This window comes from Moschus berezovskii, chromosome 11 (assembly GCF_049115385.1).
Source record: "Moschus berezovskii isolate FMDL1 chromosome 11, NW_MosBer_1.0, whole genome shotgun sequence".
Lineage (NCBI taxonomy): Eukaryota > Metazoa > Chordata > Mammalia > Artiodactyla > Moschidae > Moschus > Moschus berezovskii.
Window position 1 is genome coordinate 98710806 of NC_142470.1, and position 228433 is coordinate 98939238.

General features: G+C 43.4%; 1 protein-coding gene and 1 long non-coding RNA gene across 3 annotated transcripts; one reads left to right on the top strand and one right to left on the bottom strand.

Annotated features, from left to right (window-relative positions):
* The first annotated feature begins 37124 nt into the window (after positions 1 to 37124).
* On the top strand, positions 37125 to 200706 carry HK2 (hexokinase 2). Of its 2 annotated transcripts, none has more exons than XM_055400869.2 (18): positions 37125 to 37365; positions 153552 to 153714; positions 170804 to 170952; positions 176417 to 176536; positions 177143 to 177238; positions 178001 to 178100; positions 178437 to 178620; positions 181179 to 181334; positions 185141 to 185374; positions 186456 to 186760; positions 187991 to 188139; positions 188409 to 188528; positions 192000 to 192095; positions 192919 to 193018; positions 193122 to 193305; positions 195147 to 195302; positions 196447 to 196680; positions 198484 to 200706. In XM_055400869.2, exons 2-18 carry the CDS (start codon positions 153573 to 153575, stop codon positions 198626 to 198628), a joined length of 2670 nt encoding a protein of 889 aa, XP_055256844.2. In that variant the 5' UTR covers positions 37125 to 37365; positions 153552 to 153572; the 3' UTR covers positions 198629 to 200706. The 2 variants fall into 2 exon arrangements, with proteins under 2 accessions (XP_055256844.2, XP_055256843.2); XM_055400868.2 differs by lacking the exon at positions 37125 to 37365 and adding an exon at positions 128673 to 129211.
* On the bottom strand, positions 67513 to 129423 carry LOC129539871 (uncharacterized). Its single transcript, XR_008682537.2, has 3 exons — positions 129259 to 129423; positions 73046 to 73153; positions 67513 to 72254 (listed from the first exon to the last, which is right to left on the bottom strand). It is a non-coding gene; the product is annotated as an uncharacterized LOC129539871 (long non-coding RNA).
* Positions 200707 to 228433: the final 27727 nt, after the last annotated feature.

Sequence of the window (228433 nt, forward strand, 5' to 3'; positions counted from 1 at the left end):
GGATAACTGTGGATCCCACCCTTGGCTTGAATGGGATCCCAGTTTTTTACCATCAACCTTAAGGACAAATATCTGATCAAATCCCTGGTGGCCAAACTCTTCTCTTGGATGAGAAAGAACCTGGGGCGTCAGGGACTCTTTCAAGTGCTCTAAGAATATGAAATGATTTACTCCTCAAGCAACACTATGAGGCAGGCACTATTATTATCTCCACGAGGAAACTGAGGCACAGAGAGGGTGAGTAACTTGCTTAATGTCACTCAGCTGGGAAGTGGAGGAGCACTGTTAGGATAAGAATGTCAGGTAGCTGGTTCCAGAGTCCAAGCTCTTAAGTTCCTTTAATGAGAGAGAATGAAGATAACTTACAGAGCAAAGGAGAGACGGAATTTAAAGAGATAAGGGTCCAAATGGTTTTGAGCTCCTGGTTATAGTCCTTGAGGTCCAGGCTTTTCTGGGTCTTGTTTTCTTGAGCCTTAATTCTTCAGCCATGCTTCTGATACTGTGAGATACCCCGTGTCACAATAAAAGGTGAAACTGGAGAGATTCAGCTGGAGGGCCTGCGTTGTTCTTGGGAAGCTAAGGTTTCCCCAGCACTGATATCCGGGAGTCTTTGACAAGGAGGATGTGGCATGGCCACAGGGGGTTGTGTAGGATCTCCGCTGTCTTGCTTGTGGGAAGAGATGCAGCTGCGTGGGTTACGGAGCCAGACTGGGGATGGGAGTGTCAGTTGTCTTAGTTTTCTGTCCTTGGCTTGCCTTCCCTGGTGCCCTATGCTTCATCCCTTAGTGACCCTCACAGATTCACCCACAGTCTGTCTGAGTTGGGACACTCTGGGTATCAGATCCTCCTGGGTTTACCTCCCTCCCCTTTCCAGCCTGCTACCAACTGGCAATTGTCTCAGCTATATTCTCATCAACAACCCACCACTTGCTTTCCCTATGTACCTGTCAGGCCATCTCACAATCCTGAAGGCACCCTACTATTCATTTTCTCTGCTGGGGTTTAGCTAGAGAAAATTCACAACCAGGCTGACTCCTCAGACAACAAATGGTTGTCTTACAAATAGCTAAGAAAAGATGATAAGTGAAAGGCAAAGGAGAAAAGGAAAGATATACCCATCTGAATGCAGAGTTACAGAGGATAGCAAGGAGAGATATGAAAGCCTTCTTAAGTGAACAACACAAAGAAATAGAGGGAATCAATAGACTGGGAAAGACTAGAGATCTTTTCAAGAAAATTAGAGATACAAGGGAACATTTCATGCAAAGATGGGCTTGATAAAGCACAGAAATGTTATGGACCTAACAGAAGCAGAAGATACTAAGAGGTGGCAACATACACAGAAGAACTGCACAAAAAAAGGTCTTAATGACCCAGATAAACATGATCGTGTGATCACTCACCTAGAGCCAGACATCCTGGAGTGTGAAGTCAAGTGGAACTTAGGAAGCATTACTATGAACAAAGTTAGTGGAGGTGATGAAATTCCAGTTGAGCTATTTCAAATCCTAAAAGATAATGCTGTGAAAGTGCTGCACTCAATATGTCAGCAAATTTGGAAAACTCAGCAGTGGCCACAGGACTGGAAAAGATCAGTTTCATCCCAATCCAAAAGAAAGGCAATGCCAAAGAATGTTCAAACTACTGCACAATTGCACTCATCTCACATGCTAGTGAGGTAATCCTCAAAATCCTTCAACCTAGGCTTCAACAGTACATGAAACGAGAACTTCCAGATGTACAAGCTAGATTTATAGAAAAGGCAGAGGAACCAGAGATCAAATTGCCAACATCTGCTGGATCATACATAAAGCAGATGGCCAGTGCAAGTTTGATGTGTGAAGCAGGGCACCCAAAGTTTTTGCTCTGCGACAACCCAGAGGGATAAGGTAGGGAAGGAGATGGGAGGGGAGTTCAAGATGGGACGGGACACATGTGTACCTGTAGCCAATTCATGTTGATGTATGGCAAAAACTGTCACAATATTGTAATATCGTGCAATTAAATTAACTAAAAAATAAAAATATTGACAGGAGTCAAAAAAAAAAAAAAAAAGAAAGAGAGAGAAAAAACAAGGGAATTCCAGAAAGACATCTGCTTCATTGACTACACTAAAACCTTTGACTGTGTGGATCACAACAAACTGTGGAAAATTCTGAAAGAGATGGGAATACCAGACCACCTGACCTGTCTCCTGAGAAACCTGTATGCAGGTTAAGAAGCAACAGTTAGAACCAGACATGGAACAACGGATTGGTTCCAAATTGGGAAAGGAGTACGTCAAAGCTGTATATTGTCACCCTGTTTATTTAACTTACATGCAGAGTACATCATGAGACATGCTGGGCTGGATTAAGCATAAGCTGGAATCAAGAGTGCCAGGAGAAATATTAATAACCTCAGATATGCAGATGACACCACCCTTATGGCAGAAAGTGAAGAGGCACTAAAGAGCCTCTTGATGAAAGTGAAAGAGGAGAGTGAAGAAGCTGGCTTAAAACTCAACATTCAGAAAACTAAGATCATGGCATCTGGTCCTATTACTACATGGCAAATAGATGGGGAAACAATGGAAACAGTGAGAGACTTTATTTTCTTGGGCTCCAAAATCCCTGCAGATGGTGATTGCAGCCGTGAAATTAAAAGATGCTTGCTCCTTGGAAGAAAAGCTATGACCAACCTAAACAGCATATTAAAAAGTAGAGACATTAGTTTGCCAAAAAATGTTCGTCTAGCCAAAGCTATGGTTTTTCCAGTGGTCATGTGTGGATGTGAGAGTTGGACGATAAAGCAAGCTGAATGCTGAAGAATGATGCTTTGAACTGTGGTGTTGGAGAAGACTCTTGAGAGTTCCTTGGACTGCAAGAAGATCAAACCAGTCAATCCTAAAGGAAATCAGTCCTGAATATTCATTGGAAGAACTGAAGCTGAAGCTCCAATACTTTGGCCACTGATGGGAAGAACTGACTCATTGGAAAAGACCCTGATGCTGGGAAAGATTGAAGGCAAGAGGATAAGGGGACGACAGAGGATGAGATGGTTGGATGGCATCACCAACTCGATGGACATGAGTTTGAGTAAGCTCCGGGAGTTGGCAATGGACAGGGAAGCCTGGCCTGCTGCAGTCCATGGGGTTGCAAAGAGTCAGACATGACTGAGCAACTGAACTGAACTTTTAGGTCCCTTCATGATATGGCCTCTGGGGGTCTTGCCCTGGTTCTCATCTGTAGCACATCCCCTCTCTCTCCTCCTTCCTGATTGTTCTCCTTTCTGAACGCTTTCCTCAGGAAGCCCTTCTTTCTCTCTTGCTCCAGGAGTCCTCTTCCCTAGAGGGTGACGTCTCCCTCAGCAGGTGTTCTTGGTCCTGCAGTGAGCCTTTCTCTGAGTGTTTCCCGTGAACCTCCTGCATTGGAAGAACTCTCTGTTGACCCTGAGAGTTCTTGCCCCATATCTTCACCCATATCAGTTCTTGCCCCATTCCAGGGAGGGACCCTGGAATCTGCTTTTCAACTAGGTCTCGTCTTGTCCCTCCACATTTGGAAGCTAGGAAACTCTTTTTTCTATTGCATCTGAAGCTCCTCAGAACTTTAACCTCTCAGAATCCTCATCTTCTTTCCCTCTTTTGTTGTACTTGCTTTTCCTCAAGTCCTGTAGAGGTGTTCAGTTTTCCATCGACTTCCACTATAGATGATAAGTATGTAATAGTTGGTTTTTACAGTCTGCCACAGATATGGCAGACTAGAATCAGATATGACAGGAAAATGAGCTTGGAATTCTAAACAACCTTTGAAAAAAAAAAAAATCTTGAGACCAAAAGCCATGAATCGTCTGGGGCTACTTGTGCAGTTATTGTTGAAATTACCGGAGCTGTTGATTATTTGGAAATCAAATCCCATAAACAAACTGGCTGTGCCATCAGTCATAAAGAGATCTGGCTCTGGGAGGTCCTGATGGGTAGGGACAAACAGGCACAAGGGAAGAGAATGGGGAGGCTCAGAACTGCATGAATTGAGTAGAAATGTTTGGCGAGCTGCAAGGAGCAGCTGCGCCCAGTGAGCTGTGCCCTAGGGACTTGTGGAAGGAAAGACAAGTTCTGGGCAGACTGATGTCATCAAAACCACTCTCTGGAGACATAGGTGCTGTTCACTGGGAAGGCAAGTGGCCGTCTGTCACATGAAGGGCTTTGCTGATCTCTGACACTGGATATTCCCCCCTGCCCTGCTGCCAGGAACTAGGGGAGCGAGTGCTCTGGGGCATGAGTCAGGGCCAGGAATGCCAGGCACAACCAGGGAAGGAGCCAAAGAAGATGACTCTGGTATAAACCCTGGCCACTTGGGGTGAAAAATCACAGAGAAGGAATGGAGACGGTTGTGATAGGGAGTGTGCACTCACTCCCCCCATCTGTTGCTCCACACGAGGCCCCTTCCCTGTGTAAGCCTGGCAGCAGCTGCCCTGCTCCTTCTTGGGGGGCAGGCCAGGTATAGGGTAGAGCTTCTTCTCTTACTGTTAGATAGACCTGGGTTCAAGTTCCTTTTCTGATACTTGACTTACTAGTTGTGTGATGCTGGCAAACCCAAGTTCTTTCTCAGACTGCTTCTTTATCAGTAAAATGAGGATGACTAAAGTACCTGTATGTAGGGTTGCTGCAGAATGTGAATGGAGCTTATACATGTAATATGCTTTGTTTAGTGCCTGCTCGTGGTTGACATTTGATAATTATTCGTTGTTATTATTACTTTACTAACCAGGAAATAATGATCTTCAATGAAGTATTTGGCCCCCAATTATTAAATCTATCCTTAATCTCTTTTCCTATAGACTGGGATGGACCTGCTATTGAGAGTTTAAAGAAATTTCACCTTGTTTCCTGACTCCTTTCAGTGAAAAGGGTTTCTTCTCCACATTTCTTTTTTACAGAAAGAAAATTGAACTAACATGTTCAGTCTTGAGTTTCACAGAGCTCTCAGTCTGCAGGGAAGAAAGAAGAAAGAAGCAATTTCAGCTCTGTAGGGGAGCATTTCAAAAGGGGAGTGTGAGGGGACTGGGCTCAATTATTAATAATGCACGTATTTGTCTCAATTTCCTTAAAATTTGGAGGTCTGGTTTTAGGAAGTTACTAAAACTTGAAAAACTGCAGGCACTGCATAGACAAATAGCTATAACATAATATATGTACTCATCACATTTAGAAGAAATATAAAGGCAAGTAAGTAAGTAGAGCCCTGGTCTTGGGGAGAGAAGAGCTGGGTGTGCATTCTGGCCTGCTTTCTGTATGACATAGGGTATGTCACTAAACCACTCTGAGCCTCAGTTTATTCATCTATAAAATGGGGATGAGGACATCTACCACCCAAGGCAATGGAAAGAATATATACGATTGTACTGAAGACAACTGTAAAATGATGAACAAATGGGAAGTTGTTTATCTGGGAATTTAAAAACCAGAACCTTCAAGCAACAAGATGCTGAATATAGCAAAATCTAGTTCAGGTTTAACAGACTGACATTTGAGTTCTTACTGTGTAAGAACCACAGTAGACCTATTTAATTTAATTCTCATAAATAACTTGTAAGATAATGCTCTTATCATATCTATTTTACAGATGATAAACCCAAGGCACAGAGAAGTGAGGTAACTCATCCCATATCCCCCAGACTAGCAAGTGTCAAAGCCTGAACACACACATGGGTGATTTGAGCTCAGAGCACATCCTCATTTTTAGTAGACTCACTGAATGCACTCATGTGCATGATCTCATCTAAAATGCACAACAATTCTATGAGGACTGTATTATCACTTCCATTTAGTAGACAAGGAAAGTAAGGCATAGAGAGAATAAGTGACTTTGTCAAGGCCAGAAAGTTTAAAAGTTTGAGTCAGGATTTAAACCAGGCAGCTTGACCTCAGGGTCTATACTCTTAACCACCACTCTAATAGAATGTTTCTAAAATTATTTTTAAAATAATAATTCACTTTCAAAATCATACTATCAGGGTGCCTGAAGAAAGAGTCACTATGGCCCAGAATACAGGGCAATGAGATGACCCACTGGGCTGTGAACTGGGCTGTGACCACTGGTATGTCACAGGGGGCTCTCAGCAATTTAGGCAGGGCAGGGCCAGCTGTGATAGAAATCACAGTGACATCATGGAGGCGGCATTAGTAACACACCAGCTCTGACCTATGTGGATCCATTACATGCTTTGGTGGTGAACATCTGTTTTATTGCACTAAACTGAACTTGTGCAAATATCAATCCCCTTCTAAATCCACAAAATGGAAAAAGAAACCAAAGAGAAAGCTCCAGAGGACCCGTGGAGCCTAGACCAAATCTTCTGTCAACTGTTGTACTCTTTGGAAATAATATGTTTAAACGTCGGTAGTTCCAGTAATCTGGAATACACTCTATCCTGTCTTGAAATCCTCCTGCAGTCACTGGCCCCCTGACAGTCCGACGAGTTCTTCCACCCGCAGCGGCAGCGGCGGTCTTGGTCTGGTCAGGACGCTCCGGGCTGCGGAGTTCATGACACAGAAAACTGGAAGATGAGAAAGGAGTTAGGTACAGAAATAAGACCCATGAACTCTGACTTCGGATAAAACACGTCCTTCATTTAGACCCCTCCCGCCTGGCTGAACTTGAAACTCCCGCTGAGCAGGCCTGTGGGCCGGAGACGCGCAGCGCGGGGCGGCGCGGAGGGCGGGCGCAGCGCCCTGCCCGGCGCACAGGGAAGCCTCTGCGGAAGTCGCGGTGGGGGAGGGAGCTGAGCACTATCCCGCGTGGGTATCAGCCCCTTCGCGGCCAAACTGCAGCGCCAAGGCCGGCCGTCCCCATTTCGTAAGACCGGACAGAAATGCATCCTCTGCTACCCGGACCAGGGCGGGCCAGCCGCCCTCTCACGGTCTCCCCGCGCAGGGCACAGGCGCGGCCTGCTGCTCGGCATGTCTGAGGGCCGGGCGCCGGCTCGGCCGCCAGGCCTCCCCCTTACTGCAGGCGCCCGCAGAGCCGAGGAAGCGCCCCGGGCTCGGCCGTCCCGGGACGGGAGCCTTTTCCCTTTACCGAGTTATGGTCCCCTCTCCCGTTATTTTGCTCCCGGTTTTCCTGTCAGGGACTCATCCTCAGTCTCTACGTCCTCTTTCCTCCTCTCAAATGAACGCTAATCACATCCAAACCAGAAGATTGGAGACTAAGTGTGGCCTTCCTCAGGAAGGAAAGAACTGGATACAACTGCATGGTGTATAATGGTGTTGCTTCAGGCTTGTTGACAGGCTTTGCGGGAGATCTTTCAGGGCAATAGTATTCTTTCTAGGATTCCTCACCTTGCATCTCCTAACTCACAACTGGCTCAAGCCTTTGAGTGTGTGAGTGAAAGTCGCTCAGTCGTGTCTGCCTCTTTATGGCCCCATGGACTATACAGTTCACGGAGTTCTCCAGGCCAGAATCCTGGAGTGGGTAGCCTTTCCCTTCTTCAGGGCATCTTCCCAATCCAGGGATCAAACCCAGGCCTCCCGCAATGCAGGTGGATTCTTTACCAGCTGAGCCACCAGGGAAGCCCACCTTTCCTTAAGACCATATGTATGTGATGTAGAGGGAAGTCTGACTTCCCTGCAAACCCTCTTCCCTTGGATGAAGCATGGTTTACTTTAGTAATCTGAATAGCAACTTAGAGCCTCAAAATAAAAAAGGCAAAAAACTCAAAAACTTCTTCAATCAAAGTTGACTCCCCAGAAACTGTAGCTACTTTTATTCAGCTGCAGGTTTGGAAAATGCCCATTACTCACATGGACTTCTGACAAGTAAGTGCTAATCCCTGGTGTTTATAGTTATGATAATTACCATATGTGAACACTGTAGCTGGTATCCATTGTCATCTACTGATACTTCATACCAAAGATTCATCAACTTAGTAGGTATCATATTCCAATTAGCTTATCTCCCTCCCCAATAAAGCAGGTATAATAATTATTCTGTTGTAAAATTACTCCTCCCTCTACTTTCTCTGTCTAAATTCATCTGCCTTCCAGTGAGCTCAACCTTCTAGTGAAGATTTCTGTCTGTCTCTCCCCTCCCCACTTTCTGACTCCTTCAAAGACTCCTCTCTAGCTTGACCACCCAAGAAACTGTCTGGATTATATGTTGTGAAATTTGATTATAGTTGATTAAACACATTGCTAAATATTGCCTTGACTTGTTCTCAGTTTTATTTCTGAAAGCATAATCTTCTGAACTAGGCTATAAGTTTTGATAGGGCAAGAACCATATTAATTAATCCTAGACTTAATAAGAGGTATTAATAAGATTAATAGGATGCTTAATAAATATTTGATTAATAAACAGGTATCGGGATGCAACTTTATTGTTGAGAAACAGGAAATATCATCCACTTAAGCTTTTGATTAACATTTCCTGAGTTTCAGCTCTGTGACAGGCCTTGTGCTGGGCTGTGTAGAGGTTATTAAATATAAGGAAGACATGTGCTGTCTTAATTTGTAGGAAGATAAAACATTCACATAGCTTACCAGAAGGTGGTGTAAATGCCTTAGAAGTATTGTAAGCAAAGCTGAGAGGGGTGAGGATAAAGCTCTTAAAGCTTGTGGTTGAGGAAAAGCTCAGAGAAAGAGCATCTGAGCAGGGCCTTGAATAGGATTTCAGAAGGTGAATATGTGGGTAAAAACTGCAGGCAAGGGAACAGTATGAGCAAAAGTAGGGGGATGAGAATTAAATCTCAAAACTTGTATGGGGAAACCAAGAGATTCAGTCTGATTGCAGTGATGTCATAATAGTAACAATATCTGAAGCTTGTTTATGCCTGATTTTATGCTTTGTGTACTTCATCTCATCCTGTCCTCCCAATAACACATGAGGTAAGTGCTGCTAATACTCCTATTTTATGGATGGTGAAGCAGAGGCTTAAGATAATTTACCCAAGGCCAAAGCACTATGTTGGGTTCTGACTCTGGAGCTAACTATTCCCCCTCCAAGATGTGTGTGGGAGGAAGTGAAAAATAAGATTGGGGATGTTATTTGGCATGTCATATTAAATTGGGCCTTAAACATCAAAACTCAGTTTGGTGGGTAATGTGGAGCTGCCGAAGATTATTGAACAGATAAGCCTCGCAATGAAAGCCAAATTTTAGGAAGATTAATATGGTGGTTGGATGTAATATAGATTGGAGACAACAGAAATAGTAGATAAAAGATCAAGTAGGTGGTGAATGCAAGTGGGAGATGAAAATTCAAAGTCTGAGTGGAGCAATGAGGATGAGACATAAGAAACTGTGGTGGGAAATATCTCAGAAATAGATTTCTGTAGGGCTTGTCATTCGGTGAAGCAGAGCATAAAGGAAAGAGTGGACAGTGACTCTGAGACATCAAGCTGAACCCTGAGGAAGTGGCAGCAACATGGGCAGGCACAAGGAGGCAAGCAGAGCTAGTTCAAGATGGCTCCCTTAGGTTGGTCAGTGGAGTTGGTGATTCTATATTGGACTATATTTTTATGGTCATGCACAATAGACAGGGGAGATGCAGATCTGGAACCCTGGAAAGAGGTTAGGGCTGAGGGTGTAGGGCCAGGGAAAGAGGCTTTTGGAGAAAACAACCCTGATGACCCCTTGATGTCAGCCTTCTAGCTTCCAGAATTATGAAAGACATTTCTGCTGTTGATGCCTCCCGGTCTGTGGTATTCTGTTATGGCAGTCCTAGAAAACTGCTAACAGTGATAAAGAGTAGAAGTATGTCTTTCAAAGCCAATCTCTAGCCAACAGCTAGGATAAAGCCTCTCTCCCTGACTTGAAGTAGGGCTTCAGTGAGAAGGGAGAACAAGGGGACTTTACAAAAGCAAATGGAGGAAATTTTCAAGGCAGAAGGATCATCAGTAGTGTCATGTACTGTGGAAAATCAAAGAGAACTGAATGTTTTGGCAACTAAGGGATCACCGGATCTAACAAAAGAATGAGATAAATACATAAGGTGGAGTATTCTGTGGACATTAAAAAAATCCAGGTTTTCTAAGAATACTCAAGGATTTGGGAAAGTGCTTATAATATAATATTAAGCAATAAATATGTAGATAAAATAAGACCGAGAGAGAGGACACAAACTATATATAACATCCTAATGTTATTTAGTCTTCACTCCTTTTTTACATGAATAAAATATTAACATATATTGGAGTGCTTTCCTGTATTTTCTGCGAGGCTCTTCTGCTTTTGTTGAGCTAAGCAGGGTTATATGTAGTGGTGAGAATTGGAAGGAGTTCAGAAGACTAGATTGAAAAGGGCTTGGAGCTACTTGCATGAAGGATCAGGGAAGATCAAGAAGAGGACAGGAAGAGGCACGAGGGAAAGGGTGATGAAAAAGGCAGATGAGTCCAGGTAGGGCAGAGAGTTTGAGAGGGAATCAGAGAAAAGAGACATGGCCTGAATTAGTGGGATTTGGAGGAGACACAAAATCTTCAGATTTTTGCGCTGATATTTCCATGTCTCAAACAATGTGATTCCTTGTGTACTTTTTTGAAAAACTGAAGCAAAAGTTGAAATTCATTTTTAATGAATTTTGAATGTTGTATAGACGAATCTTTTTTTTTTTAAATCATTTAATGATTGAAAACTTCCAAGTATTCACAAAAGTTGAGACAATACTTTAATGAGCCTGATTCACTCAGCTTCAACAGTTATGAGTACATGGCCAATCTGTTTCATATGTACCCCTACATGTTCCTCCCACTCCATTACTTTGAAGCAGTCATATAATCTATAAATATTTCAACAGATATCTCTAAAATAAATGTCCTTTAAACATAAACATTATCACATTTCAGTTCAGTTCAGTTCAGTTGCTCAGTCGTGTCCAACTCTTTGCGACCCCATGAATCACAGCACGCCAGGCCTCCCTGTCCATCACCAACTCCTGGAGTTCACTCAAACTCATGTCCATTGAGCCGGCGATGCCATCCAGCCATTTCATTCTCTGTCGTCCCTGTCTCCTCCCGCCCTCAATCCCTCCAAACCATCAATAATTCCTTAGATTACCAAATATTCAGCATTCACAATTTGTCAATTGTCTTATAATAATTTTTTTTAGTTTATTTAAATTGGGATCCATAGTTTACACACTGCAACTGGTTACTCTAGCTCATAAATCTTTTTAAAGCTACCTCTTTACCTCTTCTGTTGTTCCTTGAATTTCTTTTCTGAAGAAATTCACAGCATGGATTTTGCTGATGATATTACCATGGTGCAAAGCCCGGGAGAGAAGCAACAGGAAGCTGATTTCAGGTGGATAGCTGTGAAAGCAGGGAGGGCCCAGATGTGGTTGGGAAGTGGGAATGTTTAGCAGGTCCTGTGGAATGGTTGTGATACTTTCTCTAGCAAAACTTGGCAGCTCTGAAGAGAGCAGATGTCCAATGACCTACAGTGAGGGTTGGTGTTGAGAATACTGGCAGGTAAAAGGGCCAAGGGGGCCAACGATGTCAGCAATGGCAGCACTGATTGGCTGGAGGCCAGGATCTCTCTGGTAGACTTGCCTGTCCCTGGTCATCATGCCATTGACCTTGATATATAGAGTTCTTGGAAATTCTTTGTCTAGCCAAGGGGGATAGTTATTTCAGCAAAGGCCAAGTTATAAAATTACAGAGCCAGGGTTTACCTTTTTTTGTATGTTGTTCCACCTCTGCAGCTCTGATTCTTTCTGGATGAGCCACCAGTGAGATGTTAATGGCTCCACAGAGATGAGTTTCCTTTCTCTGTGGTTTACCCACTGTCTGAGATTCTTGGCACTGATTACTTTCTCAGGTGGGGAGAATGGGCATTTCTGCCCAGCAATTTCCAATCACTAGAGTTGGTTCTTTGACTTTTCATGGGTTCTGGGAACAATTGACCAATGACCCAGAAAAGCCACCCCCATTCACTCTTCAGGTAGAAGAGGATTTTGTACATGGAACCACTTCTTCTAGTCCTCTCTGCATGTGGCTTTGGGGAATCATTGCTCATGAAAAAGTGAAGAAGAGGTACCTTGAATTCAGGAATATGTTTCCAAAAAGATGGTGTATTTTACTTTGCTAGTACTGCCATAACCAAGTAAAACAAACTGGGTGACTTAAACAGAAATTTACTGTCTCATAGTTCTGGAAGCTAAAAGACCAAGATCATGGTGTTAGCAGGATTGGTTCCTTACAAAGGCTGAAGGAAGAATGTGTTCTAGGCCTCTCTCCCTGGTCTGTAATTAGCCATCTTTTCCCTGTTTCTCTTCACACCATGTTCCCTCTATGTGCGTCTGTGCCAGTGACCAAATTTTCCGCTTTTATAAGAACACATCATGTTAGATTAGGCCCCACCCTAATAATACATCCTGACTTAACTAATTACATCTGCAATGACCCTAATTCCAAATGAGGTCACATTCTGAAGTACCAGGAGTTGGGACATCAACATGTGAATTGGGGTGGGAGGTGGACACAGTTTACCATAACAGATGAATTGGCACACTCCCTTTTTTCTCTCTCCCTACCCACCTCCCTTCTGTAGGCCCTCGTGACCCTCTGCTGGGGGAATTGAAATTGTTTCCAGTGATTCCTTGTCTCCTGTTCCTCACCTTCAGCCTACCTTGCATATGGTTCATCAAATTCATCTTTTCTAGAATCCCCAATCATGATTCTTGATTACAAATCATCCATGGCCCATTGCCTGAAGAAGTCCAGAACTTTCTGGTTTGTCAGAGTCAAGTGGCAAGTTTAAAGAAATGCAGATTCTTAGGCTCGACTCTCTAACATTTTCATTTATAAGGTCTAGCATTTTTTTCAAAGATCTCCAGATAATCTAAACCATCAGAACAACTGATTTAGAGAAGAGAATCAAATTCCTCACAATCATCTGATCAAAATTTACTCTCCAATTTCACAATCCTCTAGAATCCTCTATTTACCAGGCTCTAAAATTGCTGACAGTTCTGCCCCAATATATCTTCATGTTGGACTGCCTGAGGAGGTTCTCTCTGCTGACCTACTTCTCCAACTGTCTCTGGTCCTTCTAAAGTCCCATCTTTTCTTTGACGTCTTCCTACAACTCTGTTTTACTGTTACCATCCCTTTCTTGACCTCCTATACAGTCTTATCTGTGCTACTTGCTAGGCAGAGAGCTCTACCTTGTGAAGGTTCATAGGCTAGGGGTGAGAAGGCCAGGGCTGAGAAGACCTTCGAGAACATGTGTATCTCAAAGGTCCTCAGAGTTCAGAGGAAAAAATGGAGGTCTCAACATGATATGCTCAGGGACACACAGTGGTAGAAAACAAGAAATGGTTCAGGGTATGACTTCAAACAAGAGGACTTAGGCTGCATATCCTTTTCCCTACTACACACAACCAAGCAATTATTGACTGACAGGGAACTGGAGCAAATATATTTCCTGCTGCTGCTGCTAAGTCACTTCAGTCGTGTCTGACTCTGTGTGACCCCATAGACGGAAGCCCACCAGGCTCCCCCGTCCCTGGGATTCTCCAGGCAAGAACACTGGAGTGGGTTGCCCTTTCCTTCTCCAATGTGTGAAAGTGAAAAGTGAAAGTGAAGTCGCTCAGTCGTGTCCGACCCTTAGCGACCCCACGGACTGCAGCCTACAGGCTCCTCCATCCATGGGATTTTCTAGGCAAGAGTACTGGAGTGGCTTGCCATTGCCTTCTCCGATATTTCCTGCAGAGACTGGCAAAGAAGCTCTGGAGTTGAGAACTCGGGTATAGCAGAGGGCAGAGCAGAGTGCCATATTGAGAAGAGTGCCATTAAGTGAGAATCCATATACTTAGCAGGCTCTCCGATCATCAGAATACCTAAAATAAAAAACTAACTTATTTCTATCTGGATAAACTGACCAGTCCAAAAGGAAATACTGACAGAAATGGATTTATTTAAAAAAAAAATTGGCTAGTTTTCAACATGCTCCATCCATACACACTGAACAGCCATTTGGCTTCTTATTTTCACATTTGAGTAAAGAGTCATGATCATCAGAGACACAAACAACCAACCAACCAAAGCTTTTCTGGAGAGGAGTACAAGAAAGAGAAACAGGTTGCATATAAAGGACTGGGAGGTGGAATAACATAGGAGTTTTCAACTACAACTTGGAAACTAGAAGATAATGGAACATCACCTTCACTATTCTGAGGAAAATAGTTTTCAACTTAAATTTTCTTACTCAGACAAACTGTCTGTCAGGACTGAGACTGGGCCGGTTCAGACAAACACTTATCTCCATGCCATACCTTCTCAGGAAGAAACCGCAAGATGTGAGCCTCAAAAACCAGGTAAATCAAGAAGAAGCAGCCTAGAACTTAAAATATAGAGGATTCAACGTCAGTGAGAAGACATTCAGGATGATAGACAAGGAAAGTTCCAGCACAACAACCAAGCAACAGGTCCCAAGAAGAAACAGCCAACTTGGAGCAGGGTGTAGGGCTCTGGGAGGAAAGAAATTTAAAGCACTAATGGATCATCTGGTACACTTGATTTTGTGGACTATTGTATTAAAAGCCTCTCTCTCTCTTTCTCTCACACACACAGGCTCTTATGGAATATGGGAAGACTTAACCATAGAAATAAAGAAACTAAATAGATGAAAGCATAATGTAGGAGGACAAGAAGGATGTGATAAAGAAAAGAACTGAGCTCATAGACTCTTGATGTGTTTGTTTTGAGGAGAGTTTTATATAGTTCTATGGAAGAATTTTGGGGGTAAAATTGAGACACAGAAAGATAAGACAATTATTCAAGAAAGAGAGAAAGTTGTATAAGAAAGGAAATATTATCATGCACAGTACATGACTCAGCTGTAAACAATAGTATATACTAACCTTAACATAAATGTTGACTTAACCAAAAACAGAAATGTACACTATATTGTAAGCATTCAGTTCAGTTCAGTTCAGTCGCTCAGTCGTGTCCGACTCCTTGCGACCCCATGAACCACAGCATGCCAGGCCTCCCTGTCCATCACCAACTCCCGGAGTTCACTCAGACTCATGTCCATCGAGTCGGTGATGCCATCCAGCCATCTCATTCTCTGTCGTCCCCGTCTCCTCCCACCCCCAATCCCTCCCAGCATCAGACTATTTTCCAGTGAGTCAACTCGTCGCATGAGGTGGCCAAAGTATTGGAGTTTCAGCTTTAGCATCAGTCCTTCCAATGAACACCCAGGGTTGATCTCCTTTAGAATGGACTGGTTGGATCTCCTTGCAGTCCGAGGGACTCCCAAGAGTCTTCTCCAGCACCACAGTTCAAAAGCATCAATTCTTCGGTGATCAGCTTTCTTCACAGTCCAACTCTCACATCTATACATGACCATGGGAAAAACCATAGCCTTGACTAGACGGACCTTGGTTAGCAAAGTAATGTCTCTGCTTTTTAATATGCTATCTAGGTTGGTCATAACTTTCCTTCCAAGGAGTAAGCGTCTTTTAATTTCATGGCTGCAATCAGCATCTGCAGTGATTTTGGAGCCCAAAAAAATAAAGTCTGAGGGCAAGATAAATGTGTGTGTGTGTGTGTGAGTGTGTATGTGTGTGTGTGTGTGTGTGTGTGTACATGCCAGTTATTACATGATATGTCTCAGCTTTGAACCCACCCTTCTGCACTTTGCTCTGTAATGCTGGGACTAGAACCCTGCACACCACAATTTTCCGTTGCCAGCTGGCTGCATGTTAGTCTCTGTCAACATGGGAACAAGAAGAATATTGCAGAACTGGAGGAGAAACAAGCTTATACCTCCCTACTTGCTTCCTTTTCTCTCAATGTTCATTTATTCATTCAATTACTGAACAAATATTTGAGTGACTATTGCATGCCAAGCACTGTTCTAGGTGTTTAAAATTCATCAGTGACAATATTCTGCCTCCATAGAGCTTATCTTCTAGTAGCGACAGATAATAAACAATGTGCATAATAAACAACAATGTTGTAGAAAAAAGGAAAGAACGAAGCAAAGTAAGAGTGATTGGGAGTGCATGAGTGTTACAATTTTAAATAGGGTGGTCATGGTAGAGTTCTTTGGGAAGAAGATATTTGAGTAAAGACTTGGCCTTAAAATGAAAGTAGGCTTGGCATGTTCAAGGAACAGTCCAGAGGTCAGTGTAACTGGATTGAAGGAAGGGAGGATGAAAGGGAGAGAAAGATAAAATTATTTACCTTTGGGAGAAAGGAACTTGAGGTGAGAAAGGTTTGGGCAGATTGCTTTTCTTTGTTTTAAGTGGTATACAGTCTTTTGACTTTTTAAACCATGAATATGTGTCAATTTTATACAATTAAAATTTAAAATAATGAATTACAAATTGCAATATGGTATCCTGAATTGGATCCTGGAACAGAAAAATGACATTAGAGGAAAAGTTGGTAAAATCTGAATAAAGTCTGTTCAATCAAAATGTGCTAATACTATTTTCTTAACTTTGACAAATATATCGTGTACTATAAAATGTTAACATTAGGTAAAACTGATGAAAAGTATATACTAATTCTCTATATTATATTTGCAACTTTTCGGTACATCTAAAATTATTCCAGGATAAAAAGTTTATTGAAGAAAAATTTGAAACAACCAGAAAACTGAATCAGGTGGTAAGATCTTGCCCTTTCTTTACTCCCAACTCCCAGCCCTGCAGCCTTTTCTGGGTTTGAGCAGTGGGTTGTTTACCTGGCAGAAAGACATGATTTACCCATGGGCCTGGGCTAATCCCCAGATAGAAGGGAAAAGGCTGGTAGGGAAGAATTTTGGATGACACCTATGGAACATCCAGCTCACTGATCCTTGGTGAATGACATCCAGAAGCTGAAAAGCAGAAACCAGGACAGACCATTTACACATAAAAAATATGAACGTGCCAATTTCCTTAAGCTTTTAAGAAAGCAGAATACTAAAAATATCTTCACAGAACTTTACTCCTTGTTTCATCTCTGTCTCTAGAGAGCTTTAAAATTAAAGGAGTGGCTTCAAAGTAGGAATAACTCCAGATCCTTGATTCAATGGCTTTTTCCTCACTTCAGACTTCCTAAAAGTTTTTGGTGGAGTTGCCTGTTTAGGAGACTCTTGCTGATGTTAAATATTGTCTTGTGTCAGTACTTTCCACCTCTGCTTCTATATTCACTGGTGTATGAATTACTAAAAAAGTTGTTTTAAAATTTTTAGATAATTATTTAATATTAGGAAAAAAAAGCTTAATCTTTGGTGTCATTACTCTGAGACTATCAACTTGCTACTCTTCTCCCTGGTGAGTCTTTTCTTAGTATTGAGGAGATCATTTTCTGTTCATGGTTCTTCCACATATTCTGCTTCCACCCACAATTCCTCTTCTCTTTCTGGCCCTTACCTTTTTGAAAATAAAAGCCAGGAAGGAAAGTATTTTGCATACTATTTTTATTTTCTGTCCTACCACATACCTGCCTTGAAGTAGAGCAGGCTGCCCCTTAAGTTGAGGTGAAAGAAAAAAGGAAAGAGAAAATGAGAGAGAGAAAAATAATGGACATTTCAACATATTATCCAGCCACGTTTAAATTCACTCTTCTGGCATGCAGGAGTCTGTGTGTGTGTGTGTGTGTATGTATATATATATATATATATATATTGGGGATCATGAGCAATTAAGTGGTGATGAGCAATTAGCATTCAGAAGTTCATTTTGATTTTGTTTTCCTCATATTTTAAAAAACTATGTAAGAAATACATATTCAGTGTAGAAAAATAAAAAGACAAATATTAGACTAAATTACTTGAAATCTCAGAAATAATCCCCCTACTCTAACATACCATCAACCATTCAATGCAAGAAACCAAGAATAGAAATAAGGAGTGAAGCACTGAAGCATGTGAAGCTCTAGTTCCAGAAGATTCTGAGACTCAATGCCTGTCTTTCTCAGGGCTTGGGAGTTTCATGTTTTGCCACGGTTGATGTACAGTGTCACGTTAATCATCCCTACTGGATAACACTCTTTGGTTGTAAGTGACAGAAAACCCAACTCAGGGTACCATCAGGAAGAAATAAGTTTACAAGAAATATGTTTTGTTTATTTATACAAAAATAAATAGAAATAGGATATCTGCTCAGACTGTGTAAATCTGAATGCCGGAACGACTTGATCTTTAGCATGTTCAGTTCAGTTCAGTTCAGTCGCTCAGGCGTGTCCGACTCGCCGCGACCCCGCGAATCACAGCACGCCAGGCCTCCCTGTCCATCACCGTTGCTGCCTCTTAAAGCCTCTGCTTCCGCGTCTGGAAAATGGCGCCTCTCTTCTTGTGAGGCTGTTTCGGGGAAATGAGGCATGTGCCTGGCACACAGTAACCACTCCAGGAATGGTAGCTAGGATCTGCAGTAATTAAATAGCATTTGGTTTCTTGAAGAGTGGGGACAGTTGTGTGGCTAGCATTTTACTACTAGAGGAAGTTGAAAGGCAGGAAACAGGGGGAATGAGGCAGAGCTTTCCTTCTCATGTGCTCTTATCCTCATGAAGTCCACCACGACTCTGCCAGGATTGCTGGTGTGGATGGCTGTGCACTGACATCCTATCTTACCCACAATGTCAAGAGTGACTATTTCCTGATTAACAGGCAGACTTCTGTAGCCAGAGTCCAGGAAAACTCCATATTTCCACAATCGTGAAGGGAGACTTGGCCAGAGCTTACCTGGAGCGCTGAGAACTGCAGTTTGAGATGGTGGTTTCTATATCCCAAAAGGATGCCAAAACCTGTGTCAGACACCTCTGATAGTTTAAAGTTGCTCCTTCTACCCAGGGTACCATCAGGAAGAAATAAGTTTCTCCCTCTATCCTTCTTGAGTTCTTTAGGCTGAACTAATAATAAAATTGACAGGAGAGATTGACAGAAGAAGAAACGAGTTTAACTCATGTTCATGGAGGTCTCATTGAAATGGGACCTAACAAGTAGCCAAAGAAGACAGCTTTCATACTTTTTAGAAAAGAAACAATAAATTTGAGAGGAATTGACAGGAGGAAGAAACTTAGGTTTGGGTGCTTAATTAGTTAGGAATTTAAGCAAAGTTTGGGTTTGGGTGGAAGATTAGTAAATAAATAATAAAGTTTTCTACATAGGCTTCTTGGCTTTGAATTCCCTGTCTCTGGTCATAAGGATGTCCTACCTTTTGGGGAAGGAAATGGCACTCCACTCCAGTACTCTTGCCTGGAGGATCCCATGGATGGAGGAGCCTGGTGGGCTGCAGTCCACGGGGTCACAAAGAGTCGGACATGACTGAGCGACCTCACTTTCACGTTCTACCTCTTAGTATAGCAAGGATGGGAGATTTATTTCCTATTTTCAGGGAGACAGAAATGAAGGTCAAAGAGTCCCTCTTGTGTAATCCATTTCTTAAGTAACTTTAATTCAAAAATAATATGCCATTGAGACATGTTTTGGGGTGGCCTGCCCTGGGCTCCAACAGTACACTCATGCACGCTGCTTGTGTCCTATGTCTATCTTTTCGTCTTTCAGTTCAGTTCAGTCGCTCAGTCATGTCCGACTCTCTGCGACCCCATGAATCACAGCACGCGAGGCCTCCCTGTCCATCACCAACTCCCGGAGTTCACTCAAACTCGTGTCCACTGAGTCGGTGATGCCATCCAGCCTTTAGGGTCTACTTAATAAACATGTAATGAAAAACCAACCAGAACTTGGTAAAAACCTTTTCAGAAATGATTGCCTAAAATCTCTAATTCATAGGTTTTCCAACTTCTCTTACTAACAGTTCCAAGTTTCTTGATGGAATACTTACTAAAGCACACTAGGGTACCGTCCATTCTTGTCTCGGAGCCAAATCAGTGTCAGTGCTTCAACCAGAATTTGTGTTGAACCAACATGTACAAATCTTCAGATCTGGCCTGAGGTGGTCTGGGTGGCTTATAGGCCCCCAAAGGAAAGTACCATTTCTCACGAAGTCCCAGAAACAGGATGGTGAGGCCGTAAGATGCTGTCTCTTTTTACACACCAGTTCCGTAGTCCAGGTAGAGCTGCCACCCATTTGAATCAGGGCACACAGGTTTTTCCTAAACATGGCTAACTGAGTCACAAACTATAGCACCCCACTCAGTCCATTTGTGTGTATTTTTCCCTATCAAAATAAAACTCTCTATTAAAAGTGAACAGCAACTGGACAATTTCTTAAATCTTATGCATGAAAGGCAACCTGCAATTTAGAGCAAGATTTAAAGAGGTAGACACACCTCTTAGACTTTTTTCTTAACAATCTGCTTCAATAGACGGGAGTCTTTGTTTAAACTGACTCTAGGTCTTTCTTTGTGTTTGAAGAAAACACTAGGCTTTTGTGGTTTCTCCATGTCCCAGTTGCAACTTCAGGAACCCTGATAAGGGTCACCAAAGCTGTAATTTATAACTTTTGGGAGGCCCAGGCTTCCTCTGAGAGATATTTATCAGTCCTTGTCATCCAACCACTCATTTCTTTCTTGTTGCTCTAAGTGGTAAAGAAAGCAGTTTTCTGCTCCTGGCAACTTGGCGAAACACTGAATAAGAGACCAAGATTATGGTCATAGCAGGTGCATACAGCAGGGTTCTTCCCAAACTCCTTCCCTGTGGTCCTTTTCTAAACAGGAGTCATTGATTCCCTATTCAAAGAGGCTGATCTATTTTGCCCCATAACGAGACAGAGAGTAGCTTAATGAATAAATTTAGTGTCAGAATGCAGCAGATTCTCCTGCTTTCAAAAGTTTCCAGGACTTCTCTGGTGGTCCAGTGGTTAACAATCCACCTGCCAATGCAGGGGACACTGGTTCAATCCCTGGTCTGAGAAAATTTCACATGCTGAGGAGCAACTAAGCCTGTATACTGCAACTACTGAGCCCCTCAGTCTAGACCCTGTGTTCCCCAACAGGAGAAGCCAGTCCAAATAGAAGCTTACGCACCACAAGGAAGAGTAGCTCCACCACCGCCCCCCCCACCGCCCACCCCATCCTCCAAAACTAGAGAAAGCCTGGGCAGCAACCAAGACCAGCACAGAAAAAAAGAAACAAAAACCAAAACCCCACACAGAACAAAACAAAAAAGTTTCCAGATTACTTTTTAAAAATTGTTTAAATTTATTTATTTTAATTGGAGGCTAATTACTTTACAATATTGTATTGGTTTTGCCATACATTGACATGAATCCGGGTGTACATGTGTTCCCCATCCTGAACTCCCCTCCCACCTCCCTCCCCGTATCATCCCTCTGGGTCGTGCCAGTGCACCAGCCCTGAGCATCCTGTTTCATGCATTGAACCTGGACTGGCTATTCACTTCACATGTGATAATATACATGTTTCAATGTGATTCTCCAAATCATCCCACCCTCGCCTTCTCCCACAGAGACCAAAAGACTGTTCTATACATCTGCATCTCTTTTGCTGTCTCGTATACTGGGTTATCATTACCATCTTTCTAAATTCCATATATATGCATTAGTATGCTGTATTGGTGCTTTTCTTTCTGGCTTACTTCACTCTGTATAATAGGCTACAGTTTCATCCACCTCATTAGAACTGATTCAAATGTATTCTTTTTAATGGCTGAGTAATACTCCATTGTGTATATGTACCAAAGCTTTCTTATCCATTCGTCTGCAGATGGACATCTAGGTTGCTTCCACGTCCTGGCTATTATAAACAGTGCTGCAATGAACACTGGGGTACCAGATTACTTTTAAAAAAATTATACATTTTACTTTATTTTGGCTGTTGCACAGGCCTTCTCTGGCTGCGGCCAGCGGGTTCAGCAGCTGCAGCTTGTGGTCTCCAGAGTTTGTGCTCAGCGGTTATGGTGCACAGGCTCAGTTGTCCATGGCGTGTGGGAAGTCCTTCCCAGACTAGGGAAAGGGACCCCTGTTCCCTGAATTGACAGGGGGATTCTTAACCACTGGACCACTGGGGAAGTCTTCCAGACTACTTCTACCACAGCCATAGGAATTTCTTGAAACTAATGTTTACTTTTATCTAGGAAAATTCTGAAAGAGATGGGAATACCAGACGACCTGACCTGCCTCTTGAGAAACCTATCTGCAGGTCAGGAAGCAACAGTTAGAACTGGACATGGGACAATGGACTGGTTCCAAATAGGAAAAGGAGTACATCAAGGCTGCATATTGTCACCCTGCTTATTTAACTTATATGCAGAGTACATCATGAGGAATGCTGGGCTGGAGGAAGCACAAGCTGGAATCAAGATTGCCAGGAGAAGGCACTGGCAACCCACTCTGGTACTCTTGCCTGGAAAATCCCATGGACGGAGGAGCCTGGTAGGCTGCAGTCCATGGGGTCGCTATGAGTCAGACACGGCTGAGTGACTTCACTTTCACTTTTCACTTTCATACTTTGGAGAAGGAAATGGCAACCCACTCCAGTGTTCTTGCCTGGAGAATCCCAGGGACGGGGGAGCCTGGCGGGCTGCCGTCTATGGGGTCGCACAGAGTCGGACATGACTGAAGCAGCTTAGCAGCAGCAGCAGCAGCAGATATGCAGATGACACCACCCTTATGGCAGAAAGTGAAGAGGAACTAAAAAGCCTCTTGATGAAAGTGAAAGAGGAGAGTGAAAAAGTTGGCTTAAAGCTCAACATTCAGAAAACAAAGATCATGGCATCTGGTCCCATCACTTCATGGGAAATATATGGGGAAACAGGGGAAAACAGTGTCAAACTTTATTTTTTTGGGCTCCAAAATCACTGCGGATGCTGATTGCAGCCATGAAATTAAAAGACGCTTACTCCTTGGAAGGAAAGTTATGACCAGCCTAGATAGCATATTAAAAAGCAGAGACATTACTTTGCCAACCAAGGTCTGTCTAGTCAAGGCTATGGTTTTTCCAGCGGTCATGTATGAATGTGAGAGTTGGACTGTGAAGGAAGCTGATCGCCGAAGAATTGATGCTTTTGAACTGTGGTGTTGAAGAAGACTCTTGAGAGTCCCTTGGACTGCAAGGAGATCCAATGAGTCCACTCTAAAGGAGATCAATCCTGAGTGTTCATTGGAAGGACTGATGCTAAAGCTGAAACTCCAATACTTTGGCCACCTCAGGCGACGAGTTGACTCACTGGAAAAGACTCTGAAGCTGGGAGGGATTGGGGGCAGGAGGAGACAGGGATGACAGAGAATGAGATGGCTGGACGGCATCACTGACTCTATGGACATGAGTTTGAGTGAACTCTGGGAGTTGGTGATGGACAGGGAGGCCTGGCGTGCTGCGATTCAGAGGGTTGCAAAGAGTCGGACACGAATGAGCAACTGAACTGAACTGAAGAAATAAAAATTGTCCAAATTGGAAAGGAAGAAGTAAAACTGTCACCATTTGACATGATATTATATGTAGAAAACTCTAAAGACTCCATCAAAAGATTGTTATCTATTAAACAAATTAATGAAATGTGTAGGATACAAAACCAGTACACAAAAATATGTTACATTTCTAAAACACTAATAATGAGCTATTGGAAATGGAAATTAATAAAACAATTCCATTTGCAATTGCAGTTATGGGTTAATAATTGCTAATAACCAAAATAATTGTTAATAACCAAAAAGAATAAAATATCTTGGAGTAAATTTAGCTAAGGAGGTGGAAGACCTATGTATGGAAAAGCACAAGACATTAATGAAAGAAATTAAAGAAGATTCAAATAAATGGAAAGATATTTCATGCTCATGGACAGAAATAATTAGTAATGTTAAAATGTCCCTAATACTCAGAGCAATCTACACATTCAGTGCAATCCTTATCAAAATCCCAATGACATTTTCCATAGAAATTGAACAAACAATACTAAAATTTGTATGGAACTATGAAATACTCCAGAGAAGGCAATGGCAAGCCCCTCCAGTACTCTTGTCTGGAAACTCCCATGGACGGAGGAGCCTGGTAGGCTGCAGTCCGTGGGGTCGCTAAGGGTAGGACACGACTGAGCGACTTCACTTTCACTTTTCACTTTCACACACTGGAGAAGGAAATGGCAACCCACTCCAGTGTTCTTGCCTGGAGAATCCCAGGGACAGGGGAGCCTGGTGGGCTTCCGTCTATGGGGTCACACAGAGTCAGACACGACTGAAGTGACTTAGCAGCAGCAGCAGCAGCATGAAATACTCTAAATAGCCAAATTAACCTTGAGAAAGAAGAGCAAAGCTGGAGGCATCATGCTTCCTGATTTCAAATTATATTACAAGCAATAGTAAAGTAGTATGTTATTGACATAAAAACTGACACATAGATCCATGGATCAGAATTCTGATAAAGGGATCAGAATAGGAGCCCAGTTTATAGCCATGCCACCCTGAATGGACCTGATCTTATCAGAATAAGGAACCCAGAAATAAACCATATATATACATGGTCAACTAATTTATGACAAAGGAACCAAGAACACACAATGGAAAAATCGGACAGTCACATGGAAAAGGATGAAAATGGACCAGTCTAACACCATATACAAAATTAATTCAAAATAGATTAAAGACTTAAATACAAAACCTGAAACCATACAACTCCCAAAAGAAAACATAATTGATAAGCTCCTTGACATTTGTCTTGATGATGATTTTTGAATCTGACACCACCACCAATGAAAAAATCAATGAAAGCAAAAATAAACAAGTGAGGTAACATCAAATTAAAAAGCTTCTGCACAGTAGAGGAAATCATCAACAAATTAAAGTTAACCTAATGAACAGGAAAAAATATTTGCAAATCATATATCTGGTAAGGGACTAATATCCAGAGTATATAAAGACCTTATAAAACTCAATATAAAACTCCCCACAAGCAATCCAATAATAAAATGGGCAGAAGATCTGAATAGACATATTTTCCAAAGACATATTGATGATCACCATGTACGTGATAAGAAGATACTCTACATCATTAATCATCAGGAAGATACCAATCAAAACTGCCTACCCATGTCACCTTATACTTGTTAGAATAGATATTACCAGAAAAAAATCAGAAATAACAAGTTTCAGTGAGGATGTGGATAAAAGGGATCCCTTTTGTGCTGTTGGGAATATAAATTGATACAGCCACTGTGAAAGTTCTTCAAAAAATTAAAAATAGAGCTACCATATTATCCAGCAATTACACTTATGGATATTAATCTGAAGAAGATGAAAACATTAACTCAAAAGGATATAGATACCTCCATGTTCATTGAAGCATTGTTTACAATAACCAAGATAAAGAAACAACCTAAGTGTCCATTGATAGAGGAACAGATAAAGAAATTGTGGTATATAAATACAATGGAATATCATTCAGCCATAAAAAATGAATGAAATCTTGCTATTTGTGACAACACAGATTCACCTTGTGGGCATTATGTTAAGTGAAATAAGTCAGAAAGAGAAACACAGATACTGTTTTTTCTCTCTTATATGTGAAATCTAAAAAAGAAAAGAACCCTCCCCCCCCAATCCAAACACATTTATAGAGAACAGATTGGTAGTTGCCAGAGGTGGGGATTGGAGAGTGGGAAAACTGAGCAAACTGTTTGTATTTTAGGTTAAATAAATTGAACTTAGAAATAGAGGAGAGAACTATCTTCCCCTGAGATAACAGAAGTGAAGTTAAAAGTGTATGTGCAGCCCGTGCTTCTCCACATAGCCAGAGGTAGGTAAGCCACTGATTCGAGAAATGATTTGGGAACGAGGACATGAGGAGACGAGTAGATCTGAAACAAATGCTCTGGGCAGCATGAAAGGAAGAAATCATTAGGAAGTGAGAGGCCCATCAGCCAGGGCCAACTTGAGTCTGCAACCTCTTATAAGAATCCTCGACAACAAAGGATAAGAAGCAGAGAAGGTTGAGTTGAGTGACCATGAGTTAGGAATTGACATGGTAAGCCTGGCCAAAGATTTTCAGGAGGTGAAGAAATGCCAAACAGAGTACTGAGGAGCTTTCAGTGGACTCGGTTTAGCTAGAAAGTAATGAATGAACTGGGTTGGAAGTTGTCCACTCCAAGAGAATCCCCATGGACAGAGGAGACTGGCAGGTTACAGCCCATGCAGTTGCAGAGTCAGATACGACTGAGTGACTAAGCACAGGCCAGCACATGTTCTTTGCATCCAAAGATGGTGAAGCTCTATACAGTTAGTAAAAACAAGACCTGGAGCTGACTGTGGCTCAGATTATGAGCTCCTTATTGCAAAATTCAGACTTAAATTGAAGAAAGTAGGGAAAATCACTAGGCCATTCAAGTATGACCTAAATCAAAGTCCTTATGATTATACAGTGAGGTGATGAATAGATTCAAGGGATTAGATCTGGTAGACAGAGTGCCTGAAGAACTATGGACACAGGTTCATAACCTTGTACAGGAGGCAGTGACCAAAAGCATCCCAAAGAAAAAGAAATGTAAGAAGGCAAAGTGGTTGTCTGAGGAGCTTTTACAAATAGCTGAGGAAAGAAGAGACGTGAAAGGCAAGGGAGAAAGGGAAAGATATATCCAACTGAATGCAGAGTTCCAGAGAATTGCAAGAAGAGATAAGGCCTTCGTAAATGAACAATGCAAAGAAATAGAAGAAAACAATAGAATGGGAAATATTAGAGATCTCTTCAAGAAAACTGGAGATATCAAGGGAACATTTCATGCAAGGTTGTGTACGATAAAGGACAAAAAAGATTAGCTTAGGGCCCAACAGAAGCAGAAGAGATTAAGAAGAGGTGGCAAGAATACACAAAAGAACTATACAAAAAAAGCTGTTAGTGACCAGGATAACCATGATGGCGTGGTCACTCACCTAGATCTGGACGTTCTGGAGTGTGAAGTCAAGTGGGCCTTAGGAAGCATTACTCTGAAGAAGGCTAGTGAAGGTGATGTACTTTCAGCTGAGCTGCTTAAAGTCCTAAAAGAAGCTCTTAAAGTGCTGCACTCAATATATCAGCAAATTGGGAAAACCCAGCAGTGGCCACAGGACTGGAAAAGGTCAGTTTTCACTCCAATCCCAAAGAAGGGCAGTACCAAAGAATGTAGAAACTACTGTACAATTGCACTTATTTCACATGCTAGTAAGGTTATGCTCAAAAGCCTTCAAGCTAGGCTTTAGTAGTACATGAACCAAGAACTTCCAGATGTACAAGCTGGGTTTCAAAGAGCCAGAGGAATCAGAGATCAAATTGCCAACAGACCACCTCACCTATCTCCTGAGAAACCTGTATGTGGGTCAAGAAGCAACAGTGACAACTGGACCATGGAACAACTGTCAGGTTCCAAACTGGGAGAGGAGTAAACAAGGCTGTGTATTGTCACACTGCTTATTTAACTCTATGCAGTGCACATCATGTAAAATGCCGGGCTGGATCAATCACAAGCTGGAATCGAGATTAATGGGAGAAATATCAACAACCTCAGATATGCAGCTGATAGCACTCTAATGGGAGAGAGTGAAGAGGAACTAAAAAGCCTCTTGATGAAAGTGAAAGAGGACAGTGAAAAAGTTGGCTTAAAATTCAACATTCAAAAACTAAGATCATGTCATTTGGTTCCATGACTTCATGGCAAATATATGTGGAAAAAGTGGAAGCAGTTGTAGATTTTTCTTTCCCAAATCACTGCAGACAGTGACTATAGCCATAAAATTAAACGATGTTTGCTCTTTGGAAGGAAAGCCATGACAAACCTAGACAACACATTAAAAAGCAGAGTCCTCACTTTGCTGACAAAGGTCTGTATAGTCAAAGCTATGATTTTTCCAGTAGCTATGTACAGATGTAAGAGTTGTACCATAAAGAAGGCTGAGCACCGAAGAATTGATGGTTGCAAATTGCAGGGCTGGAGAAGACTCTCATTGAGAGTCCCTTGGACTCTAAGGAGATCAAGTCAGTCAAGCCTAAAGAAAATCAAACTTGAATATTCATTGGAAGGACTGATGCTGAAGCCAAAACGCCAATACTTTGGCCACCTGATGTGAAGAGCAGACTCACTAGAATAAAGACCCTGATGCTGGGAAAGATTGAAGGCAAAAGGATAAGAGAGCAGCAGAGGATGAGATATTTAGATAGCATCACTAATTCAATGGATACGAATTTGAGCAAATTTAGGGAGATAGTGGAGGACAGAGGAGCCAGATAAGCTCCATGAGGTGCTAAGCACTCCTATTGTTCAGTAGGATTCATGTGAAGTAACTGAAATAATTTATGAAAAGTGCTTAGCAAGGTGCCTGGCACAGAATAATTGCTTACCAAATGGTTGTTGGCATTGTTCAGTTGCTAAGTTGAGTCCAACTCTTTTCGATCCCATGGACTACAGCATATCGGTCTCCTCTGTCCTCTACTAGCTCCCTGAGTTTGTGGCTGGGCTTCCCTTGTGCCTGGAATGAATCCACCTGCAATGTGGGAGACCTGGGTTCGATCCCTGGTTTGGGAAGATCCCCTGGAGAAGGGAAAGGCTACTCACTCCAGTATTCTGGCCTGGAGAATTCCATGGACTGTATCGTCCATGGGGTCACATACAGCGAAACTCCAATACTTTGGCCACCTGAGTCATTTGAAAAGACCCTGATGCTGGGAAAGATTGAAGGCAGGAGGAGAACGGGACGACAGAGGATGAGATGATTGGATGGCATCACTGACTCGATGGACATGAGTTTGGGTAAACTCCGGGAGTTGGTGATGGACAGGGAGGCCTGTCATGCTGCGGTTCATGGGGTTGCAAAGAGTCGGACACAACTGAGTGAATGAACTGAATGTGCCCAAAGTCACTGAGACAGAACCACATCCAGATAGACAGGCTCCAGAGCTGGGGATTCCATCTGAATTCAAATACTATCCCCTTAAAAACTAACTGTGAGAATTTTAAGTAGAATTGGACGTTAAGGGAGAACTCTTTGGAGGTCGTCCTGGCTAGGGCTGTATGAAGAAAGCAGGCCTGCACAGGCAACAGTGAGGCAGGAAGCACTTGGCTCCCTGCCCAAGATGCACACAGGCTGTAGTCTCACGAGATCAGTGTGTCTGTCACATCATGGGCTGGCCATCAGGTGACCCAGGTTCAAGTTCCTGGTCTGCTACAATCTCCCTGTGTGGCTTTGAGTGGTGGCTAATTTCTTACTGCACATGGAGGGGGAAGATTTGACTAGACAGGCCAACAGTTCTTCTCACCTTTAAAATTCTTGGATTCCATGTATTACTTCCCCCAGAGGTATTTGTGATGTAGAATAAGAGGCCTTTTCCTGATGTCTCAGGGAGGTTTTTTTTAGGTCAGGGGTTCCTTCCTAATGCCCTGAATTTGAGCATCTTAAGTTTCTGTCTACCCAAGGGCAGGCCTCTTCTGTGCTAGGCCGTGGAAACAGAAGGGTTAAATAATACACCCTGTGCTGCTTCAGGCTGAGGGGTTCTAAGGACCAACTCTGGTTTCAGCTTTGCTGGCTGGCAGTTGTGACTCACTGTGATTAAGTAAACACCTGTGAACAGGCAGCCCCAGACTTCTCCCATCAGATTCACTACTAATTTTTTTTTAAATCCTTTGTTTGGATACGAGCTTCTTTGAGCTCATCTCTGGAATGGAAATGAAAGCATTACTGTGGAACAGGCAGAACAGGAATTGCCCATCAATCGAACTACAACTAGAATATGGAATCCCTGGGCCTTCAGCCTGTGTTGTTTAGCCCTGGCTTACAGGCCTCCTTGCCTCCCTGCCTTCTTCCTTCCCTCTCACTCGTGTGGTCTACGTTCCCTCGTTGACCCCCACGAGGTAGCCCCGCTCCCTCCAGGAGCTTCAGGAAAATGAGACCCTCCCTCCAAGAAGTGACCATCTCTGGGGACAAGAAGTGAGTGAGTGTGTGTGTGTGGACAGGGAGGGATAGGAGCCGGAATGGTGCTGCTGGGGCAGTGACCGCAACAATAGTTCTTTGGTTCCTCCAATCAGATTGCACACTTCAACCTCAGCTGTTATTCCATGTGAAGACTGTAGCTTAGATTTTAGTTTTCTCCCCATCTCCATGGCCTGACATCTTTTTTGGGGGGAAGGTCAGAGATTCATTTTACCTCTGGATTTATTTCTCTTTGTGTCTCTTAACCTACCTGAAGCTCATCTTCCTCATCCACTCCCTACAAACTACAAGAAAACAAACAAATGAAAAAGCAAATATGAGTCTCCTCCCTCACTTAACCGTCACTTTCTCTGCCTCTCCTTTTGCAGACTTCTTGAATGCATGAGTCCATCCTTGCTGTCTTCACTTCATCATCTCCCGTTTGTATCTGACTCTGCAGGGCAGTGAACTGTCCTCATGGTCCCCTGTGACCTTCTCATCACTCAACCCCCAGACCTTTTTTTAGTCCTCATCCAATTTAACCTTTTGACAACATGTGACATGCCGGACAGCTGCGCGTGCTCTCCTCTTGGCTTCTGTGACCAATCTTTATACTGCTTCACCTACCCCTCAGAAATGATCACCTCTTTCTCAGCCTCTTTTGCCATTTTTTCTTCCCTGGCATTGACACAACATATATGTGTTACCTATACACGTGTAGGTTGCTCAGTTGTGTCCAACTCGTTGCGACCCCATGGACTGTAGCCCACCAGGTTCCTCTGTCCATGGAGTTCTCCAGGCAAGAATACCATTCCCTTCCCCAGGGGATCTTCCTGACCCAGGGATTGAATTCAGATTTCATTTGTAAGCAGGCAAGTACTGAGCCCCTGTCTTCTGAAAAGAATTTAAACAAACTACAGACATATACACTTCATTAGAGTAGCAAAAAAGGGAATGAGATGGAAGTGGTGGGGAAGAGTAAACTGTAGCCATAATGAATGAGGAATGCAAAACTTTATCTAAAAGGTACTATAAGAGCATTAGTCTACCCAACAAATCTGATTGTGTGACTCTCCCTTCAAAAAGTCCTTGAGTACCCATTATTGCTCAACTCCTTAGCTTAGCCTTTTATTTGTTTATTTATTTGGCTGCCTTGGGTCTTAATTTCGACACACAGGATCTTCGTCATGTCATGCAGGATCTTTCGCTGTGGCCCACAGGCTCTCTAGTGCTGTGAGGGCTCCAGAGGGTCTGGGCTTCGGTGGTTGTGGCATGCAGGCTTATTTGCTCCACAGCACGTGGGATCTTCATTCCCTGATCAGGGATCGAACCTGCATCCCTTGCATTGCAAGGCAGATACTTAAACACTGGACCACCAGGGAAGTCCCCATAGCCTTTCATACTTGGATCCCAGCTTGCTTTTCCAGCTCATTTACTACTCTTGGACCTTGGTACAGCTGATTTCTCTGCTTAGAATATACTGTGCTCAACAAACAGAAACAGAGCAACCCTAAACCAGCTATAGGAAAAGATACTAAACTTCATTAATCATCAAGGAAATATAAATTACAGCCACAATGTACCACTGTACAAACACTAAAATGGCTTAAAAAGACAATGGAAAGTTCCAAATCAAGCCTAGTGAGAATGCAGAGCAAAGTGAATTCTCCTAAACTGCTGACAGAAGTGTAAATTGGTACAATTATTTTGGTAAATTGTTTGTCAGTGTTTAGTAAACCTGAACACATGCATACAAAAACTAGAGGATAAGCATTTCTATGTATGGACCATCATATAGAATACGTGCGTGTCTTTCCTTACCAGAGCTCAGATTCTCCTGGGACCATCTGCTGTTTAAAAATCACAAAACAAATATTAATACAACATGGTGGAATGAAAATTGACAGAAAACTTTCTGGAAGCTACATTGTGAAGTAAATTTCAACGCTCTGCTTTGTTTCCATTTACTTCAAATGGTGAATTATTTTAAAAGAGATATAATGTTTTCTTAATCATATACTGCAAAACAAAAGACTTTGGAAAACATGTTTTAACAAGCTAATAAATCTCTGAAAAGATTTTATTCCATAAAAAGGAATATACTGGGCTCTCTCTTTCTCCCTCACGTTGCCCACTCAACAAACACTGACTCATGTTTAAAGACAGTTCGAACATCACTTCTTCTGTGATAACTTATTACTCCTTTTTGGTAGCAAATAAACTTCCACAAGCTTCAGTTTCTGCATCTGGACAATGGGAATGATAATGGGGCCTACTTCATTGTCAGAATTAAATGAGACACACACGAAAAGTGCTTAACACACATCCTGGCATATTATGTGCCTTTACTAGATGTTAACAAGTAGGTATTTTTACCCTTTCTATAAATGGAGAAGACAGTAGCCAAGAAGACTAGGCTATTTTCTTAAGCTAATTAGGACCCAAGGATCGAGTTTAGAATAAGCCCCTGATTCCTCTTGCCTGGGCCGTAGACTATTCAATCCTTGCCCACAAAGTCTTGCAAACATTGTTCTTTATCAGTGCCTGGCTGTTCCTCTCTGGAAAATCTCTCCTACCCTGAATGTCAGACTCTTCAAGTTTAGCACTGCTAGGGTGCATGACTTAATCTGTGTAAGTGTGAATAGGATCGCTGTGTAGTTCTAATCCGGTTGCCTCTGTCTTGCTGAGATGCTAAAACAGTTTGGTCTCAGGGTGCACTGGGATTGCCAAATGGATTCAGAAGTCAAGGAGAAGGCATCCCAGTGCCAGTGGTTAGCCAGGTGCAGGTTAGCCAGGTACAGGGGCCACCAGAGCCAGCTGCACGAGGCATTTGCTACCCCTGGTGCCAAGAAAGCCTGGATGACCTAATGTCTGGCTTGGCTGCTGGGGGTGCGTTCTCAAGGGTCACCTCAGCAACCCTCTGACTGTGGGCACTCGGCAGTGCCTGTACACTTATGCTTGTGTGTGCTTGGTTGTGTCTCTCTGTGTGTAACTATCCCTAGGACTCAGGGGCTTTGTGGTTCCCCTAAAGGAATCTCATAATAATTAAACCAATACTAAGGGGAAGTTCAGAGAAGGCAATGGCACCCCACTCCAGTACTCTTGCCTGGAAAATCCCATGGATGGGGGAGCCTGGTGGGCTGCCATCTATGGGGTCACACAGAGTTGGACACGACTGACGTGACTTAGCAGCAGCAGCAGCGGCGGCAGCAAGGGGAAGTTGGTATCCATGCATATCCAGAGAGAGGAAATAGGAGGCTCCGGGAGGCCAATGGCCTCACCCAGAGTCACTTGAATTTTAAATGATGTTCATAAGTGATCTGCCTTACCCTGAGCCCAGGCTGCTTCTGGCATGCTTTATACCCCTTTCAGAAAAGCAGAAGCACACATGAGCGTTCTTGGATAACCACATGAGACACCCTACTGTATAGTTACCTTCCCTTGGCTCCAGGGCTACCCTGCACTTGCAGTGGGCTCCCAGTGAACATTCTTGGAGTGACCTGTATGTGGAGGTACCCTGAGGAGGGGGGAATCACAGGCCTTGGAAAGCAGGATTTGCATATTACAATTGGAAGAGTGGGTGTAGTGAGCATGTGGGGAGTGGCTTGTTGGTTCTGAGAGGCTGCGAGCCAGCTCTGGGATCTTAGGCAGCTTTCTCCCCATTTCTCCATTTTGGGAGAGGTTCCTTTCTTTAATGAGAGGTCTTCATATGGTGTTGAATCTCTCCCTTGAGACAAGCATTATTAAAAATTTACTGTGAGCACACAGTAGCTTACATGTCTGTGGAGCTTCATTAATACTTTCCATGGCTTGTTTGCATTTGGAAGTGCATTTTAGCTTATTTTACACAACACAGTTTTGTTTTTTTTTTCATATAACATGGTAACTGAGTAATGAATTTTTCTGGCACCTTGTGGCAGAACCCCTAACACTCTGAAAGCAAAGTTTTACCATCTATGGGCCTCAAGGAGCAAAACAGGCAGGTGGCATCCACCAAGGAGACAGGCCTGAAGAGAGGAGTGCGTGCAGTCAGCAGGCACTGAAGACTCCAAGGGGTCACAGACAGACAGCCCAGAGAGCCCGCACAAGTAGGTGGCCTGCACGTGGCTCTGGTTGGGACCACACAGTGTTTTAAAGAAGTTAAAAATTGCTGCTAAAATTAAAAATTAGGACACTCCACGTTAAAAGTCAGTGCTTTGGGGTTCTGCTGAAAATTCAGTTCAGTTCAGTTCAGTCGCTCAGTCGTGTCCGACTCTTTGCGACCCCGTGAATCACAGCACGCCAGGCCTCCCTGTCCATCACCAACTCCCGGAGTTCACTCAAACTCATGCCCATCGAGTGGGTGATGCCATCCAGCCATCTCATTCTCTGTCATCCCCGTCTCCTCCCACCCCCAATCCCTCCCAGCATCAGACTCTTTTCCATTGAGTCAACTCGTCGCATGAGGTGGCCAAAGTATTGGAGTTTCAGCTTTAGCATCAGTCCTTCCAATGAACACCCTGGATTGATCTCCTTTAGAATGGACTGGTTGGATCTCCTTGCAGTACAAGGGACTCTCAGGAGACTTCTCCAACACCACAGTTCAAAAGCATCAATTCTTCGGCGATCAGCTTTCTTCACAGTCCAACTCTCACAGGAAGAGGTATTAATCTTGTATTCCTACCTGGCCATCTTTTGTCAGATGCCCCTTCGTTACGGGGCCACACTGTCCAGTCGATCCCAGGGTCTGCCCCTCATGCTTCCCTCTTCTCTGTCACTTGCATTTGTGGGCATGTTACCCTAGTATTCAGCCCACTGTGTCCATCTCTGCAGGAGCTGAGTAATGATCAACAAACTTACGGACAATTAAAATTCCTCAATGTGACTGCAATCTGACCCAATATTAATTGTACCACAAAGGAGCTGCCAAAAGATGTGAGATTTTGTTCGTATTGGTGGATCTTATTTTCCAGAATTGACTATGAAATCAGGCCCTCTATGCTGGGATCACTTGTTCCATGTTCTAAGTATTTTAACTGCCACAACCACCACCCGCATGAGATAGCTACCAATAGCCCCCTTTCATCATGGAGAAACTGAGGCACACAAAGGTGAAGCAACTTGCTCTGTGTCCAGGGAATGGCAGGACTCGGATGGAAGTCATAGGCCGTCCTACTCCACAGAGTATCTTCCCACCTGACCCCCGCCCTGCCCCCAGCCACCTCTTGTCATTGGTGAGAGGCCTGCCCGTCGCCACTGCCTCACAGGGAGCAAGTGAGATCATGTGTGGGAAAGCACTTGGTAAATTGCGTCGTGCTCTATAAATGTTAGTTGTTACTAGTAATTACTCTAACCTGCAGGTCAGGAGACAAGCCATCAGCCTGTGGTGGAGGCTTCCAGATTGTCAGTCTCTCTCCGGCTATGACTCTGGTGGCCTCCGGGTGGGGAGGGGTTGTCACTAGCACTGATTCTTGACATTCCAACATGATGTGAACCAAGAATCATTGAGACAACGCAGCAGGGTGGTAACTGAAGTGTGGGGCCGGTTTTCAAAGGCACAGACTAGTTTATTTCAACACTCCCTCCTCTCACCTGGAGTTAAACCCACACACGGCCCCTGCTCCTGTTGGGAGGTCCCAGCTTACTCCGTACTAGGGAGAACCAAAGGGTTTGTCACCCTCTCCCTGAGCAGTTTCCAAGACATTCGTGTACAAGGCATGCAGTTTGTAGACTGCACACAGATACTGACCAAAGCAGTAAGTAGGCATACAAAGGTGCCGTCTGAGTCCCTCTGGTTCGTCAGCCCAATTGGTCTTCCTAGACGTACATCATTTTCACTTCATATGGGGGCATCATGTAGGCTAGAGGGGCCCTGGTTTTGTAACCTAAAAATACAGGTGGCAGACTCCTTTGCTGTCCAGGAGCTCAACCTCTATCTCCAACTCCCAATTCTCCTCTTTGTCTGGGCCCCTGAGTCCCCTCCCTGGTAGGCTCATCCCTTGCATATTCTCCCATGACTCCCCATCTCCTGCCCTCCCCCATCTGATCATAGACAAGGTGATCCAGGGCCAACTCCCAAGGTCCAAGGTCGGAAGCCCATTTCCTTCACCTCTGGCCCCTGTTCCTGGGTTCCTTTATGGGTAACCTCCTAGGACTCCTGCTTACACCTTCTAGTTCCCCAGCCCCAAGACTGGAGAATTATCTTAAATCTGAAGCTTAGCCACAGATTCCTGGCTGTGGACAACCTGTCTAACCAGACTTCCACATCTGGCTCTGTTGATATTGCCTGCACACCCACCCACCTGTGAGGCTACCCCCTGCTTCCTTCTACATGATTCACAGTCTGCTTCCACCAGAGCTGGGGACTACCCGTGACAGTGACACCGGACCTCACCTGCCTGGCTGAGCATGTGGGATCAGGTTGGGCCAAAGGGTCACTTCCTGCAGCACCCATACCACCCCAGCAGTGAAGTTGTGCTGGTTCAGACCCTCCCTGCAGGACTGTCCTGTAAGTTAATAAAGTGCCAGTTCAGACAAGCCCAGAGTGATGACCCGGCATAGCCATAGTTCTTTACCTGTGTCTTGCCAGTGCCCTGAGGGATCTGCACATGGCACCAGCACGCAGGAGGTGCTCAGTAAATAGTTACTGAACCATTTTGGCTGCAGATACTGTAACCAGTCTTACCTGGAAGATGATTCAGAATTTCTGTGGGTGTGTGTGCTGGTGGTTGGAGGGATTTGGAAATTCTCCCCCCTCTTCTACTGAGAATCACAAATGCCCCCATGCCCCCTTAGAGGCATATCCTCTTGGAATCACTGCACGAGTGTTTCTCTGGTGACTTTAGCACCAAGGTGACAAGCTCCAGATATGAGAAGGGGTAGATTCCTCTGTTTCCAACTTGCTGCTTTCTCCAGTACTATATGCTTTTATTCCTATCAGCTTGGTTCCTTGCCTTTGGTCAGCAGATGGTTTTGGAGGACTGAGGTGTTTGTACCCTGAACTTGCCACAAGCTTGGGCTGGTTCTTAAGTCCCCAACATTGAGCTGAATTGGATTAGAGATTCAGCATCTCTCATCTTCCTCACCTCAGACCCAAGCTGGCCAAGGAACAGTGGTCTGTTCCTAAGGGCAGTGGTCTTCAGAAGGGTGCCCTATTCCACTCTGCCAGAGGCTTGTGGAAGCCCCCCGTGAGATGCAATGACCTCAGTCTCCAACTAAGGAGTGCCCAGTGCCAGCCAGCGGGACAGGAAGTCAAGCTTGGGATGTCAAGGGTGCTGGCTCTAACACCTCCTAGGCCCTCCCCTTACCCACAGGGGTAGACAGAATCAGGACATATTATCCCTGTTAATGCTCTGGTCTGGGAAGTGGCAGGGCATGTAAGAGGTTCAACCCAGAAGAGAAGCCAGAAATCCTACTGCCCAGTGGACCCCTCTCCAAGGCCTTAAAGGGGCCACTCTGGGGCTTTTCCTGCAGCTGGGCTTTCTCCGGTGACCTCAGTGCTTCAGGGTTGTGCAAGTTCTCTCTGCTTCCTCCCACACCCACATCCTTCTCAGACCGGCAGGACCCTGACTCATGGCCACGTGATTGGGCAACCAGTTTTTGGAGACTGACCTTGGCAAGAGGAGCGGTGAGATGTGACTCAGGGCTGACTGGGAACAGCACCCATCAGGTGCTCACCCAGGAGGGTGTACACATGAAAGAAGAGACTATAGATTATGTTTTCTTTTCCCTCTTACGCCTCGGATCCTCCCCTCCCCCACACTCTGGAACCTAGGCCCACGCATCGCTGCCCCCTTCTCCCCAGTGGTCAGATCTTCTACCTAGTCCCCACCCGGGGCTGAAAACCATGTGTCCAGCTCTCTTCTTCTCAACTTCCTCACTTGGCCCCACCCTTCCTTACACTTTCTCTGTGCATCTCACCTCTTTCCAAGCCCTTCCCCTGCATACCCCATACCCTTCCATGTCTTCCTTGTACATCTCCTCTTGGCCTACTCACAGGCACGCGGGTACACACTTTTCTGGTGTCCTGATTTATCAGTATTTCCTCTCAGGTAGCCGTTGGGTTTGGAGAAGGAAATGGCAACCCACTCCAGTGTTCTTGCCTGGAGAATCCCAGGGACGGGGGAGCCTGGTGGGCTGCCGTCTATGGGGTCGCACAGAGTCGGACACGACTGAAGCGACTTAGCAGCAGCAGCAGCAGCAGCAGCAGCCGTTGGATTGGAAGGGCACTGACAAACTAGGTCACTCTAACTGGGGAAGAAAATCATTGTTGTGTAGTGCTATCATTCCCAGTAACATCTGCATCCCCTAACTGTAAGAACCGAGAAAGTTCTATGGAAGTAGGATCTCCTTTATTGTCGATAGGTCAGTTGGGAGAAAGTTTGCAATTAGAGGAGTCTTCCTCTATTCACTATCAAATCAGGCTTTGCATCAAGAGAATTACCCAGATTCCCTGTATTCGGGCTCATCTCTCCAGGCTTCTGAAACCTTGAGCTCAAACGCATGTGTTCAAACAGGGTACTGTTGCAATGCTGGCTAATGTGTTTGAGGTCTGGTAAAATTCTCAGCATATTCCCCCATCTGTTGAAACTGGTGTATATCCAACTCTGTCTTTTCAGTCAGATGCTCTCAATTTGACTGTTTAACAGATTGTGAGTGAGAAAGAAAAATGAAAGGGAAAAACAACACTTTTCTGTAAGCATAATAATATTTTAACATGAAGTTGACTACGAAAGGGCTATAACACATTAAATGAATATATACATAAATGTCCCAGAGAATCTGGTAATTTCTTAGGAATGAACTAAATTATTACTCTGTCATGAACTGTGAATGTAATAGAGTTGCAGATAGAAAAACCGGAAATGTTTTTCTGGAATGTTTGATATACACAAATGATCTGAACACACGTACCTAACTGTGTTACTGATTTGATAGAAACACTAAAGAATAGCTAATATGTAATTTTTAGAACTGTTCTGCTTCCATTTTACTTGGGAAAAAAATTAAGATTTTGTCAAAGGGTGACTTATATGGAAAGATTCCTGGATAGGATATGAATGTGGAACTATGGCTGGGTGCCTGAAGGCAGTGGGAGGCCCAGCACCTGGCTGCAGCAGTGCCTGTGAACCCCACCCAAGAGTTCAGCTCAGTCTGTGCAGCAGGTTGTCAGTTTGGAGTTTTGCCGACATTTGTAATCTGATGTTTAGAAAAGACAGAGACAATCATGCAAGACACAAAGAAGCCTGGAAACTACCCAACTCAAGTTGTTGGGCCTGCAGTTGCCCAACTGCAGGGCCCAGTGTATTTTCTGGGCCATTTTTGTTGCTTGAACTGGGATGTTAGAGGCAGTCAATATGTGGATAAGAGTGCAGATTTTGGAGCCTTGCTTGGAATCAGCTTCTTATGTCTATTACTTGCTAGCTGTGTGAACTTGGGCAGGCTACTTAAGCTTTCTGATCTGGATTTCCTTACTTGTGCAGCAAGATAATAATGTTGCTATGAGGAGGAAAGGAATTAATATCACTAAAAGAGTACCCAGCATCTAGCAGGCACTTAACAAGCATTGGTTTTTTAAATTACTTTTACTATTTAAAAAAGGTCTCAGAAATCACACTGGACTGCTAGCAAAGTCTGTAACTGTGATATGATAATATGAGCTTTATTATTATTCTCATTCTTCTTCTTCTTATTTGATGGTATAATGAGTCTTGAGGTATGAAGTCCAAAATTGGTAAGTGGAACCCATGATAGTCACTCTGTCCATCTGCTCTGCCATCCATAGTGGATGGTTTCCATCTCTGTGTTGTTCATGGTCTAGTGGATGGTTTCCATCTCTGTGTTGTTCATGTTGTTCATGGAGCTGCTGAAGATCCAGACATCATATTAATGTTCCAGGCAGGAAGCAGAAGGAAGTGTGGAAGAACAGAAAGAGAGACGCAATCTCTAGCTGCCTGTTTCCCTTTAGCTTTTTTTTTTTCTGTGCACTGCAAGTACTGATGCTTAAGCTGAAACTCCAATACTTTGGCCACCTGATGCAAAGAGCTGACCCACTGGAAAAGACCCTAATGCTGGGAAAGATGGAGGGCAGGAGGGGAAGGGGATGATAGAAGATGAGATGGTTGGATGGCATCACCGACTCAGTGGACATGAGTTTGAGCAAATTCCCGGAGATAGTGAAGGCAGGGAAGCCTGGTGTGCTGCAGTCCGTGGGGTCGCAAGAAGCCAGACATGACTGAGGGACTGAACAAAACTGCCTCCACAACAGCTTCTCCTCCCATTTCCTTAGCTAAAATAGTGTCACATAGCCATATGGCTTTAGAGGCTGTAAACTTAGTCATTCTAAATAATTAAAGTGGGGTTTCTTTACCCAGGAAGAAGAGGAGAGTAATACTGGTTGTGTAGACAAACAGTAGTTGTTGCTTAGTTATATCCAACACAATAAGGTTGTACTTTTAGATAATCTTGATTGGTCATTTTCATATGTTGAGAATTTGGAAAAATGCTGAGATGGAAAGTATCTGTAGATACATGAGGGCCAGTGATGAAACTGTACTCAGGTGCAGAAATTAATAGGGCTCTTCAATATTTTATGAATTCTTTTGACAATTGATCTGCTCTGTTTGGTAAGTGTTAAAAACAATAACTGAGGGGAATTTTGGATTAACAGCCCCAGTATAGCATCTCCCGCCTTTTCAATAAAGTGTAAAGCCATGGCAAGAAGTAATGATGGGAAAGTGTATATCTACCCCATAAATGAAACCTAATGGGCAGCACAAACCTAAAATTTCAAAGGAATCTTTAACATAGACAAATGAAGGTTAAGACAAATCTTCATATCATTTGGACCATGAAACAGCACAGGTGAAAAACATAACCTCTTGACTCAAAGACCCAGCTGACCCTCACTGTGGGGTCACTGTGCAGTGATAAAGGTTGATTCTCTTCCTCTCTCTTCGTTATCTTTCTGTGTTTATTTAAAGAAAACACCACCACAGAAGTACTAGCAGTAAGTAGTGGGATTGTGCGCGCGTGTGTTGGGACACGCTGGGGTGAGGGGCTGCCGTAGTGCCTACATTCAGGGGGATTTAATCCTTACAAGTAAAGAGCTATTAGAGTTGGCATTGAGAGAAAGAACTCTGTTGGAACCAATCAGAACTGTAGCTTTTCAAGAATCACATTGGTTGGAGTGTGCTAGATTTAAATGGATGAATACCCACTGGAAATCAGAACTTGGCCAGATGTTATGTACGCCAGCGTGTCTCTCAGCCATGGAGTTTGACCTTCACACAAATCGAAATGGAGCCAGGGAAAATCTACACACATTATCTGTTGTTAAATACCAAGTTTAAATAGCATTTACCTTTATAAATGATTTAAATATGACCGAGAGACAGGATGGCATCGACACTCTGGAGCCAGACTGTCTGTGTTCAAATCCTGATCCAGCATTTATAGCTCTGTGACCTTGGGCAAATTACCTAACCTTGGTGTCTCAGCATTCACATCTATAAAATGAGGTTAGCAATGTTTCTTTCTTCATTGTTGTTGTGAGGATTGCATGAGTCAATATATGAGAAATCTTTAGGACAGTCCCTAGTAAGCACTCAATAAATGTGACCTATATTATAATGATGAAGATTATGATTAAAGAGAAAAACAATTTAGTATAGAACTTGTAAATAAATTACAGAAACAAGGGAAAGGAAATAGCTGGTTGAAGATTCAGAGGTCAAATATATCTTCAGAAATAATGTGCTGCAGGCTCTAAAGAAAATTTCAGGAAGCTTTTTGGTATCTTCAGCAGGGTAAAATAAGATGTAGTCTTTACCAAACAGGACAGAAACAAAACTTTAAACAGGAGAGAAAACAAAACTTTAAAACGTATGTTGAGCCAATGAGCAGAACCAATAACATAGAAGATGAAAGCAGGAATTTGTGGAGAAAAAACTTGAGGAATTCTTCCAGAACACAGAGAAAAATGGAAAAAAACCACATGGGAGAATATGATGGCTGTAGAGAAAAGAAATTTGAGACATGACCTATAAACAATTGACTCTGAAGCAGAGAACAGAAGAAATGGGACAGAATACTTCACTATGAAGTAAAAGAATATTTTCTGACTGCCAGAAAGAGAGACCTCCATGTTGATTAAAACAATTTGTTCCTTCTATACCAAATCAATGATAAGAGACTCACAATTAGGAGCACACAAGCAAAATTTTCAAAGCATCCAGGACGAGGAGGTATGCTTAAAAATTAGACTGGCTATACACATCACCTTTGTAGCACAGAACACTTAGACAAAAGCATGACAGTTTGTCAGTGATGTTATTATCTATCCAGAAAATTAAATCCTAATGCAAAAGTCACAGAAAATATTTTCCAGAATTTATAACCGAGTTTAGCACCATGATCATCTTTTAAACTACTTTGCAAAAATAATAATTTCTTATTTTCCAGCAATAAGCAGTTTACTGGAGTGCTTGCCTGTCCTGGAGTGGGTGGCTAGGAGGCTGAGTGACATCTTTCAGTCTCACGGGACTGTAGATTAAGGCCTGGATTCCAGAACCACAGAAGGAAGTCTGATGAACGCACCTCCCTTTAGGTTGAGACCTTAAAGGGTGTCTGTACCCTAGGAATAAGGTTGAACTAGGCATAAATAGGCTTTCAGGGGGATTGCAACTGAGCCCTAAGTATTCAGTTTCTGAAATTGGGTTAGGGTGATCCGAGGTTACTAGTGCTTCTAGGCACAAGGCAAAAGGAAACTCATTCTAGGAAAAGAGATAACTAAAGGTTTAATTCACTAAAAAGATCTAACAATGCTAAGTATGTATGCCTCTAATTTTATAAAATATTTTTGGTGGAATAATAATAAAAATACTATATGTACATCCAATGTTGTACAATGCAGATAGCTGTGCCTAGGGAAAATTTATATATAAATATTTTAAAAAAACATATAATGTACATAATTATACAGATATTTATAACATAATATCCCTGGTGGCTCAGATGGTAAAGAATTTGCCTGTAATGTGGGAGACCTGGGTTTGATCCCTGCGTTGGAAAGATCCCCTGGAGAAGGGACTGGCTACCTACGCCAGTATTCTTGCCTGGAGAATCCTATGGACAGAGGAGCCTGGTGAGTTATAGTCCATGGAGTCACAAAGAGTCAGATATGACTGAGGAACTAACACTTTCATTATATTTATGTAAATGTATGTATTTAGCTTAAATATATGTATGAAACAATATATAATAAACAAATACATATTAATATAAAATTAAGTAATATAGCACATAAAATTATATATGTATATGTAAACAAGAATAATGTGGGAGAAACTATTCTAGCTAGCAGCATCAATATTTATTAAAAACTATGGTAATTAAGATTTTGTGGTATTGACTCAGAAAGAACAAATGTATCAGTGGATATGAAACCTTGGTTATGTAAAAGGTGGCATTGTATAGCAGTAGGAAAAGGAAAGTTTTTTCAGTGAATATTCTAGGATATTGGAATACCCATTAGGAAAAAGATGAAAACTAATTTCAGCCTCACACATACACAAAAATAAAATTCAGGAAAACTATCATTTTGAAGAAAGACAAAACAATAAAAAAACAGTATAAAAGAATATCTTCATGATCTCAGGATAAAGAACGACTTCTTAAACAGAACATAAATACTAACCATAAAGGAAACTTTTCATGTATATGAATACATTAAAATAAAAACTTCTGTTCATCAAAAATGACATTAAGAAAATAAAAAAGAAATCAATAGAGGGAGAATATGCAACACATATGACTAACAAAGGGCTTATATTGCTTTGAATATATGTAGGATATAAAACAATACATATAATGATCTGGGGTTCATAGGATCTTAGGGTGTGTATAGCTTCAACTTTGGTAGGTAATGATAACTGGTATCATATTTGATAACTGGTATCATTTAATATGATACCAGTTATCTAAAATAGGAGCTATAAGTTTAGATAGAATAAGTTATCTAAAATAAATGCTAGCAGTTATCTAAAATAAGTACCTTAAAGTACAATAGCTGGAGTAAAAGTTACTAGGAAGAGGGCTACATTGTAAACCAAGCTTAGTTAGAAACTCTGAGATTAAGGGGGAAGCAACTAGAAAAGACCTGATAGGCAATGAAGAGGAGATGATAGTGTCAGAGCGTGAGATAAGAATGAAGAAATAATACAGCGTAAAGGAAATAAAGAAGTAAAGAGAAAATAGCAGATGTCGAAAACAAAGGAGATCCAATCCAACATAGGCAGAATTGATTTCCCTGAAAAAGAAAATCAAAACAAAGAAAAAATATTAAAAATATAATAGAAGAAAAACAGGTGGTTTATTTTTTTTAAATTGACCTATATGTTGAGTTCAGTCGCTCGGTCATGTCCGACTCTTTGCGACCCCATGAATCACAGCACGCCAGGCCTCCATGTCCATCAGGGATATTTAGGAGGTGAGATGATGAACAGGATCAGACAACTGACAGAACGGGGGTGGGGGTGAAGGAAGAGGAGTCAAAATAACTCCCAGGCTTGGGGCTTGTGTCTCTGAGCACGTGGTGGGGCCATTAAACTGGTCAGCCACTTGTAAAAGAATGAAACTAGAACACTTCTTAACACCATACACCAAAATAAACTCAAAATGGATTAGAGAGCTAAATGTAAGACCAGAAACTATAAAACTCCTAGAGGAGAACGTAGGCAAAACACTCTCCGACATAAATCACAGCAGGATCCTCCATGACCCACCTTCCAGAATATTGGAAATAAAAGCAAAAAATAAACAAATGGGACCTAATTAAAATCAAAAGCTTCTGTACAGCAAAGGAAACTATAAGCAAGGTGAAAAGACAGCCTTCAGAATGGGAGAAAATAATAGCAAATGAAGCAACTGATAAAGGATTAATCTCCAAAATATACAAGCAACTCCTGCAGCTCAATTCCAGAAAAATAAATGGCCCAATCAAAAAATGGGCCAAAGAACTAAACAGACATTTCTCCAAAGAAGACATAAACATGGTTAACAAACACATGAAAAAATGCTCAACATCCCTCATAATCAGAGAGATGCAAATAAAAACCACAATGAGATACCATTTCACATCAGTCAGAATGCCTGCTATCCAAAAGTCTACATGCAATAAATGCTGGAGAGGATGTGGAGAGAAAGGAACCCTCTTACACTGTTGGTGGGAATGCAAACTAGTACAACCACTATGGAGAACACTGTGGAGATTCCTCAAAAAACTGGAAATAGAACTGCCATATGATCCAGCAATCGCACTCCTGGGCATACACACCGAGGAAACCGGAATTGAAAGAGACACATGTACTCCAATGTTCATCGCAGCACTGTTTATAATAGCCAGGACATGGAAGCAACCTAGATGTCCATCTGCAGACGAATGGATAAGAAAGCTTTGGTACATATACACAATGGAGTATTATTCAGCCTTTAAAAAGAATACATTTGAATCAGTTCTAATGAGGTGGATGAAACTGGAGCCTATTATACAGAGTGAAGTAAGCCAGAAAGAAAAACACCAATACAGTATACTAACGCATATATATGGAATTTAGAAAGATGCAAATGATAACCCTGTATAGGAGACAGCAAAAGAGACACAGATGTATAGAACAGTCTTTGGGACTCTGTGGGAGAGGGTGAGGGTGGGATGATTTGGGAAAATGGCACTGAAACACGTATGTTGTCATATGTGAAACGAATCACTAGTTCAGGGTCGATGCATGTTATAGGATGCTCGGGGCTGGCATGCGGGGATGACCCAGAGGGAGGATAAAGGGAGGAGGGAGGTGGGAGGGGGGTTCAGGAGGGGGAACTTATGTAATCCCGGGGCGAATTCATCTCAATGTATGGCAAAACCAACCAATATAATATTGTAAAATAATTTGCCTCCAATAAAAAATAAATTAATTACCAAAAAAAAAAAATAAAATAAAAAAATAAAGACTAAAAAAAATATTATATGTTACAGGTGTAAAATATAGTGATTCACAATTTTTAAAGGTTATATTCCATTTATAATTATTATAAAGTATTGATTATATTCTGTTTTACAATATACTTTTGAGCTTATTTTATACATAATAGTTTTTATAAATCCTCTTAATCCTCTACCCCTAGAGTGCCCCTCTCCCTTCTCCCCAGTAACCATTAGTTTGTTCTTTATATCAAACAGGTGGTTTCTAATGAAATTAAATATACCCTTACCATATGACACAGCAATTCTATCCACTCCTAGGTATTTATCAGAATAAATGAAAACATATGTCCACATAAAGGCCTGTGTATGAATGCTCATAACATATATAGGGGTTTGGAAAAATAATCCTATACTTCATTCAAAGAATAGATTTAAAGGTAATAGGGTTTTCAAAGTGATAATGGAAGAACTTTAACCATTAGCATTTTAAACATATTTTAAAACTACATTTTTCTGTTTTAGAAATAGGTCCGTAGATTAGTAGAGCAAAATAGACAGCCTATAATGTGTATGTGTTTTGTTAAATTGAATATAGTTGACTGGGCAATATTTTATTAGTTTCAGGTATCAGTTCAGTTCAGTTCAGTCGCTCAGTCGTGTCCGACTCTCTGCGACCCCATGAATCACAGCACGCCAGGCCTCCCTGTCCATCACTAACTCCCGGAGTACACTCAAACTCATGTAGTTTCAGGTGTACAGCATAGTAATTTGATATTCTCATAGATTATACTTCGTTTAAAGTTATTTTAAGATATTACTTGTATTCCTTGTCTTGTACAGCGCATCCTTGTAACTTATCTATGTTGTACTTAGAAGTTTGTACCTCTCAATCCTCCCCGCATTTTGCTCCTCTTCCATCCTCTCCCCACTGGTAAACACTAGTCTGTCCTCTAACCCTGGGAGTGTGTTTCTGTTTTGTCATGTTAATTCTTTGCTTTATGTTTTAGATTCAAAAAATGCGTGATGACATATAATATTTGTCTTTCTCTGTCTTACTTCAATAAACATAATGTCCTCCAGATCTATCCATGTTGTATAAATAGCAAAATCTCATTCTTTTTACGGCTGAGTAATATTCTGCTGTATATATCTACCACATCGTCTTTATTCATTCATCTGTTGATGGATGCTTAGGTTACTTCCATATTTTGGCTATTATAGCTAACACCACTGTGAGTACTGGAGTGCAGGTGCAGATGTATTTTCAAATTAGTGCTTTTGTTTTCTTTGGATGTATACCCAGTAATAGACTTGCTGGTAATTCTATACTTAGCTTGTTGGGAACCGTCCATACTGTTTCCATAGTGGCTGCATCAGCTTCGTTTCCCAGTGGTGGTGAACCTAGTTTCCTCTTCTCCATATCCTCAACAACACTTGTTATTTGTTGTCTTTTTGATGATAGCCATCTGACAGGAGTGGCGTCTCATGATTCTGCTTTGTCCTTCTCTGATGATTAGTGATGTTGAGCATCTTTTCACATATGTGGTGGTCATCTGTATGTCTTCTTTGGAAAAATATCTTCAAGTCTTCTATTTTTTAATTGGATTATTTTTCAATTGAGTTTTATGAGTTTTTCATATATTTCAGATATTACTCCCTATCAGACATATCATTTTGCAAATATCATCTCCCATTCAGAAGACTGTCTTTTCATTTTGTTGATGGTTTCCTTCCCTGTGCAAAAACTTGTAAGTTTGATGCAGTCCCATTTAAAATTTTTTACTTTCATTTCCCTTGTCTAAGGAGACAGATTAAGAAAAAAAAAATATATATATAGCTAAAACTGTACTATAGACGTACTACAGATGTTTTCTTCTGGGAGTTTTATGATTTTCAGGTCCTACATTTATTTAAGCATTTAATCCTTTTTTTTTTTGTATGTGGTGTGAGAAAATGTTCTAATTTCATTTTTTACATGAAGCTGTGCAGTTTTCCTAATGCCACTTATTACTTATTGAAGACTGAATTCTCTTCATCATATATTCTTGTTTTCTTTGTTATATGTGTGTATGTGCTTTTATACCTAATAAGTATGACACTTAAATCAGTAGGAAAAAGTCTTGGCTACTTAATACATAGAATTAGAAGAAGTTTTAATGCCAAAAGTTGACAAAAATTTTTAGTAAAAATATCAGATAGTAAGTATTTTTAGTTTTGTGAGCTGTACCATCTCTCTTACAATTTCTTAACTGAAACTGTACAGTGAGAGCAGACATGGATAATACATAAACAAATGAGGGTGGCTGCATCCCAATAAATCTTTATTTAAAAAAATAAGCGGCTGGCTGGATTTAACCCAAGGGCTATAGTTTGTTGACATATGCCATATACAAACATAAATAAAACAATAAACATCAGTTCAGTTCAGTTCAGTTCAGTCTCTCAGTCGTGTCTGACTCTCTGCGACCCCATGAATCACAGCACGCCAGGCCTCCCTGTCCATCACCAACTCCCAGAGTTCACTCAAACTCATGTCCGTTGAGTCGGTGATGCCATCCAGCCATCTCATTCTCTGTCGTCCCCGTCTCCTCCCACCCGCAACCCCTCCCAGCATCAGAGTCTTTTCCAGGGAGTCAACTCGTCGCATGAGGTGGCCAAAGTATTGCAGTTTCAGCTTTAGCATCAGTCCTTCCAATGAACACCCTGGATTGATCTCCTTTAGAATGGACTGGTTGGATCTCCTTGCAGTCCAAGGGACTCTCAAGAGTCTTCTCCAGCACCACAGTTCAAAAGCATCAATTCTTCGGCGATCAGCTTTCTTCACAGTCCAACTCTCACATCCATACGTGACCACGGGAAAAACCATAGCCTTGACTAGACGGACCTTTGTTGGCAAAGTAATGTCTCTGCTTTTTAATATGCTATCTAGGTTGGTCATAACTTTCCTTATAAACATACTAGAAGAAAATTTAGATGGATAATTTCATAATCTTAGGTTGAAGGAGACTATCAATGTAAAGGTGAAAAATAAAGTAAAAGGTTGATAATCTAATTCTTTAAGAGCTAATTCTAATTCTTTAAGAATCTAATTCTTTTTTCACATTAATACATAAGAATTTTTTTCCCCTCTTAAGTTAAACCTTCAAACTGTATTTGAAGAATCAAATCTTACAAAATCATGGGAGATTTTGGTAATGATGTTGATAATTTCAGGGAAATTAATCAAGTACCTATTGATTTAAAAGTGTATTATAGTCAAGAATTTTGATGTCTTACCATGGAAGATACTAGCCCAGCCTGGCAGAAAAGTGCAATATTTATAGCATATTTTGACATTTAAAAATTATATTAATTCCATAACCATTTTGAAGTGCTGGGAAAACTTAAAAAAAATCCTATATGAAGTTATTTGCATTTAATTCAATTAATCAGGCATTTTTAAACCTCATTGAATAAAACACCATAAATAATATTGTTAAATTTGGTAACATTTTAATGTTATTTTTACTCTCCTGTGAAAAGTTTTTTATATGACACATCCTAGTTTGTTTTTGTATCTTATTTTGGGTTTATGAATTTACTATGGATATCCTGAGCCAGGAAAACAATTAGGTTTCAGGCCAGTTTGACACTGTCTATTGTTAATTCTCATATGACTGTAGGACTTCAGACTTCAAGTGGAACTGTGCTGTCTGTGGAACTTAATAAATTATGTAATCATTTCTTTCAAACTTGAGGGAGAATGATAAAATTTGGAGTCATGGAATACTGGTGTACAATTTAAGGACTAAAGTATTTCTATAAATTTTAAAAACATTGACAAACATTAAAAGCAAATGAAAAACTGAAGAAAGATTTGTGTATAAAAAGAGCTTTGATAAATCAGTTTTCCACTGAGTCGAAAATTGAACATAAATATTTTGTAGAAGAAAGTTTATAACTGACTTAAAATTCATGCTAACATCTTGGAAACATCAGAACACAGAGAATAGCATGAAACATTTGAAATTAATACCCTAACAAACATGGCATTTGCTTTTACTCAACTGGTACCTGATGGTAGAATTAAATTGACCAAAAGAAGTCTCCAAAAATATACTTTAAAGTTTAATTAGCAGGTGAAGTCAAAGCTATGTTTTTTCTAGTAGTCATGTATGGATGTGAGAGTTGGACTATAAAGAAAGCTGAGCCCTGAAGAACTGATGCTTTTGAACTGTGGTGTTGGAGAAGACTCTTGAGAGTCCCTTGGACTGCAAGGAGATCCAGCCAGTCCATCCTGAAGGAAATCAGGATGAATCAGAATTCTGAATATTCATTGGAAGGACTGTTGCTGAAGCTGAAACTCCAATACTCTGGCCACCTGATGTGAAGAACTGACTCAGAAAAGACCCTGATGCTGAGAAAGATTGAAAGTGGGAGGAGAAGGGGACAACAGAGGATGAGGTGGTTGGATGGCGTCACAGACATGATGGACATGAGTTTGAGCAAGCTCTGGGAGTTGGTGATGGACAGGGAGGCCTGGCGTGCTGCAGTCCATGGGGTTGCAAAGACTCGGACATGACTGAGCGACTGAACTGAACTGAGGTCAACTCATGAAAAACCTTTTAAAAATCCTGCTGGGAATAAGACACAAAACCAGAACAATGTGTTTGAATTTTATTTTTAAAATAATGGTATCCTATACAAGAAAAAAGAATGCAGTCTTTGCTTATAACTCAGGCAGAAACAATTTTTAGTGTAACATTTGATAAATATGAAAGAATATTATTCACATGTTGGTACAAAATAAACCATGGTAATCATAAATCTGTGAGGTCACCACCCAGTTTATAAACTGGATTATTACCCTTTCTGTTGATGATCTGTGCATGCTGCTTTCATTCTCTTGACTTCGTACTACCAAGAGAGAACCTCTATCCATTTTTGTGCTTTTCATTTCCTTGCTTTTTCTCCCCCTTAAAGTCAGAAAGAGACGGGAATACGACCACCTGACCTGCCTCTTGAGAAACCTGTATGTAGGTCAGGAAGCAACAGTCAGAACTGTACATGGAACAACAGACTGGTTCCAAATAGGAAAAGGAGTACGTCAAGGCTGTATATTGTCACCCTTCTTATTTAACTTATATGCAGAGTACATCATGAGGAATGCTGGGCTGGAAGAAGCACAAGCTGGAATCAAGATTGCTGGGAGAAATATCAATAACCTCAGATACGCAGATGACACCACCCTTATGGCAGAAAGTGAAGAGGAACTCAAAAGCCTCTTGATGAAAGTGAAAGAGGAGAGTGAAAAGGTTGGCTTGAAGCTCAACATTCAGAAAACAAAGATCTTGGCATCTGGTCCCATCACTTCATGGGAAATAGATGGAAAAACAGTGGAAACAGTGTCAGAGTTTATTTTTTTGGGCTCCAAAATCACTGCAGATGCTGACTGCAGCCAGGAAATTAAAAGACGCTTGCTCCTTGGAAGGAAAGTTATGCCCAACCTAGATAGTATATTAAAAAGCAGAGACATTACTTTGCCAACCAAGGTCCGTCTAGTCGAGGCTATGGTTTTTCCCGTGGTCATGTATGGATGTGAGAGTTGGACTGTGAAGAAAGCTGATCGCCGAAGAATTGATGCTTTTGAACTGTGGTGCTGGAGAGGACTCTTGAGAGTCCCTCGTACTGCAAGGAGATCCAACCAGTCCATTCTAAAGGAGATCAATCCTGGGTGTTCATTGAAAGGACTGATGCTAAAGCTGAAACTGCAATACTTTGGCCACCTCATGCGACGAGTTGACTCACTGGAAAAGACTCTGATGCTGGGAAAGGTTGGGGACGGGAGGAGAAGGGGACAACAGAGAATGAGATGGCTGGATGGCATCACCGACTCAATGGACATGAGTTTGAGTGAACTCTGGGAGTTGGTGATGGACAGGGAGACCTGGCGTGCTGTGATTCATGGGGTCGCAGAGAGTCAGACACGACTGAGCGACTGAACTGAACTGAACTGAAAGTCAGAGTAATATTTATTTAGTTTAAGATTAAATCTGATAATTAACAGTTTTGTTTCATGACTAGTACTAAGAGTGAAAGAAGAAACATGATTTGAAAAATAGTTATGTTAAAAATTTAAAACTCTATATAGCCTAGAAATAGTTTATGTATATACATATACATGCATGTATACATTTACATATGTGTATATATATGTGTGCATATACACACACACATATATATAGCTTCCCTTGTGGCTCAGATGGTAAAGAATTGCAGGAGACCTGGGTTTGACCCCTGGGTCAGAAAGATCCCCTGGAGAAGGGAATGGCTAACCACTTCAGAATTCTTTCCTGGAGACTTCTATGGACAGAGAAGCCTGGACAGCTACAGTCCATGGGGTCACAAAGAGTCATGGGGTCACAAAGAGTCAGCCATGACTGAGCGACTAACAACTTCACACACACACACACACATTCACGTACATCCTTAATGTGTTTTCTAATGCTGAGGAACATCTCCTTGAACTAATATGGGGTAGATCATGATGTCAAAATTTGTTTGATAAGAATGGGATAGTTTTAGTTGTGATTTTTTTACTTGGTCCTTTTTGAACATGCTTAAGAAGCATTTGAAACTAATCCACTGACAAATATGGTGGCTAGCTTTAATTTAACTGTCTTCTGCTTGTAGAGATAATTGACCGACAAAGATCACCAAAAATAGATTCTACCTGAAACTATTAATTAATACGGGTTAAGGTTAAGGGTAGGATGTGAAGAAACAAGGGTTATGCTTTGGGGTATGAGAATTTAAACACTGCATGTGTGTTTGTCCAGTTGCTCAGTTGTGTCTGACTCTGTGACCCTTTGGACTGTAGCACTCCAGGTGCCTCTGTCCATGGGATTTTTCAGGCAAGAATAATGGAGTGGGTTGCCATTTTCTCCTCCAGGGGATCTTCCCAACCCAAGGAACAAACCTGCGTTCTTGTGCTGCAGGTGGATTCTTTACTACTGAGCTGTTGGAGAAGGCCTTAAGCACTGTACAAGGAGACATTTTCAGTGAAGATTTTGACCTGTAACAAATGAAAAGTTTCTGAATGAGCTCATTTTCTACCTGGCTGCCTGAAGAACTCTTCTGAATTGTTCCTTGTGGGGAGGGAGTGTGCGGAGAGAGCAAATTAGCCAAGATGTCGTGTTCAGGGTCTCTCGCCCCATGTTTTGCAAATAATGACAACGTAACAGCTGAGGTCATTTGTAGCACCGTGCAAATGCATCATGAGGTACTTGCTTGGTCTTTGTGTGGTACGCATGCCTGTGAACTCCACCTAGAAAGAGGTGGCATTTTACTGCTGCGTCATGGCTGTGTCCATTGGGTCAGTCATGAGAGGAGAGAATATAGTGTGTCTACTGCTACAGTGCTGAGCCAGCCGGGAGAGAGGCTGTGTTGTATTATGCTATGGTATGCTGCTATGGTTGCTATGCCAGCCAGAAGAGAGTAAATGTGTTCCTATGGCTCCTCGAATCTCCTTCCAGTCTCTTAGCTTGCACCTTGCCTACCCTGGGTTCAGCGAACAGTGTGGACAATGTGAATAGTGAGACAACTGGTGTCATGAACAGGATCAGTGACACATTCCTCCATTAATGAATCCAAACAAATGCCTTGTGGTGGGATGTGGGTCTCAGGGCACACGTGTGTGCTCAGTTGTGTCTGACTTTTTGCAACCCTATGGCCTGTAGCCCACCAGGCTCCTCAGTCCATGGGATTTTCCAGGCAAGAATACCAAGTGGGTTGCCATTTCCTCCTCCAGGGTATCTTCCCAACCCAGGGATCAAACCAAGGTCTCTTGTATCTCCTGCATTGCAGGAGGATTCTTTACTGCTTGAGCCACTGGGGAACCCCCACAGATTTCAGGGATCCAGGTCATAGTCTTATATCTAGAAAGTAAGGGCAAGAAAATGTAAAGACCCCTTTGGGAGTAGTTACTAAAGTTGGAAATTTGATTGTCTTAGTAGCAAAATGTCAGCTTTATGTTTATGCATGCTGAAATCTCTAGTAAGGGCCAATGAATCTCTACGCCAAAACTTTCATTTACACATTGGAGGGGAGAAAGGAAGAGTAGAAGAAAGAAGAAAAGAGGAGTTTTGATGTAAATTGAAGTCAAGGAAACAATTGGGCCACAGTGGTGGAATCAGTAAAGGATTAAAAGTTTCCTGCATTAGTTCTTTGTACCTCTTGCTATTTCCTTAGATTCTTTCTTTTGGGACCTCTTGGCTCTTGGTCCTCTTCCTTTAGAGCAGCTGGCTTAATTAAAGACTCTGCTCTGGGACAGGCCATGGCTGGTTCTGTTTTAGAAGTTAGAAAAAAACACTACTACTTGGGTTAAGACTAAGTTTGGTCCAGGATTAAGTTTGGCCCTGGATTTAGTCTAGACTTTGGACTAAGGGGTTCAAAATCTTGTCTATGAATGGCCTGGCAGAGTTCACAAAGTTTAGGAAATCCATGTGGCAATTAGGGGGACAAAATCCTCTCATAATACACTACATGTGTTTATTTTCTCAGAAACTTATGGAAAGATGAATAGCTGAACATACATTTGGAGATTTGGTGTTATAGGAATCTCTCTCACTTTCTATTGGGAAAGATTAACATTATAGGACCAAAATAGTTTGCTGAGAGTTTTTTGTTGTTGTTGCTGCCAAAAATAAGATTATTTGACGGAAAGGATCAAGAAATGGATTCTCTTGAAGAAATATGACAGAGAGAAACCAATCCTTGATGACGGCACACTAGACAGTTGAATTGACTTAAATAACACACACAAGTGAATCCAAAGAGTAAAAACAATACCTGAATCTGTATGAAAATACTTGAGTCATGGGTATCTCAGGCTGTCATGCATGACTTTCTTTGGAAAGCTGATGGTCATGGCACATATGATGGAAAACAACCCTGGAAGCACAGAGAAGCTGATGATCACAGACTATAGAGGAGAGAGAAAAACTAATCTGCTTAGGTAAATAAAGTGTATGCAGAAGAGAAGGGAACATTCACATAGTTCTTATTCCTTTTGTCTCCTGCATCATCACCTTCTCTTTCTATACAGACATTCTCCCAATGTCATACAAGCATGCCATAGTGTATCTCTCATTTTAAAAACATAAAATCTTCAAGTCACTCTTTATCACCTTGGTATGTTCAGTTTCTTTAAAGCACTTGTTATCTGAATGTTCTTATGTATGTATTTGCTTATTATTTTCCTTCCTAATCTAGGAAATTAGCTCCATGAAGGGAGAGATCTTGTCTTTCTTGTTCACTGTTACTTCATCATAGTCCTAGAATAGTATTTCGGAGAAGGCAATGGCAAGCCACTCCAGTACTCTTGCCTAGAAAATCCCATGGATGGAGGAGCCTGGTAGGCTGCAGTCCATGGGGTCGCTAAGGGTCAGACACGACTGAGCGACTTCACTTTCACTTTTCACTTTCACACATTGGAGAAGGAAATGGCAACCCACTCCAGTGTTCTTGCCTGGAGAATCCCAGGGACGGGGGAGCCTGGTGGGCTTCCGTCTATGGGGTCACACAGAGTCGGACACGACTGAAGTGACTTAGCAGCAGCAGCAGCAGAATAGTATTTGGCACATAGCTAGGGCTCAGTAAGTACTTGTTGACTGACTGCAAGAGGTTGAGTGGCATGAATATATGGGATATAATTCTAATGTAAAAATAGATTTCTTTCAAAGGTGATTATAGATTCCAAGGACAGAGGCTGAACTGTAATCCTAGGAATAATAGGAAAGGCAATTCCATAATCTAGTTACAGACCAAGGATGGCAAACACATGGCGTACCACACTTTGTCACTTCCCCATTCTGATTCTAAGACAGACATCACCAACATATCACAGTTTGTTTTCTTACATAGAGTGTCTACCTCCTCTCTGATTAATGAATCCATAGTTCAAGTGGACAGATGAGATTTTTCCCTAGAAAAACAGTGTTGGGGGAAAACCATATTAATATGGAAGGCTAAAGTCCTTCTATAAATAGTGCTGCCTCATTATCAACTCTAGATTGCAAATAAGGAAAAGAAAGAAATAGTTTCATGACTTTACTTTTACTTTTTTTCCTTCCTAAACAAACCAAAGGACACCGCAGTTCATTCACTACACATTCACTGATCAAGGGGAGCAGTTAGGGAGTGCAGTAGTCAGCCAAGGGCAGATGCCAAAATCAAGTCAAGAAAATCTGCCTGATGACTTCCAAAAGTACTAGACAGAAATATGCCCCACTGGCTATGACTAGCAGCTGTAACTCACCTATTTGAAGAGCTGCTGGCTTCAGAGATGTGCTTGGATAGAACAGGGAGAATGAAAAGAAAGCACGGGTGAGACTCAGAACGGGGCAACTCTTTGCCAGCTTCTGAATGTTTTTATTGGGTTGGCCAAAAAGTTCCTTTGGTTTTTTAATGTAAAAATAAAAGACACATTTTTTTCATTTTCGTCAAGAACTTTATTGAACAACGTATTTACCACTTTGTTCCACTACCTTCCGCCATTTTTTCAGGCAACTTCATAATTCCATCTTCCTCAAACTTTTGACCTTTCTGAACAAAGAACTGTTCCCAGTGCCTACTACCATCTTCCAGGAAATTGAAATTTTTTCCATTAAGAAATTTTGTAAAGACCTAAATAAATGGACATCCAAAGGTGCAATGTCTGGTGAATATGTCAGATGAACCAGAACTTCCCAGTCAGAAGCATGTGCTCTTGCATTACCCTAATGGAAGATTATGCTTTTTATGTTTAATTCTCAATGCTTTTTGTCAAATGCTGCTTTCAGTTGGTCTAATTGGGAGCAGTACTTGTTGGAATGAATCACTTGGTTTTCTGGAAAGAGCTCATATAATAAAGGACCCCCTTCCAATGCTACCATAAACACAGCATCACCTTCTTTGGTTGAGAACTGGTCTTTGGGTTGTTGTTGGTGGTTCATTTCACATGCTCCACAGTCTCCTCCATCCCATATTAGTGGACAGTATCTTCTTTTCATCACCTGTCACAATTTGTTTTAAAGAGGGGATTTTTTTTTACACTTCAGTAGAGAATTGCATGCAGAAATACAGTCAAGTAACTTTTGTTTTGGAGAAGGCAATGGCACCCCACTCCAGTACTCTTGCCTGGAAAATCCCATGGATGGAGGAGCCTGGTAGGCTGCAGTCCATGGGGTCGCTCAGAGTCAGACACGACTGAGTGACTTCACTTTTCACTTTCATGCATTGGAGAAGGAAATGGCAACCCACTCCAGTATTCTTACCTGGAGAATCCCAGGGACAGCGGCTCCTGGTGGGCTGCCATCTATGGGGTCGCACAGAGTCAGACACGACTAAAGTGACTTAGCAGCAGTAGTAGCAGCAGCTTTTGTTTTACTTATGTGGAATCCAAACATCAAAGCAATGAACATAACCAAGATTGTGCAAGTGATTTTAAGCATTTGATTAGGATACTTTGAGTATGGTGACCATCTCCTCCATGGTTTGAGATTGATTGTTCTCAATCAATGTCTCGATTTGATTCCTATCAACCTCATCTGGTCTACTTGATCATGGGGTATCATCCATTGAGAAATCTCTAGCATGAAAGTTTGCAAACCACTTTTGACCTGTAAGACCAGTTGCAGCACCTTCTCCATACACTGCACAAATCTGTTTTTGCATTTCAGTTGTGTTTTTACCTTTCTTGAAATAGTGAAGCCAAAATATTGATTTTTTTCTTCTATCTTTACTATTAAGTGGCCACACAAAAATTCACCAATATTAAGTTTGTTTTTTTTTTAATGCATGCTGATATGACAGCTCTCCCAATACAATCTAACAAAATTGTTTCAAATGAAGTGAAGGACAGCTAAGCATTACTTGGGGAAGGCAATGGCAACCCACTCCAGTACTCTTGCCTGGAAAATCCCATGGGCGGAGGAGCCTGGTAAGCTGCAGTCCGTGGGGTTGTGAAGAGTCGGACACGACTGAGGACTTCACTTTGACTTTTCACTTTCATGCATTGGAGAAGGAAATGGCAACCCACTCCAGTGTTCTTGCCTGGAGAATCCCAGGGGTGGGAGAGCCTAGTGGGCTGCCGTCTATGGGGTCACATAGAGTCGGACACGACTGAAGTGACTTAGCAGCAGCAGCAGCAGCAGCAGCAAGCATTACTAGGGCCATTTTACAGAAAAAACCAAATGAACATTTTGGCCAACACAATGTTTGGGGAAGGAGGCAAATGGGGTAGGGATGGCAGCTGGGATGTTGCCTTTCATTCAAGAGGGGGCACTAACACTTAAATTGTAAAGTGGGGCTTTCTGCAACAAGTGAGAGCCACCAAGTGTTTAAAACTTACAATGGCCTGCATGGGAATAAATGTCAAGAAGCAGAGTCCCTCCCATTGTTCTGCTTCCTCCTCCACCACATACCCAAAGCACTGCCCAAGAACATGCAACTGATACATGAGTACCTCCAGAACAGAACACTGCTCATGGCCAGTGGAGGAACGTCTTTGGCCAAGAGGCGAAGTGATCTGAAGGAACATCGCAGAAATCTTGTCAAGACAGTTAACATGTCAAGCAAACAAAGAAGCAAAACTCTCCATTTGCTTGAATTCCCTGCTCTTGACCTCATAATACAGTGATGGGGTCCTGAGAGGAACTTCCAAGAGAGGTTAGGCAAAGGGCTCAGTGAGACAGTGCTGAGATTCTGCTCTCTCCCTCCAATGGGTCTCTGTGTGGGTGAATCATCTGAGGCTGGACGACCAAGAGAATAGGTTTGCATGTCTCCTGTGGAGTGGCGCTAGACTGACTAAACAGAGGAAGGTAAAAGTAGGGTGAGGTGCCATGAAGGATCTGTTTGCTTAGGGGAATCTGTGCAGGAAACGAATCGCATTTTGGGTATGCCATGGACTAGGAATAACATCTTCTGTGTGTTTCTTCTTGCCTGGACCATTTCCCTTTTGTCCTCTGCCTTCACCTACCGGGCCTTCTTCCCCCCTTCTCGTTCCTCAGTGCCCTTTACTATTGCCCTTTACTTATTCTTCAGGAAGCCATTTTCTGTTCCCAATTCACCCTACATCATATTTTTCCGCACCCAAACTGCTTGGACTATGTTGTCTACACTGACCATCTTTTTTTAATATCCAGATTTTCAGACACTGTGCAAGGCAATATCTAGACTCACTGCATTTAGTCCTCTCAACAACCCAACAATACCTAAATGAGCTAGCTACTATTTACCTCATGTTAGGGAGCTCAAAGTTGTTTAGCTTTCTCATGGTCCAAACAACAAGGTGATAATAGTTGGCATTCAAACCTAGGAGTGTCTGCTGTTAACCTCTATTCTTCTGTTTCCTAAAGTATGTCATTTAGAAAATAAGTATCCAGTGACATTTAAATAGGGATGTTACAAAGGCATTTGAAAATTTTGTGCTTTGAAAATAAACATTATGGACTGTGCCTTGTTATGAAAAAAAAAATCTGCCTCTAAAACTTGTGTCATATTTTACACTACTAGTATTTCCTGATAATGGCAACCCACTCCAGTGTTCTTGCCTGGAGAATCCCAGGGAAGGGGGAGCCCAGGGGCTGCCGTCTATGGGGTAGCACAGAGTCGGACACAACTGAAGCAACTTAGCAGCAGCAGCAGCATTTCCTGATAGGGGTGCTATTGATCTGGAGTTAGAGAATGTACAATGAACAGTGGGGTCCTTAGTATGCAACTAAGAGTGCTCCCCTAAGTCCAGGTGTCCCCTGGGGATACGAATGCTACTGCCTCCAGTAGAGGATAACTGATCCGAGGCTACAATTACCAAGAAGGCAGGGTCTGTGTGTTTTTACTCATCACTGCATCCCCAGCATTTGGCTCATTGTAGGCCTTTAGCAGACATCAGGAAGTGGGCTAACGCATGAATGTGTGGCGAATAATAGATAGCCATGATGCTGGATGTTAACTAATCTGGTCTCGCTGGATATCTGGTTTAAATAACCTGAGTATGCCTATGATATTATTTGATGTTTATTATATACGAGATATATGAATCAAATCTTATATTGTTTCTTGCAGCTATTAAATCATATGACGACTTTAATCTAAGTATTGACATTTTCTATCATGTGAGTTTTTGTTCTTGCCCCATCCATATACCCTAAAGTACAACACTGTTTCATTTTAGCTATTTTTTGTTTTTTAATTATGAAAGTATGATAATACACTTATAGAAGACTTGGAAAACACAGAACAAAGTTACATGTAGTTCTACTATGTGGTTGTTCAGTTGCTAAATCTTGTCTAACTCTTTGTGACCCGTGGACTGCAGCATGCCAGGCTCACCTGTCTTTCACTATCTCCTGGAGTTTGCTCAAGTTCATGTCCATTGATTGGTGATGCTAATCTAACCATCTCATCATCTGCCACCCCTTTATTTTGCCTTCAATCTTTCCCAGCACCAGGGTCTTTTCCAATGAGTCAGCTCTTCTCATCAGCTGGCCAAAGTATTGGAGTTTCAGCAACAGTTCTTCCAATGAATATTCAGAGTTGATTTCCTTTAGGATTGACTGGTATGATCTCCTTGCAGTCCAAAGGACTCTCAAGTTCTACTATATATTACAATTATTTTTTAAGTAGACAAATTAAAATTTTTAGTTGGAGTTTTAACACCAAACTCTCAAAAATTAATACAATAAATAGACAGAAAAGTAGAAGGATACAGTAGACCTGAAAAGCACTATGAACCAATTCAACATAATTAAGACATTTATTTTCATACAACAGCAGGATACAAATTCTATTCAAGTTCCTATAGACTACAAACCAGGAGACACTGGAACATATCCAGGGACATAAAGTGAGATGCAAAAATTTCATGGTGTAAAGGTACGGAAATCAAAATTCTATTCTCTTATCACCTGTGGAATTATGTTAGAAGTCAATATTAAAAGATGATTGAAAATATCTCAAATATTTTCAAGTGCAGTGTGACATTTGCCAAAAGAGATCTTTGATTTAGACATTGAAAGCCTCAATAAAGTTAAAAGACTGAAAAAAAAACAGAGGGTGATTGCAGAGAAGAAAGTAATTAAATGAGAAGTTAATATCAAGGATATGTAAAAAACCCTATGTATTTGAAAGTTAAATGTCCACTTTTAAATGATGGGTGTATCTAAGAAGCCATAGCGAGGAGAATTAGAAAATATTTGTAACAAAACAAAAATGAAAGGTATTCCAGTATTCTTGCCTGGAGAATTCCAAGGAGAGTAGCCTGACGGGCTACAGTCCATGGGATCGCAAAGAGTAGGACAGGACTGAGCGATTAACACAGTTCAGTTCAGTCGCTCAGTCCTGTCTGACTGTTCGTGACCCCATGGATTGCAGCACGCCAGGCCTCCCTGTCCATCACCAACTACCAGAGTTCACTCAAACTCATGTCCATCGAGTCAGTGATGCCATCCAACCATCTCATCCTCTGTGGTCCCCTTCTCCCGCCCCCAACCTTTCCCAGCATCAGAGTCTTTTCCAGGAAGTCAACTCGTCGCATGAGGTGGCCAAAGTATTGCAGTTTCAGCTTCAGCATCAGTCCCTCCAATGAACACCCAGGATCGATCTCCCTTAGAATGGACTGGTTGGATTTCCTTGCGGTACAAGGGACTCTCAAGAGTCTTCTCCAACACCACAGTTCAAAAGCATCAATTCTTCGGCGATCAGCTTTCTTCACAGTCCAACTCTCACATCCATACATGACCACGGGAAAAACCATAGCCTTGACTAGACAGACCTTTGTTGGCAAAGTAATGTCTCTGCTTTTTAATATATTATCAAGGTTGGTCATAACTGTCCTTCCAAGGAGTAAGCATCTTTTAATTTCATGACTGCAATCAGCATCTGCAGTGATTTTGGAGCCCAAAAAAATAAAGTCTGACACTGTTTCCCCATCTATTTGCCATGAAGTGATGGGACCAGATGCCATGATTTTCTGAATGTTGATCTTTAAGCCAACTTTTTCACTCTCCTCTTTCACTTTCATCAAGAGGCTCTTTAGTTCTCCTTCACTTCCTGCCATAAAGGTGGTGTAATCTGCATATCTGAGGTTATTGATATTTTTCCTGGCAATCTTGATTCCAGCTTGTGCTTCATTCAGCCCAGCGTTTCTCATAATGTACTCTGCATATAAGTTAAACAAGCAGGGTGACAATATACTTTAACGTACTCCTTTTCCTATTTGGAATCAGTCTGTTGTCCATGTCCAATTCTAACTGTTGCTTCTTGATCTGCATAGAGATTTCTCAAGAGGCAGGTCAGATGGTCGGGTATTCCCATCTCTTTCAGAATTTTCCACAGTTTATTGTGATCCACACAGTCAGATATAGATGTTTTTCTGGTACTCTCTTGCTTTTTCGATGATCCAGTGGATGTTGGCAATTTGATCTCTGGTTTCTCTGCCTTTTCTAAAACCAGGTTGAACATCTGGAAGTTCACGGTTCATGTATTGCTGAAGCCTGGCTTGGAGAATTTTGAGCATGACTTTACTAGTGTGTGAGATGAGTGCAATTGTGTGGTAGTTTGAGCATTCTTTGGCATTGCTTTTCTTTGGGATTTGGATGAAGACTGACCTTTTCCAGTTCTGTGGCCACTGCTGAGTTTTCCAAATTTGCTGGCATATTGAGTGCAGCACTTTCACAGCATCATCTTTTAGGATTCGAAATAGCTCAACTGGAATTTCATCACCTCCACTAGGTTTGTTCATAGTGATGCTTCCTAAGGCCCACTTGACTTCACATTCCAGGATGTCTGACTCTAGGTGAGTGATCACACCATCATGATTATCTGGGTCATGAAGATCTTTTTTGTACAGTTCTTCTGTGTATACTTGCCACCTCTTCTTAATATCTTCTGCTTCTGTTAGGTCCATACCATTCTGTCCTTTATTGAGCCCATTTTGCATGAAATGTTCCCTTGGTATCTCTAATTTTCTTGAAGAGATCTCTAGTCTTTCTCATCCTATTGTTTTCCTCTCTTTCTTTGCATTGATTGCTGAGGAAGGCTTTCTTATCTCTCCTTGCTATTCTTTGGAACTCTGCATTCAGATGCTTATATCTTTCCTTTTCTCCTTTGCTTTTCACTTCTCTTCTTTTCACAGCTATTTGTAAGGCCTCCTCAGACAGCCATTTTGCTTTTTTGCATTTCTTTTCCATGGGGATGGTCTTGGTCCCTGCCTCCTGTACAATGTCACGAACCTCCATTCATAGTCCATCAGGCACTCTGTCTATCAGATCCAGTCCCTTAAATCTATTTCTCACTTCCACTGTATAGTCCTAACGGATTTGATTTAGGTCATATCTGAATGGTCTAGTGGTTTTCCTCTTTTCCCCACTTTCTTCAATTTAAGTCCCAATTTGGCAGTGAGGAGTTCATGATCTGAGCCACAGTCAGCTCCTGGTCTTGTTTTTGCTGACTGTACAGAGCTTCTCCATCTTTGGCTGCAAATAATATAATCAATCTGATTCGGTGTTGACTGTCTGGTGTGTCCATGTGTAGAGTCTTCTCTTGTGTTGTTGGAAGAGGGTGTTTGCTATGACCAGTGCGTTTTATTGGCAAAACTTTGTTAGCCTTTGCCCGGCTTCATTCTGTACTCCAAGGCCAAATTTGCCTGTTACTCTAGGTGTTTCTTGACTTACTACTTTTGCATTCCAGTCCCCTACAATGAAAAGGATATCTTTTTTGGGTGTTAGTTCTAGAAGATCTTGTAGGTCTTCATAGAACCATTCAACTTCAGCTTCTTCAGCATTACTGGTCAAGGCATAGACTTGGATTACTGTGATATTGAATGGTTTGGCTTGGAAACCAACAAAGATCATTCTGTTGTTTTTGAGATTGCATCCAAGCACTGCATTTTGGACTCTTTTGTTGACCATGATGGCTCCTCCATTTCTTCTAAGGGATTCCTGCCCACCGTAGTAGATATAATGGTCATCTGAGTTAAATTCACCCATTCCAGTCCATCTTAGTTCACTGATTGCTAAAATGTCTATGATCACTCTTGCCATCTCCTGTTTGACCACTTCCAATTTGCCTTGATTCATGGGCCTAACATTCCAGATTCCTATGTAAGATTAATCTTTATAACATTGGACCTTACTTCCATATCCAGTCACATCCACCACTGGGTATTGTTTTTGTTTTGGGTCCATCTCTTCATTCTTTCTGGAGTTATTTCTCCACTAATCTCTAGTAGCTTACTGGGCACCTACCGACCTGGGGAGTTCATCTTTCAGTGTCCTATCTTTTTGCCTTTTCATACTGTTCATGGGGTTCTCAAGGCAAGAATACTGAAGTGGTTTGCCATTCCCTTCTCCAGTGGACCACATTTTGTCAGAATTCCCCACCATGACCCGTCTGTCCTGGGTGGCCCCACACGGCATAGCTCATAGTTTCACTGAGTTAGACAAGGCTGTGGTCCATGTGATCACATTGGATAGTGTTCTGTGATTGTGGTTATCATTCTGTCCTCTGATGGAGAAGGATAAGAGGGCTATGGAAGCTTCTTGATGGGAGAGACTGCCTGAGGGGAAACTGGGTCTTGTTCTGATGGGCAGAGCCATGCTCAGGAAATCCTTAATCCAATGGTATTGATGGGTGGGGCTGTGTTCCCTCCCTGTTATTTACCTGGGGCCAAACTATGTGGAGGTAGTGAAGATAATGGTGACCTCCTTCAAAAGGTCCCATGAATGTACTGCTACCCTCAGTGCCTCCAGCCCTGTAGCAGGCCGCCACCAACCCAAGCCTCCGCTGGAAACTCCTGGACACTCACAGGGAACTTTGGGTCAGTCTCTTGTGGGGTCACTGCTCCTTTCTCCTGGGTCCTGGTGCACAAGGATTAACACACACGGAGGCATATATATGTATTTAGGCTTCCCTGGTGACTCATATGGTAAAGAATCTGCCTGCAACGTGGGAGGCCTTTGGGATGTTACCCTGGGCAAGGCCACCCACTCCAGTATTCTTGCTTGCAGAATCCCCATGGAGAGGAGCCTGGCAGGCTACATTCCATGGGGTCACAAAGAGTCAGACTGGACTGAGGAACTTTCACTTTCACTTTCAAGGGAACAAGAGAACACAGAAATTGCTAAGGCAAGCAAGAGAACTAAAGATAGCAAAGATAACATATCAGTTCTAAAGACTCCCAGTTCTGTTTCAATGATAAAGATTAGCCTAAAGTCCTCAAACACCAGAGCAACTGGAACCCAAGGGATGATGATGTTGACCTTCTCTGACCCAGTGACTTCCATCAGCTAAAGCTTAGACTCTGTCCTGCCCAAGTCCTTTCATGAATATGCATGTCCCCATAAAGTTTCCTCAAAGGGGAAAAAAAATGTAAAAAACAAGCAAGAAAATTTCCTCAATTTGCTGTTCAGGGAGACGCTGCTTTGGGAAAGATCCCTGCTGTTCTCCTTACTTGCTGCAACTAATAAATCCTTCTCCTGATATTTGGCTCAGTTATATCTTTTGCTCTGACACCCATTAAGAGGCAAATCCAGTTTTTAGGTAACATAACGGTGGCTAATATGTTGGTGTATTTTCTGCTCTACTTAATGTATACTGATTTTTACCTGGTTAATTTTATATTCTCTTTTCACTGAAACTGAACTCTTTTAAGGTCTGATTTGTAATGATTATGTAACATTACATGATATCTGTGTTGGCCCTGCATGTGTTCATTTGTTGAACTGAAACAAATAATAACAATGTTAACAGTGCCATATCAGAACTTCTCTGGTGGTTCAGTGACTAAGATTCTGTTTCCAATACATGAAGCATGGGTTCAGTTCAGTTCAGTTCAGTTCAGTCGCTCAGTCGTGACCGACTCTTCGCAACCCCATGAATCACAGCACGCCAGGCCTCCCTGTCCATCACCAACTCCCGGAGTTCACTCAAACTCATGTCCATCGAGTCGGTGATGCCATCCAGCCATCTCATTCTCTGTCGTCCCCGTCTCCTCCTGCCCCCAATCCCTCCCAGCATCAGAGTCTTTTCCAGTGAGTCAATCCCTGTTAAGAGTTCATGTGCTGCAACTAAGAGTCTGTATGTCACAACTAAAGATCCCATGTGCTGTAACTAAATCCGGGTGCAGCCAAATAAATATATAAAAAAATATTTTTAAAAAGTTTTTAAAAGTGGCATATTTATATTTTAGTTTACTAAGGCCTAGATACTGTTCTAAGTGCTTTAAATTTATGAACTTTTGAAATCCTCAAAGCAACTCTATTATTATTATCCCCATTTTATAGCTGAAGAAACTGAGCAGAGAGCATTTCATTTGCTCCAAATCAACCAAATATTAATTGGTGGGAGCAGGAATTTCTCTCTGTTCTGAAGTCGGTTTTGATAGTCCATATTTATTAAATGGTATTAGAATAACTGAATAATCATTTGGAAAAAATGAGGTTGGCTTTCACATCACACTTTATCTTAAAGTTACACATAAACCAAAGACTTATATATAGAAGATGAAATTGTAAACATGCAAAAACAGTAGTTCTCAATCCTGGCTGAGCTTTAGAATCACCTTATTGGAAAAAACCCTGATGCTGGGAAAGATTAAGGGCAGGAGGAGCAGAGGGGCAATAGAGGATGAGATGGTTGGATGGCATCACCAGCTCAGTGGACATGAATTTGAGCAAACTCCAGGAGACAGCGAAGGACAGGGAAGTCTGGTGTGTTGCAGTTCATGAAGTCACAAAGAATTGGACACAACTTAGCAACTGAATAACAACTCGAATTTAAGAAAAACCATTAAAAAATACAATTTTGCCATTTGCAAAATGAATAGATTTGAAGGGCATTATGCAAAATGAGGGCTTCCCTGGTATGGCCACCCACTCCAGTGTTCTTGCCTGGAGAATCCCAGGAACGGGGGAGTCTGGTGGGCTGCCATCTATGGGGTTGCACAGAGTCGGACACGACTGAAGCGACTTAGCAGCAGCAGCAACTGGTAGTTTATCTGGTAAAGAATCCTCCTGCAATGCAATTCTTGGGTCAGGAAGATCACCTGGAGAAGGGATAGGCTACCCATTTCAGTATTCATGAGCTTCCCTGGTGGCTCAGATGGTAAAGAATCTGCCTGCAATATGGGAGACCTGGGTTTGATCCCTGAGTCGGGAAGATCCCCTGGAGGAGGACTTGGCAACCAACTCCAGTATCCTTGCCTGGAGAATCCCCATGGACAAAGGAGCCTGGTGGGCTACAGTCCATGGGGTTGAAAAGAGTCAGACACGACTGAGCGACTAAGCACAGCACAGCACAGCATGCTAAATGAAATTAGTCAAACAAAGAAAGACAAATACTTTATGATATCACTTATATGTAGAATTTAAAAAATATAACAAACTAGCGAATCTAACAAAAAAAGAAGCAGACTCACAGATACAGAGAACCTACAGTACTTACTAGTGGAGAGAGGGAAGGGGGAGCGGCAGGAAAGGGGGAGGGTGTTAAGAGGAACAAACCAGGAGGTATAAATATGTTACAAGGATAGGGGTTATTGTACAATATGGGAAATATAGCCAATAAGCAATAATATAATATAATAAAATATTATAATGCATATAATAAAATCAATATATTTAATAAAGTAATATTATAATATAATATTTTATAATAACTATAAATGAAGTATAACCTTTAAAAATTGCGAATCACTGTATTGTACATCTGTAACTTATACAACATTGTACATCAACTATACTTCAGAAAAAAAAAGGAATTATAAGTGTTTGGGTCCCATCCCAAGCTATTTAAATAAAATCTCTAGAGGTGAAGCCTAGGCACTTGTAATTTTCAAAAGTTTCCCCTGGTAATTGAAATGCAGTCAGGACTAAGAAGCACTGACCAAAAGAAAAAAATGTAGATTAAAAGATATATATCTGGGAAAAGAGAAGTCTTTTCTATGTGTTATTTAAAATTCAAAAGTTCAAAAGCAAAGGTGATCAGTATAGTAGAGGGGAGTTACTGTGTAATGGACATGGAGTTTCAGGTTGGGGAGATGTGAAGTTTTGGAGACGGATGGTGACAATGGTTGCACAACAACGTGAATGCATGTAATGCCATTGAATTGTACACTTAAACGTAGTTAAAATGACAAACTGCATGTTATATATACATTTCCACAATAAAAATTGCATTATAAAACATCATAGGCACAATCAAGACACAAACAACAAATTGGAAAAAATAAGGTAACTCATGCTAAAAAGGGACTTACAAAGAACTTCCACAAACCAGTAAGAGCAACCCAGTGTAAAAACTGGTAAAAGAGATGAACAGGCAGTTTACAGAAGAGGAAATACAAAATATTCTCAAACACATGAAAAAAAAAGATTATTCTCACTAATTGTAAAAGAAAATAAAAGTAAACCTACACTTAAATATAATTTTCACTTAGACTGAGAAAGGTAAAAAAATGTTGGACAACTCTTTTGTTGGTAAGGACCTTAGGAAACAGTCATTCTTATTCCTTCCTGGGAATACTCCTTGGTGGGAGTATAAATTGGTATATTTTCTAGAGTGGGCTTATTTGGCAACATCTATTGAAATCCCCAATATGCATACAATTCGATCCCATAATTTCACTTCTAGGAATTTATACTATAGAAACATTCATATTCAAAATAACATAAATAAAACTGCAATATTATTTGAAATAGCAAAAGAAAGATCCAAACATCTAGCGATAGATAGAAGTCTGTTTTGTGTACTTTGAAGTACTCTGTGGGATGTTAGGAAAACTAAGGCAGCTCTGTGCATGCTAATACGGAATGATCGTCATGTCAAAACAGCAAAGGAAAGGTAAAGACAGATGGAAACCTATGCTTGTAAGGAAATGATTTCCAAAAAAGTAGCGTCTGGGACGAGGACTGGGACATAAAGAAGACATTTTGTACTTTTAAAAATATTGATTTTAAAAAATGCTTGTGAACATTTAACCTTTTTTCTTTAAAATTTTTTTAAATTTAACTATTTATTATTTTTGGCTGTGGTGGATCTTTGTTGCCGTGAGGAATTTTCTCTAGTTGCAGCGACTGGAGGCCACTCTCCAGTTGGGGCTCTGGCTTCCTCATTGTGTGGCTTCTCTGTTGCGGAGCTCAGGCTCCAGGGCATGTGGGCTTCTGCAGCTGTGGCATGTTGCCTCAGTAGTTTCGACTCCTGGGCTCTAGAGCACAGGCTCAATAGTTGTGGCACACGGACTTAGTTGTTCCCCGGCATGTGGGATCTTCCCAGACCGGTGATCGAACCCACGTCTCTTGCATTGGCAGGCAGATTCTTTACCACTGAGCCACCAAGGAAGCCCCTAACTTTTTTTTTTCTCTTTATGTAAAACTTCACTGGGGAGTGAAAGTGCAATATAAAACAGCATCTAGAAATGGTCAAGGGTCTGTCTTTGTCTGCCATAGTTTTTAAGCAGCTGGGAAGATGGGGGCATGTTCATGTGATGCAGGGATAACACCAACTGAAAGGAAAAGTCTCCTGGAGCCAGTTATTGGAGGAGTGAAATTAAGATCAGGCAGGAGGGCTTAGCTTTGGGCAGGAGCAGACACACCTTTCCTGGGCCAAGTGAGATAGGGAAGGATTGGTACTTAAAAAGATGAAACTAGGTGCATGGAGTGGGGTTGAAGGAGCTCCAGCTTCAGGGTCTCTATTTTCTCTGAAAAATATAAGATATCTGTTGCTGGTGAGGGAGGAGGTGGTGGCCCCAGGGGCATGAGGAGAGTGGTTAAATTTTACAGCAGTTTGTGAAAGCAAGCAAGCATTGAGGAGGCTCAGAGGGTAGCAGTGGACATAGTGGAAAGCTTTGAGGGCCTCATAAACCTTCAGTGATGGCAGTCTGAGTGGCTAAGTTTTCTTTAGCAGTTTTGAACAGCCTGGGACACCGGGCAGAGGGCCAGCAGAGTGAAGAGAAAAAGGGTTGTCAGTTTTGGGGTGTCACAGTGGATGAGGTCTGAGGCCAAGGAGGGGAGCAGAAGAGTTAGGTACTTTTCATCTGCTCAATGGACTGGGACCCCATTTATCCTTAGGGCAGGGAGCCCCATCCCATCCCAGGCCTATTTTTCATTGTCCCCAGGGTCTGATAGGGTGCCCTATCATGGGACACATCTACAGAATGTTTCCTGCATTATTCACTGACTTTTCAAAAATAAAAACAAACAAAACCCAAGTCTCACTTTATTAAACCTGTAAAGAGGCTTTTATCCCAAATGGCATTATCCCATTTATTCACCTACTTTTTGCACCAGAGTTTGCTTTCCTCAGAGTTTGCTGTCTTTTTGCAGCCATGAGATGGCTGGATGGCATCACTGACTCAATGGACATGAGTTTGAGTGAACTCCGGGAGTTGGTGATGGACAGGGAGGCCTGGCGTGCTATGATTCATGGGGTCGCAGAGTTGGACACAACTGAGCGACTGAACTGAACTGAACTTGCTGTCTTCAAATATGAAGTGAGTGAAGTGAGGTTGCTCAGTCGTGTCCAACTCTTTGCGACCCGATGGACTGTAGCCCACCAAGCTCCTCTGTCCATGGGATTCTCCAGGCAAGAATACTGGAGTGGGTTGCCATCCCCTTCTCCAGGAGATCTTCCCAACCCAGAGATCGAACCCAGGTCTCCTGCATTGCAGGCAGATGCTTTAACCTCTGAGCCACCAGGGAAGCCTAAACCACTCTCAAAGATATTGAAGATCTGTGTTTTTACATATGCTCCACTGAACAGCAACAGGCTACAACTATGATGACAAGCAATCTGCAGGATTCCAAGCGTCCCCTTGCCTTTGCTAAACACATTTTCACCACTGAGCTTAATATTCCACTCTTTGATGATTCATTGCTGCCTACCTCTCTCCCAAAGTGTGTGTGTATGATTTTTGGGGGGTTCAGTTCAGTTCAGTTCAGTCGCTCAGTCGTGTCCGACTGGGAGGAGGGTTCTGCAGAGGGAGGGGAGCCCATACCCATGGGAGGGGGAACACTTTGGTACAGACTCAGTATTGGTGGCTTGCAGCTCACAGGGGTCAACAGGCACTTGATTTGTGAGAAGTGCAGTGGGGAGGCCCTTTGAGATGATTTGGAGACCAAAACGTGTCTTCTGTAATTGGAGAGGGCCAAGTTTCCTCTCCTCCAGCTTTTGGTTTTCTCTCACTTCTATAAGCAGAAGAGCTTAGACTCAGAGAAACTGATTTGTTCAGCCATTCATTCAACAGTTTTTAAGCAGCTGCTACATGCCAGCTCTGTGGTAGGAGTAGAAAGGGAGAGGTGCCCAAGTCCTGGACACTACCGAGGTGGCCTGCAGACACATGCGTCCAGCTCCAGATGGTTCAAGGGCCCACAAATATCTTTAGAATACCAGTATTAGAAACTCACTGCTGAACAGTGTGGAGTGAGAGACAGCAGTGCCCTCCAGGGGCCGGCAAAGTGCACGTGCCAGGCAGCACGTAGCTGCTAGGGCACAATGGAGGCGTTGCTATGGAAACGGCCCTGGCAGTGTTTCCTTTCCAGCACCTCCAGGTTCCTTTCTTCAAAACCCTTTATTCCAAGGAGACACTTGCACAGCTGTCTCTCCTCCTTTTTCTCATCTCTGGGAAGCAACAAAGTTGAGGAGTTGTTGGCAAGAGGCCTGGGGAGAGGCTGAACACAGCCTGGGTAGGAAAACAGCTGTGGGGCGGGGGCGGGGACCGGGGCGGTGCTCCCAGCAGAACAGCAGGATGGTGGCTCGCTCCAGGTTTACAGCTCTGCCACAGTGGCTGATCACATTATATCACACCCACTGCCTGCCCCTCTCTCTGCCCCCACAGGCTGCACAGCGTTAGGGAACAAGGCCAGGCGGAGCAGGATTGCTGTGATTAAGCCTCGCTCAGCTTCCCAGAAGCCAAGCAGCAGGGTCCAGGAGCCTCTGAGGCAGAGCACTATAGTTGAGAGCACACTGGAATTGGAGTCCGGAGGCCTGCATTCTGGCCCTCATCCTGGCACAGTGTGACAATGTCTTCACTTTTCCTCCCTCCCTGGCTGTTTGCTCATTTGGAAAATGAAAGGACTGGAGTAGAGCAATGATTCTGGAGTGTGATATCAGATCCGTTCATGAATCTTTATTAAGAAATGCTTGTTTCTAGGCTCAACTCCAGGAATTTGTATTAAATACATCTGGGGTGGGCCTTGGGACTCCGTCTTAAGATAAAGGTAAATTCAAATCATTTGGAGAATATGTTAATATACTCAAGACAGAGACACCTTGAGAGCAATCATACCAGGACTGTGAGTCAGAGAGATAAATGTCAAGGACGCTCAGATAACTGCAGAGAGTATGAGTATGTTATTTGACTAGTCCCAGGCTTTTATGGCCGTGCTTCCACCTACCTCATTATGTAGTATCTTTTGGAACAAGAGAAAAAGACCAAAACTGAAACCCTCTTAGGCAGGAGTAGCTTCAAGGGTGTACTTTGCCTCAGGAATGATGACCTTCACTCACCAACTGGCACACCAGAGCTGCAAGAGAGGGGGGGGGGCGAATAATAGAATTACTAATAATTTCTTGAAACTTTCCTTATTTCACTTTAGTCAGTGTCCTCTGAGTCTTTCCTGAGGGAAGGGCCTTTTTCATTTATTTATTCAGCAAATGAATTTGCACTGGGCACTGGAGAGGCAAAGACAGGGCTGTAGGTCAAATATAATATGAAGTCATGAGTGCTATGAAGGTACCTACAGGGATTCTCAACCCAGGCGGACCCCAGATATCTTCTTGCCCTTCTCCTGCCTCTGCGTATGAGCATGCTCCAAAGCTCAGCTTTACTCAGACATTATGGTATTTACTGGCAGAGAGATGGAGCAGAACAAGGTTGGCCATGACCAGTACACTGGATAGACTGAGGAAAAGAAGGTGGCCCTGGCAGGAAAAATCTCAGAGTTGGTGGCAAGAAGTTCAGATCAGAGGGCAATCAGCATCCAGATACTCCAAAGAGCTTGAAACAGATGGATATCCTTATATGCAGATAAAAACTAGAGAGGTAGGTACGTATTTCATGAATCCAGCAGTGGTCATGTGGATCAGCATCAGGGTCCTGGGGCATAAACTAGAGTGGTGTCTTGGGCAGGGAAACTGAACAGGACATCAGGCATGAACAGAGACATGGATTGTCACAAAGGAAGTAGCACAGATTTTCCTGGCCCCAAGGCCTAAGAGAAATACCTCCTGGGGTGCTCAGAAATAGTTCTGTAGAACGACTTGAAACTGATCAGTGAAAGCTGTAGTAGGAGCAGTTAAAACAAAGTAGACTTACCTTGAGCTCCAGGATCTCTTGGTGATTTCCAAACTCTCCTGCCACAGTATCATTATATCTAGATGAATGGATGACTTGTATACCTTCAAGCCAGGGTCTGACAAACTTCTGTAAAGGGCAAGATAGTAAATATTTTAGACTTTAGGGCCATTAGGCTTCTATTGTGTGTTAGTCACTCAGTTGTGTCCAACTCTTTGCAACCCCCATGGACTGTAGCCTGCCAGTCTCCTCTGTCCATGGGATTCTCCAGGCAAGAATACTGGAGTGGATAGCCATTCCCTTCTCCAGGGGATCTTCCTGACCCAGGGATGGAACCTGGGTCTCCTGCATTTCAGGCAGATTCTTTACTGTCTGAGCCACCAGGGAAGCCCTAGAACTCTATTACAACTACTCAATACTGTCATAGGGTAAAAGCAGCTGTAGAGAATCTGTAAACAAATGAGTGTGGTTGGGTTCTAATAAGGCTTTATTATGCTATGGAACACTGAAATTTGCATTTCTTATAATTTCCATATGTCACAAAATATTATTTGGAAGTTTTTAATTTTTTTTCCATGATCATTTAAATGTGTAAAAACCATTCTTAGCCTGTGGACTGTAGGTATACAAAAGCAGGCAGCAGGCTGATTTGGTTCACGTACTGTTGTTTGCTGACCTCTGCTTCAGGTGTTCCTCCATAAAGAGTATTTTTTTTTTAATTAAAAAATGTTAATTAATTATTTTTGGCTGTGCTGGGTCTTTGTTGCTGTGTGAGAGCTTTCTCTCGTTTTGCTGAGCGGGGGCTACTCTTTGTTGTGGAGAATGGGCTTTTCATTGTGGTGGCTTCTTTTGAGCTTCTCTTGTTGCAGCACTGGTTCTAGGTGCTGGCTTAAGTAGCTGTGGCCCACAGGCTTAGTTGTCCCTCAGCATGTAGGATCTTCCCGGACCAGGAATCAAACCCAGGTCCCCTGAATTGGTAGGTAGATTCTTTACCACTGGACCACCAGTGAAGCCCAAAGATTAATTCTTATATCTGATTAAGAAATCAGGTGGTGAAGAGTTTGCATAACATTAACTACTGTTACAGACAAACTTCAGAATCTCAGTGGCTTACCATGAGGGTATTTCTGCTTACTTAGAGTCCAAACAGATATTCCTAAAGGGGAGGCAGCGTTCCTCCAAAGGGTGACTCAGAGACCTGGGCTCCATACACTTTCTGGCTCTACTCCCAGTCAGCAGATGGGGAAAGACAAGTTGAAGATGGGGCTGATTCTCAATCATTTCAGCCCAGAAGTGCACATACAACCAGGACATGTTTAGGTGCAAAAGGGTGGATGGTGGAAATGCTGGGAAAGACAGTCACTGGCCGTGTCTGGTAATGATGCTCCCCTGTGGAAGAGGCTGTAGATTTGTTGGGTTACTAGCTGCCCTACTGCAGTGACGTTCTTGGGCAAGAACTTGAGTGTTGATTGTGATGCTGATTAAAGGTGGTTCTGTGTCCAGCAGACGAATGGATAAAAAAGCTGTGGTACATATACACAATCGAGTATTACTCAGCCATTAAAAAGAATACATTTGAATCAGTTCTAATGAGGTGGATGAAACTGGAGCCTATTATACAGAGTGAAGTAAGCCAGAAAGAAAAACACCAATGCAGTATAATAACACATATATATGGAATTTAGAAAGATGGTAACGATAACCTTGTATGTGAGATAGCAAAAGAGATACAGATGTATAGAACAGTCTTTTGGACTCTGTGGGAGAGGGCAAGGGTGGGATGATTTGGGAGAATGGCATTGAAACACGTATATTATCATATATGAAATGAATCGCCAGTACAGGATGCTCGGGGCTAGTGCACAGGGATGACCCAGAGGGATGGGATGGGGAGGGAGGGAGGTGGGAGGGGCGTTCAAGATGGGGAACACATGTACACCCATGGCGGATTCATGTCAATGTATGGCAAACCAATACAATATTGTAAAGTAATGAGCCTCCAATTAAAATAAATAAATTTATATTAAAAAAAAGGTGGTTCTGTGAACCAAGTTGAGTGTAAAGAGAACATTCTTTTATGAAAGTTAAAGCTATTGACCAGGCCACATGCCTGAAGTACATGGAGGGCCAAGATTTTTCTCTGAAAACCACTTTGGGTGTGCTCAATACAAATTCTAACATGCAGGTGGTGGAAGTCTCAACACTCTTCACACAGAATCATGACTATAACATATTTTGTCTGGAAAAGCTTCAAAGAGTGGTAACCTATTATCCAATATGGCCATAAAAAATCATCAACAAAGAATTCAGAGAACCTATAATATTAAGCAGTATAACCTCCTGTTGAACCTTCCAAAATGCAGTCATCTTAAAACGCATTTGCAGGTAACTCAAGGATTCTCGGCTTTGGCATTCTGTACCTTTTGGACCAGATCATTCTCTGTCGTGGGCTTACTTTGCACTGCAGGGTATGAGCAACTTCCCTGGCCTCGATACACTACATGCCAGTGGCATCCCCTGCCACCCTTCCTCAGCTGAGAACCGAAAATGTCCTCGGACATCGCCAAGTGTCCCTGAGGGAATCATTGTCCTGAGTTTAGAACCACTGTGTAACTAAGTGATAGAACTTATTGAATGAAACTGTTTAAAGTGAGCCAACTAAATATCAGAGGTGTCAATAGAAATATAAATGTTAATTCTAGAGTGCTTGGTCTTGTGTCATGCTTTCTGACAATGATTAGAACTTAGGCTAAGACCTCTCTTCATAAAAGATGACACTCCATCAGCAGCATAGACAAGAATAGCTGTCTTCAATACATTCCTTGTTCTCAATAGCAAGAGGGTATTTAGCAAGAGGGTATCCTCAAAATGGTTTCATGTCAAGGATATGGACTGGGGCTAAAATGTGCCAGAATTAACTTATTTAACTTAATAGTTTTAAACTATTCTCTGATCTTCCAGGTTGTTCCTACCAACGTTGACCCTGGAGGTGGCTCTAAATCACAGGTTTCAAATACGTGAATATTGCTCAGAGCCCCAAGCTTTACTATTTTCTGGCTGCAGTTTCCAAGGTCAAGATATAATCAGTAAAGGCTGAAAACTGAATCCATTTCTGAGCACGTGCTCTGCAGTGTGTTGGAGGACGCATTGAGCCTTACAGCTGAAACAAAACAAACAATAAATTGTTAGTTCTGTCATTATTAATGGTAGGCGCTGGGGTGGTGGCTGTGTGGTGCTGGAGCAGTGGCTGCACGGCGCTGGAGCAATTTTGAGGAGATAGCCCATGTCCAAGAGCAAAGGGGAAGCCCCCAATAAGATGGTCGGAGGGGCAAATCATGTTTAGAATCAAATCCCATACTTGCCAGAGACGCTTAGAGGGCTCAAACAAACCCTGTGTGCACCAGGACCCAGGGACCCCACAGAGGCTGAGCCACACTGTGTGTGAGTGTCTCCTATGGAGGGACGGGTCAGCAGTGGACTGCTGCAGGGGCAGGGGCTCTGGGTGCAGCAGACCTGGGTATGGCATAAGCCCTCTTGGAGGAGGTTGCCATTAACCCCACCATAGAGCCACCAGAACTTACACAGGACTGGGAAACAGACACTTGGAGGGCACAAACAGAACCTTGAGTGCACCAGGATCCGGGAGAAAGGAGCAGTGACCCCACAAGAGCCCGACCCAGCCTTGCCCGGGAGTGTCCGGGAGTCTCCGGTGGAGGCATGGGTCAATGGTGGTCTGCTGCAGGGTGGGGGCACTGAGTGCAGCGGTGCATCATGGGACCTTCTGAAGGAGGTCACCATTATCTTCATTATCTCCAAGGGAGTTTGGCCTCAGGTCAAATAACAGGGAGGGAACACAGCCCCGCCCATCAACATTCAGTTCAGTTCAGTCGCTCAGTCACGTCGACTCTTTGCGACCCCATGAAACACAGCATGCCAGGCCTCCCTGTCCATCACCAACTCCCGGGGTTCACTCGAACTCATGTCCATCGAGTTGGTGATGCCATCCAGCCATCTCATTCTCTGTCGTCCCCTTTTCCTCCCGCCCCAAATCCTTCCCAGCATCAGAGTCTTTTCCAGTGGGTCAACTCGTCGCATGAGGTGGCCAAAGTACTGGAGTTTCAGCTTTAGCATCAGTCCTTCCAATGAACACCCAGGAATGATCTCCTTTAGAAATGGACTAGTTGGATCTCCTTGCAGTCCAAGGGACTCTCAAGAGTCTTCTCCAGCACCACAGTTCAAAAGCATCAATTCTTTGGTGATCAGCCTTCTTCACAGTCCAATTCTCACATCCATACATGACCACTGGAAAAACCATAGCCTTGACTAAACGGACCTTTGTTGGCAAAGTAATGTCTCTGCTTTTTAATATGCTATCTAGGTTGGTCATAACTTTCCTTCCAAGGAGTAAGCATCTTTTAATTTCATGACTGCAATCAGCATCCGCAGTGATTTTGGAGCCCCCAAAAATAAAGTCTGACACTGTTTCCACTGCTTTCCCATCTATTTCCCATGAAGTGATGGGACCAGATGCCATGATCTTTGTTTTCTGAATGTTGAGCTTCAAGCCAACCTTTTCACTCTCCTCTTTCACTTTTTTTTTAAAAAATTTTAATATTTATTTATCTATTTGACGTGAACTCTTAGCATGTGGGATCTATTTCCCTGACCAGGGATTAAACCCAGGCCCCCAGCATTGGGAGTCTGTAGTCTTAGCCACTGGACCACCAGGGAAGTCCCTCCTCTTTCACTTTCATCAAGAGGCTTTTGAGTTCCTCTTCACTTCCTGCCATAAGGGTGGTGTCATCTGCATATCTGAGGTTATTGATATATCTCCTGGAAATCTTGATTCCAGCTTGTGCTTCTTCCAGCCCAGCGTTCCTCATGATGTACTCTGCATATAAGTTAAATAAGCAGGGTGACAATATACAACCTTGACGTACTCCTTTTCCTATTTGGAACAAGTTTGTTGTTCCATGTACAGTTCTGACTGTTGCTTCCTGACCTGCATACAGGTTTCTCAAGAGGCAGGTCAGGTGGTCTGGTATTCCCATCTCTTGAAGAATTTTCCACAGTTTATTGTGATCCACACAGTCAAAGGCTTTGGGATAGTCAATGAAGCAGAAATAGATGGTTTTCTGGAACTCTCTTGCTTTCTCCATGATCCAGCGGATGTTGGCAATTTGATCTCTGGTGCCTCTGCCTTTTCTAAAACCTGCTTGAACATCTGGGAGTTCAGGGTTCACATATTGCTGAAGCCTGCAACATAACATTCCATTAAAGAGTTACTGAGCATGGCCCCGCCCATCAGAACAAGACCCAGTTTCCCCCTCAGGCAGTCTCTCCCATCAGGAAGCTTCCATAAGCCTGTTATCCTCCTCCATCAGTGGGCAGACAGAATGAAAACCACAATCACAGAAAACTCGGAGAAGGCAATGACAAACCACTCCAGTACTCTTGCCTAGAAAATCCCATGGATGGAGGAGCCTGGTAGGCTGCAGTCCGTGGGGTCGCTAAGGGTCGGACACGACTGAGCGACTTCACTTTCAATTTTCGCTTTCACGCATTGGAGAAGGAAATGGCAACCCACTCCAGTGTTCTTGCCTGGAGAATCCCAGGGACGGGGGAGCCTGGTGGGCTTCCGTCTATGGGGTCGCACAGAATTGGACACGACTGAAGTGACTTAGCAGCAGCATCACAGAAAACTATCCCATCTGATCACATGGACCATAGCCTTGTCTAACTCAATGAAACTAAGAGTCATGCTGTGTAGGGGCACTCAAGACAGATGGGTCATGGTGGAGTTCTGACAAAACATGGTCCACTGGAGAAGGGAATGGCAAACCACTTCAGTATTCTTGCCTTGAGAACCCCATGAACAGTATGAAAAGGCAAAAAGATAGGACACTGAAAGATGAACTCCCCAGGTTGGTAAGTGCCCAATATGCTACTGGAGATCAGTGGAGAAATAACTCCAGAAAGAATGAAGAGATGGACCCAAAACAAAAACAACACGCTGTTGTGGATGTGACTGGTGATGGAAGTAAAGTTTGATGCTGTAAAGAGCGATATTGCAAGGGAATCTGGAATGTTAGGTCCATGAATCAAGGCAAATTGGAAGTGGTCAAACAGGAGATGGCAAGAGTGAACATCGACATTCTAGGAATCAGCGAACTAAGATGGACTGGAATGGGTGAATTTAATTCAGATGACCATTGCATCTACTCCTGTGGGCAAGAATCCCTTAGAAGAAATGGAGGAGCCATCATAGTCAACGAAAGAGTCCAAAATGCAGTACTTGGATGCAAACTCAAAAAAGACAAAATTATCTCTGCTCATTTCCAAGGGAAACCATTCAATATCACAGTAATCCAAGCCTATGCCCTGACCAGTAATGCTGAAGAAGCTGAGGTTAAATGGTTCTATGAAGACATACAAGACCTTCTAGAACTAACACCCCAAAATAGATATCCTTTTCATTATACGGGACTGGAATGCAAAAGTAGGAAGTCAAGAAACATCTGGAGTAATAGGCAAATTTGGCCTTGGAGTACAGAATGAAACAGGGCAAAGGCTAATAGAGTTTTGCCAAGAGAATGCACTGGTCATAGCAAACACCCTCTTCCAACAACACAAGAGAAGACTCTACACATGGACATCACCTGGTGGTCAATACCAATATCAGATAGATTATATTCTTTGCAGCCAAAGATGGAGAAGTTCTACACAGTCAGCAAAAGGAAGACTGGGAGCTGACTGTGGCTCAGATCATGAACTCTTTATTGCCAAATTCGCAAGTAGGGAATACCACTAGACCTTTCAGGTATGACCTAAATCAAATCCCTTACAATTATACAGTGAAAGTGAGATATAGATTTAAGGGACTAGATCTGATAGACAGAGTACCTGATGGACTATGGATGGAGGTTCATGACATTGTACAGGAGACAGGAATCAAGACCATCCCCAAGAAAAAGAAAGGCAAAAAAGCAAAATGGTTGTCTGAGGAGGCCTTACAAATAGCTGTGAAAAGAAGAGAAGCGAAAAGCAAAGGAGAAAAGCAAAGATATACCCATTTGAATGCAGAATTCCAAAGAATAGCAAGGAGAGATAGAAAGCCTTCCTGAGTGATCAATGCAAAGAAATAGAGGAAAACAATAGAATGGGAAAAACAAGAGATCTTTTCAAGAAAATTAGAGATACCAAGGGAACATTTCATGCAAAGATGGGCTCAATAAAGGACAGAATGATATGGACCTAACAGAAGCAGAAGATATTAAGGAAAACTGGCAAAAATACACAGAAGAACTGTACAAAAAAGATCTTCATGATCCAGATAATCACAATGGTGTGATTACTCACCTAGAGCCAGACATCCTGGAATGTGAAGTCAAGTGGGCCTTGGGAAGCATCACTATGAACAAAGGTAGTGGAGGTGATGGAATTCCAGCTGAGCTATTTCAAATCCTGAAAGATGATGCTGTGAAAGTCCTGCAGTCAATATGCCAGCAAATTTGGAAAACTCAGCAGTGACCACAGAAAAAGGTTGGTTTTCATCCCAAAGAAAGGCAATGCCAAAGAATGCTCAAACTACTGCACAATTGCACTCATCTCATGCAATAGCAAAGTAATGCTCAAAATTCTCCAAGGCAAGCTTCAACAGTACATGAACTGTGAATTTCCAGATGTTCAAGCTGGTTTTAGAAAAGGCAGAGGAACCAGAGATCAAATTGCCAACATCCGTTGGATCATCAAAAAAGCAAGAGAGTTCCAGAAAAACATCTACTTTTGTTTTATTGACTATGTCAAAGCCTTTGACTGTGTGGATCTCAAGAAACTGTGGAAAATTCTGAAAGAGATGGGAATACCAGATCACCTTATCCACCTCTTGAGAAATCTGTGTGCAGGTCAAGAAGCAACTGTTAGAACTGGACATGGAACAATAGACTGGTTCCATATCGGGAAAGTAGTAAGTCAAGGCTGTATTTTGTCACCATGCTTATTTAACTTATATGCAGAGTACCTCATGAGAAACGCTGGGCTGGAAGAAGCACAAGCTAGAATCAAGATTGCCAGGAGAAATATCAATAACCTCAGATATGCAGATGACACCACTCTTATGGCAGAAAGCGAAGAAGAACTAAAGAGCCTCTTGATGAAAATGAAAGAGGAGAGTGAAAAAGTTGGCTTGAAGCTCAACATTCAGAAAACTAAGATCATGGCATCTGGTCCCATCACTTCATGGGAAATAGATAGGGAAACAGTGTCAGACTTTATTTTTGGGGGCTCCAAAATCACTGCAGATGGTGACTGCAGTCATCAAATTAAAAGACGCTTGCTACTTGGAAGAAAAACTATGACCAATCTAGACGTCTAGCATATTAAAAAAGCAGAGACATTGCTTTGCCAACAAAGTTCCGTCCAGTAAAGCTATGGTTTTTCCATTAGTAATGTATGGATGTGAGAGTTGGACTATACAGAAAGCTGAGCATCAAAGAATTGATGCTTTTGAACTGTGGTGTTGGAGAAGACTCTTGACAGTCCTTTGGACAGCAAGGAGATCCAACCAGTCCATCCTAAAGGAAATCAATCCTGAATATTCATTGGAAAGACTAATGCTGAAATTGAAACTCCCATGCTTTGGCCACCTGATGTGAAGAACTGACTCATTGAAAAAGACCCTGATGATGGGAAAGATTAAAGGCAGAAGGAGAAGGGGACGACAGAGGATGAGATGGTTGGATGGCATCACCAACTCAGTGAACATGAGTTTGGGTAGGCCCTGGGAGTTGGTGATGGACAGGAAAGCCTAGCTTGCTGCAGTTCATGGGGTCGCAAAGAGTTGGACACGACTGAGTGACTGAACTGATTATTACTACGCTTTAGTCACTCAGTCATGTCCGACTCTTTGTGATCCCATGGACTGTAGCCCATCAGGCTCCTCTGTCCATGGGGATTCTCCAGGCAAGAATACTGGAATGGGTTGCCATGCCCTCCTATAACAATGGGCAGTGATAGAGGGGTTTGCCTTAAAGATATGCAAGCTGGTGGTATAGAATATCTTGGTACCTTGTAGCTCATTAAAGAGGAAATTAGAGCAGAATGCAATCCAGGCTCTTTAATGTGGCCTTCAAGACCCTGAGTGATCCAGCCCCTAACTTTCTAAGCTTATGCTGTCCCACTCTTCCCAGGCCTCACCAAACTCCACCTTCTTGGCTTTTAAAAGTTCCCCTCTACCCTGGTGATTTGGCTTCCATAGGTCCAGGAAGGGGAACTTTTCTAGAGTCTTCCAGTGGTTCTGACAGACTTGTGCCCTGTCATTAGTGGCAGTTGTGGCCATGAGTGGTGTGTGGCTGAAACTTGCATCAGATCCAAAGTAGACAGTTGATCAGTGAAGTGAAAAGCAGGGACTCCGTGAAGTGAGGACTTCTTATCCATGGATGGGAAGGTTGTTGTTTTAGTAGCAATATAGGCTGAGATTGCCAGATGCCTGTGATTGTTTGAGGGTCTCCTGCAGAGGCACGGGTCAGCAGTGGCCTGCCACATGGATAGGGGCTCTGGCTGCAGCAGATCTAGGTGGCTCAGCATGTGGCATAAGTCGTCTTGGAGGAGGTAGACATTAGCTCCACTATAGAGTCGCTGAGCAGGCAACTCACAAACTGAACAATTATACCAAAGAAATTCTCATTGCAAAAGTTCTAGGGCCCACCTCAGATTTCCCAACCTTGGGATTTGGCAAAGGGACTGAGAACTCCCAGGGAATTTGACTTTGGCCACCTGATGCGAAGAGCTGACTCATTGTAAAAGACCCTGATGCTGGGAAAGATTGAAGGTGGGAGGAGAAGGGGACGACAGAGGATGAGATGGTTGGATGGTATCACTGACTCAATGGACATGAGTTTGGGCATACTTTGGGAGATGGTGAAGGACAGGGAAGCCTGGCATGCCACAGTCCATGGGGTTGCAAAGATGGACATGACTGAGCGCCTGAACAGCAACCTCCCATCAAGAAGCTTACAGAAGCCTCTTAGCCTCATCCACCAGGGGGCAGACAGAAGAATCAAGAAGAACCACAATCTTACAGTGGAAGCTAAAACAAAAATTACATTACAGAAAGTCAATCAGGATGAAAAAGCAGAAAGTTATGTCCCATATGAAGGGACAAGATAAAACCACAGAAAAACAACTAAATGAAGTAGAGATAGGCAACCTTCCAGAAAATAAATTCAGAATAATGATAGTGAAGATCCATGATCTCTGAAACAGGATGGAGAAGATGCAAGGAATGTTTACCAAAGACCTAGAAGAACTAAAGAACAAACAAAGATGAACAATATACTTGGAGGAATCAGTGGAAAAGAATAACTAAAGCAAAAGAATGGATAAATAACCTGGAGGATAGAATGGTGGAAATCACTGCTGCAAAACAGAATATAGAAAAATGAATGAAAAAAAAAATGCTGCTGCTGCTGCTGCTAAGTCGCTTCAGTCGTGTCCGACTCTGTGCGACCGCATAGATGGCAGCCCACCAGGCTCCCCCGTCCCTGGGATTCTCCAGGCAAGAACACTGGAGTGGGATGCAATTTCCTTCTCCAATGCATGAAAGTGAAAAGTGAAAATGAAGTCGCTCAGTCGTGTCCAGCTCTTCGCGACCCCGTGGACTGCAGCCTAACAGGCTCCTCCATCCATGGGATTTTCCAGGCAACAGTAAAGGAGTGGGGTGCCATCGCCTTCTCCGGAAAAAAATGAAGACATCCTAAAAAACCTCTGCTGTTGCTGCTGCTAAGTCGCTTCAGTCGTGTCCGACTCTGTGTGACCCCATAGACGGAAGCCTACCAGGCTCCCCCGTCCCTGGGATTCTCCAGGCAAGAACACTGTAGTGGGTTGCCATTTCCTTCTCCAAAAAGGAAAAAACCTCTGAGACAACATTAAATGCACCAACATTTGCCTTATAGGGGTCCCAGAAGAAGAAGAAGAGAGAGAAAGCACTCGAGAAAATATTTGAAGAGATAGTAGCTGAAAACTCCTCTAACATGGGAAAGAAAATAGTCAGCTAAGTCCAGGAAACACAGAGAGTCTCAGACAGGATAAACCCAAGGAGGAACACACCAAGACACATAGTAATCGAACAGACGAAAATAAAGACAAATATAAAATATTAAAAGCAATAAGGGAAAAACAACAGATAACATACAAGGGAATACTCATCAGATTATCAGCTGATTTCTCAACAGAAACTCTACAAGCTAGAAGGGAATGGCACAATATATTTAAAATGATGAAAGAGAAGAACCTGTAATTAAGAATATTTTATCCAGTGAGAGAGTCAATTTCTAGGTAGGCTGATAAGATGTACAGGGTGCCCAAGGAGGAGAAAGGGGTCCGGAGCCCTTGAGAAGGAGAAAGGAGTCTGGGGCTCTCAAGAAGAAAAGGACATTTTTTTCTACATTGCTTTGGTTTAGTCCATATAACAAGGTATCTTGCTGGAGGACATGTTTCACCTTAACAAGAACCTTCTGGCTAATGGTGTTATCTTAAGATATATTGTGGGAGTGGGTCTGGTAAGACCTTTATATTGTTAACTCTAATCTTGTTAATTTAAGATGCATGTTGTGGTAATGGGTCTGGTAAAAGTACATAGTCAGTTCAGTAGCTCGGTCGAGTCCGATTCTTTGCGAGCCTATGAACCTTAGCACACCAGGCCTCCCTGTCCATCAGCAACTCCCGGAGTTTACTCAAACTCATGTCCATTGAGTCAGTGATGCCATCCAGCCATCCCATCCTCTGTCGTCCCCTTCTCCTCCCACCTTCAATTTTTCCCAGCATCAGGGTCTTTACAATGAGTCAGTTCTTCGCATCAGGTGGCCAAAGTATTGGAGCTTCAGCTTCAGCATCAGTCCTTCCAATGAATATTCAGGACTGATTTCCTTTAGGATTGACTAGTTGGATCTCCTTGCAGTCCAAGGGACTCTCAAGAGTCTTCTCTAACACCATAGTTCAAGAGCATCAATTCTTTGGCATTCAGCTTTCTTTATAATACACTCTCATATCCATACATGACTCCTGGGAAAACCATAGCCTTGACTAGATGCATCTTTGTTGGCAAAGTAATGTCTCTGCTTTTTAATATGCTAGACGTCTAGGTTGGTCATAGCTTTTCTCCCAAGGAGTAAGCGTCTTTTAATTTCATGGCTGCAGTCACCATCTGCAGTGATTTTGGAGCCCCCCAAAATAAAATCTGATACTGTTTCCACTGTTTCTCCATCTATTTGCCATGAAGTGATGGGACCGGATGCCATGATCTTAGTTTTCTGAATGTTGAGCTTTAAGCCAGCTTTTTCACTCTCCTCTTTCATTTTCATCAAGAGGCTCTTTTGTTCCTCACTTTCTGCCATAAGGGTGGTGTCATCTGCATATCTGAGATTATTGCTATTTCTCCCAGAAATCTTGATTCCAGCTTGTGCTTCATCCAGCCCAGCATTTCTCATGAGGTACTCCGCATATAAGTTAAATAAGCGGGGTGACAAAATACAGCCTTGACTTACTCATTTCCCAATTTGGAACCAGTCTGTTGTTCCATGTCCAGTTCTAACAGTTGCTTCTTGACCAGCACACAGATTTTTCAAGAGGTGGGTAAGGTGGTCTGGAATTTCCATCTCTTTCAGAATTTTCCAGTTTGTTGTGATCCACACAGTCAAAGGCTTTGGAATAGTCAATAATGCAAAAGTAGATGTTTTTCTGGAACTCTCTTGAGTTTTCAATGATCCAATGGATGTTGCATTGATCGCTGAGGAAGGCTTTCTTATCTCTCTTTGCTATTCTTTGGAACACTGAACTCAAATGGGTATATCTTTCCTTTTCTCCTTTGCTTTTCTCTTCTTTTCACAGCTATTTGTAAGGCTTCCTCAGACAGCCATTTTGCTTTTTTGCATTTCTTTTTCTTGGGGATGGTCTTGATCCCTGTCTCCTGTACAATGTCACAAACCTTCGTCCACAGTTCATCAGGCGCTCTGTCTATCAGTTCTAGTACTTTAGATCTATTTCTCACTTCCACTGTATAGTCGTAAGAGATTTGATTCAGGCTATACCTGAATGGTCTTTTGAACTGTGGTGCTGGAGAAGACTCTTGAGAGTCCCTTGGACTGCAAGGAGATCCAACCAGTCCATTCTAAAGGAGATCGATCCTGAGTGTTCATTGGAAGGACTGATGCTGAGGCTGAAACTCCAATACTGTGGCCACCTCATGCAATGAGTTGACTCACTGGAAAATACTCTGATGCTGTGAAGAAAGCCGAAGAATTGATGCTTTTGAACTGTGGTGTTGGAGAAGACTCTTGAGAGTCCCTTATACTGCAAGGAGATCCAACCAGTCTATTCTAAAGGAGATCAATCCTGGATGTTCATTGGAGGGACTGATGCTAAAGCTGAAACTGCAATACTTTGGCCACCTCATGCGACGAGTTGACTCACTGGAAAAGACTCTGATGCTGGGAAAGTCTGGGGGCGGGAGGAGAAGGGGACGACCGAGAATGAGATGGCTGGATGGCATCACCAACTCTGTGGACGTGGGTTTGAGTGTACTCCGGGAGTTGGTGATGGACAGGGAGGCCTGGCGTGCTGTGATTCATGGGGTCGCGGAGAGTTGGACACGACTGAGCGACTGAACTGAACTGAACTGGTAGGGATTGCGGGCAGGAGGAGAAGGGGACGACAGAGGATGAGACAGCTGGATGGCATCACTGACTCGATGGACATGAGTCTGAGTGAACTCCGGGAGTTGGTGATGGACAGGGAGGCCTGGCATGCTGTGATTCATGGGGTTGCAAAGAGTCAGACACGACTGAGCGACTGAACTGAACTGAACTGATACCTGAATGGTCTAGTGGTTTTCCCTACTTTCTTCAATTTAAGTCTGTATTTGGCAATGAGGAGTTCATGATCTGAGCCACAGTCAGCTCCCAGTCTTGTTTTTGCTGACTGTATAGAGCTTCTCCATCTTTGGTTGCAAAGAATATAATCAGTCTGATTTTGCTGTTGACCATCTGGTGATATCCATGTGTAGAGTCTTCTCTTGTGTTGTTGGAAGAGGGTGTTTGCTATGACCAGTGCGTTCTCTTGGCAAAACTCATTAGCCTTTGCCCTGCTTCATTCTGTACTCCAAGGCCAAATTTGCCTGTTATTCCTGGTGTTTCTTGATTTCCTACTTTTGCATTCCAGTCCCCTATAATGAAAAGGATATCTTTTTTTGGGTATTAGTTCTAATAGGTCTTGTAGGTCTTCACAGAGCCATTCAACTTCAGCTTCTTCAGCATTACTGGTTGGGGCATAGACTTGGTTTACTGTGATATTGAATGGTTTTCCTTGGAAATGAACAGAGATCATTCTGTCGTTTTTGAGATTGCATCCAAGTACTGCATTTTGGACTCTTTCGTTGACCATGATGGCTACTCCATTTCTTCTAAGGGATTCCTGCCCACAGTAGTAGATATAATGGTCATCTGAGTTAAATTCACCCATTCCAGTCCATCTTAGTTCGCTGATTCCTATGTTGATATTCACTCTTGCCATCTCCTGTTTGACCACTTCCAATTTGCCTTGATTCATGGACCTAACATTCCAGGTTCCTTGCAATATTGCTCTTTACAGCATCGGACCTTGCTTCTATCACCAGTCCCATCCACAACTGGGTGTTGTTTTTGCTTTAACTCCATCCCTTCATTCTTTCTGGAGTTATTTCTCCAATGATCACCAGTAGCATATTGGGCACCTACTGATCTGGGGAGTTCATCTTTCAGTGTCCTATTTTTTTGCCTTTTCATACTGTTCATGTGGTTCTCAAGGCAGGAATACTGAAGTGGTTTGCCATTCCCTTCTCCAGTGGACGACCCGTTTGTCTTGGGTGGCCCTACACAGCATCAAAATTATATAAGGCCTTGATAAGACTAGTGAGGGGGGCACTCTCCATCCCCCTTCTTATGTCTATGTCAGAAGCTTTCTCTGTCCTTTTTTCACTTTAATAAAACTGCTACAGAAAAGTTCTTGAGTGATCAACACTGGTCCCTGGTCCCAAAGCTAAATCTTCTTTGGAGATCATGAATCCGACATCGTTCACTGTAAGCTATCACCAGCAAGACTTTCATTTAGATTCGATGGAGAAACAAAAGTTTTCCAGACAAGTAAAAGTTAAAAGAGTTCAGCACCACCAAACAAATGCTGAAGAACTTGTCTGGGCAGGAAACACAAGGAAGTAAAAGATTTACAGAAAGTAAACCCAAAACGATTAAGAAAATGGTAATAGGATCATACATATTGATAATTACATTAAATGTAAATAGATTTAATGCACCAACAAAAAGATGAAGAGATGAAAAGATCTGCATGTACATACTTCCACTTACCGCATCACTCTGCTTGACTGCCGCCCCCCCCCCCCATATTATATGTAATTATTCATATTGTAGGAATTGGGAAGGGGTTTTCCCTAGTGGTTCAGTTGGCAAAGAATCCATCTGCAGTGCAGGAGACCCAGGTTCAATTACTTGGAGGGGAGGATCCCCTGGAGAAGGAAAATGGCAACCCACTCCAGTATTCTTGCCTGGAAAATTCCATGGTCAGAGTAGCCTGGTGGGCTACCATCCATGGCGTCACAAAGAGTTGGACACGACTTAATGACTAAACCAGCACCATTTAGTATTGTTAGGTTAATTCATGATCCCATTATGGCTTGCAATTGTAATTATCCATTTATTTTTTGTCTGGCCATTGATTATGAAAACTGATAAACATCTTTTACTTTTTGATTATGTAACTATTACTCATTTAATACCATTATATCATGATTGGTCAGCAGAAAAATAATAGAATTCTATATCACCAAAACTACCATTTAATATAAAAACCTGTAATCGCTTTTTAAAATCCAGATGCATTTCAGAATTATCTTTGAATTTTTGAAAAATACAAATGCTCAGGTATTGCTTTGCTTCTCCAAAGCTCCAGATATGTTTCTAATGATCAGTCATGTTTAAAAACAACTGGGCTATATGGTGATCTTTTATTTTTATCTAGTTTCTTTCACTTTTTCTATTTCATATTCAGTGCTCCCATTTCATTTAGTTTATGTTTTCCAATTTCTCCATCTCTTTTTTTTGTTGTTGTTCTTTCTCAAGCCTTTATCAAGTGTAGTGGAAAAGCTTTTGTATCAGTTCAGTTCAGTCGCTCAGTCATGTCTAACTCTTTGCGACCCCATGAATCACAGCACGCCAGGCCTCCCTGTCCATCACCAACACCCGGAGTTCACTCAAACTCTCCTCTATCGAGTCGGTGATGCCATCCAGCCATCTCATTCTCTGTCGTCCCCTTCTCCCCCTGCCCCCAATCCTTCCCAATAGCAGAGTCTTTTCCAGTGAGTCAACTCGTCGCATGAGGTGGCCAAAGTATTGGAGTTTCAGCTTTAGCATCAGTCCTTCCAATGAACACCCAGGATTGATCTCCTTTAGAATGGACTGGTTGGATCTCCTTGCAGTCCAAGGGACTCTCAAGAGTCTTCTCCAGCACCACAGTTCAAAAGCATCAATTCTTTGGTGATCGGCCTTCTTCACAGTCCAACTCTCACATCCATACATGACCACGGGAAAAACCATAGCCTTGACTAGACGATACAGTGGAAGTGAGAAATAGATTTAAGGGACTAGATCTGATTGATAGAGTGCCTGATGAACTCTGGATGGAGGTTCGTGACATTGTACAGGAGACAGGGACCAAGACCATCCGCATGGAAAAGAAATGCAAAAGAGCGAAATGGCTGTCTGAGGAGGCCATACAAATAGCTGTGAAAAGAAGAGAGGTGAAAAACAAAGGAGAAAAGAAAAGATATAAGCATCTGAATGCAGTGTTCCAAAGAATAGCAAGGAGAGATAAGAAAGACTTCCTCAGTGATCAATGCAAAGAAATAGAGGAAAACAACAGAATAGGAAAAACAAGAGACCTCTTCAAGAAAATTAGAGATTCAAAGGGAACATTTCATGCAAAGATGGGCTCGATAAAGGACAGAAATGGTATGGACCTAACAGAAGCAGAAGATATTAAGAAGAGGTGGCAGGAATACACAGAAGAACTGTACAAAAAAGATCTTCATGACCAAGATAGTCACGATAACGTGATCACTGACCTAGAGCCAGACATCTTGGAATGTGAAGTCAAGTGGGCCTTAGAAAGCATCACTACGAACAAAGCTAGTGGGGGTGATGGAATTCCAGTTGAGCTATTTCAAGTCTTGAAAGATGATGCTGTGAAAGTGCTGCACTCAATATGCCAGCAAATTTGGAAAACTCAGCAGTGGCCACAGGACTGGAAGAGGTCAGTCTTCATTCCAATCCCAAAGAAAGGCAATGCCAAAGAACGCTCAAACTACCGCACAATTGCACTCATCTCACACGCTAGTAAAGTCATGCTCAAAATTCTCCAAGCCAGGCTTCAGCAATATGTAAATCGTGAACTCCCAGATGTTCAAACAGGTTTTAGAAAAGGCAGAGGCACCAGAGATCAAATTGCCAACATCCGCTGGATCATGGAGAAAGCAAGAGAGTTTCAGAAAAACATCTATTTCTGCTTCATTGACTATGCCAAAGCTTTTGACTGTGTGGATCACAATAAACTGTGGAAAATTCTGAAAGAGATGGGAATCCCAGACCACCTGAACTGCCTCTTGAGAAACCTGTATGCAGGTCAGGAAGCAACAGTTAGAACTGGACATGGAACAACAGACTGGTTCCAAATAGGAAAAGGTGTACGTCAAGGTTGTATATTGTCACCTTGCTTATTTAACTTCTATGCAGAGTACATCATGAGGAACGCTGGGCTGGAAGAAGCACAAGCTGGAATCAAGATTGCTGGGAGAAATATCAATAACCTCAGATATGCAGATGACACTACCCTTATGGCAGAAAGTGAGGAGGAACTCAAAAGCCTCTTGATGAAAGTGAAAAAGGAGAGTGAAAAGGTTGGCTTGAAGCTCAACATTCAGAAAACAAAGATCATGGCATCTGGTCCCATCACTTCATGGGAAATAGATGGAAAAACAGTGGAAACAGTGTCAGACTTTATTTTTTTTGGGCTCCAAAATCACTGCAGATGCTGATTGCAGCCATGAAATTAAAAGATGCTTGCTCCTTGGAAGGAAAGTTATGACCAACCTGGTATATTATATTAAAAAGCAGAGACATTACTTTGCCAACCAAGGTCCATCTAGTCAAGGCAATGGTTTTTCCCGTGGTCATGTATGGATGTGAGAGTTGGACTGTGAAGAAAGCTGATTGCCGAAGAATCGATGCTTTTGAACTGTGGTGTTGGAGAAGACTCTTGAGAGTCCCTTATACTGCAAGGATATCCAACCAGTCCATTCTAAAGGAGATAAATCCTGGATGTTCATTGGAGGGACCGATGCTAAAGCTGACACTGCAATACTTTGGCCACCTCATGTGACGAGTTGACTCACTGGAAAAGACTCTGATGCTGGGAAAGGTTGGGGGCGCGAGGAGAAGGGGACGATGGAGCATGAGATGGCTGGATGGCATCACCGACTCTGTGGACGTGAGTTTGAGTGTACTCTGGGAGTTGGTGATGGACAGGGAGGCCTGGCGTGCTGTGATTCATTGGGTCGCGGAGAGTCGGACATGACTGAGCGACTGAACTGAACTGAACTGAACTGACTAGACGGACCTTGGTTGGCAAAGTAATGTCTCTGCTTTTTAGTATACTATCAAGGTTGGTCATAGCTTTCCTTCCAAGGAGTAAGCGTCTTTTAATTTCCTGGCTGCAATCAGCATCCGCAGTGATTTTGGAGCCCAAAAAAATAAAGTCTGACACTGTTTCCACTGTTTTTCCATCTATTTCCCATGAAGTGATGGGATCAGATGCCATGATCTTTGTTTTCTGAATGTTGAGCTTCAAGCCAACCTTTTCACTCTCCTCTTTCACTTTCCTCAAGAGGCTTTTGAGTTCCTCTTCACTTTCTGCCATAAGGGTGGTGTCATCTGCATATCTGAGGTTATTGATATTTCTCCCAGCAATCTTGATTCCAGCCTGTGCTTCTTCCAGCCCAGCATTCCTCATGATGTACTCTGCATATAAGTTAAATAAGCAGGGTGACAATATACAACCTTGACGTACTTCTTTTCCTATTTGGAACCAGTTTGTTGTTCCATGTTCTGTTCTGACTGTTGCTTCCTGACCTGCATACAGGTTCCTCAAGAGGCAGGTCAGGTGGTCTGGTATTCCCATCTCTTTCAGAATTTTCCACAGTTTATTGTGATCCACTCTAGAGTGTGTGATAAAAGGCAAATCTATATGTGGATGTGGAACATTTAAATAATTCCCTTTAACCTCCAAAAGGAGGATGGGTGGTCAATTTCAAAGAGTTCTTGGCTTGTCTGCAGGCTTTATTACATTGTGACCTTTTTCTTATTTAACTTTTTATTAGAAAAATTTTAAAACACATTTAAAAAGTGGAGAGGATTGAACAACAAACCCTTTTTGAATCTGGGTCCCAGCTTTAAGAACCATCAGCTGTTCCTATTCTTAATTATACAACCCTCTAGCTTTCCTGTCTTTCTCTCTTTCTTTCTTTTGGAGTATTTTAAAGCATTTCACAGGCATATTAATAGTTCATCCATAAACACTTCTATTTCCCTATTCTATTTTACCATTAAGTTTCATAGCTTAAATCTCATTAAAGGATTCACTTGCTGCTGTAAGGATTAAGCAAAATAAGATTAGGTTCAAAGTCAGCTCAGTTTCTAAATTAGTATTCGACTTATCCCATGTGATAGTTGGTTCGACCTTGAAAAACTTTACCCTCTACCTGAAAGTATGAACCATGGATATAAAATAAAATTGTGAAAAATTAAAGGCTATAGTCACCGAGCCATAAATGTCAAAGGGCAGCCAGCATAAATTCTGTAATAAGACCTGAATCTTGTGCATGTGAGCAGTGCAGGAATTCAGGAGAGTGGGCTGGCTCTCTGAGCCAAGCAGTTGGAGAGGTCAAGATAAGAAGATACCAGGAATGGGTCTGGAACCTGTTGCCTTGGCACTCAACATTTGGTGTTCCTCACAGGATCACTTGTAACTGTAAGGTTTACAGATCTACATTGCTGGTCTTTGGCTTTCAAATCCTCTGCTGAATACATTCTGTTCATTTCTCCTGTAAACTTCTCATGCCACTGGCCCGCACAGCAAACTCTGTTCGGTTCTCTCCTTGCTTCTTCTAGCCCAGACCTTCAAGACTCTGCTCACATTGAGCATCAGCTTTTCTCCAGCTTCCTGGTTCTTTAGTGGGGCTGTGGTGGAGCCCACCACTGCTGTTGGAAACCAGTGAACTTTGGACTTGACCTAGACCATGGACCCAGAGATATGCAGATGACACCACCCTTATGGCAGAAAGTGAAGAGGAACTAAAAAGCCTCTTGAGGAAAGTGAAGGAGGAGAGTGAAAAGTTTGGCTTGAAGCTCAACATTCAGAAAACAAAGATCATGGCATCTGGTCTCATCACTTCATGGGAAATAGATGGGGAAACAGTGGAAACAGTGTCAGACTTTATTTTTTTGGGCTCCAAAATCACTGCAGATGCTGATTGCAGCCAGGAAATTAAAAGACACTTACTCCTTGGAAGGAAAGTTATGACCAACCTAGATAGCATATTAAAAAGCAAAGACATTACTTTGCCAACCAAGGTCCATCTAGTCAAGGCTATGGTTTTTCCCATGGTCATGTATGGATGTGAGAGTTGGACTGTGAAGAAAGCTGATCGCTGAAGAATTGATGCTTTTGAAGTGTGGTGCTGGAGAAGACTCTTGAAAGTCCCTTGTACTGCAAGGAGATCCAACCAGTCCATTCTAAAGGAGATCAATCCTGGGTGTTCATTGGAGGGACTGATGCTGAAGCTGAAACTCCAATACTTTAGCCACCTCATGCGACAAGTTGACTCACTGGAAAAGACTCTGATGCTGGGAGGGATTGGGGGTGGGAGGAGACGGGGACGACAGAGAATGAGATGGCTGGATGGCATCACCGACTTGCTGGACATGAGTTTGAGTTAACTCCGGGAGTTGGTGATGGACAGGGAGGCTTGGCGTGCTGTGATTCATGGGGTCGCAAAGAGTCGGACATGACTGAGCGACTGAACTGAACTGAACTGAACTGATGGACCCAGAGAGAGAACCTGATGGGCAAATCCATGAAGGTGGTGAGGGCGTTTTAGTGACTAAAAAGCAGTGGCAGGGTAAGGAAGAAAAGAAGGACAGGAGGCAAGGATGGATCTGGAGCCTAGCTGAGGGTCTGGAAGAGACTGGTGGCAGAGATCCAGTGCTCTGTGGGCCTGGGGCCCAGCTCAGCTAGAACTAAAGCAGGGCCTCATCGTTACCACTTGACGGCCTCCTGGTCTGCCCAGGGCCTATCAGGGAAAATTCAAGCCGAAATTTAAGGTAAGGCAGGGTGAACCGATTCTGGAGGGAGACAGATGAAAGGTGAAGTGAGTTGGCAACAGGCTGGTGTCAGGTAGGAACTGTGCTGTGTGATTTAGGACCCCAGCACTTTGTAACATCTAGCTTCCTGTTCTAAACACTTGCTATTTACAGTTTGATTTTGGGATTAAGAGCATCTGTATTACTCGGAGGTTGTTAGCAGTGCAGAACCTCAGTCCTGCTCAGACATACTGAATCAGAAACTTTGGGGTGGGAATTCCCCAGCAGTCCAGTGATTTCATGTTTCCGCTGCATGGGGGCCTGGTAGAATTCTTAACTGGGGAACTAAGATACTGCAAGCGGCATAGCATGGCCAGAAAAGAGAAAAGAAATTCTGGGGGTGGCATTCCTTGGCTTATGGCTGCATCACTCTAAACTTTGCTTATTCTCTGAATCTGACACTCCTGCCTCCTTCCTCTAAGAACACTTGTGATTACATTGGGTCCACCCAGCTAATCCAAGATAATCTAACCATCTCAAGATTCTGAACTGAAGCACATCTACAACATCCCTTTTACCATGTAAGGTAACTTATTTGCAGGTTCTGGGAATTAGGATGTGACATTTTTGGGAGCCCACTATTCAGTCAACTACAGGAAGCCATTAGAGCAGTGACACAATTTGACACCCATTAAAAAAATAATTTTACTTGCTTATTTTTGGCTGTCCTGGGCCTTTGTTGCTGCTCAGGCTTTTATCTAGCTGGGGCAAGTGTTGGCTTCTCTTGCTGTGAAACACAGGCTCCAGGGCACACGGGCTCCAATAGCTGTGGCGTGTGGGCTCAGAAGTTGCGGTTCCTGGGCTCTAGATCACAAGCTCAATAACTGTCGCTCACAGGCTTAGTTGCTCCTTGGTATGTGGGATCTTCCCAGACCAGGGATCGAACCCGTGTTTCTTGCATTGGCAGGCAGATTCTTTATCACTGAGCCACCAGGGAAGCTCTTGACAAACATTTTAAGGGTAATTATGGCTGCTGCTTTAAATTCTTCTTTTAATTTTTGGCTGTTCTGGGTCATCATTGCTGCGTTTAGGCTTTCTCTAGTTACAGAGAAGAGGAGCTGCTCTCTCCTGGAGGCGTGCAGGCTTCTCATTGCCGTGGCTTCCCTCATTGTGAAGCACAGGCTCTAGGCATGCAGGCTTCAGTAGTTGTGGTGCATAGGCTTAGTTGCTCTGTGGCGTGTGGAGCCTTTCTGAACAGGGATCAAGTCTATGTCTAAGGCATTGGCAGGTGGATTCTTAACCACTGGATCACCAGGGAAATCCTGGCTGCTGCTTTGAAAATAGTTTTGTGGTGGTAAGAATGGGAACAGGAAAATTAGTTATTGTGTCAGAGTCAGTGTTTAACTTCTAAGGACCTTGTTGTCTGTTCCCACAAAAATGAGCGTATAATTCTGTTATGGGCTTAATTTTGGCTCCTTAAATTTCTATGTTGAAGGCCTAATCCCTGATACCTCAGAATGTGGCCAAATTTGAATATAGGGCCTTCAAAAATGTGATTAAGCTAAAATGAGCCTGTTAGACTGGGCCCTAAACCCTTGTGCCTGGTTTCTTTATAAGAAGTGGAAGCTTGGTTGAATGAAGAGACACCAGGGATGGACATGCACAGAGAAAAGACCCTGTGAGGACACAGTGAGAAGGTGGCCACCTATAACCCAAGGAGAGAGGCCTCAGGAGAAACCAACCGTGCCAAAACCATGATCTTGAATTCCAGCTTCCAGAACTTAAAGAAATACATCGTTAAGCCACCCAGTCTATGGTATTTGGTTGTGGCAGCCCTAGAGAACTGATACAAATCCAAATTGTGTTCCTGAAACCAAGATACAGACCTCCTCCTAAACTGAGGGCAGTTTATGATTCTTGTCAGAAAAGGAAATCATGTCAGAAAAGTAGTTGGCAGGTCCTTTCTGAAGTAACCCCACGTATATACCAGGGGTGAGCATTTAAAACAATCTTTGTTATTTAAAAGACATTGTTCAAAAAAGGAAAAAAAAAAGCCAAAGACTTGGAGAAACAGTTTGTAAAACACTTATCTGACAGAGGCTTGTATCCAGAATATATAAACCATCTAAGGAAGACATAGGCAAAAGATTTGAACAGCTACTTCACATTAGACAAGGAACAGATGACAAACAAGCACACAAAAGAAGGTTCAACATCATTAGGAACTAAGAATGGGATTTGATTCCTAAAACTGGCAAACCTTTATTATAAGAGCAGTCGTTGTGAAATGAAAGAAATGAATGAAAGAAAGTCTTGTACCATCTTTCCTGAGGCAATGTGCTGCTGCTCTAGACTTGAGCATTTAAAAATGGGCACTTGAAAGATTTATTTGTGATCTTTGATCCAAAGTAACTTGCTGGCAACTCACTACTTCTAACCGGGCCACACCCAGATGTCAGTGTCAGTTATCTCTTGGGCAGCAGAATTACAGCAGAATTCTTATTTTATTTTTTATATGGTTCTGCATTTAAGAAAACAAAGACATTCAGTTCAGTTCAGTCGCTCAGTCGTGTCCGACTCTTTGCGACCCCATGAATCACAGCACGCCAGGCCTCCCTGTCCATCACCAACTCCCGGAGTTCACTCAAACTCATGTCCATCGAGTCGGTGATGCCATCCAGCCATCTCATTCTCTGTCGTCCCCTTCTCTTCCCGCCCCCAATCCCTCCCAGCATCAGTCTTTTCCAGTGAGTCAGCTCGTCGCACGAGGAGACACGTGAAATAGTGGAGAGGTTTGGGGGAACTACAAGAGGTCAGGTGTGTCTGGAAGTTGGGGTATTTGCAGAAGGAGATAGGGCAGGAGCTTGATGACAGCCATGCTAGGGACTGTGCTTATGAAGTCCTCTTTTCAAAAGCCCTTAGCCTACTCCGCTCTGGGTTTAAAGCTGTGACCCTCAAAATGTGATCTCCAGACCAGCAGCATTTGCCTTGCCTGGGAACTTGTTAGAAATGCAAATTCTTAGGCCCTGGCCCAGGTGTATTGCAGCTGAAACACTGGGGCTAGAGCCCAGCTCTGTTTTAATGAGCCTGCAAGTTGAAGCCTGAAACCCACTGGTTTAAAGTGAAAAAAAGCTGACTTAAACTCAACATTCAAAAAAGCAAATATTATGGCATCTGGTCCCATCATCTCATAGCAAATAGATGGGGAAACAATGGAAACAGTGATAGACTTTATTTTCTTGAGCTCCAAAATCACTGCAGATGGTGACAGCAGCCATGCAGTTAAAAGACGCTTGTTCCTTGGAAGGAAAACTATGACAAACCCAGACAGTGTATTGAGAAAAGCAGAGACATCACTTTGCTGACAAAGGTCTATATAGTCAAAGCTATAGTTTTTCCAGTAGTCATGTATGGATGTGAGAGTTGGACCATAAAGAAGGCTGAGCGCTGAACTGATGCTTTCAAAGTGTGGTGCTGGAGAAGACTCTTGAGTCCCTTGGATAGTAAAGAGATCAAACCAGTCAATCCTAAAGGAAATCAACACTGAATATTCATTGGAAGGACTGATGCTAAAGCCGAAGCTCCAATACTTTGGCCACTTGATGGAAAGAGCCAACACATTGGAAAAGACCCTGATGCTTGGAAAGATTGAGGGCAGGATGAAAAGGGGGTGAGAGAGGATGAGATGGTTGGATGGCACCACTGACTCAATGGAAATAAGTTTGAGCAAACTCTGGGAGTTAGTGAAAGAAGGGAAGACAGGTGTGCAGCAGTCCATGGGGTCACAAAGAGTTGGACACGACTTAGTAACTGAATAAGAACAACAAAACTGGGCTAGGGCTCCTTGCTCTTGGTGAACTGGCAACAAAGGGTCAGTTACCTCAATCACCTATCAGCCCACCACATTGTGTGGGGTCCCATGGACTGTTTTTCCAAGCCCTAGAGAGGTCCTCTTCTCTGACAAAATGGCAGTGTAGGTGAAACCTTGTTGTTGAATAATTAGCCAGGATTTTATTTACAGTCAGAGAAGTGTCTGGGAGGGACAGACTTCACAGTGCTTGCTCAAATTTAGTTGCTTCTCACTCTGGGTTAAGGATGGTCTGGAAGGAACCCAAAGGAGGTCCTCAGGGGCACTGGGTCAACTAGTTCTAGGGTGTTACAATATGTTCCTTGCTGGTTTTTCTGCTGTTATTCCCTACTTGTTCTCATTATCCAAGGACAGAGCCTCCCACCTGGGCCTCCTGGCTGAGAACAAAGAGGCCAGGGGTGCATTGAATTTGCTATAAATCCCTCAGGGCCAACAGCTCCAACACCTTCGACTCTCAGATCCCTCCGCTTGAAACAATCTATGCTTTACCTGCACTTACTTTGCTCTGAAACTCTTACCTAGAAATACAATTATCCCTGTGGATCTTATCTTCCTTACAGTCTAAAGGGCCCAGTATATAGTAAAGAGTTCAGTAAATAATAGTTACAATTATTGTCATTATTATTTTGTGTTAAATAGGGAGAGAAGAGGTGGAGGGCATCCCAGTCAGAGGAAATAGCAGGGTCGACTGCATAATTTGTAGGCCTAGTGCAAAGTGGAAATGTGAGCCCCAGCCAGAGGGCTGAGAAGCATCCTACAGGAGGAGGAGAGGGCAACAGAGGATGAGATGGTTGGAAGGCGTCACTGACTCGATGGACATGAGTTTGCGCAAACTCCAGGAGATGGTGAAGGACAGAGGAGCCCGGTCTGCTGCAGTCCACGGGGTCACAGAGACTCACACACGACTGAGCGACTGGGCAAGAACGACTGAGAGGAGCATTGCCAGCTCGGCAAAAGTATTGGCCGTTGAATTTTAGAAAGATAATGACTTTAGAAATTAAGACTTCCTTTTGGACCAAGCCTAGCTAGTCTCTACAAGCTTCAAATGTCTTTCGCATTCAGAATTCAAGACCCATTCCAACATGTCTCTGGAACCAATGGTTATGGTAAACAAACCTCCTTATAGCCTGGATTTCTTTAAAAACAAACAAAGAACAAACAACAAAACCTTCCCCTGTCTTTTGGGAATCTGATTCTCTCCGGAGAGCAACTGGACTGTTCATTCACCAGCTGCCATCTGAGGAGCTGGGGCGCATTGTCAAAAGTCTTCTAGCATTTTGTTGCTCTTCCCCCAAATTTGTCTTTATCTTCTTCTAAAACCCTTTCTCCTTAGGAATAGTACCTGCCCATCTTAGCAGTGTGCTCTGTGGTTCCTATTCGTAGTCCTTGAGGTTCTAGACACTCAGATCATTGTGTTCCTGCCTAGCTCAAGTGCTGTGCCATCTTGCACTATCTTAACCGTAAAGTCGACAGACCTCTACTGGATTCAAAGTTTTCTGATCTAGTGATACATTCAATAGATCTATTAATGTGTTAAATTTTGTACCCTATAAACAGAGAATACACTGTGTTTTCCAGAATTCCTGTTTTTTTTTAATTAAACAGGAAGCAAAACTTATCATTGCTCTCCAAAGTTTTTCCTAATATATTAAGTAAGTGTTAGTTGCTTAGTCGTGCCCGACTCTTTGTGACTCCATGGACTGCAGCCCACCAGGCTTCTCTGTCCATGAGATTTTACAGGCAAGGATACTGGAATGGGTTGCCATTTCCTTCTCCAGGGGATCTACCCGACCCAGGGATTGAACCCAGGTCTCCTGCACTGCAGGCAGATTCTTTACCGACTAAGCTACAAGGGCATACTCCTCTGCTATCTTCTTTGTTTTTCAGAAACCAGCTCTTTTGAGAACCATGTCTTTTTGTCCCTTCACTGACACTGATGGTTTGGACACGTGACCTGGATGGTGATAACAGGGCTCCTTGCTCAGAGGGGCCCTGCACTTGGCTTAATGATCTGCTGTTGCCATCTTGAAATTCTTAATAATTTTATCTTTGAACTTGTGTTCAGTAAGTGATGTCCAATGAGACGGTGGAGCATGAACATGAACAGAGAGGATACTCACAACATGTGTCCACCATTCTTTGCTGCCCATTCATATGGCATTCATGATGCCCGATGGGCACATAATTTTATTTTATAGCCCCAGAGGCCATATTTTCCATTTCAACTAGACCTTGCTTCAAATGCAGAAAAGAAGGCATTTTAAGAAACAGAAACAATTGAGGAACCCTTTCATATCCTTTCTTACTGCCTGCCACTTACTCTGAAAATGATGACATAGAAAGCAAAGATTGGTTAACCTATAGTTCATTCTTCCAGTCCTCTCTTACTCATCAGAAAGCCTAAGGTAGGTGAAATTGTATACATTAAGAAGTGAAGTTAAAACAGGTGAGTTAGTTTTCTTCTGATAAGATGAAATACACATTCTGTAGCATGTACCAACTACAAAATACAGATTCTGTCATTTTAGTGATTCTGCATATGAGTTACATGAATTAAATGTGCTTGTGTTCACATTTAAATTGGCATTGCACATAAAGATGAACGGTAAAATTCATACTAATAAGTTAAATATTTTATTTTTTGTATTCACAGTGACATTAAATAGCAAATGAAAAACATCATGGCAAGTCAAGAGAGAACATGGGGGAAAAGAGAGCTTTATCAATTTAGGATCATGGCCCATATGACTCCTCTTCACCTAGCATCAAGTTCTGCAATTTCAGCATTCATTTGGTTGAGTCACAGTCCAGATATATGTTTTAGAAAAAGACAGTGTATTGTCTTAAGATATAAAGTTGTATATTCATGAAAGAGTTAGAAAAATTGACCTATTTTAGATAAGAATGCTTATTCCAATACTTCTTACTATGGTAAAAATTTGAAACAACGTATATGGAATGGAACATCAACTCTTCCCTGGGTCTCTGTCCTACAGATTTCAAATTTGCTAGTCCTAACAATCACATGCAGAGAAGGCAATGGCGCCACCCCAGCACTCTTGCCTAGAAAATCGCATGGACAGAGGAGCCTGGTGGGCTGCAGTCCGTGGTGTTTCTACGAGTCAGACACGAGTGAGCGACCTCACTTTCACTTTTCACTTTCACACATTGGAGAAGGAAATGGCAACCCACTCCAGTGTTCTTGCCTGGAGAATCCCAGGGACGGGGGAGCCTGGTGGGCTGCCGTCTATGGGGTTGCACAGAGTCGGACACGACTGAAGCGACTTAGCAGCAGCAACAATCACATGAGCCGATTCCTTAAAACAAATTCCTCTCTTTATCCATAGACATCCTATTTTTTCTGCTTCCCTGGAGAACCCTTCCTGATAGAAGTTTCTACACTTTTATTTGCTTGTGCATTTCTGTGACTAAATCTAGACCACGTCATCATCAGAAGCAGCTTGATTGCCCCCTACCCATTCAGCACCTCTGATGCCACTCTTCTATTACACATAGACCTGCGTCCACACAACCATTTCTTCAGTCTCATTGACATCTCATGGTCCTCCTTGTATTTTCTCACCATGCATCTCCCGCTTCTGATTGGCTCCTTTGTCCTTCCCTCCTAGCTTAAGCTTCCACAACCCATTATTTCAGTCACGCTCACGCCCCCAGTTTCAATTCCCTTACCTTTGCCCTTTTGCTCCAGCTGCCCTTGTTGTTGCTCAGTCACTCAGCTGCGTCTGACTCTTTGCACCCCGTGGACTGCAGCGCTCCACGTTTCCCTGTCCTTCACTATCTCCTGGGGTTTGCTCAAAATCATGCCCATTGAGTCGGTGATGCCATGCAACCATCTCAGCTTCTGTTGCCCCCTTCTCCTCCTGTCCTCAATCCCTCCCAGCATCAGGGTCTTTTCCAGTGAGTCAGCTCCTTGCATCAGGTGGTCAAAATATTGGAGCTTTAGCTTCAGAATCCATCAGTCCTTCCAATGAATATTCAGGGCTGATTTTCTTTAGGATTGACTGGTTTGATCTCCTTGCTGTCCAAGGGACTCTCAAGAGTCTTCTTCAACACCACAGTTCAAAAGCATCAATTCTTTAGCACTCATCTTTCTTTATAGTCCAACTCTCACATCCATACATGACTACTGCAAAAACCATAGCCTTCACTAGATAGACCTTGTTGTTAGCAAAGTAATGTCTCTGCTTTTCAATATACTACTAGGTTGGTCGTAACTTTCCTTCCAAGGAGTAAGCGTCTTTTAATTTCATGGCTGCTGTCACCATCTGCAGTAAAAGCATCAATTCTTTGCTTCTCAGTTTTCTTTATGGTCCAACTCTCACATCCATACATGACTTCTGGAAAAGCCATAGCTTTGACTATATGGACCTCTGTCAGCAAAGTGATGTCTCTGCTTTTTAATATGCTGCCTAGGTTTGTCATAACTTTTCTCCAAAGGAGCAAGCGTATTTTAATTTCATGGCTGCAATCATCATCTACAGTGATTTTGGAGCTCAAGAAAATAAAGTCTGACACTGTTTCCATTTTTCCCCCATCTATTTGCCACGAGGTGATGGGACCAGATGCCATGATCTTAGTTTTCTGAATGTTGAGTTTAAAGCCAGTTTTTTCACTCTTCTCTTTCACTTTCATCAAGAGACTCTAGTTTTTCTTAGCTTTCTGCCATTAGGGTGGTGTCATCTGTATATCTGAGGTTATTGATATTTCTCCCGGCAATCTTGATTCCAGCTTGTGCTTCCTCCAGCCCAGTGTTCCTCATGATGTACTCTGTATATAAGTTAAATAAACAGGGTGACAATACACAGCCTTCACGTACTTTTTTCCCAGTTTGCAACTAGTCCATTTTACCATGTCTAGTTCTAACTGTTGCTTCTTGACCTGCATATAGATTTCTCAGGAGGCAGGTAAGGTGGTCTGGTATTCCTATCACTTTAACAATTTTCCACAGTTTGTTGTGATCCACATGGTCAAAGACTTTAGCATAGCTGCCCTACCAATCTCTAACTCTGAATCATCCTAGCCAACTGCTGCCTTCACTCCTTCACTTCTAGTCTTCCTCTGGGGGATATCAGTATTTTTCTCTTATGGACTTCAATTAATTGAATGACTATAAACTGTAATCTTTACTCAAAGTCTATTGATTTAAACCTAATTACATTTAAAAGATAGTTTGACTCAGCATCAGGATACCATAGCCTAGTCAAGTTAACACATAAAACTAACAATCGCAGTGGAGCAGTTGCAAAAACTCACATTTTCATTTAGCAAATATTTGTTGAGCATGAAGAATATGCTGTGTAATGGAACCACAAAACTGGATAAAAGACATCTTTCCTATTGCCCCAAGGAGTTCATTGTCTCTTAGAATAAGGTAGATATAGAAACAAAGACATTTGTAATGCGAGGTGGTAAATGCCATGATGGAAAGGTATATAGAGGAATTATCTGTTTGGGCTTCCCTGGTGGCTCAGTTGGTAAAGAATCTGCTGTAATGCAGGGGACCTGGGTTCAATCCCTGGGTCGGGAAGATCCCCTGGAGAAGGGGACTGGGAACCCAGTCCAGTATTCTTGCCTGGAGCATTCCATGGAGAGAGGGACCTGACAGGCTACAGTCCATGGGGTTGCAAAGAGTTGGACACGACTGAGCGACTAACACACACACACACATCTGTTTGTAGGATACAAAATTTGATAAGGGTCTATTAAGTCAACCATAAGAGCAAGAAGCTTTGAATCTAGACATAGCATGAATCAGCCTCCTGGTTGAGGTTGTTGTATAGGATGACACAGAACTTGGGCTGCACAAAAAGGTGGTGACTGAACTGCATCTTAGAGTTTGTTTCAGGGAGGAGAATAGGACAGGGTGAAACAGAGAGAGTGATGAATACAAACTTAAGTAGTCTGGACTTGATCCCATGTGTAGTGAGGCTTGATGAAAATGACAGTGTGGTTAAAAAAAAAAGACTTCAGGTAATATGGATATAGGCACATTTACTAAAGTGTCTAGTCAAGCTGTGGTTTTTCCCGTGGTCATGTATGGATGTGAGAGTTGGACTGTGAAGAAAGCTGATTGCCTAAGAATTGATGCTTTTGAACTGTGGTGCTGGAGAAGACTCTTGAGAGTCCCTTGGACTGCAGGGAGATCCAACCAGTCCATCCTAGAGGAGATCAATCCTGGGTGGTCATTGGAAGGACTGATGCTAAAACTGAAACTGCAATACTTTGGCCACCTCATGCGACGAGTTGACTCACTGGAAAAGACTCTGATGATGGGAGTGGTTGGGGGTGGGAGGAGATGGGGATGACAGAGAATGCGATGGCTGGATGGCATCACCGACTCGATGGACATGAGTTTGAGTGAACTCTGGGAGTTGGTGATGGACAGGGAGGCCTGGCGTGCTGTGATTCATGGGGTCGCGGAGAGTCGGACACGACTGAGCGACTGAACTGAACTGAACTGAGGGCTTCTGAGGGTGGATTAGGAGACAAGGGCTTTGAATGAAAAGCTAAAGGTTTGAAGTTTATCTTTCAGGCTTCTGCTGCTGCTGCTCAGTCGCTTCAGTCGTGTCCGACTCTGTGCGACCCCATAGACGGCAGCCCACCAGGCTCCCCCGTCCCTGGGATTCTCCAGGCAGGAATACTGGAGTGGGTTGCCATTTCCTTCTCCAATGCATGAAAGTGAAAAGTGAAAGTGAAGTCGCTCAGTCGTGTCCGACTCTCAGCGACCCTATGAACTGCAGCCTACTAGGCTCCTCCATCCACGGGATTTCCCAGGCAAGAGTACTGGAGTGGGGTGCCTTTCAGGCTAGCACTTTTCAAAAATTTTGAAGCAGTGGAACTCTTTCTTTTTTTCCCTGAAAATAATTTAACAGAAGTCCAATATATCAAATGGATACAACATATCAATATATCGTTTGCCTGGTTTGAAAGCCCCTGATGAAGGTGATGAAGATCTGAGGAGTTGTAAACTCTGATGGCCATATTGGACCATGTTGAAAGCTGACACCGGGTTAGAAAGAGATGAGAGTGTGGACTATGGAGGAGGCAATGGAGATGAAAGGAGCAGGTAGATTTTAAGGATGTCGGAGGAATAAGCAATGGGCATGGGAGTGGTGGAGGAGAGAGTCCAGTTTCATTCATTCAGGAGGAAGAAGCCTCGGTGTGGTGGTGGGCTGAGGTTTTTGGCTGCCATCAGGGAGGAGAACTTAAAAACATCTGGTCCAGTTGGTCCACTGTTCCAGGTGGTCATTATTTCTGGTCCCCAAAACTTTGTTCAGTGGTGGGACGTTTTGGAAGAACTTTTGAAAGATGTTTTTGAATTTAGTCTCATGAAAAGTACAGTACTATGCATTTGTTCATGCAGTCTGACAATCTGAAGAAGAACTACATCTGGGCTGTCAGGAAAGTTTTATTTCAAAGACCCAACGTAGTTCTTGATATTGCTAACACTGCTGTTCAGTCCTGTGCTAAAATTGCCCTTACAGGTGCCCAATAGTCAAGAATACTTAAGGGTTTGAGATTTTACCTGACTTGAAAGCTACAAGACCGCCTCATGGTCGCTGGCAGAAGACACAATATTCCTGGGTCAGAGACAAAGGACAGCTTATTACTCACAGCGATAGTAGTAGCTACAGTTACACCCTGTTTGCACTGGTTAATCAAAACCTAATTTCCACAGAATGACATGAAAAAGCCAAGCAATGCCTGCAAAGCAATGCCTGCACATATATTGGGTACATTTTAACAGAGGAACCCCAAGTTTGGGGAACTTGGATCTCTTACGGTGTTTTCCCGGTGGTTCATCAGTAAAGCATCTGCCTACAATGCAAGAGAAGTGGGTTCAATCCATGGGTTAGGAGATCTCCTGGAGGAGGAAATGGCAACCCATTTCAGTATTCTTGCCAGGAGAATTGCATGGACAGAGGAGCTTGGCCGGATATAGTCAATGGGGTTACAAATAGTCAGACACAGTGATCTTTTATAATGAATAGCAAGCCCACATGAACTTTGTCTTGAAGGGAGACAATATCTTTTTTATTTTTTAAATTAAAAAAAATTGTGTTGAAGTATAGTTGATTTATAATATTTTGTTAGTTTCAAGTGTACAGCAAAGTGATTCAATTATTTTTTTTCAAATTGGTCCACTATACTTTATTACAAGATACTGAACATAATTCCTTGTGTCATACAATATATCCTTGTTGCTTACCCATTTTATGTATGGTGATTTGTATCTGTTAATCCCATACTCTTAATTTTCCCTCCCTCCCTCTCCCCTTTGGTAACCATAAGTTGTTTTCTCTGTCTATGAACCTGTTTCTGTGTATGTGGATTTATTTGTATATTTTCAGATGCCACATGTAAGTGATACCATCTGTCTGTCTGGCTTACTTCAACTAAGTATGATATTCTCCAGGACCATCCATGTTGCGGCAAAAGGCAACGATATTTCATTCTTTTTAAAGCCTGAGTAATATTCCATTATATGCATATATACATCTTAAGCCAATCATCTGTTAATGGACACTTTGGTTATTTCTATGTCTTGGCTTATAAATAGTGCTGCTGTGAATATTGGGGTGTCCATATCTTTTCAAATTAGAGTTTTCCTTTTTTTTTCCAGATGTATACCCAGTAGTGGAAACACTGGGTCAAATGCTAGCTCTATTTTAAGCTTTTTAAAAAAGGAAACTCCATTCTGTTTTTCATAGTGGCTACATTTATTTACCAACAACATAAAATGTTCCCTTTAGGGAAACACTATCTTGATCATACTGGACAGTAAACAAATTTGCCTCATGCTCTGGAGGGAGACACCATCTCTGTCTTCAAGGCTGTTTGCTATATAGACATCCTTGAAAAGATATCTGGAATAAAGGCAAGTAGAGCTCTGATCCCAAGATAGGCAGAAATGCCGGAGAATGTGTAGACTAGTCCCCTAACGTGACAAGGCTCTGATAATGATCAGCTAATGGGGTGGTTAATTTCCCTTCACTTTCTAGCTCTTTCTCCCACTATATTACTCTTTCTCCCATTGCACCTATAATACACAGGTGACTTTCCCAGCTGACCTAAAAGGTCAAACCTTCTTCTATTACTGGCATTCTTTTGACCACTATGTATCTGAAGTTGTCTCCTAAAGGGATGTTCAAATGATCCTTCACTAATCAGTTCCTCAAGCTACTTTGCTTCGTCTTGCTCCAAAGCTCTCAGGTCCTTTGTTAGTTTGAAATATGGTAAAACTTGATCAGTTTTATTTACTTAGACTCAAATCCTGAGCTTATAATTAAGAGATGTATAAGGAATGTTCAAAATGCTTCTAAAGATTTTTTTTCAAGTTTGACAGAAATAAAATGCATATAGAACTTGGCAGAAAAAGAGTTGTAAAACAGAGCAATACACTCTGATGGAAGATTTTATGAGGTAGTTGGAGATAGTAAGCTTCACACCTGGAATGTCTTTCTAAGACACTGGTCTGGACACTTTACAATCTCACTGGAATGGAGGTTCTCATTCTGTCACCTTCAGATGAGGGTGAGTTACAGCAACAGCCCAGACCAATGCTTTAAATGAAGGCATATCCTCAGACTCTTTTGAGGCTAGAGGGCTAAAGCGGAGGCTGAATCCAGAATTGGTCAATAGCAAATGCACAATCTTCTATCAGGTTAATGCAAGACTACATGTTTGCTTGATGACCATGCAAAAGCTGTTACAGCTTGGCTGGGGAGTTCTGATTCCTCTGCCATTGCACCTTCAGGTATCCCTTTGTTTCTGTCTTTACAAATTTTTCTTTACGGAAAAAATTTCAGTTCCCTGGAAGACTAAAAGGTACCTGGAATAGTTCTTTGCTCAAAAAGAAAAAGTTATGGGAAGATGGGATTATGAAGTTGCTTGAAGATGGCAGAAGGTAGTGGAACAAAATAGTGAACTTGTTGTTTAATAAAATTCCTAGTGAAAATGAAAAATTTGTCTTTTATTTTTACTTAAAAACTGAAGAAACCTTTTGGCCAACCCCAAATGTTGAATCATGTCACTCATTTGCTTAATATCCTTTAGAACTTGGACAAATGTCCTCTTGTAGCCCTCCAGAGCCTCATCTCACACTCAGTCCTTCATGCTGCCCCGACTCTGTACTTCCCACGGGGACTTGTCCTTGCCAAACTGTTTCCTATTCTGTGGCCTTTGAGCACGCTCTTCCCTCTCTTGGAAGGCTCTCTGGCTCACTCTGCCTGGTGGCATCTGAGATGCCATGCACATTATGCAATGTCTGCTGAGGCTGTGCACCCAGGCGGCCCTCTTTCATTATCACACAATTCAGAATGGCTGTCTTCCCTCACTCTTCCCTCATAGCATGTATCATAATTGGTATTATATACATATTTCGGTTTTTACTTTTTCACTGTCTGGAGGACAGGGTAAGTTCCATGAAGGTAGAAATCATATTTGACATGTTAACCACTGTCTCTGTGGGCTTAATACAGTGCTTGGTAGAGCAGGTACTCAATAAATTCTATTGAAGGGATGGGTGAATGAATGAAAGCCGATGGTAAGGGGAACAGGGTCTTACAGTCTGGGTAATGAAGAATTAAGTGGCAGCATGGCACCAATACTGAGGGAACTTGAAGCATGAGGATGTGACATACCGGGTCCTTCTCTGAGAGTCCCATCTGTCAAAGCTCTTAGAATGTGTACTGGTCACTCTCTAAATGGGGATAAGTATTAACACACCATTACTACACTGAATGTGAACTCAACCTGCACAGTACTAGGCCTTGTCTCTTGAGATGGTCACCAGACACAAATGAAGAGAGATGGGTATATCCCCATCCTTTGCTTTTTAGCTGAGACAGTTATTTATCCAGTATCTCTTTGGCCTAAAAACAAAACCATTAATTACAAAGACCAACCTTTTAGGACAAAGAGCAGGGTTGATATACCATCCTGGAAATTGTGTGTGTCCATGTAGATTTCTGATTCCTAAGCCTCTGGAAATATCTTGAGAACTAACTCATGCCTACAGAATAGGCACAAGCTTCTCGTGTCATCAGGACTCAGCCACCACCAGTGGATGGCGGCTGTTTTCCATGTCAACACGACCCTCTCCCAGAGCTCTGTTCTATAACTTAATGTTATTAAACCAAAAACTTCATCCACCCCATGGCTCACATCCCCACAAATTATAGTCACTCTCTGTGGTAGTCATTAGTTCTAGTCACAAAATAGTTCTAGTTCTCCAAGTTCATGGTAGGATTGCATAACCTCATCCCTTTAAATTTAGATGTGACTTGCTTTGGTCAATGAAGAATTCAGCAAGTGTACACCAAAAATTGAACTTTGGCTTTATCATGGAAACACAGAGACAGCTTCTGTCAACCTGGATCCCTAAGTGAAGATGACATGAAACAGAGGTAATGTCAACCTGTAATGTAGGAATTAAACACAAAGATAAAATTATTAAGAATTTCAAGATGACAATAGCAGATCATTCAGCCATGCAGAATCTGCCGTTTCTCCTCCTCTTACACCTCCATTCTGTACCCTGATATCTTTGAACCGTCAAGCTGCTGTGTTCTGCTTTTAGTATTTGTTTATCTTTTTGGTGTGCTCCATACCCAGAAGGCTGCCCTCTCTGTTTGGCCCCTGCATTGCAGGAACATTCTGGCCCTTTCCTTGGGGATGACTGCTGAATCAACTCTGTGCTGAGACCTTCCCTCAGGGGTCGCGGAAAGTCTTGGCTGGAGGGCCCCCACCTCTTGCCTGCCGGCACTGGCCAACACTGCTCTCACCAACAGTATGCCGGCTTTGTGACCTGACACCCACTCACTAAGGCTACATTGTAGCTGTCTCTGATAAGGGAGGGAGAGCTATTCCTTATGCTCTTGTGGATTTAAAAAGCAGGTATTACTTTATCATTAAATGAGAAACCAAATCCCAGAATAAAAACAGAACCCTCTCTATAGTCTCTTTTTACTTCCTTAAAAAAGTTTTTTTAAAATTTCTATTTTTTTTTCTACTTCCTTTTTAAACTTCCTTTTCTGTTTCTTTGTATCTACAGTCAATAGAAAATTAGAACCATAACTCAATGGATATCAAAGTTTCTGCTGAAAAAACTGGTAGCATTTGATAATTTATCATCATTTAAAATTTTACTTACATTTTATAATGATGTGCATGATATAAAATTCAGTGGGTGTGAAAAGGTAAACACAGAATGTTAAGTCTTCTTCTCCTGCTCACACTGCCCCCACTTCCTCTCTGTAAGGTTCTGTCTGGCACAACCTTCTGGAGATCTTCAATGTACTTACAAATATACACGTATTTTCACTCTCCTTCCCCTCCCCCCACTCTTACATTGGTCTGCAGCTTTTTCTTTACTCTGAACATGTTCTGTAAATAATCCAAAATCTTTGCAACTTTTTATAGCTCTTTATAGTATTCCCTTCTATAGGCAAATCAAAATTTGCATTAATAACATGATGTATAATTTCATACAAATTCAAATGTATTAGTGAATACTTTCCTAGAAGTCAAAGGGTATGTTCATTTTTAATTTGATATAATGTCAAATTGCTGTCTGCAGTAATTTACAAGAGTGCCTGTCCCCATATGGCTTTGTTAGTATAGTTTCTAAAATCTTTCAGAGTTGCCAATTGATGTGAGCTGGAAAATGTACCATCACTGTAACTCTAATTTGCATTTTTAAATTATAAGTGATCTCAACTGTGTTTCCATATATTTAGAGCATTTATTTATCTTTTCTATGAACTTTTCATATTCTTTCCCATTTTTCAAATAGGATAATGCTCTTCTTACTGATTTATAAAGAAGTTTGTTCATAGCAGGTTTGACTTGAGGAATTAAAAATTTTTTAATGTAGCTAAATTCATCTTTCTTTGAAGGCATCTGGGTTTTGTGTAGTGCTTAGAAAAACTTTAATTGGAGGTTATTGCAAAATTTTTCCCACAATTTTTTCTAATAATTTTTTAACATATAAATATTTGTTTTTCTGGAATTAATTAAAAAAATTTAATTGGAGGCTAATTACAATATTGTATTGGTTTTGCCATACATTGACATGAATCCGCCCTGGGTGTACATGTGTTCCCCATCTTGAACCTCCCTCCCACCTCCCTCCCCATCCCATCCCTCTGGTTCATCCCAGTGCGCCAGCCCTGAGTATCCTGTATCATGCATTGAACCTGGACTGGCTTTTCATTTCACATATGATAATATATACGCTTCAGTGCCACTCTCCCAAATCATCCCACCCTCGCCCTCTCCCACAGAGTCCAAAAGACTGTTCTATACATCTGTGTCTCCTTTGCTGTTTTGATACAGGGTTATTGTTACCATCTTTCTAAATTCCATATATATGCGTTAGTATACTGTATTGGTGTTAATTTTGTTGTAAGCACTAAGCTAAGAATCCAAATTAATTTTTCTTCACTGATCATCACCCTGATGTTCCAACACCATTTATATATTAGTTAATCCACCTTTTCCTCACCGACTTGAAAAACCACCTTTAACATATTAGTCTGTGGATCTGTTTCTGGTTCTTTCTCTGGTCTGTCTAATCATGATTTAAACTCTATAACTTCTATTATTATGTCAAAGGGGTTACAACAGTATTTTAGGTAGTGTTAGGGGCGCTGCTGGTATACAGCAAAGCTAACTAGACCATATGGAGACAATCCTTAATTCTGGCCTAAATATCATCCAGTTCTTTGCCAACTACAACAAGAGAGGGCCTGACACTTAAGGAGCAATGGGTTAGGGATGTCTAGACGCCACATCCTGCTCTCCGTTAAGCTCACAACCACCCTGTGAGGTAGGGTGCTCCTTGAGTTATTTTGGTCACAAGAAATAGAGATTCTCTGGAGCTGATTCAAATAATAAGGGGGTCATTCTTTTTTTAAATAAATAAGGGGGACATGAATCTCAGCCACCCCATCAGGAAAAGCCCACAACAAGATCTCCCAGGAAGATCTCAAGCTTTTTTCTTTGTAAAGTGCACATCATTTATGTAGTTTAAAGACATAAGCATATACAATTCACCTTCCAAGGTTGAATGCATGCATACTTAGTGACCTATAGCAAACATACTAGAGTGCTTGCTTGCTAAGTCACTTCAGTCGTGTCCGACTCTGTGTGACCCCATAGACAGCAGCCCACCAGGCTCCCCCGTCCCCGGGACTCTCCAGGCAAGAACACTGGAGCGGGTTGCCATTTCCCTCTCCAATGCATGAAAGTAAAAAGTGAAAGTGAAGTTGCTCAGTCATGTCCGACCTCAGCGACCCCATGGATTGCAGCCTTCCAGGCTCCTCTGTCCATGGGATTTTCCAGGCAAGAGTACTGGAGTGGGGTGCCATTGCCTTCTCCTGGCCTATGACAAAAGCTGGGGAGGAAAAAGGTGCAAGTATCAGGATGGAAGGGTTAAAAAAATGAAAATGAAAAGAAATAAACTGCAAGTAATGGGACTTTTCATGAGCTGATGTGAGTATGCTATGCATTGAAGAATTGTGAATCATTTGCATTTGAGATTTTTTTTAATTAAAAGTCATAAGTCTGTTCTCTATATCTGCATCTCCATCGCTGCTCTGCACATAAATTCATCAGTATCATCCTTTTAGATTCCATATATATAAATTAATATACGATATCTATTTTTCTCTTTCTGACTTACTTCACTCTGTATAATAGACTCTAGGTTCATCCACCCCATTAGAACTGACTCAAATGCATTTCTTTTTATGGCTGAGTAGTATTCCATTGTATATATGTACCACCGCATCTTTATCCATTCATCTGTTGATGGACATCTAGGTTGCTTCCATGTCTTGCTGCAATGAACACTGAGGTAAGGGTGGGGAGACGAATGAGAGGGTGAGATAAATGGAGAGAGTAGCATGGATGCATACACACTAACATATGTAAATAGACAGCCAGTGGGAATTTTCTGTATGACTCAGGGAACTCAAACCTGGGCTCTGTAATAACCTAGGGGTAGGAGAATGGGTGGAAGGCAGGAGGGAGTTTCAAGAAGAGGGGACATATGTACATCTATGATTAATCCATGCTGATGTATGACAGAAATCAAACCAACATTGTAAACCAATCAGCAATTAAAAATAAATAAATAAATATTAAAACCACCACCAACACAACAACAAATTAAAAGTCAAAATGTGAAACTCCAGTCAGTTCACTGGAGCCCTTAAGACAGGCCTCCATTTTGGGGGGCAGGTTATACAGGGATTGATTAGAACTCAAAGAGGCAGTGGTGAGCTCTTCTCATAGGAAGAATAGAACAGGGCAGCCAGGTCTCATGGACACTTAGCTCCTTGTGACTCAAAGTAAGGTCCATGAACCAGAGGCAAGGCTATCACCTGGGAGCTTGTTAGAAATGCAGAATCTCAGGTCTCATGCCAGACCTGCTTAATCAGAGTCTGCCTTTTAACAAGATACACAGGTAATGGGAAGAAATTATTAAAGTTTGAGAACCTCTGCTCTAGGGTATAGTTTGGGAAGAGGAATGTTGCTTAGGATCCAGTACAACTCAACCTACTGAGCCATTTCCTTGTCCATTAGCGGTGGTCCTCATAGCTTTTACTGCAGAAGGGAAACAAGTTTGAGAGGGTTCAGGATGTAGCCTCAGAGAAAGCAATCAGAATACAAAGAAGACAGAGGTCACTGGACTTGGTAAGGACTGGAAGCTGCGAGGCCTGGAAGCTGTGAGGCCTGGAAGCCGTGAGGCGTGGAAGCTGTGAGGTCTGGAAGCTGTGAGGCCAGGGTGTTTGGTAGTTGTCCTTACGGCCATTGAAGTCTCCCAGGATTCTGCAGGACTTGGAGAAGACAAGAAGACTATATTCCAGGAGCCCAAAAGGGAAGGATGTCAATAAAACAGAAGACTGGGGGTGACCCAGCAGGAGGCCATGAGTGTTAATGGAGTGGGACTTCTACTCAAGGATAGAGACATCACTGGCCATGGGAATTCCAATCTCACTTACCCACCCTCAGGTCTGAAGTGTGTGGGAAAAGAAGCCTCTAGAGGGGAACAAGAATTCAGGTAAGGTCCGGAGGTAAAGGACACATTCTGTGGGGAAGTTGAAGATGCAGGAGAATTTCCTGGTACAAAATGGGGCTCCACAAGGCACACTGTAGATACTGAGATATGAAAAGAGAGGTAGAAAATCAGATGGAGGACAGCAAACTTGGAGTAATCCAGGGAAAAGATGTAGGAGGAAACGGCTGGAGGGAAGGCAATATCTGGGGAACAGTATCAGTCAGGTAAAGTGGGTTACACTCCTTCACCCCAACCTTACAGGTTGACATTACCCCTGCTTCATGTCATCTTCACTGAGGGATCCAGGTTTACAGAAGCTGTCTCTGTGTTTCCACGATAAAGCCAAAGTTCAATTTTTGGTGTACACTTGCTGAATTCTTCATTGACCAAAGCAAGTCACATGATCACATCTAAATTTAAAGGGATGAGGTTATGCAATCCTACCTTGGAGAACTAGAACTATTTTGTGACTAGAACTAATGACTACCACAGAGAGTGACTATAGTTTGTGGGGATGTGAGCCATGGGGTGGATGAAGTTTTCGGTTTAATAACATTAAGTTATAGGACAGAGCTCTGGGAGAGGGTCATGTTGACATGGAAAACAGCCGCCATCCACTGGTGGTGGCTGAGTCCTGATGACACGAGAAGCTTGTGCCTATTCTGTAGGCATGAGTTAGTTCTCAAGATATTTCCAGAGGCTTAGGAATCAGAAATCTACATGGACACACACAATTTCCAGGATGGTATATCAACCCTGCTCTTTGTCCTAAAAGGTTGGTCTTTTTAATGGTTTTGTTTTTAGGCCAAAGAGATACTGGATAAATAACTGTCTCAGCTAAAAAACAAAGAACAGTGGTGTATTGTTCTGGATGTTTTAGCTGATACTTTAATCTCAACTCCCTGAACTCCCGTGTCTCCTTGAGACACCAACCAGTGTTGTAAGTGGGAGCAGCAAACCACACATTTTCTCTGATGGCTAAAATCCTATCAAGTGATGTCACGCTGTCTTCTCTGATATTATTTAGAGAAGCAAAGTTTTTATGTTCTTGGACTGACCAATGACCAAGGGTCTGTGGCTATTTTGAGTGCCAGCCTACTAGTTCTGCAGAAATATAAATATTAAATCACAAATGTTAGCCTCTCTGGGTTCTGGGACTGCAGATCTATATAATCTGTTGTGATTAGGCCATCAGTTTATAAATTTCCTGTTTGGATTACGTTGAAGGGAGCAGATGCTGGACCCTAAGACCTTTGAAGCAGTCAGATAGGGGAAATTGTTGGCTGTCTATCACATCCATTCTTTTCCCTAAAAAACCTGATATTGTTTCAGTTCAGTTCAGTTCAGTTCAGTCGCTCAGTCGTATTCGACTCTTTGCAACCCCATGAATCACAGCACGCCAGGCCTCCCTGTCCATCACCAACTCCCGGAGCTCACTCAAACACATGTCCATTGAGTGGGTGATGCCATCCAGCCATCTCATTCTCTGTTGTCCCTGTCTCCTCCCACCCCCAATCCCTCCCAGCATCAGACTCTTTTCCAGTGAGTCAACTCGTCGCATAAGGTGGCCAAAGTATTGGAGTTTCAGTTCAGCATCAGTCCTTCCAATGAACACCCAGGATTGATCTCCTTTAGAATGGACTGGTTTGATCTCCTTGCAGTCCAAGGGACTCTCAAGAGTTCTCCAGCACCACAGTTCAAAAGCATCAATTCTTTGGCAATCGGCCTTCTTCACAGTCCAACTCTCACATCCATACATGACCACTGGAAAAACCATAGCCTTGACAAAGCTAGTGGAGGTGATGGAATTCCAGTTGAGCTATTTCAAATCTTGAAAGATGGTGCTGTGAAAGTGTTGCACTCAATATGCCAGCAAATTTGGAAAACTCAGCAGTGGCCACAGGACTGGAAAAGGTCAGTCTTCATTCCAATCCCAAAGAAAGGCAATGCCAAAGAATGCTCAAACTACCACACAATTGCACTCATCTCACATGCTAGTAAAGTCATGCTCAAAATTCTCCAAGCCAGGCTTCAGCAATATGTGAACCGTGAACTCCCAGATGTTCAAGCAGGTTTTAGAAAAGGCAGAGGCACCAGAGATCAAATTGCCAACATCCGCTGGATCATGGAGAAAGCAAGAGAGTTCCAGAAAAATATCTATTTCTGCTTCATTGACTATGCCAAAGCCTTTGACTGTGTGGATCACAATAAACTGTGGGAAATTCTGAAAGAGATGGGAATACCAGACCACCTGACCTGCCTCTTGAGAAACCTGTATGCAGATCAGGAAGCAACAGTCAGAACTGTACATGGAACAACAGACTGGTTCCAAATAGGAAAGGAGTATGTCAAGGCTGTATATTGTCACCTTGCTTATTTAACTTCTATGCAGAGTACATCATGAGGAATGCTGGGCTGGAAGAAGCACAAGCTGGAATCAAGATTGCTGGGAGAAATATCAATAACCTCAGATATGCAGATGACACTACCCTTATGGCAGAAAGTGAAGAGCAACTCAAAAGCCTCTTGATGAAAGTGAAAGAGGAGAGTGAAAAGGTTGGCTTGAAGCTCAACATTCAGAAAACAAAGATCATGGCATCTGGTCCCATCACTTCATGGGAAATAGATGGAAAAACAGTGGAAACAGTGTCAGACTTTATTTTTTTGGGCTCCAAAATCACTGCAGATGCTGACTGCAGCCAGGAAATTAAAAGACGCTTACTCCTTGGAAGGAAAGTTACGACCAACCTTGATAGTATATTAAGAAGCAGAGACATTACTTTGCCAACCAAGGTCCGTCTAGTCAAGGCAATGGTTTTTCCCGTGGTCATGTATGGATGTGAGAGTTTGACTGTGAAGAAAGCTGATCGCCCAAGAATTGATGCTTTTTAACTGTGGTGTTGGAGAAGACTCTTGAGAGTCCCTTGGACTGCAAGGAGATCCAACCAGTCCATTCTAAAGGAGAACAATCCTGGGTGTTCATTGGAAGGACTGATGCTAAAGCTGAAACTGCAATACTTTGGCCACCTCATGCGACGAGTTGACCCACTGGAAAAGACTCTGATGCTGGGAAAGGTTGGGGGCAGAAGGAGAAGGGGACGACCAAGAATGAGATGGCTGGATGGCATCACCGACTCTGTGGACATGAGTTTGAGTGAACTCCGGGAGTTGGTGATAGACAGGGAGGCCTGGCATGCTGTGATTCATGGGGTCGTGGAGAGTCGGACATGATTGAGCGATTGAACTGAACTGACTAGATGGACCTTTGTTGGCAAAGTAATGTCTCTGCTTTTTAATATATTATCTAGGTTGGTCATATCTTTCCTTCCAAGGGGTAAGCTTCTTTTAATTTCCTGGCTGCAATCAGCATCCACAGTGATTTTGGCTTCAGATACTGTCAAATGTCTGCTAGGAGGCAAAACTGCTGATGTAAATCAGCCATGATAATCTTACTCTTCTTTCAAGATAACTGAGTTTAGAATGGGTATATGGCAATTTGACTAAAGAAATTTAGGGAAAAGAAGGCTACTGGGGAGTTTCAGGATATGTTTTATTCCCTTATAGGAAAGAGACCCAGGAGGAGACAAGTCCTTTCTCTTTCTCTGGATTTTGTAGTCTGTGGATGAAATCTGGATGTGTTGCAGCATGAAGATGAAACAAAGTCAGAGAGAAAGACAAATCCAAGAGATTCTCCAAGAAGTGGGGCAAAAGCCCTGATACACACAACCTGGAGCCCAGCCCACTACCAGGCAGATTTTTATTAGAAACAACAAGTATTTTTACTGTTACAGCCAGAGTGTTTTGTTCCTTGCACTTCATCCGAACTGACGTCATCAGGGAGAGTGGCATAGAGAGAGGTAGGGACCTCCCTCATTCCTGCTGGGACAATCGCCTTCTTAAGTAAAAGTAATAGATTTCCCATAATGGCAACCCACTCCAGTATTCTTGCCTGGGAAATCCCATGGACAGAGGAGCCTGGCGGGCTACAGTCCATGGGGTGGTAAAGAATCAGATACGACTTGGTGACTAAACCACCACCACATTTCCCATCATTGAAGTGACAGGACGTTAGGAAGTTTACTTAGATTTTTGGCAAGTTTATAAATAAACTGAGCTCCTGCTGTCTAGAGGACAGGGATAAGGCAGCCACAAACATAAGGACTAGGAGATGCTGGGCCAGGAACAGATACAAAGATCAGAGAAGCGCAAATGGGTCAAGCTGTGCTTAGTGGGTGGAGGAGTCAGATTTCAATGCCAAGACTGACGCAGGCTCAGCTGATCCCACAGCACTGAAGCCAAAACACCCAGGTTTGCTTATATCGTGCTTTTTTTTTTTTTTTAACCATTGGCTGCACATTGGAATCACTCACCGAACTTTAAAAAACGTTGATGCCTGGGTTCCCTCCACCGTCCCCGCAAGGTTCTTAAATAATTGGACTGCTGTGTGGGCTGAGCATCATTTTTTTAAAACCTGAAGCTTTTCACAGATAGTGGATTCAAGTGTCTAACCTCAGGTGCTTTCCATTCTATTGTGTTGCCTTTACACTCATAAGCACATTTCTTATTTCTATCTTTGTGTGTGTATGTGTGTGTGTGTGTGTGTGTGTGTGTGTGTGTGTGTGAATAGATAATTCTTGCACCTGGTGCAAAAGACTACACAAACACACACAAAAAGACTACACAATACAGTTTCTCTCCCATGCCTGTCTCCCAGTTACCTCGGTCCTCTACCTAGAGGAAAGTTTATGACTGTACTAAACAGGTATATGTTTATTTTTGGTTCTTTTTTATACACTAACGATAATTTTGTACGCATACTGCTCTATATCTTGAGTTTTTGACTTAACTGTATCTTATAGATAATTCAATATTAATACCTAACCTCTTTGCTTTTTATTATGTGATGACTAAGTAATTCCATTGTATGGATGTGCTTTAATTTACCTAAGTGAAAGTGAAAGTGAAGTCACTCAGTCATGTCCGACTCTTTGTGACCCCCCTGGACTGCAGCCTAACAGGTTCCTCCATCCATGGGATTCTCCAGGCAAGAGTACTGGAGTGGGTTGTCATTTCCTTCTCCAGGGGATCTTCCCAACCCAGGGATCAAACTCGGGTCTCCCACATTACAGGGAGATGCTTTACCCTCTGAGCCACCAAAACCAGTCCACAATTGATAGGGCTCAGGTTGGTCCTGGGCTTACTATGACAAATTATGCCCCAGTGTATAAACCTATATGCATATGTAGGTACGTCTGTAAGAAAAATGGGATCTCAAGATCAACGGGTAGGAGTGCTTATAATTGAGGGACTGTGTTAAACTGACCTCATGGAGGCTGTGTTCTCCTGTCAGCAAATGTGCTGGAAGAAAGAGCACCTCCGAGACTTTCCTGGTGGTCCAGTAGTTAAGATTCTGTGCTCCCAATGCAGGGGGTTTGGGTTTGATCCCCGGTCGGGGAACCACAATCCCACATGCTGCGGTTGGTGCCGCTCCCCTCCCCCTCAAAAAGAAAGAATACCTCTCTCCCTGTGGTAAGGGGTGTTATCATTATTTGATTTCTACCAAACTGATAGGTGAAAAAATGGTACAACAATATATTTAAAATTTGCATTTTCACTACTCTGAGTGATGTTAATCATCTTTTCACACGCCAAATAGTCATTTGCTTCTTTCCTATGAACTTCTGTTTGTATCCTTTACCTAAGCGTTCTTGATTTCATTTTCTTATTAATTTGAAGAAGCTCTTTATATAGTCACCACTCTTTCAGAGAGTAGTCCAAGCATGAGAATCACCGTCTTAGAGTTTTTCCTGTCTCCATCCCTCACGTTCAATCATTGATCATATCCTGTTCGGGCTACTTCATGCTTTTCTCACTAATTTCACATCTTTGTATTCTGTCATAAGCCTAATAGTGGCATTCAGCATCTTTCCCCAGGACTCTGGTCTTACTTCGCACCAATCTGTCCTCCACACTGCTTCCAGCCTTGGCGCTATGGTTTTGAGTGCTGATGGGATTCTATTCCTTCCCTTTTTTCTGAGCCTTCCTTGCCTACCTTCCCAGCTTCCCTCCTGTCAATCCCCACTGATATCTGCTCTCTAGACCAGAGCACTGCATGCCACTCAGAACAAACCAATCCTTTCCATGACTCTAAGACTTGGCATTTGTTGTTTCTGATATGCGGAATTGTCTTTAATCACTGAGCTCTTATCAGATAGAAAACTTGATATTATGAGTGATGTGCCTAGGTAACTGGTATTCAAGGTCCACCACGTATGAGGCTCTGAACTAAAGTCTTTGCATATTGTGTCTCATGATCTCCACTTTGCAGATAAGGAAAGCAGAGTTCAGAAAGGCTTGAGACCACACAGTGTTCCCATGTCAGTTTCAGCATGCTGCCATGCTCTTCTCAGACAAACTGTTTGGGGGATAAAAGCACTGTGGGCTTCAGGATAAGGGTATCAGACACAATAGCCTTCACATTTAGAACGGCACTGCAGGGGGGCTTTCTGGCAATATTTCACAGTGGCCTTTTTCCCAGTTACTGTTGACATTGACTATATCTGTGGACAGAAACTGGACTTCAGAGTATTGTGGAGAGGGTGAATGTTCTAGCCAGGTCAATTCATTTATGGTTAGTTTTCCTGCTGTCATTTAGCCTACTGTATACTTTCTTTTTCCCATTGAATATAGATGCCCTATTTTTAACGTTCACTTGCTTTTTAGATTTCACATACAAGTGAAATCATATGGGTCTGACTTATTTCACTAAGCATAATACCCTTCAGGCCCATCCATGTTGTTGCAACTGGCAAGATTTCATTCTTTTTTTAATGGCTGGGTAATATTCTATTGCACGTACATACATCGTCCTTAACCATTCATGTATGAATGGGCGCTTAGGTTGCTTCTGTACCTAAGCTATTGTAAACAATGCTGCAATGAACATAGGGATGCATATATCTGATCAAATTAATGTTTTTGTCTTCCTTGAAAAAATAACCAGAAATGGAAATAGTGGATCCTATCATAGTTTTTAATTTTTTGAGGCACATCCATATAGTTTTTCATAGCGGCTGCACCAGTTAACATTCCCACCAATAGTGTATGAGGGTTCACTTTTCTTCTCCTCTTCATCAACATTTATTTGTTGTCTTTTTAATGACAGCTGTCCTGACAGGTGTGAGGTGATATCTCGCTGTGGTTTGGATTTGCATTTCCTTGATGATTAGTGATGCTGATCATCTTTTCCTGTGTCTGTTGACCAACTGCACGTATTCTTTGGAAAGATGTCTATTCAGGTCTTCTGCCCATTTTTAAAATGGATTGTTTGTTGAGTGGTATGAATTTCTGTGCATTTTGGGTATGAATCCCTTCACAGATCTACTGTTTGCAAATATTTTCTCCCTTTTACTAGAGAGCTTTTTCATTTTGTTGATAGTTTCATTCACTGTGAAAAAGCTTTTTAGTTTGATGTAGTGCCATTTATTTTTGCTTTTGTTTCCCTTGTGTGAAGAGACATATCCAAGAAAATATTGCTAAGACTGACACTGCCTGTGCCTTATTCTAGGAGTTTTATGGCCTTACACTTAAGTCTTTAATCCAATTTGAGTTTATTTTTGTATATGGTGTGAGAAAGCGGTCCAGTTTGATTCTTTAGCACGTAGTGGTCTAGCTTTCCTAACATCATTTATTAAAGAGGTGGTCTTTTCTCCATTGTATATGCTTGCTTTCTTTGTCATAGATTAATTGACCATGTAAGTGTGGGTTATGTCTGGGCTCTCTATTCTATTCCATTGAGCTATGTTCTATTTCTGTGCCAGTACCATACTGTTTTGAGGACTGCTGTAGCTTGTGGTATAGTTTGAAATCAGGGAGTGTGATACCTCCAGTTTTGTTCTTTCTGAGGATCATTTTGGTTACTTAAGGCCTTTTGCGTATCCATAGTTTTAGAATTTTTCATTTCATTTCTGTGAAAAATGCTATTGGTATTTGACAGGGATTGCACTGAATCTGTAGATTGTTTTAAACTTTGCAATGCTGTACATTTAGTGACTGTTGGGTGTGGTGAATGTGTTGCCAAGCTTTGGGCCTGTCCAGCCCCTTTGAACACCCTTCTTAATTTATGACTTCTCCAAGTTGTGATTCCTGACCCTGTGGGCCTGTTTCCCCAGCTTCCCTTGAATCCAGGGCATTAATATGTGGCTCAGGGTCTGGCAACCAGTTGTAAGACGTCAGTTCAGAGGCAAATACCATAGAGAAAGGGGTGCCATACAGAATTCCTTCTAGCAAGGATGCTGACAGATAGATATCTAATCATCACAGGTGGCTGTGGCATATCCCAGCTGTAAAACCCTACGCTTAGCATTGGGTGTTAGGCAGAGAGGCCTGAGCCCGGGAGCCACAGTAACAGCATATTCTCCAGCAGAGTTTGATGGTATAATTTGCACATTATGCTTAGCTGGCTAGTCTCTGAATTTGATTCTCTGGTCCTCCTGAAGATACTGAAAGGGACCATAGATTCTTCAATAAACTCTTTTTCTGCTTAAATTAGCTTGAAGGTGTTCAGTTTGCAACTGTGACAGATAAAATTAGATTGTTTTGTAACCTGTGGCTTCAAATTTTAAATTGTAACTGCTTTTAAATGTCTCTTTCCCCCAATCTCTCAAATTCATACATTACAACTGAACTATGAAACATAAGAAATTTATGCATATCATTAGGGCCCAACATTAAAGACAACACAATGTAAGTAGTCCTAAACATTTATATGCAGGGCAGGCGCACTCTCAGTCTTAAAATTCTCTAAGTAATCCCATCACTTACAACATGTTGCAAACTTGATAAATCCCAACTAGTAAAAGGAATATTTGGCAAATACAGTGGCCTTTTGCTAAGTGGCCTCTTCCCAGGGCAGCTCCCTGAAGCCTAATGGTAAGGCTCAGGTCAGCCCTGTGTGAGGCAAGAGGCAGCCTTGTGTAAAAACTGGCACTGAATCTATCAGACACGCCTTGGCTCCCTTTGGCCTGTGGCTTTGTCTCTTCCTCCTCCAAAACTCCATCACATATAAACACACACATGTTTTGCTCTTGAAGGTGAAAGTGAAGGTCACTCAGTCATGTATGACTCTTTGTGACCCCATGGACAATACAGTCCATGGAATTCTCTAGGCCAGAATACTGGAGTGAGTAGCCTTTCCCTTCTCCAGCGTAATCTTTCCAACCCAGGGATTGAACCTAGGTCTCCCACATTGCAGGTGGATTCTTTACCAGTTGAGCCACAAGGGAAGCCCAAGAATACTGGAGTGGGTAGCCTATCCCTTCTCCAGCGGATCGTCCCAACCCAGGAATCAAACTGGGGTCTCCTGCATTGCAGGCAGATTTTTTACCAACTGAGTTATGAGGGAAGCCCATTTTGCTCTTAGTGATAGACTTTTCCATTCCGTAATAATGCTTTTATATCTTTGATTGAACAGTTAATTCCTCAGAGGTAAGAAACACATTTTGTGTTTCTTTTGTATTTCTCACAACTCTGAACAGACTGTCCTGAACATAGCAAGGGTTTGTTTAATACACATTTGCTGACTGATTTCTCTTTGGGTTATGGAATGTAAATTACATGAATGTGTCATGACTCTTCAACATTTGTGTGTGTTTTGTGTGGGGGTGGGATCTGAGAATCAATAAATAATAAATTCTGGGTGCAGAGTTTGGAGCCAGAAAAGTTAAAGATCTAAGTCCTGGCCTTGAGTGAGCAATACTCTTTACTTTGTCATGTGCATGTGGGGGCTTATAAAAATACCCACTCCAACCACCTCCCAGGATTGGGAGCTTTGTGAGATAACAGGCACTTGAAGTACCTTGTGACTGTTACCTGGTCCACAAGAAATAGGACCAAAGAGGGGAGTGGGGAAGAGGCTCTACAATTACCGTGTGGAGAAAGAATCATAGATGACATGACCTACTGGGCAGATAGTGACTGAAGCCATCAAATAAAAGACGCTTGCTCCTTGGGAGAAAAGCCATGACCAACTTAGACAGCATATTACAAAGCAGAGACATTACTTGGCCAACAAAGGTCTGTCTAGTCAAAGCGATGGTTTTTCCAGTAGTCACGTATGGATGTGAGAGTTGGACTATAAAGAAAACTGAGCACCAAAGAATTGATGGTTTTGAACTGTGGTGTTGGAGAAGACTCTTGAGAGTCTCTTGGACTGCAAGGAGATCAAACCAGTCAATCCTAAAGGAAATCAGCCCTGAATACTCATTGGAAGGACTGATGCTGAAGCTGAAACTGCAATACTTTGGCCACCTGATGCAAAGAACTGACTCACTGGAAAAGACCCTGATGCTGGGAAAGATTGAAGGTAGGAGAAGAAGGGGACGACAGAGGATGAGATGGTTGGATGGCATCACCAACTCGATGGACATGAGTTTGAACAAGCTCCAGGAGTTGGTGATGGACAGGGAAGCCTGGCCTGCTGCAGTCCATGGGATTGCAAATAGTTGGACATGACTGAATGACTGACTGACTGACTGTCTGAGTTTGGTCCCACCTGCCTGGGGCCAAAATGACTTGTAACACTGTACTACTGGGTTTCTAGACAGTATTTCTAGGTAGCAGGCATCCTCCTCTTCATCTCCCACTCCTAGCCAAAGCCATCAATACCACCTCAGACTTTAAAACACCTAACCCTATTGCCTGACTCCCTAACCCACCTTTACCTTGGTTCAGGTCCACATGCTGTCTTACAGCTTCAGCCTCTTTCTGCCTCTGGTCTTTGACCTCCTTCCCCTGTATGCACATGGCAGGCAATTATTGCTCTAAAAAAGCAAATAAGATCACATCACAACTGTAAGAATCTCTGTTGGATAGCTAAATCTATTTATCTGTGGCGTTTCTATATCTAAAGAGGGAAATCCAATTATGAGACTATTGCAGTCCAGTGAGAGATGTTGGGTGTGTGAACTGTTACACAAAATGTGGACAATGGCTATCTCTAAATTTTTTGTATTCATTTATCAAACAAATATTTATTACATGCCTACCATGTGGCAGGCACCATTCTAGGCCCTGTGGGCACGAGGAAACAACACAGGTACAGATCCTGCCTTCTTGTAGTTCACAGTACATAGAATGGTTTGTATTTTATAGGTCACTTTGGCCCCTGAGTGAAGAACTGACTATAGGGGTTGGGTGGAGATAGGCACGAATGGAAGCAGGGAGCAAGGCAGGAAAACATGATATTGGCTCTGGCTGAGTTGTTGGTGGCTTGGCTATGGGTCATATTGACTGCTCGCTAACAGATTGGCTGGATATGAAGGTGAGTAGTAGGAAGGAATCAAGGATGGTTTAGAGTGGATGATGATGCAATATGCTAAGACAACTGGGAAAGGAATAGATTTGAAAAGACAAGTTGAGTTCGGCTTTGGACATGTTAAATGAGAGATGCTAGTCACTTCAGTGGGAGATGACAAATGGCAGTTGGAGAAATCAGTCTGGAACTCCGGGAGAGGTCCTCACTGCAGATCTACATTTGTGAGTCATCGGCATGTAAATGATATAATAGTCATGGGGCTGGCAGGGAACACCAGGGAGAGAGTGTAACTAGATCAGAGAAGAGGGTGAAGGACAGTCCTTGAATATGCCAGGATTTACCAGTAGAGAAAACAGGGGCTAAGGAACCTGGAGTGAGGTTTGAAGGAAACCAGAAGGGTAAAGCTTCCCTGGCTCAGTAGAGGAAGGTAGGTCCAGAAGAGGGATTTATTCAGCTGTGCCCAACATCCCTGAGAGATGGAGTAAGACAAGGGTATAAAAGAGATAGGGTGGGATAACCAACAAGGACCTACTGTATGGCACAGTATTCCAAATACTCCATATTTTGGAATAACCTATCAAAGAATCTGAAAAATATACATATATATATAATTGAATATATACACAATAGTTTTATATATATATATACACTGAAACAGTGTGCTGTACATTGGAAACTAACATGACATTGTAAACCAACTACTGTACTGGTGTTGTTTAGTCGCTAAGTCATGGCCAACTCTTTGTGACCCCAGGGACTGTAGCCCACCAGGCTGCTCTGTCCATGGGATTTCCCAGGTAAGAATACTGGAAAGGGTTGCCATTTCCTTCTCCAGAGGATCTTCCTGACCCAGGGACTGAACCCATGTCTCCTGCATTGGCAGGCAGATTCCTTACCGCTGAGCCACCAGGGAAGCCCATAAATCAAATACATGTCAATAAAACATTTTATTTTATTTTATTTTTTTCAATAAAACATTTTAAATGATGAAAAAGAGATAGGAACAGAGGATTTGACAATATGTGCGTCACTATGGTGACTATGACCAAAATAGTTTTGGACCTAAGCCTGACTGGAGTACAGGGAGAGAAGGGTGAGAACGTGCAGTTGGCAAGAGTGCATAGCTTCTGAGAAGTTTTGCTGAGAGGCTAGATCACCGATGCTTTTGTTTTTTGTTTGTATGTTCTTATTTCCCAAGAACGGACATTTAATACTTGTTTTTTTATTATTATAGATTTCAGATAGCACTCCCCTGTTTATACGAGGAGGACAACCTCCTCAGCAGACCCTCATCTTCCCTCCTCTGTGATCTTTCCAAACTCAGGCTTGCTGTTCTCCACAATCACTGATCTCCCATAGGCTGCAGTCACTCTTGCTGGCTTCCATCATGAATAAAAGTCTGGGGCCAGCATATGATCCAGCAATCCCACTCCTGGGCATATACCCAGACAAAACTGTGGTTCGAAAAGATACATGCACCCCTATTTACAATAGCCCAAACATGGAAACAATTTAAACACCTATCTACAAATGAATGGATAAAGAAGACATGGTTCAGTATATAATGGGTTACTCAGCCATAAAAAGAATGAAATAATGCCATTTGCAGTAACATGGATAGACCTAGAGATTATCATACGAAGTGAAATAAGTCAGAAAGAGAAAGACAGAGAGAGAAAGACCAATACCATATAATATCACAAATACCATATAATATCACTTATATGTGGAAGCTAAAATATGACATAAATGAAATAGAAACAGACTCACAGGTACAAAGAATAGACTTGCGGTTGCTAAGCAGGAGGGCAAAGGGAGGGAAGTACTGGGAGTTCAGGATTAGCAGATGCAGACTATTACATATAGTACGGATAAACAATAAAGTCCAACTGTATAACACAGGGAACTGTATTCAACACCTTGTGATAAAGCATAATGGAATATAATAGGAAAAAGAATATACATGTATAACAGCATCACTTTGCCATACAGCAGAAATCTACACAACATGGTAAATCAAATATATTTCAATAAAATTTCTAGAAAAAGGGAAAAAAAAGCTTGATGCTGGACATTAGCTGTGGCTCCTATTTGTCTCAGGATCCCTAAGCCACCCCACTCCACACATGGCCAGGGTCATTTGGTTACACACTTACCACCCACCCAGTTTCACTCACGCATCAGTCCCACAGTTGCAGACAAAAGTTCTTTTCTGCTTTCCACTTCCCGGCTCTTAGAATGGCAGGATGGGATAAATAATACGGAAAAGAATAGGGCCTCAAAGTCAGAGGGACGTGGGTTCCTTCCCTTATCTGCCACTCATTAACTGTGATCTTGGGCAAGTTTCTTAAGGGTTCTGTATCCTGATCTGTAAAACAAGGTTAGTAAAACTCACATCCATTCAGTTTTGTGCAGTTTGGCATAAAGTAAAGCGGTAGTTGCGGCGGCTAACTTTGCGTCAGCACTGCGCGGACGCCTGGAGCCACAATAGGTGAGAACTAAGATGCTTCAGAAATGTGACCCGGTAGCAGGGGCCCCTCACATGACCCCGAGATGCCAGACAGTGTCTCTCTCCCCGCCCAGGGCGTGTGCAGGTCCGCTGACCCGTCTTTCCAGTCACCCTACACTCCGGGTCTGTGATCATGCACCCCCCACCCATAGCTGAGCCTGACGCGGCGTTGGCTCATGCGCCTTTCCGCCGCAGCCTCTTGCCACGGACCACACGTCTCATCCTCGGCTCCTGGCCCCGCCCCCCGCCCCAGGCGCGCCCCTTGAGCTTGCCTACTCCGTGTCTGAGCGGCCGCGCCCGCGGGCCGTAAGCTCCGACTGGCTGCGCCGCGGCGGCGGGCGGCCCGTAGGCGCACACACCCTCCTCGCGCAGCCAATGGGCGCGCGCGCGTCACTGACCCGGCGGCCCGCGAGCCGGCAATCCCTCAATAAGCCACATTGTTGCACGAAACTCCAGCACAGGAGTCCCAGGCCGCCGCTAGCACCGCCGTGACACCTAGCCGAGAAGATCCGCGGGCGAGCGCAGCCCACGTATAAGCCGGAGAGGTCCGGTCGCCCTAGTGAAGCCGGACTCTGATTCTTTCTCAAGTTGAACCTTAGTGATCTTGTGGCTGAAGTTAGTACTTTGACAGTGGGACATCCCAACACGTCGCCGGGAGTGACTCTTGGTCTCCTTTCAGCAGTTGCGACTACTAAAACCTGTTTTTTAGAGACCCGAAACCCTCCAGCCAGGCGCGCCATCGTGTGCTTTCTTTGTGTGCCTCCCGGACTCACCAATCCCGGCCGGGCCGCCAAGCCCAGGTACAAAGCGGTCCGACCGCGCCGCTCTCCTACCCCGCACGCGCTCCGGCCTCGGTTTCCCAACTCTGTTCCGTCGGGAGTTGGCAGGATGATTGCCTCCCATCTGCTCGCCTACTTCTTTACGGAGCTCAACCACGACCAAGTGCAGAAGGTAAGCAAGCGCGGGAGGGGCGGCTGGCTCGCCTCGGAGAACCTTACTTTGTCCGCGGCTCTCTCTCCGGGGTCCCAGCCGACTAGGAATCTTCCTCAGACCGTGCGGGGACCCGCTTTCTCCGCATTCTGGGCCGCTGGCGCGGAAAGTATCAGGACGGCGGGGAAAAGCCCTGCGCTGGAGGAGCCACGTCCGCTAGGCACCGGCAGGCGTGTGCGCGCCCGCGAGGCTCCGGGGCTCGTGCAGCGCGCGCCTCCGCCTCTCTGCTGTCCCGAGCGCGCTCGCGCTCCCCCCACCCCCGCCCCTGCAGGGGCGGGCCGCCCTGCACGTAGTCTGTGCCTGCTGGCTCCACGTGGGACGAACCCCCCTTTCGCAGCCTGTGTTCCGGCCGGAGCACGTGGGGAGAATCGTGGCGGGGATGGGGGAGAAGACTCGGCTGCCCGGGTTCCTCCGGCGCTAACGACGGCGTTTCGGGGACCTACGATTCCCTCTAGCGTTCCTCTCGGCCTCGTGGGAAAAGACCACACGGGAAAAAGCTGGGAAACGGGCAGAGGAACTTCGCCCGCCGCGCCCCCTTTCCGGAACTGAGGCGCCGGGAACCGAGGCTCAGCTAGGGACGCACGCCCCCTCCTCCCCAGCGCCGGGCTCCGGACCGCCCCGCCTCGAGTACCCCACCCCCGGGCCCGCCTCCAAATGGGGGGCGGACTTTGGATACTACTTTTGGTGTTCCCAAAAGTTTCTCCAAGAGGACCAACTCCACAACCCCCTCGTTCCTTTGCCGTCTTCCTGGGGGCTTTTGTCGTTCTGGAAACGAGCCTTTTTCAGGTGTAGGCTTCGACCAGTCTGCCCACTTTCTCTCTCAGCAGTGCCCCCAAATCCGAGCTCCTGCTCGGGCCAGGTCTTTTGCGTAAGATGAAGCCTCCTGCCTCGCCCGGGAGCCTCGCTCTCTGTGCCTCTGGGTATGGAGTGGGGGTGGGGCTAGCCAGGGCCCCAGGCGCTCTCTGGGGGAGAATTGAGTTTCTGAAATGCTCGAGATTGCGGGATTGGCTCCTGCCCTGGGCCTCAGCTAGGATTTGAGACGAAGGGTGGGCGGGGGTGGAGAGTGTCCAGCTCTGTGAGTCAATGACGGAAGGTTGCTCAATTACATACTTGAAATTTCTGTCTTAGTGGGAACACATTTTGGGAAAATGTTTTGACATTATCTTTCTGGGACGACCTGCCCATACTCTCTGGTTGATCCTGAGAGCGAAGGAGAGGATGGTGAGTTGCCATCACAGTGTTTTCAGAGCTGTGGCAGATGAATTCCAATATAACATGAAGTTTCCTAGCCTCAAACTGGAGTAGGGAGCAGAGGGCAGCTGGTTTAGTTGAGTTTTACTCTGCTTATAAGTGAGTGTTACTCTCTAACTCAATCCTGGGATGAGGCTCAGCACTTTAGTTTATTTAAGTACCTGTCTGTCTGTCAGGGGCAGGACCTTAGCTTTGGGCTTATTTGCCCAAGAAGCGAGTTAACCCTTGTAGAAGACTGTCATTTCTTGGCAAGTCCTAGAATTCAAAGCTTGCTGTTGTTCAGTCACCCAAGTCGTGTCCGACTTTGCAACTGCAGGATGCCAGGCTCCTCAGTCCTTCACTGTCTCCCGGAGTTTGCTCAAATTCATGTCCATTAAGTTGGTGATGCTGGGGCTTCCCAGGTGGCTCAGTGGTAAAGAATCCGCCTGCCAAGGCCGGAGACGCGGTAGATGTGTGATTCCTCTAAATTTAGGTAATTCCTCTAAATTACCTGAGTCGGGAAGACCCCCTGGAGGAGGAAATGGCAACCTGCTCCAGTATTCTTGCCTGGAAAATTCCATGGACAGAGGAGCCTGGTTGTAACCTCATGCGCTACAGTCCATGGGGTAGCAGAGTTGGACAGGACTGAACAACTAAGCAGGCGCGAATTGGTGATGCTATCTTACTGTCTCATTCTCTGCCACCGCTTCTTTTGCCTTTAGACTTTCCCAGCATCAGGGTCTTTCTGATGAGTTGACTCTGCACCAGGTGGCCAAAGGTGTTGGAGCTTCAGGTTCAGCAGCCCACCTTTTGATGAATATTCAGGATTGATTCCCTTTAAGCTGGAGGGTTATTAATTCAGGGGCGGTCTTCTCAATTGGGTGAAGTATTGCCCCAGGACTTCTAAATTTACTCACTCCTTGTTCAGAGGATGGAACTTAGGTCCACAAATTTACCCTCCCCCAAGCCAGAGGATGAAAGCTAGGACTGGAACCTTACTGGCATGGAATGGGGAGTGGTCATCCCTTTAGTCCTAGATTGTAAAGAGAATTACCCAGGATATGTAGAAATGAGCTCTGATCTCTCTTTTGTGATTTATCAACCACAGGACCCTGAGCAAGTCATTGTGCTGCTTTGGACCGCCAACTTTTTTTTTTTTTTGTAAAACAAGGATGATAAACCTCAAGTTTCTCCACTTTAGGAAGTTGTGATGATTAAGCACAACAATGTAAAAAGTTCTTTATTGTGGGTTTCTCTGAACTTGCAGCTACCTTTCATCCGGTGAAGTGCCTCAGGGACACTTGGGTGTATTTCTTCTAAATTACCAGTGGGGGCAGAATTGAGTCAGGCCTTAACTCAGCAGTTGTGGAAGCTGGAATTTAGTCTCCCAGTTTAGGTGAGCAGTAAAAAAGTTGGAGAAAAAAGATGAGAGTGAAAAAGTTGGCTTAAAACTCAACATTCAGAAAACTAAGATCATGGCATCCAGTACCATCACTTCATGGCAAATAGATGGGGAAACAATGGAAACAGTGAGAGACTTTATTTTCTTGGGTTCCAAAATCACTGCAGATGGTGACTACAGCCATCAAATTAAAGACGCTTGCTCCTTGGAAGAAAAGCTATGACCAACCTAGACAGCATATTAAAAGCAGAGACATTACTTTGCCAACAAAGGTTCGTCTAGTCAAGGCTATGGTTTTTCCAGTATTCATGTATGGATGTGAGAGTTGGACTATAAAGAAAACTGAGTGCTGAAGAACTGATGGTTTTGAACTGTTGGAGAAGACTCTTGAGAGTCTCTTGGACAGCAAGGAGATCAAACCAGTCAATCCTAAAGGAAATGAGTCCTGAATAATCATTGGAAGGATTGATGCTGAAGCTGAAACTTCAGTACTTTGGCCACCTGATGCAAAGAACTGACTCACTGGAAAAGACCCTGATGCTGGGAAAAATTGAAGGCAGGAGGAGAAGGGGACGACAGAGGATGAGATGGTTGGATGGCATCACCAACTCGATGGACATGAGTTTGAGCAAGCTCTGGGAGTTGGTGATGGACAGGGAAGCCTAGCATGCTATAGTTCGTAGGGTCACAAAGAGTGGAATACGACTGAGCAACTGAACTGAACTTAGGTGAGCAAAGCTGTTTGATTCCAGCTGCATTTAGGAAATAGGAAGAGAATCAGAGAGAATATTTTGGAAGCATCTTTTAAACCATGTCTGTTACATCTCCAGCATTGGCAAGAAGGTTCTTTATCACTAGTGCCACCTGGGAACATGCAGCAGTGACTCTTAAACTCTTACAAGTTGACCCTTGAAGGAAGAATTAGGAGAGAAGGTTGAAGCTTGAATTTTAGAATTTTTGAAAAGACCTTGATTTGAACTCTTCTGAAATCTCTATCATTTTATATATTCTGGGTTGTAGTCTGAGGCAGGGAAAGTTTAGGTTCATCTGCCCAAAACTCAGAGAAGGCAATGGCACCCCACTCCAGGACTCTTGCCTGGAAAATCCCATGGGCGGAGGAGCCTGGTAGGCTGCAGTCCATGGAGTCGGACACGACTGAGCGACTTCACTTTCACTTTTCACTTTCATGCATTGGAGAAGGAAATGGCAACCCACTCCAGTGTTCTTGCCTGGAGAATCCCAGGGGCAGGGGAGCCTGGTGGGCTGCCGTCTATGGGGTCTCACAGAGTCAGACACGACTGAAGTGACTTAGCAGCAGCCCAAAACTAGCTCAATCAGAATCACTTGTCTCCTGATAGACAAGTCCAGTGTTTTGTGCTGTTAGGAGAGTAAGGCTTATTTGCTCACTTTTGCTGATTTGGCAGTTTGAAACTCAAGAGCAAACACATATAGCATCTACTGTGTCCCAGGCAGTTTTAAGCTCTTTACACCTGTTATTAGCATTTGCTCTTTACATCTGCTCATTAATATTCACAGCAACACCATGAAGTAGATACTGTTATCAGCAGCCCTGTTTCACTGGTAAGCACTTGAGGTTGAGGCACAGGTGATTTGTTCAAGGTCACTAACTTTTTTGTAAGAGCAGGGAATTGAAGCCACGCCAGTTGGGTTCCAGAGGCCCTTGCTCATGACCACACTGCCTGCCTCTGGGACCATTAGAAGACTCCATCCTGGTCTATGTCTGTGTTCACTTTTGGATTCTGGCTGCACCTTCATCCAGCATGTCCAGGAATGCAGCTAGCTCTCCTCTTGGTCAGATTAATGGCACCAGTACTCTCTGACTTTTCTGGTTGGGATCCCTGGATTCATTTAATTGAATTTCCTTTCTGATTGCTATACCTTTGTCAGCTGGTCTCTGGGTTACTTCAGAGGCCTCATGGGGCTTGTTTCTAGTCTCTTTCTAGAGTTGGACAAGATCATTTCATAAGCCTTTTAAGCCCTTGTGGAAGAAGCACAAGCTGGAATCAAGATTGCCGGCAGAAATATCAATAACCTCAGATATGCAGATGACACTACCCTTATGGCAGAAAGTGAAGAGGAACTCAAAAGCCTCTTGATGAAAGTGAAAGAGGAGAGAGAAAAGGTTGGCTTGAAGCTCAACATTCAGAAAACAAAGATCATGGCATCTGGTCCCATCACTTCATGGGAAATAGATGGGGAAACAGTGGAAACAGTGTCAGACTTTATTTTTTTGGGCTCCAAAATCACTGCAGATGCTGATTGCAGCCATGAAATTAAAAGACGCTTACTCCTTGGAAGGAAAGTTATGACCAACCTAGATAGCATATTTAAAAGCAGAGACATTACTTTGCCAACAAAGGTCCGTCTAGTCAAGGCTATGGTTTTTCCCGTGGTCATGTATGGATGTGAGAGTTGGACTGTGAAGAAAGCTGATCACCGAAGAATTGATGCTTTTGAACTGTGGTGTTGGAGAAGACTCTTGAGAGTCCCTCATACTGCAAGGAGATCCAACCAGTCCATTCTAGAGGAGATCAATCCTGGGTGTTCATTGGAAGTACTGATGCTAAAGCTGAAACTCCAATACTTTGGCCACCTCATGTGACGAGTTGACTCACTGGAAAAGACTCTGATGCTGGGAAGGGTTGGGGGCGGGAGGAGAAGGGGACGACAGAGAATGAGATGGTTGGATGGCATCACCGACTTGATGGACATGAGTTTGAGTGAACTCCGGGAGTTGGTGATGGACAGGGAGGCCTGGCGTGCTGTGTGATTCATGGGGTCGCGGAGAGTCGGACATGACTGAGCGACTGAACTGAACTGAACTATAACTTTATATGTGGACTCTAAAATATGACACAAATGGAGTTATGAAACAAACAGACTCACAGACAGAAAACAAATTTATGGTTGCCAAAGGGGAAAAGGGGTGGGGAAGAATAAATTAGGAGTTTGTGGTTAGCAGATGCAAACTATATATAAAATAGATAAACAAGGTCCTATTGTATAGCGCAGGAACTGTATTCAATATTCTATAATAGGGCTTCTCTGGTGGCTCAGTGGTAAAGAATCCACCTGCCAATGTAGAGGACATGGGTTTGATCCCCAATCCCCGAAGACCCCACATGTGGCGGAGCAGCTAGGCTTAGTCACCACAACTACTAAGCCTATGCTCTAGAGCCCGGGAGCCTCGACTCCTGAGCCCATGTGCTGCAGCTACTGAAGGCTTCATGCCCTAGAGCTTGTTCTCTGCCACAGGAGAAGCCGCAGCGATGAGAAGTCCACATGCTGCATCGAGAGAGTAACCCCTGCTCCCTGAAACTGGAGAAAAACCTGTACAGCATCAAACAGCCAGCATGACCCAAAATAAATAAATAAATACATTTAAAAAAATACTTTAAACAATATCCTATAATAAACCTTTATATTATTATATACTATATGGTTCATATAGTATATAGTATATGAAAAAGAATATATATAATTTATCTGTATTACTTTGCTGTATACCAGAAACTAACACAACATTGTAAATCAATTATACTTAAAAAAAATAAGACTGCGCAGTGATTGGCCTCTGACCCCAGCTCCCACATCAGCCTCATCTTCTCTATCTTCCATTCCCCAGAGACTTGTATCACCATTCCTTTTAAGTGTCACACCTGTTCACACTAGGTGCTTTTGTGTGGCGTTCGTATCATCCCACTGTACACTGGAGCTGGTAGTTTCAGAGAATGGAGAATCCTAGCTGTTCACCTTTACAGCACGTTTGTAGCCACAGGTGAGGTGCTCAGTGCATGCAAGAATGAAGGAGTAGATCTTTCTGGAAAAAGAAGCTGAGTAACGGCTGCAGGAAGGGGAGGAGGGTGAGAGGCAGCTGTGGGAAGTGCTGGCACTGGACTGGAGGGGAGAGTGGGTGGGTGGGCCATGGGATTGTGAGCTCTTCCCTCATCAAGGCCTGAGGCGTGCTGGGAGGCTGATCCTGAGGAGAAAGGGTGGCAGGGAGAGATGGAGTGAGAAAGTGTTTCCTGTCTAGCAGTCACAGGTTTTTGTCCTGTCTGGAGACTTAGAGGCTTCTTTTAATTAATTGAACTATAATTAATATAAAAGATATAGGATTTTTTGTCTCCTAAGGATGAGAATCAGTGTTTACCATGGCAGTGAAATGAAGTATGCATGCCTTCCTTTAGTCATTAACCAGTTGTTTTAATACGCGTAGACTGATGACACACAATCTTGGAATACAGATAATTAATTTAGGCTCTCCACTAGATTAATGAGGGGTAGCTTTCAACTCTGAACTTAATGAGAGGGGGGAATATCTTGGAAGCAGAAAGGTTTAACAGAACCCCCAAGAGATAGGAGTTTCATGTTTTTTGAGAACCTGCTCTGTGTACAAGGCTCTCTAGATAGAATGTCGAAAATTGAGACTAAGACACCGTTCAGCTCTTTGGTGAGATAAGGAATAGATACTTTACATCCGCTGAAGGATTGTGGCAGTTATTCCCATGGGATGGGGAGTTGACTGGTATTTTTTGAGCACCTACTCTGTGTCATTAATCTTCAGATAGGGGATGAAAGTGTGGGAGTAAAAGTATTGATTAACGGCTCAGCAGTAAAGAATCTGCTTGCAAAGCAGGAGACACAGGAGATGTGAGTTCAATCCCTGGGTTGGGAAGATCCCCTGGAGAAGGGAATGGCAACCCACTCCAGTATTGTTGCCTGGAGAATCCTGTGGACAGAGGAGCCTGGCGGGCTACATAGTCCATGGAATCTTGAAGAGTCAGACACGACTAAAACAACTCAGCACAGGCACACACAAGATTATTTTTGGCTGAGTTAACTGACATTGACAGGTAGGTACAATTTGCCCCATTTGTTCAACTTTAACACGTTGGAGAAGGAAATGGCAACCCACTCCAGTGTCCTTGCCTGGAGAATCCCAGGGACGGTGGAGCCTGATCAGCTGCCATCTATGGGGTCACACAGGGTCGGACACGACTGAAGCGACTTAGCAGCAGCAGCAACTTAGTATCTTAATACTAAGCCCCTTTCCTGCTCAGAAGACAATTGATACTAATGGGAATGTTTTGTAGCTTTTTTAGTATGCTTTTAATTTAAATTTTTTTGGAAAAAATTTTTACAATGTTATTTTGTAGCTTTTATTCATCATCCATTTGTTTTGTATTGTCAAATTTATATTTCGGAGAGTGGGCAAGAAGCACTTTTTTCTTTACCCCTGAATGAATTAATATTCTCTCTGAGCCTCCTCAAACGAAGCCAATATATATTTTTATGCATCACTTTTCAAAGTTGAACTTTTCTATCACCCTGAAGAGTTTGAGGGCAGGCAGGGGCCATTTTCCAGGGGGCCTCAAAACAGCACAAGCCGTAACAGTTTTCTCAAAAGCTAGCAGCCTTAGTAAGGAGATCTGGTACATAAAAAGAACTCAGGAACCCCAGAAAACTGGCTTCCTTTGTTCAGATACTTCCGGTTTAAAAGATGACTTCTGGTAACTGGTTCCTCTTTATCACTGTTAAGTTTTGAAGTCAGCAAGTTTGTTTTCCAACACTGCATGTTATCTGTCTTTGACTTTCCAAAGCAGTTGAGTTGGAGACGTGGCAAAGCGAATCCCAGAGTTCATTGGCTGTGACTTAATGTCTCACACCGTAGATCACAGGTGGCTATTTCTGCTCACTGTTGAAGCGGTTCTCTCAGCCTCAGCGCTGCTGGCATTTTGGGCTGGATAATCTTGTGAGGGGTTATATAGTCTATTGTAAAGAGCAAGAGTTTTTCTCCTAATCCAATTTACAGGGACAAACACTGTGTTTTTTGTTTATTTGTTTTTAAACTACTGTAGAGCAATGGTTTTCAACTATTAGTGATTTTTTCCCCCAGGTGTACTTTGGTGGTGTCTGGAGACATTTTTGGTTGTCATAAGCAGGTAGATGAAGATGTGTTATTGCATCTAGTAAGCAGAGGCAAAGGATGATGCTAAACATCCTACAATGCTCAGGACAGGTTCCCCTCCCCTGCAAAAAAAAAACTTTTCTGACCTCAAATATCTATGGATTGAGACGCTACATCAATAGAAGCTGCATCAAATGTAATAGTCTATCCCCCATTCTAGTATTATAGCACGTCACTAAATGGCCATAAAACTACTTAGTAGTAGCTGTGATGAGGACCATAGTTCTTAGCTCTCAATGTCCCATTTCGTGGGATAGTCATGGGGGGAAGTGGCCTTTTACAAAAGGTGAATTTTCAGTGAGGCCTGCAGACCACAATAATCAACAGATGTCCATGGCCCCTGGCTGAAGTGTGGGTTACCTGAGTTACTGTTTTTCTGTCTTCAGCCAGTAAAATGTAGGCAAGGTAAGCACTCCAGAAGGCCATGGGAGAGAAGTGTGCTCAGCTGACCCCAGGAGAATCTCACCCTGACTTTCATTGGGGTTTCCCTGAAGGGCAGGCATTGCCAGGCTTCTGAGCAAGGCAGGCATGTGAGGTGGGAACTACTATTGCTGGGAACAGAGGGAAGGGGCTGTGGGTACCCACTGAGGGGCAGTCCAGCAGTCTCTGGGAGGGTCTCCATGGTCACGAGTAGAGCCAGGCTTCCTGGGGTTGAATCCTGGCTCCTCACAAACCAGCTGTGTGAACTTGGGCCAGTTATTGAAACTCTCTGGACCTCAGATTCTTCTGCTTGTGAAATGGAGAGTGGGTAACACCTTAATAGGTTCTTTGTAAGGATTTAAGAGAGTGAATATATGTGAAGTTCTTAGAGCTGTACCTGCCTGAGTCAGCACTTAATGTGTCAGATATTGATGGTGGTGGTTTAGTCACTAAGTTGTGTCCTACTTATTGCTACCCCATGGACTGTAGCCCCCACCAGGTTCCTCTGTCTATGGGATTTCCTAGACAGCTGTGAAATATGAGTACATAGACATTCTCAGAAACTGTGCTGCCCATCTGGGTGGGAGCAAAAGAGGCCCTGTTTCTTTTTTCCTAAGAGCTTTCAGGGCAGGTGGGTTCTGGCCCATTTATGTTCTCTGTCTGATGTCAGATTAGAGCAGAGGACAGGGAGGATAGAAGGATGGAAAGTTCCTAAAGCTGAGGATTAAGGAAGTGTTCTCACTGCTCCCTCCAACTCCCAAAACCTTCTCTTTCCTGCGCAGAGGAGACCCATTTTTGAACTCTTCTTCTAACTTGCTTTCCTCCTGATCCTCTGGGGAGGAGGTAGCAACCCCATTGGGTGGGTGGGTCTTTGGGATGCCTGGGCTGTTTTGGTACACCTTAGTTGAAGCGTCCTCCTTGGGAAGTTGTGAGAGACACAGTTGCACTGAATAGTCATAGCATTAGTTCAAACCTCTTTTCCTTGTAGAAGCCTGGTCCCCTCTCCATTGGTACCTCCCCTGGGGGGCAGAATTGCAGAGGTTCCAAGGGCAGTTGCTGAGGCCACTTATCCTGAAGTTGGCTTGTGAGATGCTTGCTCACACTTCCTCACATCTGCCGCAGACTCTGGCTTCCCACTGGGGGAACCACTTGAGGTGCCTTGTGCTATTGAGTCATAGGGCTGGGTCATAGTAGGTTTCAGCGCCACTGACCCTGGAGTTTCAATGAAGTGAATGGTAATTCTCCCATTTTTTTTACTTCTCTCATTCCTGTACAGCCTTTGTCTTGTCTAGATTGTCATGGCTAGACAATTTCCTTATCCCTGGAAGTGTCACGCTTTTTGCATTTTTGTCTGTGGATCTCTAAGCACTTCCTTAATAATCCTTCCCTGGAGCGGCATTGTTGTCACTGTTCAGTCGCCCAGTCACGTGTGACTCTTTGGGACCCCATGGACTGTAGCACGCCAGGCCTCTCTTTCCTTACCATCTCCCTAAGTTTGCCCAAGTTCATGTCCATTGCATTAGTATTGCCATCCAGCCATCTCATCCTCTGATGCCCTCTTCTTCTGCTGTCGATCTTTCACAGCATCAGGGACTTTTCCAATGAGTCAGCTATTCACATCAGGTGACCAAAATACTGGAGCTTCAGCTTTAGCTGAATGAGTATATACCAATGAGTATTCAGGGTTGATTTCCTTTTAAATCAAAGATTTTATTTGACTGGTTTGATCTTCTTTCTGTCCTAGGGACTCTCAAGTGTCTTCTCCAGCACCACAGTTCAAAGGCAGCAATTCTTTGGCACTCTGCCTTCTTTATGGTCCAGCTCTCACAGCCGTACCTCACCACTGGGAAGACTATAGCCTTGACTCTATGGACCTTTGTTGGCAGAGTAATCTTGAGTTAATGAAGAGAGTGAGTCAGGTCTGAGGACCTGGCTCTGGGAAACTTTGGTCCATACCCACCCAGCCTACTTCCTCTCCTCAGCTTAGCAGCCCTGTCCTGGAGGCTTGGATATGCTCTATGTTCTTGGAAGGCTTTATTTCCAACCTCTTCCTTTTGGTATCTCCACATTGTCTGATAAACGAATGAAGCCAGATAAGTTATTGAACAGCTTTAATTTGGGCTAAAGAAGGGAATTTGAAGCAGTCACTTTTCCTTTTTCCCATTTGAAGGACTTTTTCCTCCCAAATTTTCCTGTTTCAACCCCTTCTAATGAAGTCTTCCAGCCATTTCCCATCAGTTCTGTTTTCCCCTCAATTCCCAAAGGCCTTAAAATAGCAAACATGTGCTCCACTTACTAAGTGCTGGACTCTGTCTAGGAACTTGACCACAACTCAGGCCATCCTCAGGCAGCCCTCCAGGATAGCCATTATCACTGCCTATAAGTCAGATGAAGACACCAAGACACCGAAAGGGACAGTACCTTGCTCAAGGGCAAGCCAGCATTCAAACCCAAGCGGTCTGATTCCAGAGCCCTGGCCTTTAGCCCCAGCATGGGGCTACCTGGGACAACTAGGGACAGCCAGTTGTCTTTCAGTTTCATGGGGTGTGAGACTGCTGTCCATTGAAAGAGACCTTTGAGCTCATCTAGTCCAAACCCTTCATTTTACAGTTGAGGAAACCAGGTGTCTTGTACCAAGGGACCAGCCAGGAACCCAGTTTCACGCCCTGCCCCATCCTGTTTACCTTTAGCACCGTTGGTATAGCATGAGCTCTTCCCATCATTCAGATGTGGGCTCCCCAAGAACCACAAGCAGAATTTGCTCTGTGGCCTATTCCTACGATAAACCCCATAATTTTTTTGTCCAAACTGGATCACTTGAGAGCAAAAGGGGACATTGTTAACAGTTATGCTGCTACCACACCGGGAAGATTATCCTAGGCAAACTGGGATATATGGTTGCCCTGCTTATGGTGGGTGTGACGAGGGTGGGTGGGAAGGTCTGGGGCTGGACATGGTACAAAGGGACAGACCCAGAGGGGTTTGATCCAGCAGGTGACAGTGGGAAGCACACAGGAAGCCCCTGTGGGAATTTGGGCTCAGGCGCAGAGTCTGGTCCCTGGCATAGGGCTGTCTAGAGGAGGCAGAGTAAGGGATCTGGGGTACAGGCCAGGGCAGCCAGGTATACGGAGAGAAGAAGCTCTGCTGCCAGGATCACATGCAGAGCGGGCCCAGGCCTGAAGAGCAAGGCCAGGCTCTGAGCCCCTGGGAAGTCTGCAGTGGCCAGCACTTCGTGACTCTCTCACGCTTCTCCTCGCTGTTCCTTTGCCCCTTTCTGTCCCCATGACAGATGTGTCTTGAGCACCTACTGTGTCTCAATACTGAAATAACTCTGGCTTCACAAATACGAAGTTGGGAACCTGTGGTCAGTGCCTTCAGCCCTCTGTGGCCAGTGAGAGCAAGAGACGCTGTTTAGTCAAAAGTGTGTCAGGATAACCAGCCGGGAACTTGGGGAAGATATTTGTGGAGAGGCCATTTGCAGTGGGCCCCTGAAGAACAACTGGGAATTTGTTAGGCCAGAGTAGGAGAACATTCTCGGTACGGGGTCAACACACATTTCTAACCTTTTCAAGAAAAAAACAAACCAAAATTCAGAATTGTATTGATGTGTGCAATTTAAGTGATTGTGAATCTATATCTTATTGTAGTGAAAGAAACTGCTTACTATCTGTCCTTACTGCTTCAGTTTGTAATCAGCTGTTGACATATTTGCCTCCTACTGATAGTCTGAGCATCTGCAGGCAAAAGGATCTCCTTTAAATCCCAGTATCCTAAGTGCCTGGCACACTCAATTTAGCAGTCAGTATGTGTGGGAAGAAGAACTGTTGCGGAGTCATGCACACCCGGGACCTATTATTCCTTTGAACTGATATCCTATAGTCTGAGGATAGGAGGGTCCCAGGACAGGGATCCCAAAGGCCTGTCTCCTGGACCCCTGACAGGTGCTATTGCCTGCAGTCTGTCTGGCTGTAACTTGATGCAGCTGAGAGCAAGAACTGGAAGAACAGGAAACCCTGTGACTCACGAGCAACAGGATCCTGGAGGAGTGGCCTGTAAGCCTTGCTCCACACTCACCCTGCCCTCCAGGCTGTGAGTGTGTCAGCTGCCATCTCCCTGCGGTGGCATTATGACCCTTGTGGGGGTCTGCTTTGTCCCATCTGAAAAAAGTGTCAAGGCAGATCTGTATCTTTTGGTTAGCCACATTTCAGAGGACAGGAGCCTTAAAGAATCCAGAAGCTACTGTGTCTTTTTCTCCCCAACTCATCCTTTTTTTTTTTTTGTTATCTTATCGGGAACATCTGGCCTTGGCTTGGCAGCTTTACAGGATAAACCTGCTGCTCTTTGTACAAACTTGGTCCTCCCAGGAGGAGTCTGTGAAGACATTAGTATTAATGAGGTCACAGATAGCAGTTACCTAGCTTTCCCTGGATGAGCGCACACCTATGCCCCAGGTCAGGGCATTCATCTGGCCTGGATGTTACACGGGACCTGTTAGGAACTTGGCCTATGGTTTGGGGAAGCTTCTTCAGACCTTGGTTTCCTTGTCAAAGATTTGCAGTAAAACACTGGCAAAGGAATAATGTGAAAACATGAAATTCTTTTGAAACTAAGTTGCAAGCATAAATTAGCACATAGAGACACTGGAAGGCTTTGTGTGGCTGCATTTAGGTTATGGCTTTCCCCTCCGATTTGACCTCTTTGGCCTTACCGTGTGCCAAAGACTAGGACCTAGTCAGTACCTTGTCACTTTCCTTCCTTTATTTTTAAAATGAAGTATAATTTGCACAGAGAGCTGACAACTCTCAGTTGTCAGTAACCACCGCCTAGATCCAGTAACAAATTGCTACCAGCAATAGCAAGTGTGCGTGTGTGTGCTAAGTCACTTCAGGCATGTTGGGCCCTTTGCAACCCTATGGACTGTACCAGGCTCCTCTGTCCATGGGACTCTCCAGGCAAGAATGCTGGAGTGGGTTGCCATTTCCTTCTCCAGGGGATCTTCCCGACCCAGGGATTGAACCCGCATCTTGTGTGTCTCCTGCATTGACAGGCAGGTTCTTTACCACTAGCGCCACCTGGGAAGCCCTAATCGTGACCATGTGTATTCCATGCTAAGTTGCTTCAGTCGCGTCCAACTCTGTGCCGTGCTATGGACTGTGGCCTGCCAGGCTCCTCCGTCCATGGGATTCTCCAGGCAAGAATACTGGAGTGGGTTGCCATGACCTCCTCCAGGGGATCTTCCCAACCTAGGGACTGGACCCAGGGTTTGAACTGGAGTTTCTTACATCTCCTGCATTGGCAGACAGGCTTTTTACCACTAGCAGCAGCTGGGAAGTCCCAACAGCAAGTATCAGTTCAGTTCAGTTCAGTTCAGTCACTCAGTCGTGTAGTCCCAACAGCAAGTATCAGTTCAGTTCAGTTCAGTTCAGTCACTCAGTCGTGTCCGACTCTTCGCGACCCCATGAATCACAGCACGCCAGGTCTCCCTGTCCATCACCAACTCCTGGAGTTCACTCAAACTCATGTCCATCGAGTCGGTGATGGCATCCCGCCATCTCATTCTCTGTCGTCCCCGTCTCCTCCCACCCCCAATCCCTCCTAGCATCAGACTCTTTTCCAGTGAGTCAACTCGTCACATGAGGTGGCCAAAGTATTGGAGTTTCAGCTTTAGCATCAGTTCTTCCAATGAACACCTAGGATTGATCTCCTTTAGAATGGACTGGTTGGATCTCCTTGCAGTCCAAGGGACTCTCAAGAGTCTTCTCCAGCACCACAGTTCAAAAGCATCAATTCTTCGGCAATCAGCTTTCTTCACAGTCCAACTCTCACATCCATACATGACCACGGGAAAAACCATAGCCTTGACTAGATGGACCTTGGTTGGCAAAGTAATGTCTCTGCTTTTTAATATGCTATCTAGGCTGGTCATAACTTTCCTTCCAAGGAGTAAGTGTCTTTTAATTTCCTGGCTGCAATCAGCATCTGCAGTGATTTTGGAGCCCAAAAAAATAAAGTCTGTCACTGTTTCCACTGTTTCCCCATCTATTTGCCATGTATTCCCCACTAAATGTGATCACTATCCTGACTTCTACTGGCGTAGATCTGTTTCTGTACTTATTATAAATGGACTCATATGATCTGTTCCCTTTTGTATCTGGCTTCTTTTACTCAACTTTATATTGTGAGATTCATCTATATAGGCATGTAATGACAGGTGGTGCATTCTTATTGCTGTATAGTACCCTGCCCCTTCCCCTCCAACCTGTTTTAACTGTAGTTGAGTTAAAGTAGATGAAACTAGCCAAAGTCCTTCACTTCATGGGGGTGTGGTCCTTCCTAACTTCTTCCTAGGCAACTAGGTTATAGAGCCCTGGAGTCTGCCCTAATATAGTATTTAATATATATATACACCTGATTGTATCTTTGAGACAAATACAAAAGTTCCAGGAAAGTTAAAATTCAGTCAGTTGGTTTGCTTGGGGCTAGAAGAATCTAAAACATAGGAATTAGCTAGGGTTCATTCAGCAGCTCCTGGAGATAAGGTTCTAGGTACTAAATCAGAAATATCCAAAGACTGGAGAAAGCAGTTTGGCTTCAGGGTGTCCCTGTGTCCTTGGCCCAACTATGCTTATGGAGTTGCTTTCTTATCCAATTTGGTCACTTGAATTTGCCCTTCTACCAGGAGTGTGTATCCTGTACAGATGACTGATGAGCATTTGCTTGTTCATATATTATTTATTCTCTGCCTGCTTACTAACAGGATTAGATAATATGGTTTAGCTTTCATTGAAAAGACTTCTAGAATAAGAGTCATGGAACAGGCAGGAATGATTAAAACTTAGTTCATTAAAGTTGAGTACAGAGCCCTGAGCTTCCTAGTAGCCAAAGCAAAAAAAAAAAAAAAATCAACAACCAAAACTGACTCTTCTTGTCAGTTGTTTTAATTTCATTGGCCTGTATCAGGAAGTACAGTGACTCTGGGCAGCAAGACTTTCTCCTGACACTAAATCCTACAGGGAATTGACTTCCCGGTGAACAACACAGCAATTTCATGCAGTGGGGTGATCTTTATGACTCTCCCTTCCTGTAACTCCTTGATTAAAGGTAACTAGGATTAAGTCATACTGATACGGAAGCATTGCAATAGGCAGCTAATGCAGGGTAGTGAGGTGAATGGCTTTCTGGTCCTAAAATTCATAACCTCCTTCCAGTATCCTGGGCTTGCCCACACCTTCTGAGCCTTTTCCCATGATCTCTCTACTGTCTCCATGTCAACACACATCCATTGACATGAATGTTGGCTATGTATGTTCTTAGCTTAGAGGCAATCTCCTCTGAACGCTAGTCTCACAGGCCACTTACTCATACCTGTGACACTTTGCATGGGCCGTTTTACATTGACACCCATCTTCCATTCATTTCAGAAACACTGAGTCTACAATGAGTTGAGTTCTGTGCTATATCTTATAAAGTCCTAGAGAACAGAAATCTTGATTTCTTAAAAAAAAATTTAAAAAACATTTGTGTGTATGTGTGCGTCAGTTGACCCTTGAACAATATGGGTTTGAACTGTACGGGTCCACTTTGTGTGGCTTTTTCAATAATAATGTGCTGTAGTACTACATCACTGCCTTATTCACAGTTGGTTGAATCTGTGGCTGTGAACTATATATAAGGAGTGCCAACTGTGGAGGGTCAGGACCCACTCTTTAGAGTGTACAGTTCACTTCACTGGCATTAAGTACATCACATGGTTGTACAACTATCACCACTATCTCTGCAATTGATTTCTTTAATTATATTCTTGTATACTATAGTGCTTTGCATGTAATTGATTTTCAACAAAGGCTTAAAATGGGAGAAGCTTGGGTCAGGGATTTAGGAATTGAATGATAGAAAGGAATATTAGATGTTGAAATTTAAGGTTTCTTCTATACTTTCTTTTGAGAACTCTTAAGGTGTTCAAGGAGAAGGCAATGGCACCCCACTCCAGTACTTTTGCCTGGAAAATCCCATGGACAGAGAAGTCTGGTAGGCTGCGGTCTATGGGGTCCCTAGGAGTTGGACATGACTGAGCGACTTCACTTTCACTTTTCACTTTCGCACATTGGAGAAGGAAATGGCAACCCACTCCAGTGTTCTTGCCTGGAGAATCCCAGGGGTGGGGGAGCCTGGTGGGCTGCTGTCTATGGGGTCACACAGAGTTAGACACGACTGAATTGACTTAGCAGCAGCAGCAGCAAGGTATTCAAGGTAGGACTTATGGCACTTTATGTAACAAACTGTCAAAGTTGAAATATTCTTTTCTGGATGTAAGTAGTTTGATGAGGACCATTGCTTCCCTGGGACCTGTTAGGTTGGCCTCAGGGAAGGCCACTAGTCATCCAATTGAAATTGGCCTGGAATATGACAGTAGGTTCCTGAGGACACTTGGGGGCAGGACTGTCTTTGACTATTTCTGACACTATAGTAAGGGATCTGGGTGATCCAGATTCTAGTTTCAACTCTGTGACCTTGGTCAAGGCTGTTCCCCTGACCTCAGTTTCTGTGAGTTTCCTTTCTGGCTCTCACCTCCAGGGCTTTCCTTTCTGGGCTTCCTCATACCTGACTGGGGCTGTGTCTGCCACACCTGACCCACTTCACACTTTGAAGTGGAGCCTCTGCAACAGTGATCTTCTGCTCCCTCCATTACTTGCACTGTTGCTATGACACAGTTTCTCCTTTTAGTGCTAGTCTAGAGGAAACTGTGGGCACTTAAGGAGATGAGCTTTCCATTTGGCTGTGTTGTTCAGTTGCTCAGTTATGTCTGACTCTTTGTGACCCCATGTACTGCAGCATACCAGGTTTCCCTGTCCTTCACTATCTCCTGGAACTTACTGAAACTCATGTCCATTGAGTCGGTGATGCCATCCAACTATCTTGTCCTCTGTCGTCCCCTTCTCCTCCCGCCTTCATTCTTTCTCAGCATCAGGGTCTTTTCTAATGAGTCAGTCCTTTGCATCAGGTGGCCAAAGTATTGGAGCTTCAGCTTCAGCATCAGTCCTTCCAATGAATATTCAGGACTGATTTCCTTTAGGATTGCCTCGTTTGATCTCCTTTCAGTCCAAGAGACTCTCAAGAGTCTTCTCCAACACCACAGTTCAAAAGCATCAGTTCTTTGGGACTTAGGTTTCTTTATGTGTCCAATTCTCACATCCATACATGACCACTGGAAAAACCATCGCTTTGACTAGATGGACCTTTATTGGCAAAGTAATGTCTCTGCTTTTTAATATGCTATCTAGGTTTGTCATAACTTTCCTTCCAAGGAGCAAGTGTCTTTTAATTTCATGGCTGCAATCACCATCTGCAGTGATTTTGGAGCCCAAAAAAATAAAGTCAACCACTGTTTCTACTATTTCTCCATCTATTTGCCATGAAGTGATGGGCCGCGACGCCATGATCTTAGTTTTTTGAATGTTGAGTTTTAAGCCAACTTTTTCACTCTCCTCTTTCTCTTATCTTTTGCTGAGCCTGAAGTCACCTAGATGGGGGCCTTAGTTCTTGCAGAAAAACTCAGGAGAACTCAAGAGATGATTGTTATGTGTATCCCTTGAGGAGGAACCAGGACCCTGCTTTATTGCTGCACTGTTACTTCTTGGCTGCGCCTCCTTTCCAAATTCCGTCCCTTCCCTAGTTAGTAACTGTTTGAATCTGTTCCTTAGAGCTCTGGGGAAGTCTAGGAGGTCGATGCCTTTTTTTCTGCAAACATGAACAGGGGACTTGGAAAGGCTTTTGTACCTGGGAAGGCCCCACAGGGTCCTGCTTGTTTTCAGTTTCTCTTTAGAACTTCTCTTGCCGGAACCCACAGTTCTGGAGAGGAGGCAGTCATGGACTGATGTGTTATGCGAAGAAAGAAATTGACCAAAATTGCCCAGTGAGGAATTTCTAATCTTGAGATTGCTGAATAGATGAGTCTAAAACTACTATCTCTCTTTAATACACACCCTTGCCTCTGGTTAGGCAAGTGACCTTCTCATATCTCAACCAAGCTTTGCTTCTGGCCTGCCTCTTTATCCCCAGCCTGGAATGTCCCCTCTTTCCCATCTTTTTTCTTCATAGAGATTTAAGGAGAAGCAGTCCAGGGTGTTAGGCCACACACACACCACAGAAAGAGAAGGAAGAATTTGGGGAAACAGCTCCTGTTTTGCTAACCCCATGTGACTAAGTAGGGTTAAGAAATGTCTTTGATCCTCTGAAGGTGCCACTTGGCACAGGGGAGTCGAAAGGGGATAGACAAAAAGGTTAGATATTAATAGATAGCTTTACATTTGCACCTCATTTATGAGTGTTAGTCCTCCCATTTTGTAAGGAGCAAACTGGGGCTCAGATATGTACAAATGCTAGAGCCAGGATTTGGACACTAATTTTTCTGATGCTACAGCCTACAGTTCCCCACCACCAGCTACTAAATAAGGGATAACCTGAATGATTCTACTTTGATAGCTTCCAATAACTGAAACTTTTTCCCAACAAGTTCAGATTTATCTTTGCAAATCTCAACACCCAGAACTGATGAATTATTTCACAGTTTAGCCTAATGTCTTAAGTACCGACTTTCAAAGATCCCAGGCAGAAAGTGGTAACAAATGACCTTGAGCAGTGTTGACTAGAACACAGTCCATTATTATCACATTACTGGTAAGGTAGATACCAGCCCAAGAAGAGGGGAAGATGTTTGAGCACCCAGACAGTCATAAGGGTGTCAATTTGATTAGTCCAGAATGGGTCTTTGGGATTCTTAGCCAAGTTCGGAAACTCTTATCCCAAATGGCAGAACATAGACAGAAGTTATCAGAAAGTAGATTTATCTCAGAGAAAAAGCTTTCTAACAACTAGAACTGACCAAGAGTAGAAGCTAACCAATTTTGAGAAGTGAGGAGCCTGTCATGCTTGGAAGCATTCAGATCTAGGCCTGATGCCTACTGGGGTGAGAGGGACAAATGAGATAAACTCAAATGCTGTCTATGTTCAATGGGATTTTGAATTGTCATTACCCCAAGGTTCTTTCTAAGAGTTAGTATTTTTTAGCCATAGAGTTACTGTGCTGTGTACATTTGGTAACTCCTAAATGACATTCTCCTATGACTTTGGGCCTTCCTTGTATTCCCTCCCTCCGGTTGCACTGTGAGTGAAAATTGGCAGGATTCTGCCAAGTGCATTTACTTCCTTCCCAACCCAGGAAAAAGGTCTTCATATGGAGGCTGCTTCTTGTGTCTGACTCCTGCTTCCCTTGGCTTCCCTTAACTCAATGCAACAGTGCTGGCCAAGGCTGGGTTGGCCTCAGTGGTGTGTTTAGAAAGTTATAACATCAGGAGATTAATCATCCCTTCCTGAGTGGCCCTAAGAAACTCAGGGTGGATACATCATCATGTCCATCATTATGGCCCAAAGAGAGGAAGTTTGGGCCAAGGTGCTGTAGTTGCATTTTTCATAGCTGTCCCGTATCCTTTTTCTTGGTCTCATCTGATGGAGATGTAAATCAAAGTACTTTGATGATAAATCAAAGTACTGAGGTCATCCAAGAAACTGCAGAGCAGAGAGTCCCCACCCAGATGAGGAGGGTCCACAGGAAAAGTGAAGGTGATAGTCCTAAGGGCCTAGCTTTAGAGCCAGACACCTGTGCTCCCCACCAAGTGATCTATAAAACAGGGATATAGAAGTGTTATAAAAGAACAATCGACGCCATGTCAGTAAACTTGTAGGATGGGTTTTGGGAGGTAAGAAATGCTTGGTAAATGTTTAGCTACTGATCATCATGACCGTTTTCATCTGTTACTGAACACTGAAGGATGATTATAATCTCTTGGGTAAAGGGCAACATGATTTGAGTAAAGGCTGATTCTTTAACTTGTTAGGTACTTTTGAGAGTTAAGGATGAGGAGTGTTGACTAGATTTCCAACAAACTTTGTAGCATCTTAAACATCAAAGTTAAATTAAGCATGACCACAGTAGAATTATGGCCATCCTATCTTGGTCTTTTGTGTACATGACCTCATACTCCAAGAAGTGACAGGGAAGCTCCTTAACAGGGCAGTACCACAGGCTCAGGTTTCCCACAAAGGAACATCTGGAGCCATCTATGGAGGCGAGAGTGGGTGGCAGCGAGACTTCTGGACCTCTCTTCTTTTTGGGAAAATGTAGGAATGCAGGAGCTCCAACTTAGTCACATGTCAAACTCATGATAATGTCCAGAGATATGTCTGCTGCCCTCTGACCTGCCAGGGCAGCCCTGTGCGTGTCTGTGTGGTGGGATGACTGGTTCAGAAGATGGCCTTTTAGTGGATGTGTCCAGCCTGCATGCACTGTAGTGCCATTTGAGCTGTATAGACCTTGCTGTTCAGCAGAGAGGGGCGTTCATCTAGTAGAGTGGAGAAGAGCACAGTGGGCTGCCCTGTCCAGTCCTAGCTTAATCTTTTGCATCTGTGTGATTTGGGGCATGTTGCCTTCCCCTTTCAGTTGAATGGAGAAAATAACACCCCAAAGGTTTGTTATGAGGATTCAATAATTCAATGAGTTAATGGGTATAAGACCTTGAGAACAGGTTTTGCTGAAGGGTTTGCTGTTATTACTATTGGCTATGAGGCTGTACTTGGATGTGGCTTGGCTTTAGCCTTTGTTTGGTCTGGTGGCTGGGACTTGTCCATTAGCACTGAGATGCATTAAGCCCTAATGTAGTGTTCCTCGGCCAAGCCAGGCGTCACTGGGTCTGAAGCAGGAGGCCTCTGTGGTGATTATAGTTGCTCTGGGCCCAGAGTCTGCTGCGTTTTGTCTCCCACTGTGCCAGTAGGGAGAGAGAGGACTTGTCTGAGCCTATACACTCCTCCTGGGAGCCTCACATGTTGCTGTAAGGGAGGCCAGCCTCCTAAGGAACACCCTGGCTCCCAGTATTGTAGGAAATCCAGCTCAGTGCACCTGCTAAGGGAAGGGGGCTAGTGCCCCACAGACCTGGGATGCTACGGCAAGCAGGGGGCTTGCCATGAACCTGAAATTGGGAAAAAGAGTGGATGATTGAAGTCTTTCTGATTTAGACCAAAGGAGTGAGATGTCTACGGCAGCTCTCTAATAAATGCCGGCACCTAGGGAACTTGGGGATATCCTCATTTCTGCAAATTTAAAACTATGACAAGCCTAGTCGCTCTGCTGGCTGGGGAGGGAGTGGAGAAGTGACTGAGGGGCTTTCACTACTCCAGCCCTTCCTTGTCCTTTTCCATCCCCTCTGAGGATCGTGTCTGTCAATTTTGTTCTATTTTAACCACATTGCAGTTACAGAGAGAGGTGGGCTGATTAACCACAGTCTCTTCTTTGTCTTGCTTACAGCTTCTTTCAGCATTTTATCCAGTCTCTGATCTTTGAACTTTTGGGATTTTAGAAGAATGATGAAAGATTAGTAGTGGTCAGGATGTTTGAAATGATCTGAGAAGGGCCAATCTCATAATTCCTCAGGAGAGAGGGATGGACCCCAAACCCCACAGGGAGTTAGGACGTGGCCTGGAAGAGGGAGCATGTGAGTAAGAGGGCTGCTTCTCTCGCTCTCTGTCTAATTCTCCCCACCCCAGCCCCAAAGAGGGCAGTGGGTCTGTTCTTTCCTTAAAGTATTAAACAACTTTTGCTGTTCCTCTGGAAATCTCAAGCTTCAAAATTCGTTTAAAACCTTTGGTTTTAACTTAGAATGAAAAAAGTTTGGTTATAAGAAGATCTGACCAAAAAAGTGCTGGAAAAATAGTATAGTCTGTTAATACGAATGAGCACATGTGTCAGGGAAAGCTAATTATAAATGTTTATGCTTCTTGGTCAGAGTTGGGCAAAGGACAGGTGGGCATTTACTTGTGTTTCCCATAGGAGTAACAGTGGTGGTGGTCATCAGCCAAACCATCAGGATTGGGAATCCTGAAGTTTGGGAGCTGGAAAGAACAGGGTCTCTTCATCCCCCAGTTTGCTGATGAGGTTGGGAGTACCAGGTCCACCACCCTCATACCTTGAGGGCACAGCTGTAGCCTGGTCCAAGGGTCCTGATTCTACCCCCATCTCCATGGCCAGCAACCCCACCTGGCCTGGACTTTGCTGCTGAGAACAGGGATATTGTGGAAACTTGAGTGCCTCCTTGGATGGATTTCTATCAGATCTTTTTCTGTTAGAAGAAAACAGGGAATATCCACAGCCAGAGCAGACGAGAGCCTTCAAGAAGCAGGCTGTCTGAAGGGGACTCCTGTTGTTTTTCCTTCTCCTGGTGTTAAATCTTGGAAAAGTTCACATAATTTTATGTTGAAAAGAAGATAAATGAAATGATTAGGGAGAGCTGCCTCTGCCTCTGAGGATGGGGCAGGACCTTTGCTTTACCATGTGTATCAAGCCTCTGTCAATGTGTCACATACTGTGCTAGGCTTCAGGGATGCAAGCGTGAACAAATAGTCATGGTTCTTGCCCTTGGTGCTTATGATTTGGACACTAATATATATTTCCAAATTGAGGTTGGTGATGTGAAGGGAAAAGTCTGAGTTCATAGAAAAAAGAGGGAGGCCTGATTGTTTTATTAGGAAGATCAGAGAAGGCCTCTGTGCAGAGAGACCTGAAGGATTGGTAAGGGATCTGTAGATGAAGAGCAGAGTGAGGTGCTGTGTGGCTTGTGTGAACAGTCTTACAGTCAGGGAAGGGCACAGTTGGTGTGCTGGGGGACTGAGCCAAGGCTGGTCTGCACAAGGAGTGCAGAGGCACCCAGTAAGGTGAGGAGGAGTGGGAGAGGCCAGACTGTATGCTAGGGCCTTGGAAGGATTTCAGATTTGGTGCAATGGGAGGTCACAGAAAGGTTTTAAGCATGGGAATAGCATAGACTCTGTCTGGGGGTGGAGAATGGGTGGCAGAAGTAAAAGTAGAATCAGGGACTCTTATTAGTCTAGGAAGGAGGCTATGGCGGCTTGGCTTGTGTTGAGGGGCAGTAGGGTTAGCACAACTGGCCTTGAGTGTGGAGGACAAGATGGGCCTTTCCCCTGGTCTTCACCATTCTCCAGAAGTAAAATTAGACCGTTTTCTAATTTTAAGTTTTAGTTAACTTTTTTCTTTTAAGACAAAGTCCTGTCACAGATTCTGGTTCAATGGTCTTTAATAATAACCTGTACCTAATAGATTTTACCCTTTTGAGAAGCTGAATGATGTTCCATGACATAAATGAATACCATAATTCATTTACTATATATATGTCACTATTCACTTTCCCCTCTTTCAGGTTGACCAGTATCTCTACCACATGCGTCTTTCTGATGAAACTCTTCTGGAGATTGCTAAGCGGTTTCGCAAGGAGATGGAGAAAGGGCTTGGAGCTACCACTCACCCCACAGCTTCAGTAAAAATGCTGCCTACCTTTGTGAGGTCTACTCCGGACGGGACAGGTACTGTACCCACGGGGAGGGGTCTGGGAGCTCCTTTGCCTGGGGGAGACTTGGATGACTTTGCTCTGGGACCCAAAGAACTATATACATCAGTGACGGTTCTTTGGTTTTAAGCCTCAGAAGCCAGTGCTGGCTAATTTAAGCATGTAGGGATTTGAATGGAAGTCTATGGCATGAGATAGAGGGGAAGACTGGGAAAGGAGGCAGCTCTGGCAGTCAAGGGAGAAGTAAATCTTTGTCATTCCTGCTGGGGTACTGCTATTGGCCATTTGATTCCATCATGGCTCAGTTTGGGATTTTTATACCTTCACAGAGACTGCATACAGTGAGGGTCATAAACAACAAATATGCCTAAGATGCTTTCGGCCATATACCATGACAGTCACTCTTGAGCCCACCTACCTGGTACATTCCACAGGCTTGCTGGAGAATCATTGTGGTACAGATTGTTCTAGATTGTTTCTTGAACTCCATGAATAAAGACTACTAGAAATCCAAATAAACTTGGGATAATGTAAAAGAGACATGGTACATATTAAGGTATGAAAGTCTCTGAAACTGTGCAATTAGAACTTGTCAAGCTTTGTTTTATCCCCTTATTTGGATACAGTCTGTATTTCATGATGCACCTCCCCAAAAGTGATTTAACTAAACTGGAGAAAAGGCTCATGGGGAGACTGAAGTTGGAAGGTGGGTTTGGGCTAGATTCAGAAACCTTGCGTGCATACCTGAAACACGGAGTCTTTCTTCAGTAATACGCACTGGGGAGTAGCTGAAAGCTTTTGAGAGGTGTGAGCAGAGCTGTCTTGGTAACGCACACTGTCAGCAGTTTATGTAGAGTGTGTGTGCGTGTGGGGTGATGGGTGGTTAGTAGAGCACGGGGCATGGCCCTGGTCGAATGTAGTGGGCAGGGACCAGAGAGAATTCAAAGATCATACCAGGGTGTGGAGCACAACTGCCCCAGGGTGGCAGCATCCTCAGAGAAGGGAATGGAGCTAAGCTGTGCCAGCGCTTTCCGCAGACACACTTGCCACACAGTTTGTTTCATTTAGTATTCATGACGACCCTCCATTTTAGAGATAAAGTATCTCTGGGGCCATGAGGAGTGAAGGATGTGTGATGGCTACCTGCATATTGAGGGTGAGGGAAAGAGCCTGGAGGCAGCTGCCAGGGTCATGGAGGCACGAGGAAGTACAGAGCCTGAGCCACCCGAGAGAGGCGACGAGGCCAGGAAGCCGATGGTTGGTGAAGATCCGTATTTGCAGAAAAGCTGCAGGGGTGGGGAAAGGCACCGGCCAGGGCTTGTTCATGCACGGCATGCTTCCAGTGTTCCCATCATGTCTGTGTCCTGAGGCTTGCCTTTCGATAGTCCCTAACAGAAGTGCGTGTTTGCCTTGGGTCCCAGCGCTGAGGGTGTGACCTTGCTCGGGATTGTTCTGAGTGTGTGCATCTCAGCCTTTCAGAGAGCTCCTGGCGTTGAGGAGTGTCCTCCAGTTCTCTTGCGTCTCTCGTGTGCCCTCTGGGATGGCGCGCTTCCTCTCCCTGCTGGGCAGCCACACCCGCTTTTGTTGTTTTTATTGGACATTCTGATACATTTACTAGCTCTTTTAGTCCAGGGACCTTGTCTTTGTTTCAGGCATTAGCACTAAGCAAGTATCCTAAATATTTTCTAAACATATATTATGGGCTAAAGGATTTTTCTGAGCACTTAATGTAGTAATTCATTTACTTTTCACAAAACTCTATAAGATATGTACAGATTTTACCTACTCTTTTTTTTTTTTTAAGATGAGGAGTTGGGAGCCTGAATGGTCAGATAATTTCTCTACGGTCACACAGCTAATGAGAAGCTGAGTCAGGATTCAAACTCATAGTAAATGCCAAAGGCTAGGCATCAAGGCTGCTGCACTTGATCCATTATGTACGTGCACACATGGGCCTGTTCACTCAGCAACTGAGCACACAGCACATGCTCAGTTACAATTTTTTGAAATGGAGCTGGGGGTGGATGTCTGGACTGGATTGTAGGCAGGTGAATAAGCTTATTGGGGAGAGCTAGGTATGAGGCCAATCTTTCTGTTCTTGTTGCTTTCCTGAGATTGGAGCGTGGCGATCTCCCCTTGCCCCTTAGAGTTTGAGCCCATTGCTATACTGTGTGGTCGCAGATTCTCCCGTGCTAATGGAGATAGCACCTAACATGGAAAAGGAATACTGTGTATTGTGTTAGTCGCTCAGTCATGACCCAGTGGACTGTAACTTGCCAGGCTCCTCTGTCCATGGAATTCTCCAGGCAAGAATACTAGAGTGGGTTGCCATTCCCTACTCCAGGGAATCTTCCCAACCCAGGGTTTGAACCTTCGTCTCCTGCATTGTAGGCAGATTCTTTACAGTCTGAGCCACAAGGGAAGCCCCAACTGTGTATTGGAATGTTTTATTCACTTAACCAGAGCAGGTGCCCCCTAGAATACTAGAGACCAGACTGTAGGAAATGGGGTCCCCAGCCCCATCATTTCTTATTTCCTGAGATGTCCGTGGGCCAGCTCCTCACCCCAGCTGCCTGAGACTTGGCCTTTTATTCTTTGTAAAAATAAGAGGTAGATCCAACAGTTCCAGTCTGTTCTACATGTCCTGGAACTAGTGTGTTACTGTGTGAAGTTCCTTGAATTACTGTCATGAAGGAAAGACCCATAATGTCCATCAGCTGGGCACTGGTCAATTAATGCAAACAGTCCTCTGTAACCCACCATAAACGATGAGACAGTTTTATCTAAATTCATGTTAAGATCATATATATATGCGTGTACAGGTGTGTAAAGTCTCAAGGACATGTAATAAGTTATTGGTATGGTTTGCCTGGAAGGTGAGGTTAGCTGTGACTACATATACGTGTATATGACAACTCAGCAATTCTACTTCCAACTATACCTTAAACAAATTTCCATTTGAACTCGAGGAGACATGTCTCAGAATGTTCATGGCAGTGCTGCTTATAATAACAATGTACTGGGAACCGTCTATAGACTGTGTGATGGGATACTATGCAGTATATTACCCAAAAAAGTGTATAAATATGGATACATCTGAAAAAAAAATGAATGAAAACAGCAGGACATGTACTTCACAGTAGTTGAATGTAATTAAAAAAAAAAAAAATCCCTCCAAACAATGCTATATGTTGCTCATGCACACGTCCTAAAATTGTTAGGGTATAAACTGGAAAATGTGCACCAGATTGATAGGGTTGCTTCTGGAGGGAAAGAAAATTGAACTGGGGAGGGGAGCATGAGGGAATATTACTGAACGTGGTTGACATCAAGGCTTTGAGTTTTATGTTTTGCTAATTGGGGGCTGTGGTTCTGGAAGGTGGCAGTGAGGCCCGCTAACTCTTCAGTCAATAAAACTTGCCAAAATGAAGATTCTTCTTTGTTATTGGCTCCCCACTAAAGTGCTGAGGGAAGAAATGAGGGAGAGTTGTGTGCAGGACCGCTGCCTTTCTCCAAACATGTCACTCAGCCTGTGAGGCTTGGTTGGTGCACCCACTTGCTGGTCATGGCTGCAATCCAGACGCTGTTGCTGCTGGTGGGGGCTGTGCTTCTCTGCTACAGAGGGCTAGAGGCCTTGCGCAAGTGGTGCCTGGTCCAGGCTAGCCTTCTTCAGCACCCTGATCAGCCCTTTCCAGTGTCACTTTTCTAATCTGGGAAATTAAACCTCAGACCTAAAGCTGTGACCTAGAGGGACGTAGTCAGTGGCTCTCTGACTTTTCTGGACTACATACTCTCAGCAAGAAACTCATTCATAGGAATGTTGATAGACAACTGAAACGAGTTTCAGGAATTAATGTTTATTCTTAAATGTGACACAGATATATTATCTTCTATACTTTAGAACCGCCTGTTGTCAGGACTGAACTAATTTTCTTTCCGCTTGCAGTGTGAAAGCCACTCTCTTAAATGCTCCTCACCCAGTTTTGTCCTGGTCAGGCCTTTGTAAAATTGACTATTTTTTGCCAGGGGTGAGAGGTGGTTTCAGGGCAGTGTGTGGTAAGGGGCAAAGATGAGAATTCTAGGTTTAAAAGAGTGTGAATTCAAGTTGTATGCTTTCGAGTAGTTCATTTATGCCCCAGTCCTCCATTTTCTCATTTGTAAAAAGAAGAGGCATCAGAGGGTTGGCTGTCAGAATTAAGGGGGAGTGGGTTGCCTAACTTTCTCAGTGTGCTGTAAACCCAATCATATGTAGCCACGGCAGCAAGATGCACACCCAGCACCGAGTTTTGTTGCTCAGGGAGCAGGTGTGAGGGTTCATCCCCATCACTGGTGGTCTGGAGCACGGACCGAGTTCCAGCTTCCATAAGTCATGTCTAATGGTCATCAGAGACCTGGTGAGAGAGTGTGGCAGAGACTTCAGGAAGTTTCAGGCCATTCATTTATGATGGAGGCCTCCATTACACACAAGAAAAAAGAACCTCCAAATTACGGTTTGAGTTCTCTGTGAGAAGGAAGGGAATGTCAGCAGCCATTTCGTGGCGGCTGACTCGTAAATATCTGTGCTTCATAGATTGTGTAGACCATGCAGTGCAAAGAAACATAGGGGACAGATAAAAATGAAATATTTATAAATGATCCGAGGATATCTTTGTTGTTGTTTTAGCTGCTAAGTTGTGTCTGACTCTTTTGGAACCCTGTGGATTATAGTCTGCCCCTGGTGACTCAGAAGTAAAGAATCTGTCTGCCAATGCAGGAGATGAGGGTTTGATCCCTGGGTTGGGAAGATCTCCTGGTGGAAGAAATGGCAACACACTCCAGTATTCTTGCCTGGGAAATCCCATGGACCGAGGAGCCTGTCGGGCTACAGTCCATGAGGTCACAAAAGAGTCAGACACAACTTAACTAAACAATAACAAAAATATCTTGCTTGGTGACTGAATTTGGTGTCAGCAGGGTATGTATACGAAAAATGCTCCTAATTTGTTTTTTTTCTCTAAGACAGTTTTAGGAAGTTGAGAGAATAATATAATGAACATCCATAACCAGACTACCTGGAGTCTACATTTATATTTTAACCAAATCTGTCTTATCACATTCCTCTAGTTTAGTTTGTTTTATTTGAGGCATTGCAAAGTAAATTATAGAAATCAGTTCATTTCAACCCTAAAACTTCAGCGTGCTCATTATTAACTAGAGGTCAATGTTACTCTTTTATCTTTTGATGTAAAATTTTGTACGAGATGCAAACCTTAAATATCATATGATGAACTGACAAATACATACACCTATTTAATACAACAACTATCAGGATAGAAAACATTACCATCAGCCCAGAAGTTGCCTGGTGCACTTTCCCAGGCAGCTCCTGTCCCCAACCCCCAGAAGCAGTCCCTGTTTTAAATCCACATGTATTACTAGTTTTTCTTGTTTTAGAACTTCCGTTATATACAGTCCTACAGTAGTTACTCTTTATACGAGGCTTCATTTACCCATCATAATTCAGGCTTTATCCATGTTGTGTATATCTATAGTTCCTTTTTGGTTGCTGATTCTCCGGTGTGATTGGAATCCTATATGACATGAATTCTATGGACACCTGGGCTGTTTCCAATTTTCCCCTAAGGTGATGAAAGCTACTATAAACATTGTTGCACAAGCCTCTATGTGGAAATATGTTTCCATTTTCTTCCTTTTCTTGAGTAAACAACTAAGAGTGGAATTTCTGGGTCATAGGGTTTGGGATGTGTTTAATTCGTAAGAAACTCCTGGACCAAAATCGTTTGAATTTTGATTTCCAAAGTGGTTAAGCTATTTTACACTCCCACCAATGCTGTGTGAGAGTTCCACTTGCCCTGATAATTAATGTCTGTAACTCCCCCTACCTGTTTTGCTTTTGGCAGTACAGAGTTGAATAGAGAAAGTGTTTATTGTATCTGCCAGGAATCTTACCATCTTGAATTCGCAGTAGGCAACCCTAACCTAAGCTTGGCTGTGCATGTGATTGAGGTACTAGCCCCAAATACAGCCCGATTGGGACCTACTGCATGCTTCACAGGCATATGGCTTTCAGGGGCAGTTTCATTTTGAGAGGAAATGCAAGAATAATTGATATCATTTAATGATCACCCATGATGTCTGTTTATGTAAACAATCTATTTTATGCTCCATGCAAAGTCTATAAGAGAGATATTCCTAGTTTAAAAATAAGACAGCTAAGGCCAAAAGAGATTGCCAAAGTCACCTGAGTCCAGTTGACAGAAGTGGACTTTAAGCATAGGTAGTCTTGCCTCCTGGAGAAGGCAATGGCACCCCACTCCAGTACGGTTGCTAAGACACGACTGAGTGACTTCACTTTCACTTTTCACTATCATGCATTGGAGAAGGAAATGGCAACCCACTCCAGTGTTCTTGCCTGGAGAATCCCAGGGACGGGGGAGCCTGGTGGGCTGCCGTCTATGGAGTCGCACAGAGTCGGACATGACTGAAGTGACTTAGCAGCAGCAGCAGCAGCAGCAGCAGTCTTGCCTCCAAGGCCATAAGATTCATGTTTACATTGGCTCATGTTGCTGAACAGAAATTTCCAAAGCAAATCAAGTTATTATCTTGTAAGTTCAGTTCAGTTCAGTTCAGTCACTCAGTCGTGTCCGACTCTGCGACCCCATGTATCACAGCACACCAGGCCTCCCTGTCCATCACCAACTCCCGGAGTTCACTCAAACTCATGTCCATCGAGTCGGTGATGCCATCCAGCCATCTCATCCTCTGTCATCCCCTTCTCCTCCTGCCCGCAATCCCTCCCAGCATCAGAGTCTTTTCCAGTGAGTCAACTCGTCGCATGAGGTGGCCAAAGTATTGCAGTTTCAGCTTTAGCATCAGTCCTTCCAATGAACACCCAGGATTGATCTCCTTTAGAATGGACTGGTTGGACCTCCTTGAAGTCCAAGGGACTCTCAAGAGTCTTCTCCAGCACCACAGTTCAAAAGCATCAATTCTTCGGCGATCAGCCTTCTTCACAGTCCAACTCTCACATCCATACATGACCACAGAAAAAAACCATAGCCTTGACTAGGCGGACCTTTGTTGGCAAAGTAATGTCTCTGCTTTTTAATATATTATCAAGGTTGGTCATAACTTTCCTTCCAAGGAGTAAGCGTCTTAATTTCCTGGCTGCAATCAGCATCTGCAGTGATTTTGGAGCCCAAAAAAACAAAGTCTGACACTGTTTCCACTGTTTCCCCATCTATTTGCCATGCAGTGATGGGACCAGATGCCATGATCTTCGTTTTCTGAATGTTGAGCTTCAAGCCAAACTTTTCACTCTCCTCTTTCACTTTCATCAAGTAAAGCCGACCATAAACATGGATTTGCTTTGTACCATTATAATCAGAAGCTCTGGTAGAACCCAACTAAAAATCTACAAATATTCCAGCATTCCAATTAATTATTTGTTAAGTAATTTACATTTTTAGCAAGCTCTTTTTACCCCAACCTTCCAACTTAGAAACAAGCAATCTTTGTAGTGTGTCTTTATTGCCCTCATTGTCTTGGCAAGTTTGTTTAGATACAAGCATGTCTTAAGGCAGAGTAGATGAGATGGTTGGCTAGCATCACCGACTCAATGGACATGAACTTGGGCAAACTTTGGGAGACAGAGGGGCAGGGAGGCCTGGGCTGCTGTGGTCCGTGGAGTTGCAGAGTCGAACATGACTTCACAACTGAACAACAACAAGGCGGAGTAAGATGAAGGTTTTGATGTATTGATCTTTTGATACTTCCCCACTTAACTGAATTGTGAATTGTTTATTTGAGTATATCTCTACCCTCTGAAAAAGTGAAAGTGTTAGTCGCTCAGTTGTATCTGAATCTTTGCGAACACATGGATTGTAACCTGCCAGATTCCTCTGCCCATAGAATCCTTCTCCAGGGGATCTTCCCAACCCAGGGATCAATCCTGGGCCTCCCGCATTGCAGGCAGATTCTCTACCTTCTGAACCACTAGGGAAGCCTCAAGAATACTGGAGTGGGTAGCCATTCCCTTTTCCACGGGGTCTTCCTGACCCAGGGATCGAACTCAGGTCTCCTGCATGGCAGGCCGATTCTTTACTGTCTAAGCCATCCTCTGCTGCTGCTGCTGCTAAGTCGCTTCAGTCGTGTCCGACTCTGTGCGACCCCATAGATGGAAGCCCACCAGGCTCCCCAGTCCCTGGGATTCTCCAGGCAAGAACACTGGAGTGGGTTGCCAAAGCCATCCTCTGCTGCTGCTGCTGCTAAGTCACTTCAGTCGTGTCCGACTCTGTGTGACCCCATAGACGGAAGCCCACCAGGCTCCCCCATCCCTGGCATTCTCCAGGCAAGAACACTGGAGTGGGTTGCCGTTTCCTTCTCCAATGTGTGAAAGTGAAAAGGGAAAGTGAAGTCACTCAGTAGTGTCCGACCCTTAGCGACCCCACGGACTGCAGCCTACCAGGCTCCTCCATCCATGGGATTTTCTAGGCAAGAGTACTGGAGTGGCTTGCCATTGCCTTCTCCGAAAGCCATCCTCTAGCTAGACTTAATTCCCTCCAGAGAAGAGAATGATGATGATGATGATGATGAAGAAACTAGACTTAGATTAGGCAACTATTCTAAGCTGCATAGTGAGCGAATTGAAGCATTGGGATTTGAACCCAGCCAGCTGTGTTTCAATGCCTGGGCCGTGAGGCATATCGCTAGTGCTGCATTTGTACTTATCCGCCCCCAACATTGCTAGCACAATGCATTCATTCTTGTGTTAGTAACTTAGGCCTGACTATTCAGTTCATTTAATAGAGTCCCCACTGAGTCTGGTCCTCTATGGGGCAGCAGTGTGCTGAACTACCTTGTGTCCCATCTTTGAAGAGTGAAAATTGTCCTGGGTTCATAAGGCTTGAACAGATGAAATATTTCCTCAGTGATATGGGGTCACTAATGCAAGCACACGGTATGATAAAGAGAGACTAGACGTGATAGGGTGCCTGGAAGCTGGCATGGAACCCTGTAAGGAGCTCTTATCTTGGTTACTCAGCATTGTATCAACAGCTGTGTAGTGAAGAGATTGATCAATAGCTTTCATACATGCAGCTTAATAAGTCGATTTATATGGTACCTATGATATAAAATGAAGATTGTATTGATTAGCCTCCATATGGTCATATAATCATATAACTGGAGTTTATTAAATATTTACATGTGCCAGGCATTATGCCAAACACCCTACGCCTTCATTGCATTGATCCTTGACCAAAAACTACATGTGTCTGTGTCTCTTTGTCCCTGTGTCCTAGGGAGAGATGGGGAAGTGCTGGCGAGACAGGATATTATTACTATCCCTTTTTAACAGATGATGAAATCCCAATGTCAGATTTCTAAGAATTTGCCCAATTATATATGGCTAATAATATGGCTAAATGTTAAAATGGGATTTGAACACAGGTTGGTCTGCCTGAAAACCTTTACACACTCAATGCCTACACAGTATTGTAGCAATCATATTTTAATCCTTTGAAGAGTGGTTTCACATCTCTACAACTAGTGTAACAGCTCTGAGTTTCTTAAGAAACATTTCCTGAGTATAAAAGTACCAGAGTGGTGCTTTCTATTGGTGTTTTGGGAGTTCTGGGGGGCACTTAAAAAGCATTATGTGCTCCAGGCCCTTCAACTGGAGCAGGTTTATGTTTCTCTGTTTGCACTTTTGCATTCAGCATCCTGTTGGTGTGCTATAATGGAGTATCTGAAATCTTGGAACTTAAAAAGAGACTTCCAGATGTGGTAATGACTGTGGTGTTTCCAGGTATGTAGGAAATACGTGCCTTGAAACGTTTGTCTGGCAAAGTTAATTTTGCTGGCTTACATACCCAAGACCTGCAGATTTTTAGTTGTCATCTCAATTGGAGTCCATGCCATACATTCTTAGAGTAGTCTGTCACGGCACCATGCCACCTTCTAGGATCCTCAGAGCTCTGGGAACGCTGCATCGAAGCTACTTATTTAAAGAAGGCTTCTGGATCTTGTGGAAGAAGTCCATTTAGTCATCTGAGGAAGCCCCAGGGTTGGTAGGTGGGCCCAGTTTTCAGCCTTAACGAGGCAGGGCATTGCCACTTTTGAACACAGTTGCCTTTGACAAAAGGGTACTGCTACTTAAAAATTCAGAACAAAACCAGACCTGTTTGATTTGGAAGTCACCCTTATGCACTGGTTGGCACACTGCTCTGAGCTCCCTATGGGAGGGGCAGGTGGTGATCTATTTTAATTAGTGGCAAGTACCTAGTGATTGAAAATAAACTGTTGGGAAATTCAACTGGCTCTCACCCCTCACAAATTACGTGGACATTGGGAGTGGGTGAGTTGAACCATGCAGGGGATATGGCCTGCTCAAACACATTACTGATGTCCCATCAGCCAAGATGATGGTGAGTATCATGTTCAGGCCCTTAGTTACTCAGATGCCGTTTTAGTCGCCTTCAGCCTTTCCCTGGGGTGGGTGAGTTACCAGGAGAAATTGAAATCCCTTTATCTTGCTGACCTTATGTATTTGATAAGAACGTCACTGAAAGTTTGGCTTCCCTGGTGGCTCAGATGGTAAAGAACCCATCTGCAATGCAGGAGACCTGGTTTGATCCCTGAGTCAGGAAGAGCCCCTGCAGAAGGAAATGGTAACCCACTCCCGTATTCTTGTCTAGGAAATCCAATGGACAGAAGAGCCTAGTGGGCCACATTCCGTGGGGTCACGAAGAGTCGGACACGGCTGAGTGACTAACACTCACTGAAAGTGGGCACAGGGGTAGTCCAGGATGGGGAGTGAGTCAGCAAACAAGCTCTGCCAGAGGGAACAACCTGAATCTTAAACCACTGGGCAGTATGATGGAGGGTGGCAAGACCTAATGCTCTATTGCTAGTTCCTTTTTTTTTTTGTTAATTTATTGATTTGTCCACATCAGGTCTCAATTGCGTCATGCAGGACCTTTCGCTGTGGCTCATGGACTCACTAGTTGTGGCCCTGGGGCTTCAGTAATTGTGGCATGCAGGCTCCCCAGCTGCGGTGCTCGGCCTCTGGAGGGCATGGGCTTAGTTGACCCATGGCATGTGGGATCTTAATTCCCTGGCTAGGGACCGAACCTGCGTTCCCTGCATTGCAGGACAGACTCTTAACCACTGGACCAGGGCTCAGGAACAGGGAAGCCTGGCCTGTGAGTTATTGTCTTTTGATAGAGGGTTGTTACCCCTTCTTTTGTCTGATTTTGGAGGGGCATGTTCTTAATTAGGAGGTCCTTCATCAGAGAGGGCTTGGGGAGTGTCCAGTAAGCTGGAAACAGGGGTTTGGTATAATTGTATGAGACAGCACCAATTTGCGGCCACCGAAAACACCTGCCTCAGAAAGCTTCAGTAGGTCCTGGGTTCCTGTGAGGACAAGGGTGCGTCACCTCTAGCCAGTGAGATCATTAGGCCCAGAGGGATGGGCCAAGTTACTGATAGAGGTAAGGGTGTTTTTGCTTTCTTTTTCAACACTTTATGGCTTCTTGCTTCCATCCTAGACTCTGTGTCAGGTCGTCCTCAGCTTTAAGGAAGCAGCACCATGAGAAATATGGGTGAGGTGGCTGTTGGGGTCAGATGAACTTGGGGTCAAATCTAGCAGGACTTTACCCCCGAACGATCTTAACCAAATCACTCACCTTCTGAGCCACACGCACACTTCCTTTGCCCCCCAGGCCAGTTTAGGGCCTGTGGCAACCTCTGGGTTTTATGCTTTTGGCATTGATAATGAAGAATCCCACCTCCCACCCCTTCCTACCTCCTGCATTTTTGGCTGTGCCATGGGACTGAACCCAGGCACTCAGCAGCAAAAACTCAGAGCCCTAACTACTGGACCGCAAGGGGAGCCCCAGTAATGAATAATTCCTTATTTGAGGATTTATAATTTTCTCATGAGCAGCCTCCTTGCTCACTACAATAGAAAACTTGCCTGGAAAACTAGACCTGAATGTAAATCTTGGTTTTAGTTTTTCTTGACTTGAGCCTTGGTTTTCTTATCTGGAAATGGGGGTCATTGATGATTAAATAGATTATGTTTATAAACATCATTTAGCAAATTTCTCTTCTATTAAAAATATCTACATGTTGGGCCAGAAATTAACTGAATCTCCTCCACACCTGCCTCTGTCTTTTCATTGTTTTATTACCACAATAATTCAGATGCAAGTAGGGAAGTCTGAGCTGTGTCCCAGAGACCAGAGGTGAAGGCAAGGTTCTGGGCTTCAGTTTTCCGAAAAAGTCACATAAGAAAGTATAAGATGAATTTGATCTTTCAAATAAACCTATAGTAAAACATTGCTTCTTTGATTTTTTGTAGTGGTGGTGATACCATTTAGAAGTAATTGGAGAGAGAGACTTGTAAAGGAGAGTGAATGCAATCATCCAACTGGAAAAAAAATTGCAGATATACAACCAATGAAACTATTCTTTTTAATATACAAAGAGCTCTTTTAAGTGATTAATAAAATAAATAATATAAATGTTTAAAAGGCAAGATATGTGAGTAGAAAATTCACGGGAAAAAATAATTTACACTGCCAGTCAGTAATTCAAAATGTCTAACCTACACAAAGGAAAGAAATGAAGTTTAAAAAATGAGGTGCCTCTCTGACCAAGAGGTTGGCAAAGATTAATTGTACGTGACCAAGACACTGGCGACAGTGAAACCCATTTGTTGGTTTATCTGAAAAGAACTTTTAGGAAGATAGTTTGGTAATATCTTTGGTTTTCCTGGTGGCTCAGATGGTAAAGAATCTGCCTGCAATTCAGGAGACCCAGGTTCAATCCCTGGATTGGGAGATCCTCTGGAGAAGAAAATGGCTACCCACGCTATTATTCTTGCCTGGGAAATCCCACGGACAGAAGAGCCTGATGGGCTACTGTCCATGGGGTCACAAAGAGTCGGACACGACTGAGTGACTAACACACTTGGTAGTTAAAAACATAAATCCTTAGAGCCAGCAATTCAAATTCTTTTCATAGAATGTTTCAGCTAACAGTCTTCTCTCTCTCAATTTTTAAATAATTTTATTTATTTATTTATTTGTGACCGTGCTGGGTCTTTGTTGCTGTGAGAGCTTTTCTCTAGTTGTGGCGAGCGGGGGCTGCTCTGGCTGGGGTGTGGTGGCTTCTCTTGTTGCAGAGCACGGGCTCTAGGGTGCGCAGGCTTCAGTAGTTGCAACACGTGAGCTCGGTCGTTGTGGCTCCCAGGCTTGAGAGCACAGGCTCCGTAGTTTCGGTGCAGGGACTTGGTTGCTCCGTGGCATGGACCAGGGATCAAACCTGTGTCTGCTGCATTGGTGGTCAGATTCTTTACCGCTGAGCCACGAGGGAAACCCTGTTTGGTTTTTTGTTGTTGTGGCTTGTTATTTTTAGTATTTGTGTATTTATTTGGCTGTGCCGATTCTTACCTGCGGCACACAGGATCTTTCAGTTGTGGCATGCGGGATCTTTAGCTGCAACATGTGGGATCTAGTTCCCTGACCAAGGATGGAACCTGGGCCCCCTGCACTGGAAGCATGAAGTCTTAGCCACTGGACCACAGGGAAGTCCCTAGTCTTCCCTGTTTTTGTAGTATAAATATATCTAAGGACACTCAGGGCTTCCCAGGTGACTCAGTGGGTAAAGAATCCACCTGCAACGCAGGAATCATAAGAGACGCGGATTCAATCCTTGGGAAGATCCCCTGGAAGAGGACTTGGCAACCCACTCCAGTATTCTTGCTTGGAAAGTCCCACGGACAGAGGAGCCTGGTGGGCTCCAGTCCATAGGGTCTCAAAGAGTCACACACGACTGAAACGACCGAGCACACACAAGGGCACTCAAGAAACGTTGATAATGGTTGCTTTGGGGATGTGGGGAAGAAAAGACGTATCTGCTTTTCATTTTTTCCCACTTTTGTACTGTTTGAACATTTTAAAAATCAGATGTTAAAATTGTTTTCTAGACATAACAACTTGCTTAACAATAAAATAAACCTTACCTCTGATTTTAGGATCTTCTTAAATGTTTTAACAAGTGAACCGTCAATGAGCAAATGAAATATGAGATGTTTTCTTAATCCATTGCCTCATACACCCAATATAATCATTCAGCAGAATGATGGTGCTGGGTCTCACTGGGTCCTGTGCCCTGTGGCTGTACTTAGGAAACCAGCTACAGGTTTCTCCCCTAGGTTCTCCTGCCCCAGAGCCTTGCTCCTGCCCCTCCAGTCTGACTGTCCCAGACCCACAGATACCATCTCCTTTCACACCACATCACACACCCTCTGCTCTGGACTTCTAGGATGGCTTGGAAGGTAAACAGTGGTGGCAGGACTTGGGCCAGGAATAGGATAGGAGTAGGCAAGAACTAGAGGGGCTGAGAACTAGGAGAGAGGAGCTACATAATCAAAGAAGCAATGACAGTGACAGCAGTAGCTGCTGATTGATGGCTTACTGTGGACCTGTATATTCAGTTATAATGGGTTCTGTATGTTATGTAAGCTCATGAGCCCTGGGAAAGTCAGCATTATGAGCCCTGTTCTGCAGGCGAGGTGACATGCTCAGAGAGTCCATACAGGTACTGAAGCAGCTGAGCTGGAATTCAAAGCAAAGCCTGCTGCTGCTCTGTGTGAGCAGCTCATGCGTGGTGGGGAGGTGGGCACTAGGGAGGGGGTCCATTCACTGACTCAAGGGGTCACCGTACGATTTAGCTCCAGGCGTCATGATGCTGGGCCTGTCTCAGAGATATTGGACTCTGGAAGGACTAAAGTCTTCGGCTGTGTTAGTTGTGATTATGCGTGTTTGTGGAGGGGCATTGGGCAGGAGAGATGAAGAGGAATGTCTGATCTGGCGGAGTCTGAAAAGAATGACATTCCTTCTTGGGAATGGATTTATCAGCAGTACTTTATTATTTGTGATTTCCCTTCAGTCCATCAGCAAATACTGTAAAACCACCATTCTTGATGCAGCTGTCCCCTCCAGTGAATCCAGCTGGGCTAGCCTTGAATTGTGACCAACCAGGGGCAGCTTCGGCCGCCTCAATCCCCCACGGTCGCAGATTCAGCAGATTCATGTATCCTGGGCTGCAGAATGCTGAGGCAGGCGATTCATCTTTGATTTTCCTTTTCATCCCCCATGAGAGCCTCACATAGTTTTCCCTACAAACTGGCTGACGTCCCACTACCAGGGGAGGCTCAGAACTGGTATGCCTGGAAAATTCACCCATGGCCACAAGGGGAGCAGTCTCTCTAGATGGGGTTGAGCTTGCTGTAGCTATCTAGCAATGGTGGCTAAAGGGCTGGGGGACCGCTAGATGCCATGGAAAGGACAGAAAACTAGTACCCCCTGAGGAGGAGTGCTGAAGTCACTGGCAAAGATTCTGGTGGCTTTTCTTAGACAGATGTCTTCAGTCTCCCCTCAGAATGTTGCTTTTACTTTTTTTCAGTCTGAGAGGCAGCCCTGATGCTGGGCCTGGGAGACTCAAGTGTGAGTGTCAGGCTGTGTTTGCCAAGAGCCTGGATGGAAAGTTTCTAGTCCTTATTGAGTGTGTTTTGAATTCTTGGTATTGTGCTGGGTACTTAAGGCGTGTTACTTGGTTTTCCCCATCAGGTAGGAAACTCCTGCTCTGGAGATGAGGCAGCTGAAACTCAGAGGCTCAGGAATCTGCCATGTCCCCAGAGTGGCTGGAGTTCTGGTGTGGGTAATGTGGGCGCCAGAGCCAGTCTATCTATGTATTGTTATCAGCAGACCAGGGTTGTGTGCAGGTAAGGCTCCATATAATCTTGGGGGCATGATGTCCACTTCAGGCTGTCCCTCTGGATGGTAGGGGCTGTGTTGGTAAGTGCCCTTAAGGAGCTGGGCAGAGGTTGGTTTTTCTCAGGACCAAACATTCCTTGCTGCTGAGAGCATGTGGGTCAGAATAAACCCTTGTTTCTCTTAATCAGAGTGCTTCCCGGACCGTCTCATCCATTCTCCCTTACTTCAGTGGCAAGTCTCCCATCAGGAGAGGGGCTGAGTATTGACAAACATGCCAATGAGTAAATCCCCACCCCAGAAATAATCATGTATCCTTTCAGAATACATGTGTGGCAGGGCACTGGAAGACTGGTGGAGCAGGCCTGGTTGAGGAGACTGCTCAGGGGACAAGTCCACCTTGTTCCCAGTCCTGGCCTGCCCCGTGAGCCCCAGCTCTGGCTCTGGCCTCCACACCTCTTCAGCACTTCCATTCTGCACCGTAAAATGGTGTGTGTCCCCGCAGCCCCTGTTATCATCTGGAATCTGGATGTTTCCTGTTCTGCTCTGCTTATTTCCTGGAGGGACTAGACTGTGCCTTCCCGTGACACCTGGAGCTCTTGACCCACTTGTGTCTGTAGAGTCTCCCTCTCTCCCCTCTCACCCCCGCTCTGTGGCTTGTCTGAGTGGCCTGACTTTTGTCTCATATACTCTTAGGTCAGCATTCTCTCATACTTGAGTAAGCCTGGGATTATTTTTGTCAGGTGGCACCTGCTAGACTTATTTACGAGGCCTCTTAACTTACAGTTAGCTGGATCCCATTCCACTCCCTCGTGTGACTCTCATTCCTGCTGAGGGATTTTGCCGTCACTGTGTACAAACATTCAAGACTACATTTTGTTCAGAGATCACAATTTGGCAAAAGGCCTAGGGGGGCCACTTGCTTGTAGCAGTGTGTTGGGTGTCCTGAGGGCATGAAGAACAAAACTGAGGCTTGGCCTCTTGATGCAGGGCTTGATGGGTCCTGTGAGCTCAATGGGGACTTGGGTGAAAGCCCTTGGGAAATAGTCAGCTTTTGTGAGGGGGTGGGCACCCCATTGTTGGCTATGAAACTGATTCTTCGTGTGTATCCTGCAAGTAGTATACAAGTGCTTAGCATTAAGAAAAAGAATAAGGCAACACATACACGTGTGTAGAAAAAGTAAGACCCACTTTTTTCACCCACATCCCATCACTCAGAGATGACCAGTGTTTATGGCAGGATTCTTGGGTTTTCAGTTTTGGTCTCTGTGAAACAGTTATACCTTGTCTTTACTGAACTAATAGTGGCCCTTCTCTCTGCAGAACATGGAGAGTTTCTGGCTCTGGACCTTGGAGGAACCAACTTCCGTGTGCTTTGGGTAAGAGTAACAGACAATGGACTCCAGAAGGTTGAGATGGAGAACCAGATCTATGCCATCCCCGAGGACATCATGCGAGGCAGCGGCACCCAGGTATGAGCCTTCTCTTGGGGTGGCCACTGGGGCTTTGGGCCCTGCAGGAGCAGATAATGCTCCTTCTCTGTGGTCTTGGAGGGAGGAGACCTTGACTCCCCTCTTTGCCGGGTGATGCCCCTCAACGCCTGGAGGCTAGGTGGGGGCCTCCATCAGGAGAGGTACATGTGGCCAGGGAGCATATGCATGAGACCCCAGGGTCTGAATGTGCTTTAGTGGGAGGGATTTTGATTTTTTTTGTCTTATCTGAGCTCTGCTTGCATGCACTGGTGATTGAGGTGTCTGAAGTCAGGAGGCTAGGCCGCTACACCTGGATACCTATGGTTAGTGGTGTCGCTGAATAGCAAGTCAGGAGAACACATAATTGTGGCTTGACACTGCCACCTGTCACGGTGATTGCTGCGACTCACCATTGTTAGCATAGCAAAGCATGAAAATGGAACCTGCTTCTTAACCTTTTTGGTTATTCTCCCTCTTTTTGACATTTTAAAACAGAAGAGGTTTTACACACTGGGATGGGACCCTGTTGAAAAAAATCCAGTTTTGGGGTGTCTCTTCTACTTGGCACTGCAGTAGGCTCTGTACTTCCACACTGGCCCCAAATCATGCTAAGTCATCCCCACATCTCTGTAACCCCAATTCATGTTTTGTACTCGGCAAATACAATAGAAAGAGTGGATGGAGAAGAAATGTGAAATCCAAGTAAGAGTCATCTCAGTAATAGCTAGAAGAGAACAGGCAAGGATGGACTTGCCATCACGATAGTGTCCGAACATGTGTTGAGCATCTGCTGTGTACTAGATCATGGGTTCTTGCTGGGAATCAAAGTCCTGGTCTACCCTTTCAGTTCTTCAGATCCAACTGGACCACCAAGACACACACATCGGCCCACCAAAAGTAATACATGTGCAGGGGGAAGAACTGACAGGTGTCAGGCAGAGTAAAGGCGCTTTGTATAGGTTTCCTCTTTTTATCCTCACACTAGCCCTAAGGCTGGAGAAGGCAGTGGCACCCCACTCCAGTACTCTTGCCTGGAAAATCCCATGGACGGAGGAGCCTAGTAGGTTGCAGTCCATGGGGTCGCTAAGAGTCAGACACGACTGAGCGACTTCACTTTCACCTTTCACTTTCATGCACTGGAGAAGGAAATGGCAACTCACTTTAGTGTTCTTGCCTGGAGAATCCCAGGGATGGGGGAGCCTGGTGGGCTGCCATCTATGAGGTCGCACAGAGTCGGACACAACTGAAGCGCCTTAGGAGCAGCAGCAATAGCCCTATTGCCCTTCTATTCTGTCCACTTTTAGATGTGGAACTGGGCTTTGAAAGATTGAATGACTTGGCCTTAGATTACAGGGGAGGGAGGGGCCAGAGGCAAGGCACAAAGCCAGATCCAAATGACCAGAGCCTGTGTTTGTCCGACCCTAGAACGCTCCATCCACTTTTTAGGCCCCATGATGTGGTCTGTGGGAACGGTGCTTCCTGGAATTAGGCAGTATGGTGGTCTAGGATCCCTACTACCTGCCCCTGCTTCCAGAGTAGAAAGCACTCCCCAAAGGGGCGAGTGGTAACTCTCGGGGGCTATCCCTCTCAACAGTTCCTCCAAAAGAGCCTTCCTACAGAGGGCACCCATTACCACCACACCAGAAGTATCTGGTTGGGTGATGGCCACAGGTTCAGCCATTGTTCTCTGTTTTTCGGTATCCAAGGACAATGGTATCCCCTTTCACCTGCTGTGCAGAAGCTTCCTTGGGATGTTCTTTCTGCTCCTACTCTAGCTGCTCTCAGTTCATGGAGAGGAATCACCAAAGACATTCCTAGATACTAGCACAGCTACAGAGATCACTCTTGAGTGCTGGCTATTCCTGCTGTGTTTATTATACCTAATATGTACTCAATAAAAGTGTGAGTGGAGGAGGTGATATCTAAGTAAGGGGCTCATCTTGTATGGTCATCTCTTGAGCCTTAGAGCTTGGAAGAGGTGGAAACTTCTCACTTCTAATGCACTGTTCTTCCCACCACAGCAGACCACCTCCCGGGAAAGGAATTTCAGACCATGAGTAGGACATGTAGGGGAGACAGTTTTAGATCCTTTGTGTGTCCTTGGGGATAGCCCTGAGGGTAACCCCACTTGTTTCAGTGCTGGGGTTGGGCAAGGGAGTCTCTGGGACTGTAGGATTTGAGCTCCACTGAGGTTGTCACCTGGCTCCAAAATACAGAAACAAAGTGTGTTAGTCCAACAAATCTTTGAAACCCATCTGAAAGAAATTATGACTCGATTGCAATATAAATGCTTCCAGTAGATTAAAAAAGTGCTATATAAAAATGAAACAAAGAAAACTAGAAAATACAGGTGCTCATTTCATCCCAAGGAAGGGAAAGAATGCTATCATCGTAAAAACTGCAGAAAACTGGGATGACCCAGAGGGATGGGATGGGGAGGGAGGTGGGAGGGGGGTTCAGGATGGGGAACACATGTATACCCGTGGTGGATTCATGTCAATGTGTGGCCAAACCAGTACAATATTGTAAAGTAATTAGCCTCCAATTAAAATAAATATATTTATATTAAAAAACTTCAGAAAACACTTGGTAAAAAGATTGGAAGGAAAGTCATAGTGGCTATTTTAGTGATAGAATTATTGGTGCTTTTCCACCCTGTCTGTTCCTTTTTCTTTCTTTCTTTTTAAAATATTATCTATCTACCTTTAATTACAGGAAAACAAATGGATTTAAAAAATAAAATTTAGTTAAAAGCATGACCAAATCACCATACTCAAAACTTGCAAAGGTTTTTGAAGATCTGTAAACCCGAGTAGTATGAGTCCTGGACAGTCTGTCTCATGGCCCATGAACTTCCACTTGGGAACAGTGAGTTACAAATTGTAATAGCAGCCAGTGTAGATTTTTTAGTGTTTCCTGTGAGAAGGGGAGTGAGCAGATTCTCAGACCAATAAGGGAAAGGAAGCCTTTCTCCCTTCATAAAACTAATGCCCTTTGAGCCTTTTTATGGCAGGAAAGTGTTAGCTCTTTCTCCTAGTATCTTATCCTTAGATCATCAGCTAACAGAAAAGGAGATATTCTTCCTTTAAAGGAAGCAGATGGTCTCCTCCTCCCCTCTTTTAAAGAGCTGCAGGTTCTTCTAACCCAACACTGTCCAGTAGAACTTTTCAGAGTGGTAGAACTGTTCAATATCTGCCCTGTACTGTGAGGCAGCCACTAGCTGCTTGCAGTACTGAGCACTTGCATGTGACTAGTGTGATTGAGGAACTGACTTTAATTTTTCAAAATTCTAATTATTTGAAATAGCTACAGATGGCTAGTGGCTACTGTGTTGGGTAACACATTATCTAATGCCTCTTCACTGCCTCTCTTTTTTTTCCTGCCTACCCCTGCTGGTAGTGCAGTTGGAAAGAATAATGATCAGGGCTGGGAGAGGGGAAACCATTTCTCTTTCTTCAGACCGTCTCCCTATCTCTGATGATTGGCCTTATCTCTTTGCACAGCTTCTGTAACTTCCTTTTTTTGGGTCAAACTATTGTACTAAAGATAATTTTGATTAGAGTACCAGGAAGAAGGTACTGGGAATTTGTTTAACACTATTGTAAATTGTGTCATTGATCAGCTTGCCAACAGAACAGAACTTGCTGAATATCTATCCAGAAACCCTATTTCCACATTAAAATCCTTGATCTTTGCTCAAGGGAGCTGGCACTTAGGCATTGAGGATCCTTTTAGTGAGAGAGCCCTCTTCACCCAGCATGTACTCTTGAGAGTTTTGGCTTGGAAATTGATTGTTTCAGCTTTCAGTTCAGTTCAGTTCAGTTGCTCAGTCGTGTCCAACTCTCCGCAACCCCATGAATCGCAGCACGCCAGGCCTCCCTGTCCATCACCAACTCCCAGAGTTCACTCAAACTCATGTCCACCGAGTCGGTGATGCCATCCAGCCATCTCATTCTCTGTCGTCCCCGTCTCCTCCCACCCCCAATCCCTCCCAGCATCAGAGTCTTTTCCAGTGAGTCAACTCGTCGCATGAGGTGGCCAGAGAATTGGAGCTTCAGCTTTAGCATCAGTCCCTCCAATTTACCTGAGGTTAATTTTACACATGATCAGACAGAGACAGGATCCACTGGGAAGTTCAGTTAGAGCCAGTCCCCTTCTAGAAGGGGCTGGCCTTGTCCTCCTAGATTCTTCCCACTGACTGAGCATACCCCAGACATCTGGGGGGCCAGTGCACCTCCTAACCTACCCTGTCACCCCAAGCCTTTCAGTCCCTTTGTAAATGCAAATACTTTTGGTGGTTTAGTGCAATGGTTCTCAAACCACTGCTTCAGGATTACTTCAAAGGCTCTACCACCACCTTCTGATTCAGGAGGTTTAGGTTTGGACATGATGATGATGAGGAGGAGGAGGAGGAGGATGCTGTGAAGTATACTTTGGGAGTCCCTGGACTAGTGGAATCTTCCTTGTTTCTGCTTGGAAAAGAAAAGGAACATTATCTCCTTTCACCTCTCTTGGCTTTTAGATTTTGCCATCTGGTCAACCTGGCTCTTTGCATCTGCTCAGTCTTTTGGACTTTTGCTTACTTTTTGCACCAGAATGTTCCTAGCCTCAGCCTCTGTGTCGAAGGGGTCACCAATTTCTCTTTGAGGATTTTGAACGGGGAAAAAGGAAGCCAATGGGCTATGGGCTTTGGGACAAATTGAAAGTGGATGATTTCTTAGGCTTACAAGTTTTCTTAGGAGCTTCAGATCCTGCTTACCGTAGTTATGGTTATGAGGCTGCCCATCCACAAACCCTGTTTCTTTTTCAGTGCTCTTTGTGGACTCACTTAGGTTCTCATATTGAAGTTGGAAAACAAAGATAACTTCTTGGAATTGCCCCCAGAAGACTGGTTTTCTAGAATGGAGGAAAGATCTAAAAGTTACTTTTGTTAAGTTCATTTATAGAATGCCAACAGAGAATGTCCCATCCCCTCCCCCAGTCACAAGAGACCAGGTTGCTAAAATACTTGGTTGGCAGTCAGATGGGTTGCCCTTTCTGGTAAGATAATCAGCTGTGCATCCTTGTCAAGGGAGGTTCTGACAGAGCCACTAAAGGGTACTCTGTTCCTAGGGCTTGCGATGACTTTCTGATTAGCTTTGACTGTGATTTTTCCCTGCCTAATGTGGCTATTTTGATAACCCCATTGTGGTTTGGATAAATGGTCTAAGTGGAAGACAGAATTTAAAAATCACTAACTAGTGTTAAGTCCTTATATGTGTTGACTCATTTAATCCTTTTGGTAACTTGTGAGCAGATCCAGTTAGCACCCCTATTTTATAGATGAACAAACTAAATCTTCAGAAGGGATACATATCTTGCATGTACTCAGCCAAGCTAGTTCCTTTCTGAGCCCAATGTCCATGCTCTTAATCTCTATGCCTTTCTGCCTCCCTGCTCATCTTCCTGTGTTGTGTGCCCTTAGCTGTTTGATCACATTGCTGAATGCCTGGCCAACTTCATGGATAAGCTACAAATCAAAGATAAGAAGCTCCCTTTGGGTTTTACCTTCTCATTCCCCTGCCTCCAAACAAAACTAGATGAGGTAAGATGAATCCTTCAGACATTTTTGTTGCTTCATTCTTTGGACTGGGAGGACTGGAAAGAACTCTGAGCCACTTGCTACTATGGTGATGGAGCTTGCTCTGATGGATTGCGTGGACAATGAGTGTTTGAGTATTGGGAGATCTGTCCTTCTAGGAGAGTCTGTGTAGGTGTATGTGAGAGGGATGGTAAAGAGGTATTGGAGAAGTGGGGTATCTTAATCACTGTCCCCTCAGATGACTAAATGCAGGCTGACATACATTGCATATTATCCTTATGGAAACTCTTAGGGAAACGGAGTGAGAAATTAGTCAGCGACTCCTTTGTTCTAAAGTGTCATAATAAACATCTTTGAAAGTTTACAATATTAGGATACAAGAATCTTATTTTGGCAGTTCTACAGCCTGCTTCTTGGGGACAGTAAATCATTCACTTAACCTCCTTACTTGGTCTCTAACATAGTTTATCCTTCGTAGGCTAATAAAGAAGACCTGTATAAATTCAGTCATGACTTTAGTTTAGTTTAGCCCCATGGCAGAGGTCTCCTAATGATGAGGAGTACGGACTGAGTTTTGTGGGAAATCCATGTTTCTTGGTCCTTTTCCAGAGTTTCCTGGTCTCGTGGACCAAGGGGTTCAAGTCCAGTGGTGTGGAAGGGAAAGATGTGGTTACTCTGATCCGGAAGGCCATCCAGAGGAGAGGGGTGAGTAGGAGCAGCAGAGGGAGATGCAGGGGCTTGGGATCTGGAGGCCCTTTACATTGAGTCCACTCTGAAGTCTTGCCTTGTCTGTCCTCAAATCGGCATGCAAATTTTTTGTGGGTCTTAAGGAGAGGTTTTCTTTTCTTCTCTGTTATGTCACCCAAAAATCTTTGGGATTTTTTCCAATTTTATTGAGAGTTAGCTCTCAATAAAGTATAAGTTTAAGGTGTGCCGCATAATGTCATGCCTATATATTGAGAGACCATTAGCACACCAGTGATCTTATATATGATCAGGTGCCTTTGGGGTCTTTAGATTAGCATGATGGACAACTAATCTTAGCCTTGGTGAAAGAAAAACCCTCATTTTCAAATGAGAAGTTTGGGATTCATGTTGGTATCAGGATGGAATGGGGCAGAGAAAGGACATGATAAAGGTCTAGTCACAGAAGGGCAAGACCTACCAGGAGGGAGGGAAAGATCGAGAAAGAAAAGAAGAAAGAGAAGGAGAAGAAGACGATGCTAACGAGACGGGCTCTTCTTAGCGTAGTAGTGGCTGTGAGCTGGACTGCAGGCCTGCTGTGACGGAGGTCCTCTGTGATGAAGACTGGTGGGGTGGGGAGTGAGATGCTGCCGTTAGACTGGATCCGGACCCAACCTCCGGCTCTAGCCCTGCACCTGAGCTGTGTGTCTTATCACCGTTCATCTTCATATTTGCAGTCTTTCTGTGACAGTCAGAGTTAGGGTCCCCTTTTTATCCCTGCAGGACTTTGATATTGATATTGTGGCTGTGGTGAATGATACCGTTGGGACCATGATGACCTGTGGCTATGATGACCAGAACTGTGAGATTGGTCTCATTGTGGGTACGTGAACACTGCGTGTGAGCGTTGTGGGTATGTGAACACAGTGCTGGCCAGTGGATTGCGGGTGTGGGCTGCAAAGAGAGGAGGAGCCCACGGCCTGGACCTTCCTTGTACTTCCTGTTAGAAGATAATGGTGTGGTCACTTTTGAGGGCTGAGCCAGGACTTGAGGCATTGTGGGTGGTAGTGGGTTGGACCATGTCGAGATGCCCCCGGAGCCTCCAGGGAGGAATCCCAGTCACCTGAGCGGTCTGAGGACAGAGTTTTAAGAGGGAGATGGGGGCAGGGGCTGGGGGGACAGTGTGAGTGGGCGCTGAGCATTCTCTTGTTTTGTCCAGGCACGGGCAGCAACGCTTGCTACATGGAAGAGATGCGCCACATCGACACGGTGGAGGGCGATGAGGGCCGGATGTGTATCAATATGGAGTGGGGGGCCTTTGGGGATGACGGCGCGCTTGATGACATCCGCACGGAGTTTGATCAGGAGATCGACATGGGCTCTCTGAACCCCGGGAAGCAACTGTGAGCGGCCCCCTGTGTGCAGTGGGCTCAAGGGTTGGGCTCAGGAGCTGAGGGTGGGGGCTGGCCAGGGCTAGGGGGTGGTTCTTATTTTTACTTTACAGCTTTACATATAGCCCCTAAAGTTGCCAAGGCACCCACTGCTTATGGAAATGTGCTTATTACATATATTGTAACTATCAGTTGCTGAGAGCTGTCTACAAAAGATAGAGCCAGTGGACAAACCAGATTATGGCCAATAATTTGACTCTCGAGTGGTCATTTTAGAAGATCATATTCTAAGTGTGCTGCCCTGCTCTTTCTCTCTGCCTTCAGTCTGTACGTTGTCCATAGAAACAATTTGTGCACCACATAAGAAAAGCCATGTTGAGATAGCAAAGATACGAGATCTGAAAGCTCATTTCATAGCTCCCACCTCTGTCACTTCCCAGGGCCTGAGGCTGAGAGTTGGCTCCTAATTGCTGCCTATTATGAGCTAGGCTGAGTTGCAAGAGTCCCAGGGCCTCTTGCTATAGCTGAAGGCAGACCCAAGGCCTGTAGAAAAGTTGGTTAAGGAGCCCCTTTAGTCGCCGTCTCTGGACCTGTGGTCCAACCAGGGTCCTTGAGTGGACTGGAGGAGGGGCTCTAACTTTTTTTTGGTCCCTGGATGTTCTCCAGTCTGGTCAGACTTAGTTTTTGGTTATTTCTGACTCAACATTTTCCATCTCGCAAACATTTGCCTAATGTCCTTATTAAAGATCTTAAAACAGGGATTGCCACAAGCTCTGAAGGCATTACAAAACATTTTGAGCAATCAAGTCCTCTCTGGCCTTTTTTTTTGAGCCTTGCGGGATCTTAGTTCCCTGGCCAGGGACTGAACCAGGGCTGTCAGCCCGGAAAGCTCGGAGTGCCAACAACTGTACCACCAGGGAATTCCTAGGCCCTCTATGGTCTTACTGGTGCTGTGACTGTTGTAGGAAATCTAGTACTTATTCCTGTTTGGAGAGGAAAATCCAACCTTATAAACCAGCTTTATAAGAAAGTCTTTTGCTTTATGGGGGTGGTGTCCTTGCTTCCTCAAAGCACAGCTTATTTAAGTCACAAGCTTCTCTCCCATGCTGAAAAGTGAGTCCATTCATAGAATACTGGCTGTGTCTGCCATGGCTGGTGAGAAATTCATGGACTGAAAAAACTGCTCAACAAACAAACAAACAAGGCTGGGAGGACATAATACCAACGCATCAGCTGTCCTTGAAGTTATTGCTGGGCTTGAATACGAATTTTTTTCCCACTCGTTATATTTCTCAATGAACAACACGTGTTCCAAACACTGACTGAAACAAAGTGTTTTTAAAACCTGGGATAAAATCTTTTACCACTCACCCTTCAGAGCCCCATTGGCCCTTCCGTTATCTCTCACAGAACCGGTTGTTTTGGAGAAGGTACAGAAGTAGACACGTGAGTTCCTTACTGCCGAAGCTGGGCTGCCTCTCAGGCAGCGTGCCTGTGCTGGTGCTTAAACATTTTAAACATACCTCCTGCTCAAGCAGTTTTACCAGCTCTCCACTTAGCTCTAGTTCTGCCATACCTGTTTTTGGGTCTTGGGCAAGTCACTTCCTGAGGGCCCGGCTTCTTCTCTTGTAGTTTGCACCAGGTGACTTCGGAATTTCTTCTACACCCTGCTCTGGGCCTTCTCTGAAGGTCCATGTAGTTAGTGACCAAAGGCCCTGTGTGCCTCTTCTCTCTAGGACCTAGATCCTTTCTCAGGTACCATGAAAGGGTCTTTTTTTTTTTTTGCTAGAAATAATTGTAAGGGCTTGGTTTTGCCTGTCATATATCTAAGCCAGAAAGACTGTCTTATAAAAAAAACAGTGTCACCTAGTGTTAAAAAAATAAATTACCCAACTTCCCTCTCAGCTATCTTGTCACCTTCCTGCTCAGAAACGGCCAACATGTCTTACTTCCAGATTCCCCAAACCACGTGACACTTAGAACTACTTCTCATCTGTCCTGACCTGCCCTTCTATTCTTGCCCAATCCCCCTTCCATCCCACGTTTTCTCAGGAAGCCACAAATGGCCTGCAAGGGGAAGGAAGTTTGAGGTGACGAGTTGCTAGCCCTGTGCTCCCAAATTTAATTAGAGTGACCTGTGTTTTTTTTTTTTTTTTTTCTGTTTGAGATAAATACTGAGGTTTTGCATAAGAATTCATTTTCAGAGAACATTTCCTTGCTAGAAAAAAAGTGTATTAAAAATTGCTACCCTACCACATAACCCACTGCACCTCAAATTCAGGCTTTGATAGAGTGTCCCACACTCCCTGGATGTTTGGTTTGGCTGCTAAAGGGCCCTTCTTCTCCATAGTTCAAAGCCCACCTGCCTGCAGGGACAGCCTAAGCTCCCAGTGCCTCCGACCCCATGTGTGCCCAGCTGTCACTCTTTCCACATCTCACTCCTAATCAGTGCCACGCAAGTTTGCACTGTGTTCTGTATAGGCGCCATGTGTGCATGCTGCTTGCACAAGGACGTGTCAAGTTTACTGGCAGCAGAGACTTATTTTTTTTTGCTATCTCTCTCTCTGCAGATTTGAGAAGATGATCAGTGGAATGTACATGGGGGAACTGGTGAGGCTTATCCTAGTGAAGATGGCCAAGGAGGAGCTGCTTTTTGGGGGGAAGCTCAGCCCTGAACTTCTTGCCACAGGCCATTTTGAGACCAAAGATGTTTCAGATATTGAAGGGTAAGCTTTGGGTCCTTCTCTGTTCACTGGGACCTCAGAAGGGTGGACAGATGGCTGGGGAGTGAGGAAGAGGCACAGGCTGTTGACCCTTCAGATGTGGACAGCAGGAGGGTCCCACCCAGCGTGAGGCCTTGGCCTCACATGGCAGGCCTATGGCTTGATGTCACTTGCCAGATATTTTCCACTTGTGTCTGTTTTGAATATGCCGACTACCAGAGTGACTCATGGTGCTGGGGAGAGCTGGCCCCCATACAAGGACTTTCACCATTGCACTCATGTTCCTGCCTGGCACAGGGACCTCAGCTTTATGCTAGAGGCTCCCTGTGGACCCTTTAATGATTCATTTTCATCTACTTCTCTTTTCCTGAAGCATTGGCATTTCATTCCCTTTTGTTGTTTAGTCGCTAAGTGGTGTCTGACCCTTTGTGACTCCGTGGACTGCAGCACGCAGACTTCCCTGTCCTTCACTATCTCCTGGAGTTTGCTCAAACTCATGTACATTGATTCAGTGATGCCATCCATCTATCTCATTCTCTGATTCCCCCTTCCTCTTCTACCCTCAGTCTTTCTCAGAATCAGGGGCTTTTCCAATGAATTGACTCTTCATATCAGGTGACCAAAGTATTGGAGCTTCAGCTTTAGCACCAGTCCTTCCAATGAATATTCATCCTTTAGGATGGACTGGTTTGATCTCCTTGCAATCCAAGGGACTCTCAAGAGTCTTCTCCAGCACCACGATTTTAAAGCATCAGTTCTTCAGCACTCAGCCTTCTTTATGATCCAACTCTCACATCTGTACATGACTACTGGAAAAACTATAGGTTTGATTATATGGACTTTTGTCTGCAAAGTGATATTTCTGCTTTTAATATGCTGTCTGGGTTTGTCATAGCTTTTCTACCAAGGAGCGAGTGTCTTTTAATTTCATGGCTGCAGTCACCATCTGCAGTGATTTTGGAGCCCAAGAGAATAAAATCTGCCACTGTTTTCATTTCTTTGCCCATCTGTTTGCCATGAAATGATGGGACCAGATGTTATGATCTTTGTTTTTTGAACACTGAGTTTTAAGCCAGCTTTTCCACTCTCCTCTTTCACCTTCATCAAGAAGCTCTTTAGTTTCTCTTTGCTCTCTGCCATTAGGATGGGACCGTCTGCATATCTGAGGTTATTGATATTTCTCTTGGTAGTCTTGACTCCAGCTTGTGATTCATCCAGCCCGGCATTTCATATAATGTACTCCGCATAGAAGTTAAATAAGCTGGGTGACAATATACAGTCTTGACGTACTCTTTTCCCAGTTTTGAACCAGTTCATTGTTCTATGTCCAGTTCTAACTGTTGCTTCTTGACCTGTATACAGGTTTCTCAGGAGGCAGGTAGGTGGTCTGAAAGCCCCATCTCTTTAAGAATTTCCACAGTTTGTTGTGATCCACACAAAAGCTTTAGCATAGTCAATGAAGCAAAAGTACATATTTTTCTGGAATTTCCTTGCGTTTTCTATGATTCAACAGATGTTGGCAATTTGATCTCTGATTCCTCTGCCTTTCCTAAATCCAGATTATACATCTGGAAGTTCTTGGCTAATGTACGGTTGAAACTAGTTTGAAGGATTTTGAGCATTATCTTGCTAGCATGTGAAATGAACACAACTGTATGATAGTTTGAGCATTCTTTGGCATTGCCCTTCTTTGGAATTGGAATGAAAACTGACCTTTTCCAGTCCCGTGGCCACTGCTGAGTTTTCCAGGTTTGCTGGCATATTGAGCAGCACTTTAACAGCATCATCTTTTAGGATTTGAAATAGCTCAGCTGGAATTCCATCACCACAACTAACTTTGTAGTGATGCTTCCTAAGGCCTACTTGACTTCACCTCTAGAATGTCTGGCTCTAGGTAAGTGACCACACCATTGTGGTTATCTGGATCATTAAGACATTTGTACAGTTCTTCAGGGAATTCTTGCATCATTTTTAAATCTCTGCTGTTTCTTTTAGGTCCTTGCCATTTGTGTCCTTTATTGTGCCCATCTTTGCATGGACTATTCCCTTGGTATCTCCAGTTTTCTTGAGGATATCTCTAGTCTTTCCCAGTCTTTTGTTTTCTCTATTTCTTTGCATTGGTCACTTAAGAAGGCTTTCTTCTCTCTCCATGGTATTCTCTGGAACTCGTTTAGTTGGGTGTATCTTTCCCTTTCTCCTTTGTCTTTCACTTCTCAGCTATCTTTAAGACCTCCTCAGACAATCATTCCCTACTGGCGATTTTCTGAAAGGGCTCTCTCCTGACTCCTGCTTCATAACAGAAAAAGAGGTCCTTGGACGGCCCATTAGTTCCAAAAGTTAGAGTCGAGGCCTGGATTTTCACCAAGCAGCGGGAGTAGAAGTGAGCATGGCCTGATTTTTGTTTTTCAATCAATGGTATCCAAAAAGTTGGACTTAGTTTCCTGTTGTTTTTTTAAACTGCAGCTTTATTTATTTACTTATTTTTGACTGTGCTGTATCTTCATCACGGTGCAGCCTTTCCTCTAGTTTCAGTGAGTAGGGGCGGCTTTTCATTGCTGTAGCTTCTCTTGTTGTGGAGGGTGGACTCATTGGCTTCAGTAGCATGTGGCAAAGTAGTTGTGGTTCCCGGCTCTAGAGCACAGGTTCAACAGTAGTGGCACATGGGCTTAGAGTCTCTGTGGCGTATGGAATCTACCCAGACCAGGGATCGAACCCGTGTCTCCTGCATTGGCAGGTGGATTCTTTACCACTGGGAAGCCCTGGTTTCCTCTTCTTGAGACTTCCACTTGTCACTTGAGGAGGCCTCGTTTCAGGCACCAGACGGTGGAGAGGAGATGATTTTGGTGCTAACAGGAGCAGTGAGACAGTCCAAATGACTTTGTTTTTAGTGGGACACTTGAATGAACTGTACCTCTTTGTTAAACTTGGAGGAAATGACAGTGCTTGATATTTGTGGAAACTTCAGTTCAGTTCAGTTCAGTCGCTCAGTCATGTCCGACTCTTTGCGACCCCATGAACCGCAGCACGCCAGGCCTCCCTGTCCATCACCAACTCCCGGAGTTCACGCAAACTCATGTCCATCGAGTCGGTGATGCCATCCAGCCATCTCATTCTCTGTTGTCTCCTTCTTCTCCCGCCCCCAACCTTTCCCAGCATCAGAGTCTTTTCCAGTGAGTCAGCTCGTCACATGAGGTGTCCAAAGTATTGCAGTTTCAGCTTTAGCATCAGTCCTTCCAATGAAAACCCAGGATTGATCTCCTTTAGAATTAGTTCCCCCTAAAAAGAGGGCTAATCTCAAAGCATCAATCCTTGACCAACATCTTTAGATGCAAGTTAAAGCAGTGCCAATTCCATTGTGAAGTGCCACAGACTGACTGCTTGATAGAAAATAAGGTGGGCTCCACAGCTGGCTTCCTGTGGTCAGAGATAGTTGGTGGCAGGGACAACATTCCCACTATCCTGAGACCAGCAAACTCATACACACATACCTTGGTGTATAAAGCCCCAGGAACAGGGTCTTGTCCTCCCATAGTGTGTGCATAAGGAAACTTCTCACTGGGGAAACAGGGGCATCTGAAGTGTGTGTGTGTGTGGGGGGGGTGGCGCCAGGCGGTGGGGGGAATGAAGACCTCAGCTTGTGCTTTCCTCGTCTCCTTGTTCCATAGGTGGGCAGAGCAGTGAGGCGGGTGTCTGCCTTCCCTGGGACATGGCATTTGCTGGGGCCGAGAGCTTTCTTTGTGGGCACACATCTTCCCTCCCACCGGCCATGGTGAGTAGATGCCTGCTCACACACTGTTTCTGTTCCCCAGGGAGAAGGATGGCATCCGGAAGGCCCGTGAGATCCTGGTGCGGCTGGGCCTGGACCCAACACATGAAGACTGTGTGGCTACTCATCGGGTCTGCCAGATCGTGTCCACACGCTCAGCCAGCCTGTGCGCTGCCACGCTGGCGGCCGTGCTGCGGCGCATCAAGGAGAACAAGGGCGTGGACCGGCTGCGCTCCACTGTTGGGGTCGATGGCTCCGTCTACAAGAAACACCCCCAGTGAGTCAGCACATGGGGCCTCTGAGAGGCCTGACTCTGCAGGAACTCTCCGTTGCACGCGGGGGTGGTAGAGACGGACTATGGTCTGGAGGTTCTTTGTGGAATGAAAGCTCCCTGCTGGGCAAGTAGGAGCTGGAAGTGTGTTGTCCTTGGCATGGGTGGAGGCTTTCCTTGGAGCTCTCCTGGCTTCTGGGGGGCTCTTTTTTTGTACTTTCTCAGTTCCAGCTTCTCTGGCTCACCTAGGTATTGAATTAATCTTGCCCTGTTGTCTATGGTTTGATCCCTTGGTCATAAGGGCTTAAATATTCAAATTTCAGTTGGGACTTGAAAGACATTTTTCTATGGTACCCACTTATCTCATCATTTTCACCTAATAAGAATGCCAGGTCAATGGCCCTGCATTAACGGAAGGGGAATGTGGAGGGTCTCAGCTCTTCCATGCCCTAGGCTCCTAGTCCAGTGCTTCAGAAACTTTAAAGTGCACACAGATTACTAGAGGATCTTGTTAAGAGGCAGATTCTGAGTCAAAAGGTCTGGGTTCAGCCTGAGATCCTGTGTCTCTGGTGGCACCCAGTGATGCTGCCGGCCCATAGGCCACACTTAGAGTAGTAAGGCCTTGGAGACTGTGGCTCCAAGCAGCCACCACACAAAATCCTTAGCTGTTCAGACACCTCTGGGGTTCTTGGCAGAAATCAGCCAAAGAGAGGCCAAAGTCTAGAAGAGCATTTTGACATTTCTGTTTTTGGGTCTTTCCTAGGCAGCACCTGCTGAATTGATGAAACATGAATAGTAGTTGGTGTCAGAGTCACCTGAGGCTGATGAGCTGGGGCCTGTGAGGAGGGGGGCCTCCTGTGAGTGTGTGCAGGAGATGGTGGCTTCCAGAAGGGTCCTTCCCTTTTCACAGGGTGGTTGCAGTTAAATATTTTGAGCTTTTATACAGTGACCCCTAACCTGGGAAAGAGTAGGGAGAAAGTGTTTTGGGTGTTGTTTGGGCTGAGGTGGTGAGCTACTACCCCAACCCTGTGTACCACTGACCCTACCTGTGGGCACCCAACTCTCACCCCCGTCTCTGTGACTGCAGTTTTGCCAAGCGTCTTCACAAGACCGTGCGGCGCCTGGTGCCTGACTGTGACGTCCGCTTCCTCCGCTCTGAGGATGGCAGCGGCAAGGGGGCAGCCATGGTGACAGCAGTGGCCTATCGGCTGGCCGATCAGCACCGAGCCCGCCAGAAGACCCTGGAGTCTCTGAAGCTGAGCCGGGAGCAGCTGCTGGAGGTCAAGAGGAGGATGAAGATAGAAATGGAGCGAGGTCTGAGCAAGGAGACTCACGCCATTGCTCCTGTCAAGATGCTGCCCACCTATGTGTGTGCCACCCCTGATGGCACAGGTACGCAGCAGGGCTGCCACCCAGCTCACCGCAGGGCTCAGTCACTCCAAGAGGACTCCCTTAGCCTTCGCATTAGGTTTCAGGTCAGGTGTTTCTTCAGCTGTAGTACTGGGAAATTCTGGTGTTCAGTGAGCTCAACCAAGGCACTCCTTTGCTAAAACTGAACAGTGATCGTAGTAAATACTTGCTTACTATGTAAATGAATGCTTACTATGTGTCAAACGCTTCTCTAAGCATTCCACACGTATTAATTAATTAAATCTTCAACTGTTAACAGACACTAGTAGTTAATTTTGCTTGTTATCAAGCTATTATGTTTTACACAAAACCTAGGCACAGGGAAATTAAGAAACCTGCCCAACTAGAAGATGGTAGAGCTGGATTCAAATCTAGGAATTTTGGTTCCAGGGTTAGCTCATATAAGGTCAGGGATTGGCAAACTAAAATCCATGGTCTAAATCTAGCCCACTGCCTATTTTTACAAATAAAGTTTTATTAGTACACAACCATGCCCATTTGCTCACATATTGTTTATGGCTGCTTTGTGCTACCAGGGACAGGTTGTATTGTTGCACCCTAGTTCAGCCAGGTCTTGCTTCTCTGTAAAGGGGAACACAGTGCCTCCCTCTTGCAGCTGCCTGAGGGTTGCATGAAAACTGTGACTGAGGCGTGCAGTGCATTGTGACTGTTCTACAAAGGAGGGTTTTCTCCTTTAGAAACATTTCCCTGCAGTTTTCTTTAAAGAGTTGCACTCTGTTGTTCCTTGTCTTCTCTTTTCTGGAACCTTATGTAAGGTGGCCTTTGATTTTGTACAGCTGGCATGTTTGGATATTTTGGAGTGTACCATATCACCATTTCTTTCCTGTGTTCTGGAGCTCATTGTAATTCCTGGGATCCCGCAACTTGAATTCATTTGAGAACCACAAAGGAGCCAGGAAATCTCTAATCCAGGGGTTCTTATTTTCTTTATCATTAGTTGGAACTTACTGTCTATCATGCAGAAGGAAATGGCAACCCACTCCAGTATTCTTGCCTGGGAAATCTCATGGAGAGAGGAGCCTGGTGGGCTACAGTTCATGGGGTTGCAAGAATCAGACACAACTTAGTGATTAAACCACTGTCTATTATTCTGAGGTTGTCCAGGGCCTCCTGGGAGAGCTCCCCATTAGGGGAAGATGACTGTCACTCTCTTCAGCCCCAGTGAATTATCTTCCTGGGCTTATTTTCCAGAGAAAGGAGACTTCCTGGCCTTGGACCTTGGGGGTACCAATTTCCGGGTTCTACTGGTGCGTGTACGGAACGGGAAGCGACGCGGAGTGGAGATGCACAACAAGATCTACTCTATCCCACAGGAGGTCATGCATGGCACAGGGGACGAGGTAAGACAGGGGCACCTCTGGGAGGGGACTCCAGGAGACACCCACTTCTCACCCGGGAGGACAGTGCTTTCTCTGCTTTCACCCGTGGTCCTGGGGAGGAGTAGGTGGGCTAGGGCTCTGGCTGGCCTTTACTTAAGTATGTGCCTGAGCTGACATTTCTCAGAGGCCCAGAGCCGGTGTTCAGGCCCTGCTGGGTGCAGCCTGCCCTGGCCAACCCACCCTCCCGCCCCCACCCACCACCCTGCTCAGAGACCAACTTCTCCTTGCAGCTCTTTGACCACATCGTCCAGTGCATTGCGGACTTCCTGGAGTACATGGGCATGAAGGGTGTGTCCCTGCCTCTAGGTTTCACTTTCTCCTTCCCCTGCCAGCAGAACAGCCTGGACGAGGTAACAGTGCTTTCCTAGAGGGCTCTCCTATGGGCTGTCCTAACTCTGAACCAGCCAGGGTTTTGAACAAGGGAGAAAGCTGACCCAAGAGGAAGAAAAGAAGGACATTAGTGATCAGTCATGGGGAAGGGCTTGTTGATGGGAATGAGCAAGTCAGAGCTGGTGAGAGTCAAGTAGGTAACAATCTTTGGGATGATGATGACGATGTTAATAATAATAACTGATTTTTTTTTTAAAGTGTTTTGTGCAAGGTACTCTGCTAGGTTTCCTCATTTAACCCTCACAGCAACCACATAAGGTAGGTGTTTGTGTGCCCATTTTGCAAAGAGGAAAACAAGGTCTACAGAGATGCCAAGTATCTTGCAGGTCATATAGCCTGCGAATGGCTAAGCCATGATTTCATTCCAGTTTCTTGACGCATGAGTCCCTGCTGTCAGTTGTGCTCAGCTGCTCCTGCGGCCCCTGTTTTGGGCTCAGGACATTTCACTCCATCTCCTGTTTGGATGTCATGGTATTTCCCAACTGTCACCTTTGCATTTTATCCCCTGTCAGCTTGCCTTCAGTTCAGTTCAGTCGCTCAGTCATGTCCAACTCTTTGCCACCCCATGAATCACAGCACGCCAGGCCTCCCTGTCCAGCACCAACTCCCAGAGTTCACTCAAACTCATGTCCATTGAGTCAGTGATGCCATCCAGTCATCTCATTCTCTGTCGTCCCCTTCTCCTCCTGCCCCCAATCCCTCCCAGCATCAGAGTCTTTTCCAGTGAGTCAACTCTTTGCATGAGGTGGCCAAAGTATTGGAGTTTCAGCTTTAGCATCAGTCCTTCCAATGAACACCCAGGAATGATCTCCTTTAGAATGGACTGGTTGGATCTCCTTGCAGTCCAAGGGACTCTCAAGAGTCTTCTCCAGCACCACAGTTCAAAAGCATCAATTCTTCGGCGATCAGCTTTCTTCACAGTCCAACTCTCACATCCATACATGACCACTGGAAAAATCATAGCCTTGACTAGACGGACCTTTGTTGGCAAAGTAATGTCTCTGCTTTTTAATATGCTATCTAGGTTGGTCATAACTTTCCTTCCAAGGAGTAAGTGTCTTTTAATTTCATGGCTGCAATCAGCATCCTCAGTGATTTTGGAGCCCAAAAAACTACAGTCTGACACTGTTTCCACTGTTTCCCATCTATTTTCCATGAAGTGATGGGACCAGATGCCATGATCTTAGTTTTCTGAATGTTGAGCTTCAGCCAACTTTTTCACTCTCCTCTTTCACTTTCATCAAGAGGCTTTTGAATTCCTCTTCACTTTCTGCCATAAGGGTGGTGTCATCTGCGTATCTGAGGTTATTGATATTTCTCCTGGCAATCTTGATTCCAGCTTGTGCTTCTTCTAGCCCAGTGTTCCTCATGATGTACTCTGCATATAAATTAAGTAAGCAGGGTGACAATATACAACCTTGATGTACTCCTTTTCCTATTTGGAACCAGTCTGTTGTTCCATGTCAGCTTGCCTTGGGTGAGTGAAGCAGGGGGTAAAGATCTAGTGCTCTCACAGCAGCCCTTATGTCACTTGCGAGTTTTGTAAATGCCTCCTAGTCCTCCCCCCGAGAGTGAAAGGTACTAGTGCACTGCCAGCACAGGCTCAGTGTTAGGAAGTCATGGTAAAAACCCTGCCTAAATCCAGTATTTCCCAACATCTGTTAACATTTGTCCAGTGTTAACTAGTCTAGGAATGCTTTTAGTTTTTCTAGCTTCTTTGTCTCAACATATTATTTTTTTCAGTATCAGTGCATTGGTTTTCAAAGCCTTCTCATTTGCATCAGTTTACCAAAAGTACTTCTCAAACATGTATGTAAATATTTATGTGATATTTAATGAAACACTGCTTATTATAATAGTCATTAGAAACAAACTAAGTTATTCAACAGTTGGGAAATAGTTAAGTCATGAGTCATTCACTGCCTCATCTTAGCGACTAGTTTTTTGGAAGGAATCTCAATGATTTGGGAAAACATTTTCCCAAATCAGTAACAAAATATTTTTAAAGAAAAGTATAATCTCTATAATACAGAGATGTAAAAAATGTGATTAATAGGAAGATTTAAAAAAAATTCCAGTTTATATGCTTCCAGACTTCTTCTACTGAAATATTTTTAACAGACTTTTCAAGTATAACATGTATATATATATATGCTTATAGACATACATATGCTTATATATTTATCTGGTGGCCCCCAAGACATGCCAACTGTTTCTTTTCGTGCCTGAATTGTAAAATTCCAGGTCATTGTATTGCATTTATGCTGTATGTTCTAAGTTTCTGTAAGCAGCAGGTATTCAGTCTAGAACTGTAAAAGCTAAAAACAAGAGAAGCAGAAGCTGGGTTCTGTCTGTTGTTCTGTCTGTAAGCTGGGTTCTGCTCTGCTGAGATCAGTCTGTTGATGGGGAAATCATCAGGTTCTGAAGCCCAGAGGCCTCAAGCTGCCTGGCTTAGCTGGTGGCCACGGGCAGCTCTCCCCAGCTGCTGGGGCCTCTGCATGCCGGCTTATTTAAGGACCACTTACAGTAATGTTATTTCAACATTCCGAATGCTTGAAAGTGCCAAAAACAAAATTTCGTCAGAGATGTCAAGCTAATTTGTAAACAAGAAGATCAGAGTGGTTTGGATATAGGTGTGTAAACTAGGTCACTACTGAGACTGAACTTTGCTTCTCTGAGTTTCCTGGGATCTGAACACAGTGGGACTTGTGATATCAAACTCCTGGACCGTGAGAAACCAAGCCAGTCCTGGAGAAAGCATGCCAGTGGGTAGATAGTGAGCACATGGCCCTTTTTTGGGTTCCGGCCTCTCAAGAGTGGTCTGGGGGTCCTGGATGCCTATTCCCTGATGGACTGAAGCAGCACAGAGGGAGCCAGGGAACAGTATATGAAGCAGTCCCCCATATTCAAAGCTATCATATATCTGCCCCTGAAACGCCCTCCAACTCATCAGAGGGTACTTGTTCACTTTGTCGTGGAGTCTGAAAATTCAGAGACAAAACCGACCCCTCTGTGTGATGTACAGGGCAAATTGTTTTTCCTGGTGAAGCCAACGAGCATATAGAACTTAGTTCCTTGGCAGCGGCAGTTGTGTGGTGCTTATGAGCCCATCCATTGGAGTTGGTGAGCCTGGGAGTGAGTGGCCTTGGGCAGTTTACTCCAGGGCCAGAGTTACCTGTAAAATGGGCATGATAATGATAGACATTTCACACAGTTGCTGTGAGGATTAAATGGTGTAACACATGTGTTGTGCTTAGCCCAATACCCAGTGCATAGTAGGCCCTTCTAGTAGGTGAAATAGGTTTAGAATAACTTGTGGGTGAGATTACTGGTTTTCAGAGAGCCCCTGATAACCTGTGAGGTTGACAACTAGAGAATGAGCCAAGAGTCCTTCTCTGATATCCACCTCCCTGCCCATGTGTGATTTTTAGAGCATCCTCCTGAAGTGGACTAAAGGCTTCAAGGCGTCTGGCTGCGAGGGTGAGGACGTAGTTATGCTGCTGAAGGAAGCCATCCACCGGCGAGAGGTAGGGGAGGCATAGCACGAGGCCTGAAGGGGTCTGTGTGTACAAAGGCGGGGGGAACTGTTAATTGCATTTGTGTTGGTCACAGGGATAATTATTCTAGTCCTTCAGCAGTTTGTGAGTGTCCATGGTATGTCAAGCCTCGCTCTTGGCAACTGGGGATTCAGAAATGGCCACAAGCTCTCGTTCTATAAACAAACCGTGAGCTAATGTGCTATGGAGGAAAATGAAGTTGGGTGAGGACAGAGTGGGTGGGCCGGGAAAGCGCATTCTTTTAAATAGTATAACCAGGGAAGGTCTCTGAGAAGGTGACATTTGAGCAGAGCAAATAAGCCCTGCTATATAAGTTTTCAGTTCAGTCACTCAGTCCTGTCTGACTCTTTGTGACCCCGTGAACTGTAGCATGCCAGGCCTCCCTATCCATCATCAACTCCCTGAGTCCACCCAAACCCATGTCCATTGAGGAGGTGATGCCATCCAACCATCTCATCCTCTGTCGTCCCCTTCTTCTCCTGCCTTCAGTCTTTCCCAGCATCAGGGTCTTTTCAAATGAGTCAGCTCTTTGCATCAGATGGCCAAAGTATTGGAGTTTTAGCTTCAACATCATTTTAGCTTCCAATGAACACCCAGGACTGATCTACTTTAGGATGGACTGGTTGGATTTCCTTGCTGTCCAAGGGACTCTCAAGAGTCTTCTCCAACACCACAGTTCCTCGGCGCTCAGCTTTCTTTATATAAGCTTTATACACATCTAAATCTCCCTTGCAAGTGTCTGAGGGAGAATATTGTGGCTCATTTGGGGACTGGGATCTGCTGTTGTTCTCAGGAATTTGACCTGGACGTGGTTGCCGTGGTGAACGATACAGTTGGGACTATGATGACCTGTGGCTATGAAGACCCTCACTGTGAAGTCGGCCTCATTGTTGGTGAGGACTTGGGCTGTCCTTCCCCTGTGGGGTCACATAGTCTGGCGGGGGTAGGGGGGCGTAGTGCCAAGGGAGGCCCTGACTGACCTCTCTTGATTGGCAGGCACAGGCAGCAATGCCTGCTACATGGAGGAGATGCGGAATGTTGAGCTGGTGGAAGGGGAAGAGGGGCGGATGTGTGTCAACATGGAGTGGGGGGCCTTCGGGGACAATGGATGCCTCGATGACTTGCGCACAGAATTTGATGCAGCTGTGGATGAACTTTCCCTCAACCCTGGCAGACAGAGGTAGGCGCCCAGCTGTGTGTGGGCTCTGGTATGTTTATCTCAGAACTGGACAGTGATGAGTCACCCACAACAGCAAATCCCAGGATGCTCATTCTCTTGAGATGTTAACAGAAGAGATTTCTTTGGAAAGGGCTTCTTGTCAGATACATCTGGGAAGTTCTGGGATAAGTCCTTTTTGCCCTCATGAACTGTGATGGTCTCGAAGTCCAGTTGGGAAAATAAAATCACAACAGTTATGTTGCAAGGAGAATTGGAGTCGGTCACACAGGTTTTAGAGGCATGAAAAGATCAAAGGGCGTTGCAGAGTAGCACAGAAGTTAGTATACATGTAGGAAGAAGCTCCTACTGTGAGGAGTGGACAGGTGAGAGAAGGAGTTAAAACGTAGGTGTGGGACTTGAGCAAAAACACAGTTGAACCTCTTGTTGCCATCAGGGTGAAGAAGCATTGCTGGGGCGAGGCAGATAGGACCAGAAAGCGAATAGGAGCAAGCCTTTCTCCATCCATCCAGTGTGTAGCTTCTTCTATTGTCATACTGGACAAGGGGGCAGCCCCAGCATCACCACGCCCTTGGTGTGGTGGGCTCCCATTAGGAAGAGGTTGAATGTAGTGTTTCCCAACTGGATTAACCAGGGACCTTTGCAAACATTTGTCTATAGTAGAGGTCACAGACTACAGTGCCTCCAGGAACCAGCCAGACAACATTAATGAAAGAAAACAGGCTGGAGTAAGACAAGATTAAACGATGATGGAGTCTTGGTTGAAATCCAGAATGTTGATATTTTTAAAGGCACTAGGCAGAGCCAGAAGACCCTCAAGCTATTGAGTAGTCATGTTTAGTTCTCTTGGCCAGTTTAGTTCTCAGCTGGCACTAGTTATTTAAGCAATAAATGATTAGGTTGAAGAGAAAGCATGCTAATTTCTCAGCAACATCAGGGATTAAGATTCAGCATCCTACTATGGAGAACAGTGTGAAGATTCCTCAAAAAACTGGAAATAGAACTGCCATATGATCCAGCAATTGCACTCCTGGGCATATACACTGAGGAAACCGGAATTGAAAGAGACACATGTACTCCAATGTTCATCGCAGCACTGTTTATAATAGCCAGGACATGGAAGCAACCTAGATGTCCATCTGCAGACGAATGGATAAGAAAGCTTTGGTACATATACACAATGGAGCATTTTTCAGCCATCAAAAAGAATGCATTTGAACCAGTTCTAATGAGGTGAATGAAACTAGAGCCTATTATACAGAGTGAAGTAAGCCAGAAAGAAAAACACCAATACAGTATACTAATACATATATATGGAATTTAGAAAGATGCAAATGATTACCCTGTGTACAAGACAGCAAAAGAGACACAGATGTATAGAACAGTCTTTGGTACTCTGTGGGAGAGGGTGAAGGTGGGATGGTTTGGGAGAATGGCATTGAAACTTCCAAAGTGTACCAATTTTTTTTTTTTTACTGTGCTTCAAATAAATAGAAAAAATAGTTATATAAAAAAAAAGATTCAGCATCCTACTCTTCTGGAAGTGGGGTGGGGTCTGGTGTGAGTTCCTTCTTGAGAAGTCAGGAATAAGCCTTGGAAGGAAAATGAACCCGTTAAATGGAGTCAATTCAGGGAACCCCGTGGGCCTCAGGACACATTTTACTGAATGCTATGAGTCAGTATGTGTGGATGCCAGGAATCCTGCCTAAGTGAGTCAAATAGCATGTCTTGTTCCACCAACGGGAATCTGTATGCTCTCTACCTTCTAATGCAGTGAAGGCTGGTCTGTCTCAGCGCATGCTACACTTCCTTTTTAACCTCCATGAACATTGCCTGCGTTGCAGGTTTGAGAAAATGATCAGCGGCATGTACTTGGGCGAGATTGTTCGTAACATCCTCATCGATTTCACCAAGCGTGGGCTGCTTTTCCGTGGCCGCATCTCAGAGCGGCTCAAGACAAGGGGAATATTTGAAACCAAGTTCCTGTCTCAGATTGAGAGGTGAGAATTTAGGGCCTGGAGTAGGATGGACCGTATATCCTTTTCATGGACAGATAAGCTGGGATTTTCACAGTTCAGGTAAGATCAGGGTGTGGCTTACATAAAGGTCAGTTTAGTAGCTAACGTGTTTATATAGTGTTGTTTTAAAGTACTTTATGAACAGTTGGCATTTTAAGGGAAAATATATTATATTCTCGTGAAAAATTATGCTAAGTTGGATGAACCTGTGCAAAGCAGTATTGGTGGTTCTAGACCAATTTCAAAGGTAGAAAGAAAGATAGCTGCTCACAGAATGTAAGTGGGAATGCACGGCAGAAGATAACTCACTAAAGCACCTGTGTTTGACAAGAAGGCTCGTCTTAACTGCTGGCTGCAGTAATAAGGCACCCAGGATCAAGTGGCATCCTGTGGTGGCTCATTAAAGTGAGGCCGTCTCCCTCCAGTTTAATGGTGGAGAAGAGAAGTCTGCTTTCAATTAGAATGCTGAGTTTCAGAGCCTTCTGAAAATTAATGCTGTGTCATTAATGTTACTCTCAGGCATATTGAAAAACAGGAACTAGACAGCCTACATGAGGGGGCCCTAAGTTATGTGCACCAGTAAACAGAATACTGTTCTAGTTTACATGTCTATTTTCTTCTTCTATAAATAGAGTACAGGTAGATTTCAGACCACCCAGAGAGGGGAGTAGAAGTAGAACAGGCATCTAACGTTGGTTGTTGATGCTTGTCCTGCTGGCCTGTGGACAATGAGAGATTGTTCACAAGAGGAAAGGGCTTTGCAACTGAAAACTGTCATGTATTAGTATCATCACTGTCTTTGCTATTTCCAAACAAGTGGAATCATGGCCAGTGAGTTTCCTTTTGAGTATCAGTTTTGTAGCAGCAGTGTGCGCCTTGCCTGGGTAAAGTGGCATAGGGAGCTGTTTCTTTGCGTTCCTGTCCACGTGGGCCAGTGTGATAAGCGCTAGTTCCTGAATTGAGTTTAAAGATGGAACCACCTCTCATGGACGGTAGCTTTTACCCCCAGCCTTGGAAGTCCAGGTCCCCCAGAACTGCTTCTGATGAAGGAGCCAGGCCTTGGAGTGGCAGGCCGTCAGGCCATCTTGGTACGTCGCTGACCACTGGCTGTCCCCTCTTGCCCCAGTGACTGCCTGGCCCTGCTGCAGGTCCGTGCCATCCTCCACCACTTAGGGCTCGAGAGCACATGTGATGACAGCATCATCGTCAAGGAGGTGTGCACCGTGGTGGCTCAACGGGCAGCCCAGCTCTGTGGCGCAGGCATGGCCGCTGTAGTGGACAAAATACGAGAAAACCGTGGGCTGGACACCCTCAAAGTGACAGTGGGTGTGGACGGGACCCTCTACAAGCTACATCCTCAGTGAGTGCCTGCTCTCCACTCTTCCTGCCCGTCTTTGTCTCCACATCTCCTCATTCTTTCCCTGCTTTCCTTCCTCTCTCTCTACTTTATGGCAAATTATCAGACATTTCCAAAGAGTGTATATAGTGCATGTATTATAGTTTAAAGATTAATAACTAGAAGTAGGTCTGTGTTTTACCCTCCAGCTTGGAAGCCCCCGTGAGCTCCTCCCAGTTGCACCCTTCATTTTCCCACCATGAGTAAGTGCTGAGGTGATTAAGTCTATCACTTCTTTTCTCCCATATTTTATGTATGCATCTGCAGTGTTTATTTTTACTTAATTGTTTTTGGCTGCACTGGGATCTTAGTATGGGATATGCATATGGGATATGGGATATTAGTTTTACTTAATTGATTTACTTAATTAAATCTTAAATAAGATTTATTTAATTGTTTTTGGCTGCATATGGGATCTTAGTTCCTGGACCAGGGATCGAACCTGAGCCCCCTGCATTGGAAGTGCAGTCTTAGCCACAGGACCATCAGGGAAGTCCCAGTTTTACTTAATTTTGAATTTACCATAAGGGGAATCATATGGCATCTTTTCTTTTGTGACTGGTTTTTCTCACACTGCATGTGTGGTTTATAGATGCATCAACACTGAAGTCTGCAATCATAGTTCATTAATTTTCAGGGCTATAACCTTTGAGTGACTAAGCTATAATTTAACCTAATGATGAATATTTGGGTTATTTCTAGATTTTGACTATTACAAGCAGTGCTTCTGCCAATGTTCTAGTAGATGTATGCTGGAAATCTGGAGCAATTTTTTCTATTGTCTAGGGTAGAAGTTGGCAGATTATAGCCACAACTGTTTTTGTAAATGAACTTTTATTGAAACACAGCCATGCCCACTTGTTTATGTGTTGTCTGTGGCTGCTTTCAGCTATTAACAATAGACTACATGACCCAGAACAGAGCCGTGCCCCTTGCTCAGCAGAAGGTAGGATGGAGAGACTCATTGATTGAATTGTCACCTGTGTCACCATGATTGTTTCAAGGAGTTGAGAAGCTTGCCCAGAGTCTACAGTTAGTGCAAAGAGTGGACCCTGAGAAGTTCTAAATTTATCTTATTGATGTTCAGTGTCATTGTGAAAATAGGAACCTCAGTCCCAAGTAAGGGTTGGGAGTAGGACAGAAGTCAAGGCACTAGCACTGGGGCTTGATGCTAAGACATCTATTCTTAGCTCTGCCAATGGGGAGGAGCAACTTGACCCTGCTCTAGTGGGTAGATAATGAAAAATGGTCTCTTTCTCTAGTCCCATATCAGGAAGAATCTTTGATTCTTGTCATCTCCCAACAACACCCTCCTAAGTCTGCTCCTTTTGCCTTTAATGAAATTTTGGGTTAGACATGAGTCTGATGTGAGTTAATATCTCTGGAAAATGGAATATCACATGTATGGGACTTGGTCTTCCCCTCTAGAGCTGATGAACAGGCACTTCTGCAAGGCATGCATAAATGACTGCTCTTTTAAGAACACAGCTGGCCATAATCTCAGGCTTTTGTCCTAGAGTTGAATCTTAGCTTCTCACTTAGCTTCTCTTGCCCGCTGTGACATAGAATTTGGGCATGTTGCTAGTCTCTCCAAACCTCAGTTTTCTGAAACGCAATGCATAGTGTTTAATACATGGTAGCTATCATCCTCTTCTCCATCTCAATTATTCCTAGGTTTCCAGCATCACTTCTTAGGGTGCTATCTTTCAGGACACAAATCTATCGTGACCAAGATATTTTATTCTGTCTTCCTCCCAACTTTTTCAGCTTTGCCAAAGTCATGCATGAGACAGTGAAGGACTTGGCTCCAAAATGTGATGTATCCTTCCTGGAGTCAGAAGATGGCAGTGGGAAGGGGGCAGCCCTCATCACTGCTGTGGCCTGCCGCATCCGAGAAGCTGGACAACGGTAGAACCCCTGCAACTGGAAGGACTTTCTCTGGTTTCCCTTCTTTCCTGCTTTAAATTATAAGATGCCATTCCCCTTGTGTCAGAAACAGACCCCTTGGCTTTTCCTTGGCAGAGAGGACCTCATTGGACTAGGTTTTGTCTCTGTCTACTCATTGTAGAGTTTGGTACCCAAGCCTTGGCCCTCCTGAGATAAATACAATTTGAAGTAAGGATTTGTTCACACTTTTCACAACCGTTACCACTGATTTAACTCAAAAAAAAGGTTTAATCTTTAGTAATCCCCCTGGCCAAATTCCATGTCCCTATATAATCCTACAGGATGGGGACAATAATAAAAAATGTTTGCTTCACCTTGAAGCCTGACCATGACATTTCTAAGTGGAAAGCATCCCCCAGCTTGAAGGTTGGTGCTATTTCTCCTCTCAGAGAGCTGAGAGGTCTCCACTGACTTGAGCCTGATTCTCCCATAGGCAGGGAGGAGGGGCAGCAATGGAGGGGAAGTCCACGGATAGCCATGTGGCATCTCCTCTTCAACCTCAACTATAAGCATTTGCCTAGTGGGTTCCAGTGGATGCTGTTCCTGGAATCAAAGCATCCTGAGTCTGATCAAGCAAAACCAAAGCCTAGAGTCCTGGGAGTGGGTTCACAGGTCATCAATAAACAGTGGACCTTTGGGCGTGGGAAGACTTTTTGGTCTGTTTTTAAAATTTTTTCCTGCAGAAGTGGAAACACTGTATTTTCATTTTTATTTATATTTGAAATGTATTTAGTTTATGAAGTACATCTGCTCCTTCATCTTGACACTGTATGATCCTTTGTATGTAATGTATTTATATGTTAGTTTGTTATGTCTATAAATACACAGGGTCTCAATAGATCAATGTAGTTAAAGGATGGAAGATGGAGATATACTGATTGGTTACTAGAAATACCTCATTCATCTGCAGGAAGAGAAGGAAAACATCATTAAAGTGAGCAAATGGTCAAGCAGCTCCTCCTTTCCCTACAGACTCAAAAACTTGGAAGGTGTCTGGGGATAGCGTGAAGGAGGTTGGGACTATGGACTGAAGAAACCACACCAACTGGTTGCTCAGTCTCGAAACTTTTCTGGCACAATATTACACGAGATGTTAACAAAGGAAACAGGAATCATTTCAAATAAACTGCTTAGCAATCTTCATTCTTAGGGCAGTTAGTATTTTAAACCTCTCTAACAAGATAAAGGAAGTCACCAAAAATATTTGCAAAATGGTCTAATTGTTGGTAGCAAACTAAAACCAAACTATTAATCAAGCATACAAAGCTTCAGGGACATATTTGGTGGATTTGTACCCTTCTAGCAAATTTCACCTTGGGTTTGTTTTGTAAATGTTCTATAAGAGCTATTGTCCACAGCCTTCTAGGCTAAGCTGTTTTTCCAAGAAGTATTTATTTCAAACTGCTTGGGTGGAGAGGGGAAGGGACCTAAAACCTTCCTTACCCTACATTTTAGAGTGCAGTTAATCCTGAATCTGAGAGCCCACTTCTGCCCTAAAATATTAAATCATTTTTATATTTTTATTAAACCCGAATACTTCATAATAAAGAGGGGAAGGCCTTTTAACAATGTTGAGTAGGATACAAGGATCAAAACAAAAATGGAATTACACAACTCAAAGCACCCAAATTTTGCACGTTTATCAAACTTGTAGTGAGAACAGTGTCTAGATTTGTGTATCACTAAGGGATGCCCAAGAAATAGAAGTGAACTTTAACTTTTAAACTTGAAAAATTAGGCACCATCTATGAAATTGCACATTTTTAAAAGGTAGAGTTGTGTGTGTGGCTTCTAAAATGGAACGCTGGAAAGTGCATTTTGAATGGTTGTGTTCCCACAGTTAGGTGATAGTTCCTTGCTGACGCTGCTTTGCCTGTGTAAATATATTGATCTCAATCTATGACTGTGATGTGCTCAATAGCAGATCATCTCAAACCCTTGAGCACTCAGTCTAGTGAAGATGTTGTCATGTACAATAAAGAACTAGTTGAATTAACTGTGTGATGTTAACTATTATTAATAAATTTTAACATTTTTCAAATATTCCATGTGTGATTCATGAGACTTTTCAAGAGTGCAGTCATCTTTCAAGCATATTAGTGTTTCCTAACCCATCTGAGTAATTGCTGAGTGTTTTGATTTTGACTGTATGTGCTTGACATGTGTGTGGCCAACACTTGGTCTTGACCCCAGATATTTCTCACTCCAGAAACACAGTGCCAATGGAATGGGAAGCTAGATGATTTTTCCTAGGCTGTGTTTGAGCCGCTGAATTTCAAGCACCGCTGAAAGCATGGCTGGTCCAGCCGTCTGCTGTTTTAAGCAGTTTGGCTGAGATGAGACAGAACCCTCAGGGACTCTGGCTAGACTCTGTAGGTATATATGATTCACATTCAAGATATAAAGCCCTTACTTATATGAAATCTAAAAAGCACTTGCCTCTATCCTCTCCTTCAGTTCAGTTCAGTCGCTCAGTCGTGTCCAACTCTGCGACCCCACGAATCACAGCACGCCAGGCCTCCCTGTCCATCACCAACTCCTGGAGTTCACTCAAACTCATGTCCATCGTGTTGGTGATGCCATCCAGCCATCTCATTCTCTGTCGTCCCCTTCTCCTCCTGTCCCCAATCCCTCCCAGCATCAGAGTCTTTTCCAGTGAGTCAACTCGTCGCATGAGGTGGCCAAAGTATTGGAGTTTCAACTTTAGCATCAGTCCTTCCAATGAACACCCAGGATTGATCTCCTTTAGAATGGACTGGTTGGATCTCCTTGCAGTACAAGGGACTCTCAAGAGTCTTCTCCAGCACCACAGTTCAAAAGCATCAATTCTTCGGTGATCAGCTTTCTTCACAGTCCAACTCTCACATCCATAATGACCACGGGAAAAACCATAGCCTTGACTAGACAGACCTTGGTTGGCAAAGTAATGTCCCTGCTTTTTAATATGCTGTCTAGGTTGGTCATAACTTTCCTTCCGAGGAGTAAGCGTCTTTTAATTTCATGGCTGCAATCAGCATCTGCAGTGATTTTGGAGCTGAAAAAAATACAGTCTGACACTCTTTCCACTATTTCCCATAAAGTGATGGGACCAGATGCCATGATCTTAGTTTTCTGAATGTTGAGCTTGAAGCCAACTTTTTCACTCTCCTCTTTCAGTTTCATCAAGAGGCTTTTGAGTTCCTCTTCACTTTCTTCCATAAGGGTGGTATAATCTGCATATCTGAGGTTATTGATATTTCTCCTGGCAATCTTGATTCCAGCTTGTGCTTCTTCCAAAACCTTTTCTTTAATAAGCAAAATACAAACCTGGTAAATAAACTTCTTACAAGTTCTTAGTGATACTCACTGATGATATTGACATGGCCCTGCTTGACAATAACTGAAGAAGGAGCAGATAAAGGCTAACAGAATGATAGAGATAGGCAGAACACAAAATTCAAACTTGCTAGTGGTGAAGGAAAAGAAAATCAGACCCTATTTTTCTGACTTCAAATTGGTGAGCTTATAGGAGCATACTTATATACTATTGGTATAAGTGTAAGGTGCAGTCATTTAGGAGAGGAATAGGACATATCCATTAAAAAAAAACAATGTTCTGTACACTTTTCTAGAAATTTGTGAGAGGAAATAGACATAGTTGGAGACCAAGATTTATCTTTAAGGGTATTTGTGATTGCATGACTTAAAATAACAAAATGGGGATCTGCCTAACTTGTACCAGGATCTGGTCAGGAAGACAATCTACTACAGTTAATTCAAACAGATTTTAACACAGGGACTTGGTCACAGAGGTAATAGTAGAGCTGAGAAGTTCCACAGTGTAGAGGAGCAACCCAGAGATTAGCAACATCAAACAACTCCACTTCTAATGGCTGGGTCAGAAGCTAGAACCATAGAGCTGGGGTGGGAGGTGGTTAGAAATACTTGCCTTTTTCCTAATTTTCTGCAGTGTCTCCCATTGACCCTACTTGTGAGGCAAATAGATTCAAGAGATTAGATCTGATAGAATGTCTGAAGATCTATGGACGGAGGTTCATATCATTGTACAGGAGGCAGTGATCAAAACCATCCAAAAGTAAAAGAAATACAAAAAGGCAAAGTGGTTGTCTGAGGAGGCCTCATAAATAGGGGAGAAAAGAAGAGAAGTGATTGGCAAAGGAGAAAAGGAAAGATATACCCATGTGAATGCAGAGTTCCAAAGAATAGCAAGGAGAGATAAGAAAAGCCTTGCTAAGCGAACAATGCAAAGACATAGAGGAAAACAATAGAATGGGAAAGACTAGAGAGCTCTTCAAGAAAATTAGAGATACCAAGGGAACATTTCATGCAAAAATGGGTACAATTATCGCAAAGAGTCGGACACGACTGAGCAACTGAACTGAACTAAACTGAAAGGGCAGAAACAGTATGGACCTAACAGAAGCGGAAAATATTAAGAAGAGGTAGCAAGAATACACAGAAGAACTGTACAAAAAAGATCTTCATGACCCAGAAAATCACAATGGTGTGATCCCGTATCTAGAGCCAGACATCCTGGAGTGTGAAGTCAAATGGGCCTTAGGAAGCATTACTATGAACAAAGCTTGTGGAGGTGATGGAATGCCAGTTGAGCTATTTCAAACCCTAAAAATGATGTTATTTAAGTGCTTCTCTCAATATGCCATCAAATTTAGAAAACTCAGCAGTGGCCACAGGACTGGAAAAGTTCAGTTTTCATTCCAATCCCAAAGAAGGGCAATGCCAAAGAATGTTCAAACTACCACACAATTGCACTCATTTCACATGCTAACAAGGTTATGCTCAAAATTCTCCAAGTTAGGCTTCAACATTACATGAACTGAGAACTTCCAGATGGACAAGTTGGATTTAGAAAGGGAAGAGGAATCAGAGAATTTCCAACATCCATTGGATCATAGAAAAAGCAAGAGAATTCCAGGAAAACATTTACTTCTGCTTCATTGACTACACTAAAGCCTTTGACTGGATCACAACAAACTGTGGAAAATTCTACAAGAGATGGGAATACCAGACCACCTTACCTGCCTCCTGAGAAACCTGTATGCAGGTCAAGAAGCAACAGTTAAAACCAGACATGGAACAATGGACCTGTTCAAAATCGGGAAAGGAGTACGTCAAGGCTACGTATATTGTTACCCTGCTTGTTTAACTTATATGCAGAGTACATCATGTGAAATGCTGGGCTGGATGAAGCACAAGCTGGAATCAAGATTACCAGGAGAAATATCAACAACCTTAGATATGCAGATGACACCACACTTATGGCAGTAAACAAAGAGGAACTGAAGAGCCTCTTGATGAAAGTGAAAGAAGAGAGTGAAAAAGCTAGCTTAAAACTCAGCATTCAAAAAACTAAGGTCATGGCATGTGGTTCCATCACTTCATGGCAAATAGATGGGGAAACAATGGAAACAGTAGCAGACTTTATTTTTTTTTGGCTCCAAAATCACTGCAGATGGTGACTGCATCCATTAAATTAAAAGACTCTTGCTCCTTGGAAGAAAAGCTATGGCCAAACTAGACAGCATAGTAAAAGGCAGAGATATCACTTAGCCAAAAAAGGTCCATCTAGTCAAAGCTACGGTTTTTCCAATAGTCATATATGGATTTGAGAGTTGGACCATAAAGAAAGCTGAGCATTGAAGAATTGATGCTTTTGAATTGTGGTGTTGGAAAAGACTCTTGAGACTCCCTTGGACTGAAAGGAGGTCAAACCAGTCAATCCTAAAGGAAATCAGTCCTGAATATTCATTGAAGGACTGATGCTGAAAATGAAGCTCCAATACTTTGGCCACCTGATGCAAAGAACTGACTCATTAGAAAAGACCCTGATGTTTGGAAAGATTGAAGGCGGGAGGAGAAGGGGGCGACAGAGGATGAGATGGTTGGATGGCATCACTGACTTGATGGACATGAGTTTGAGCAAGCTCCAGGAGTTGGTGATTGACAGGGAAACATGGCGTGCTGCAGTCCATGGGGTTACAAAGAGTTGGACATGACTGAGCGACTGAACTGAACTGAACTGAAGATGCTCAGAAGAAAATTATCTCGGGTTTCTGCACTCAGAGACCCTGTAAGCCTCTGGGCCACCCATACTGACAGATTTCCCTCAGGCTGCTCCCTATACACCTCCCACCTTCTCCACAGGGTTCCTCACCACTGGGGAAATCTGTTTCCCTCAAACAAATGGACAGTGCACTCAGGTTGTGTCTGGCTTGGAAATAGCTTTTCCAGCCTCTGCCAGCTTGTCTTACCTTTCTCTTGCTTCCTTGTTGCTGCGTTTTCTTCGGTTTGGGCACCAGGGGCAGGTTAGATTACTTAAATGCCCCCCGCCCCTCCCCCCGCCCCCACCATTCAAGACATTTTCTAGTCTTTACAAGGACCTTTCTTGCTTTTTTATTTTCTTATTACCTTTTATCCCTTTGCCCATTCTTCTCTCACAAGTGGCAATCATGTTATTATATTGATGTGCAATTTATTTGTGTGTCTCGTGTGCATGATTTTTAATTTACAAAATGTTGTTGGCTAAAAAAATCACTTCTTGCCTTAAAAAAAAAAATCTCATGGATGCTTCAATTGTGCGCATTTAAGTCATCACTTCCAGTTACTGCATAAAAATCCTTTTGTGTGCTTTCCCACCTGTGCTCCCAGTAATAGACTTGTGGATTGACTCAGCCCAGCTACACAAACATCACTTCAACAAGCAGTTTTGCACATTAATTATCTTTGTAATTAATTATCTTTGTAATTATTTCTCTGGGCATGTACCCACCCAGGAGCAGGAGAGCTGGATCATATGTTGTGCGTTTGCTTAATTTGATCCTGCCTTGCCAAATTACTCTCCTTAAAGGCTACCCCCAGCCACTAATAACCCTAGTGGCAAATTATCTTGTTCTCTACATTTTATTAACATGCTTAGTATAAAGTGAGATAATATGATTGTTTCAATTTACATTTCCCCACTATGACTTTCAGCATCTCTTTTTATGTTTCCTTCAGTTAACTGCCTGGTCATTTTCTTTGCTGATTTTTCAGCCAGGGTTCTTTCTTTTCTTCTGCTGATTTGCTGGAGTCTCTTATTTAATCTGGATTATCAGTCCCTTGCTGGCTTCAGGTACTGACTGTAACTTCTCCCAATCTATGAATTTTGTCGACTGTATTCTTTGATGACTAGGAGTCCTTTCTTTTGGAAAAACCAAACTCATCAATTCTTTTTTGCATTATGTTTTGTAACTTTGACCTTTCTCACCCTTATCCCATTAATACTGTCTTCTATTAAAGTTATTAATAGTTTTACTTTTTTAAAGGGTTATTGTAAAGCCGTTAGAGAGTCCATCTTTCTATGTAATATCAGGTTAAGTACAGTGTTTTATTTCCTTTGTGTCCTTAGTAAGCCTGCTCTTTCTCACTGATTCATAACTCTTCTTCTGAATATATTAAGTTCCTGAGGGTAAGTTTCTGAGGACTCCTTTCTGCCCCCATTGATCTGTTTTGTTTGTACTTGAGCCACTAACAGATATTTTCTATTACTGGGACTTTCTAGAATGCTTTATCTAGCAGGGCAAGTCTTTCTTCTTTTCCAAATTTGTGCTACTCATGGTCCTTTATTCCTCCATATAAATTTGAGAGTAAGTTTATAAAATCCCTGAAAAAAAAAAACAGCTTAAATTTTGTTTAGAGTTGCAATGAAATTACTGATTTGGGGGTAGACTTGACCTTTTGAATGTTTATAAGAACATAGAATGTCTCTCTGTGTACTAAAATCTTTTCTCCTTTTCTCAGAGTTTCAAAATTTTCTCTTATAGAGGCTTTGTGAATTTTGTTGATACCTAAGCCTTTGACTGTGTGTATCATAATAAACTGTGGAAAATTCTTCAAGAGATGGGAATACCAGACCACCTGACCTGCCTCTTGAGAAATCTGTATGCAAGTCAGGAAGCAACAGTTAGAACTGGACATGGAACGACAGACTGGTTTCAAATAGGAAAAGGAGTATGTCAAGGTTGTATATTGTCACCCTGCTTATATAACTTATATGCAGAGTACATCATGAGAAATGCTGGGATGGAGGAAGCACAAGCTGGTATGAAGATTGCTGGGAGAAATATCAATAACCTCAGATATGCAGATGACACCACCCTTATGGCAGAAAGTGAAGAAGAACTAAAGAGCTTCTTGATGAAAGTGAAAGAGGAGAGTGAAAAAGTTGCCTTAAAGTTCAACATTCAGAAAACTAAGATCATGGCATCTGGTCCCATCACTTCATGTCAGATAGATGGGGAAACAGTGGCTGGCTTTGTGTTTTTGGGCTCCAAGGTCACTGCAGATTGTGACTGCAGCCATGAAATTAAAAGGTGCTTGCTCCTTGGAAGGAAAGTTGTGATCAACTTAGAGAACATATTGAAAAGCAGGGACATTACTTTGCCAACAAAGGTCTATATAGTCACGGCTACGGTTTTTCCAGTGGTCATGTATGGATGTGAGAGTTGGACCATAAAGAAAGCTGAGCGCCAAAGAATTGATGCTTTTGAACTGTGGTGTTGGAGAAGACTCTTGAGAGTTCCTTGGACTGCAAGGAGATCCAACCAGTCCATCCTAAAGGAGAGCAATTCTGAGTGTTCTTTGGAAGGACTGATGCTGAAGCTGAAACTCCAATACTTTAGCCAAGAAGAGCTGACTCATTTGAAAAGACCCTGATTCTGGGAAAGATTGAGGGCAGGAGGATAAGTGAACAATAGAGGATGAGATGGTTGGATGGCATCAGTGACTCAATGGACATGAGTTTGGGTGGACTCTGGGAGATGGTGATGGACAGGGAGGCTTGGCGTGCTGTGCTCCACAGGGTCGTGAAGAGTCAGGCACGACTGAGCAACTGAACTGAACTGAGACAGTTTACACTTGTGCATGATCCCTGATTTTTATTATGTTTTCTGGTTGATTATGACAGGGATTTTTAGCCTCGGCACTGTTAAGGTTTGGGGCTGGATAATCCTTTTCAAAAGGAGGTGTCTTGTGTGTTGTCTGATGTTAGTGCTATCCCTGTCTTACACCATCAATGCCCGTAGCAGCCCTTCCCTTTGATATCTGTAAATATCTTCAGGCATTGCCAAAATTCCTGTTGGAGTGGGATTCTCACATAAAACACTAACACTTAATATTTTGTCCCGGTTTTTGTACAGGACATGTTTAATTATGTATTGCTTACCTAAAATTCAAATTAAACTGGGTGTTGTTTTGTCAAATTTGTCAATCCTACCTGCAAGGCAAAATCACTCTTTGTTGGGAGGCACTGCTGTAGAAAAAAGTTAGAAATTTGTGTATGTTCACGTTATTTCTAATAATCTTGCTTAATTTTATTATTAATTGTAATAGGTTGTTTATTCTGTTGTTTTTATGTGCAGGTTTTCATATTTTTAAATAAATAATTGCAGTTTTATTTTTCCCTTCAAATCACTAAAACTTTTTTCTTTTCTTACCATAATGATTAGGATCTCTAGCACTGCTATATAGTAGCAGTAATAGTACATTTTTGTCTCCTTCCCAATCTTAAGAGAAATGTGCCTAGATTTTCTCCATTAAGAAAAATTTTTGATGTCAGTTTTGGGGTACCAATTTAAAGAACTTCTTTTTTCTATTCCTAGTTTGCTAAGATTTTTTAATTATAAAATTTCAATAGATGTACATTAAAGGCTTTTTCTGTATCTACTGAAAGAGATGATGGTTTTTTCCTTTAGTCTTAACTGTAATGAATAGCACTATGCATTCTCTGGAAAATCTTCCTTTACTTCTAGGATAAACCATATCTTTTAGTATTATTGGGTGGAGATCACCTGGATTTTACATTTTGCATTCTCATTCACAAGTGAAATGGGCCATCATTTTTTTCTTTTGTATTGTCCTGATTTGCTTTTAAGTAAAAATTACATTAACTTCACAAAAAAGGCTGGGCAGTTTTCCCCCTTTCTTCACTTACACATGTAAACGTGTACAGAACACTGCATCCTCTGTGCTTCAATAGTTATTTACTCATGGCCAATTTCATTTTGTCTATACCTCCATTCTCATCCCCTTTCGTATTATTTTGAAGCAAAACTCAGTCATTTTATCATGACAACTACAAATGCGCCAGTATTTTTTTCAGTCTTCCCATAATGCCGTCATCTCCTCCCCAAATATTCACAATTTCTCAATGTCAAGAAATACCCAGTGTTTAAACTTCCAACTGTCTCATAAATATAATAAAAAAATATCAGAATCCAAACAAAATCTACATATTGAGCTTGGTTGCCTGTTTTCTAATCTCTCATAACCTTCTGTTCCTTTCCAACTCTGTTTTCCCTCTCTCATGAAGAAATCACATTGCCTAAGGTTTCCCATGACTGCGTCTCTAGATTGATCTATCCTCAGTATTCCTGTAAATTGGTAGTTTAAACTCAATTCTTGATCAAATGTAGATTTGGTGTCTTAGCAAGATTGCTTCAAAGTGGTTACTGCATTACTCTTTTATTTTTGTATGTCTGTAATTTCCCCACTTTTCATTGTATATACATCTATTTTAATATATAATGTCTCTTTTTTCACCTCTTTCCTTAACCAGTGTTGTCAGAATTTTGCTTCATTTATCTTTTCAAAGAATTAGCTTATGAATTTTGTTATTTTTTTTTTTTTCCCATTCATTGATTTTCACCATTTATTTTTTTCCTTCTTATTTCCTGAGCATGCTTTGTTGCTCCTGTTTCAGCTTCTTAAGTGAACTGTTTAGCTTATAGTTGAAGCTACAAATTCTCCTCTACCTACTAAGCCCCACAAATTTTAATACGTTGCCATTTCATTGGAATTCTAAGTAATTATTAATATAGTATATTTTTTTTACCTTATAAATTTTAGTACTCTCATTTAGTTTCCAGTATTGAAATTTATAAGGTAAAATATATATGTATATATATTTAATTAGGGAATAATTACTTTACAATATTGTGATGGTTTTTGCCATACATCAACATGAATTGGCATTAGGTGTACATATGTCCCCTCCTTCTTGAACCTCCCTCCAACCTCCCTCCGCTTCCCATCCCTCCAGGTTGTCACAGAGCACTGGCTTTGGGTTCTCTGCATCATACATCGAACTCCCAACTCCCATTCTTTTGTGATTGATTTCCAATTTTTTGGCATTATGGTCTGAGAACATGGTCTTGTTGGTATTCAGTCTTTGGAATTTATCAAGTCTTCTTTTGTGACCTAGTAGACGGGCAATGCTCTAACCCTTCAAGAAGTAACTAAAAACTGTATTCTCTGGTGCAGAGCATAGAATGAGACAAAGAGAGGTGTGAATACACAGGCAGAGTGACTGTGGATGTGTTCTAGATTGACATGTTACCTATGAGTTTCTTGGTGGTAGAATTATAGGTGGCCTTTGTTTTTTTTTTTTCCCTGGACAACAGTTTCTGTTTTTCTGTTTCCTAATGTTCTTGAAATCGTGTCAATGACTTCACATGGCACTCACTGCCCCAGGTTGGTAAGAGCACTGGTATGGACAAGGATTACATTTGCCACTATAGGTTCTGTGGATGACTCATCCACCTTTCCTGGCCTGCCATCCTGCTCTGTAAGATGAGAAGATTTAAGCTCCTCACCAGCTTGAACATTTTTTGTCTGTTATTTGTAAGCACCATCTGCTGCTGGTGTGGTTACCTGAAAACCCTGGCACTGCGTTGATCACTGCAGGAAACCTCACAAATCTGGCCCACAGGGTCCCACCCACAGGCAGTGGGGGGCAGGAAAGAGGTCTTCCTCTCTGCATTATCAATAGATGATGTGACCTTTTGCTTTCTATCATTTAGTGATAAACATGTTTCTTTCTCCCATCATGGTCTCTGTTCTCCAGGCTGCAAAACCATTTCTGGGGAATGCAGACATGAATGGTGCCAACTGGAATATGGAAATAGACAGGAATCAGTACCCTTGACTGTACTGGGACTTCAGGTTCCCTGAAGGACAAACCTATACTCTTTGTTTTATTATAAAAATGTTTTAAATAAGCAGTGGGAAATGCCAGAATCATCTGCAGCCTCCTGCTGACCCTTGGGACTGGAGAGGGTGTATTTGTAAGCTTCCTTTTTTGATTTATTCAGTTATGCCAGGAATAGCCTCACCTTGGAGTGCAAGAATTGCCCCAGGGGACCAGCTCTTCCTTCATGGTAAAGCAGGATGAAGCAATGTTTTCCTTGGCAAATTTCTACAAATTTCTAGGCCTTATATGTTGCCATAAGGCCATTTCTCCGTGCTTCACAAAGCAAAAACATGAGGAAAATGGCATTTCTATACGTGTATTATTAAATTTATATACATTATGTATGAAAGAGTTGGTCACTCAGTTGTGTCTGACTCTTTGCAACCCCATGGACTGTAGCCTTCTTCTGTCTATGGAATTCTCCAGGCAAGAGTACTGGGGTGGGTTGCCATTCCCTTCACTAGGGATTTTCCCTACCTGGGGATTGAACCTGGATCTCCTGCATTGCAGCAGATTCTTTGATGTCTGAGTCACCAGGGATGCTTGAAACAAGTATGAATTTGCTTCACAACATTTGGATGCAAGAAATGTCACAGCACTGAAATTAGCTCTGAACACTCTCACCAGGAGAATGAGATGTCCAATATCAAGTACTATTGGGGTAGTTTTCCCCTCACCAGGATGAAGCTGGAGTCCTGGGAGCGATACAGTCCAGTGGCATCTGAGAAAGGCCTCCAGTCTTTAAGAACACTGTGGTTCCCCTACTTCTGAACCAGCCCAGGTGGCTCGTTGGGGAGCCCCTGCTGCCTGGAGACTCCTGTGTTCCCTGTCCAGGAACCCATTCCACTTTGCCCTTGACACTACTAGATGCTGCTGAAGAAATGACAGCCCAGGAGGCCACACTGGCACCCCATCCCTGGGCTGTCAGGAACTCTGCTTCGGAGACATCCTGTGTGATTGGTTGCATATGAGAACTGCCATTGCTGAAGAAACCAACCCACCATTTGCTTTCTGTGATTCCTGTCCCCAAATTCACCTTTGACTCTCTGATTCACCTTCAAGACTGGTCACCACTCACAGCAGTGACCAAAACCATCCCCAAGTAAAAGAAATGCAAGAAGGCAAAATGACTGTGTGAGGGGGCTTACAAATAGTTGAGAAAAGAAGAGAAGCAAAAGGCAAAGGAGAAAAGGAAAGATATACTCATTCTAAAGGAGATCAATCCTGGGTGTTCATTGGAAGGACTGATGCTAAAGCTGAAACTCCAATACTTTGGCCACCTCATGCAAAGAGCTGACTCATTTGAAAAGACCCTGATGCTGGGAAAGATTGAAGGCAGGAGGAGAAGGGGACGGCAGAGAATGAGATGGCTGGATGGCATCACTGACACGATGGACATGGGTTTGAGTGAACTCCAGGAGTTGGTGGTGGACAGGGAGGCCTGGCGTGCTGTGATTCATGGGGTCGCAAAGAGTCAGACACGACTGAGCGACTGAACTGAACTGAACTGATACTCATCTGAATGTAGAGTTCCAAAGAATAGCAAGGAGAGATAAGAAAGCCTTCTTAATTGAACAATGCAAAGAAATAGAGGAAAAAATAGAATGGGAAAGACTAGAGATCTCTTCAAGAAAATTAGAGATACCAAGGGAACATTTCATGCAAAGATGGGCACAATAAAGGGCAGAAACAGTAAGCACCTAACAGAAGCAGAAGATACTAAGAAGCGGTGGAAAGAACACACAGAAGAGGGGGCTGTCCTCAGGTGGCGGAGGAATAGGACGGGGAGACCACTGTCTCCCCACAAATTCATTGAAAGAACATTTGAACACTGAGCAAAGTCCACAAAACAACTTCTGAATGCTGGCAGAGGACATCAGACACCCAGAAAGGCAGCCCATTGTCTTCGAAAGGAGTTAGGACAAAATATAAAAGAAAGAGAGACAAAAGAGGTAGGGATGGAGCTCCGTCCTGGGAAGGGAGTCTTAAAAAAGAGAGAAGTTTCCAAACACCAGGAAACACTCTCACTGGCAAATCTGTGGAGAGCCTTGGAACCTCAGAGGGCAACATAACCGGGAGGAAAAATAAATAAATAATTAAAACCCACAGATTATGTGCCCAACAGTAACGCCCAGCAAAGAAGCAGCACACGTGCCCGCATCCGCCACTAGCAAGCGGGGGCTGGGCAGGGAGGTGCGGGCTGCATTGCTTAGAGTGAGGATCAGGCCTGAATGCCCCGAGGGCAATCTGAGAGAACTAACTTGAGATAGCAAACCAGACTGTGGGATAGCTACCTCGTGAAAAACCCAACCTAAGACACCGCCAAGCCCGCTCACAGAACAAAGGACTGAGCAGAGCTAGCTGGTTGCGGACCTGCCCATACCCCGAGGGAGACAAGCAGGTGAGGGCAGCCAGAGCTGGAAGGGGGCAATCGCGGTCCCAGAGAGGCATCCTCTACCAAACCGCAAGCAGGCTTCCTTGCTAACGAAGAGTTCTTGGGACTCTGGATGGTTGACATCTGCCAGGAGGGTCGCAGCAAGAGATCAGCTCCCCAGAAGAGACACATGGCACAGCTGAGAAGGTGTGGCCCTTGTACACCCAGAAAACCAAGCGGCTGGGACGGGGGAGGTGATAAGACATACCCCCCACCCGGAGGTGACTGATCTCACCAAGCACCTGGTCACCTGAGTTGCTCAGTCCTGGAAAGGGCACAAAATGCAGGCCCAACCGAGTGTGCACCTTTGTGGAGTACCCAAGAACCTGAACCTGAGTGGCTTAGACTTGGGAAGTGCACACAATACAGGGCTGGCCTCAGACAGTTCCTGGCAGAGCAACCTAGAGCCTGAGAAGTGTAGACAGGGAAAGCACACACGTGAGTGGGGGCAAACCCAGTGTGGCTGAAACACTGTGAGCACTCCCCACACACACCAGTGATATTTGTCTGCAGTGTTCCTCCCTCTCCACAGCACTACTGAACAAATGAGCCCAAAAAAGTGACCACCACTGCCCCCTTGTGTCAGGGGGGAAATTAGACACTGAAGAGACCAGCAAACAGAAGAAGCCAAAATAAACAGAGGGAACCGCTTTGGAGGTGACAGGTGCAATAGATTAAAACCCTGTAGTTATCACCGACTACACATGAAGGGGCCTATAGATCTTGAGAAGTATAAGCCAGATCAAGGAACTATCTGAAAATGAACTGACCCCCACAAGGAACTATCTGAAAATGAACTGACCCCACACTGTCCACAACAGCTCCAGAGAAAGTCCTAGATATATTTTTACTATTATCATTAAAAATTAAAAAAATTTTTTAAAAATTTTAGGTCCTCTATGACTGCCTTAATTTTCATTTTTATAACCTACTATTACCTTGCAAAAAAAAGACCCTATTTTTAAAGCAAACTTCATATATATATTTTATAATTTTTGTGACTTTCTTTTGTTTTTTTAATATTGTATTTTTGAGAATCTAACCTCTACTCTAGATTTTTAATCTTTGCTTTTTAGTATTTGTTATCAATTTTGTACCTTTAAGAACCCAATCTTCAGTACCCATTTTTACTCGGAAGTGAGATTACTGGCCTGACTGCTCTCTTCCCCTTTGGACTCTCCTTTTGCTCCACCAGGGCACCTCTATCTTCTCCCTCCTACTTCTCTTCTCTACCCAACACTGAATCTCTTTGTGTGTTCTGGGCTGTGGAGAACACTCAGGGAATGGATTACTGGCTGGACCTGTCTCTCCCCTTTTGACTCCCCCTCTATCCTCCTGGCCACCTCTGTCTCCCTCCTCCCTCTTCTCTTCTCCATGTAACTCTGTGAACATCTCAGGGTGTCTCTCACTGTGGAGAAACTTTTCATCTTTAACCTAGATGTTTTATCATTGGTGCTGTATAGATGGAGTAGTCTTGAGGCTACTGTAAGAACAAGACTGAAAACCAGAGGCAGGAGGCTTAAGTCCAAAACCTGAGAACACCAGAGAACTTTTGACTCCAGGGGACATTAATCAACAAGAGTTCATCAAACGCCTCCACACCTATACTGAAACCAAGCACCACCCAAGGGCAAACAAGTTCCAGAGCAAGACATACCATGCAAATTCTCCAGCAACACAGGAACATAGCCCTGAGCTTCAATATACAGGCTGCCCAAAGTCACACCAAACTCACTGACATCTCAAAACTCACTACTGGACACTTCATTGCACTCCCGAGAGAAGAAATCCAGCTCCACCCACTGACACAAGGTTCCCTAACCAGGAAACCTTGACAGCGAGGAACCTCCCCAATAGCGAGGAACCTCCCCAATAAGGAGGAACCACAAACTGCCAGAATATGGAAAGGCCACCCCAAACACAGCAATATAAGCAAGATGAAAAGGCAGAGAAATATTCAGCAGGTAAAGGAACAGGATAAATGCCCATCAAACCAAATAAAAGAGGAAGAGATAGGGAATCTACCTGATAAAGAATTCAGAATAATGATAGTGAAAATGATTCAAAATCTTGGAAACAAAATGGAGTTATAGATAAATAGCCTGGAGACAAGGATTGAGAAGATGCAAGAAATGTTTAACAAGTACCTAGAAGAAATAAAAAAGAGTCAATATATAATGAATAATGCAATAAATGAGATAAAAAATACTCTGGAGGGAACCAACAGTAGAATAACAGAGGCAGAAGATAGGATAAGTGAGGTAGAAGATAGAATGGTAGAAATAAATGAAGCAGGGAGGGAAAAAAAAAGAAATGAGGACAACCTCAGAGACTTCTGGGACAATGTTAAACACCCCAACATTTGAATCATAGGAGTCCCAGAAGAAGAAGACAAAAATAAAGACCACAAGAAAATACTTGAGGAGATAATAGCTGAAAACTTCCCTAAAACGGGGAAGGAAATACCCACCCAAGTCCAAGGAACCCAGAGAGTCCCAAACAGGATAAACCCAAGGCAAAATACCTCAAAACACATATTAATCAAATTAACGAAGATCAAACAGAAAGAACGAATATGAAAAACATCAAGGGAAACAACAAATAACACACAAGGAGATTCACATAAGAATAACAGCAGATCTTTCAACAGAAACTCTTCAGGCCAGAAGGGAATGGTAGGACATACTTAAAGTGATGAAAGAGAAAAACCTACAGCCCAGATTACTATACTCAGCAAGGATCTCATTCAGACATGAGAGACACCGGCTCTGGCGGGGCAGACACGAGAGATGCCAGCTCTGGTGCAACCGACCACATGCAGAAGCGTGGTGGAGAGGAGCTACCCCACGTCCAAGGTAAAGTACAGCAGCTGCACTTTGCTGGAGCAGCTGTGAAGAGATATTCCACGACCAAGGTAAGTGAAACCCAAATAAGATGGTAGGTATTGTGAAGGGGCATCAGAGGGCAGACACACTGAAATCATAATCACAGAAAACTAGTTGATCTGATCACATGGACCCACAGCCCTGTCTAACTCAATGAAACTAAGCCATGTCGTGTGGGGACACCCAAGATGGCCTGGTCATGGTGGAGAGGTCTGAGAGAATGTGGTCCACTGGAGAAGGGAATGGCAAACCACTTCAGTATACTTGCCTTGAGAACCCCATGAACAGTAACAAAGGGCAAAATGATAGAATACTGAATGAGGAATTCCCCAGATCAGTAGGTGCCCAGGATGCTACTGGAGATCAGTGGAGAAATAACTCCAGAAAGAATGAAGGGATGGAGCCAAAGCGAAACAAGTACCCAGTTGTGGATGTGACCAGTGATAGAAGCAAGGTCCGGTGCTGTAAAGAGCAATATTGCATAGGAACCTGGAATGTTAGGTCCATGAATCAAGGCAAATTGGAAGTGGTCAAACAGGAGATGGCAAGAGTGAATATCGACATTCTAGGAATCAGTGAACTAAAATGGACTGGAATGGGTGAATTTAACTCAGATGACCATTATGTCTACTACCGTGGGCAGGAATCCCTTAGAAGAAATGGAGTAGCCATCATGGTCAACAAAAGAGTCCAAAATGCAGTACTTGGATGCAATCTTAAAAATGACAGAATGATCTCTGTTCATTTCCAAGGCAAACCATTCAATATTACAGTAATCCAAGCCTATGCCCCTACCAGTAATGCTGAAGAAGCTGAAGTTGAACGGTTCTATGAAGACCTACAAGAACTTTTAGAACACCCAAGAAAGATGTCCTTTTCATTCTAGGGCACTGGAATGCAAAAGTAGGAAGTCAAGAAACACCTGGAGTAACAGGCAAATTTGGCCTTGGAGCATGGAATGAAGCAGGGCAAAGGCTAATAAAGTTTTGCCAAGAGAACACACTGGTCATAGCGAACAACCTCTTCCAACAACACAAGAGAAGACTCTACACATGGACATTGCCAGGTGGTCAAAACCAATATCAGATTGATTATATTCTTTGCAGCCAAAGATGGAGAAGCTCTATACAGTTAGCAAAAACAAGACCAGGAGCTGACTGTGGCTCAGATCATGAACTCCTTATTGCCAAATTCAGAGTTAAATTGAAGAAAGTAGGGCAAATGACTAGACCATTCAGATATGACCTAAATCAAATCCCTTATGATTATACAGTGGAAGTAAGAAATAGATTTAAGGGACTAGATCTGATAGACAGAGTGCCTGATGAACTCTGGACGGAGGTTCGTGACATTGTACAGGAGACAGGGACCAAGACCATCCCCATGGAAAAGAAATTCAAATATGAAGGAGAAATCAAAAGCTTTACAGACACGCAAAAGCTGACAGAATTCAGCACCACCAAACCAGCTCTCCAACAAATGCTAAAGGATCTTCTCTAAACAGGAAACACAGAATGAGTGTATAAACTCCAACCCAAAATAACAAAGTAAATGGCAACGGGATCATACTTATCAATGATTACCTTAAATGTAAATGGGTTGAATGCCCCAACCAAAAGACAAAGACTGGCTGAATGGATACAAAAGCAAGACCCTCATATATGTTGTCTACAAGAGACCCACCTCAAAACAAGGGACACACACAGACTGAAAGTGAAGGGCTGGAAAAAGTTATTCCACTCAAACAGAGACCAAAAGAAAGCAGGAGTAGCAATACTCATATCAGATAAAATAGACTTTAAAATAAAGGCTGTGAAAAGAAACAAAGGACACTACATAATAATTAAAGGATCAATCCAAGAAGAAGATATAACAATTATAAATATATAGGCACCCAACATAGGAGCACTGCAATATGTAAGACAAATGCTAACAAGCATGGAAGGTGAAATTAACAATAACACAATAATAGTGGGAGACTTTAATAACCCACTCATATCTGAGGATAGATCAACTAAACAGAAAATGAACAAGGAAACACAAACTTTGAATGATACAATAAACCAGGATACAATAGGCCAGTTAGACCCAATTTATATCTATAGGATGTTTCACCCCAAAACAATGAATTTCACCTTTTTCTCAAGTGCACATGGAATCTTATCCAGGATAGATCACATCCTGGGCCATAAATCTAGCCTTGGTAAATTCAAAGAAATTGAAATCACTCCAAGCATCTTTTCTGACCACAATGCAGTGAGATTAGATGTCAATTACAAGAGAAAAGCTATTAAAAATTCCAACATATGGAGGCTGAACAACACACTGCTGAATAACCAACAAATCACAGAGGAGATAAAAGAAATTAAAATATGCATAATGAAAATGAAAACACAACAACCCAAAACCTATGGGACACTGTAAAAGTAGTGCTAAGGGGAAGGTTCATAGCAAAACAGGCTTACCTCAAGAAACAAGAAAAAAGTCAACTAAATAACCTAACTCTACACCTAAAGCAACTAGAAAAGGAAGAAATGAAGAACTCCAGGTTTAGTAAAAGGAAAGAAATCTTAAAAATTAGGGCAGAAATAAATGCAAAAAAACCAAAAGAGACGATAGCAAAAAATCAACAAAGCCAAAAGCTGGTTCTTTGAGAAGATAAATAAAACAGACAAACCATTAGTCAGATTCATCAAGAAAAAAAGGGAGAAGAATCAAATCAACAGAATTAGAAATGAAAATGGAGAAATCACAACAGACAACACAGAAATACAAAGCATCATAAGAGACTGCTACCAGCAACTATATGCCAATAAAATGGACAACTTGGAAGAAATGGACAAATTCTGATAAAAGTACAACTTTCCAAAACTGAACCAGGAAGAAATAGAAAATCTTAAAAGACCCATCACAAGCACAGAAATTGAAACTGTAATAAAATCTTCCAGCAAACAAAAGCCCAGGACCAGATGGCTTAACAGGTGAATTCTACCAAAAATTTAGAAAAGAGCTAACACCTATCCTACTCAAACTCTTCCAGAAAATTGCAGAGGAAGGTAAACTTCCAAACTCATTCTATAAGGCCACATCACCCTAATACCAAAACCAGAAAAAGATGCCACAAAAAAAGAAAACTACAGGCCAATATCACTGATGACCATAGATGCAAAAATCCTTAACAAAACTCTAGCAAAGAGAATCCAACAACATATTAAAAAGACCAAGTGGACTTTATCCCAGGGATGCAAGGATTCTTCAATATCCACAAATCAATCAATGTAATACACCACATTAACAAATTGAAAGATAAAAACCATAAGATTATCTCAATAGATGCAGAGAAAGCCTTTGACAAAATTCAATATCCATTTATGATAAAAAAAAAAAGCCAGAAAGCAGGAATAGAAGGAACATACCTCAATATAATAAAAGCTACATATGATAAACCCACATCAAACATTATCCTCAATGGTGAAAAATTGAAAGCATTTCTCCTAAAGTCAGGAACAAGACAAGGGTGCCCGCTCTCACCACCACTATTCAACATAGTTTTGGAAGTTTTGGTAACAGCAATCAGAGCAAAAAAAGAAATAAAAGGAATCCAATTGGAAAAGAAGAAGTAAAACTCTCCCTGTTTGCAGATGACATGATACTCTACATAGAAAACCCTAAAGACTCCACCAGAAAATTACTAGAGCTAATCAATGAATATAGTAAAGTTGCAGGATATAAAATTAACACACAGAAATCCCTTGAATTCCTATACACTAACAATGAAAACAGAAAGAGAAATTAAGGAAACAATTCCTTTCACCATTGCGACAAAAATAATAAAATACTTAGGAATATATCTACCTAAAGAAACAAAAGACCTATATATAGGAAACTATAAAACATTGATGAAAGAAATCAAAGAGGGCACAAATAGATGGAGAAATATACCATGTTCATAGATTGGAAGAATCAATATAGTGAAAATGAGTATACTACCCAAACCAATCTATAGATTCAATGCAATCCATATCAAGGTACTGACAGTATTTTTCATAGAACTAGAAGAAATAATTTCACAATTTGTATGGAAATACAAAAAACCTTGAATACCCAGAACAATCTTGAGAAAGAAGAATGAAACTGGAGGAATCAACCTGCTCTACTTCAGGCTCTACTACAAAGCAACAGTCATCAAGACAGTATGGTACTAGCACAAAGACAGAAATATAGATCAATGGAACAAAATAGAAAGCCCAGAGATAAATCCATGCACCTATGGACACCTTATTTTTGACAAAGGAGGCAAGAATATACAATGGAGAAAAGACAATCTCTTTAACAAGTGGTGCTGGGAAAACTGGTCGTCCACTTGTAAAAGAATGAAACTAGAACACTTTCTTACACAAACATAAACTGAAAATGGATTAAAGATCTAAATGTAGGACCAGAAACTATAAAACTCCTAGAGGAAAACATAGGCAAAACACTCTCTGACATAAATCATAGCAGGATCCTTATGACCCACCTCCCAGAGTATTGTAAATAAAAGCAAAAATAAACAAATGGGACCTAATTAAAATTAAAAGCTTTTGCACAACAAAGGAAACTATAAGCAGGGTGAAAGACAGCCTTCAGAATGTTGAAAATAATAGCAAATGAAGCAACTGATAAAGAATTAATCTCAAAAATATACTTGCAACTTCTGCAGCTCAGTTCCAGAAAAATAAAAGACCCAATCAAATAATGGGCCAAAGAACTAAACAGACATTTCTCCAAAGAAGACAGAAAGATGGCTAACAAACACATGATTGATGCTCAACATCAATCATAATCAGAGACATGCAAATCAATACCACAATGAGGTACCACTTCACGCCAGTCAGAATGGCTGCTATCCAAACGTCTACAATCAATAAATGCTGGAGAGGGTGCGGAGAAAAGGGAATCCTCTTACACTGTTGGTGGGAATGCAAACTAGTACAGCCACTATGAAGAACAGTGTGGAGATTCCTTAAAAAACTGGAAATAGAACTGCCATAAGACCCAGCAATCCCACTCCTGGGCATACACACCGAGGAAACTAGAATTTAAAGAGACACATATACTCCAATATTCATTGCAGCACTGTTTATAATAGCCAGGACATGGAAGCAACCTAGATGTCCATCAGCAGATGAATGGATAAGAAAGCTGTTTTACATATATACCACGGACTATTACTCAGCCATTAAAAAGAATACATTTGAATCAGTTCTAATGAGGTGGATGAAACTGGAGCCTATTTTACAGAGTGAAGTAAGCCAGAAAGTAAAACACCAATACAGTATACTAACGTATATATATATATATATATACGGAATTTAGAAAGATGGTAATGATAACCCTACATGCAAGACAGCAAAAGAGACACAGATGTATAGAACAGTCTTTTGAATTCTTTTGGAGGAGGCAAGGGTGGGATGATTTGGGAGAATGGCATTGAAAGATGTATATTATCATATGTGAAATGAATCGCCAGTCCAAGTTTGATGCATGATACAGGATGCTCGGGGCTGGTGTACTGGGATGACCCAGAGGGATGGGATGGGGAGGGAGGTGGGAGGGGGGTTCAGGATGGGGAACAAATGTACACCCATGGCGGATTCATGTCAATGTATGGCAAAACCACTAAAATATTTTAAAGTAATTAGCCTCCAATTAAAATAAATAAATTTATATTTATAACTATACAAAAAAAAGGTCTTAATGACCCAGATAACCCAGTGGTGTAATAACACCTAGAACCAGACATCCTGGAGTGTGAAGTCAAGTGGGACTTAGGAAGCATTACTATGAACAAAGCTAGTGGAGGTGATGGAATTCTAGGTGAACTCTTTCAAATCCTAAAAGATGATGCTGTTTAAGTGCTTCTCTCAATATGCCAGTAAGTTTAGAAAACTCAGCAGTGGCCGCAAGACTGGAAAAGGTTAGTTTTCACTCTAATCCCAAAGAAGGGCAATGCCAAAGAATATTCAAACTACTGCACAATTGTGCTCATTTCACATGCTAGCAAGGTAATACTCAAAATCCTTCAAGCTAGGGTTCAACAGTATGTGAACTGAGAACTTTCAGATGTACAAGCTGAATTTAGAAAAGGCAGAGGAATCAGAGATCAAATTGCCAACATCCAGTGGATCACAGAAAAAGCAAGAGAATTTCAGAAAAACATTTACTTCTGCTTCATTGACTATGCTAAAACCTTTGACTGTGTGGATCACAACAAACTGTGGAGAATTCTTCAAGAGATGGGAATACCAGACAACCTTACCTGCCTCCTAAGAAACCTGTATGCAGGTCAAGAAGCAACATGGAACAATGGACTGGATCAAAATCGGGAAAGGAGTATATCAAGGCTGTACATTGTCACCCTGCTTGTCTAACTTTTATGCAGGACACATTGTGTGAAATGCCAGGCTGCATGAAGCACAAGCTGGAATCAAGATTGCGGGGAGAAATATCAATAATCTCAGATATGCAGATGATACCACCCTTACGGCAGAAAGTGAAGAGGAACTAAAGAGCCTCTTGATGAAGGTGAAAGAGGAGAGTGAAAAATCTAGCTTAAAACTCAACATTCAAAAAACTAAGATCATGGCATCTGGTCCCATCACTTCATGGCATCTGGTCCCATCACTTCATGGCAAATAGATGTGGAAACGATGGAAACAGTGACACTTTATTTTCTTGGGCTCCAAAATCACTGTGGACAATGACTGCAGCCATAAAATTAAAAGATGCTTGCTTCTTAGAAGAAAAGCTTTGACGAACCTAGACAGCATATTAAAAAGCAGAGTCATCACTCTTCGAACAAAGGTACATCTAGTCAAAGCTATGGTTTTTCCGGTAGTCATGTATGGATGGGAGAGTTGGACCATAAAGAAGGCTGAGTGCTGAAGAATTGATGCTTTTGAACTGTGATATTGGAGAAGTCTTGAGAGTCCCTTGGACGGCAAGGAGATCAAATCAGTCAATCCTAAAGGAAATCAGTCCTGAATATTCATGGGAAGGACTGATACTAAAGCTGAAGCTCCAATACTTTGGTCACCTGATGTGAATAGCTGATTCATTGGAAAGATCATGATGCTGCAAAAGTTTGAGGGCAGGAGGAGAATGGGGCAACAGTGGATGAGATGGCTGGATGGCATCATCAACTCCATGGACATGAGTTTGAATAAACTCTGAGAGATAGTGAAGGACAGGGAAACCTGGCGTGCTGCAGTCCATGGAGTTACAAAGATTTGCACATGACTGACCCACTGAACAACAACAATGGGTTTTGTGATAGTTGTGATAATATTTAATAGCTCATGAAATCATCTTTCTAGCCCCTGCCTCTTTTTTTCTGGAGTGAATAAACACACAACAGGCATTACTCTTTGCCTTGAATAAGGGGCTGTGAGACTCTTCAGGTATATCATTCTTGGTTATATAAAATCAAAATACAGTGACTTTTTAAAATATTTGGAAAATTTCAATTATCTGGAGGATATCTTGTTACTGATAAGGGGAGCCTTTGGGTAATTAATACAAAAGCAGTTGAATATCACTAGAAGTTTAGTACTTTTCTATCATATGCCATTTTGTTTGTTCTTGTCAACCACAATGCCTCCATTTCGCCCTCACAAATTATAGCATAAGTGATTTGCCCAGGCTGAGCTTTGGTATAGAGGGATGCTGTTCTGAGGATCATCACCAGTCTCTCAGCATTATTTTTTTGGAATGATTTTTAAAACTATGTAAATAGATACAAGAAAGAATGAAGGACAGATAACAGCTCAATAGCAAATAGAAGGGTGATAAAACTAAAAAACCCAGTCACGTGGACACAAAAGCAGAAGGACTCTAAGACACTTGGGAGGGAAGAGGGGGAGCAAGCAGCTCCACTTTTATGTAGCTTACTAGGTTCTGAATTTATCCTTACACTAAATTAGGGCAGAAAAAGTGCTACTAAATAATGAAAATTATAAAGAATTAGAAAATGAGATTATTATTGATTTGTACTATTTAAGGAAAGAAGAGCATAAAAAACAAGAGCATAAATTTTGACATTGAGACTATTTTTTAAAAGATTATTAAAATCAGGACATTTTACCATATAAGCTTGTCAATAAGTGTATCCATTTTCCCTATGCATCATATAAATATCCCAAATACCATCTAACACATGAAAATTACATATTTATAAATTTTATGAGAAAACTACTTTATGAAGAGGAAGATAGAAATTTTTGTCCAAGTATATTTTATCTCCATGAACATAAAGATTAATATATTGGTGACTGAGCAACAACAGAGACAGATGAAAATGGAAGCACAGTGGTCCAAAACGTGAGATGCAGCAGAAGCAGTTCTGAGAGGGAAGTTTACAGCAATATAATCTTCCCTCAAGAAACAAGACAAATCTCAAATAAACAACCTAACTTTTTAACTATTAAAGGCAGAGATATTACTTTGCCAACCAAGGTCCGTCTAGTCAAGGCTATGGTTTTTCCAGTGGTCATGTATGGATGTGAGAGTTGGACTCTGAAGAAAGCCTGAGAATTGATGCTTTTGAACTGTGGTGCTGGAGAAGACTCTTGAGAGTCCCTTGGACTGCAAGGAGATCCAACCAGTCCATTCTAGAGGAGATCAGTCCTGGGTGTTCGTTGGAAGGACTGATGCTGAAGCTGAAGCTCCTATATTTTGGCCACCTCATGCGAAGAGTTGAATCACTGGAAAAGACTCTGATGCCGGGAGGAATTGGGGGCAGGAGGAGAAGGGGACGACAGAGAATGAGATGGCTGGATGGCATCACCGACTCGATGGAGGAGAGTTTGGGTAAACTCCGGGAGTTGGTGATGAACAGGGAGGCCTGGCATGCTGTGATTCATGGGTTCGCAAAAAGTGGGACACGACTGAGCGACTGAACTGAGCTGAACTGAACTGAACCTTTTTAACTAGCCATTAAAAAGAATGAAAGCATGCCATTTGCAGCAATTAGATCACACTGTCTAGAGTGTCACACTGAGTGAAGTAAGTCAGAGAAGAAATATTATATGACATCCCTTATATGTGGAATCTAAAAATAAATGATTTCAGTGAGCCCAGACTCCTGCATCTTTCCATACATAGAAAAATGCTAAATTCCTTACCTTGAGAGGTCTGATTTTAAGTAAAAGTAATCTTTTGATGTTCTAACTACCTGGTCTTTGTGCAAAAACTCCTATAAAGCCAAACATGGTCAGTCCCTCCATTTAGACCATATTTGTTTACATGGGACTCAAAATTTCTTGCTGAAATGCTCCAGCCTCTTCCAGAGCTGCATGAGCCTCATCCTCCATCTGTCTTGCCTAAGGTGAGCTCACCCACATCTTAGGGGCAGCCAAAGTCAGAGGGCTTTTGGGTAGGATTTGGACTTGCGAGTTGAGGTATGCTTCAGTGCCTGCCGGGTGGGGTTGGGAGTGGCAGGAGAAGGTGGGAGTGTGGGCCAACTGTCTCCATGTTTATACTTTCAAAGTTAGTGGCAGGTATGGGTCCAGGGTCCCTTTGGGAAAGGAAAAATACTATTCCTTCCTTCCTACTGAGTCACCCCTTTCCACCCTTTCTCTTCCTCTAGGGTAGATTAAAAGTCTTCTTGCAAAAAAAACACATCAACCAACATATGAACAAAAAACAAGACCTCAGATTATACCTACACTTCAAATGAGTGCAACCTATGTACCCAGACGTTAAGCATTTAGTAGACCACCCACCAACATGCCTTTGAAGGGTCACCTTTATGAGGTTTGGGGAGGGTTAGCCTCTGAAGGGGATAAACAGGGACTGATACCTGCCTAAGGCTGGTAGGGAGAGAGGACATCTCAGAGGGGAAGATCACTGGAAGTCAGCCTTGTTGGCATCTTGGTGCTGGCATTTGGAAGGCTCTTCCTCTAGGAGAAGGGTCTACCACCTATTATTCCCTGTACAACCTCCTCTTCAAAGGTAAACTGACTTGGAAACCAAATGTGATAAATAAATGCTGTAGAGCTATTCTGGCTGAAACAGGGTTGGGGAGCAGGATGACTGTCCTGCTTGGTGACCCTCCCACCTGCTCCTGAGAAACAAGTTGGAAACTTCCAGATCTAGAGAAATACGCTAGATGAGAGAAGCACAGATCAGGCTGCACCAGGCTGTTCTAGGCCCAGAGGGCAGAAGCTCAGGGACAAAGTGGGGGCAAAGTAGACCAATGGTGGGCCCAGGAAAATCTCCCACATTCCTCAGGGCCAGAACACATAGGCAGCTTCTCCATGTTACCATCATCTGCCTTTAAATAAGACAGTGTAAGAAGGTCTCTGTGATGTGCAAAGAACTAAGTGAACATGGGCGACATCCACCAGTGAAAGAGAAGATGTGGATACTTGTGGCCTGGGTATTCTATCTTGTCATCTACCCTGATCCTTGTGTTCAGACTCCTGTGCTGGTTATGAAACCAACGTCTCTCAGCTTACACCCACCCTTTATACTCTATTCTGTGGCACTAGGGCTACGACTCTGCAAACTACAATTCTCTGTGGCCAACTAACTCCAGGTTAGGCTCTGTCAGCAAGGCTGGAAGAAGGAGCAAGGAAGGACTCTCTCCTTCCTCACTGAGCATAACTCCAGCAATGACAGCTCTTTTGAATAGCAGTGTCTTCCTGTTTTTTTCTACACTCCCAGCACCAGCCTCAGAGATGCAAGGCAGTTGCCTCTCATTGGATGTCTGGGTTCCAGCTCTGCTGGGCCCCTCTGCCAAGCTTCTGATTAATTAGGACCCCAGTCTCTTTCTTTTGCTCTCCAGTCCCAGCTGCCTGCTGCAGTTACTGCCTCTGTGTTTACTTTGACATTCCTCATTTGCCTTTTCAGCCTCCCAGTACCTGCCTAGGCTAAATTCTTTCTGTCAGAATGACTGGTGTGGTTTCTGTTTTCCTATTGCGACCTGATTGGTAGACACCTCTGAGAAGCATCACTTGGGGAACAGATGAGGGTGTAGCCTTGCCTGGCTGGGCTGCTTTGAGAAGCCCAACTGCAAAAACTCTGCCAGCAGCCCCAACTAGTCAACCTCTCTGGTAAAGAAATTCTCTTGTCACCAGAAAACCCCCTAATCTAATGCAACATTTATAAACAAACTCACTCCAGGAGGGAAGGTTTAATTTAAGAAAGCCAGTAGCAGCAGCAGCAGCAGCAGCAGCAGCAGTAGGAGTCCTAAGTCTTTTCATTTCAATCAAAACTGCCAGAGTCAGTTAGCTTCGAAGCTAGTCTGCTGCTGATGCTGCTAAGTCGCTTCAGTCGTGTCTAACTTTATGCGACCCCATAGACGGCAGCCCACCCGGCTCCGCTGTCCCTGGGATTCTCCAGGCAAGAACACTGGAGTGGGTTGCCATTTCCTTCTCCAATGCATGAAAGGAAAAGTGAAAGTGAAGTCGCTCAGTCGTGTCCGACTCTTAGCGACCCCATGGACTGCACCCTACCAGGCTCCTCCATCGAAGCTAGTCAGGTGGCCCCCAAACTGCCATCTGCCCAGCAGCTGTCCTGTCACCAAGGAAACCACAAGTCAGAGTGGAAAGCAATGAACAAGGCCCCCAGGAAGCAGCCTGAAACTCTATCATTGGGCAAGTTTGTCATGATCAACTAGGCCAAAGTGCAGCATCTCTTGCAAGAATGATTCCCTGAAATTCTCCTGCCTCAATCCACCCGACTTCTGTTTCCCAAATTGGGAATATGCCCACCTCTGAGAAAGATGTGCTAGTAAGCATGAGATAACAAAGGGAGTCACTGGCTTCCTCAATAACAGATGAAGCAGACAGTCTGCTACATTGACAACAGGGCTAGTGTCTTTGGGACTCCCTCTCTACTTTCCCAGGCCCCAGTGACTTCCAGTTATCTAGGCCCCTGAGTGGTGGCCAGTCTCCCCACCCTTCTCATGCAGCAGCACCAGAATAGCAGCTCTGTAAAGCCCCTTTCCTCTGTCTGAATGGATATTTGATGTCACCACTCTGCAAATAATTAAATAAGCTTCTATCTTATTAATGACTGACAACTTCAAATGTGACAAGAGGAGTCACTCATTTAATTGATCATTCCAGAAATATTCCCTGAGCACCTCCTGTGTACCAAGCACTAGGCTGGACATTAATAATAATGATTAATCATGTATTAGTGCTGGATGGAGCCAGTGGACACTAAATAGGATGGTCAGGGAAGGCAGTTCTGAGAAGGGGACATCTCAGCTCTATTCCAGACATCTACTGCTATGCAACAAACCACCCCAAAACTTATCGGCTTAAAACAGTGGTACCAGTTGTTTTGCTTACAAATCTGTCATTTAGGTGAGGGTTGGTAAAGCATGTCTCTACTCTACCTAGCATTAACTGGAGCAGCTTGGAGGATGGAAAC

What these genes read in the sequence shown, in the direction of transcription:
- HK2 (XM_055400868.2), top strand. Translation starts at nt 129,149, where the DNA reads ATGATTGCCTCCCATCTGCTCGCCTACTTCTTTACGGAGCTCAACCAC. An exon ending in GTCTACTCCGGACGGGACAG is followed by an intron (nt 153,715 to 170,803) that starts GTACTGTACCCA and finishes TTCTCTCTGCAG; the next exon opens with AACATGGAGAGTTTCTGGCT. An exon ending in TGAAGTCGGCCTCATTGTTG is followed by an intron (nt 193,019 to 193,121) that starts GTGAGGACTTGG and finishes CTTGATTGGCAG; the next exon opens with GCACAGGCAGCAATGCCTGC.